At 36.6% G+C, this 288358-nt stretch overlaps 2 protein-coding genes, 1 long non-coding RNA gene and 1 pseudogene across 5 annotated transcripts; 1 reads left to right on the top strand and 3 right to left on the bottom strand.

Annotated features, from left to right (window-relative positions):
- Positions 1 to 52663: 52663 nt before the first annotated feature.
- EIF3E (eukaryotic translation initiation factor 3 subunit E) lies at positions 52664 to 88925 on the bottom strand. The gene is made up of 13 exons (XM_084864940.1): positions 88775 to 88925; positions 84410 to 84524; positions 82859 to 82976; positions 79966 to 80008; positions 78835 to 78939; positions 72845 to 72970; positions 72069 to 72193; positions 62857 to 62983; positions 61923 to 62024; positions 60477 to 60586; positions 54265 to 54367; positions 53843 to 53977; positions 52664 to 52835 (listed from the first exon to the last, which is right to left on the bottom strand). Exons 1-13 carry the CDS (start codon positions 88862 to 88864, stop codon positions 52797 to 52799), a joined length of 1338 nt encoding a protein of 445 aa, XP_084721066.1. The 5' UTR covers positions 88865 to 88925; the 3' UTR covers positions 52664 to 52796.
- A 4315-nt stretch (positions 88926 to 93240) lies between these two features.
- LOC311611922 lies at positions 93241 to 204622 on the bottom strand. Of its 2 annotated transcripts, XR_014793181.1 has the most exons (4): positions 204530 to 204622; positions 174864 to 175143; positions 119363 to 119418; positions 117601 to 118441 (listed from the first exon to the last, which is right to left on the bottom strand). It is a non-coding gene; the product is annotated as an uncharacterized lncRNA (long non-coding RNA). The 2 variants fall into 2 exon arrangements; XR_014793180.1 differs by lacking the exons at positions 117601 to 118441; positions 119363 to 119418 and adding an exon at positions 93241 to 93326.
- LOC311611829 (putative ribosome biogenesis protein RLP24) lies at positions 137621 to 138185 on the bottom strand (annotated as a pseudogene). The gene has a single exon. The product of its transcript is annotated as a putative ribosome biogenesis protein RLP24 (transcript).
- A 19526-nt stretch (positions 204623 to 224148) lies between the features above and the next one.
- On the top strand, positions 224149 to 258670 carry EMC2 (ER membrane protein complex subunit 2). Its single transcript, XM_084864468.1, has 11 exons — positions 224149 to 224243; positions 227635 to 227748; positions 228270 to 228334; positions 229793 to 229878; positions 235069 to 235126; positions 241307 to 241392; positions 241540 to 241599; positions 246901 to 246982; positions 247633 to 247743; positions 248767 to 248871; positions 258278 to 258670. The coding sequence occupies exons 1-11, from the start codon at positions 224204 to 224206 to the stop codon at positions 258362 to 258364; spliced, it is 894 nt and encodes a 297-aa protein (XP_084720594.1). The 5' UTR covers positions 224149 to 224203; the 3' UTR covers positions 258365 to 258670.
- The last annotated feature ends 29688 nt before the right edge of the window (positions 258671 to 288358 follow it).

Below are 288358 nucleotides of genomic sequence, written 5' to 3'. Positions count from 1 at the left end.
CTTAATTAATTTAGCCTAAGCACTTAAAACTTCATTTCAGATTAGTATATTTTATTTTAAAGAACTTCAAGTGCATGATCAGGCAGCTACTTAGCACTATTAAGCAAATCCTTTCTAGAATTTATGCAACTCTTTTGTCTAAGAAATTGTGTGTGTGTGTGTGTGTGTGTGTGTGTGTGTGTGTGTGTGTAAAGAGAGAGAGAAAAAAAGGATCTCAAATTCTTATATTTCTATAATCTTAAATTTTAGACAATGTCTCTTAACAACTTTCAGCTTAAAATAATAAACTTTTATTTATCAATTAATCAATTAATTTTTCAAAGTTGGCATTACAGGGTTAATTTCCCAAATTAGCTAAATTTCAAATTCTCTTCAAAAACAACAAGCTATTTATGTAATAGTATACACAGATTATTCTGCGTTTAACACAAAATTAGTTAAGCTCTGAATCTTTGTCCTCATCATTGAATAGTATAATCAATAAAATGAACTCATGTGCTGCATATCAAACTCCAGACCACCCAAGCCAAAAGTGTAGTCTTTTCCAACTGCAGGACAAAACCTGGCCACACAAAAAAAAAAATCCTTGGTAAATTCTACAAAATGAAATTAAAAAGGAGAAGTTAAATACCCAAAATATAATAAAATGAAAAATAAAGAATAAATAGAATCATTGAGTTAGAAATTTAACAAATGGGGCTTCATCAAACTAAGAAGCTTCTTCACAGTGAGGGACACCATTAACAAAACAAAAAGACAACTGAATGATCGGAGAAGATATTTTCAAAAGATATATCTGATAATGGGGTTGATATCCAAAACATATAAGAAACTTATACAACTCAGAAACAAAAAGTAAACCATCAGATAAAAAAATGCGCAGAGGACATGCCCAACTAATATTTGATGAGGCAGCTAAGAATACTCAAGGAGGAAAGAATAAGTCTATTTAATAAATGGTGTTGGAAAAACTGGATATTCACATGTACAAGAATAACATTGGACCACTATTTTACACCACTCACAAAAATTAAAATTTTAAATATTATAGAATATGTGAAAGCATAAGACTCCTAGAAAAGAAACATGGGGAAAAGCTACTATGTGTTGTCTTGTTTATAGTTTTTTTGATATGACATTAAAAGCAGAAGCAACAAAAGCAAAAAATAAAAAATAAAAAAGTGGGACTACATCAAACTAAAAAATTTTCTGCACAGCAAATGAAACAATAAACAAATTAAAAAGGCAGCCTATGGAATGAGAGAAAATATTGTAAACCATTCATCTATTCTAATGGGTTAATATCCCAAATATATTTTTTAAAATGATGCAACTCAATAGCAAATCAAATATAATAATTTGATAAAAACTTGGGCAAATGACCTGAATAGAAGATATACAAATGGCTTATAGTTACAAATGGCCTACAGTTACAAGAAAAGGTGCTCAACATCACAAATCATCAGGGAAATGCAAATCAAAACCATAATGAGATGTCACCTCACACCCATTAAAATAGCTATTATTAAAAAGACAAGAGCCCTGGCCCAGTTGATTTGAGTGTTATCCCATACACCAAAAGATTTTCCCTCAGGGGGGCATATACCTAGGTTGTGGGTTTGATCCCACCCCCCCCCCCCCCTTAGGGGATGTATGGGAGGCAACCACTTGATGTTTCTCTCTCTCCCTTTCTAAGATCAATAAAAAACATATCCTTGGCTGAAGACAAGAAAAAGGGAGGGAGGGAGGGAGGGAGGGAGGGAGGGAGGGAGGGAGGGAGGAAGGAAGGAAGGAAGGAAGGAAGGAAGGAAGGAAGGAAGGAAGGAAGAGGGGAATAAAGAAAGAAAGAAAGAAAGAAAGAAAGAAAGAAAGAAAGAAAGAAAGAAAGAAAGAAAGAAAGAAAGAAAGAAAGAAAGAAAGAAAGAAAGAAAGAAAGAAAGAAAGAGGAGAAGAAGAAAAAAGAAAAGAAAAAAAAACAAACAAGAGATAACAAGTGCTGGTGAGACTGGAAGAAAGGCAACCCTTGGGCACTATTGGTGGGAATGTAAATTGTTGCTGCCACTATGGAAAACAGTTTGGAGGTTTCTCAAACAATTAAAAAACAAAAACGGACTCAGAAAGAGAGAACAAACTGATGGTTGCTGGAGGGAAGGCTATAAGAGAATGGGTGAAAAGAGTAAAGGAAAATAAGAGGTACAAACTTCTAGTTATAAAATAAACAAGCCACAGAGATGCAATGTACCACACAGGGAATATAAGCAATAATATTGTTATGACTTGGTGACAGATAAATATTAGACTTAGTGTGGTGATCACATTGTAAAGTATAAAAATGTTGAATCACAATGTTGAAACTAATATACTATTGTATGCCAACTACACTTTAATAAAAAAAATTAAAGACAAAAAGGTTATAAAGTAAAACAAAACAGAAGAGAATTATCCACTTTTATTAACCACTGTCTATAAGAGCTATCTGCACTCCCATGTACATTGCAGCATTATTCACAAGTCAAGACATGAAAACAGCCTAGTGTTAACAGCAGACGAATGGATAAAGAAAATTAGCATACATACAATAGATATTATTACACATACACACAATAGATATTATTGTGTGTATGTGTAATAATATTATTGTGTGTATATACACACACACAATAGATATTATTCAGCCATGAGAAAGAAGGAAATTCTGTCATTTGCAGCAAGATGGATGAATGTTGAGAGCATTATGCTAAGTGAAATAAGCCCGACAAAGAAAGACAAATACTGTACGATCTCATTTATATTTGGAATCTAAAAAAGTTGAACTCATATAAAGAGAGTTGTGGATTGCTGGTTACCAGGGGTGGAAAGTTGATATACGTTTTTCATTACATTGTATACCTTAAACCTGAAAAATGTTATATGTCAATTATATCTCAATAAGGCTTGGGGTGGGGAGGAGAGATGAAAAAGTACCTTAGGAGGAAAAGATGGCTCCAGGTCAATATTGGGAAAGCAATTTTCCCAGAAATGTATTTCTCTCACTGGCCAGAATATTATCATCTCATGCTCCAAAGGATCTGGGATTCTATAAAGAAGAAAGAAAGGGAGATTGGTAGGCGACCATTTGTTTCTGAAATAATGAGAGTTGGAAGAGGGGAAAAAAAATTCTTGGAAAGGGTTTCACGGAGGAAGTGAAACAAGAGCCTGGTGGCAAAAGTTAGATATGTAAGAGAAGACAGGAAGGCTTTACTCTGGTGGCATACACAGCATCACCAGAAGTGTGGAACGCAGATTTGAGTGATTAGCCTCCCATATGCAGAGAACAGATGAAGGTGGAGACTGCCTGGGAGCAAGGGAGAAGACTAAATTGGTGGAGTGAGTTCAAGTTGTGGAGCGGTTGGTCAGGAAGGTTTTGGATTTGACATGGAGTACTTCAAGGATCTACTGGAAGTTCTGAAGTAAGAGGAAGAACGCATTTAAGTAACCGTTTAAGAGAGCTTTCTGTGGTTGCAGAATGTGGTATAGATTAGAGTGGAAAGAGATTGGATCTATTTGCTTATGAAGTCACTGAAAAACATTCAAGTGCTTTCACAGCAACAATTATGGTTGTTGCACAACCGAAGGTCTTAGAGTTACCCTAACACAAGTGTTTCCTGACTAATGGTTCACAAACTGGCAATCATCCATGACATGCTCACTAATCCCTCCCCGAAAATGTGCCAGTCGTTCCTTCAGACTTCACTAACAGTCATCGTCAGAATAACATTGTCACTATATTTTCAACATATGAGACATTCTTTACTTTGGATTGTGGCAATTGAGCTTTTGAGAAGGAAATATACATGGTGATTTCTGAAAAGCAGGCCATTTTTATTTTGGTCAATATCTTTTAAGTTAAGTGTTGATGGCATCCATGTGTGGAGAAGTGTGTGAAGACTAATTTTTATGCCAGTGTCTTTTTCAAACACTGTGCATCAAAAGCCCGGTTTAATGGCCTGCCTGACTCACGCTCCTTTCCTTCCCACCCCCCTCCCTCCTCTTCCCACCCCTGGGGCAACTCAGATTTCTGCCTCAGGCTGAAGCTTAGCCCCACCCCCCAGTTTGAGGACCAATCTTCCCCCCTCCTTGTTAGCAGGCAATTCTGGAACCTTAAGCAAGTAGCTCAGTGACTCAGCAACCCAGAATGAAGTCAGCCTTGCTTCTGGACATAGTTAACCTTTGAATCTCATTCTAATAACTAGGTTCTCATACTGTTGTTCTTTATTTAATATCCTGTTGGGACGCCTGATCCAAAGCCCATCCCTCCATACCTAACGTCCTACCTGGGTCCCATTGGTCCTCCCAATGGCCAGTGTCTGAGCCCTGAGTCCCAAGCCTTCTACCCTCTACTCTCTGCCAAGCCTTCCTGATGCTTCTTCTCTTCTTGTTGACATTTCTAGCTATTGCTAGTTGTCAGATCTCCAGCAGCTCACTTGCCAGTACTTATTTCCTCCTATTTCTTATTGCTTAGAGTTAGTTGTCTGGTCTCCTGAGTCAGGTCTGTTGAACAGTTAATTCCAACCCCGATTCAGACTTGTCCTTCATTTTTATAAATGCTTACATCTCAGGACCAATCTTTCAACCTTTTTTGTGTGAAAAGAATCCCCCCCAAAAAAACAAACAAAATATTAATACATATTTATTCTTCATGTTTTTTTTCTTTCCCCTAACATCCCAAGAAAGTAGCCAGGCCTTTGTATTTTCTTGATGCAAAGAATTTGGCTAAGAAGGCAGAAGCAGCTTAAAGGGGATTTTTTTTTTTTCATCTTTTGGAAAAACTTAAGTGTTTATTTTAAATATCCTGAGTGAGTGGAACAGAGAACCGTGTTTTCTGTGAAAAGTAAGAGGAGTAGGGACCCAGGCCCATCCGAGGGGAGTACAAGTCAACCTGGAGTTGGCAAGACCTCCGAGAGCTGGATGCAGGAGTTACCAAGAAACCTTGGCCCAGGAACGCCCCAGTGCCTATGTTTCCCACACCCTACTGTGGTACAGATGGAGCACAGCTGCAGAAAATGAAAGGGCTATTCTATTGTAGCTGGACTGAAGGTGTCTCAGTAAGCAGCAGTGTGTGGACTGGTGATAGGAGAGGAGCAACAGGAATGAAACTGGCAATCCCTCTTGCCTACTGTGACAAGGGTTCAAAGAGGAATTCAACTTTAATTTTTTAATAATCCTAGATAGCATAACTATAAATAAGACATGAACACTATCTTGAAAGAATTTCAAGATATATATATATAGAAAACAAGGCAGGGTCATTTATATTATATAAATGTAGTATCATATATATAACACAGCATAATAAAACACTATATCATCCTATCTGTGCCACTAGAGTTGCTTTAAAAAATTACCTCTGATCGGAAGATTCAGAAACATCTTTGTGGAGATCTAAAGAGATTGGTACAATTTACGTAAGCAAAAAACCCTCAAGTTGGGAAAGAATGAGAAATTAAGCAACATTCAGTGGGAAGTCCATTTTGGCTGGAACTTTTGATGCCTAATGTGTCATGGAAGCAATAAAGTTAGAGATGAAACAGGACAGGACATTCTGTTCCGCCAACAGGGAGAACAGAGTAGGCAAAGTGATCGGAATATCTGTGTTAGCAATGCGGGAGACTAATTCCAGACAGTAGAGCCATCCCGCACTGCAGTGAGGATCTGTTAGGACATATACAGTATTTTCCGGCGTATAAGACGACCCCCTAATTTTACAGTTAAAACATAGGTGTAGGCCTATATTCGCTGTATAAGACTACCCCCACTTCAAAGAAAAGACTTACTTTGCCGTCAAGATCTGCAGGTAACTTTGGTCTTTTGCCCCCGATTTTCGGTTGACTTTTTTGTTTCAAAAGTCGTCTTATACACCGGAAAATACGGTACACAAACGAGTGATCTTCTATCCCATTTACAACAAAGAGCAGAGTCAATCAACAAAAAACAAAATTGGCAACTGCTAAATTTTGAGGTTTTCAATCTGACCTGGGAAAGTTAGACTTAATAAATACAGGGACCAACAGGGGGCTTCAAAAACAACTAAAAGAAGTTGCAATTAGCATATTTTACATGGGTGGGGAAAAAACACACAACTAACAGTGAATCAAATTTCATTGTACGTTTTTCACAGGGCAAAAAAAATCTCAATAAAAATAGTAAAATAAATTAATAAAATAAGAAAAATGAAAATATTAGAAATGTTTAATTGTACTCTATAGAAAATTGATCAAGGAATTAAATCGACTTGTTACAATTCACTTCAGAAAAAAAGTTTCTCAACCAGAATACATCATGGATGGGAAAATTATGATGAAATTACTTACGCTTACGCCATGGTGTGAGAATGGAAGCACCCTGGGGCAGGGCCTTTGTTTTACACACTGCTAAGTCATCAGCACTTAGCACAGTAGAGGCCACCCAATACCTTTTACATTTTATTCCATTCAGTCTACACGAAAATTATTGATTGAATACTCACTGGGTAACCAGTCTTCATCAGGGGTCCTGGATAGAACTATGCACGTGAGACATTGCCCTGGACCTCAGGGCTCTTACAGTATCTCAGGGGCCAGGAGGAAAACTTCCGGGCATGATCTTCCACTTTATGTTCCTCTGGATCTCAACACGTTGACGCTGAAGACTCCTTTCTCGCTCATGATGAGCAATGTGGAGCAAGGCCTCATAATTTACTTGGTCTTTTCTAGATGAGAGAGAAGGAGAGAGAGAGAGAGAGAGAGAGAGAGAGAGAGAGAGAGAGGGGGGGGGAGAGAGAGAGAGAGAGAGAGAGAGAGAGAGAGAGAACTGAAATATTTTTTTAAAAAAATTGCCAGCATTTTCATCATTTGCACACCTCTCTGGAAGTATTTATTTATTTATTTGATAGATTTTTATTGATTTCAGAGAGGAAGAGAGAGAGAAAAGCATCAACGATGAGAGAGAATCATTGATCAGCTGTTTCCTCCATGCCCCACACTGGAGATCGAACCCGCAACCCAGGCATATGCCCTGACCTGGAATGGAACTGTGATCTCCTGGTTTGTATGTCGATGCTCAATCACTGAGCCACCATGGCTGGGGTCCTCTCTCGAAGTAGTTACATGCAGCTGTGTATCAAACTATTCTGATCCTCGACTCAGAAGACTGGAAAATAACGCTAACAGGTAAATTAGAGTTCAGGAGTCAAGTCCAACCTCGCTAAGAATGTACAGAATTGTCCCACCCCTTCAGAAATGATTATGCTGGCTTCTTATAATGTTGTATTTTGCCACTTAATAGCAATTGGATTATTTTCAGAATGAACATCAAGGTAATCCTTGTTTCGGCTTCCCCTATAGTTGTCAAAAATATCCTTTCCACCAAAAACGGTTTGGCTCAGTGGGTAGAGGGTCAGTCTGCGGACTGAAGGGTCCCAGGTTCGATTCCGGTGAAGGGCATGTACATTGGTTGTGGGCACATCCCCGGTGGGGGGGTGTGCAGGAGGCAGCTGGTCGATGTTTCTCTCTCATCGATGTTTCTAACTTTCTATCCCTCTCCCTTCCTTTCTATAAAAATCAATAAAAAAAAGTTAAATATATCATTAAAAAATCCTTTCCTTCGTATCTACCAAAACACAGTTTCTGGACTTGGGGAATGATAACATTTTTTCTCTTCAAACACTCAGGATGGTTACAAAAAAGAAACTACTCGTGGGCCCAGTGCTGACAAGTGCTCAACTACGTGACTGTCTCACAACAGAGAAAACACCACTGGCTTTGGGTTCATCTTGGAACACCACAGTGAAAACAGATTTTAAGTTTTACTAAAAATACTCCCCGGACATTTCAGTCCAGAGAAAGGCCCTCCTGTGTGCACACATACTGAGCATATTTGATTTCTCAAGCCAGGATTGTAAAAAAGATATTGGTCATAAAGAAAGCAAAGGAGGTCTGGACACCAGCTTTGTCTTTCCATTCTGGGCCACCATTCTCTTCCTCCCTTTGCCCTGATTTCCACATCACTCACTCTTCCCCAAGTCCCAGCTCATACACAGAGCACCGTCATCACTAAGGCTGTTTGTGATTGAAGGGAAAACACGCTTCATCCTTCTCTGTTCCCCTGGTCCAGGGCATCTTGTCATTGTGTATGAGAGGTTCAGAGACGGAGGGGTGTGTGCTCCGAGCCCAGGGCAGGCCTGAGAGACAGCCTGGGTGCCCATCAGGGTGCAGCAGGCTGGTGGTTACAGATCCACCAACAGTTACAGCAAACACAGTTTAACAAGCCATGCTTCTCTGTTCACCTTCATTAGCTGCCACGTCACAGTGCTTGGACGGGCCAGAACATGCCCCTTTATGGATCCCATTTTGAAGACTCAATCCTTTAGTGCAAGACCTAAATCCCACCCCAGGGCCTGACACAACAGAATTCTCACAAGCAGCTGAAACCGGTTTGGCTCAGTGGATAGAGTATCAGCCTGTGGACTGAAAGGTCCCAGGTTCGATTCCTGTCAAGGGCATGGACCTTGGTTGTGGGCACATCCCCAGTAGGGGGTGTGCAAGAAGCAGCTGATGGATGATTCTCTCTCATTGATGTTTCTAACTCTCTATCCCTCTCTCTTCTTCTCTGATAAAAAAATCAATTTAAAAAAAATTTTTTTTAAAAGAAGAATTCTCACAAGCATAACTTCTCAGGGAAACAGCGATAAACCTGGCTCCTCCCGGAGTCTTCTCCAGCAGATGTCCTTTCCAGGCGAACAGGAGCAAGCAGCAAGAAACAAGTGAGCTCAGGTTTCCCGGGGATGTGATTACTACCGCGGGGAAAGGAGAGGGGGGTGGATGGAGAGAAAATCTGACCCTACCTTGGATTTGGAAGAAAAAAAAAAAAAAAAGCTGGCACTTTGGCAGTCCGTCCACAAGTGCTTTCTGAATGCCAAGTGCACGGTAGAGCCCAGCCAGAAACAGAGACCTCCGGTGCTTTGTGATAAGCCACTGTTTCACTCGCTCTGCTTCTCAATAGTGTCAGGTGAACAGAGGCCTGCGCTGCAACCTTAGAACAGAGAGCAGCAGCGGCTGCGAGGCAACCGAACACCGGGCTCCTCCGCGGTGCCGCACCGCCGGGCTGGGGGAGGAGGAGGCCGGCTTTCTGCTCCCCAAAGAAAGATCTTGCTTCTTTGCCCCTTTTCTTAACCTTTCCTTTTCGGCTGTGTGCTCCAGGCAGGCTTATCAGCCAGTGGGCCAGGTCAGACCAGCTCACGGCCACGCCTTTGCCTGGGCAACTGCACCCTTGGGGGTTCCCAGGGTGAAGAGTTTGACTTCCACACCATCTGCCCTCCCTTTATATTGTGCAGCGTCAGGGCACTGGCTTGGGAGTCAGACACACTGCTCTTGGACTTGGGCTGTGTGTCTTGGGCAAGATGCTCTCCCTCTCTGAAACTCAGCTTCTTCATCTGAAAAAGGACCATTACCCCTGCCCTTCAGTGCTTTGTTAGGGATGAGACATATAATATACTTATCATAGGACCTGGCACCGGGAAAGCACTTAAACGGGAGGGATTGGTTGCAAGTAAGCACACAACAGGTACGCAAACACATGGAATTCCTGTTACCTGGAAGATGCTGTCGATGCTTCTTCCCCCCTGATCTCTGCCAGGTTCGACCCAAACCTCTCCACCTCTGGAAAAATCTTGCCCAACTTTGTGGAGTTCCGTGCATTCTGCTCTGTGTTCCTGAAGCAAGTTGTTTGAGCAAATCCACAGTGCTGAATCCTTGTGCTGCTGAGTGTGGTCATTTCTTTGTCTGTCAGTCTGACCTGCCGTCCGCGGAACACTTGGAAGGGTGAGGAGAGATTGTTCAGTCTGATGGTTACAGGCTCAGTCTCTGGGGCCAGACTGCCTGCTACCAAATCCCAGTCTCTTTTTGCCAGTTAAGTGTGCCTTGCTGGAATGGGGAGTGATTCTAGTAGTACCTCCCTCCCATGGTTAGTGTGAAAGAGTGCCCAGCATGCAGAATTGTTAGTTTTATTTGTTATTATTATTTCTCAATGTCTGGGAGATAGCCGGTGCTTGAGGCATGGGAGTTGGAGGGACTAGAGAACCTCTGAAAATAAGAAGGATTCATACATTTCATGGGAGGTTAGGAGCCCACACATCATATGCTAGCAGTGTTTTAAGAATGGCTAAATTGGTTCCAAAAGAACTAAAAACGGGATTTTGTAGAAATATTTCCTCACATGTGTTCTTGTAGCATTATCCACAAAGGCCAAAATGTTGAAGAAACGAAAATGTCCATCAACAGATTAGTGGGTAAAGACAGTGACATGCTTACCATGGAATATTATTCGGCCTTAAAAAGAAGGAAATTCTGTCAATGCTACAACGTGGATGACTCTTGAGGACATTATGCTAAGTGAAATAAGCCAGTCACAAAAGAGCAAATAATGTCTGATTACGCATTTATGCTGTCACAACAAAACCAAAAAATTTAATTTGCTTGTTGAATTTGTCAACTGAATTTATGGCAATATTTATTTTAGTGCCAGAGATTTTATCTTCCAAAATCTACTATCAAAAAATCTTTGCTCTTATTCCATGATGAAGCAAACAAACAAACAAACAAAAAATCAAGCCATTATTCTCATTTTTAACTTATTCTGATTTTCTGTTGGAAGCATCTGAAGACACTGATGCAAAACTGGCCTCATTGAACTGTTTACAAAGTTCGTTTGTGCTAACAGAGCCAACACATTAAAGGTTTCTTTTGGTTACAAAAAAAAAAAAATCTAATAAAAAAGGTATAACTAAAAGGAAAAAATGTAATCTATGATTTCGTTTATATGAGGTACTTCCTATAATCGAACTCATAGAAACAGAAGGTAGAGTGGTTGCCTTGGGCTGGCGGAGGGGGATGGGGAGTGCTCAGTGGCTATAAAATTCCAGTCACTCAGGAAGAGATAGGTCTGGAGACCTGGAATATGAACAAGGTGCATATCCAGTTGACCCTGAACAACACAGGTTTGAACTGTGCAGATGCACTTACTTGCAGATTTTTAAAAATAGATGCCTGTACAGTTCAGGATCCTCAGTTGGAAGTCTCTGGAAATGGTGGGCTGCCTGTATGCACTGATCTACACCATTTCATACAGGGGACTTGAGCATGTGTGGATTTAGGTATGGTCCTGGAAACAATCTCCCACAGCTGTGAGGAACAACGTAAGTTTTGGGGGAGTCAAAAATTATATGAAGATTTTTTACTGGATGGGGATCTGTGACCTTAACCCCTGCATTTTTTTAGCTCAACTATAGTCAACAATATTGTTTTTTAAAAATTGTTAAGAGGGTAAATTTGTGTTTTTTCACCATGATTTTTTTTAAATGTAGATTTAAAGCCAAAAGAAGAACTATATTAGATGTGTCAAGCTCAGCACTATAAGCCTGCATCTGCCTAGCTCCACCTTTGAGATAAGTGCTGGTATACATGGGGCAGTCAAAACCGACAGTGAGTTAGGATTCTTTCAGTGCATATGTCTCCATGTTTTCTGGGCACCTACTAACATCATTTGAGAGTCGTGAGGCATTTAAATGGGAAGAACTCTACCAAATAAATGATGTCTGAAATGTTCATGTTTTATTCTCATGCTTGAGAGTAGTGTGCTTCTTCTAGGAATATATCCCAAGAAACTAGAAACACCAATCAGAAAGGATATTTGCACCCCTGTGTTCATAGCAGCACAATTTACAATAGCTAAGATGTGGAAACAGCCTAAGTGCCCATCAGCAGATGAGTGGATTAAAAAACTGTGGTACATCTACACAATGGAATACTACGCTGCAGCAAAAAAGGAGGAATTCTTACCATTTGCAACAGCAGGGATGGAACCGGAGAGCATTAGGCTAAGTGAAATAAGCCAGTCAAAGAAAGATAAATACCACATGATCTCACTTATTTGTGGAATATAATGAACAGCATAAAATGGTGAATAAAAACAGATCTAGAGACAGAGAAGCACTGATCAGACTGTCAAACTTCAGAGGAAAGGTAGGAGAGGGTGAGGGTAAGAGGAGAGATCAACCAAAGGACTTGTATGCATGAATATAAGCCTAACCAATGGACATGAACACCAGGGGGGTGAGGGCATGAGTGGGGAGGGTGTTGGGGGAGTTAATGGAGGGATGAGGACACATATGTAATACCTTAATCAATAAAGAAATTTAAAAAAAAAAAAAAAGAGTAGTGTGTCTTCCAAATAAGTCTTCTGCTGGATAGCTTGCTTTACTTTTCCTCGTAAGATCTATCTCCACTGACGTTCTTATTCATTGGGTTATTGGTCTATTACCCACTAGTAGAATATAACTCCATAAGAGCACAAACTTGGTTTTGTTCACTGTTTTATTCCCAGGATCTGGAAGAGTTCCTCACACATGGTGGATGCTCAATAAACATTTGTTGAATAAATAAATAAATCCCCTACCAGGGGAAAGACAGGAAAAAAATGCATAGTTCTCAGCTTGGCCAGCACGGTTGAGGCCATAACTTTGGCCAAAGGTTAACTTGAATAGGAAATTGTCTTTGGAATGAGTAGAATCCCTTTATCTCTTTTCACTGCTCTATTCTACTCCCTCAGGTCCCAGGATGCAGACCTCAGAGCCACTCTGCAACACAGTGAATATGAATTTAGTTAGGATTCTTTACCTAGATATGATCAAGACATACCAAATTTTAGACAATTTTACTGGCCAGTAAATTCCAGGAATTGAACTTAGTGGCAAGAAGTCATTAGACACAGAGGGTAGGAGAGAGTGAATCACTCAGGTGGGGCCAAGCAATACTTATATCCTGAGTCATTTCAGTACAGTTGTAGATAATATCACTTGAAACTGTGCTCAGGAGCAAAGAGAGGTACCTGAAACACATAGACTTAGAGTATTACCCAAATATTCATTTACTCAATTAAAACTCCTCCTCTTTATTTCTTTGCAAAGCTAACCAAATTTTCTACCAAAGTTGTCTGCTGGTTTGTAAGGCTTAGGACCCTGGGATTGCAAAGTCACTCTAAGTATCCTGGTTCCGACTTTACATGCTAATTAGGGGGTTGAAACACACTTCCTGCATTTTAACCTGTGGAGTCCCTCTGTCTATGACCATCAACATGGTTCTATTCATACTGACTCTCAGTCCCCTGGAGCCAGCATTTTTATCTGCGGCATCTAATGTCATCCCTCTTTGTGGCCCAGAAAGGGTTATTTTTGCATGCTTCATTTGGGAATTTTTATGAAATGGTGGGTGAGAGCTCTTTCTAGAATGATAATTGGAGACGCTACCAAAGCTTTGGATGGAGAAGATATTAATATCATTTTTCTCTCTTTATTTTTCTGTGAGACAATCCCAGGGAAGAGGTCTGGGGAACTTGGTTGGGCTTATGATCCCCCTGCATCAACAAACAGCAACCCAAATTGTCAATAGCTGACTTTGCACAGAAGTTTCAAAACCAGAAACCAAAATAACCACCAATCAGTACCTACCAACAGCAAGATTTCACAGCATTTTCCCTGTTGGGTAACCCAGGCTCCCTTTCACCTTCCCGCCCAGGGATCATGCTATGGGGAAGGATCATTTTCCTCTTCCTGACCCAAGCCAGTGCCCTCCGAATGCATCTGCAGTTTATAAAACTCCTCGGGCAGATTGGATGTGGCAGGGAAAGACTTCGGAGGGTTCAGAGCAGGAGACGAGATTGGATCGAGGCTGTGAGCTCTCTCCCCCGGCCTCACTCTTGAGCAGGGTGGGCTGGGGCGAGCTCAGGGTCCAGGGGTTTTCACAAAGAGTGAACATGTTTATACAAGGGAAATCCAGATCTAAAGCACAATCGGTTGTGGTATTCAAAGGGGAAGTGGAGTCAAGAAAGGCCAGCGGGAAGCTTCCAGCAGAAGTGAGTGAAAAAGGAAAAAGGTTTTCTCTCAGGGTGGCAGTTAATGATAATAATGATGGAATGACAACAGCTACCATTTACTTTTTAGGCACCTGTGATGTCCCACTGTCGCAAATTCTTTCCATACATTAACTCATTTGGGCACAATGTGATGTGTGCAACCACCGTACTTCCACCTCTCAGGTGCTAGTGCCAAGGCTTCAAAAAATTAATAATGTGACCACGGTCACAGAGAAGAGCTAGGACTTCAACTCAGGTTCTTCTGACCCCCATGTAGCTGTCTTAGTCTCTGGGCAGCAGCCTGAGAGCTTTGGAATAAGCTCTGGGTGGAATATTCAAGCTCTGACTTGTTCCCTCTTTTCTCCAGCTATCAGTTTGTCAAGCATGCACAGAGGGAAGAGATGGTAAACTGAGGCGATTCCTGCTTTATTCCTCTTCTAGGGGCTGCTTTCTGCCCATTTCCTGGCCCCTGTGAGGGGATGGCAGGTAGCAATGAGATGTCCTCAGAAGGTCATTGGTCATGCCACATGATATATTGGTCATACATGATATATTCGCCCAAGACTCCTTGGGTTTGGTTGCTTCTTTATCTTTCCATCTGAAAGCTCCATTTTTCTGTTTCTAAAAACCCGGTAGCCCAGCTCAGCTTTTGCTGACTCCTCATGGACCTTCCAGTGCCCATTGCTTCCTCCAGCAGCCTACGTGGAAGCAGCCGAAGGGGAATGCTAAGGTGAAGCCAGTGAGCCCCAGGCAATGTCGCCTTGGCAGCGGCTCTCTCACTGGGCAAGGGGCAGGCCAGGGCTCCAAAGAACACAAATATCCCCATTTTTCTTTTTGGCAGAATTAATGGGTAAATGTTTTAACGAAAAACAGGAATATAATGATGAGAAGCTGGAAGAAAGAGGTAACCAGGAGAAACTTCTGACTAGACAAAACCCCACATTACAGCCCATCTTTTAGACTGCAAAGATGACTTCAATTGTGTATTTTGGAGTCACCCAGACAAGAGTCTTATCTCTTATGTTCTCAGAAGCTGGCTACCACATTTTCGGAGCACCACACATTTTGTTGTCTGTGATGGGAACAAAAACATTTTTCTTTCCCAAAGCTAACTACAATAATAATGAAATGGATGCTGGTAGCTACCATGTAATAAGACCCTGTGCTAAATACTTATGTAATGATGATGATGGTGGTGGTGGTGATACATATGAGAACTCACAATTTCATACTTTACCACGTGCCAGTCAGTGTTCTAAGTGACTTACCTGCATGAATGTTATATGTTAACTCATGCATTAATACTCATGTATTAATGCATGAGTTAACATATAAATCTTTATAGCAAAACTATGAGGTAAGTGCTATCATTAGCCCATTTTACAGATGAGGAAATGGAACTTGCTCAAGGTCATAATTCTAAAAGGTGGTTTTTTATCCTCCAGAAAACTAAGGTTCAGAAGGGTTTAGGAACCTACTCAAGGTGATACAGTGAGAAAGTGGTGAAGCTGAGTTTCAAACCAAATCTACTGGACTCCAAAGGATGTGCTGTTAGCCACTATGCCTAACTCCAGAACATTCTCTACAGCTATAGGTACAGACACACATGTATACATATGTGCCCATATATGTAAATACACACATACATCCACACAACCTAGAAAAGTAAAGGTTTGTTGGGGTCAACGTCCATCTTGTGTTTCTATACAAGAATTTGGGACTTTTAGGTTCTAAGATAGCATTTCTTTTTTTTTAAAGTATTTTTTAATTGATTTTTAGTCATAAGGGAAGGGAGAGGAATAGAGAGATAGAAACACCAAGAGAGGAACATCAGTCTGCTGCCTCCTGCACAGCTGCTACTGGGGATTGAGCCTGCAACCTGGGTATGTGCCCTGACCTGGAATCGAACCATGACCTCCTGGTTCATAGGTACATGCTCAACCACTGACCCACAATAGCTGAACTAAGATAGCATTTCTTGGTGCCTTCAAAATTACAATTGGTTATACACAGAAGAGGACTGCATTTGAAAGTGTCTTGGGCTACATGGAAAAGGCAGATTGAGGCCCCCTTTTTTTTAATTTATTTTTTTTATTAAATTATTATTGAGGCCCTTTTGATCCTGTCCTGCCACCTATAAGCTAAAAGGCTTGATATCTTATCAAAACTAAAACCCATCCTGTTTGGGAAGTTCTACCTTGGAGAAATGTTCCAGGTACATAGGCAGGAAGGTCATTGAGAACCTACCCCATCTTTTCCCCTTTTCACTTCTTCCATTTCTCTGCTCCTTCACCTGCTCTGCATTTCAATGTTCCCAAGGATAAAAAGATTGTTGCATAAAGTCAGGTTCACCACTAAAAACAAACAAATATGCCCACCACCTAAAATGCATGAGTTAACATATAAATCTTTATAAATCTTGAGAGCAAACCGCGGCTCTCAAGCCACATACGGCTCTTTGGCCCCTTGAGTGTGGCTCTTTCACAAAATACCATGGCCTGGTGAGTCTATTTTGAAGAAGTGGCATTAGAAGAAGTTTAAGTTTAAAAATAATTGGCTCTCCAAAGAAATTTCAATAGTTGTACTGTTGATATTTAGTTCTGTTGACTAATGAGTTTGCCGACCACTGACCTAAAAGATCATAGTTACAGCTTTCCTTTATCTTCCTTCTTCCTCCAGGAAAGCAGAACAATTATGATTAAAATGGAAGTAATTAGACGGTGAACACTATGCACCTGGAAGACAACCAAGCTGCAGATTCCATATTTCCCCCCAATGCACAGCAGCTACCTGCCTGCCGGGTGCGCAGCACAACCTGTGACAACTGGGTCTTCCTCTGAGCCAAAGCCCTGTGAGCTGCAGCACTTGGGGCATTCTCGCACCCCTTCCCTATCCTACCCCCAATCACTTCCCAAACCTAATGAACACTGGTGCACACATCATCGTGACAGGCATGCCCTGGTGCGAGAGAAGCACACTGTCCTCTCTGGCTTTCAGTTTTATGTTTCTAAAATTCTAACTGACTTGCAACCACAGCAGAAGGAATTCTGCTTCATTTCTGGATCCCACAAAACTGGACAGCCCTAGGGCACATGGGTTGTGGAGTTCTCTGGAGCTTGAGCATGGAGTAAGTCCATTCCCAAAGCGAACTCCATACATGAGGCAGGGAAAAAAGAGGACAGCTGCTAGGAGCCTGTACTTCCTTGCATTTCCCCCTTGAAGCTGCACAGTGATAGATGCCCGGTAGACCGCGCTGGTCCTAATGCCAGATGCACCATGCATGTGTTGTCAAACGAGGATTAGTGTGTTATTTCCCCTTTAAGTAGGTTAAGCTTTCTAAAGTAGGGGTAATTAAGATTATGATTAGACAATGAATGAAAGAAGTCACGGGGCTTAATGAGGATACCATAGCTACCCACAAATGGAAAGGATAACAAGTGTGCTTTTGTTGGTATGAAAAAAAGAAAAGGGAATGATGGCAATGAAAGATACATAGTGCACAGCTTCATCCATGCTCCTCTGATGCAGCCGGGAGCTCACCTGACCATGGAGAGAGATTAAATGGCCGCCACTTTTTGGAAATCGTTTGTAAAAAGGACTTCCTCCCTCAGCCTGTTAAATTCTCTGTGGTTACTAATCTCCAAATTCTAAAAACATAGAGCTTTACCCTCAAAGATAAAGATGGGTACGCTGACACACACTTTCTGATCACAGGATCTGGGTGTCTGCTAGAGAGAGCTTAGTGGGAAATAGATAGACACGGGGCCGGCAAGGGTTTGTAAAGGGAAGAGCCAACTCTCTCTCAGCTGGTTCCGTTCATAAACTGTTTCTCCACCTGCACATGGCCAGGGTTTCAGCAGCTCTCTCTCCCTGCCTCTCCCTGGAGAAACGCAAGAGACTCTTGACCAGTCTCCCTGTTCTAATTGCTCTGCCTCACTCCATCCTCCACACACCTGCCAGACTGGTAGCTCCATAGCTTGTCCCTGTTGTTCCCTGTCTGAATTCCTTCCTGGGGCACAGACATTCCACCCTGAGGAGTATCTCCTATCGGTCATACTTGCAGATTTTCAAAGACAAAAATTGTTCTAATCATTGTGGATTGGCTGGCAACACATTTGATGCCTCTCATCAGTGGACTGGTTAAATAAACCCTGGTTGCTCCATATAGTTAGAAACATGGAGCTGTGGAAAAGAACAAGATGGATCTAAATGTGCCAAATGTGCTGACATGGAACATCGCAAGATGCAAAGCAAGGTCTGTACATTATGCTTCTGTGTGTGCGACAAAGGACTAAAAAAGAAGACATTTACACATAGGCTACTTCCGCAAAGATACACAGAAGTTCATGGTCACAGCTGCTTCCCAGGAGAGAGGCTATGGAACCTAGGGTCTGGGGTGCCAAAGATTCCTTATATTTTTAAAATCACATATAGACATCACTTTTGGAATAAGAAACAATTTTAAAAGCAAAACAAAACCCTCCATGTAATGCAAACACTGTATCAGCATCTAATGAAAGCACTTCATCACTTGGCCCCAACCTACTGTTGACGCCTCCTACTGCTTGACCTGCTCCTGCTCTGCTCCCCAAGTGTCCACATATGCACCCTGCTGGGTCTCTGCACCTATATACTGAAGATAATCACAGCTCCCATTGCATAGAGTTTTTTGAGAATTCAATGAGATGAAACATAAGTGCTTATAATAGTGTCCAGTAAGTAATAAGTTCTCAATAAATGCTAGTTGCTATTATTTTGTCTTATCCTAAGGCAGTTCTTCTCAATAGAAAGACTTTTGCTCCCCTCTCTGTGTGCTGAAAGACTATTTATCCCTTACGGCCTGACTCAGATGTCATCCTCACTGTCTCCTTCACCACCTTCGAGCTCTGAGCACTTTGTTCAGATCCTCTGTGTGGTGCTTTCCATATTCCGTCATGATTAATAACATACAGGTCTGCTTCTAGCCATACTTCCTAGCCCAGTGGTCGGCAAACTCATTAGTCAACAGAGCCAAATATCAACAGTACAGCAATTGAAATTTCTTTTGAGAGCCACATTTTTTAAACTTAAACTTCTCCTAATGCCACTTCTTCAAAATAGACTCGCCCAGGCCATGGTATTTCGTGGAAGAGCCACATTCAAGGGGCCAAAGAGCCACATGTGGCTCGCGAGCCACAGTTTGGCGACCATGGTTCTAAGGTATAGAAGCAAGGACTGTGACATATATAATTCTTTAGAGTCTAATGTGGTGTTGCAATAATATTTAGAGAAATTGCAGGCAATGGAAGCTATACAAAACTGCCTAGAAGATACAGCAACCAAAGTCCTCCCGCAGTGTATCTGCTAACGGCTCCCCCACTGTGTGACACGAGGAGAACCTTCTGGGAAATAGGGATTAACACTTGTGCCAAGATTCCTCCAAGGGTGATCTAAGCACTTCACACCATTTTGGCTGTCAGGCTTTGCTGCTCAGTGCCCATTCTTCCTGCCAGAATGCTGGGCCAGCTTTTAGTACTTAGTAATATAGATTGTGAGCTAAAGCTTGGCCAATGTCTAATTTAAAAGATGGACTGTGCATTAAAAGCCCTAGAAGACCAAAAAAAAAAAAAAAAAAAAAAAAAAGGGCTTGAATAAATTATTATAAGAGGACTCTCTTGGCTGATCATCATTTTGGATTTGAGTTTCTAATATTAACACAATAGCATATTCAATTGTCCTCCATGTCATGTGGGAAATAATATATTATTCAAAGACATAAAACATAATTCCAGACTTAAAATATCTGAGGGGAAAGTTTTTTTTTAAAATTTTCATATCTACTTATATATCTCTATGGATAATGTGTTATCAGCATCCTCTGGAGGGACCTGCTTAAGACTTGGGTTCTCAAGCTCAATCCAAAGCCGAATAACTTAGAACAGTGTTTTTCAACCTTTTTTGGGCAAAGGCACACTTGTTTCATGAAAAAAATCACGAGGCACACCACCATTAGAAAATGTTAAAAAATTTAACTCTGTGCCTATATTGACTATATATAAAGTAATTCTCTTGAATAGGAATCAAATAAACACAAAGAAAGTATTTTATAATTACTTTATTATGAAATATTAAGTAAACAAAATAGTGAAAAATTATAAAATTCTTGTCTTGTCTGCACCTACGGCACACCAGGCAACATCTCGTGCCGCGGAACAGCGGTTGAAAAACGCTGACTTAGAACTTCTGGCAGTGAGGACCCTAAGGTCTGCTTTACCACAGAGGGTGCCTTGGTATCTTGAATATATTAAACTCAAGAGCTACTGGTTTATGATAGCATTCAGGAAATTCAGCTTGAATAAGAAAGTACAGCAAATGTAAAGATCTAATGAAACGTCAAGCTTCACCAAATCACCAAATACTCACTGTGTGCTGCTCTTTAGGCAGGGATTCCAGATCTCTGGTTTTGCTAGGCACCTTACACAACGTCATGCTTGCAAAGGTGTCAGGATAAAACAAGGTTTGGACAACTGTGGAGAGCTGAAATGTGGTTAACTAGTGACTAACTTCCTTTCCCATAGACTCCATATTGAGTTTCCCAATTTTAATTAGCCCTAGACATTCCTACACCTCAAGTTTAATTAAGAGTATTCATGGGAAGGAAAAGGGAAAGCAACATGCTTTGTCTTGGGTCTCAAGTAATGTGGAACCCAAATAATGAAAATTGGATCAAAATTGTATTTTATCCTTCACACCCATTTGTGTGGTGCACACCCATTTGTCTCCCTTCCCGATTTCAGAGAGGAAAGGAGAGGGAGAGAGAGATAGAAACATCAACAATGAGAGAGATAGAAACATCAACAATCATTGATCGGCTGCCTCCTTCACACCCCACACTGGAAATTGAGCTGCAACCCAGGCATGTGCCTTTGACTGAGAATAGAACTGTGATCTTCTGGTTCACAGGTCGATGCTCAAATTGCAGTGTTGCATTTTTAAAACCTTTTTATTGATTTTAGAGAGGAAAGGAGAGGAGTAGAGAGATAGAAACATCAATGATGACAGAGAATCACTGATCGACTGCCTCCTGCACACCCACTACTGGGGACTGAGCGCACAACCCCAGGCATGTGACCTTGGCCAGAATCGAACCTGAGACCCTTCAGTCCACAGGCCGACGCTCTATCCACTGAGCCAAACCATCTAGGGCTTCAGTTCTTCTTGACATAACTCTGTAAGCATGTGGCATAAAGGTAATAATCAAAAGTAACATACTCCCCTCAGTATATTCTTCTTTCCTTACAGTAGACAGGTCAGCTCAGCATGATTTGGGAGTCACTGTGCTTTATGAATGAATCTACATATTAACAGAGATTTACTGCAAAGCTATAGACTTTAGTGGGAAGAGCAGTTGTTTTCAACTAGAAGAAACAGTATCTATGTTTAAATATGTTTGTTGTTGTTTTAATCCTCATCCAAAGGTATTTTGCTGTTGTTGCTTTTAATTGATTTTAAAGAAAGAGAACAAAGAGGGGAGGGGTGAGAGAGAGAGAGAGAGAGAGAGAGAGAGAGAGAGAGAGAGAGAGAGAAACATCTATTGGTTGCTTTAGTATGATTCTCCAACCAACTGAGCCACTGGCCAGGGCAAGTCAGTATCTATGTGTAAGACCCACTTCATCTTTCTTAAGTGTACAACCTTAATGAAGCAAGTCACGTCTCCTTTCTGAACTACAGTTTCCTTATTTGCAAGATGAGAATAAGGATTCCCACTCTGAGTGTTGTCACGAGGATAAAAAAAAAATAATATTGAAAAGCACTTAGGATATTATCTTGTACATAGTAGGCATTTAATAATGTCATTAATTCAATCATCATCTAACAAAGCATCTTCTGCTATGTGCTATCAATGAACTGTGTTGCTATGAGAAACACTAAGAGTAGTACAGTTCATGCTTAAGCTGCTACTGTGATGCTTATCAACAAGATAAACACACAAACTACATTGTTATACAATTTGCTTAGGTAATACAAAATATATCATAAGGCAGTATATGATCAATTGCTAGATTGGGATTTTAACTAAAAAAATTCAATGAATAAGAGAGAAATAACTCAAGAGACCAGAAAAGCAATTTGCTAAGATCACCTTGATTATTCCTGAGGCATCTGTGAAAGGATGGTAGTTATTTAGAAAACGAGAATCAAAGATGTTTCATCAGAGACCTAAATGAGGTAAGAGAGTGAACAAGAAAAGATCAGAGGGAAGATGAAGGAGCAGCAAGTGCAAAAGCAGGGATGAGCCTGGAGTTCAAGGTCCTGCAAGAAAACCAGACTGACTGCAGTTTGAGCATGGGAGCAGTGGCAAGAGACATAGTGAGAGCGAAGAGTGGAGGCAGAGCACAGAGGACCTCTCATCCATCAAAAGAGAGAATTATATTCTAAATTGTGATATACACCCACCAAAGGATTTTGAACAAGAGATTAGCATGATTATTTATTTCCTTATATCATGTGTAGACAACAGGCTATGAGGGGAAAGAGAATACATATGACACCAGTTAGGACAGTGGTCGGCAAACTCATTAGTCAACAGAGCCGCAGTTTGCCGACCACTGAGTTAGGAGAGTAATGCATTGGTCTAGACTCTAGATGAAAATGGCTTTTGCTGTTGGAGATGAGAAATAAAACTAAAAATATAGTTATTAAAATAAGTAAAGAGATTATGAAAAGAAACGATGAAAAATATGACAATCCGTTGGACAATATAGTAAGAGTAAAGAGGATAAAGAAGTGAATTAGAGCAGAGGTGAGAAGTAGGGAGGTCAGAAAGAGATTATTATTTGAGTAATAGATTGCAAAAAACTGGATTCTGGAGTGCACAAACTTGAACTTGAATTCCAAGCTTATCACTTTCTACCCATGTGCTTTTAGAAATGTTACTTAACCTCTGTAAGCTAGTTTCCTCATTTAGAAAAATAGGAATAATGATATCTACATCATAGAGTTGTGAGAGCCACATTAGAAAACATATCAATTTCCTATCACATAGTAGGTCCTTCAAAAATATTTGTTCTTTCCCTAATACCTCTGATTGAACTTAAACCTTATTTATCCTCTTTTAATAACAGGAAATCCCTAAATACCCACTATTTAGAAACATGTGTAACTTGTTCATGGACACTTTATTATGGTGGATCAATAATCATAGTATCTTTTTGTTATTATAGTCTCTAATAATTCAAAGAGAGTTCTAAAAACTGGCCTAGCTTTATGGCATTTTGGAAGATTTCCAGGAAAACTGTGCGGTGTGGTCAGATCCCCTAAAAGGGAATCCCTGTGCCAAGCTCTATTTACCAGATGGCTCCGTCTTTAGTCCACTGACATTGTGAACTGATAGCAGACACATTGTGGGCGATTCTCATTGTCTGGGACACTGCATAGGGGGAGGCAGGCTTTAAGGTAATCAAGGCATAAACTCTATAGGACTTTATGGATTAAGGTCACAGCCCCTTAACGAATACATAATGACCTAAAGATGATTTCCATTTGCTCACCCAAAAGAAGAACAACAGAATGGAGGTAGCTTTCATTTCCATTGTGCTGTCCTAAGTGACTCCAGGACTCACAGCAATTTCCTATCGGGGCCTCGCTTTCAGTACAGCTTCCTGTTCACGCAGCATATAGGAAAATGGAACAGGTTTCTAAGAATTAAAATGAACTCCGTTAAGCAGTTGAAGATGAGATGGTAAGCCAGAGGAGTACCCAAGTAAAAGATAAAGCTTCAGCCTTGGTCTGTCATTGAAATTGAAATTATACCAGGCATATTCTCAGACCATGATGCCTTGAATTTAGAAATCAATTGCAAAAAGGAAGTAAAGAAATCTGTAAATATATGGAGATTAAACAACATACTACTGAAAAATAACTGGGTCAAAGATGAAATAAAAGGTGAAATCAAAAGATATAGAGAGACAAATGAGAATGACAATGCATACAACATATCAAAAACTCTGGGATGCAGCAAAAGCAAGAGTAAGAGGGAAGTTTATATCATTACAGCCCTATCTCAAAAAACAAGAGAAATACCAAGTAAACAACCTAACATCATACCTTAAAGAACTAGAAAAAGAAGAACAAAAGCAACAAAGTCAGCAGAATAAAGGAAATTAATAAAAATTAGAGCAGAATTAAATAAAATAGAGAACAAAGAGATTATATAAAAAGTCAATAAAACAAAGATCTGGTTCTTTGAAAAGATTAATAAAATTGACAAACTGCTGGCTAGACTCACTAAGGAAAACAGAGAAAAGACCCATATAAACAAAAACAGAAATGAAAGAGAAGTTACCACAGACATAACAGATATACAAAGGATCATACTAGAATATTATGAAAGACTATATACCACCAAATTCAATAACCTAGAAAGAATGGATAAGTTCCTAGAAATATATAACCTCCCTAGACTGAATTATGAAGAATTGGAAAATCTAAATAGAACAATCAGCAGTGAGGAAATTAAAACAACTATTAAAAACCTCCCAAAAAAACAAAAGTCCAGGACCAGATGGCTTCACCAGTAAATTCTATCAAATGTTCAAAGAAGATTTAAAAGCTATGCTTCTCAAACTCTTCCAAAAAATTAAAGAAGAGGCAATATTTTCTAACATATTCTATAAGGCCAATATAACCCTGATACCAAAATCTGGCAAAGATAACACAAAAAGAGAAAACTACAGACCAATATCTCTGATGAATACAGATGCAAAAATCCTAAACAAAACACTAGCAATCAAATACAACAATACATCCAAAAAATAATACATCATGATCAAGTGGGGCACATGGATGGTTCAACATACTCAGATCAATCAACAAAATGATAAAATTTATATAATCTTATCAATAGATACAAAAAACATTAGATAAGATATAACATCCATTTATGATTAAAACACTCAATAAAATAGAAATAAAATGAAAGTACCTCAACATACTAAAGGCCATATATGATAAACCCTCAGCTAACATCACACTCAACGACGTAAGAAAGTGAAAGTTTTTCCTCTAAGATCAGGAATAAGAAAAGGATGTCCACTTTACCACTCTTACTCAACATAGAGCTGGAGCAATGAGGCAAGAGAAAGAAATAAAAGCATCCAAACAGGGAAGAAGAAGTCAACCTGTCACTTTTTGCAGATGACATGAATCTATATATAGAAAACTCTAAAGACTCCACCAAAAAAACTACTAGAAACAATAAACAAATGCAGTCAAGTTGCAGGATATAAAATCAATATGAAAAAATCCATTGCCTTCCTATATGCTAACAATAAAACTTGGAAATGGAAAAAACAATTCTTTTTGCAAATGTGACCAAAAGAATAAAACACCTCGGAATAAACCTAACAAAGAAGGTGAAAGACCTATATCCTAAAAATTACAAAGCATTATTAAAAGAGGTTGAGGAAGACACAACAAAATGGAAAAACATCTCTTGTTTATGGACTGGGAGAATCAGCATAGTTAAAATAGCTGTATTACCCAAGGCAATATACAGATTTAAAGCAATCCCCCTAAAATCCCAACATCATTATTTAAAGAAATAGAATGAGAAACCTATACACCTGAAACTTATATGTTCATGTTAACCAATGTCACCTCAATAAATTTAATAAATAAAGGTGTGTTTTTTTGTTTGTTTGTTTTTTTAAAAAGTAGTGACCATTGAATTAGTTTGGACACACCAAGTAAAACTCATTATCATATCATCCCTTAATTGCTTTATATTGCTTAGTAGTTATATCTGAATGTCCCATGGATAAACAACAGGAAGAATTTTTATAACAGATGTGTTGGCCCCTAGTAGAGCTGGTGATGTCAGATCTTACCAATGATCATACTTCCTATAGTATAATGATAAATTAAATCATGGCAAGAAAAAAAATGTTCCTCTGACCCTTAGGTATTTTGATTAAAAAATAATTTCAAGCTGTATTCTTGATTTCTATGAAGATTTTAATAAAACTTCATAAAATTTGTTGACACTTTGTTCCAATAGAACTATACTTTGCTCAGCTATCTGCATATTCAGCAGATGTACTGTATAATTATGTTTTATAAAGTCCCAGTTCATAAACTTATTACCAAAGAAAATGAAAAGCTTTTACTTGCTATATATACTACACAGATTGTACACAACACTGCTGAAAAGGGGGGGAGTGTGATTTGCTTATTGAGACTTTCCAAATGAAAACATTGGTCACTTTTCAATTTCCTTAAAATGTGCAGAAGCACTTAATGAAATTATTGACTATACAGAAATGGAGGGAGATTGCCTCTTTAGACATATGCCTGTAAGATGGATGTCATTGCTCCTAGCCATAGAAAAGATCTTAAAATGTTAGCTGGCCATAAAATTATATTTTCAAAGTGGACAAGGAGACCATCTATCTCTAATTTGAAAATGCATGGGAGTGAGAATGGAAAAAAAGATTACAGTAAACCAGAAATTGATATGCTATTTCTCTGGGACTGTCTAATGATCTTTGAAGAGGCCACATGGAACCTGGAAAAGGATGAACTGGCTTCACATGAACTATGCAATGTTATGTGAAGATCACAACAAAATTCCTAGAGAAAAAAAAACAAAAAACACTTAAATAAAAATGACAGCTTCAGAACTCAGGAAATGGCAGCCAAGTTAAATAGGACTTTTTACTTTTTTTCTTTTTTTTTTTACTAACACTGTACTTTATTTGAAATCTAACTTCAATTTCACAAGTTCAAATTACCTCTTTGCTTTAAAACCATTTTTTAACTTATGATGACATCCAATATGCTTAAGAGTGTGGTGTAAAAATGATGGAGAATTTAGATATGGATAACCTAATAAGTAACTTCTACCTGCAAAGGACCTACTTGATAAGCAGCTGTTCTCCAAATCAAGTCTGCAGACACACAAATGAATGAGCACTTGGGGAGAGCTTGAAACAAATTCTTATGAGTCTGAAAACCCACTGTTTCTAAAATCCCAAGTAGTCAATGCTCAAGACATTTAGATCATACCACATTGGGCTGACATCAGGAATCGGTATAATGTGGGTTTCAGGGCAGAGCTATTTACTTTTACCACATGAAGAAAAAAGGGATGTCCTGAGGTGAAGGCTGTGGGCAGTTCAGAGAGGTATTACTGGAAAACGAAACTGAAAGAGTCAAAATATCCTATTGTATCATAAGACAAGAGAAACATCTCATGTTTTTTAAAAGAATATATTTTTCAATTCTATACAGGTAATATTTATTTATTTATTTATTATGGAACTTAAAATACATACAACTAGCCTGAAATTGTTTAACATCCAATCAAGGAATAACAGGAATTAAAATAAATCACTGCATGAGAAGAAAATAATATCAATATATTGTTAACATTAGTCATACTCTTACTTGCTACTCTCATCGTTAACCCGCTCTATTGCTTTGGTTTAAATAATAGCATTTATATAAAGAAAAGTAAACATTACAGAATTTAATATAATCTCAAGTAAACATTTATTTTTTTAATATCTTTATGTTAAAGTAATAATGTGTAAATTATTTATTATATATTTTATATAAGCTATGTCCCAGGCTAGCACTCTAAAAAGTTCCCCTAAACCTCTTCCAGGTCAGTCCTATTTCCTCACTCACCTGGTGCTCCCAGGAATACTGCGGTGAGCCTTCTCAAAGCTCCCCATCAGCAGGTCTGACTCCAGCAAACCCAATGACAACAACCAACATACGCACAAGTGGCTCCTGTCTTCATGAATTTACAATCCAGCAGGAAAACAACAACAACAACAACAAACATGCAATTCCCCAAAAAGTGTGTGGAGAGGGAGGACAGGGAAACAGAGAGAGGACTAGAGAAAGTACAGCGGGGAGAGCTAATCCGGCCTGGGAAGGCTTTCCTGAGGACAGCTAGCTAATCCGGGAGGCCAGAAGGAAGACCATCTGCAAGCCCAGGTTTCCAGCACTGAAATAAGTCCTGGGTTGCAAACCAGTTGACTACAAGGCAGATTCAGGATGAATGCATTCTTTGGCTATTATAATGTTTTATATAAAAAGTCAGGCCCAATATAGTCTTAAAAAAACCCCCAGGAGATTCTTACTTAAAAGTTGTATTTCTGGCTTTTTGAAAAATAAGAAATTTAACAGCACAGGGCTTAAATATCATATTATAACAATCAGCTGGACATGAGTAGCACTGCCCCCTTTAAATGGCATATGCCTTTCTCAGTTCACATCGTCCCCATCATTCCCAACAGCTGCCCTCCATCGAGACTGAGTGGCATGTGCCACTTATCTGCACACAAGCTGTTCCTCGTAGCAGAAGTGTATTTCTTACCCAAATGAGAAAACAAAAGGACTGAGTGTCCGTGCACACCCAGCTTACTTCACTTGAGGTCATTTTAGGCATTTGGGTGTGTGATGTGCATCATAAGCCTCTTTCAGATAAACAAAGGTCTCTTTATATTTAAAAATTTTAGAGAGCCTTTTTGCAGGAGAGCTGTAGTGCAGAGCCCGTAAAGCAGCTCCCTCTCCTCACGACACCCCCTCCTCAAAGTATTTCTAAACCAAATTCCTTTCTTGATGTATTTAACCTGGCTGACCTTTGCTGAGTTGGAGGTCTCCAGCTGGAACTGCCGTTCTCCCGGCCTCATCCTGTGCTCCATTCAGCGTATGTCCCTGGAACTAGAGCACATGTGTCAAACACAAGGCCCGCGGGCCAAATCCAGCCCGCCAGGCCTTGCAATGTGGCCCGCACCGCGCTGTCATCACTGCACTCCGCTGTCAGTTTATGACTGTTCAGTAAACCATTCGGCCCGCGATTTAGGCTGGATTTTAGATTTTGGCCCCTTCTCTGATTGAGTTCGACACCCCTAAACTAGACTTAGAATTACTCTATCTTCAGGGATGCATCTCCTGGTCAGAGGGCTCCAGGTGCCTTGAATGTGTCCCTTAGGATGCTAAGATAATCCAGTGAGGTGCAGGAAGAAAGTGGTAGTCTTACCTTAAGGAAAGAAAGGGAGATGTATGAACATTAAACCTATGGCTTGACACTAGTATCTTCACTCCTTCCACGTGCCAGGCTGTCACAGGTCTAGGTTTCCTCACAATTTTCCAACTTCAATTCATTGTGACACGCTGTCGTTTGCATTTGTCAAATTGGTGAAATGATTGCCTTAGGTTCCATGGCAATAAAAAGGCAAAAGCTGAACTGTAATTGATGACTTAGATGACGATGTTCAAATATGTTATATTGCATCTTTCCAATTTGGGGGCCCACTCTGTCTCCCAGTTTTTTTCAATGGTTCCATCTTTCTCTTTTCTTTAGGAAATTCCCTGGTATATGCTAATGAATAGCCTCACCTCCCAGGCTTTCATTAGTTTAGAAAGCCTTCCCCTAGATATACCAAACCCTCTGGAAACTATCCTGTCTCTCTGACCAGCTCTGATAAGATTCCTTTTCAAGTCCCTCCTTCTGCTTTTAAGAAGCGAGTTATCACCCAACTATCACTTTTGCTTTATGTTCAGCTAGAACTGAGTTGGCAACCTCTCTTCACTATAGGTTCTTGGTCAACATATTTAAACTCATACAACCTCAGTTTTCTTATCTAGAAAAATACCAATTTTGTAAGTTGGTAGAGGGATTATGTGAAGTGTCCACCACTTTATATACAACAATAAAATATACAACAATTATTGTTGTATATAATCGTTATTATAACAAAGAACGATTTGTCTGCTATAGTATCCTGGTCTTTCTCTTAGTTACCTTGTTCCCAGAATAATTTAAGGGGAGAGAGAGGGAGAAATATTTTGACTGAACCCAAATAACACAGAAATACTTCCAAATATCCAGCTATGCAACTCTTAGCTGGTTGCCCATTAAAAATACAGGGCTCAGAAGGAACTTTTTCCTTGCAGGGTAAATTCTAGAATATTAGAACTTAATAATAGAATATTAAACACCGACTTTAGTTTCCATCTGCTCAAGTTTCACCTTACTTCCTCGACAGCAGGATTTTTTTTGTTTTTAAGAGTAATGAGTAATGGAATGCCTGGGGCAGATTTCGGACACAGGAGATTAACTCCAAGTTTCTAAACTTGCACATATATCAGCCTATATCTCTTTCTGATCTTCCTAGTAGAAGTACATTCCTTTGGTTTATCCTCACTTGATCTCTTCTGTTTTCCCACTGAGGACTGACCAGACTCTACTTTAGCCTTACCCTCGGTAGCAGAATGAATTCTATCATCTCTTTTGGTGGGGTGTCATTTGTCAACTGGAATAAGGGCCTCGATTGTAATGAGGAAAGCCCTGAATATCGATACTGTCTATCAACACCTTATTTTTGCCTTGTGCCTGATACCCCAGCCCCACTAGCTAGGTGTCAGACGTAACATTCCTCATGTACCAGTAGGTTTCAATATCCTCCATCACAACCCCTTGACTCGGCTTGATGACTTCCATTATTTGTTTCTATATATTGAGGAGGGTGAGATTTTTAAGCTCCCAGGTGGGTGGGCTGGTGAGGGTGGGGGAAGAAACCAATAAAATGGTGTTTAGCACTAAAAAAAAAAAAAAAAAAAAAAAAAAAAAAAAGGATTTATTTAATGTCACCTTGTTTGCTTTAATTTCTGCTATTCCACAAATATTCCTCAGGTTGGGCTTGCTGGCTTCCTAGACCCCATTCACTCTTGCCTTTAAGTTGATTTACTTTTTATTGTGAAGTATGTCACTCATAAAAAAAAAAAAAGAATGTATAAAGAACACTTTCACATAAAAAACAATTTAAAAAAAACACACAATTGTAAAGCAAGCACTCACTTCTCACACACACCCATTATGAAATGATAGAACATTCAGATCCCAGGAGAGCTTCACTTCCCTCCCCAGATGTAACACTATTTTAACTTTTATGACAATCATTAGTAATAGTTTTATCATTTACATATGCTGTTACTTAACAATGTAATTTAGTTTTGCTTTCTTGGAATTTTACATTAATGGAACGATGACTTTTATTTTGTGACTTGCTTATTTCTCTCCATGTTGTCTGTGAGTCCCATCCCCATTGACATGTAGGCAGTATTAGTGGATTTTCTTGCTGTCCAATAGCCTATTGTATTACTTCACTGTCCAGATGCACTTTGTTCCACTTCTGCCTCCATATCCAGTCTCAGATACTCTCCTTTTTTCTCCTTGTGTGTGCAAATCTCTCAAAATATGAACATGGTTCTTCCTGATTTTTCCTTACCAGTTAACTGTTCCTTCTCTGAATTACTAATGCAGTCCTTCATTAATTAATCAAATACTCTATGTACTTAGTACTAGGAACTTAGACAATACTATTCAATTTAATATTCAGTATAACTCACAAGTCTTTTATTTTACCAACATGGTTGGGCCCATAACATGCTAATTCTTGGTTGAGAATAATAACAATAATGGTAATACTTCTAGCTAACATTTATTGAGTACTTACTATGTGCAAGTCAGTATTCTAAGAGCTTTATTAGTATTAAGTTAATTAATCCTCACAACAATACTATGATATAGGTACCACTATGCTTATCCTCCTGTTAGATGAGACAACTAAGACCAGAAAAGTGATGTAATGTGCCCAAAGTCATACAATAGTGATTGTTAGAACAAAAGGAATAGAAACTTTAATATATTCAATTTAGTTATTCCATGCTGATTTATAAAGATATAGTCATAGCAATAGCATTAACAGAAACAGCTATTGCCCTAGCCGGTTTGGCTCAGTGAATAGAGCATCTGCCTGCAGACTAAGGGGTGCCGGATTCAATTCCAGTCAAGGTGACATGCCCAGGTTGTGGGCTCGATCCCCAGTGGGGGGTGTTTAGGAGGCAGCCAATCAATGATTTTCTCTCATGATTGATGTTTCTATCTCTCTTTTCCTCTTCCTTCCTCTCTGAAATCAATAACATAAAAAAAAATAGTAACAGCTATTACTTGTTGAGTACCTTTAAGAGTAAATATTAAATTCAGCTACCTACATGATCTCATTCATTCTCCCAATAATTCATTATGATAGGTACTGAATTTCCAACTTAAAGCCCTCAAAAAATTTCACCTTTTGCAAGTATTACTTCATCCCATCTTTTTGATACTTTGATATCTGTAGATCTTTATATTTATCTAAACTCTTCTATCTAGATACTTAAGCCTGGGCCTTTCTTACAATCTAGCGCGCTCTCTCTCTCTCTCTCTCTCTCTCTCTCTCTCTCTCTCTCTCTCTCTCTCTCTCTCTCTTTCTCTCTCTCTCTGCATGAATGTGGATTCGACTCATCCCCCAAGCCTGCTCTGCCCCAAAGAATCCAATTTGTAGGGAACCTTCACATGAGCCTGAAGAAAACCATGCATCCTTGCTAATGACACCTGGGACACTTCACTTGAAGACTGTCTCTCCTTTTCCTTCCTCCATAGATTTGCTTAGTGAAGCCTTATTCCACCAGTCCCAGTGTAATACTACCCACTTCTGTGGCAAACAGGAGAGTGAAGAGGAAGAATTAAGTTAGTGTCAAGAAGCAGATCAGAATTGTCTTCTCACAGACGCAGCTCTGTGTACTCAGAAATTTCAGAGATAGAAATATCTCAACTTTCAGCACATGCAAGCACTTTCCAACATCCTGAACCTTAACTACAGATTAAGACCTGGTTCCAGAACCAGAAAATGAAATGTAAGAGGTGGCAGAAATACAACTGGCCAAAGAATAGCAACTTTGTGACTCAGCTGAGCTCAGCAATGACAGAGTAGCTGGGCCTCTCTTCCCGTCACCAGTCAGGCTTCTGGAAATCCTTCAAGTTGGAGCAACAAGACCTGCAGTGACCTAACTTGGGACCATTCCTGGAACAGCCAATCTTGTATCTACCATTCCTAGAGTAGTTGGGCCTTGGAACAATCAGGCCCGGAACAATCAGTTCTACAGTTATGAAGAGAAATCCTGTCAGTGACTTGGAGGCCAACTTAGCAACTGCTGGGGGAAGCTATGCTGCAGGACTTTAAACCCCTCTGAGTATGGCAGTACCCAGCAAGCCATGGATTTATTCCCAGGTTACTCCATGAACATACAGTGAGATGGTGGGTATATTATTCAATCTCAATTTTGGCAGTGGTTGCATTACCTCTTCTAGGGTTTTCTATGTATCTCTGCCTTGATATGCTGCTTCTCATGCCCATGTTCAAATTTGGAGCAGTGGGGTGGGTATGACTGGAGTCTATTCAGAGGTTTCTGTAGCCTTGCTGCTATAGACAAATGATAAAAGATGTCTCTTGTTATACTTAATTAGGTATAATACTGTTTTGGATAACTCTAGGATCTAGAATCTTAACCTCAAGAATAGAAAGTAAAAGTACAAAAATGTGTGAAAGGATTGTTAGTATTTTCTGGGATTGGGAAGCTTGTTAAAAACCGCATTCAGGTGATGATTAAGCTATAATATGCTGATCTCCTTGGCCCCTTTTGCTAATTTGTTTATTTATCAAGTATTCATAAAAGATGTTTTGTATTTTGCTGTATGTGATAATATTACCAGTTTGGCTGGTTGGTTTATAAATTTAAATACAAACAAACAAAAATAACCCATGCCTATTTTAACAAATAAATGAAATAAAATAAAAGCAAGGAACTGAGGGTTAAGTAACTTGCCTAAATAACTAGTAAGTGACAGGCTGGAATTTGAACCTAAATATATTTGACCTCAACATCTATACTCTGCCACCTCTCTGTAGATTGCACCAACCCTTTGATATTGATGCTTTTCCTTGTTAAATCATACACACACACACACACACACACACACACACACACACACATTCTGCTTCTAGTTATAGGATATTTTTCTTCAAACTAAAAAAATTCAAGTTTCCAAGTTGCAATGATATCCAGGGAAGGGTTGTCATCACTAGTTGGAGTAACAGTATTGGATGCTCCATGGACATTTTTATCCCTACTATTTTGCTCTCTATGTAGGTCACCATAAATGACTGTCTATAGAACAGGAGGCAAAAAATAGCATGACCATCACCTCTGCTCATTAAGATTCTGGTAAGTGTCAAGACGTTCTCTTCTGCCACCTGTCCCTCTGATGAGTCACTGGATCCTTGTTCCTGAGGGTGGAAGTTACCAACTGGCTCTTCTCCTTGTTGTTTATCCTACATCCACTGCTCAGATTAGTGAAAGTTAAAGACCACACAATGCTCTTAGAACCATTGGGAGAGAAAAACAATTATATTATAAACTACAAAAATAAATGTTACAGTTTAAAATATCTACATAAAACCTTAATATGCAAATCGACCGAATGGCGGAACAACCAACAGAATGACTGGCCTCTATGATGCACACTAACCACTAGGGGGCAGATGCTCAACGCAGGAGCTGCCCCTAGCCCATGGGCAGCAGTGGCAGAGGTTGTGAGAGGAGGCTGCTGGCCCTTATCGCCCCTCAGGAGCAGGAAGAAGTAGAGAAGACCTGAGGGGAATTAAGGCCAGTAGCTGCCACTCGCACCCAATGACGGTGCTCAGTGATCGGGGTCAGCGCTGGGTCCCGGCAGTGGGTGTGAACAGGGCTAGCGCCATCAGCAGGTGCAAGCACCAGGTGGGACTGTGGAGCGTAGGAACAAAGAATTTTCAGTAACTACCAGTGTCTTGCCCTGATGACAGCAACTGGTGCCCTGCCTGGAGCCCCTACTCACCTGCTCCACCATTTGACTGAGCCAGTGCTCGCCATGTTCCACTTCCTGCTGCTGACACCTGCCACATTCCACGCGTGCCCCTTGGTGGTCAGCACATGTTATAGCAACCGGTTGTTCAGTTGTTCTGCCGTTCGGTCTATTTGCATATTAGCCTTTTATTATATAGAATTATTGCATGTCCAACTGACCCTACATTCCTTGGATAAGCCCCATTTGGTCATGATGTATTATTCTTTTACATGTTGCTGCATTTGACAATTGAGGATTTTTGTTATCATGTTCATGAGAAATATTGGCCTGTTGGCTTCTTTTCTTATCTTTGTCTAGTTTTGGTTAAAAAATGTTGAGAAGTGTTTCTTCCTCTTCTTTCTTCTGAAATAATTTGTGTGGAATTCATATTACTTCTTCCTTTGTATAATTTTCCAATAGTACAAGTTTTCTTTATTGGAAAGCATTTAACCTATAAGTTCAATTTCTTTAATAGATACCGTATTTTCCGGCGTATAAGACGACCCCCTAGTTTTACAGTTAAAGCATAGGTTTAGGCCTATATTCGCTGTATAAGACTACCCCCCACTTCCGAGGCAACACCAGTTCTTTTTTTAATAGACCGCCTCTCTGACTCTGGCCAATCTGAGCAGGCTTTTTACTAGAACACATTTTTTTAATAGACCGCCTCTCTGACTCTGGCCAATCTGAGCAGGCTTTTTACTAGAACACAAGCTACACAAGCTACACTGTGTTCTAGTAAAAAGCCTGCTCAGATTGGCCAGAGTCAGAGAGGCGGTCTATTAAAAAAAGAACTGGTGTTGCCTCGGAAGTGGGGGGTAGTCTTATACAGCGAATATAGGCCTAAACCTATGCTTTAACTGTAAAACTAGGGCGTCGTCTTATACGCCGGAAAATACGATATAGGACAGTTAAGGTGATCTATTTCTGGAATGAGTTTTGGGAATTTGTGTCTTTCAAAAAATTTTCAACTTAACCTGTTGTAGAATTTGTAAGTGTAGAGATGTTCATGGTACATTTAATTCTCTTAATTTCCTTAGGGTCTGTAGAGGTATCATACTCCCATTTCATTCCTAATACTGGTAAATTGGGTTTTCTCTTTTCTTTGTTTTTGTTAGTCTTGCTAAAGATTGATCAGTTAGAATGATGTATTCCAACTGGATGCATTTTAAACAAGAATCCCCAATTCTGATATTAATAGCTGTAGATGTTTTGAAGAAATCCCAATCTATATCATAGAAGATATTCAGTAAGAGGAAGCAAATCCAAAATAGATTTATGTTTAAATAGAGCTCATGATTTGCCTCACTCTAACCCAGTAATTCTCAACCTTTCTAATGTTGCAACCCTTTAACACAGTTCCTCATGTGGTGACCCCCATAAAATTATTTTCGTTGCTACTTTATAATTGTAATTTTGCTACTGTTATGGTTGAGAACCGCTAGCAAGGTTGCCTAAGACCATCAGAAAATACAAATATTTACATATTTATATTATGATTCATAACAGTAGCAAAATTACAGTTATGAAGTAGCAATGAAAATAATTTTATGGTTGGGGGTCACCACAACATGAGAAACTGTATTAAAGGGTTGCAGCATTACAAAGGTCAAGAATCACTGCTCTAACCTGTGTCATAACCTATGGCTTCATTTTACTGTCACCTTAAAAAGTCACTTAATCATTAAACAAAATTTACCTGGAAAACACAGTAATCACTTCAAATGATTAAATGGTGGTTTTCATCTTCCCCAAACACAACTTTGTAAAGCTGTTTATATTTCAAATGGTTATTGACATTTTTAAGAGAATATATTAAATATCTTATTAATTTTCTTAGTCAAAAGAAGTTACTATGATTCATATGATTCTGAATTTAAAATAAAATTATGGGAATTTCAGATGATATTAAATGTTTTCCAGATGTCTTTAAAATATACTCATGCTGACTTGAGAAAAACAAAATAGGTCTCAAGAAATGACTCAAGACTCTAAAGCTATTAAAATTCAGATGCTTTTTTGACCCCCGTATGGTAAATGCCAAGAGAAATGAGTTGGAAAATGCCCAATGCCCATCTTCTTTTGGAGGTTCCAAAAATTTATGACTAAGTTATTTCAGTAAGTCTAGGACCAATTATTGCTGTTTCCATAATTTTTAAAGCAATTCTGCCAGAGAACTGGACTCAAAAGGATTAATCTGCGTTTTATGCTATGGCTGCAGTTGTCAAAATCTGACTTAATAAAATAAAGATGGTAAAATAAAAACGATCCTAATAAATATTTATCCAACTTTCACTTTTTACTTTAATAAAATTTTTTCTACAAGTTCAAATTTACTTAAAGTCCTCTAAAATCAGATTTATTTTTCTACTCTTATCAATATCCCCTAAGAACCTGTATGCCTCTTTGGAAAACCCTTTCTCTAAAACACTATATGAAGTTAGGGCAATCATATACTTAAATTTAGATAATACATTATAATGTCACCCACCTAAAATGAGTTTAAATCAAAGCTATCAATATGAAATCAAACATTCATAGAGCAAGTACTAACTGACCAACACTATATGCATAGCAGTTGAGAGATAAAAGCAATCAATGCCTTCTGCTTTTAAAGTAATGGCACTATCCTAAAGTGGTGTATGCAAGCACTATCAAGTAACAAGATAGAGTTTCTAGAAGTACCATTACTTATCCTATATAATGAAAGCCTAATATGCTAAGTGTCCAGTCATCCGTTCAACCAACCAAAGTGTAATATGCTAATGACATGCTAAGGCTGCTCAACCACTTGCTATGACGTGCACTGACAACCATGGGGCAGACACTCCCAACTGGTAGGTTAGCTTGCTGCTAGGGTCCGGCCTATTGGGACTGAGCAAGATAGACCAGACACACCCTGGAGCCCTCCTGCAGTCCCTTTCCAGCTGGCCAACCTCCCACGTCCCTCCCCAGCCCCTATTGTGTACTGGTGGGGTTCCCCTGCCTGGTCTGCACCGTCTTGCAATCTGGGACTCCTCAGGGGATGCCAGAGAGCTGGTTTCAGCCCGACCCCACAGGCCAGGCTGAGGGACCACACTGGTGCACAAATTCATAGCACCTCCCTTCCCCCAGCCACCTGCCACTGCTGCCACTGGCCGGGGTGGGGCCATTGGTGGTTGGCCAGCTGGTGCCACCCCCTGGTTGAACTCTCAGTCAGAGACAATTTGCATATTAGGCTTTTATTATATAGGATAAGTGAAAGAAGAACGCTGGATATAAGCTAGACTCTTAGCAGCATAAGAACCAAAAGAGGTGAATATGGGGGGTTCTAGTCAAGATCGTGGCGCAGGTAAATGCAGTGCTTGAAAACTCCCATGACTGCATCAAAATTATAGCTAAACTGCAGAACAACCATCATTCAGAACCACTTGGAAAGTAGCTGAACAGAAGTCCTACAACTAAGAACAAAAAGAAGACAAATCAAGACTGGTATGAAGGGGAAAAAAGTCTGTAGGAAAGGTGGAGATTCAGACCTAGCCGGCCCCATACCTATGTGTGGTGCTTAAAAATTGGGAGGGAGCCATAAGCCTGTTCATTGGTTAGAGCATGGACCTGCAGACTGAAGGATCCCGGGTTCAATTCCAATCAAGGGCATTGTACCTCGATTTCAGGCTCAATCCCTGGCACCTGCAGGAGGCAACTAATCAATGTGTCTCTCTCAGATTGGTGTTTCTCTCTCTGTCTCTCCCCCTCTTTTCTACTCTAAAAATCAATGGAAAAAAATATCCTCCAGTGAGAATTTTTTTAAAAAAGTAATTATTAATATTATTATATAATGGGAGGGAGCCCTAGTCGGTTTGACTTGCTGAATAGAGCATCGGCTGCAGACTGAAAGGTTGCAGGCTTGATTCTGGTCAAGGGCACCTGTCTGGGTTGCGGGTTTGATCCCTAGTGGTATGCAGGAGGCAGCCGATCAATGATTCTCTCTCATCATTGATGTTTCTATATCTCTCTCTCCCTCTCCCTTCCTCTCTGAAATCAATAAAAATGTTTTTTTAAAAATTGGGAGGGATATCTTTGCTGAAGAAGTCCCCCTTGAGGAGCGAGGGATCCCAGATCCACTCTTGTCAGCCAGGGTTCTGGTACCAGAAAGAGAAGACCCATAACTTTTGGCTGTAAAACCCAGTAAGAATTGTAGCTGAGGGAGATGAAGGGCTATTGATGTTATTAGATGTCAAATGGCATTTCATACAGATTTCTGATTTTGGAAATCAACAGACAAGCAAAAATTGAAATAGCTGTTCAAAATTAAAACTATATATGGTAAAATCAGGAAACTGAAAAGATGCCCACTCTCATCATTGTTGGTTAACAGTGCATCCATCAGGAATTCCAGAACAATGAGAGGAAGTGAAAATGGTTAGAAAGTATTAAATGCTATTGATGTGTAGATAATACAGTTACATACTTAGAAAAGTAGTGAAAATAAACTTTACAAAGTTCTAAAATTAATAGTTTTTTAGCAAAGCATCAGAATAAAAGATAAATATACTAAAACTAGAGGCCCGACGCACAAAATTCTTGCACGAGTGGGGAGTGTCCCTCAGCCTTGCCTGCACCCTCTCCAACTGGAAACCCTTGATGGATGTCCAACTGCCCGTTTAGGCCCAATCCCACTAGGTAATCAGACATCCCTCTCACAATCCAGGACTACTGGCTCCCAACTGCTCGCCTGCCTGCCTTCCTGACTGCCCCTAATAGCTTCTGCATGCCAGCCTGATCAACGCCTAACCACTCCTCTGCCAGCCTGATTGATGCCTAACTGCTCCCCTGCTAGCCTGTTTTCCCCTAACTGCCCTCCCCTTCAGGCCTGGTCACCCCTAACTGCCCTCCCCTGCAGGCCTGGTCACCCCTAACTTCCCTCCCCTACAGACCTGGTCCCCCCCAACTGCTATCACCTGCAGGTCTGGGTCCCACCCAACTGCCCTACCCTGCAGGTCCAGTCATCCCCAACTTCCCTCCTCTGCCAACCTGGTCACTCCTAACTGCCTTCCACTGCAGGCTTGATTGCCCCCATTGCCCTCCCTTGCAGGCGTGGTCACTCCCAACTACCTTCCCCTGCTTGCCTGATCGTCCACAACTGCTCTCCCTTACAGACTTGGTCCCTCCTAACTGCCCTCCCCTGCTGGCCATCTTGTGGTTACCATCTGTGTCCATATGGGGACAGAATTTTTGACCACATGGGGGCAGCTATCTTGATCTTGTGTGTTAAAGTGATAGTCAATCTGCATATTACTCTTTTATTAGATAGGATAGAGGCCTGGTGCATGGGTAGAGGCCAGCTGGTTTGCCTTGAGGGGGGTCCTGGATCAGGGTGGGGGTTACCTTGGGGTGTGGGGGTGGCCAGGGCAAGGGGGCTGTGGTGGTTTGCAGGCCAGCTATACCCCCTGGAGACCCAAGAAGAGGCCCTGATATCTGGAATTTATGTATCTTCTACAATTGAAACTTTGTAGCCTGAAGCAGAGCCAAGCCTCCTGCTTGTTCTATGGCGGTAGCCATTTTTGTTGAGATTTATCTATCTTCTATAATTGAAACTTTGTAGCCTGGAATGGAGGCCTAGGCCAGCCAGGGCTGCAGAAGCTTGGCTTCCTCCATCGCTGGGGGCAACCCTAGCCTCCTGCTCTTCCAGCTCCATGGCTGCCGCCATTTCTGTTGGAATTTATTTACCTTCTATAATTGAAACTTTGTAGCATTGAGTAGAGGTCTAGGCCAGCAAGGGCAGGGGGAAAGCTTGGCTTTCTCCATTGTTGGGAAACCCAAGCCTCCCTCCTGCTCTCTGTGGCCGCACAATCTTGGTTCGGTTTATTTGCATATTTGCTCCTGATTGGCTGGTGGGCGTGACTGGTGGGTATAGTGGAGGTATGGTCAATTTGCATATTGCTCTTTTATTAGATAGAAATTCCTGGAAGTGGGGGTGGGAAGGTGAAGTGTGGGCTGGGCAATACAGACTAGTGTTTAGAAGCAAAGGTTCTGGAATTATACCATCTGAGTTCAAATCCTTCTCTACTATTTATAACTATATAACCTTAAGCATAACTGTTTCCTTCTCTGTAAAATAGGACATATTGCATAGGTTATTGTGAATTAAATAGGATAATGTATATATAGCACTTAAATTATAGTACCTAGCACATGATAAACTCTTTTCAAGTAAAAGAGTTTATATATGTTCTCAAAGTCATTAAAAATCTTCAAAATAAGTCTAAATGAAGACAGAATATGATCAGAGAACAAAATCATAATAGTTATTAACAGTGTTTTTTTCCCATATTTTATTTCCCAATACCAAATGTATGATTGGATTTAAAAATCACACTGGCTGGTATGGCTCAGTTGGTTGGTGTTGTCCTGTGCACCAAAATGTCGCCGGTTCCTGGTCAGGGCACTGCCCAGGTTGTGAGTTCAATCCCAGGTGCCTGCGGGAGGTGGCCAATGCTCTCACATTGATGTTTCTCTCCCTTCTTCTCTCTAAAAATCAATTAAAAATAGTTTTAAAAAACTTATAAATTCAAATTGATAGGTATTTGAATTTATAACTTTTTTAAAACTATTTTTAATGTGAAGGACAGAGATAAATAATATATGGCATGCCAATTAACAAATTCAGTATTCCAGGGGGGAAATGGTGAGTGTCTGATTCCTGGAGAGAAGGAGGCAGTTTGAAAAGGACCATTTTATTGTTTACCTTGTGTCTAGCATTCACTCAAGGAGGAGGGAAAGAAAGAAAGGGCAAGAGGAGAAGAAAGAAAGAGGAAGGTGGGGAGGGGAGTCCTGGGGGAACAAGAAGGGAAGGGTGAGGAAGGGAAAAGTGGTGGCTAGTATGTATTGAGTGCAGGCCCTATGCTAACTGCTTCATGTGAACTGTTTCATTTAATCCTTCAAAACAGAAGTTAAGTAACTTGTCCAAGAGCAAAAAATTTGCAACTGGCAAAAAATTCAAGCCTAGTTCTTAACTACTAAGTTATTAATTATTAGGAGGAGATATTGATTAGATAGTGGGAGTTAAAAGGAAGAAAAAGATGGTATTAATCCTGGCTGGTTTGGCTCAGTGGATAGAGCGTCAGCTTCGGACTGAAGGGTCCCAAGTTGGATTCCGATCAGGAGTGCATGCCTAGGCTGCGGGCTCGATCCCTAGTAGAGGGTGTATAGGAGGCAACGGATCAGTGATTCTCTCTCATCATTGATGTTTCTCTCTCTATCTCTCCATTTCCCTTCCTCTCTGAAATCAATAAAACATATTTTTTTTAAAAAGAAAATAATGGTCTTGTGTCTAAAGGACAGAATCAGTAGTGATAAGAAATATGGATTTGAGTGGAGAAGTGGAATAAAATGAGGATAACCCTTTGCAGTTGTGAAAGCATTATCCAAGAAAAAAAAAAAGTCATTTAGATTACACTAAATCAATTTCACATTACAAAGTAATTGACCACTGATGGTCAATAACAACACTTAAAAGACAAGGTAACATTCTCAATCCTTTTACTTCATTGTTATTTCTGGGAAAGTAAAGTGAAACATGGGAGAAAACAAAAACACTTTCTTTTTCAAAAAATCAAGCTTTTTACTTTGGTAACTTAAGGAAGGTCCATGTTTGCCTCAGTTTGATAAGGTAAAGTTTAGTAATGGAAAATAGCTTTAACCAATCAATAATTCCTTAGATTCATACACCAAAGAAAACCTTTCAGGACCCAGCAGCATGTTTTAGTCATGCCATGTTCAATTCGCTTTCAGAGATGCAGAGTCTGGCTGGTGATATTGCCAAGTCAATGCTTTCTTCTGGATATACACCTGATTAAAGGCTGCAGGATCAAAGAGCAAGCCACTTACAGCAAAGTGCTGTGGACTCAAAGCTCATCAGTGAATGGAATTACTTAAAACTATTTTAAAGGGTCATCACAAAGAGGGTGCTTATTTTTAGAAATGAGCTTTCTTTTGATACAAGGAAAAATGTTGTCCATTTCCCTTATGTTTATAACAACATTCCAATTTAATCTTCAGTTTAAAAATTCCTTAATTATTGCACAACAGTGTTTTGTTGATTGCACAACACCCACATCTCTGTTAGATACTAAAAATTTAGACTTTTCTATGTGTGTGTGCGTGCGCACATGCCGTGATGTGTGTGCACATGTACATACATTATTTTCCTTTAGGGTAATAATATACATTAAAGCTATGGTTTACAATTTTAATTCTGCTCTCAGGGGAAAGCTATAAACATGAAACAAATATAAAAACACCGTATTTTTACTGATTTCATTTTTACTTACCCAAACTTTCTTCTAGTAACAGCAGTGGGGCTGGTACTGTGCAGGTATCTATTCCAAAACTTTATTCTTTGGAATTCCATGTCCCTTGTTGTCTATCTCGTAGTCACTGGCATGCATATGTACATTGATCTCCAAGTAAAAGTAACTAATAGGTGTTGGAATTATTCTTAGGGTGATGATTAGAATCTCCTGCAGAAAAGCCTTTCAATCTAAATTCCCTTTGTTGGTTATCATAACTATCACTGAAAAATCTGGAAGAACACATGCCAAAACACACAACCACATGTTTTTTTGTCCAGTCAGACATAAGAACCCAGCATAATTATTCTTGAATTAAAATCAAAAGCAAGTTTATAAGAAGAGTTCTATGTTCTTTTAAATATAATACTGAGCCCTCATCTAGTATTCAGTTGATAACAATCATTGTATTTACTTCATTTTTGTTTATAGTGAAATTAAATGTTGAGAGACAAAAAAGTCTTACCAATTTAAATAAATAATGTGGGGGGGGAAACACTGCATACCATTTTATATCTTTATATGCCTTCGGCATTTCTATTTTGAGGAAATACATTGTCCCAATGTAGTGTAACTTTAATTTTCCTTGTCTTATATTGTTTTATAAAATTTAAGAGTGAACTTTTAAAAATAAACAAGCAAACAAACAAAACACAAAAGAAGTTTGTCTGCTCCTAGAAGACAGAACCAGAAAAACATTGGATAAATTTAAGAAAACACACACACACATTAGTTTTGCTTCTCTACAATTTAGTCATTATAGTAGAATATAAGTTTCAAAAACACAAAACCTCGAGTCTCCTGGTGCATCTTGTGTTACCATCTCTTATTCCACTGGAATTCCTATGTTGGAGAAGAGTGTTCTTAGGATAATTTAGCTGAAAAAAAAAAGAAAAAGAAAAGAAAAAAGAAAGCTACAGTTCTTCCTTGCTGTCTATTCAAATATCCAGAGATGCCAAAGGAAAAGTTTTTTCACCATTTTTCTCAGATGCTCTAGAAGGGAGCAATCTGTTTTGGTAATTTTCTTTTAACTTAATGCTGTTTCACCTAAATGTTCATTCTGTCTTCTAAGAGAATGAAGCAGCTTCTAAAAGAAATAATTTTGTCAGTATGGGATATTATATACTTTTTTAGTCAACTGTTGTTCCTAGAATTCCTTAAGTCACATTGATGTTCAGATAAGAAAAGGTTGCTGGATGATCCAGTGGTAAACCTGAACAGTAATGTCCAACTTATAAGATTGTTCTGAGACTCACTTGAAATGATGTAAATAATTGCAGGTGAATGTTAAGGAAAAGTGGAAATGCTAAGCAAAAAAGAGGCATTATTACTGATTGTTAGTGAAACCTCATTTAACTACCACAAGTCTTCAAAGAACAAAGTCCCCAAGTTAGAGAACCAATAATGTTCTGTAATTGTGTCCTCTATGAAAACATAAATCATGCTGATTATGTAAAAGCTCTGGACCATTTCTGAATCAATTTGACTACTCACCTCCACCCAATATTTTCTAGGGCTGGTTATTCTAACATCCTAAGAATTTTTTTTTTTTTTAAGTAAAATAACAAAAGTTTCAATACTCATTTATCACAGCTTCTTAAGTTTAGTCCCTATCAGTGTAGTGTTTATAGTGACAGCAATACCTAGGGCACCACCGGCACCACCGTGCTTACCTTTGATACACAAACTTAAAGCTCCTGGCCTGCCACTATGGCATTCATGCTTTAAGCTGTTTTGTTTTGAAGAGCGGTGATGATTTTAAGCTGATCTATGTGCACTCTTTTGTTGGTCTCCCTCACATCCAAAGGCATGCACTTAGGAAACGGCTGGCAAAGGTTCAAGGTGCAAATCTGTGGCTAGGAGTGGTGAAACACTAACTGGTGTATTCACAGATGGACCAACAGCTCTGACCTGATTAGCCAACTGAACAAAGACAGCTAATCATGTGCTTCCTCTACGCAGACCATTTGTCTTTAAAACGAAGTGAGAAGCTGCAAACTCCCTAGTAGAGGAAGCCAGAGAGAATCATGGCAATGCCCTCTTTGCTAAACTGCTGCTTTTACTATTGTATTTCCCAAACATCACCTGTAGACCCGAAAGAAATGGGTAATGAGAGTGGCTATGTCTTAGTATCGACAATGCCTACTGTTTGGGGAGTACAAAGATGAACCAATCAAGGTTTCTGCTCTTAAAGGGCAATGCAGAAGGCAAGAAAAAAAAAAAAAAATGTCCACAAATAAATGCAATCCAACAGTATTTTATTCCCCTAGGAAAGCTGCCAGGTTTCAAGTCCTGAGTAAGAGTGTCTTTCTGTGATCCAGTCTTTCTTCCCCTGCCATTCTGCACATCAGCTGCTGCCTAGCACTGATCACATGGGATCTTGGATGTATACCTTTAAGCAATTGGACTTACATATACACAGCTAAGTATACTTAGCTTATTTACCTGGAATTGTGCCTAAGTGCCCAAGCTGTTTGCCAGTTCAAAATGTCAACTTCTTCTCATGGCTCAATTGTCTTCACAACACTTAAAAACAAAATTAATCAATCTGGCACTGTTCTTCCAATCGCATCAGACTAAATGGAAGTCAGAACGAGAGTCACAATTTTAGAACCAAAATAGGAAATGGCCTTAATGTTATTTCTTACAGATTCTAACAGTCAAACAGTTTACTAAATCCATGAGATGAAAAGTTAACAAAATCTAGCAGTGTTTGTGCTACCTCTCCAGGACGTTAACACTTTTCCAGGGGATTGTTTGATCTCTGAGAGAATTAAAAATGCAGCGGAGTAAATTATGCATGGAAAACACACAAAACAGTTAAACAGCAGCCTATTTTCTAATTAATGACTCATTGGAAGTTTTAAACATTTCACTCTAGCAGTTTGGCCCGGACCTTGATTACTTTCCTTACTGATGGTCTTGACTGCTAAGTATTTTACTGACATTTACAGCTGAGGTAAATCTGATTTAGGATTTCAATTGCTCCTGTGTTAACAGTAGCCCTAGAACCAAAGGGTTTGCTTCCCAACTGACCTCTGCAAGATGCTTGAGGGTATTTGACTGTACTGTGTCTATACATCCAACAGCTGGAAAACAAGAGTGGTCATATTTAATTAAAAATTAATTATGTGGGGATCCACAGTAGGCTGGCAAACAACACAAGTTCAAAATATTGTGAATTGAGTCAATAATTTTGTATACCTTCCAGCTGTTTTCCTGACCACTGGAAGTAAAAAGGAAGAAAAACATCTGAAATCATTGGTATATGTATCTGCCTCTCTCTATTTTTACTTGCATTACCAAGAAAGAGCCAAGACCAAGAGAAAGATAAGGTTTTCATAAATTGCCGTAACACATTTTTAACAAATATTCAAATGACCTAACCATTATAACAGTACTTCATACTTATAAGTCTGTTTTCACATACAATAGTACTTGTATAATGTCTGCATCTCAGACATCAACTGTGAACTCATGAAGAGAGGGACTGTGGCAGCCTTTTGCTTGTGTCTAATCTCAAGAAGCCAGGCACACAAAACAGTTAATATTGCCATTAGACAGATTTGGAATCAGAGAATAAGACACACATAATTTTGTCCAAGATCATCTGATCATAACAGGATGAAAATTAAGGTTTTTGGACAAGTACATTTACTTATCAACCTTTCCCCTTCAAGTCCATGTTTTTTCCATTATACCATTTTGAACAAGATTCATTTATTCAATGATTTAATCTAATATGATCCAGGCATTAGGAATTCAATAATAAACAAACCAGATGTCATTCATAAACAAATGAAGATGACAGTCTAGGACAGACATTAGTCAACTAATTATAAAATTAACAATGCAATTACAAGTGGGGTGAATAATACAAAAGAGACTGACACTGTAATAGAGGAATGTAGCCCAGTCTAGAGGTAAGGAAAACTTTTCCTTCAGGAAGAAAATGTCAAGATTTTTTTGGTAACTGAGTTGAGTTCTGGAGTGTAAATAACATAAACTAGAAGTGCTAGTTTAAACATGGGAAGTGGGATTAAAGGGAAAAAAAATTAATCCTCAGGTAGTGGAAACAGCATTGTAAATATCAGAGGATGGATTGTGGCTCTTTAAGGCAATTTTCAAATGTGGATTGATACCAATTAATGGTATTACAATTACATAGAATAAAAAATAGATGTCACCACATAAAGTAAGGGTGAGTATTGTTTTACAAACTTTGTAACAGTTAAATGTATTTATTTTTATAGTATTGGGTCATGATGCAGAACATTTTTCTTACTCTGTAGCAGTCAAAATAGCTTAAAGCCACTGTTTTAAAGGACTAAGAGGTCATTGGGGCCCTAGACTGGCATAAAATGAAGCTGATGCTGCAAGACGATAACAGGTAATGAGAACTATGTTGAGGATTTAGTCTTTAGTCTTTAGGCTAAGAATAATGAAAAGCCATCTAAAAATTTTAAACGAGAGAAAAAATAGTAAAATTTAAACTTGAAAAGATTAATTCTGTAATATGGAAAATAGGTGAGAATTAGGAATCAAGAATAGTTAAAATGAGAATAATTCAAAAGCTATTGTACAGTGATGGTTAATAATTTGGGCAAGAATGTTGCAGGATAGATTCAAAGCACAAAATATAAAATAAGTTTAAAGAATACAAGTGCACACTGAAACTTTTTATATATATATATATATATATATATATATATATATATATACACACACACACACACACACACACACACACACACATATATATATATATATATATTAAAAGTTTCAATGATGAATAGCAAAAACCTACAACCAAGATTACTCTAGCCAGCAAAGCTATCATTCAGAATTGAAGGTCAGATGAAGAGCTTCACAGATAAGAAAAGCTGAAGGAGTTCATAACCACCAAACCAGTATTATATAAAATCCTGAAAAGTGTTCTTTAAGAAGAGGAAGAAAAAGGTAAAGATAAAAATTATGAACAACAAATACATATCAACAAGTGAATCTAAAAATCAAGTGAATAAAAAGTCTGATGAACAGAATAAACTGGTGAATATAATAGAATCAGGGGCACAGAAAGGGAGTGCATTGATAATCCTCGGGGGGAAAGGCATGTGGGGGGTGTGGGAAGAGACTGGACAAAAATCGTACACCCATCGATGAGGACAGTGGCGGGTGGGTAAGAGCAGAGGGAGGAGTGGGAACCAGGTGGAGGGGAGTTATTGGGGGGAGGGGGGGGGGAGGAACAAGTATAATAATAATCTGAACAATAAAGGTTTATTAAAAAAACAAAATAAGAAATTCAATGGACAGTTAACAGCAAATTAAGACACAGTAGAAGAGATCTTTAATGAACTAGAAGACAGGTATCAAGGAATTACCCCAAATGAAATGCAGCACAGATGACAGAGATAACAAACATATGACAGGGAATAAGGTTTTTCTGGAATAGAAACTCAAAAATCTGAGAACCAAAAAGAAATATCCAAAGAAATAATTTTGTAGATATTTTTGGACATAGAAGGTCCAGTGACTTACAAACAGTATTCATTTTTTGAAAATTCACTTAGATATATATTGTAGTGACACTGCAGAACAACAATGAAAAGAAAATCCTAAAAGCAACCTGAGAAAAAAAGTCTAATTACAAAAGGAATAAACAAGAAAAAAATTATACAAAATGTCAAAATGTTAAGGTTGCAATATAAAGGACAGATTATGGAAAAAAATAACTGTCTAAGAAGATGATAGCAGTAACAGCCTTCCTCATATTATTGACAGAGATATTAATTTTAAGACTTTAAAATATACTTGTTGAAATTTATAGAGTGAACTCTACAAGAATAAAAATACAATGTTTAGATGCCTAACTAGTTGGAGAGAAAAATGGAACCATAAGGGGTAAAAATCCAAATTGGAAAAGTAGAAAACTCATGATGATAGAAATAACCCATATGTTAGTCATCATAATAAGAAAAAATAAATTAATCTCTCTAGTTAACAGAAACATGACCATCAGACTGGTTCCTAAAATTCCAGACAAGCAAGAAGATAAAAACACCGTATTCATAAACACTTAAATAAATTATGGTATAAGTCAGACTATGAAGAAGTGAAAAAGAATTAACTAAAGCCAAATACACCAACATGAATAAGTCAACATGGATGAATCTGTGTCTAGAAAGCAAGGAAGAATATCAAGTACAATTTCAACTAAATACAGGTAAAAAACATGCAAAACTGAACATTTTTTTTAGGAATACATATATTGGATAAAACCACAAACACGAGTGAATGAATTAACACAAAAATCATGGTAGTGGTTACTTCCAGGGGTAAAGAGGAAAATAAGATTAGTGAGAGGCCCACAAGGTCTTCTACAGCACTAGGACCATTATATTTCTTAAGCCAGTGGCAGGTAGGAGGCACTGAGTAAATAGGTATTGGTTTTATTTTTTCATTCTTTTGTATATCTCCCATTTTAAAAAACATAATCACAAATGCTTGTGAATGCATAAAATCTTTTTAAAAAGAGACAACTCTTTAATGTAATGTTCATGAACTCTTCTTGGATGTGTCCCAGACCTATAAAAACTGCTGTCACTTGGGTTCTCACTATGCAATGGGGAAAACACACAAAAGAAAATTAATTAGTACATAATCTATGCTCTCTACATTTTACTGGGACAGTATACCTGTCATCAAACTTTAAAAATGCCTATTACTGATGAATAAAATGTTGGCAACATGTAAAAATGTCTATTCTTTGTTTTTGTAATCCTCACCCAAAAATATGATCCTATTGATTTCAGAAAGGGCAAGAAACACTGATGTGAGAAATATCAATCAGTTGCCTTCCATATGAGCTGGACCGGAGATCGAACCTGCAACCCAGGTATATGCCTGATTGGGATTTGAACCAGTTACCTTTTGGTATACATGATGTAGCCCCAACAGAGACACCTGGCTAGGGCTGGCCATTAGTTTATATAGTTTTTTTTCTGATTGATACTAGTAAGTCATACTGCATTATCTTTCAAAGACCAGCAGTATGTGAAAAGCACAAAGTGGTAGAAGGAGCAAACATTAATTATGCATATAATGGAAAACCTTAAAGGAGCTGAGCATAAAAAGAAAAACAATCAGATAGTCATCAGTTTTGTTTCAATACTTTGGTGTTCTTTATTTTTGTATGTGTGTGAAGCAACTAGTATCCAATGGTAAATACTAATAGACTGAGTTTTGTGGATCAAGATGCTCATTTACAACTTAGTAAACAGATATCCCTTCTCCTATTGTAAATTTAGTGCTGAAGAATTCATAAGGCAATAATAATGTGAGGGGCAGTGTAATAAAACTGAAAAGGCATTTCCAATTCCATGCTTAAACATTAACTAGATATGACCTTAAGTAATCATCCGAGTATGCTTTCTCATTAGTATACAAATATTAGCACAAAAATTTCAGTTTTCCAGGTACTCAAATGCTTGATTCCTTAGGGTTGTTTAGATATATAGATGTGAAAATGCCTACCACAGTAAAGAATATTACCTTCCTATCATTCTTTCCTGTGGTTTTTACTAGTTCACTAAGGCATATTAAATAACCGTTGGACTTGCTTTTAACTACTATTATCATGTAGAAATCTTTGCTATTAATGTAGCTTGGTTGAGCTATATATAATCTTAAGACAAAAAGTGAGGATTAATGATGTCTTTTAGAACTTTTTGCCCTTGGGTCACTGATAGAGGAAACAGGCATTTTAACATTCATCCCATTTCTACATATCCTGAGTAATATATGCAATTTTATATAGTTTTATGTAACTATAGATCTATTTCTTATATATCTATACTTTCGATCCATGGAATTAGATCCTACACATGAAGGATTTGTTTCCAAGTAGTTACTGACCATTTTGTACTACAAATGATCCTCTACACTGGGGTTTTCACAATACTGGTTAGAGATGTATAAAAAAGTCACATTTGGCTTACCTTGACCAGTAATCCTCCCATTAGCTTTAGCTTTGGACTATAGTTGAGAACTACACTGCAAACCAGAGGTCTGAAACCACAGCACCTGGGCCAAATCAAACCTGTATTCTCTAAACTTAACTGAATGTTGAGGAATCAGATGTCAAATAAAATAATATCCATGTATCTTTTATCTCCATACCATGCCTTGAAAGCAGAAACAAATTTGTTATGGGACTGGGTTTTAATTCAACAAAGAGAAAAATCAAACCACTTATGTGTAAAGGAGACCTAACCAGGACATTATAATCACACTAGAGGCCCGATGCATAAAGATTCATGTGAGAATGGGCCTTCCTTCCCCTGGCTGCTGGCGCAGTGCCTTTACTCCAGGCCTGCATCGTCACTATGACTACCTCATGACAATGCAAGCCTTCTGTCCCACTCCCAGAGTATGCAAATTAACCCATATTTATTGGCTGGTGGGCGTCTCAAAGGTCAATTAGCATGTTATTCTTTTATCAGGTAGATGTTAAATACCTTGGGCATGCAATAAACCGAGTGCATTGTTTAAAATATTCAAGGAGGCATTTACAAAACTCAGCTTGTGTCTTGGCCAGGTGGCTATTTTGGAAGGTCATTTCATACACCAGAAGTTGCAGGTTCAATTCCTTTCCAGGGCACATGTCTAGGTTGCATGTTTGATCCCCAGTTGGAGCGCATACAGGGGGCAGCTGATTGATGCTTTTCACTCACATTGATGTCTCCCTCTCTCTCTCTCAAATAAACAGAAACAACCTCAGCGAGGATTTTAAAAAATTCAACTTTTACTATTTAGTCTTTTAAAAATATATATATATTTTATTGCTTTTTTTACAGAGAGGAAGGGAGAGGGAGAGTTAGAAACATCAATGAGAGAGAAACATCCACCAGCTGCCTCCTGCACACCCAGTATCGGGGATGTGCCAGCAACCAAGGCACATGCCCTAGACTGGAATAGAACCTGAGACCTTTTAGTCCACAGGCCGAGGCTCTATCCACTGAGCCAAACCGGTTTTGGCCTAGTTGGTCTTTGTAGCTGCTTAGTGAATGACTAAGTAGCCACTTTAAGAAACAGTAGCTTTATATGTCACAGCCCCCAAATACCCTTCAACAGACACATGGTTAAAGAATGTGGTACATCAATACCAGGGAATACCATTTAGTAATACAAAGGAACAAACTACTGATGTGTCTGACAGCTTGAATAGATTTCAAGGGCATTATGATGAGTAGAGAAAGCTAATCTCAAAGGTGACATTGTACAACTCCATTTCTGTAATATTCTTGTAATGACGAAATTATAGAGATTGAGAACAAATTAGTGGTTGCCAGGAATTAGCATGTACATGTGACTATAAAGAGGTAGCATGAAAGAGATCTTCACAATGTTTGAGCTAGGCACACACTTTGCACAAATATCAGTATCCTGGTTGATATTATGATATCCTATCCTATCCTATCCTATCCTAACCTGGTAGATATTATAACATAAATGGAAAATATTGGGGGAAACTAGGTTTAGGTTACAGGGGCTCTCTTTGTAATGGTTTTGCAACTTCCTGTGAATCTACAATTGTTTCAAAATAAAACATTAAGAAACACATATTCTTGTATACACAAGGAAGTTCACAAGATAATGAAACACAGCCAATTTTATTCAAATTCTCCAAAATGTATACTCAATATGTTGTTTCTGCAATGTATGTCACCCTTTATACAGTGGCTTTATTATCTTCACTTTATAGCTTTGTTTTTCTTTACAGTTCTTCAGTAGAAGCCAGAGTCTTGAGTTGCCCAATTAGGAGCCTAAAATATAAAAAAAGAAAGATTAAAAAAGGAAGCAATTTTTGAAAAAATTTAGAAAAAGTGATACTAGTATTTCCTTTTCGCACTATTCCTGCCAAAGCACTTCCTAAGATTTTAACAGCCTTTGCAATTGTTAAATGTCAGATGTTCCACTTAGAACAAAATATATCAAAATACCATCTGATATTTTTGACCAATTAATTATGAAGTATAACAATGACAATATCAACAATATTATACAATCAAATTGATCCCAAATCATACAAAAAATATGTTACATAAAAGATATTTTTCAGGCTCAGTTATTCTACACTTGGTTGGAATAGGCATTGACAATAATTTCCTAATTCATCCTTCTCTTTTAAGAACTTCTAAGGACACAAACCTGTTACTAAACTTCAACTAACTGAGTTCCTTGAATGCTTCCTAAAAACTTCCCACTCTCCACTGACACATAAACACAATGGCTTGAGTTAAAAGTGGTTTAGAATGCCAAAATTACAAAGCCATGCAAGTTGTTTTAATGTCTAATATGTAGGATCTCTATCAAAAAGGGGAATATATTTTTTTACAAAGTTAAATCTGATAAAATCAAATTTTAAAAGATTAACATATAATAAAATCAACATTTTACAGAAGTGTTTCTTTAGATTTAAAAAATAAATAAATTTCAAGCACTTAAAAGAGGGGTATACATATGACTTATAACCTTCTACAATTAAAATTATGTGTTGAAAACCCTGAGGAAATGAGTTAATGAAGTCACACAGGAAGAGTAAAAGGAAACTTAATTTTTTTTTAACTTTCCCTAACAAATGCATGTAATACATCTAAGAAAAATTATTTTCCACTCAGTAATTTCTTAAACAAAATGTTCATACCCGCCACAAACAGAAATGCAAAATCAGATACAACTGATATTACGATGTTCTCAAAGTAAGTCCATTTAACAATTATGTTACATTATTGCTAAGTCCCATACAAAACAAAAAATGTGTGGTTCTTACCTCTGACCTACTATTCTGATTAAGTTTCTTCTCAATATTCATGGCCAACATCTGACTTCTAAATGAAAGGCTTTTGGTCTTTTCAATCACTTGCTGATAGGGTGAGACTGCATTGTTACCCATAACCACATGACCCTAAAATAAGACAAAGGAAAATTGATCCTGTAATATTAATAACCATTTCCCAGGTATGTCACAAGCATGACATGACAACATTAAGTAACTGTTTCACATAATTTTTATGTACTAGAAAGATGACAATATTTACCCCCAAAAATGAATAGGTTGCTGTTGCATTCAAAGAACTATTATACATTAAAACAAAACAAATTCTTGATAGAATTAAGTTTCCTAATGAATATTCAGTATAAAGTAACCAGCAACTGCTATTTAGTTAAGTGGACAGTTAGCTTAATACTCACTAATTTGGAATCAATCTTGGCATCCAGTCTTGCATTTCTAATCAAATTGACAATCCACCTTTCTGCTTCTTCTGGAGTCATGTTCAGCTTATCCGCCAACATACTAATTAAAACAAAAAAGTAAAAAAAAAGACATTGAGTATAAAAACTTAAGTTTTAAGCACATAGTCTTTGACCCACACTCTGCAAACAGATTTTTAGGTGTTCATGGGTTACCTTCTCATAAATGGCTGTTTCCCTGTATTTGTTTCTATGTTAGGTAGAGCCGTCATGTCTCCTGGAATTGGTAGAATGGCCATGTATAATAACTGTTCTGTATGGCCCAGTGCCCCAGCCTCTCCAGTCACCTGAACTGGGCACTCTAGGTGTACTTTGCCCATGTGGGCTATGTGCACAGTCTTATTGTAGTTGAGCCTTGACTGGTGTCACCGGAAAGAATTGGCCTTCAGGTCAACTGCCTGTGAGGACCAGTGTTGTCTACAATGGCTATGCAGGTGACATTCCCATGGAGCAGGTCTTCCTTCAGTGGGGCTTTGATGTTCACTGAGTCTGTCCCCTGAGTGCGTTGCTTGTGGATGTATAGTTATAATCTGGTCTGGTCTGAACTGTCCACCAGGTCATTGGCTCTGGGACCTACCGGCAGGTACAAAGCCAGCCCCTGCCTGAGCCACTCAGCAGGAGGTTCAGAGAAGTCTGCAAATGGCTGATCTCTTCAGTAAAGATTTTGTATCAGTATGTATTGTGCTAGGAAGTGCCCAGGTGAGGCCCAGCTGTGAGGTAAGGCAGGTCAGTGCTAGTGCTGGGTCTTGGGTCTCTTACTTATTGATAGGAGTGAGGCATGCTGACACTGGCTGCTGCTTGTGTAAGATATTTTGGCAAAGTCTGAAGGCTGAACCAGGACAGGCCATTCATATGGAAAAGCAGCTACAAACAGCTTAGGTGGGAGTACAATTGGATGAAACAGGGTCTCAGGGAATCGCCACGGTGGGTGGTGTGAACAGTGTAGACCACACTGATGGAAACTCAAATATAGCTGCCAGTCAGCTCTGCAGTGGGGAAGGTATCAGAACAGGAAATGACCCCTGTGAGCACCCGTCTGGGAGCAAACTGCCCCCAAATTCCTTCCTTGATGCCAGACAGTCCAGTTCATCCTGTATGTCCCTGGCTTCCCCAAAAACTGTCATCTGGCACTGGAGCTCAGAGGAGTTGGGACCGTGAAAGTTTGTGTGAGGGCACTTGAAGAATACTTGGGACTCCAGCAGCTTCCATGTCACTCAGCCACAATCCCTGCTGGTTTTTATAGCCTAAATTTATGGGGACTTCTCTTCCAATCTCTGGAACCCTATGCTGAGAGTCTGGTATGGGACTGGGACCCCCTACTTCTCATGGGAGGCCTTGGAGATATTCCTCCCGATTACAGAAATGCCACACGTGCGTGTGTTGGACCAGTCTGTTCCATGCCTCCAACCCTACTAGTCTGACTGTGCTTTCATTTTTACTTCTCTAGTTGTAGACTTCCATTCAGCCAGCTTTCAGGCACTTCTGAATGATGGTTGTTCTGTAATTTTGATGTGGTTGTGGGAAGTGGTGAGTACTGGCGTTTAACTATGCCATCAACTTGGCTCTCTTCAGTAAAGATTTTGTATCAGTATTCTAACATGCACCACCAGTATGCATCCCACTGGTCCCACCCTCCATCACTTGAGATATTATCTGGTTCTTTGTCATCTCTACTCCATCTTCCTTTTTCTTTCTTTTACCTCAAATGGGCAATAATAGTGAAGATGGAGCTTTATGTCTACATTTTTCAATGCCATGTGATCTTGTTGTGGAATGTAACAATAGTAAAGATTTAAGAATAAAAATGTAATATCCTATTAAAGCTTAAAAAGCAAAAAGTTGACAAACTATTCTATGCCATACTTATCTTGTATTATTTAAAATTCTGTTTATCAATAGCTAAATGACAACACATATCAAAATGCAGAATTTCTGAGAAATATTATCTAATTCAATATGGATAGATTTTAAACAAAAATAACTTCCAAATTATTTAGATTACACTAAATATGTCAACCTTGTATATACGTAGTAGAATAGGCATTTAAATGTTATATATAAATCCCCCTTTTAAAGTATGTTTTTTATTGATTTGAGAGAGAGAGGAAGGGAGAGGAAGACAGAAACATCAATATTTCAAGAAAAAACAATTTTAATTATAATATTAGCAAAACTTTACTAATATAGTATAATGAGGAGAAAGAAATTTAAGAAATGATAACTGTTGTGTGACAACTGAAAATTTTCATTTTTCCAACATCTCATTAGTAAAAATAATTATTTTATAGTTAATGAAGAAATGCAATAATGACTTTTGAAACTATTTTATCTGCATATACAAGTGTATCTTTCAATTTCTCTCTAATATTAGGAAGTATAATTATGAATATAGCCGGGACCGATTTGGCTCAGTGGATAGAGCGTCGGCCTGCAGACTGAAAGGTCCCGGTTCGATTCTGGTCAAGGGCATGTACCTTGGTTGCGGGCACATCCCCAGTAGGGGGTGTGTAAGAGGCAGTTGATCGATGATTCTCTCTCATCGATGTTTCGAACTCTCTATCCCTCTCTCTTCCTCTCTGTGAAAAATCAATAAAATATTAAAAAAAAAATTATGAATATAAATTGCTATTTGGTAGTAACAACTTTAAAAAACATATTAAGATTAAAAAATGTTAATAAAATAAGCAAAGAAGAAATGACTTCAAGGAAATGCAAAAGCAGTTGGCAAATATTTTGTGAAAAGTCAAAACTAACCTCTATAGGGAAATTATATTAATGTATGTGCCAACATGTTTATCATACACATTCAAATTATTACTTCCATACTTTTGTTTTTATCTACAATTGAAAACGGGTCCAAGAATTATTCTAGAACAGCTTTTAAATTTCAGAGACACACCATATCTAATAAACTATTCAGCTATACTAAATTAAATCCCACCACAGTAATCTTTTTTGACATACGTTGTTGCATATTTTATGGTAAACAGATTCATAACTTAGCCAAAAATGTTTAAACAACCTAAATAAAAAGAAAATATTATCACTGAAAGAGAGAAAAGATTTCTGGACCTTAGACAAGAAAAATTATTGAATGAGAGAAGGTATATCCCAATAATACCTCCAATTAAAGGGTTAATATCCCAAATATATAAGAAACTCAAACACCAAACCCCCAAACAATTCAACTAAAAAATAGGTAGAAAACCTAAATAGCCATTTCTCCAAAGAGGACATACAAAAAGACAATCAGCACCACTAATCACCATGGAAATAAAAATTAAAACCACAATTAGATATTATATATATCACCTCATACCTGCCAGAACAGTTATCATTAATAGATCAACAAATAAATGCTGGGAAGGATGTGGAGAAAAAGAAACCCTTGTGCACTGTTGGTGGGAATGCAGATTAGTGCAGCCACTGCGGAAAACAGTATGGAGGGCCCTCAAAAATTAAATAATCATATAACCCAGTAATCTTAATTCCTGGTATTTATCCAAAGAAATCCAAAACACAAAAACATATGTGCATGCCTATATTCCTGCAGCATTATTTATCATAGCCAAGATATGGAAGCAACCAAAGATTCCAACAGATGAATGAATAGAAATGTGGTTATATACAACAGTATAGAATTCGGCCATAAAAAAATAAAATCTTACCATTTGCAACAACATGGGTGGACCTAGAGGGTCATTATGTTAAGTGAAATAATACAGAGAAAGACAAATATTGTATGATTTCACTTAGATGTGCAATCTAAGAAGAAGAAAAAGAAAAAAAAGGAACCAAAATGTAACAAACTCAGACACAAAGAAGAAATTGGTAGTTACCAGACAGGCTGGGGGTTGTGGGAACGGGTGTAAAAGGTGAAGAGGTTAAGAAGTACAATTTGACAGTTATGAAATAGTCACAGGAATGTAAAATACAGCATAGAAAAATATAGCCAGTAATATAGTAACTAGGTATGGTGCCGTGCAGGCACTAGATTTGTCAGAGTGATCACTTCATAAGGTATATACATTTCTAATCACTATGTTGTACACCTGAAACTAATATAATATTGAATGCCAACCGTAATTAAAAAATAAAATGAAAAACACAAAAAACTAGCCTGGGCAGTTTTCTCAGTAGTTAAGAGTGTGGGCCTGCCAACCAAAGGGTTTGATTCCCAATCAAGGGCACATACCTCGGTTGCAGGTTTGATCTCTGTTCCCGTCTGGGGAGAGTGCAGCAGGCAACCAGACTGTGTCTCTCTCACATGGATGCTTCTCTCTCTCTCTCCTCTCCTTCTCCCTCCCTTCCACACTCTCTGAAAATCAACAGAAAAAATATCCTCGGGTGAGGATTAAAATAAAATACATACATAAATAAAATAATAAAAAATAAACGACACCAAGTCTGGACAGCATGGCTGAGTGTCAACCTATGAACCAGGAGGTCACGATTCAATTCTCAGTCAGGGCACAGGCCCGTGTTGCAGGCTTGATCCCCAGTGTGGGGCGTGCAGGAGGCAGCCAATCAATGCTTCTCTCTCATCATTGATGTTTTTATCTCTCTCTTCCTCCTGAAATCAAGCAAAATATATTTTTTAGAAAAATTCTTAGGTAATGATAATGTCACATAAAGTTTATTGAATCAGTCCCACTATATTATTTTATTTGAGCTACATATCTCAAATGAGTTGATAGGACAAATACTGTTATCAACTTTACTGGTAAGGATAGTAAACTGAATCATAAGCAGCACAATAATGAATACAAAGCCCCAGAGTTAATAAAAAGAACTAAAACTGGGAAAAAAAGATTCTTGTTCATGGTACTCTCAAAGCATGCACCAAAGTGACAAAGTACTGTGTTATGGACAAAAATATGAACTCACTAATACTAAGGAAAGAAATGTATTCATTCAATATTTATGAGTATCTACACTGTACAAAGTTAGTATAGTGGGTGCTAAAGATATCAAAAGAAAAATCTGCTTAAAAAAACCCAAAAAACCCCAAACATCCAAGTGATCAAATTCTAATTAAATATGGGGAAATTTCAACAAGGGGAATAAAAATATTAGCATCCCTCTTTCACAAGTCTAATTATAAATCTTTTCTTAAAAAGCAGGAAGAAAAAAAAAAAGCAACGCTAGCATTCTAGGATCTATTTATTGTCCAGCAGAGTCCCACATATCACAACCACAACATATTAGAATGTACAACTATTCTTTAAGAGAATCAGACTTTTTTTTTTTTTTTAAAGTATAGATATGCTAGTTACAGTACAATACTAAAAAACCTGAAGTCAAAGCTTCACTTTCCATAGGAAAAGCCCCATGATCACACTATACTTGTAGCGGAATAACCACTTCAATGACAACCCACTAAAACTAGGCAAGCAAGTATGGATGCCTTAGCAAAAACAAAAGTCACTAAAAGAAAAACTTTGGTCTACACACAATTCCCAAGAGGCAAACATTAAAGTAGTAAGTTTTAAAATATTGTGGAGTATTTACTGTTTGACTTCATCTGTGGCCAAAGGGCACTGGTTATTTTTCAAATTCTAATACATAAAATTAGTTTCTAATAGGTTATGTAAGTTTCACATTCTCCCTCCCCAATACTTTTCTCACACAATAGAGAACATTTCAACTAAAATTCACCATAATTTTTTCCATGTTTCAACATTTTAAGATGTCATTGGAGTTTACTATATAAGAATTCAAATATATAATCAAATAAAACAAACTCAATTAACTGAAATGATTACCAAATGTAGTCTTTCAAGAATATTTCCGATTTACTAAGGGCTAAATCCTTATTTGAACTGCTGAAAACCACTCTAAAACTATATTCTTCTCTTTTCTTCCTATTATAATAGTAGTCTTTTAAAAAAGTAACTGATAAATAACATTGCCTTGAACTTATCATTTTCAAAAATCATGCTGTGCCAACGCAGAAGCTAAAGATATTTTTGAGTCTCTTAACAACCCAGAATTCAAACAAAAGTTACAATTTTTAATAAACCTCTATCAGACTGTATCCTTTTTCTTTTAAAGCAAAAGGAAATAGAATCCTATTAAGTGTACTTTACAATAAATGGAAATTTCTAGAGATTTAAAAGTATAAAATACAAATTAAATCAGGATGCTCTTACTTAATGCTGATACACTGGTGGATGCGACAAAAAGTCTCAAATATGAAGAGACGAGCATTTTCAATAAAATCCTCAAGACAAGCCACCAAGAAGAAGTCATTCACAAGCACCTGTGTATAAAATGAAAAAGAAAAAAAATTTAAAAATTAAAAAAAACAGCATTGTGTGCCTTAGTCATTGTTCCATTTCACTAGAATTCTCTCATCTATGATCACAAGTTCTACACAACACTTTCTATCACACTCTACTGAAGCTGCTAATAATATAAGTTAAACAAGTAAATGCTATGAGAAAAAGCCATAAAGAACTGCAGTTTCCTTGTTCCAGTGATGATTTGAACAATATATGACAAATTAGCTTTGTGTTGTCCATTATCCTACATAAATGCCCTACAGATAGTGTATCTTTTCCAGTTATTTCAAATCATTATGAGTGAAGCAAAGATATGCATATTTTTATGATAGTAAATAAATAGTAAATATAAAAAGGAAAAAAATTCAAGGGTCATATCATAATGAAGAGAACATTTTAATAGCAACCAAATTCTCTCAAGATAACATTTTAATAGCAACCATGTTCTCTTCTGTCTTAGCAAGCCCTAGATACTTAATATAACAGATATATACAAATATTTAATAATGCTATATGATGTTAGTAATATTGATGACTATATGAACACATATTACACTAGATTATAATTTAAATTTTGTCCTAAGTTTGAAAATCACCTCGGAAGGTATATTTACATGATAATTTTCTTTTTTTTAGAGGAAGGACTCTTAGTCCTTCAACATATTTTTGTGCTAATATTTGGGTTCAAAACTGAAATTGACATATAGTAATTTGTGGATTTGGTAAATGCATTTAATAGGTAAATTCTTAGTTTAATTTGTTAAACCTTCAAAACTAACTTAATTAAAAGAAAAAACAACATACCCATAAACCTAACTCTTTCAGTTGCTCTGAAGGTACTTTAGTTTCCAATAACCAAGAGAAGACACTGTGGTTATAAAAATCACACTTTTAGCTTGAGTGATTTATAGCAAATGTTAAATATATCAAATGTGAAAATTTCTAAAAATAGGCCCACTTACAAAACAAATTAGGAATCATAGTTGTGATATGCAATTCCAAACAACCTTGCCCACAGATATTAAATATTTCACATATTTACTTATTCAGGATAAGACATGGAATTATGGGTGTCTGTGTGAATTTATAATACACCCAATGTTTAACAAGCTGTCCTAACTAAAAGGATACACACATGGCAACAACATTAAAAATGTTTTTTTTATCCCAGCACATTTCTAAAAAAAATATGCCACTTTAAGATTAATATATATTCCTGATAGAATTACTTTAATAAAACACTATAAGGTTAATTATTATAATATATAAAAATTTAGGAATGCTATTAATTTATAAGAAAAAATTCATACTTACAGATTCACATTCTCTCAGCTTTTTCTGAGCCCCATCAAAGTCAAAGTTAACATATAAACATTCAACAAACTCTGTAATTGGGTCTTTATATGTGTAAGACTCCTGTAAAATAAAGTCAAAGGTCAAACTGGATCTAATTCAACACTGTTTGGTAGATTGCCCCTAGACTATCCCAATCTTCCTATTTTCTCCTCCGTTCCCATTAATTTCCAGCAAATTACCTAGTATTTATCTTCTCAAAGCAATTGCTTGTATCCTGATTCCAGGCCACACCTTTAGCTTTTAATGCCTTCCAGACCAAGTTCTCTAAATTCTCATCCTAGAACCATTCCAACAGCTTTCAAATTCCTCTGGAGCCAAAAGTATTCCTTAATAAACAGTGATGAACTTACCCAAGGATAACAATATTTATACCCCACTGAAGGGGAAATTGTATTTTTAAAATTTAATTTATTCTTATATCAAATAAATATTTAGATTCTTTTCTAACCCACAGTGATTGCTGAGAAGCTCACTACATGAACAAGTAGAGCCACAGCTTTTAACAACTTGGAAACTATTACTATATTCAATGTAAAGGCCATTACTCTGGAATTATGCAGACAGTGACCTCCCAACAAACAGTTCTAGGCTCCAGATCGTTCACTCTTTGCAATAAGAGAAACACTAATATACAGTGTATATTAAATATCCACCTAGCAGAGAACAGTATCATTCATACCACATCAGGCTTAAGTATATCTTGAGCTTAAAGATAGTAAATATCCACTTGGATTCCTGGGCTCTTCTCCATGTATCCTTTCCTCCTATTTTTAAAATGTCTTTACCTTAAGAAGAGTACTACTTGGGGGGGGGGGGGGGGTTGGGGGGGGGGGCTAAATCTAAAGTTCAGGCATATTAAAAAAAAAAAATCAATACAGATCTAAGTTTTTACCTGTTGAATAACTTTGACTAGATCTTTTAGCACCTGCCGGCGTTTTCGAACATCTTTGTTTGTTATGACTGCTGTAGTTAAATAGCGAAGAATATGTGGACACATGGTCTGAATTGCATTAAGATACCTAAGGTAAAAATATAAAGGCTATTTAATATTAATAACTTACCTAGTTTTTCTAGACCTATAATCATATATTAAGTGCTTAAAAGGAAACCCTCAAACCGCCCATTAGATTATATTGTTTAAGCAATCCAAGATTACAAACACTATAAGAATGAATACTATAAAAGCCATCTTCTCCAAGGAAATGCTAGCTGATATTCCCCAATTTGAAGACTCAAAAGGTAAATAATCCTATTATCACTACTGAGGAAAAGGTATTTTGGAAGACCCTATATATGCGATCAGTCTATTTCAAAAGACTAAGCAATGATTTTCAGTTATTCGCCTAGTAGAACAAATGTGTGAAAAATTTCTGCACGCAAATTACTCATCATAATCAGAAAAACAGGCATTTACACAAATTAAAATGTTCAGGTAATGAAAGACTGGAAACTAAGTATCTCTGAGTGTGCAACACTATGACAAGCTTAGAAATATTTGTCAGTAGCCCTGGCTGGTTTGGCTTGGTGGATAGAGCATGGGCCTGCAGATTGAATGGTCCCGGGATCGATTCCGGCTGGGGGCAACGTGCCTGGATTGCAGGCTCGATCCCCAGTAGGGTTCAAAAGTTAGAGACTCCTATCATGAAAATTTATGGCAACTGTTGATCTGTTAATGATGATCCGTATGACATAGTTAATACTTAAAAATGTTTTTCAAGAACATCAGTACCACCAAATATGGCTATCAATGAACAAACATGTGCTTTTAATTTAGCATATTCATAACTTGGCAAAAATTTGCACAATTCTGCTAAATTCTTCTTTTGATATTTCCTTCTAGTATATCATTATATTGCAAATGAATCACTTCGAATTCAACTGCAGTTAATTGAATTTTGAAATATGGAAATTTCCTTTTGTAATGAAAATGAGGCCTAAAACTTTCTTTAATTATATTTTGGGCTCAAAAGCCGTATCTGCTGAAATTTTGTGTGGGAATGAAGATCTTATTTCTTTTTTATTTTATTTTAAATGTATTTTTATTGATTTCATAAAGGAAGGGAGAGGGAGAAACATCAATGATGACAAAGAATCATTGATTGGCTGCCTCCTGCATGTTCCCCACTAAGGTTGAGCCCACAACCCAGGCATGTGCCCTCGACCAGAATTAAACCCGGGATCTTTCAGTCTGCAGGCCGACGCTTTATCCACTGAGCCAAGCCATTTAAGGCTCATTTTCTTTTAACTTTTGAAAGAAGAAAAACTATAAAGTGGCTAGACACGTGTTAACTGTCATAAAAACGACTATCCTATATAATAAAAGCCTAATATGCTAAGTGTCTGTTCAACCAATCAAAGCCTAATATGCTAATGATAGAGGGGCAGATGCTCTGACCAGTAATTTAGCTTGCTATGGGGTCCAGGCCAATAGGGACTGAGCGAGACAGGCCAGCTATGTCCTGAAGCCCTCCCCCGCACAGTCTCTCCCTGGCTGGCCAACCTCCCGTGTCCCGCTCTGGCCCTGACCCGATAAGAGTTTCTCAACCTAGCCTGCACCCTCTCTCAATCCTGGACTTTCTGGGGAAATGTTGGAAGCCAGTTTTGGCCCTTTCCCACAGGCCAGGCCGGTGGACCCCACTAGTGCACCGAATCTGTGCACTTAGCCTCTAGTTACTGGTACCGTATAAGTACTATTTCACTTTGCAATTTTAGGTTAAATTTAATAACATTATCTAGGCTATAACAAAAATTAATTTACAGCCGAAACCGGTTTGGCTCAATGGATAGAGTGTCGGCTTGGGGACTGAAGGGTCCCGGGTTTGATTCTGGTCAAGGGCATGTACCTTGGTTGTGGGCATATCCCCAGTAGGGGGTGTGCAAGAGGCAGCTGATCAATGACTCTCTCTCATCGATGTTTCTAACTATCTCTCTCCCTTCCTCTCTGTAAAAAATCAATAAAATATATTTTTTTAAATTAATTCACAGGGCCATTCAGGGCATGATAATAGTGATTGAGTATTTTTCTTATTTAATATCTCACCTCAAGCTCAAAAACATCACAAATTGTCATTGTGAAGCCATCCAATTGCTGTATAGTATGGAAAAATCAAGATATTCTATTTCTGACAAAAATTCATAGATTGGTAACAGTTAACTCCATGAGAGTAAATAAGCTCACTGTGGCACCAATTGGTTCAATAAAACACCAGAGATTTATCCACAAAGTACATGGTGATAAATAATGCAATCAATAATCATAAGCTCTGAATACCTTACAAATTTTATGAATTTGATCAACTAAGCCTTTTCTTCTCCATACATATTTACCAATAAAAGTTTTAGCACAACTTAGCCAATTCCATTTCAGGCTGTAGTAAATTAGTATTCTCTTAAAAACATTAAACTATGATTAAACTAAAATATCACCTATAATTGTTCCACATAAGACTATCATAGAGACATGTTCTTCAGCCACTCCACCAGATTTCTCAAATTAACAACAAAACCATATTGGTAATATCCACTGACTCATCAAGAGCCAAGGAAAACCACTAAAATCATATGCATTGTTTTTTAATTGATTGCTGATGTTGCTCCCAATATCTTCAACACTGAAACTGTTCTCAGCAAAGGCTAATAATTTTAAACTGTTTATTTTTTCTAGACATATTTCTTTAGCTGCCGTAATTGAACATGAAACAGAATCACCATTGGAAAATAGCTTTCTTTTGACTAACAAAGAGCTGCACAGAAATTTACTTTGGTTAAAGCCTCATTTTCATTAATTTTTGTGAGGAAATTCTGCTGATACTGTTTTAAATTTCCCAATTTTTCTGACAGTTGCTTTGCTGTCAGTGGGAATATTATAATGAGTGCTTACAGTCTAGTAATGTGGATGTATATACTATTCTTGTAGCATACCTACAGTGCAAATTCAATGCTTTGCTTTTTAATTTAAGACAAAATAATTCCTACCCCACTCTGCCATAAAAGCACATTTGAAGTCCACTTTTCTTGCTTTGACAGGATGAGAATGCACTAGTAATAAAACAAAACAATACACTGCTGTATGGGGATAAACAGCATTTGAAATACTGTCTAGGCATGTGACATCTCTGGGACTCACAGTGTACAGAGCAATAACTGCGAGGCAAGGAGAATGCAAGAATATATGATCTCTGTTACAACTCAGCTCTACCATACTCTTCAAAAGCTGCCAAAGACAACACCACAAGAACCCTTTTATCCATGATTTTGGTTTGCACAGTTTCAGTTTCCTGTGGTCAATTATAATCCGAAAATATTAAATGAAAAATTCTAGAAATAATACCTAAGTTTTAAATTGCAAATTGTTCTAAGTATTGTGATAAAATCTCAAGCTGCCATGGTCTATCTTGCCCATAACATGCATCATTCCTTGGTCAAACACATCTACACTGTATATAGGGTTTGGCAAAAGTAGGTTTACAGTTGTTCATATGGAAAATACAGTAATTAATAATAACAGAATCAACTGTGTTTCATGTACTCACAACTGTAAACCTACTTTTGCCCACCCATGGATATACCATACAGTACTTGCCTACCCATTAGACAATTAGTAGCCATCTCAGATCCAGTTGTGATATTGCAGTGCTTGCATTCAGGTAACCCTTATTTTACTTAACAATGGTCCTAAAGCCATTCACGTAGGTTTATTACATATAGTTATAATTTTTTCTATTTTATTATTATTGTCTTTAATCTCTTACTGTACCTAAAATTTATAAATTAAACTTAATCATAGGTATGTAATTATAGGAAACATTATAAAGGGTTCAAATATTTATGTTTTCAGGTATTCACTTGGGGGGTCTTGAAACATATTCCCCATGTATGGGGGTGGGGCAGGATTAATGTATATTGAATGAGTGTGGCTATGTTCAAATAAAAATTCATTAACACCAAACTTTAATTTCACCCAGCCAGTATGGCTCAATGGTTGAGTGTCAATCTATGAACCAGGATGTCAGGGTTCCACTACCAGGCAGGACATATGCCTAGATTTTAGGCTCAATCCCTAGCAAGGGAAGTGCAGAAGGCAGCCAATCAACGATTCTCCCTCATCATTGATGTTTTTATCTCTCTCTCTATTCCTTCCTCTTTGAAACCAATAAAAATGTTTAAAAATAATTTAATTTCATGTAATTTGCATGTCACACAACATTCCTTTTCATTTCCCCCCAACAATTTAAAATGTAAAAGCCATAAAAGGCAGTAGGCCAGATGTATTAGTCCATGGTCCATAGTTTGCAGACCCCTGGTACACACCATTAATATGGTCCTTGACTTCCAAAGATGGCAGAACTCCCTACCTTCCATGGCGCATTCACGCCTGCAAGTATGTATATAGGTCAGTACATAAAGGAGGGGAGTGGGGATTAAGGATAATATCTTAGTTCACATTCTGGTGCAATCAATAATTATATATTTAAGTTGAAATACAAGCAAAACCACAAAGGTGGTTAACAGCCAACACATGACCATTGGGCTCTTTTTTCTACTTGCTTTCTTATCATCTCCTTCCTTCACTGTCACTTGAAATTTGTTTAGCATGTACAGTTATTTGTACCTAGTTAAATGTTCTTACACTATTTCTTGTGTTATTTTTTTTGAGTCAGTAAGAACCATACTGACCCTATATTTGAAATCTAATTTTATCATTTTTTCTTTTAAATAAGAGCCTCTGCATTTATTGCGTTCTGAAGTTATATTACAATACGCCAGTAAAACTATTTTAGTTTATTTTTTCTCTAGCACAACCCTGCTCCAATTGTGCAATGTTATAGAAGTTTTTCTATAGCTTTCTAATAGCAAGCCAGAATATTTAGTAATCAAAGGATAAGACAAAACATGCCTCCAAATAAAAAAATACGTAAGTATTTATTATGTGCAGGATGTTAAAAGAAGAATAAAAATTCTGTTCTCGAATACACTTATAATCTAGTTGGGAAGATAAGGCAATTATAGGATTTTCATTTAAAGGCATTATATAATTAAATACCAAATATGTGGTAGACACAATATATCGGACTTCATGAATAAAGTAAACCAGCACTGGAGCTTAAAATACAGGCAGACTTTGGATAGGTATAAAGAAGAAAAAGGCATCTCCAGAAAGACAAGCTAAAAGAACAAAAGGGGAGAATACTTGGTGGAACTCTAGAGGATAAATTTTTAGATGAAAATCTTAGCCGTCACCCTAAGCTCGTGGTCAGCAAACTGTGGCTTGTGAGCCACATGCAGCTCTTTGGCCCGAGTGTGGCTCTTCCACAAAATACTATAGCCTGAGCGAGTCTATTTTGAAGAAGTGGCTTTAGAAGAAGTTAAATTTAAAACATTTGGCTCTCAAAAGAAATGTCAATTGTTGTGCTGTTGATATTTGGCTCTGTTGGACTAATGAGTTTGCCGAACACTGCCCTAAGCTATAGCAAGATACCGGCATCAAAAAGATCAGGAACAATTAGAAAATACAGGAGGGGGGGGGGGGGGGGGGGGGGCGCGCGCGACAGAAAGGTTAGTCAAGGATAAATTGGGGACACTATCTAATAAAACTTGAAATTTTTACTTAGAAAACAAATTAAACACTCTTGTGCTAACTGAACTTTAAATCTTTTTTTTCTTTTAAAATTGGAGAGTAACTAGGGCATTATATTACAAATGCATTCTTTTCCCGAATAACATCTACATTTTGTGGCCAAGGCTCATCTCTAATAGCCTATGAACACTGCTGTATCATACACCTGATACCTTATCTTACGTATTATGTTACATTTAAAAGTTCAACATTTTTCAAATGTGTTAATCATCTCCATTTTAGATTCAGAATAATTATGACAGAAATGGTAATATGCATGATGTAAGAGACTTTAACCTGCAGGTGCATCTAAACTTTCACTTCAAGGACACAAGTATAATTTATCTCCAAAGTATTTTTATATTTAAAAAAAAGCCTAAAATAATAATCTATATAAATCATTAATTTAACACATAATCTATGAATGACATTAAATTGTATTAATAGAAGACTATCACACTTTCCCCATTAATTTCTATTATCTATTAAAGACTATTGAAAAACACACAAAGGTCAATTACAAGCTACACAATTATTCTACTTAAAGAATACGCAATCCAGAAAAATGGATGAAACAATTATCTAGCAAGCCAACTGAGTGTATTTTCATATGAAAAAAAGTTAGAATCACACGAAATCCAAATAAGCCATGAAGACATTACTAAAGAAAAACTGACCCTATAGCAAATAGAAACAGTAAGCACAATATCTTGGGGGAAACTGAAAGTTGTAATACTACTGAGTAGTTTTTTTTTCTTCCATATTTTTCGAACCGGGTGTTATATAAAATAGGTACAAGGGGTTTTTTTGGCAGGTGAAAATGCTCAACAACCAATTTACGGTGATTGCTGCATCATTTGATAAAGTGACTAAAATCAGTGAATTATAAACAAACCAAATCTCCTGGTAACCTTAGCACAAATAAAGATAATGCCATCATACTGTACTAGTAGTCACGGTTATTTTTCACCACTACACTTTTGCAGTTTTTAAAAAAAGGATTTCACAATTATGTCCTTGATTGGACAATAAAAAATATTCATTTTTAACAACTCCAACTTTGCATGCTTATCTTTTAATGTTGTGTATGACTAAATGGGAAGTATGTATAAAGTTCTTCTGCTATGTACTTGGGTGTCACAGTTCTTAAGTTGAAAAGTACTTATAAAACTGAGTTAGCTGCAAACTGAGCTAGTTGCTTTTCTCACACAAAAAAAGGACAAACCAAAGCTACTTAGGTTTGAGCATTTGGGAGAAACTTTTTAAAAAATAAAGTGAGCCTTTTCTTCAAATAAAACAAATGATAAAAATCCAAGTTTTCAAAAAAAATAGAATTTTGGAATATTATGTCTCCAAGAGCTTAACTATTTCCAATACTTGAAGCCTTTTCTAATAGAGTTAGTACTGATATTAATGAACGTGATTTTTTGGTATTATGTAATGTAAACACGTGAGATATTTGGAATACCTATTATCTCAGTGAACCAGTATTTCCCAAACAACCAATGAAAATGTTATAAATCATGCATGGGTAAAAGACCCTTTGAAGTGCAAGGCCAATCACTATATTTTAGAATACCTACATCGTTTAGAATCCAAAAATTGAATATGGTTTTAGGTACCACATTTCAGTAACCTTTACAAAACTACTACCTGAAGAGTTTTGGAATATTGTCAGAAACAATATTCTTAAAAAGGCTTTTTAAAAACATCTCTCCTTCCCCAATACATTGAAAAAGGCTATTTAAAAACATCTCTTCCCACTCTACAGCAGTGGCTCTCAACTTGTGTGTTGCGACCCACGGGTTGAGAACCGCTAGCAGGGTCACCTAAGACCACAGAAAACACAGATATTTACATTATGATTCATAACAGAAGCAAAATTAGTTATGAAGTAGCAAAGAAAATAATTTTATGGTTGGGGGTCACCACAACATGAGGAGCTGTATTAAAGGGTCGCGACATTAAAAAGGTTGAGAACCACTGCTTTAATGTATAGATGGATGGTATACCTGGGATCTTGTTAAAATGCATTTAGTTTCTCTAGGGCAGGGGTGGGGAACCTATCTTCTGCCAAAGAGGCCATGTGGATATTTATAATATTCTCATTCCACATAAAATTATCAAGGCAAAAACTGGCCTGCTATATTTGGTCAAACATTCAAATAACTCACCATAATGCCTTGGCAGGACCACACGAACGGCCAGCATTTGGACATTCCCCAACCTTATTCTAGGGTAAGGTCCAAGATTCTGTATGACACTTATGATGTTGGCTCAGAGACCAAACTTAAATAGCACTTTAGAGTGCTTAGAGTGCACTTTTTATCAAATTATTTCCTTAAGAGTTACATAAGCTTTTTCTTTTCTTTTTACAATTTTTACAATTTTTATTTTTTTCAATTATAATTGACATTTAGTATCTCATTTAAAAATAAAAGAGAAAAATGCGAATTGACCATACCTTCGCAACGCCCACAGCCAATCAGAGCAAGTATGTGAATTAACCCTAACAAAGATGACAGCTAATTTGCATACACAGGTGCTGAGTGGCCTGGGTCCCAGGAACATCCTTTGGACCCAGGCTGCTCCTAGCCTGTAGGCCCATGCTTAGGCCTTGAGCAGGAGGGGTACCAGAACACCCCCTGACCACTCGGAAGCCTATGGGTGCAGGAACCGAGTGGCTGGGGTAGGGCGGGAACATCCCTGCCTGCAGCTGCTTGCAAATGCTCCAGCACTAAGCTGCGGTTGGGGTCCACACCCCCAGCCCGGAGCACTCAACAGGGGGCTGGCTGCTGGCCTCTGGAGTGTGTGGAATCCCCGGAGGATACCGCTGCATGCAGCCCAGGGGTCCCTGCATGCCCCCCAGCCTGGCACCCGTGGTGGGGCTGGCTGCTGGCCTTGGGGGCATTGGGAGACTGGATATTCCCAGCCTCAGCGGCTTGCAGGATTAGCCCAGTCACTTGAAATCTCTCAAGGGGTCCCAGATTGGAAAGGGTGCAGGATGAGCTGAGGGACACCACTCATCTTCCCGCCATGCACAAATTTCGTGCACCGGGCTTCAAGTCTATATATATAAAAGCCCAAGTAACCAGACGACTGTCCAACTAGTTAACCAAGCAATTGGTTGTTATGATATGCACTCACCACCGGGGGAAGATGGTCAATGCAGAAGCTTCCCCCTGGTGGTCAGTGTGCTTCCCACAGCCAATCTCCTGAGGCTGGCCAATCTCCCATGACCTTCAGCCAGGCAGAGGGATTCCAACTGTGCATGAATTGGTGCACCAGACTTCTAGTTATTTTATATTAGTCTCAGATATACAACACAGTGGTTAGATATAAGTTTTTTCAATTAACAAGTACATGTACCACATGAAGAGGGGGGAAAATGGCAACAAATTCAAATGCTATGGAGAAGTACATTTTTTTTAAAAAACTATATAATTTCATATAATTAAAACCAAAATTATATAGTGAAATCAACTTACTGTGGCTGGTAAAGGAAGAGATCAATAATATTATCGCGCCCTTTGGGGTGATTGAAGAAAACAAACAGAGACCAATGAATGAGCCATGTTCGCTGCTGAAGAGACTGGAGAGGAGAACTCACAGACTAAAGGGTTAAAAAAGTACACATAGGAAGTATTAATATATGAGAAAGAGGCAAGACAATGAACATTGCTTATCTCAGAATTTTAGTTAAAAATGAAAATTTTCTAAGGCATGTGGTAGGGTCATTATGATCAAAGTATAATCTCCTACACTACTATTCTATATGATCCTCAACATTCAAAAGTTCCTCATTTTCAGAGACAGAATCAATAATGTCCATTAAGCCATTTGTACAGAGGCTGTAAATTAGTTATTTCAGAAAATATTTTAAAAGTAAGAAATAAACTAAGCACTCCAAAAGAAGTAGTTTTATTTATTAAGCATTATAGATGAAAACTGTCATCTTCTGCATATAGGACTTTAAATAATAGGTGGCACTAACAGTATTATGTAATTTTCACTGATACAGATAAAAAAGGTACAGCTGTTAACAAAAATGAAAACTGAGTTCTTTTCTCTAAAAGCCAAAAGAAACGATAGCTACTTTCAAGGAGATTCAATGAAACTAGTCAACCCATTGTGATTTTTATGTCTGGCCAACAGAAGTTAAACTTAACATTTTAGTTTAGTTTGTCTTCTTCTTTTTAAAGTACACATAAAGTATGAAGGACACATAAAAATTCCAGAAAATAATCAAAAGTGTTGAACTCACGTTATTATCTATGGTCTCTTTTAACCGTGTAAGGTCTTCCATGGCTGCATCCCAATTCTGCATTAAGATTTCAGAGGCCAGTTTTCCCCAGAGTGAACTCAAAGCATTTCTATCCGTTGCTGGAACCTATTTGAGATATCATAATTAATTATATTCTAAACCCTAAATCTATCAAGTCTACTAAAAGATCAGTGCCGAAAAATTCCAGTCATCTAAGTCTTGACTAGATCACACTGATTCAAACCACTTTCATTTAACTTAATTATACAATACTAAAATAAAAAAAACTTCAGGTCTTTAATATTCAGCCTAGATCAGAAAATAAAGAGTAAGTTAAAACTAGAATAAAGCACCAGTGTTTTGTGTAATCTATTTCAGATAATTTACATACAACTAATCAAATTTTAGGCACTTATGACTTTGGAAACCATTAGATTCAGAGGCAATTTATTGCTAAAATCAGTGGAGTGAAGAAGATGTGGAGTCTGATTTATAATTTAGAGGAATTATTTCCAGAACAAAAAAAATTTCTAGATTATGACACAAATGGAAGGAGTTATGGAGAAAAAAAGGTCTATTGGCTAATAACAATCATAATCAAAGGAGTATGTATTGAGTAATAAAAGTTTGTTTTCTCATATAATTCTAACAAAAATCCCAAAAGGTAAATAATAATGTTTTATTCACATTTTAAAGACAGGGAACTGATGTAAGGACAGTATAATTCGTCTAAAATTTAAACTTCGATCATGGAAGCTATGAATTTTATACCCTAGTGTGAATGTACAAAGGTGGACCAAGGGACACCTTGCCACTGTTAAAGAGGGTCATAAACCCAAAACACCTATACAGACTATGCTAAATGACAAAAACTAGTGAAGGAGGACACTCAAACAGAGCAAGATAATTGGATAAAAAGACTCTGAACTGATCAGATGTGCTAAAGCAGCAGAAATGAGGGTATTGCACAAAGAATATAACCCTAAGTTAAAATTTCAAATTTAATCTTTCATTGAAGCATTTACATGGTAGTATAATTGTAACACATTAGTATATATTATAATTACATGTTACATAAAATTGCATGGAAAGGACTGGAAACCCAGCCACCAATAATTCTGGCTCTATCACTTAATATAAAGAGCTGAACCATCTTAACTTTAGCTTTCTCATTTAGAAAATGGAGATAGTAACCGAACACACCTCAGCTGCTGTACAATCTAAATGATATAATACATGTAAAGAGATTACAACATCATTTGATAAAAAAACTCAGGAAATAGTATCCAATGATGAAACTAGAAATGATACCAGAGTACTATATTTGTCTAAATTATGAGGCTCACAGTAATATCTAATCCAGACTCTGTCTATACTGAGATCCTTCCTTTGATGGCAGTAATAACTCAAATGTAATCAATAATATTTGGCAAACTCTAAGAACATGCAAATAACAGACTAACTATATATTACAGACTAACTCTGTACATTATTTTGGACATATATCTATGAAAACACTGAATATCCAGGACAACTTTATTTGTAACAGACAAAAACAAAATTATCCAAATATTCAACAGCTGAATATATACGCAAATTATAGTATATTCATAAAATGGACTTCTACTCAGCAATAAAAGAACCAAACTTCTGATATACACAAAATAATACAAGTGAATCTCAAAATCTTGCTCATCAAAGTAAGCCAGGCACAAACTTATATATTTCATCTCACTTATGTGAAATTCTAGAGCAGGCATAAGTAATCTACAGATGAAAGGCAGATCAATGGATAAACCAGGATAAGGTATGACCACAAAGAGGCACAAGGGTCTTTCTGGGGGGAAGAGAGATATTCTTTATCTTGATTTAGCAATACTTGCATGGGTATATACAGTTGTCAAAACTCATAGGAATTTAAAAATTAATTTATAAAAATCCATAAAACCACTTTTCAAGTTATAAAGGATAAAATGTTTGGTCCTTACAAAGAAATATGAGTATTAAACTATTAAATCAGCCGTGGACAGTTTGCTCCGTGGTTAGAGAGTCAGCCTGTGGATTGAAGAGTCGAGGGTTCAATTCCCAGTCAAGGACATTTATCTCGGTTGCAGTTTTGATTCCTGGTCCTGGTCAGGGTGCACAGTGGAGGCAACCAATCGATGTTTCTCTCTCTTTCTCTTCCCCTTCCCTACCTCCCACTCTCTCTAAAATCATTGGAAAAATATCCTCAGGTGAGGATTAAACAAAAACAAAATATTACATCAAATCTAAGATGCCATCATCTTTAAGGATACATTATTTTATGTTTGTTAAACCCAAACTACAACCAAATCAAGATACATTCCAATTTCAGAAGATGAATTAAACTGTGTATCTGGCTGAAACCAGTTTGGCTCAATGGACAGAGCGTCCGCCTGCAGACTGAAGGGTCCCGGGTTCGATTCCGGTCAAGGGCATGTACTTGGTTGTGGGCACATCCCCAGTAGGTGTGCAAAAGGCAGCTGATCGATGATTCTCCCTCATCGATGTTTCTAGCTCTCTATCCCTCTCTCTAAAAAATCAATAAAATATATTTAAAAAAATAAACTGTGTATCTGAAAGTCAGTATGAAATAGATATCTTTTGTACTGATACCATCAAACTGGGTAAATAAGATCCAAAATTTCGGTCAATATTCTAAAGCTTCCAAAAGCCGTCATTATCCAAGCTTCTTAAGTAAAGGAAAAGTACTTTTAAATCAAATGGCATTTAACAGTAGATAAATTCTAAATTGAGTGTGGGGGGAAAAAAACTATAAAAAGATGATCAATAACAGTCTTAGTATCTTAAAATCACATTTATTTCAAATAGCTACTAAATGAGGAGAGAGGTTATAATTTAGAACCAAAGGTCATAGGGAGGGCAGATTAAAAAAAAAAATAAAATACAGTGTTAATGACTTCTAAATTAGAAAGAAATGTTAAAAATTTTCTATCAAATATGCCTCACCGTATCATTTCAAATTAATGCATTTCTTAGCACACAAGTCAAAGAAGTTTCACCTCCAAATAGGGTTCACCTAAGCATTCCTGATGTATTCTAAAAGCCACTAAGTCTTTTTTTAAAAAAAGGTGGATTCTAGGGTCACACAGCTTTAATTTATACAACACTGACCTACAATAGGTCACTCGGAGAGTCAAATTCTAATCTCAGATCATAGTTACAATGGTTCTTTCATAGCTTATGTTTCCCTAACCATAGATTTAAAAGAATAACCAATCACCAGGAAAGAATTCAGAAATGAAAAAAGGCTATTGCCAAAAAAAAAAAAAAATTTAAATGAGCAAAACAGCATTCATCCCAAATCTGAAACATGATTTTTATCTTTGCTTGTAATAAAATCTCAAACAAATGCACAGATTTTTATAGTACCTATCTCAATCAAAAGAAAAAGAGAAAATAATTTATATTTTATTAAAACTTTGCCTTGTTAGCCAAAAGGAGATGACTAACTCCCATCTGTCTCAAATGTTTTGTGGCAAATTAAAAATTGTACATAATTTCTAAGACCTATCCAATGTTGATTGCTCTTAATGTAAAATAATAATTTTGTGTTCAGATCAAGGTATTCAGTTATTTAACCACATGTCATTTGAGTTCCAACACAAGATTTGTTAGGCAATGTAAAAGTTTAAAAGTAACCCAGAAATTTCTAAGGTTGAAAACTAACTTGGATCTTAAAAAGAGTAAACATAAAAACTCCCCAAACCTGTAAATATTTACCGATCACTTGTAGAAAATGTCAGACTTAATTATAAAACCGTACGACATAAATCAAATAATACCATTAAAACTAGAATATGCTATATATGTTAGGATAAAAGCTTTTTGTAGCAGGGCAGGGCGTTTTAATCCCCAGAAGGTTCATGCATACTACTTTGGCTCAAGTCCATGTCATTACAGTTGGCTCTTCATACTAACCTGCTTTCAAGGGTGGATATGCTAGAAGAGTTTCAATATCTGGATTTCCAGCAGTTACCTTAAGTTTCCATGTCTTAGCAAAATGGCACATTCACTCACTGACCAGCAACAATAAATTTACTGTGCTAGAACTCTAACATGATACTAAATCTTCATTCTCAAAATTCACTCCCAGCATTAACAAATGATATGAATAACCAGCTCTTTTCATGTTCCTGTAATCATATCAGCCTTCTGATTTTACAATCCTGGTTTAAGCTGTTTACATTTCCAAAGTAATCAACTTTTGCTCTCCTAAATCCTTCATAATATTCAGAGTAAAACTGATGGAATTTTCTGATAAGTCACTACAAGTTTAGCATCACTGATTACCTTTAATGCACTTGCAAGCTAACCACAGCTAACCTACAAATTAAGAATTTGCTTACAAATGGGAGCAAGAGGAAATTATTCCAAATCCATCTTGGAAATAAACTAAAAAATCTTTATTTCTTTAGAGAAAAGTATTTTAAAAAAATGAAGCCGTGAGCATGCCCATGCCTTCCCCCTTTTTTCCCCCCCTTTACCCCCACCAGGCATATTATCATGAGTTTCCTCACTGCCAACCTCTAAGGGCCCTTCCTTTATCTCCATAACTTGTTCTCTAAGCCAATTTCTTCCAGGAATTACTTCTTCTACCTCTGTGATTTACCAAATAGATGTTCTCTTACAAAAAAAAAAAAAAAAAAAAAAAAAAAAAAAGAAGAAGAAGAAGAAGAAGAAGCCATCTAAGTACGTTTTTAGGTGTAGAAATTATCTGAATTAATAACACTAATCCCAACCCTCTGACCCCTCTCCCCCAAACAGAAAATTTAATTTCCAAGAATACAACTAAAACAGCAGCCACAAGTCTTTTCTAGAGAAATCAGAGACTTAGGTATTGCTTACTAACCTGAAGTGAGTAACAAATTATAGTTTCTCAAATGAGAGGTTAAATACAGGGTATTCTGACAACTCCAGAAGGCATTTATTGATACAATTACTTAAGGCAGAGTGAGAAAAAAAATCTGTCAATTTGAAGATCTAATATTTTTTCCTTTAGCTTCACACAATTCTTCCCTAACAAAAGCACTGAATTTAGGAATTTGTCAGACAAATAAAGATAACAAGGCAAGTTATGATTAGGAATTTGCTGGAAATAGTACCATTTAAACTCCACTCCCTGCATAATGGAAAGCCATTGAGCTTTTTATATTCTAACTAGAGGCCTGGGGGATGAATTCATGCATGGGTGGGGGTCCCTTGGCCTGGCAGACAATCAGGGCCAATGGGGTGTCAGGAGGTTGGCCAGTGGGGGAAGGGGTCCACGGGAGGTTGGCTGTGGTAGTGCATAGACCACCAGGGGGCAACTCCTGTGATGAGCGCCTGCCCCCTGGTGGACAGTGCACGTCATAGTGACTGGTCGACTGATCAGTCGCTTAGTCTTTTATTTATTTATATATATATATATATATATATATATATATATATATATATATATATATATATATATTGATAGATAGATAGATAAATAGATAGCTGGTTACAAAACTAAATGGAAATAAAGTTATTATTAAGGCAGATTATCCCCACAGTTGTTTAGAACAAGTTTAAAGAAAATATATATATATATATATATATATATATATATATATCAGAATAATAGATTTATTCAATAAACATTAAGCAATGACAATGTGCCACTCACTGTACAGCAATATCACTTCATGATAGAATTCTGCTAATGCTAAAATACAATTATACATCAAATAACAAATCTGGCGTTCCCACTTTTGGGGATTCCAAGGACAAGTTCATTCTCCCTCCACATTTTAAGGCTCTGTATAGGGTTTTCTGTATCTATTTGATTTTTGTTGGAGAAAGTTATTGTTTTTTAATCCTTTTATCAACAACTGTTGAAAACACAACAGACAGACCCAAATCTATAGATATATTTTGAGTATCCAAGGGAATTCTACAAAAGAGAGGACAAACAAAAAATTACTTACCAACACTCTAAAGAAGTAAAGATATTCTGCTGCTCCAGAGTAATTCCCACATTCATATTGGAATTTTGCATATCTGTAGAGTGTATCTAAATATTCTTGCCTAAACTAAAAAAAAGAAAACAAAAAAGCTGAAGTTCTATTTTTTGAAATATTTACTCCTTTAAATGCAATTCTGTCAAAGTATTATAAAGTTGCCATAAAAAATAAATACCCTCAAAACATAAAGTTAAGAATTGGTAAATTTAAACACTCATAGTTCTGGCCTCAAAGAATTTTGAAATGTACCCACTTTGTTAACATTTGATACAAACTTGAATTGCTGCTAAAAGTTTGATGTGTGTGTCTTAGCTGATGACCAAGCTTAGAAAACTTTCAGACATATGTAAGGTTTTTGTGATTCAGTACAAATAATATGTAAAATAAACTGTTCTCTGTGAAAACTGGCCCCCCAAATTATGCCAACTTTTAGAGTTGATGCAAGAAAAAGTGAAGAAATATAAGAGAAGAGCTCCAAACTAGATCATTAATAAATCCACTAAACATTCTATATGGAAACTGGAAAAAGTATTCTGCATAATGGTCAACATGCCTCTTGTTACAATAATTGTTAAATGAGAGAGAACACTTGAATGCAAGTTAAAATGTGATAGTATGCAAAGCCTTATACTTTGAGTTAACAAGGGAAAAGAGATTGGGAGATGGCTAGAAAAGACGGTATCATTCCTTTATTTGTGAATTTGGGGATTTAGGAAGGTCTTGATAATGTTACTTCATTCCACAAGGCAGCCAAAGTATTACTTAATTTTATTACTCAAGGCATTTCTCATTCAAATTTAGTTCTGTCTTTACTTATTAGTTACTAATCCATCAGAAACATAAAACATCATTATCTGATTAGCCCAAAAAAATAAATCCAAAGTTTAGAGACTTTGTGTTACCTAAAGATAAGTATATTATTTTTCTATCATTATCAATTTTTAAAATCTAGTTTCAAAAACATACCAGATATTACACTTAATGAATGGATCTGAAAATTATATTCCTATTGAACAAGGAACCTATCTATATAGCACTATTCTTTAATTACCCTTATAACATGACAACTACAAAAATTTTAAAGGCACTACTTACACCATGCTTGTCCGCCAAGTAGTCAAACAACATACGACCATCCCTTAATAATAAGAACAAACGTTACTGTATTTCATAGTCCACAAAAAAGTAAGCACTTCTAACTTATTATCCACATAAAGCTACTTTAAATACCTTAATACCCAAACACCAGAAGTAAAATAGGACTTCCAGAATAAAATAAACAGAACAGTAAATATTCTGAATAGAAACTCAAGAATTGCAAGTTTTAAAATTCATTTCAGATTTTTTTAGTCCTAATTGAAAACCATGTGTTCTGTCATACCACATCCATGGTAATGCCCTTTTAGAAGTGTTTTTAGGTAATAAAACCAGAACATTCTATTTTTAAAGTGAGATCCAATAGTCAACTCAGGTAATAACTTACTGAAAATAATACATATGGTCCCAGATTTAAGGTGGTTAGACTTATGAATTTTTAACTTTGCAATGGTGCAAAAATAATATACTTTAAATTTTGATCTTTTAATGGGCTAGCAATATGAAGTGTGTTAACTCTCATGAAGGTGGGGAAGCAGCCTTTCGATCATGAGGATAAATAACTGACACTCTACAGTGTATTCATTGTATTAGGTAATTTTTCCCCATTGTAGGCTAATGAAAGCGTTCTGAGTTTAATCAACATATGTGTGGCTACATGCTATGTTGGAAAGGTTAAGTGTATCAAATGTATTTTTTACTTACGATATTTTCAACTTAGCATGGATTTACCAGGATACAACCTCATCAAATATAGAGTTTCTATATTTGCTATCTTGAGTGTACATTTTAAATAGAAAATATATTGTTACAGAACAAAGATTGGAATATGTGGACTGTACAAACTAATAGGAATTAACCCTATATAAAAATTTTGTCCCCCTCCCAATTTGTTAGTATTTTTCACAAGGACTGTAATTTAGCAAATTTAGAAGATTAATAAATCATGCCTAACTTATAGGACATGTATGCTACATACCCTATGTAATTATCATCTATACCAACGTGTCAAATAACTCAATTCAACTCTTTATTTTTTTAGCTTTGCATAATTTGATATGTTTTCAGGATGGTAAAATGGTGACAAAGACTCCAAAGAACAAGTGATAGATGGTTACCATTGCCTACCTGCTAGGCATTTTTAAATATAAAAATATTTTTTAATGCTCCTCCCAGGATGTATGCTGTGTCATGTCTTTCAGAAGCATACCTTTACTTGAAGAGTTATTTAATGAGGGGTTGATATGTTATCACTAAAATTATGGGTGTATTATAATGCAGAATATGAAATGTATGTGAAATTTCAACATAAAAAGATTAAATAGTTTACATGTTTAATTGGGTTACAAGTTTTTAACACACAATTCCATCCTTTCATTTATCTCCAATTTAGTGTATATTAAGCTACAAGGAGTTCTCTCTTTCTAATATTTGGTAAACAAATCCATATTCACCTTATTCTTATCCTAAATCCCATTACATCTGAGTGTTTATATGACTAAATTTACAATTTAAATCCTAAATTTTCTGTTGTACCCTAATTTCTGGGTTATTTCAGTTGTCCCTTTGTGGTTACTTACATAAGACTTGAAGGTCTACAATTACTCATAAATATTTGTAAGTAGTTCAGTATTAAATATGTATATGTACACGCATATAGATAGCTATATATAAATACATATTATATATAATAGCTTTAAAAATATAGCTATCTCTGTGTATGTGTATACAGACTGCTGTGTGTAGATATATATGTATGTAGTAAAATATGGTGTGGTATAGTAAAATACATTATAATATGGGATAGTAACAGTGTAGTATTTGCTGCTTTTCTAACAAATATCTGGTAATACTTTCTCAAATCACAAGTGAAAATTCAGAGCCAACCTCTCTAAACTTCGACTTGGTAACATGTCATAAGAACTAAAGGTACAACATGGCAAAATTTGCAATTTCTCAAGGGAATATATTGGTAGCTAAGATTTAGCAAAAGGCAATATTCAATTTAGTAGATTTTATTTTCAAACATTTGAAATAATTGAAAGGGCTTCAATTAGTGATATTAAGTCAGAGTAAGGCAAAACGTTTTCTTGGAAACCAAACAACAAGTTTTCTAGCTAAGGAAAAGTTAGGAATAAAATAACCTTATCAGCTCTACACCCTCCTTGGGCTGGGCATCAGGTTGGAAGGATATGGGAGAATGGAGCAAACTGATAAAGTGAGCTCAGGTTTTCCTTACAGCTAACAACCCACGTGCTCTATGCTCTAGGTACTGCCTAGGCACAGTGTTTCTCAACCTCAGTACTACTGACATTTCAGGTTGGGTATTTCTTTTTGGAGGGTAGGATATTGTCCAATGTATTATAGAATGTTTAGCAGCATCCTTGGCCGCTCCTTGCTAGGTGCCAATAGCACTCCCCCTATTGTGAAAACCAAAAATGTCTCCAGACATTGCCAAGGAGACAGAACTAATGCAACACAACCAGATTTAGGTACATGGTAAAGAAGTTCTAAAAAGAATATTAACAGGCCTAGGCGGTTTGGCTCAGTGGATAGAGAGTCGGTCTGTGGACTGAAAGGTCCCAGGATCGGTTCCGGTCAAGGGCATGTACATTGGTTGCGGGCACATCCCCAGTGGGGGGTGTGCAGGAGGCAGCTGGTCGATGTTTCTAACTCTTAACTCTCTCTCTTCCTCTCTGTAAAAAATCAATGAAATATATTTTAACAAAACAACAACAAAAAAAGAATACTAACATTACGACTTTCTGGTCCCTACACAATAAGGATAAATGAAAAACAAAAATAAGGATAAATGAATCTATCAAAGTTCAAGTTAGCATTTGTATTAATCTGGAAAGAGAATTTTTATAATTCTACTTAAGGAAGAAGTTACCTGGTTGACTGCATTTGCCTTGTAGTTTCTGGATCTTCAAACATCTTCACAATTGGTTCCGTTTCTGCCTGAAGCTGTTTCAGTTGTGCAACAACTGTGGTTCTTTTCTCTCTCAAAGCTAATTAAAAATGGAAAGGAGTACCATAATGTTAAACTACAACTGCTCCCCAGGAGGATGTCTCTGGAAATTTTCATTTTACTTAAGTTGTGCATATAGGTATTTACCCTAATAGATTCATTTGCCAATAACCACCAACTCAATAACTTCCCCAGATCAAATTTCTTCTTTCTAGCAATGATAAGGCACATACAGGAAGGAATCATTTTACTTAAGAGAAACTGGGGAATAGAGAGAAACAGTCTGGGACAGGGAAGGGAAGAAGGGAGGGGTGTCAAAGGAAAAAATGATCTAATTCTACATTTCAGAGACTTCATTCCCAGTGTTTTTATATTTGTTCTCATTAAATTCTCTCAGGTGAATATATTATTCGAGTTGCTGAACAGAGGTTCAGAGGAGTTTACATATTATTACTATGTTTTCAGCCAAGTTTAATGGGATTTAAATCCAATCAGTAATCTCTCTTTTTGCTATTAAATGTCTAGTTCTGTAATCTCTCAAACCCAATTCTATAGTTTCTTTTTACTATATCATGAAGAGTCAGAGAAAATTCACATATAACCTACCCTGCTAGCATGTTTTAAAATTTCAATAAGAACTTTTCATCACAAACTAAAATTTAAAGAGTGAATGTTATTGCAGGGAACTGTAATATAAGCCAAAAGATGATTGTGTTTAATGTAATAACTGCATTATATATTACAAAATACACACTAGAACAGTGTTTCTCAAAACAGAAGGGGATCTGTGATCAAATTTTGAGAAATGTCAATTTAAACAAAGTAAATTGTTCCTGTACTGAAAGAGTTTTACATTATTTTAAAATACTCTGTGCATAAAAGAAATGATACAGAATATTTCAGTATTTTCCAAACTTACAGACCACCATTTTGAAAGGAACATCTATTATCACAGAAAACAGGGATTTGAAAACACTGGGCCAGTAATTCTCCTGTGTGGACACTGGACCTCAGCCAATGGTTTCTAATTAGGCTGTAGAATTTGCATTTCTAACAAGCTCTTCCAGGAGAACTAATGATGCTGGTCCTGGGGACTATACTTTTGAAGACTACGGCTATACCCAGATGAAAAATAAATCCTTAAGCTAATTGAAAAAGTTAGTCAACCCAAAAAATTGCCAAAGTCTTAGGTAAGTCTCAGGCAACAATCTGATTGATAATCACAACTCTGATGATACTATGAACTAAATACTATAAAGGTATTTTATGATCATGTCTTAAAGCATTTTCACATCTTTTATGGTAAGAAAATAATATGCTTTAGAAAACCTATAATCTTAGTATTACCTTTCATCCAAAGGACTTTTAAATAATTATTAAGACTTTTGGCTACAGCATTTAATAAATCATAAAACTTTAATTCACACATCCTCTGTCCACAAGACAAGCTTCAGTTCTAATAACAAAACTTACCATGAGGAATATCATCAGAATAAAGGTTTTTGTATACATCCATAGCAAAGTCTACCATGTTGGTATCACTAAGGAGATCCAATTTTCCTTGTAATAATTCTTTTTCATTATAAATCTGCAAGAGACAATTACTTACTAATAAGTACACTTAAGTTCCTCCAAGTAAAATGACTAATACCAAGGTAAGTTTACCTGAAAATATACTTCCTGAAATATAATTTTTTTAAATAAAATACTACATACTATTAATTCACTCTCTTAGAAGACAACCTACAGAAATATAATAATATCCTATTTACCTAATAATTTAAAAATGAAGGCAATTGCACACTGCAAAGCCATTCCCATCTAATTCTAATTATCTTATTTTTTACGTGTCCCTATAAGCGACCTTTTATCCTTTCTAGAACAAGACTATGCCTAAATAAACAATCACACCAACTCCATAAGTAGGCACATATGGCAATTAGAACTTAACTATTAAATTGATGTAACATTTTATTATCTCAATATCCACGTTTTCCCATCTCAATTTAAAGGAGCCTCTCCTTTATCTCCACATATTTTTTCACCAGTTACAGTCCTTTATGATGCTTCCCCACCCATACCACTGAAACATAATTAGCATTCAACTAGTGACCCAGTGCATGAAATTCAAGCACATGAAGGGGATTAATTAGAGGAAATAATATTGTTATTTGCCCTTTCTCTGTAATAGAAGTATCAGATGAAAGAAAATTAGTAAAATGTATATGAAAACCTTCCTCCTATTAAGAGTCTGGGGCTCACACAGGACCCAGAATCAAGTCCCCCCCACCCACATGCACCTCCAAATTGAGTGAGACCCAGACCTGCCCCCATCCCCTCAATTGGGCTAGATCCAGACCCAGCAGTCCCACCCTGGTCAAGTCCTGCCAGGCAGGGGGCGTAGCCTCAGTTCCCCTGGCCCAGCACCAGTATGGGGGTGTGACCTGAGGTCCCCCAGCCCATACTGGGGCAGGAGGCATGCCTTGAGGTCCTCTGCAAGCCTGGCCAAATGGAACAGGGGTGGGGAATGTCTGGCCCATGGGCCATATAAGGCTTATTTTTAAGTTCATAATTTTGGATGGCCCTCAAATGATGTTATAAATATCCAAATGGGCCATGGCAGAAAAAAGGGTCCCTACCCCTGATGTAGCGTCACAAACATTTATTCTGATGTCAGGTGTACAACCACTTTGGAAAGCTATTTTTATCTCCTAAAGTTAAACATATATTTTGACCCAGCAATTCTGCTTCTAGGTTCCCAACCTGTCGCGACCCACAGGTTGAGAACCACTAGCAGGGTCGCCTAAGCCCAACGGGAAACACAGATATTTATATTACCATTCATAACAGTAGCAAAATTAGTTATGAAGTAGCAACGAAAATAATTTATGGTTGGGGGTCACCACAACATGAAGAACTGTATTAAAGGGTAGAGGCATTAGAAAGGTTGAGAACCAATGCTCTATATAAAAGTAATATGCAAAGTATCCCCTAGGGAGTTCAACTGCCCTCTATGATGTGCACTCACCAGGCAGGCCTAGGGATCCTACCCGTAATTCATGCACCAGGCCTCTAGTATACACATAAAATGACTTAACATTTAGCACTGAAAATCAACAATCCACAGCCATCTTAAAACTTGGAGGAACTTCAGAATGTTGAATGAAAAAAAGTCAGACAAAGCAGTACAAGATGGTGAATGTAGAGGGCCAAATGGGAAGACACCTGGACATTCTATAGAATGCTGCTGACTGGGTCCGGGATATTGACAGTCATGTCAGTTGCACTCCCGCCCTGGGAGTGCGGAGATGTTTAGTTCCTGGCTTGTGTTTGTTCAGGAGGAAGGAGTGGGTGGAACCTGGGCTCTCCTAGGCTCCTTGTTTTCCTGTGAAACCCCTTGTTGGATTGGAGTATAAACAGATGTGCTGCCTGGCTTAGGAGGTTGTCAGTCTGTCTCTCCAGCAGAGGTCTGCGGCCCTCCCAACTCCCAGCTTGAAATCTATTTCTATGTCTTCTCTCTTTATTTCTAATATTTCTCAATCCCTGGGCACCTCCACTTAGAACCGGTTCATTCATCTCTTTCCACGCAGGACATGGAAAAAGGAGATCCCCGCAGCTTCAGGCCCCCGCAGGTAATTCCATTTATATAACATCAAAACCTGCCCTAGCCAGTGGTTAGAGCATTGGCCTGCAGATTGAAAGGTCCTGGGTTTGATTATAGTCACGGGTAAGTAGTTCCTTTGCAGGTTTTATTGGGGCAACTGTGGGAGGCAACCAATTGGTGTGTCTTTCTCAGATGGCTATTTCTCTCTGTGCCTCTACCCCCTTGCACTCTCTCTAAAAAATAATTGGAAAAAAATATCCATGGGTGAGGATTAATAGGGGGCGGGGACACACACACAGAAGACACAAATATGTATTTACTCATTTATTAAATAATCATTCAAAGCCTTTTTGCCAGACTCTATTTTATGTGCTGAGAACAAAGAACCAAACAAAGTCCCTGCTCTTTCTCCAACATTTCAAATTATCCTCACGTATCCTGACTCTCCTAACCACCTATCCTTCAAAACTCAACTTAATGCCTCTCTTCCTCAAAGTCCTTCTGCCCAGATTAGAATCTCAATTTTGACAGCACTCTGCCAGTATTTTTCTGACATGTCACTTTTTGCCTTATACTTAAAAGACCTTCATCTCCTCTAAAAGATAGGCACAGTTTTAGCCGTGAGGTGTCTGGGTTTTACCTTGGATTTACCACATTTCCACAGGAAGAAAGTACTGAGCACAGTTACTCTGCACTGATTCTCAGCCGCCATTTAAAGTTGTTTTGCCGTAAGACATACTATTGTAATTTACACTTAGGTACATATTTGGAAAATGGAAGTATAAAGAATACATGAAAATGTGAAGTTTGGGTTAGTTTAGAAACATTTCTACAAGTAGCTGGCAAAGGATTTCAAAATACGGTTATTTTTCTATTATTTATCCAGAAAAGAAAACAGAAGGCAGACTCTAAGATATAGGTGTAAGTACACCCTATGTAAAAAAAACACCAAGGCAAAACTATATCCTTTCAAAATAAAGCTTTATAAGGAAAGACATTCTTGAACATTTAAAAAATAAACTGGGTATTTCCTAACATCAGCAACTTCAGAGTTGTCTATATGTCCTTGGGAAAGGATCACATGAATCTGAGGATTAAATGTTTAACGAACCATATACAAGAACATTTGAAAAGTTATCAGAACACACTAATGTTTATTTGTAGGGCTTCTTTTGCCTTACTTCTATTGGGAGGCCAATCTATTTTCCAAATCTGGAGTTCCCTGATATACTTCATGTTTAAACCTGCTTCTGGAAACGGAATTCATTCATCTTTCTGGCCTATGTCCTAATTCTTTCATCCCAGTAACACTACCTTATGAGTATTTAAAATGCATCATTTCCCAATAAACTCAAGGAATAACCTAAGCTCAATATTTCAAAACTCTTAGGACTGAGGCATTTTTAAAAACGAATTACCAAGGCCAAATAGTACTTATTCCGTATATCTTGAGCAGCTTAAAATGAACATCAACCACCAATTCAAATCACTCCAAGTGTGTGTGTGTGTGTGTGTGTATATATGTATATGTGTATATATATATGTGTGTGTGTATATATATATATATATATATATATATATATATATATATATAAAAATAAATAAAACTGGGAAAGAACTTTTAGATTAAAATGTGTCGGGCTTGTTTCTTTGGGTGGGAGGGAGTGGGGTCCCCACCCCCATCCGACAATCGATTGCTTCCCTTGGTAGAATGAGCTCCTTACCCAAAGACCAGGAAAAACTCCATGCAAAGAAACGCACAACTTTTATGGCACTTAAAAGTGCTGTATATTTCACTCAAATGTCAGGAAATTAATCCAAGCGACCCGGCAGGCCAGCACCACCCTCCCCGCAGTTCCCGGAAGGAAAGTGAACTCCTCTAACCCTCCCCCTGGCTCTGAGGAGTGGGTCCGAAGTAAAGATCCCCAAACCAGCGGCGCCGCGTTCACTTCCGGGGGGGGGGGGTCGGGGGGAGTCCCGGGGCCTGCGCACCCCAAGAAGGGAGGCCGACCCCGCTTTCTCCCCCGGATCTCCCGCGGTCACCTCGGCCCTCCTCGGGGCCGCGAGTCCCCGAGGACGCTCAATCCCAGGAGGGCCCGCCTGCCGGCCCGGCCGGGACGGGGCCCCGCACGTGTGTCAGGCGGACCCGGGCCGCCGCCGCCGCCGCCGCCCCGCGGGCCTGCCCCGCGCCCCCCGCGCCCCCGCCGCTTCCCCGCACCCCGGGCCCCGCTCACCTCCTTCACGGAGAGAAACTCCAGCAACGGAAAGACCAGATGCCGATCCAGAAAGTGAGCGATGCGGGTAGTCAGGTCGTACTCCGCCATCTTGCCGAGGAAAAGGAGAGGCTCGGCTCGCTACAACTTTATTGACAGCGCCGGCGGACGGACGGACAGGCCCCGCGGCGCGCGCGTGCGCAGTCGGCACACTCACCCTGGTTAGGGGGCGGGGCTTACTGCCTAGCGCTCGGAGACCGACCGCGCACGCGCGCGCGGGTGGCTCTGGCTACTTTTGGGACTACTAAGCGGGTCGGCGGGAAGTTTAGTCCGTTTGAAATGCTGTCAGCGTCCTACGATCCGTTAACTTTCTGACGTTGAAAGGATCGGCGGCAAGTTTCGTCTGTTTGAAATGCTGTCGGGGTCCTGGGATCCATTCCGTTAGTAGATACCGAAGACCCTGAAATGCTGAAGCAATGTAGGCAGAGGATGAGACACTGAGCACCCCGCTCTACAGAAAGACACATGCAGGGAGGAATAGGAGCTGTAATTTGGCAGATAGTAACGGCTTTCGTAAGCGTTCGTTAAATTGTTTGTAGACAGGAAACAAGAATTTCAGATGATAGGGAGAGCCATCACTTAGTGGGGAGGGTCGGGTTGGGCCTTCTTGATGAGGATACTTAGAGGAAACTCGGGTGGGAATGAAAGTGGTTAGAGAAAACTCAAGGTAACAGTTTACCTGAGGGTTGTGCTAAGACAAGGCAGTGACCGACATTAGAGCCTGGGTGAAAACATGCCTAATGGAAGGCACAGCAAAAACAAAGGCCAGGAGACAGGAAAGGACTTGATGTGTTTTAAAAACGAGTATCCTGTGTGAGTGAGGAGTAAGGTTAGAGATGGTGAGAAGGGCCAGGTCATGAGTAAGGTAAGGAACGTGGATTTAGTTCTAAGTGCTCTGAATTCTCCTTTGCTAGTTTCTTCTCATCTTTCAGGCCTCTTCATTTTGGAGTGCCTTAGGACCTTACCTTTTATCTATCTAGGCCCTAATATTATTCAACATCATGGCACTAAATGAAACCTACACGTTCACAACTCTCAAAGGATAGCCCCAATACAGTTAACCATGGACCCACATATAACCAACTGTTTACTTAACATCTCAACATTAACATACCCAAAACAAAACCTCCCCATTAATTCATCAAAACCTGTTCCTTCTGCACTCCTCCAGCTCAGTAAATGCCAATTCTATCTGTCCCGGTGCCCAGACCCCAAAGCCTCGAAGTCATCCTTGACTTTTTCTCTTACAGGCTACATGGAATCCAACAAATCCTTTGATTCTAACCTTTAAAGCATATCCAGATCCAATTAGCTCAAACCACCTCCAAAGTTAACCCCTAGTCTAATCCATCATCATCTCTTGCTTTGATTTTTGGAATGGCCTCTTCACTAATCACATTGCTTCCCCTTTTTTCCCTCCTATAGTTTATTCTCCATACATCAGCAAGAGTGACTTTTTAAAAATATATATTTTTTATTTATTTCAGAGAGGAAGAGGGAGAGAGATAGATAAAAACATCAATGATGAGAGAGAACCACTGATTGGCTGCCTCCTGCCTGCCTACTACTGGGGATGGAGCCCGCAACCAAGCATGTGCCCTGACAGGGAATTGAACCCTGAACTCCTAGTTCACCTGGACCGATTACCTCTGTAACTTCATCTTCTCCATCTCTTCTTCTTGCTCACTCTCCCTCAATCCTAAGAAACCACTAATCTATTTTTAGTAGATTTTTCTATTCAGGACTTTCATGTGAATGGAATCATAAAATATAGCCTTTTTTGTCTGACGTTTTAAGAAATATTTTTTGATTGACTTGAGAGAGGAAGAGAGAGAGAAAAAGAGAAAGAGAGAGAAACATCAATGGTGAGAGAAAATCATTGATCTGCTGCCTCCCACAGGTTCCCTAGTGGGGAACGAGCCAGAAACCCAGGAATGTACACTGACCAGGAATTGAATCGTGACCTCCTGGTTCATATGTTGACACTCAACCACTGAACAACACTGACCGGGCTATCTGTCTTTTTTTACTTAGCTACTGTGTTCAAGGTTCATCCAAGTTGCAGTATGTATCAGCACTTCATTCCTTTTTATGGCCAAATAATATTCCATTTTATTGTTTACCCATTCCTTCATTAATGAACACTTGGGTTGTTTCTATCTTTTGGCTACTAAGAATAATGCTGCTGCAAACATTCATGTACACATTTGTATGTGGACACATGTTTTCAATTCTCTTGGGTATATATCCAGAGGTGGAATTGCAGGGATATATAGTAAATCTATGACTAATTGCTAGAGGAACTGCCAGACCGTACTAGGTACATGCCCTTGACCAGAATTGAACCTGGGACCTTTCAGTCTGCAGGCCAAAGCTCTATCCACTGGCCAAACCAGTTAGAGCGATAATGTAATGCTTTGTAGGTCATGGAAAGGACTTTGCCTTGCATTTCGAATGAGGCGGGCAGCTATTGGAGGATTTGGGGCAGAAAAGTCACATAATCAAAGTTATATTTTTGAAAGACTGCTTTAAGGAATTGAGGGTATGGGGTTGGGGAATAAGCAATAATAGATGCCAGTTAATAGACTTTTGAAATAATTCAAGCAAGAGATGGTGGTGCTTAGTGGCAGTAATGAAAGAATTGTGGTAGTAGTGAAAGAGTTGTGGACAGTAGTGAAATTATGAATGTATTTTGAATGAAGAGCTAGCAAAATCTGCTAATGGATTAGATGACAAAAGAAGAGTCAAAGATGATTCTAAGGTATAGATGAACTGAGAGGCCATTTGCTAAGAAGAAGGGTGTGCTAGATTCATGTTTTAGAGAGGAGATAAATCAAGAGTTTAGTTCTGGACATATTATGTTATCTATTAGACATCTAAGAGGAGATATTGATTGGGCAGTGATGCGTATGAATCTGGAATTCAAGAGAAAGGTAAGAGCTGGAAATAGAAAACTAAATCTTGTCAATGTATTGATGAGATTTATACCCCTGGGACCAGATGAGATCAGAGTGTAAATGTGCTGGGAAAAGAGATGAGCAGGGCTAAATCTTAGACATTTCAGTTTGTAGAGGTTGGGACAGTTCAGAGCAAGTAAGGAAACCAGAGAAAGACTGGCCAGGAGATGGAGGAGAGAAGAGGAGCAAGAGAAATTGGGTCCTAGGCACCAAAGGAGAGTGGCCCTAGCAGCGAGAAGCAATGAACTATGCCAGGTGCTGCTGTTAGTTCAAGATGCCTATCAGCTTTGAAAATACTCAATTTATTGTTGACTTTGACAAGAACAGTTTCAGTGAGTGGTAGATGAAAATCTGCTTGAAGTGAGCTTAAAAGATGGGAGGAAAGGAAGTGAACTAATTAGTTCACTTCCTTTCCTCCCATCTTTTAAGCTCACTTCACACACACACACACACACATATATATATATATGTGTGTGTGTGTGTGTATATATATATATATATATATATATATATATATATATATAAATAGATCTTTTGAGGAATTTAAAAAAAATAGAAACAGTGAAATGTAGTGATATGGGATCTAGGGAGAGTGTCTTAAACTATGTGTGTATGATAGATAAGATACAATACATATTTAAGTAAATGTAATAAAAAGATAGAATATGAGACAGATAGGGGATATAGGAAAGAGCATGGGTTCCAATCAGACTGGCCTCAAACAGACTGATTCTCAAGAGGATAGAAAAAAATGGAGGAAGCTTGCAGATTGGATGTTTTTTGTATTGGGATTGCTGACTTTTACATCAGATATGGAAGAGCGTTGTGCAGGTGGTTCAGGAACAATCTCGACACTGTAGAGACACAAAAATCAGGAAAATATAAGGCATATTTGAGAAAGACCACTTGGAAAGTTAGCTGAAGATTGAAGGCTATCCGGGAGAATATACCAGAAAAGAAAGACCAGCACCAAATACTAAAATACCTGTGTGAGGAATGTGCAATTTATCTGAGGTCCTGAGAAAACTTAAAGTATTTTTGAGTACAAGAGTGAATAATCCAGTCTGTGTTTCTGATAGTGACATTGATAGTGGATTCTGTCAATGAAACGCAGCCAGGCTGTGGAAGACTGGAAAACTTGGATTTGATCAGATAAGCAATGGGAGCCTCTCATTAAGTTCTTAAAAAAGAAAAAGACATGAAGACAGTGGTGTGTTGTCCTTTAAAATTAAACTGGAAGTGATTTACAAGATGGTTTAAAGTGGTGACAGATTGGAAACTCTGCTGATTGGCCTGGCTTTTCGTCTGGAATTTCCCTTGCTGGTTTGTGAAAATATCTTGTTTCTTTTTATAAGAGAAATTTAGCCTCAAATGTGGAAAATCTGACTTTTTGCTTTAGTCTCTTCCTAGTGTCTTAGTTTAAGAGAGAGATTACATTGGAAAGACAGCTCACCTGGTAGTCTAGGTAGAAGCAAGGTGAAGACTTTGATTCTCCTATAATAGTATTCCTCAAGTATTATTGAATACTTTCCATTCGCTGATCACCATCTCAGGCTCTGGGAAAACAAGGAAAGGAAATGAATCTCAGCCCACGAGGAGATTACAGTTTAGTGGGGGTAGCAAGCATATAAAATGTAAACTAATTCATAGCCCAATTCGAGAGAGTCTATGCACAGAGTGCTCCTGGGGTCCAGGGAAGGAAGTGACTTCCTACCAGAGAAAGATGGAGCTGAATAGATGTCCAGTTGCCTAAGAAAAGGGCAAAGAACGTTTCAAGCGGAGAGAAGAGCAGGTACACAGGCTTAGCTCTGAGAAGAGGCACAGTCATTGGAGGCTCTGAGAAGGCCTTTGTGCCTGGAGGGTAGCGTGTGTGATGTCAAATAGCAAGACATGAGTCTGCACGTACATTCTATAGTTAAGAGTGCTGTGGACTCTGCTGAGAAGTTTGAATCCTACACTGCAGGCCAGTTTTTATGGTGATTCTCTTAACATCTCCTTTTGATCTACTGCCCTGTCTTTCCAGTTCAGGCTGATCATTTGTCACATAGACAACCGTGGTAGTCTTCCAAAGGATCTCCCTGTCCCAGGTTCTGCACCTGTCTACCTGTCCTCTACCCTGTGCATAGATTCTCTCGAATTGGGTGATCTGAATGCACATCTAATACTGTTATGAGTTGAGTTATGCCCAAACCCCTGATTTCAGATATAAGTCCCTGCCCCCCCAGAACCTTAGAATGTAACTGTATTTGGGGGTAGGGCCTTTAAAAAGGTAATTAAGTTGAAGTGAGGTCATTAAGTGGGCTTTTGTCCAATATGATTGGTGTCTTAAGAAGAAGACATTAGGACTAGACATATACAGAGGAAAGACCATGTGAAGACACAAGGAGAAGATGGTCATGTATTATACAAGTCAAGAAGAGAGACTTTAGGAGAAACAACCTGTAAACACCTTGATCTTGGACTTCTAGCCTCCAAAATTGTGAAAAAATAAAATTCTGCTGTTTAATCCACCAGATCTGCTATACTTTGTTATGGCAGCCCTAGCAAACTAATGCACTTTGCACTTCCTATTTCATATGGCATAAAGCAAAAACTTCTTAGCATACTCTATACAGTTCTTTAGGGATTTATCTATCCAGAATCCTACACTCCTTCCACACTGAGCTCTGCTTACACAGGTCACCAAGCTCATGGTTTCCAGCAGCTCCTTCAGTCTAAAATGTCCTTCTACCCCTCCTACCCTGTTGACCATCTCTTCACTTCTTAAGACCCAGACCAAGCATCATCTTACGTATTCTGTGTTTCCCATTAGCAGAGCATATCTGAAGTAATCACTCCCTCCTGCTCCACTCTGCTGGCAGCAAACTTATCTCAGGGCCTTAATGTTTGAGCCCATTTTTAAAAACATGTTTCCTCCTACTAGACTAAACATATTGAGTAGGATGACTATAAATATCTGTTATAGATCCAATTCCTATCTTAATTCCTAGCACATAAAAAGTACTCAAGAAATGCTGTAGAAATGAATAAATATGCATAGAACCTGGATGTCCAGACCTACAAATCCTTGAGAGAAATTCATCCATATTTTGCAATAGTCTATTATAGTGGATATATTCTAATTTTTAAAAAAATAATTTTAATTGATGTTTAGAAGGGAGGGGAGAGAGAATGGGAGAGGGAGAGAGAGATAGAAAAATCAATAAGATAAGAACATCATCAATAGGCTGCCTCTTACACTCCCCCTACTGGGGATCAAGCCAAAACCCAGGCATATGCCCTGACCTGGCATCAAACGGGACCTCTTGGTTCCTGGGTCAACTCTCAACTGCTGAGCCACGCTAGCCAGGCTATAGTGGATACGTTTTTAGATGCTCATGTCTGATTAGTTCTCCTAAATATTTCTAAATAACATTATTATTAATCCAGTCAGTCTGTTTATATACTGCATGAAGATGCCTATTGCATTTTAATAGGTCTGCCTTCTTTAGTTATAGTTTCAGTTGGTTTATTCAACGCACATTTATTCGATCCCTATTCTGTGCCAGACACAGTGCTAGATTCTGAGGTTAAAAAAACAACAAAAATGCTTTTCGTACATGAAAGAACTCACAGGCAAAAGGGACAGATCCATAAACCAACCTTAGCGGAGTAAGTGCCACGATACAGATGTGCAGGAGGCATTAGTGGAATGCTGTAGTTACACGGAAAGCACAGACACTTCTTACATCTAGGTGTTTGCTAACTTCCCCCCCCCCCCAAAATAATGATTGCTTCTTGGCGAGTAGGTGACTTTTTCCTGACCCTGTGGTCTTGCTCTGGAGGGACCTTATTGGAACACCACCCCGTGCCTGTGTGAGAACTTCCAGAAGCCTCAGTCGTGCTGTCATCTCATGAAAGAATCACAGAGAGAAGGCGCCTTCAGAAGACTTAAATCCCCTTCTTTCTTCACTTATCACCTCATATAAAGCTGGGATTGACAGCTGATTCTACTCTTTTCTGAGGCCTTGTAGTATGCGAAGTGAAGGGTGTTGGACAGAAGGATTCATCACTGCTCTTTCTCACCAGCCCCCAATGTCAGGACCTGGACTGTGGGAACCCCATTTTTAGGGGGAGAAAATAGCAATTCCCAGTAGTTGGGAGTATCTGAGGGGAATCTGAAAGAATTGTGACGAATCTAAGAGGTGACACACACATATAAACAATTTGCCACCCAGACATAAAATATCTCCATATCTGTTCAAATACTTCTAATTGTGTCTTTTATATAATATTCTGTGTCTCTGTTATCTGTCTCTAAAAATTCCTGCGGTCCAAGTAAACACTGCCTGATTACCAGACCAATGTGGTTAGTTAACGTACTGATAGCAATACAGTGATACTGAAATGCACTACAGACTTCTAACCATGACAGTTATCATTTGAACACAATCTCTTGTGTCATAGCAACCCGCTTCAATTATCTGGCTAAAAACTCTTATTTAGCACTTATTTGAAAATGTTGATGTAAAAAGTGTGGACTCTTTAATTAAAGGCATTTAAAGTAAAATTTCCAAAAAAATAAAAATAAATAAATAAAGTAATATTTCCACGTTACTATAAATTATGTACCTCAAGCCAATGCTAGGATCTACTGGATAAGAGGGAATGAAGCTAGTATTGTATGCAAATCAAGTTTCTTTTGATCTAGTCAACAAAGAAAAAGTAAATATTGAGATGATGTAGGGAACCAGGCAGAATTTCAGCCTGGAACCCAAATAGGCAAACAGGGTTTTCCAGGGACCCCAGAGGCCTAAGGCAGAAGTGTTAACTAGGAAAAAGAGTAAGAGTGTTCATCCTATGGCATAACCTTTGTCCTATTATATTTATTTACTTACCTGTTTACATGTCTGTGTCTCCCACTAAACTACGACTTCTACAAAGTCAGGAATGGGGTGTATTTATTTCTATACCCATGTACCTACCTTTGGAGGAAATAAGGAAAAAATTGAAAAAAGGCCTGTAGGTATTCCCCAAAGAAGAATAAGAACTGGGATTCATGGAAAGGCACATGAGAATTTTAACATTCTCACACTAACCAGATGATACAAAACTATGGGGTAAGGTTAGAGAAGTCTTCCCTGATGTTGCTATCTAGAATAGCTTCGCTCACTTCATTACCTTGTTTATTTCCCTCCCAGTGCTTATCACAATCTATAATGATCTTATTTATATGTTTACTGGTTTACAATCATCTCTCCTTAAGACAAATTCTGTGAAGGCGGGAACCTAATCTGTGGTCTTGTTCATTACTTCCCAATAACTATTTGTTGCATAATGACTCTTTGCTTTGAATGAAAGAGTATATGCGATTTAGGGGGGGGAAATATGTTTGTGTCCTGAAAATTTCTACATGGTAGAACAAAAACTCACATACCAGGAGACAGTGGACACAGGGGGAAGTAGAACTATTGAAAAAGGAAAGAACATGACTCCTGGTATTTGATCTCTGAAAAGGCGCTCTCCACTTTTTATCCTCCTAAATGGCAATGGAAAATTAACTCAATGCCAGGGGCGGAAGGGAACTGGCTTAGTGGTATTCTTATCTTTTATTGTGTGGTCTTCTTATCTTTGTAGGCTTCTCTGAGTCCTGAAGGTAGGAAATGAGGGAGCCAAACACCATTTATTTAACTAAAGCAAGCATGTCAAACTCGTGGCCCACAACGGATATTTTTGTGGCCCAGCCAATATGATGGTATGTAAGAAATGTTTAATAAAAATGTCGTAACTTAATTTTTACAATATCCTGTTATACATAATTATAAATAACATAACTACAACGTTCGCTAGTGACTGATCACTATAATCGTGTTGCATTCATTTCCCTTATGCACCTTACATGTAAGTGCAACATTTCTCTCCACTAGCAGCAAATATTTTAGCAGCTGATTGCCACTTCTTAGTCTTGGACTGACTTGTTTGGTGTGCACAGCAGGAAATGTTTCACTTTTGGAAAACAAGAAAAATAGGCTTATTTGTGTTACGCTTATTAATTTGTGCAGTTATTCAGTATCTGGTAAGTTAATGTTCAAGAAAAAATATTAATTTTTATTAAAATATTCTATAATTTTATGTTAATGATTAGTCATTTATTTCAGCCCTTTGTATTCAGCATGTCTCTATAGAAATAAACCTACGTTTCTATGAAAATTGAAGTTTGCTTTTTGCAGCCCACATAGACTTAAACCTTGTTTATTTGGCTGATGTTAGCCTTTGAGCTTGACATGCTTGAACAAAAGTATTCTGTAACTATCATGTGACAATAACTGAGTAGGACCACAAGATAAGCGATGCCTAAAAGAAAGGCTGTAAAGCAGCCACAGGTAAAAAGCGGAGGCCCTGTCTGTAGCAGCTGGCAAAGATCTGTGTACTTGCTGCTCTTTCTCATTCTTTTCTGTTTTAAGTTTAAAATAATTTCTTTTATAAATGAAAAGAAAATCATCTTTTTCCCTTTCTGTGTCTTTTAAGACCTTGTGTTTATTTGCCCTTATAATCCTTTGGTTTCGTCTTTGTTTCAGAACTGACTTTTTCCCTTTACTGTATTTCTAACTCTTTTCTGAGTTCTGTCACATCACTGCTTTTCTAGCTCTGATTTATGATGTCCTTTCATGTCTTGCTTCATTTTCTTCATGTCTTTTAGGCTTGTTTTGAAATGGTAGATTGCAGTTTGGGGCCATGTGGGCACATCTTACTGGTCTGCTTTCCTTGTCTGTAGGGATATTAGTTTGCTTCTTAAAAAAAAAAAAAAAAATATATATATATATATATATATATATATATATATATATATATATATATATATATATATATATATATAAAATTTTGTGTGGGCTTTTCCCTCGACATTCTCCTTGTGCTCATTTCTATGCAAATGAGTTTTTCTTCTGAACGTTTTACAGGGAGGTGGGTGGAGGAAGGCTTTCCTTCTGTTGTTTATGTTTAGCGGTCAAAACCTTGGTGGCTTGTGCTCTGGGGTTCCTGGTCCTGTTCCCAACCCCCTGAACCTTTCTTCACTTTGTCCCAGTTGTGCAGGTGTTGCTGAGATCTGCCCGCGCAGCTTCTCCTCCTCAGTGCGGGGTCCTATCCCAGTTCTGAGCCCCAGCAAGTCACAGCTTTGGGGTTACAGTCCCTGCAGTCACTGGGGCTGCAGCACCAGGTGAGAGCAAACAAAGTGCTCGCTCCCATGTGGGCTGAGTACTACCAATTGCTGAGCCTGGAGCACCCCCTGGGTCTTGGGGGCCAAGCACATCTGCCACACCTGAGCGGTGATCACCTGTCCTTCCCTGCCCATCCTGCACAGACCCTGGGGGTTTGGCTCCACCCACTTGAATTTTGGGGTCCCTTGGCTTGGCTGTAAATGTTGCCCAGGCGTTTTAGCTTCACCATATAGTTGCTGTGTTTTTGTAGTTGTTATTTGCTTATTTTTCTTTTTTGTTTTGTAGGAATTCAGAGATTTAAACCGGGCTTCCTCCATCTCTCCTGAATCGTTGTCAACTGCCTTTAATGCTGGGAATAGCCTTGCACTAAGAAAACGGGATCTTCCACACAGGCATTTTGAACTAATGAGTGAACCTAAATAGATATTAAATGTATTGCCCCCCCTTTTATCCCTGTCAACACTCCCTATACACATAGCAACTTATTTCTTTCCTAACCAGTTCTGCTCTGGTCAGCTTTGCCCGAGCTCTCCGCGATTGATTTAAGTCATCTCCCTAATCTGCAAATATGACCATGTCCCTCCCCTATTCCTAGGGTATAAATCCTGAACTCCTTCTGTGACAGGTCATGCAAGACCCGCTATTACTGGGGTATTTCTCTCTCTCTTCTGTCTGACCTCCTGGTGGTTAACCTTCAAACCTGTGTATTAATACTACTGGACTGCTTGTGGTCTCATATATATATATATATTTGTGATATTGTTTCAAGACTTCGTGCTTTTGTGCATCTTATTGCTTCTGCCTGAAATGCCTTTCTTCTCCTAATTCTTATTCAACTTTTCAACTTAACTGCCTTCCTCTGGCAGTGATGTACATGTAGAGATTATTAACATTTTCACTGCTTCTTGCTTCCGTGTGTGTGTGTGTGTGTGTGTGTGTGTGTGTATGTTTGAATCATTTTACCTGCTCTTGGTACCTTAGTTATGCCCTTATTTTATTTACTATCATGGTACGTTAAAAGGAAAAATATCAAATTTCTCTCTCTGACCCAGACACGCCTTACTAAAGAGGCTGAATGAGCTTCTGATCATTCAGCCTCTTTAGTAACATCTACACTTGCATGTCTCCAAGGAATCCAAAATCAAGATCCGGCTATCCTCTAGTGTTCCCTTCTTGATCAATGGCACCTTGTTGAATATGCCAGAAAGTAGAAGTCATGCCAACTCATTCCGTTTACTAAATTCCCCAAACATCAGATGGATATATATATATATTTTCTTTGCTTGTTAAACAAATTGTGCATTAAAACATTGAAAAGATAAATCAGCATAATAACAATGGTTTGGTGGTTTCATGACTCCCCATTCTTTGAAAGTTTTTTACAGAAAGGATGTGGTACTTACATAAGGAGAGAAAAGATGCTAATGTCATTTTTTGGAGCAGAAGAAAATTTTCAGTCAAATTAGAAATGCTCTAGTAGCAAAAATCCCCCCACCGTTAAGCTGTACAGACTGTAGCACTCTGCTTCACCTGGTGGCAATCAAATTCCAGGAACAGGCCTGAAGCTATATTTTAAATACTATCCTCATCGAAGACTTCTATACTTATGATTGAAGGAAACATTGTCTTTTAAGGTTCTCTGTCTTGATCTGGTTGGTGGATCATGGTTCTAAATTAAAAATTCCAGATTTTTGAAATTAGGAGAACAACAGAGACTTTCTACTGAGCTTTATCCTTCTAAATTAAAAACACCAACTATTTTTACTGTGGAGTGATTTCATAACATAAAGGGCACTTCAAAATCCTGAAAGTATCCTATATAATAAAAGTCTAGGTGGTGTGACACTCTTGTGTGATGTCATCACAAGATGGCTGGCAGAGGAGGGCAGTTGGGGGGGGGAAGCCCTGCAGGGAAGGGCAGTTGGGAGGGACCAGGCCTGCAGGGGAGGGCAGTTGGGAGGGACCAGGCCTGCAGGGAGGGCAGTTGGGAGGGACCAGGCCTGCAGGGGAGGGCAGTTTGGGGCAATCGGGCCAGCAGAGGAGGGCAGTTGGGAGCAATCAGGCCAGCAGAGGAGGGCAGTTGGGGGTGATCAGGCTGGCAGGGGAGCAGTTAGAGGGTGATCAGACTGGCAGGCAGGTGAGAGGTTAGGAGCCAGCAGTCCCAGATTGTGAGGAGGATGTCTGACTGCTCTCTAGGGGTCCCAGATTGGAGAGAGTGCAGGCCAGGCTGAGGGACCCCCCCCCCAAAGGAACGAATTTCATGCACCAGGCCTCTAGTAATCTCAATAAACAGCAATCCTTAAATACATTTAACTTCTATTAAAAACTCACTAGGCACTTAATTTTCATTTTACCATGAACTGATGGAAACTTCATTTAGGCAACTCTGGTTCAAGGACTGAGAAAATAACACTACAATTTAAAATTACTCAGGGACAGTAAATGTCATGGACATTCATCCACAGTAAGAAAACCACCTAGATTTTCCAATACAATTATCTTGAGAGTAATGGAACATCCAGAGTTATGAGTCAAGTTAGGCTCCCTTTATGGGTTGAGTTTGTCCAGATGTCAGCGCTTATTTAATACTCAGTCTCAGGGACCCATCCAGACATTTTGATATTTATTGACACTCTGGAGTGTGGCTTAGGAATGTGCATTTTAAACATCCTTATCAAGGACTTCTATACCTAAAATTGGAGGAAACATTGTTTTTTAAGGGTTCTCTATCTTGATCTGGTTGGTGGATCATGGCTATAACTTAAAAATATATCAAGATATATACTCAGGTTGTATACTTTAAGTTATACCACAATAAAAAGTAAGGAGAGAAAAAAATACTTGGAATTATACATTGCTTTAGCAAAATAAATAAATCTGTTATTTAGCAAATCTTAATTAACACATCATAATTTGTTGCTGTTTTTTTAAGCAAATTATTTTGCATTTTTAAAGCATTTTAGAACAATATTTTACATACTTTTGATTTCAAATACAATTTTTCTAGTTTATAGTCAAATTTATTTGAAGAACAAGACACACCATTTTTAAATGTATAAATAAAATTCATCATTTTACATTTTAAAAATTTTGTATTTATTTAGGAAGTTGATGTTTCAAGTAAATGGTACTTTTAAAATCTATTGTTTTTTTGAATGTAAAGAAATGAAAATTTCTGTACAAAGGAAGAAATCAAGGGAAGAAGGGAGAAAGGGAGGAAGGGAGGGATAGAATAAAGAGGGAGGGAGGGAGGGAAGAAAGACAATGGAAGAAACCAATGTTCTAAGGACAAAATATTCCTGCCTATCCCCTCAAAACAAATACCCTCAAATAGTTTAAGATATTTCACATGTTTTGATTGTCAGTTATAGCTCTACCTATTTAGTCTCTAACTCCCATGTAGAATAGCCTTCTTAATTGCATAATAGCTTATTGTAACACTTTATATTTGAAAATATTTTGTTGTTTCTACTAGTGTATATTTATAGGCTTTATTATTATTATCATAATTTAAAATATATAACTATTTCTGTGTTGGAAAGAGAGGAGGAGGGACTCACTGTGAGGGGCAGAGCACCTTTAAGAATTTGTGGCCTCTCATTTTAATGCCTAATTTATCACACACCTTCACAATTTTACTAGTGTCAGATGGAGGCCTGTTTTCTCTTGGAATGCACATTCTTTTGGGGAAGTGTTCAGTCTTTAACACTGTATTGGAGTGTCTCCCGAGTATTTAGCATCTGGATAGAGCCCGTCATCACAGTAATGAGAGATAGAGCAGGCCAGAACTGACTCTGTCCAGGGGAAAAGCAGAATCAATACCAAACCTACCATGGCTTTTCTTAGTGTTGCAAAAATAGTAGGTCAACAAGGCATCCATATGAAAAACTTCTGCAGCCTTGCATTAATTGGAGCTATTGTCACCCAGCCTACATACAATAAGAAAATTACTCTATAATTGATGAAATGACTATAAAAATTTGGAGGATTATAATCTTTAATTTTCATAACAGTTGCTATTATGTTGTAAACTATTGTTATTATAAAATATTTTCATATATATATATATATATATATATATATATATATATATATATAACCCTAATATGCAAAGAGACTAAATGGAAGAACAATCAGACAACCGAACAACCAAACAGCCAGTCACTATGACGTGCACTGACCACCAGGGGGTGTGTGAGAAACATAGCAGGTGTAGGCCACGGAGGTATGGTGAAACAGGTGAGCAGGGGCACCAGACCAAGGCAGTCGCTGGTCTGGTCGCTGTCATTGGGGTGAGCATCTGGTGGTTACTAAAAATTCTTTGCTCCTGCATGCCATGGTCCTGCCTGGTACTCGCACCTGTTGTCAGCACTGGCCCCGGTTGCACATCAGCCTGTTTAGAGGAGGTTAAAGGTAGAAATAGGAGGAAAGAAAGTACAGATTCTTTTAAGATTTTTTTTTTTTTTTTTTTTTTTTTTTTTTTTTTTTTTTTTTTTTTTTTTATAAAAGGAAAGAAGAGAAAAACAAGCTAGCTTGAGGGAAAAGGCCCAAAGAATTTTTTTAAAGGAGGCAGCCATTATATAGCACGCTAATAGAAATGACCCAACAAAGGGAATGGCTGAGAAGCCCGAACTATTCTTTTGTCACAGATGTTTAACAAAAAGTACTCAGTAAATGCTAACTGCTCTGATTATTTTATACTACTTTTGGAATCAAACTTAATGATTTTAAAATCATTTGCCAACTCTCTTGAATTTTGGAATTTTTGATTTCTAGCAAGTTTCCAGGTAATGTCAACAACATACCTAAATTTTAAAATCTATGAATGCTGCTATAAAAAAAAATAACAAAAAACTTACTGTTTCTTATAACCATGTGAAAACAAAATTACATACTTCTTTTGGAGAGAAGGATTTATGTAGGATAATTTATGCAGCTGAATATAAACCTGTTATTTCTACAAAATAATTTAGAATTATGATAAGGTTTATTATTTGAATAGGTTTTGGTCAGTAGTCAATAAAAGAGTGTCTGTGGTTGTGAAGGGCAACAAAAACAAAGAAATAAAGAAAGCAACACAGAATAAAGAATAAAGTCAATGAAACTCTTGCAAAACATTAAGCACAATTTTAGTGTTCAGATACAAACTCTTTTTTAAAAGTATCTATGCTGACTGGGTAACTAATCAGGATGTCTGGGATTAGACCTAATACTTTGGTGAATCTAGCACAGAGACAAAGAGAGGGTATGGTGTATAATTTTTGCTATTTTGAACAAAAGAGAAAAAAGTGAACCTCTTTACTTGTGAAATTGTTCATTTTGAGTGTGAGAAAAAGCCATAACTATAATCAATCAGAGCCTTTGTCCAAGTAAAATATTATAGAGAATTATTGTCAGATGCTGCATTTTTTCCTTCCAGAGAAATAACAACCCTATATACAGACCTTGAAATTTTCAAGAGCAGTCTTCTAAAACCCCTATAAAATATTAAACTAATATACTTGCAATTTTAGTACAAATCAGGAAATACAGAAATTGCAGTACTCATAGTTATATTAACTAAGGTCACAGGGCACACATGTAGGACCTTTTATTCCAAAGCAGCCCAGTGTGAGGAGTTGATATTTCTTTGGGTACTGAATATTTGTACTTTCCCTCTTCTCTGAACTAAGATTAGAAAACAAAAAATAAGGCCAGGACCAGTTTGGCTCAATGGATAGAGCGTCGGCTTGGGGACTGAAGGGTCCCAGGTTCGATTCCGGTCAAGGGCATGTACCTTGGTTGCAGGCATATCCCCCGTAGGGGGTGTGCAAGAAGCAGCTGATCGATGATTCTCTCTCATCGATGTTTCTAACTCTCTATCTCTCTCCCTTCCTCTCTGTATAAAATCAATAAAATATATATTTTTTTTTAAAATAAGAGTTTGCATACTTCATTTAAAGTATAATTTCTTAGGATTGCCAAGATGTTTGGCTGACTTCTGATGTTGTATCAATATTAAAGGGAAAGTATTAGATGGGATATCTTCTTGAGGCAAATTCAAAGACCATGTCATGTACTAGGGCTTTAAATTTTTTTAGATACTTACAATGCAGCAATTTTGTGACTAGTTTCCATAGCATGTTTCCATTAGTTAAAGAGAGAAAAATATTTAACTTCTAAGGGCAAATCTCCAGTTTTTTTAACTTTTTTTATGCTACAACATTGAACAGAAGAGAATTATGCAGACTATTTAACATTTGGTTTATTTGTTTTTCCTCATTAAAACTTTTCTCAAGCTGTTTATTTTTTTAAATTGTCCAAATATTTTCTTGGGTTTAAAAATTCTGAAAAGTATGCATATTGATTTGGGAGCTGATAAAATACTTCTGAAAGTCACGATGGCTTTCCTACTTGCCAATGTAAAAATGGGCATAATTAAAATATCCCTAAGTTCTACATTTTTCAACTAAGAAAAAAATGCGTTCCTTTAAAAAAAAAAATAGGGCAAATCAATCGATGTGAATTTATCATATGGGGACAGTCTAAGGAGTTATGAGGACCACGCTTCAGACTTTGTCTGCTCAAAGGATGAGAGAGGGGAGTATTTCTTTACTGATTCTTATCCCTTGTTATGTTAATTCCCTCATACTTACAGGTTTTTATGAGAGTCACATTTCAGTTTAATAGGTTCCCACAGGCCACACAGCAAAAATTTCCTAATGCAGGAGACAAGTAATACTTTTTTACACTTGGTTGTCACAATGACACCTGGGCTAGAAACATGTGAAGAGAGCATGAGGTAGGGAACAAGAGCTATCTAAATACTCCTTCATGAAGAATTTTGGAAAAATCACATGGCATAACCATCAATGAATGGTTAAAGTGATAGAAGAATAGCCAATATTTATCAAAGTGACTATTAGTAAGAATGCCTAAGTCTAATCAGGCATGTTGTGTTAAGTAAAGAAAAGAGTCTATAGCTAAAGAATATATTCCATGTTTTCAAGTCGGCATGAGGCCTATTTAGAGGAAGGCAAAAAGTACTATTTTTGTGTATGACTCCAATATGGAGACAAAACATTGTCTCCTATGAGCTGGTCAAATATTTAGTGTGTTTAGCAACACAGTCTTTAGTGAGGAAAGGCATCAGGCAATCATAGGGTAAAACATTAACTAAGAATATCATCTAACTAACTTTATATTCTCTGCTTCCAGGTTCACCAAGCAGCTTTCTGATTCTACTGCAGTTTCCTCATAAATTGGTCTACAGGGATAAAATGAACTCATTTTCAACCTGAGTAATTGTGTTTTCTACACATGATAGTCATATTTATCATCGTAAATTTAAAAATTGGGCCCTGGTTTAATATATGCCAGTCCTTTGCAGATGTGAGTAGTGTGAGGTGAAGAAGACTGAGCACGGTTGGGATATTGTTTTAAAATATATCAAGCATGGATGTGACAAGGAAATGCAGAGCCTATGACAAGAAGAGGGAGGGCTGCATTCAGTTGTAATAAGGAAAGCAGCTGAGCGGCAGGGGAACAATAAATGGCCTGGAAGGAGTAGAAGGTGTAGAGAGTGCTGACTCTTCTTCCTGGCTTTGTGGGCAAAGTGAAGGGGATTTAGGAGTTAATAGAGTTTTCATTTCGTGAGAGACAGAGTTTTTGAGAAAAAGGTTCAAAACTATAGCTTGGCTGTCTTGACAGTAGGAGGGGCACTACAGGACACCGTAGATCAAATGATCCTAAATTTTCAATTGTGTGTGTTGTGTAATGGTGCCTTCTACCACAGCAGAATTGCTTCTCCAAGTTGGTAGTTTGATTTAACCCATTGTCAAAAGTCTCTAGAGATGGGAAATAAATGTGACTGCAAAGCATTTGGTAAAAGAAACCCACAAAATTAATGTAAAATTTGACATCAATAATTTTCCAGCAAATACCTGTGAAATAAGTGGTATATTTTGTATAAAATTTCAGAGTGGTTTCTTGATACAGTAAAATGTTTTCCTCTTATTAGTGATGCTTTTATAGTTGGCTTGATTCACTTGATATTGATTATCTACACTATAATAAAATTTAAGCAGAGAAACTTAATACAGTCTGAATTAGAAACCACAGCTTCATTGGGACTTAATGCATCGTGTTGCAGCATAACATTCTAATACACATAATTTCCTAAACCGTGCATTGACTTCAGGGAGTACTTAAATATTCAGCTCAATTTCTCCTAAGTATCCAGAACATAGTTTACAATATAATGTCCTCTATGCAGAAGTAGAAAAGCTCCCCTCCACACCCAGACTTGCCAGCAGAGCCAGAAGATGAGGCAACAACTATCTGCAAGATAAAAGCTCCCTGGCAGGGTTATTTTCAGTGCATTTTTTATGGGATATAAGAGGAAGAAGAACCAACCAACATTTTCAGAATGCCTACTATGTGACAGCTCTTTTACTAAGTTTAACACGCTTTAATTATTAAAACAAATCTGCATGTATAGGTCATTGTTATTCTTATTTCACTTTTAAGGAGACTGAGCTCAAGATGCTGTTGAAATTAACACAGCATGGTGAACTTAGAATGGAATACAGTCTTGTCTTCATTCTGTTCATATACTTGAACCAATGTCTATGTCCAAATCTATGAATGTGAGAGAGCTCTGCATGGTGTACCTACCATCATGGGCAGAAAGGTTAAGGTCCTGAGAATGGGAGAAAATGGGAGAATGGAAGCCATTGGGGTCTGTGGCATTTTTAAGAGTGGGGAGAAGAAAGAATGGAAGGCAGAGTCAGCCTCCACTTGAACTGGCATGATAATGATTGTTTTCTACCCTAGATGATGAGTTGTCACTGGGGAGGAAATATTTATATCTATTTCAAGAATACAGTTGTAGGTCTTATGAGCATGTTTGTGGAGTCAGCAGTCAGGGTTTCCAGTTTATCTCTGTCCCAATCAAGTTGTGACTTCTCATGTATTTAACTTCTCAAAGTTAAAATTCCGGATCTGTAAAAAGGAGATAATAAATGTAAAGCCAAGCTCCGTTACAGGAATGTATGAGTGATGACATGCAGTAAGTAGGATGAAGCTTTAGTTTACCTTCCCTAAATGTGACCTCGTATGTAGGAGTGATTGTCTTCAGTGACTATGCTCTTTCACAGCACAGGACAAAGATTGAGAATTTAAACTTACTTAGTTGTCCCCAGAACAGGGGCATTTTCAAAGCACTCTCCAGAAACTGGGTAAGTAGAAAATAAGAGGAAAAAGCTTTTGACTTGACCAGATAATACTATATTCAACCACTAATGGAATTGTTAAATAAAAAAAAATGTATTTGAGATAGTTCTTGCCTGGGCCATTCTGAGGTTTGTAAAACTGAATTTTTAGACAGTTTACTTAAAACATGTCTTTCTCATTAAAATTGAACCAAAAGGTGGCAGTATTCTATACAAATGTTCACCAGTCTATTAGTAACTATTACCTGTATATTTTGTAAAATGTCTACACAGTATATCCCATAAGAATCACAGAAAACAAAGAAACCACAAACCCAAGCTTCATTAAGAAAATTTGAGATTTCTATGAAAATATCTTTAAAATACTATGCATGAGTTCCCTATAAATTTTGGAGATTAAACCTTTATCAGAAATAACATTGGGAAATATGTTCTCCCATGCAGTGGGCTTTCTTGTTCTTTTGTTGCTGGTTTCTTTTGCTTTGCAGAAGCTTTTTATTTTGATTTAGTCCCATTTGTTTAATTTTTCCTTAGTTTCCATTGCCCTAAGAGCTGTATTGGTAAAGATATTGCTACAACATATGTCTGCTACTTTGCTGCCTAGGTATTCTTCTAAGATTTTTATGGTTTCCTGTCATATGTTGAAGTCCTTTATCCATTTTGAATTTGTTTTTGTGAATGGTGTAATTTGGTGGTCTAGTTTCATATATATATACATACATATATATATATATATATATATATATATATATATATATATATATTTTTTTTTTTTTATTTTTTTTTGCATGTATCTGTCCAATTTTCTCAATACCATTTATTGAAGAGACTGTCTTGACTCCATTGTATGCTATTGCCTCCTTTGTCAAATATTAATTGAGCATAATGGCTTTGGTTGATTTCTGGGTTCTCTGTTCTGTTCCATTGGTTTATATGTCCGTTCTTGTGCCAGTATCAGGCAGTTTTGAGAACAGTGGCTTGGTAATATAGTTTGATATCTGCTATTGTGATCCCTCCAACTTTGTTCTTTTTTTCTCGATTGCTGTAGCTATTTGGAGTCTTTTTTATTTTTATTTATTTTTTATTCCAGATGAACTTTCAGAGTTTGTTCTAGGTCTTTGAAATATGCCATTGGTATTTTAATGGGATTGCATTGAATTTATAGATTGCTTTGGGTAATATGGACATTTTAATGATGTTATAACAAAAGTAAGATAAACAATCTATAAAAAAATGGGCAAAGGACTTAAATAGTCACTTATCGAAAGAGGACATACAGAAGGCCAAGAGACATGTGAAAACATGCTCAAAGTCACTAATCATCTGAGAGATGCAAATCAAAAGAACAATGAGGTATTATCTCACATCTGTCAGAATGGCTATCATCAACAAATCAACAAACAGTCAAGTACTGGCGAGGATGTGGAGAAAAAGGAACCCTCTTGCACTGCTGGTGGGAATGCAGATTAGTTCAGTCACTATGGGAAAGAGTATGGCGTTTCTTCAAAAATTTTTTAAAAAAATGGAACTTTCATTTGACCCAGTAACCCTACTCTAGGAATATATCATAAGCAAACATAAACACCAATCAGAAAGGATATATGCATCCCTATGTTCATAGCAGCACAATTTACAACAGCTAAGATTTGGAAACAGCCTAAGTGCCCATCAGCAGATGAATGGATTAGAAATCTGTGGTATATCTACACAATGGAATACTATTACACTGCTATTGAAAAGAAGGAATTCTTACCATTTGCAACAGCATGGATGGGATTGGAAACCATTATGTTAAGTGAAATAAGCCAGTCAGATAAAGATAAATATCACATGATCTCACTCATTTGTGGAATATAATGAACAACATAAATTGATGGGGGAAAAAAAAAATAGAACCAGAGACGTAGAAGCATTGAACAGACTATCCAACCTATGAGGGAAGGCGGGGAGGTGGGGGGTAAGAGATCAACCAAAGGACTATCATGCTTGAATATGAGAATAATCAATGGACACAAGCAGTAGGAGGATAAGGGTGGGAGCAGCCAAGAAGAGGTCAATGGGGGAAAAAGGAGACTTATGTAATATTTTAAGCAATAAAAAATTTAAATTAAAAAAAAAAATTAAAAGAAGAAAAATAAATAAATAAGACACAATGCAGAACATAACTAGTGTGCTAGAACACTTGTGTTTCCACAAAGATTCATATGATACATTAGACATTGAAGACACAGAAGTCTGAGGCATCATTTCTACACTTAATTCATCTAAACACTTAAACATTTATTAGTTTTTTTGTTTTGTTTTGTTTGTTTGTTTGTTTTACAATCTTTACTCTCCAACCTTCTCAGTGTGGCTTTCCAGATTACACAACAATTTATGTAGTCTATAGGAAAACAGCAATGGCCTACATTTTAAAATACCCAGGGTTTAATTCAGGCTATAAAATGAAAGAAATAAATATTAATTGAGCATCTATCATGCACTAAGCTAAGATTTAATCTTCTTTAAGTGGTAAAGGAGATCCAACAAGATAAATATCATCATTCTCACTTTATGCATAAGAAGTTTATGCTCAGAGAAGTTAAATAATCCATTCAAAGTCATTGACTAGGAAGTAAACATTTGAACTAACTTTGAAGTTCCCAGTTCTTTTTATTATATCATCTCTTATGATTATTAATATTTAGTTGGTTGTTATTTGATACTATGTAGTCATGGAAAAGCTACCACAAGTTAAGAACAATTTTTAGGATATTGGGGTATTTTTATAGAGATCATTTGAATAATTCAATAGCATGAATTTGATATGAAGTACAGAGATCTGGAAATATGTGTTCTCAGTGAGTGCATTTTAATAATGTTGGAATAAATTAATTAGCTACATTGTGACATTGTTTAATTTTATACTTAAAACTTAATGTGAGGGGGGGAAAACTGAATTACAACATAAGACCAGTATCCATACCTTATTTTTATGCATTAACCTCCATTATTTTGGGGGTGAGGAGCTAGATTTTCAAGGCTGTTGAAAGATTTTAGATTCCCTAGTATTGTGTTTTTCCAGTCCAAGTTTTTAATAGACTCAGTAAAATTCAATTGATGCCATGGGCTGACTTTTTTTCCTCTTTCTTTTTTATTGAAACAACCTATTTCTCTGGAATATTTTAAGGCTGTTCTTACCATTTCCTGCTGGGTGGGACTTTTTGGCCATGCTGTTTGCTTAAACTATGAAGCCATTTCAAGTGGATGAGTTTTATCATCCTCTTTTCCCCTTTAGAGGAGCCTCCCTCTAATTTGACATTTCTAATATTTATTTATTTATTTTTCTCATTAGAAACACAGGATGAAGGGACTGTATTTTTTCAGCACCAGTGCTAATTCCAATCTACTAAAAGAAAAACTATGAGTTGTTGATTATGTGTGTTGTAAAAGGGAGTTACTTTAGATATAAATATAAATAAAGCTAATCATTTTTAAAATACATAAAAAATGCCAATTTTAAAGCTAATAATGCCTTTAAATATAGCTCATCTATTTGGAAGATGAAATACCAAAACACAGTTTCTAAAACTGTTTTTGGAGAGGAAAAGTCATTGAAACCAAATCACTTAAATTAGTTTTTAGGCATATGTGTTATTACCTCCTTCTCATCATTATTGTCAAGACACTTCATTCATAACAAAAATGAGTACCCATTTACATTTCACCGTATAATCAAAGCCTGTGACATGCTCTTTGGGAACTTATTAATGAAACAGAACAAAATGACAGGGAATGTATTAATTCAATAAATACATTGGATTATTGAAGGTGAAGGATAAAATGAACATCCTTTCCTTTTATCAGTTGCAAACTTGAATGTGATTTTATGAAATTATTCCAATCTTTCTTGCTTCATTAGGGAGGAGTTTCTTATTTTGAAATTCCTGAGAAGGTATCCTGACTTCAGTAAGTTACCATTAGCTGCATTCCGGCATAATACTAATGAAAGCAGATGAAACCTTTTCCACCCTATCTCTTGCTCTAGCCAGATATGTGTCCTAATGTTCTAGATTTGCTGGATCAAAGAGTGTGAAAAGATCAGGCATTCTGAAGAAAAGTTCACGGTATACTATACTAATGTGAGTGAGCACTGTCTTCTCATACATTGTTACATACTCATTCCTTATTTTCAAATATTGTAGAGAAAATACTGGAATGATAGTCATTAAACTGAAGTTCTGGTTCTAACTTCGCTTCTAGCCTTGAGGCAAGCCTTGGAAGTCACTTAGCCTCTCCTGGTCTCAGTTTCCCAACCAGAAAACGAAGGACTTTTAGGTTCTAGAGTTCTCTAAGATACCTTCCAGATTTGAGATATTAACAAGGCCCACAACATCTGTGTTTGATGACAGAATAAATTGGAACAACCATAAATTTATTAAGTAAAATACTGAGCACTGGACAAGAGGGTCTGCGGTCATCTGCTAAGCGATATTTTGAAATTCTCTAAACTGCATGATCCTTTCTTAAAAATCAGAGCATCATACATTTTCCTTTATCTTATTATCCTCTATGAGTAAAATTCCTAGTTACAAAACTTATAATCCTTTGGAAATCATCTTTAGTGAGCATTCAATATACAGCTTACTTATTAGAATGGTTAAATATGTATTCTACACAAACATGCTAAGAGAGTTACTACTTTGAAAGGGGGAAAAAAATCAAAACACATTTTTCTTTTAGAGAAGCCAAAATGTTTCTGTCATCTATTCTTAAAATTAGGAATAGAGAATATTGCCTTGTGGTCAATAAATTAAGTGACACAGATATTGGAGAAGAAACAAAAAATGAAAATGAAGGAAAAGAAAAAGAAGAAAAGGAAAAAAAAAAAGCAAAATATATTCACAGAAATAGAGAAATTGGCAAGTTAAGAACAGGGAAACAAGAAAAAGATCAGAGAAACCTCTCATAGAAGTTAAACAGAAAGCCAAAAAAAAAAAAATGGGCACTCAACAAATGGAACATGACTCATATTAAGAGTGGTTTTCATAGAGAAAAAGCTTAATCAATGTCTTTTAATGAAACAGATTTCTTAAATATATTAGTGTTAAGCAATGACAGGATGATAACCCTTCAGTTCTTACCCCTGAAGTCAACTGTAGAAGAATTTAGGAAGAATGTATCAGAGATTCCCAGTGTTAGTTTAGTTAATTAAAATTAATTTTTTCAATGGGTATTCACTATTGTGAAATGATAGGAACTAGAAGTCAATGACTCCTCTAGAAAGAGGCTGAGAAAAATTTAGGACAAAAATCACACAACAAAGTAATTTTTAAAAAGTATTTGGTTCTCTGGGGGATGAGGGTGGGGGAATCAGTTATACAGTTTTATGGGAGTGATTTATTTATAAGCCTTTTAAATAATGTATAACACCTCTTAACATCAATTTCTCTTTATATTATTAATTCAAAATAGAATATTTCTGATATTAAGAAATTAATTGCTCATTTTAGGTATATATGACATAATTGTTTTATTTTTTAATAAAAAATTGTAGCATAATTGTTATTTTTTTAAATCCCTGCCAATTAGTGATATAGTAGATACATATGAGTGAAATGCCATGATTAATCTAAAAAATCTGGCCAACAATGTTTGTGTTTATATATAAAACAAGTGTCAAAATATTGATAACAACTGAATATGGAGTTCAAGGCTCATTATTTCCTATTTTTGAAAATTTCTATAATAAAAAATTAAATTCTTTGTCCTTTAACTGAGTCAACCATGTATAAAACATTCACTTGTTCAAAAGTAGTTCAAATGAATAGATGACCTCAGTTTCAGGGCATGGTAAAAGACTCTTAGGGAATTTTTTGTTACAGAAATGTCTTTGGTTCCTACTTTTTTTTTTCTTCTTCTTCTTTTTTTTACAATGATTTTCAACATCATCTAAATTTTATTTGCAGAACAGCTTTACTGTGTTTTTACAAATTTCCACTTCAGAAACACAGGAAGTCTTAAGAAATGAATGAGAACCAGGTTCTTAGGGTACAGTTTTTCCATTGTGTTTTATTTAACCCAAGTCCCTTCTAAAAGCAGAAGTGGAGGCATCTTTATGCCTTGGATAGAGATGTCTCAATCGTTCCACGAGAGGCCTGGAATAAGAGTTGTATTTGGAAGCCTGCATTGGCTATCACCTGAGACTGGTGCCCTAGAAGTGTACTGTACTTGTCTCCTGGAGGAGAACACTTGCCTCTTACTCACACGCTGCTTTATTTGCAAGTTTAAGTCTCAGAAGAGACCGCCTGTCTACCCACTGGCAGAATGTATATGTGACTACTGCATCTGTTTCCAGGACAACTGAAATATAACTGAAAATACATACCATAATCAGATTAAATTTGACTTAGAAAAACTATATAGGGTTATTATAAAATATATGCTAACATATCTTTTTACGATACCTTCCTCTATTTTAAATGATAGCTTATAAAGTAGGATTTTCATAGAAACTATTCTCCCTAATAGTTTCTGGTGTTAGAAAGATTATTGGTGAATAAATCCTTAAAATGATATAAAAGAACTACACTTGAAAGCAGATAGATGAATGGCTTAAATACATGTACACTTAAACACATGTAAGCATATATGTATAAGGTAACGATATAGTTATAAAAAACTATGAGTCCCAGAAATCTGGCCCAAATGTGCTTGAACATAATAAAAATCAATTTATTTCTGTTTTAACGTGATTTATTGTTTCAAAGATTTGTGTCTACTTTGTTGTTGTTGAACTTGCATCAAAATAAACTTAACAATAGCTACCACTTATTCAGCATTTACTCATAATAGTACAAGACATAAGTATAGAGAAGTAATAACACTCTCGCAGAGAATATTGTTTGGTTGTAATGGAGATACACTTGGATTTCTGAAATGTGACTATCATAGCTAGGAAGCTATTGGTTGTTTGGTTGAAAAATTGTGGGCCTGGCCAGTGTGGTTCAGTGGGGGAGTGTTAACCTATGAACCAGAAGGTCATGGTTTGATTCCTCCTCAGGGCACATACACATGTTGAAGGCTCATTCCCCAGTGGCGGTGGTGGGGGGAGTGCAGGAGGCAGCCGATCAGTGATTCTCTCTCATCATTGATGTTTCTATCTCTCTCTCCCTCACCCTTCCTCTCTGAAATTAATAAAAAAAAATTTTAAAAAGAAAAATTGTGGAATAATAATTCTTTAGGTAGGATACATTTAGCAAAACTTTATGTGGGGGGTCAAGGTTGAGAATTAAGGTCATTTAATAGCAACAATAATTTTTAAAAATTCCCTAGCAAAAATAATCAATAGTAATATATGCTAAGGGAAAACAGCAATCATTGAAAAAGCACTTGAACAATTTTGGATTTTCATTATGTAAAGAATTTTATTTTCATTTAGGGATTTTAAAAAACAATCTTCCAAGTTTCACAGAGCAAGAGAGCAACTTATGGAGGACATGTTCCACAGAAATTTTAAACAGTTTATTTTGCCATCTTTGAAGTCAGATGAGGACTGTAAGGTTTGTTTTCCCATTTGTTGCTCTGAAGGTTTGAAGGAAGGGGAAGGTTATTTGAGAGAAAGCTGAAACAAAGTTCCAATGTTCTAAACGCTGTCTTTGGAAATGACTCATAGCTTCTAAAGTAGCACCTGCTAATAGTCTACGTGCAGATGTATGGAATGTTCAACAACCTAGGAATGGTGATAGTCTGGTCTCTGTTCTGCCATTACCTGGCTGTGGACCGCAGACATTTCTGGCCCATGGTTTTCTCATCTGTCAGGTCTCAGTATGGGGTGCCAAATAACCTGTAATATTCCTTTCAAATCTAATTAGAATCAAACTGTGTGGTACAATGTTTCTGGCTGACTGAACCTCTATCCAGAATTTCTTTCTCCCTGATCATTTTCCAGTATTGGTCCAGGGCAACCATATGTCTCATTCTAACCAATTCTCTGTTATGGACTGAGATTCCAGGAAAGCTTTAAAATGACAGATTGGACTGAACTGTGCCTTTGGGACTTTTGAATCTATTCCATCTTGCCTGCAAAAAAAATGCAATGCCTAGAGGTGCAGCCGCCATCTTGTGACTATGAGGTAACAAGCTAAACAGTAAGAACAGCAGAAGAGAGATAGAAAGGATATATATATACCTGATAGTTTCCTTGAGAATATGTGCCAACCTTGGACTGCCTATCCCTGGGTTTTTGCTACACGAGAAAAATAAACCCATGATTTAAGCCACTGCAGTATGGCTTACTATTATCTGCAGTAGAATTTATGCCTAAACTAGAGGCCGGGTGTATGAAATTCATGCACGGGTAGGGTCCCTAAGCCTGGCCGGTGATCAGGGTGCATGGGGGCCTTTTGGCTACCGGCCAGGGCTTTCCTTCCCTGGCTGCCAGCTGCCAGCCGTGGCCTTCCTTCATTGTGCGCTGCTCTCTGGTGGACAGCATGTATCATAGTGAGCGATCAAACTCCAGGTTGCCTGGTTGAACTCCCGAGGGGACACTTTGCATATTAGCCGTATATATGTATACAGAATGTTTCTGCCTAATACAACAAATAAAACTAAAGTGTTCTAACTGAAGAAAGTTCCTTGTGAGGGATATAAAGATGAATGTCATGATTGCTTCTCCTAAAAAACTTCTACTTAAATAGAAGACAAAAACAAGCACTAAAAGGGTCACAATACCAGACAGAATGGATTAAGAAGACATACAGTACCGATGACATTTTAAGCAGAATAAAGTCTTGATTTCAGGGAACAAATGTAGGGAAATCAGGCATAATAGAGCCTAAAATAAATAAATATATGTACCATATTTTCCGGCGTATAAGACGACCCCCTAATTTTACAGTTAAAACATAGGTTTAGGCCTATATTCGCTGTATAAGACTACCCCCACTTCAAAGAAAAGACTTACTTTGCCGTCAAGATCTGCAGGTAATTTTTGTGCAATTTTGGTCTTTGCCCCCGATTTTCGGTTGACTTTTTTTTGTTTCAAAAGTCGTCTTATACGCCGGAAAATACGGGTATCTATTTTTAGAAGTTTTTGCTGCCTTCTAATAATTACATTATTAATAATTAAATTGTTGATGTAGAATTAATAAGTGGACATTAAGTTATGAACACTTGCTTAATTATGCTACTTGATCTAGAGATTATGCTCGTTATCTCACTAAGATGTTATATTGTTTTATCTTGATAATCAAACTAAAATTTTAGCAATATTACCACTTTTATGAAAAATCCTTTAAGAGAATTTCATATTTTTTTGAAATGAAAATGATTATAACACATATGATCAGCTTCTGGCTTAGGTAATTACTCCTAGTTCTCTAATAATTCTCTGTTTGAAAAAATACGTACAAAACTCAATGCTTAACTTCCCTTCTTTTTTAAAATTTAGTTTTAATTGATTTCACAGAGGAAGGGAAAAGGAGAAATAGAAACTTCAATAATGAGAGAGAATCATCAGTCGGCTGCCTGTTACCTGCCCCCTACTGTGGATTGAGCCTGCAACCCAGTTATGCCCCGACTGGGAATTGAACCATGACCTCCTGGTTCATAAATAGATGCTCAACCACTGAGTCATGACAGCCGACTCTATCCTCCCTCTTTTTATATAACTTTTTCTACTGTTCCTGCTGCTATCCTTACTCTACCCTACTGTCCAAATCTTTTCTCAGACTGTAATCTGCTAGATGATTCAATATAGATAACAAATAAAATGGCTTAACATGCTACCAGCTCTTCCTTCATGTTTGCATTTTTATAACATCCAATCCAGTGATGATAAATCCTAATCTTATTTCAGGAAAGCTTTTAAAAACACCAACAGTGGATTTCAAAATAGCTGCACAGTAGGTGGAAGCTACACTCATCTACGGTACTCCTGGTGCCAAACCAGATTTATAGCTAAATTACAATATAAAGCAATCAACCTGAATGACCAACTGAAGGCTAGCTGAACTGAAATACTTCTTCTTTTTTTTTTTAAACTAAAATATTATAACCAAAGATTAACAGAAGAAGCTAAAGAGAGACTGGTAAGAACAGAGATACAGAAAGGTCTGGCCACTGCACCCACCTTCGGTGTCTAAGAAGCCTGGAGGGTTATCGTGGCTGCAAAACTCCCTTTCCCAGGAGCATGTGGTCTCAACCCCATGCAGGAATCCCAACCCAGAGCAACATAGACTGGAATAGCATCTGGTGGTGGAAATCAGTAGGGATTCAGTCCACCTGGAAGAGAACAGATTCTATTAGAGCCCCAGATGCCACCTTTCCAGGGGGAAGTACTATTATTACAGCACCAGCCTGGGGAGTATACTTCCTAGTCCTCCAACTACTGGCAACACTGCACCCAGCAGGGACTATTGGGGTGCTATTTTTTTCTGGAGAAGTTCTTGGTGAAAACTCAAACAGTGATTAAATTGTGTAGTTTTGGAAAGGGTACCCTTCTTTCTCACTTACAGCACATAGCTGGCCTCCCTACCTCCACCTGTTAAATCACGTGGCCTCCCATTCCACTACCTGTAGCCCCACATTGCTAAGTTCATTCGCAAAGGAGGATCAGAGTGCCTCACAGAGCTGGGGATTTCATAATTCATCTCCTGGGAGGTCTGTGTCCCAGCATCGGACAGGTGGGTGCTGGGTTGTGTGGCTAAACCATGGAGATGGGTGGGTTGTTCCTATATGTCTTACGAGATCAGCCAGGTAAAGACACTACAAAGAAATAAAATTACAGGCCAATATCCCTGGTGAACATAGATCCTCAGACTCTGCAGATTTTTGGCTTATTCTTTTTCTCTCCCAGATGCTTGGTTCATTCTGCTCTTTCTGTGACCCAGCTCTCTCTACATCCCCAGCTATGGAGGAAAATGCTATGGCAATCCAAGGTCACTATATACACATACACATGCATACATATATTTGTGCACCTGAAGCTGTATCATCTAGAGGGCTGCCCTTATGTGAACAAAAAGTTCCTTCTGGTGGGACACAGCCTCACAGGCACATTGCTACTCAGAGTTCTCTAGTTCCCAGATCTTCTGTATTAAAGACAGATCCAGGCAAAGAAGTTTTTTTGTTATAAGTACATAGCTTCTGGAGAGAGAGGCTATTGGCCCAGCGTGGTCAGGAGCCCACCCGTGATCTACTCACCTATGTTCCAAAAAGCAGGCTAATACGGCACAAGCACAGTTCCAGGTGACTCACCCCTGTAAGGGAAGAAGATACTTCTTTTAAAAGGGGGTCATTCGTGAGTTGGCAAGTTAACTGGCAAGGTCACTTGATCCCTCAAAGAGCTAACATTTGAATATGAGAGATAAGTTTAACATTCAAAAGTCTCTCAGAATCCTTCTGTCAGTGGAACAAGCACGTATGAAAAAGAAGAGGTCATTTCTGACTGTTGTGCTCTAGGCCAGTGGTCGGCAAACAGCGGCTTGAGAGCCACATGTGGCTCTTTGGCCCCTTGAGTATTCTAACGCCACTTCTTCAAAATTTAGACTTGCTCAGGCTGAAAACTGACTTCTGTGCATGGGCCACGAAGTTTCAGTTGCCCGGTTCGTGCGTGCCTGCACGTGGTATATTGTGGAAGAGCCACACTCAAGGGGCCAAAGAGCCACATGTGGCTCGTGAACCGCGATTTGCTGACCTAGGCAAACATCATGGAAATAGAAGTTTTATAGTCAAGGTAGGGAAAGAGGCCAACCAGATAGGCAGAGGGATTATAGGGAACAAAGGCATGGAAGTGAGAATGGCAACTACCTATCAGGCTGATTGGACCACAGAGTTTAAAATGGAGAATGAGATAAAGTTGAAATCAGACTGTGGAGCTATTTGAAAGTCAGGCTAAAGATATTCCTTTTAGAAAATGTAAGGCTTTTGAACAAGGGAAATGTATAATTAGACCAATGTTTCAGGAAAATTGATTTCTTTCAAAGTGTCTAGTAATAATTAAAGAGGAGAAGATTTGAAAATAGATGAATAGATCAAATAAGAGGCAAGACATATCTAATCTAGGCTAATGATGTAAGAATAAAATATAAAGACAGAACACTGAAAACCTTGGGGATTCCAGGCAGCATGTCTGGAGCAAAGAGAGAGAAATTTGACTTAAGAAGCATATTCTGTGTTTTGGCCACATACGGCATGGTAAAGCCAGTCCTTTCTAACAAGCTGTTTCTTAAAGCACCCTATTATATTTATTTATTTCACTTCATTTATTCCATCGTTCACTCACTCAAGAAATGTTTATTGAGCACCTGATTTAATCAGACATAGGAGGAGGTGGTTCAGATACAATGCATAAGACTGGTTTCTTCTAATGAGGATATAGGCATGAAAACAATGAATGAGAAGACATTGTGAAAAGTGCCACATTACCTCATAGGGCTGCTGGGAAGATTAAATGAGATCACGTCTGTAAAATGCTTAGTTAGGCACAGTGCCTGGTACCTAGTAAGCGCTCAATAAATAGTAGCTATTATTCCATATAAAAATCCCGTGAGAGCTAACAGAAGAAGTGATGAACTGTTTTAGGATATTGAGGACAGCTTCGGAGGGGAAGTGAGATCATTAAATAGGCAAAGACCAAGATGGACATTATAGATGGAAGGACCCACATTAAGAAAAAGTGGTGCTTTCTGAAAAGATGGATAAGTGTGGCTGATACAGAGAGCGGGAGGTTTATTATTTAGGGGTGGCAGGTAGGTTGGGACGAGATTTGAGATGGATTTCAAGGGCCAGCACAGTTTAGAGAATCTATTAAGAAATCAGAAGCAATGATTGGATTTCAAACAGAGAAGGGATGAGCAGATTGGTTATTAAAAAAGATCACTCCTGGAATAGTTTGAAAGATGGCCTAGGGTTGGGAGGTTAGAAAGAAGTCAGAGAGAAAAAAACCATTAGTCTATTTATGTTGTTCAGGCAAGTCATGTGAGGTGAGAGCATGAATCAGATGGTTCCAGAGGGATGAAGCAGCAGAATAAATGATGATATATTGGGAAAACTCAGTTGTTTTTCATCCTATGCAGGGAAAAACCAGTTATTCTCTGTGTGTCTCTTTTACTACTCACACAGAACACTTCATATCAACACTTCTGGTCACCAAATGTATGGCGGGTTTCCCCACACCAAGCAATTCTCTATGACACCACCCTGGTGTCCTATAATTCAACTCAAGTCTAACACTATCTACCTGGAGATAGCGTCAGACCCCACAGGTTAAGGGCTCAGTCCCATAAAACTGTTCTCACCCCACTTAAAAAAAAAAAGCCTCTATTATAGAAAGCATTACATATATACCCCTTTTTGTCTTCCATTGACCCTTATAGCCTCCCCACCAGGCCTTTGCCACACTATCGCCTGTGTCCATGGGTTATGCCTATATGCATACAAGTTCTTTGGTTGATCTCTTTCCAGCTATCCACCTACCCCCACCTCACCCCGCTTCTGATGCCAATCTCAAGTAATAGATCCCTAGGTTACCCACAACTTCTGGCCATAAGTCGGAGGTTCCTATGACCCCTCCTCAAGTTCAATACATTTGCTGGTGTTGCTTACAGAACTTACATTTACAGTTTATTAAAAGATATAATAAAGGATACAGCTGAACAGCAAGGTGAAGAGATACATTGGGCGAGGTCTGGGAGGGGTCTGAGCACAGGAACTTCCTGTGGAGTTGGGGTTCATCACCCTTCCAGAGTCTATGTGCTCACCACCCTGCAAGCTCTATTGGGGTTTTACGGAGGCTTCCTAACATAGGCATGATCAATTATTAACTCCACTTCCAGTTCCTCTCTCCTCTTTGGAGGATGAGGTGTGGACTGAAAATTCTAAGCTTCCAATCATGACTTGGTCTTTTGGTGACCAGCCATCCAGGAGCCCATCCAGAGTCATTTCGATAGAACAAAGGATGCTCTTAGTGCTCTTACCACTGAGGAATTTACAAAGGTTTTTATTTGCCTTTGACCCCCTCCCTGATATAAGGGGTCAAAGGCAAATATTAGAACAAGAGATGCTCTAAATGTTATCATTTGTAAAAAGACAAGGATTTCAGGAGCCCTGTGCCAGAACCTGGGGGCAGAGACCAATACATATTTTCTATTATTGAATATTTAACAGATGATGATCATTATTTTAAAACTTTTACAAGTTATTTTTTTCACTCCTTTTATGTGAAAACTCATCTTTATAATAAAAACCAAGAACTGTAAAATGTTGTATTTCATTTAAAAATAAACCAGAGAAATTATATTTTATTTGCTGCTATTTTAGTGTCTTTTTAAGTTATGCTTTTTTTTTTTTTTTTTTTTTTAGATAATTAACTTTACACATACTAGAAATAATACAGAGGCCCAGCTGGTGTTGCTCAGTGGTTGAGCGTTGACCCATGAACCAAGACGTCACTGGTTTGATTCCATGTCAGGGCATATGCTGGAGTTGCAGGCTATCCCAGCGAGGGCATGCATGGGGCAGTCAATTAATGATATTTCTCTCTCATTGATGTTTCTATCTCTCTATTCCTCTCCCTTCTAAAAATCAATAATAATAGTAATATAGAAACAATACAGATAAATCCCTTGTATTCTTTTTCAGTTCCTCCCAGTGGTAACATCTTACAAAACCATAGTGTAATATAACACCCAGGATGCTGATAGGGTATAAGTTCTATTTCTGGGTTCTCTATTCTTTTCCATTGTCCTATCCATCTTTTTTTCTATTAATACTGCACTGTTTTTATTACCATCGCTATATAATGGGCCCTAACTTTGAGAAATGGATTCCTCATACTTTATTCCTTTTTAAAGATTGTTTTAGGTATTTTAGGGCCTCATTTTAGTGTCTTTTGTAATACTTTATTTTTTTGAAAAATTAGAAATCCAGGTATACTATATATGGTAAAACTTAATAACTCGAGTATCATGTTAACTATTAATATCTCATTCATCAAGATTCTGAATAAGAATTTATTCTACTTTTAGTCCTTACTTTAAGCTAAAGTTACCATATAATAAATTACAAAAGCAAGTTATGGAAACTTCTCTGTGACATCTAAAAACCATCTATTTCTATCTGGCTCTGCCATGAATATTTCATTTCAAACAATTCTAAGATATTAATTCTTTAAAATAATTTTAAATGCTAGAAGTTTTACTGTGTTAAATCAATAAGGTAGTCTGAAAATGTTCTATTTTATCAACCTTTAGCCATATTTACCTATCTATAACCTTTATAAAGCAATAAATAACTGCAAGCACAGAACATGAACAAATCCCCAAACCAGCCTGTTGAAATGCAATTTCGTCTTTAAAGAATCTGCTGTGCCATTTACCTTTGGAGGAAAAAGGAGAAAAAGACAAACAAAAGCTTCAGCAAATTGATGCTCCAGATATTAAATGTTCTTATAGGGGGAGGATATTTTTAATCATGAGAATGTATATTCTCACCAGTGGTGCTCTCCCATAATTGCCTGTTTTAATTAATTGGTCAGGATACACAAGATAAATCTGCAAACTGTTGAATACATTTGCCAATTATTGAATTTCAAAACTATCAACAATGTAACATTTTATGCAACTTTCTCTAATCCATGATACTCCTAATTTCTTTTTGAGATAAAAAGGAGTTTTCATTTTCCCCCAGACAACAATATTTGTGTTGTCTTTAAGCAATAAAACAGGTTCTTAACAAGGTCATCTTTTATTTATTTATTTATTTATTTATTTATTTATTTATTTATTTACTGGAAAATGGAAAGACAAACCCTTTCAGAAATCACTGCAGCATATAATCAAAAGAAACAAATATAAAATAAAAACATCACCAGCATATGCAATGCTTTTCTATTTAGCTAGTGAAGACTACAAACAAGAAAAAGTTAAACATTTTTTTTCAACAGCTATATTGAGTTATAATTGATATGAAACAAACTGAACATATTTGAAGTATATTAAAAATATATGTTTTCCACTGGCCAGTGTGGCTCAGCTGGTTGGGTGTCGTTCAATGCACCAAAAAGTTGTCAGTTCAATTCCCAGTCAGGGCACATGACCAGGTTGTGGACTCTATCCCTGGTAGGGGGCGTGCAGTAGGCAGGCGATTGATGTCTCCCTCCCACATTGATATTTCTCTCTCTCTCTCTCTCTCTCTCTCTCTCTCTCTCTCTCTCTCTTCACTTTCTCGCTCCCTTCCTCTCTCTCTAAAAATCAATAAAAGATCATATATATATATATATATATATATATATATATATATATATATATATTTATATTTATTTATATTGATATATGCTTTGACACATGCATACTCATGTGAAACAATCACCACACCAAGATAATAAATGTAACTATTACCTTCAAAAGTTTTCTTGTGCCTTTTGCATAATCCTTGCTACCTCACCAAACTCAGCCCTGACAACCACTCATCTGATTTCTGTAACTACATATTTGTTTGCATTTTCTAGAATTTTATATAAATATAAATTAAATAATATAGCACATTTTCTTTTTTGTTGGCTTATTTTACTGAACATAATTATTTTGAGATTTATCATGTTGCTGTATGTGTTATAATAATAACTCAATATATTCTTACAGTAGGGAAATACCACAAGTTATTTATCCATTTCCCTGTTGAAGGGAATTGGGGTTGTTTCTAGCTTGGGGTTATTATAAACAAAAATGCTATGAATATTTTTAAATATTCTAAAAATCAATAAAAACATATATTAAAAAGGGAAAAGGGAATAGTTAGCAAGTAACTTAAAAAATGTGTAGGCCCATTTCTTAGCTCTCTATTCTCTATTTAATTGATCTATTTGACTGTATGCCAATCTTAATTACCATAGTTTTATAATAAGTTTTGAAATCAGATAGTATTGTTTTCTAACTTTGTTCCTCTTCTTTAATTGTTAACCTAGGAGTTATGGCAGAAAATAGCTATTTTTAAATAATGTCTTTTAGTTATTCTGGTCTGTCCTGAGAAAATGGAATTTAAAAAAATCCAGTTCAAAAGATGCTTTAAGGGATATGATCACAGTTAAATATGGTGATGCTTTATCACTACATTTGAATCTTGGACTTTGTTGAACATAGAACATGTTTCAATTATTATGGCTCAAATCCACATTAGTCCAGTTCTTGACAAATACTGTTGTAGTTTAGATAAGTGGAAAGTAAGTGCTGAGTGTAACTTCAGAAGACTTCTTTATCTTTTGAATCCTTGTTACATTTGGAAAGGAGCTGGAATGCGTTTTCATGCAAATTTCTATTAAAAACTCAGCAGGACTAAGAACTATTGCCAAAAATGGCATAATATATTTATTGATAAGAAATATATCTAATCTTACTTAATTTCTTGCAAAATCCTCAGGAGTCTTTACCAGCTTTTCAGTCTGACTTGCTTCAGACAATTTCGAGATATGGTAAGTTGTTTCTATGATTACTGAGTATTTACTATCACAACTCTGGAGGTTTATTTGTTGTTGTTTTTTTTTGTTGTTTTTTCTTTTTTCCAAAACTAATATTGTTGATATACTATACCTCAATTGGGTTGGGAAATTTATGGATGGAAAACTTGCTTGAGAATAGATGGCATAATAACTGCAGGCTTGGGCTTTGGATTCAGGGAAACTGGTTTTAAATTCTGCTTTGTACCAGTTATCTGGCCTTGATTACCTTATTAAATATCTCTAAGTCCCAGTTTAACATCTGAAATTGGGGATAATATGGTGTCTGCTTCTTAGGATTATTACAAATATTATTGGATTATTACAAATATCCAATCTAATAAAGAGGGAATATGCTGATTGATTGTCACACCCTCACAAAGATGGTGGTCCCACAGCCAAAAAGGAGGATTATACTGATTGACTGCCACATCCTCAAATATGGTGACGCCCACAGCCATGAGATGGTAGCTCCCAGTCCCCTCAACCCTTCTGGGGCAGCAGGCATGCGGCATGCATGCGGCATGGCTGGGCCCACCCTCAGGTGGGCCTGGCTGCTCCGTGTGCGCCTGCCTCCTGAGTCCCCTAGTCTCCTCAGTCCCCAGCCTCCCAGGGCTGGCCTGAGGTGCAGGCAAGCCTCAGATGTCAGCTGCTCAGCCACCCAGGGCCGCCTGAGGCTCAGGTAACCAGGGCAGGCCAAGGCTTGCGCTGCCAGCAGTGGCAGCAGCGGAGGTGTGATGGGGGCATTGTCTTCCCCTGGTTGCCGGTTCACTTCCTACCCTTGAGGGCTCCTGTATTGTGAGAGGGGGCAGGTCGGGCTGAGGGACCCCCTCCCTCCAGTGCATGAGTTTTCATGCACTGAGCCTCTAGTTGTTAGATAATGTTTACAAAACATTATCTCTCAGTCAGTGGTTCTCTTAACTTGTCTGCATGTTAGCATCACCAAAATTTAAACATTAAATTAAAAAATCTCAAATGTCAGGCCACATACCATACCAATTAAATCACAATGTCTTGGGATGGGACATAAGATCCAATAGGTCTTTTTGAAGCTCCCATGTGAATCCAATGTGCAAACAACTTGGTGACCACTGTCCTAAGTGATTTATACAAATTATCACATTTAATTTTACAACAACTCTTTGAGTTGTGTTTTTATTCCTTATAAAAAGGAGAAAACTAAGGTTTGCATTGAGTTAATGAGCTTCATCCAGCAATTTCCATGCAAATGATTAAAGCCCAGGTGGTTCTGACTTCAAAATCCCTGCTTTTAACTATTTTGCTTTATTATTGAGGCAAAGTTATTAGAGAATCCTAAATTTAATTAAAAATTATACACATACATCAGAAGTTGTATTGCAAATATCTGAGACAAAGTTATAAATAAAGAAATAGGAAAAATGGGAATATTTGTTGCCATTTGTGAGGGAGTCTACCATACCCTATTAATACAATCTTGTAAAATCAATAAAATTATTGATCAAAGTTTCACCACCATATATCATGGAATTAACTTTAGTAGATTACACATTGGAGCCAAATATGTGCTTTATTTCCTTTCCTTCCCCACCCCCCAGTCTTGGCAATAGTCAAAGTCCAAACCATTAGTAAGAGGTTCTACCTCATGTTTTCCTGAGAATAATTCCCAGATGTGTTGTATGTACAATGGCCAGAATAATCTGATGACTACTTGGAGGAACAATACTCTGTTATAAAATGCATTCCTATGGGCATGTGATTTTTTCTCTGCTTCAATTTAGTACATAGATGGACCAACATCACAGCTCTAGTGGAAACACTACAACAGGTTTTGGTATCTGAGGCAGATGGCTCTGGACAACATTAGCCATTGCTCTTCCACTCTTGCAAACAAGTTAAAAGAACCAAGCAAAAATGACACTTCTGCATACATGATGACATAATTATGGGTGTAGACTTAATCTTAGAGAAGAATCCCAAAAGAGTTTATGTCAGTACAAATTGTAAAGACATTGCCATAAGGGTATTTTTAGGATTTCTTTACTCCCATAGTAATTACAGACAACTGAATGTCATTTAACAATAATTCTATTTGTGAGAACTTTCTGCTTGACTAGTAGGCAACTTGGTTCTTCAGTCCTAACTGGCACTTTGAGGCTAAGGACTCTCCAGATTTCATCAACTGAAACAAAAGTGGTCTGTATTCAGTGTAATATAGGGACATAAACCAAGAAATGAATAATACTTTGACATTCTGAAAAGTGTTTTCTCACCAGATAGCTCCAATACTACTACAAGTTATTTTCCAGTAGGCAATAAAGTACTGCAACAAAGCTGATTATTTTAATTTGAGATTTTTATGTCTTTCAAAATGAAGAGTTTTATTTTTCCTTTTATAGTTAAAAATATTAAAAAATATTAAAAAAAATACAGGCTAGTGTAATGAAGAAGAAATCATCTAAAACCTCACTAGGCAGTCAAACCTCTAGGTATGTAGGTTTCCCAACATCCCTTCTTTCCTGTATCTATTTATCTCTCTTTTTATCTATAAACAACACAATAATACACATGGGTGGAAAAATAAAATATAGAATCATTGTAAAATGTAAAGCAAAATTCCCTCCTCCATTCTTTTCCATTCCTACATCAGTTTTTTTGAGGTTAGTTGTTTATGCTTTTCTGTTATTTTTAAAATTTATTTATCAACTTTGGATATTATCTGTTGATTCCTAGCTACAGTAACTTGTGTTCCTTTCTACTTGTTTTTCCTTCTTACCAATTTTAATAATAATCATATTGTTACTTTGATTTCTATTGGTTACTGACTTTAAATATTATACTGAAATTGCTATTCCCTGTTCCATCAACTGTCAAGTCTATCTCTTCCCTTTTCATACTAGAATGATGATAGTAACATCACTATTAAAACCACCTCTCCTGCCCATTTTTATTATTTATTATTTTAAAAATCTTTATTGTTGAAAATATTACATATAACCCATTGACCCCATATAGCTCTCCCCTGCCACCCTTCCTAAGCTTCCACCACCCTATTGTCTGTGTCTATGGGTTATGCATATACGCATTCAAATTATTTGGTTGATCACTTCCCACCTACCCCCACCTTTCCTCTGAGATTCAACAGTCTGTTCTATGCTTCTATGTCTCTGGATCTATTTTGTTCAAAAGTTTATTTTGTTCATTAGGTTCCACAGATGAGTGAGATCATGTGACACTTGTCTTTCTCTGTCTGGCTTATTCACTTAATCTAATACTCTCCAGGTCCCTCTATACTGTCTCAAAGCTAAGAGATCCTTCTTTTTTATTGCTGTATAAGTATTCCAAGGTGTAAATGTACCACAGCTTTTCTATCCATTCATCTACTGATGGACACTTTGTCTTGCCCATTTTTAAAGTTTCAACTTCTGTACTTTTGAAGTGCCAAAATTTATAATATATATATTTTGTTGTTTAAGGGTTCAAAATCAAAAGATCTGGGTCAAAATCATATTTTGCTTACATAAAAGCTATGTATTGCAATTCCAGTAGGTTTCTAGAGAGTATGTGACTTGCCTTTCTCATTTTTTTTTAAAGGGCCTTTTAATGAACAAGAATTTCTAATTCTGAACAAGTCCATTATATCATTTTTTTCTTTTATGATTATTGTTTTTTATGTATCAAGAACTCTTTGCCTACATCATAATAGCAAAGATATTCTTCATGTTTTCTTCTAAGGATTTTATAGTTTCAGCTTTTATTTTTAGGTTTTCACTTTACCTTAGGTTAAAGTTTTTATATGTTATGATGTAGAGGTCAGAATACAGAGATATCCAGTTCCGGCATCATTTGTTGAAAATATTTTCTTTTCCTCATTGAATTTCTGGCATCTCAGCTAATTGGCTGAATATATAGCGGGGTATATTTCTAAATTCTCTATTCTGTTCAATCCACCTATTTGCCTTTTCCTATGCCAACACACTGTCTTAATAACTGTGGTTTTATAATAAGTCTTTGTAATAAGTGTTAAAACTAGGTAGTCTAACTTGTTTTCTTTTTTTAAGATTATTTTGGCTATTTTAGATGCTTTATGTATTTTCATATAACATTTCATGTTAGACCATCAATTTCCACCAAAGAGTAAAAGCATTCTGAGTTAGAAGTATATTGTGTCTTCTTTAAAAAAAAAATAAATTCTATATTGTTTAAAGTATTACATATGTCTCCCTTTTCTCCCATTGATCTCTCCCTGGCCATTCCCACCCTCCAGTACATGAGTACTAGTATATGATTCTATAGGTCACTTTCAGGTGGAATGACATTTTTACAATATTGTCTTGCAACAATGTGCATGGTGCATCTCTCTGTTTATGTCTTTCTTTCTGCAGGTTTGTGAGTTTTCAAAGTAGAGATCTTTAATATCTTTTCTTAAATTTATTTTTAGGTAATTAATATTTTTTACACTATTCTAAAGGGTATTTATTTTTAAATGTATTTTTCAAATTATTTGTTGAGACAATATAAAAATACTGATTTCCTATCCTATAACCTGACTAAATTCACTTATTGGAGCTAACAGATTTTTGGAAAATCAGATAGATTCATGTTGTTTGTGAATAAAGGCAGTTTTATTTCTGCTTTTCCAATCTTTATTCTCCATTACCCAAGTCTTTATATGTTAAATCCATCTTTTCTTGAAGACTTTTAAACATATTTATCAGTTATTTTAAAATCTTTCTATGCCAACTCTAACACCTAGTTCCTTTGTTAGTCTCTTTCTATCGACTATAAGTCACATTTTCCCATTTCTAGTAATTTTTTTATTGTTATGCTGTTGGTAATTCATTGCAGAGCCTCTGGATCTTCCTCTGAAACTGTTGAGTTTTGTTTTAGCAGACAAATTACAGACATTACTTTCAATCTGGGGAAGCCTGGTTTTCCCTTTGTTAGGGTAGGTTCATGCTTTAGTTTTGGTGAAGTAGTCTTTGTTCCTAACTTCATGGAAAGCCTAAGGTGTTTACCAAGCTCTTCTACCTTAGTTGGATTTTAACTCCAAAGTGTGTGTTACCCGTGGTGGGCAGCAGCTAACCTGTCTGTTTAGCTCTTGAAGCTTGTTTTCTGCGAGGCTCCTTAGATTCTCAAGGGCATAGTCGCCAATCAAGGCAGTCAACCAACATTTTGAGGGGAGTTTATGTGCAGATTTGGGGACTTCTTACTCAGTAGCCCCTTCCTTTTTGGGATTTTCTCCTAGGTTTTTAGCTGTTCAGGCAGTCCTAAACTCAGCTATCTAAATTCTTAGGCCAATAATACTGTGGCTTTCTTCTGCCACCCCATGTTATACAGGCTGAAGTGTGGGGAGGGCAATTTATGGGGTTAAATAGATGTATAAGAAATTTGATAGGGATATATTCCCAATCTTCCAAAACTTTTTCCATTTTTCTCAACAAATTTCTTCCCTCCCAACTCTGACTGAATAATTTGCAAGTCTCCTTTCTGTTATTGTCATAATTATACCATGCTTTAAATTTTTTCATTTATATTCATAATTAGCAAAAATTGGATTTCTTTTACAACTGGTGTCATGAAAATAGAATGGGATTGAGGATCAGGAGATATATGTTTTAACACTGCTTTCCCACCAATCAGCTGTGTCATAGGAGGCTTAGGGAATCACTAAACCATATGATCTTCTATTTTCTGTTTGAACAAAAGCTAAGAATGACTAAATAGTGTCCAAAGACAATTCTAACTACATCTTACATGCACACATACATACATACATACATTATTTAAGGTTCTGAGTTTTAAAAAAATCTACTACTCTAAAACGTTTATTTATAAAGATTTTTATATCTTATTAATCAATATATCATGTCACCAAATATAAGCAACAACTCTGACAAGAAAATTGCTAGAATATAAAAACATTAATTGTATTTTACCACTGGATTTTTTTAGACTAGAGAAGGCAAAATTATCATCCTTTGTAAATTATAAAGGTGAACAATGTTTGATAACTTCTTAAACTAATTATATATTTGGTAACCATAATTCACAATTTAAAGCAGGAAATGTTTTATTTTAATGAGAACAGTTTAATCATTAAGGTTTTGAAAGGTATGCCATAAAAGCCAAGTACTGTCCTTAGTCAGAAGCTCTATTATAAACATCTATAAACCTATTTTTACAAATTGCTTGACTTTAAAGGAAAATCCTAAGAACCTCACAAAATGTGGAACCCTGAAGAGTTTGCTTCTAAATACTGTCTTTTCTATGTATGACCGAACAAAATAACAGGACTCAGATGTTTTGTTTGACATCTCACTGAATTCAATTCAATTCAACCTAATTGCCAAAAAATTATGAGGGCATGAAAACTTAAAAATTAATACTGAACAATGATTCTAGGAACTCTGCAGTTGATTAAATATTACCTCACTTTGTGCCTATCTCTTCAATCTACTTCATTAGAAACTGTAGATAGTAACAATACACTTTTAGCTAGACAGTCCATGTGTCTGGGGCTATTGCCCTCCCTCTCTACACACAGATGTAGACAATTTCAGAGTCTATATTTTCATTCTTTAAGCACCACTTACATCATTGTTTGAAAGCCAACTGCCTTTCTCTTATTCTTTATCAGAGAAGAGAATAATGTCAAAGTTATTACTATGAAGAGTTTTAAGCTAGCTGCCCTGCCATTTCTTTTTCCAATCTTTAATTTCTTTTTATTTAAAAACTAGAGGCCCAATGCACAAAAATCATGCGAGAGTAGGCCTTCCTTCCCCCGGCTGCCAGCACAAGTTTCCCTCTTGCACCTGGGACCTAGGCTTCCCTCAGATCACCGGCAGGCACCTGGGACCCAGGCTTCATCTGGAAGGTTGTCTGAAAGGATGTCTAGAAGGATGTCCAGTCTAATTAGCATATTATGCTTTTATTATTATAGGTTTTTATCCAAAATACGCATGCGCAGACTTAAAGAGGTAAATACGGTAATTCTATAAAGCAACACCTGCCCTCTCCTTTATACATTCTCTAGTACCTAATTCCCAGAAGCAATCATTATGTTTTTTTCCTATATAAAATTTACCTGAAAATTCTGGATTATATGGCTTTATTGCTACATCTTGATTTTTAAATTTTAGATATCATCTCATGTCAACTCTCTCCAAATGAGGATTTAGCATTTGTTATTGTCTCCAACTCTGATCTCTATCTCTTACCTATTACTCTGAATTTTCTCTTTATTTCCAGTGTTCAGAAAATGCATGATAATAGGCATTGGTATGATATATCGATATATTTTTCCAGTTTTCCAAAATGTATACGACAGTAGGCCCTCTCCATCTACAAACTCATAACTTTCAGACTGGGAATTTTTTTTAGATTACTCTCTGTTGATTTCCTCTACTTGTAGTTTCCATTGCTCTCTCTGGCCGTCCTTTTATTGGGTATTGGACCTCTTAGATTGGTTCTTTATTTGCTCATCGTTCCTCTTCTGTTTTCTATTTGTCTTTTCACTCTACTCTCTGAAAGGTTTCTGCAATTGATTTTCCATCAGATTCTCTATGAGTATTTAATCCTTGCTACCATGTTTTTATATTCCAAGAGCTCTTCAAGAAAAATGATGATCCTTATTGTATAGAATTGAATAATTTATGTAGAGTCAGAAACGAGTCAATGGCTTTTGGATTCAAAACCAAGACTGGATCAATGAGCCTAAGTTGATGCTTTTTTCCCCTCATGATTCCCTTTGTTAGTCTAAGGAATCAGCCTCTTAACTCAGAAACACTAAGACCTACTGCCACAAATGAAATGAGCTACCAAATGCCTCAGTTCTCTTCCTCCTCTCATATTCATAAGATGTTTGAAAATGTATAATTCCCAAATTGGCCTGGTACGTTAGAGTAGGCATTGGAGTAGCCATTGGAAGTGGAAACTGAGAGATAAGTACCATTGTAATGATTACTTGAAAAGATTGATGATGTACCAACTAATAGGAAATGGAAATGACCTGTGGGATCGGGGGGGAGGAGATTGCAATAATATTTATATTCTCCATGTTTGGTAATGGTAAAAACCAAAATGAAAAAATAAAATATAGTCTTTCTTTGGTATTATTCATCTTTTTTGGGGGGGATGGTGGTGGGGGAGGGGGAGAGGGATGAGTTTGTTTCTTAAGGCTAGACAATTAAATGAACATTTCCTGAAAACAGGAATCAAGGTAATGTCCAACTTTACAACCCAAGAATGTTTATTAACTTGTCCAGTTTTCCCGCTCCCAAACCTAGACTTCCCCTTCTGCTATAATCAAGTATTTACTGCTATCATTTGTGTCTCACACTTCTATTCTGTCTCCTAGACCAACACACGCCTTATAAATTCTGAAATAAGCCCTAACCGGTTTGGCTCAGTGGATACAGCGTCAGCCTGTGGACTGAAGGGTCCCAAGATCAATTCCAGTCAAGGGTATGTACCTTGGTTGCGGGCAGCTGATTAATGTTTCTCTCTCACTGATGTTTCTAACTTTCTATCCCTCTCCCTTCCTCTCTGTAAAATAAATAAATAAATAAATAAATAAATAAATAAATAAATAAATAAAAAAAATATATATAAAAAAATTCTGAACTAATATTTACAATTACCTAATATATGCCAGACACTGTTAGACATCTGTGATCTGTGGCATAAAAAATGAGCAAGATAGGCTGCTGGCCCATCTAAGGACATGATAGTGGCCTCTGGTGGTAGTGGAGCCTGTGCTGTGTGTATAGAGGTGGGGAGGGGCGGTGGGCAGCACAGGTGACTACAATGGTATAAAAGATGCTAGCTCCTCCTTTCACAGTTGGCCTCTCTCCCCAGCCTGAAAATGGATAGGGAGACTCAATATTGGAGTGTCAGTATTCTCCTGAAAAACAGAAACTGTAGGATGCGTATTTTAGAGAGAGGTTGTGGAGAGTGGAAAGTCTGAAATCCACAGGGAAGGTGGGCAAACTAGAAATTCCAGCAAGGTCCATGTTTGTTGCCTTTGCAGTCAGAAGGCAATCTGAGAGAATTCCTTCCTCCTCATAGATTTTTCTTCTTCGTTTCCTTTATCGGTTCAGCTTTCTCTCAATTATTCATTAGATTGTTTCTCGAATGTGTATGTACTGTCATCTCCCTAGTGCAAGTTCTCATAACCTCATATCTGGAAATCATCCCAACTGGCCTTGCTGTGTCAAGTTTTTCCAATACCAATCCATTCTAAAACAGCGACTTTTGTTAGAACACTGATGTAATCATGTCACTGCCCTGCTCAGAATCTTCAGCCAACTTTCTGTTGCCTCCTGAATAAAGTCTGAGCTATTAACTGAGACATTAAGGTTAATGCCTTTATTTTACTATTTATCTTGCTGGATAAACCTCACTGTTAAAAAAAAAAAAAAAAAAAAAAAAAAGTAGAGGTTATTTCCAACTCTAGACTGCTTTTTTAAAAAAAATATTTTTTAATTGACTTCAAAGAGGAAGGGAGAGGGAGAAATAGAAACATCAATGATGAGGGAGAATCATTGGCCAGCGGCCTCCTCCACGTTCTCCACTGGGGATCCAGCCCGAAACCTGAGCATGTACCCTGACCAGAATTGAACTATGACCTCCTGACTCAACCACTTAGCCATGCCAGCTGTGCTAGACCACTTATTGGCCACCTATCTGTCTTGCATTACTTCAGGAAGTATTTGATTTTTAATTTCATGGGTCATGAAATCAATTTTTTGGTGTAAAAATGAAATTCTTCTTTATTTTTATGTATTTGCTTAAAGATTACTAGTACATCTATAATATTAGTTCTTTATTTTCCTCTCCTAAGGAAGTATTGCTATTTGCAAGATAGTTTTATACTTTTAAATCAGCTAGTCACTGCTATGTAACACACTATCTCAAACCTAATTTCTCAAAACAAGTTTTAATTATTCATGATTCTGTGGGTCAGAAATGTAGGCAGGGAATGGCTAGATAGATTTTTATCTTTGACAAGAGTCACGGTGTCATTAGGGGTGCTGGAAAGACTAGGGGTCTAAAATGGTCTTACTCAAGCCAAAACTGGTTTGGCTCAGTGGATAGAGCATCAACCTATGGACTGGAAGGTCCCAGGTTCAATTCAGGTCAAGGGCATGTATCTTGGTTGCAAACACATCCTCAGTGGGGGCTGTGCAGGAAGCAGCTGGTCGATGTTTCTCTCTCATCGATGTTTCTAGCTCTCTATCCCTCTCCCTTCTTCTTCATAAAAAATCAATAAAATATATTTTAAAAAATAAAAAAATAAAATGGTCTTATTCACATGGCTGGCAGTTACTTGTCAGGAGATGTTCTTTACTTCTCCTAGAAAGTATATAATGTTTGTTTGTCTCACTTTCAGTGATGTTAGCAGTTATTAATGATGATTGCATATATACATTAAATATTAGGGATTGTAAACTAGTGATATTATAATTCCATCATTTGTTTATTGTTTATTAGCTGGAAGTAAATCTTCTCAACACTATTTGCTTTCCCTAATGTATATATAGTTCATTTTCAAAAAAATGATGATCAATGAAGTTTTTTTAAAGAATTATTCTGAATTTATAAATTTAAATACATTGGATTTGTATCAATCCATTGCAGTTAGTATCCTCCTTGATATTTGAAGGCCAAAGTCAATAAGCCAAGTTTTCCTCTGAGCCTTTTAGATATGACCTTAATAATCTTTGATAGTTTCCTTGCTTTCTGGTTTATATGATGTTCAAGGCTCATCAGTACATGTAGTGTTTCAGAGTTCCTTTTAGTGAGAAATGGCATTTAGAGATCACAATTTGTGTTTTAAGGATGCTCACTGATACTGGGTTCATTGTTTCTAGAATTTTTTGGTAGACACAAAGTGTATGTTTTCCAAAAGGTAATATGAATTTATTCTGATACTTCCACTTTAAATTTTGAATTAGATAAATTTCCCTTAACCTCATATAATTTTTATTTGTGTCTTCTATGCCAAAAATCTCAGTTCTCAATGAATTCAATGTAATTACTCATTTGCTTTATCATATTACTAGAGGCCCAGTGCATGAAAATCATGTACTCAGGGGTGGATTGGAGGGAGTGGGGAGTTCCTCTGCCCAGCCTGCACCCTCTCACAGTCCAGGAGCTCTTGGGGGATGTTCAACTGACAGCTTAGGCCCATTCTCCATCAGTTGGACATCCTTTGTGCTGCTGCAGCGGTTTTGAAAGGCTCTTGCCACCACCACTGGACTCATCAGTTGTGAGCCTGGCTTCTGGGTGAGCGGCACTCCTCCTGTGAGAGTGCACTGACCACCAGGGGGCAGTTCATGCATTGAGGTCTGCCCCCTGGTGGTCAGTGTGCGTCATAGTGACTGGTCATTTGGCAGTTCAGTCAATTTATATATTAGCCTTTTATTATATAGGATTACATACTAGAGGTCTGGTAAATGGCATTCGTGCATTGGGGAGGGGGTGGGTGCCTCAGCCCGTCCTTCCTCTCTTACAGTCTGGGAGCTCCTGGGGGATGTCCGACTGATGGCTTAGGCCCATTCCCCACCTAAGTCTCAGTTGGACAATCTTATTGCTCCTGCCGCTGCCGTTTCACTCGCCAGCCATCAACCCAGCTTATGGCTGAAATCAAAATAAAAGATATGAGTACTTGAGGCTAATTATCATATAGATTGTTAGTTCCTTGTCATATCCCTCCTTCTATAAAGTTAATAAAGGGAAGATTTTTACTGCAAAGAACATTTTATTTTCTATCTCACTAGCCATGAATGCTTGTCATCAGTTACTACATAAACGCTGCCTGGTGCCATTATCCAAGTGGCACCACCATTTTATGTCCACAATTCACTCTGTATTTATAAAATTTTCATAATTTACATAAGTACATCTATCACTGAAGATTTAATATTGAGATGCAATGTAGCATTCATATTATCTGATGTTTTGCATTTTTAATCACCTTTTCATCTTACGTAAAGAAGAAATTAATAAACCAGAGCACCCAAGTCTCAAAAGGAAATTTTCAATGTGCTCATAGAAATAGTTAAACAGGATTGTCAGAAACAACTTCCATGTCCACATCCTCTTGTAGTTTCTGTACCATTTTGTCTTCCAACTGCTTCCCTTTGCATGCAAAAGGTGCCTGGATGAGATGGATGTTTTGCTTGACTTCTTTGATGTCCTAGCTTTCTGTAGTTCTTTATTTTTCTTCAACCAGTTCATTGTAAATTTAGCTTGACATTTCTGTTTGATCTCTTCAAGTCTCTTCATTGCATCAATCATTTTATTCCACAGCTCTCGCTAGTATTTGACAGGTTCATTTCTGTGTTTTTCAAATTCAAATGAGTTATCCACTGTGAGCTCTTTACCAGCTGCTCTACGGAAAGCTTTAGTCCACCTGACCTTGTGAGGATTGCACTTCTTTTTAAGTTTTTATGACACCTGGATTTACAAAACCTGAACACCTTGCAGTCTTTGCAGACAAACATCCAGGTATATGGGCCCGGAACAGAAGTAACACTTCTCTATATGCATGTTGAACGCAAGTGGGGACCACCTCCCCCCCCCGCCCCGCAAGTTGGTCATTTTTAAAGCAGTTTTATTATTACATTTCTAATTCTATCTAATCAAATTGGCTACATTTATTGCTTCCCCGCTTTTAGGTTATAGAATAATTCAATGGTATTCCTTTCTTATACTTGTATAACCATAGAGTAACCCAGTTTAGTGGGTTGTGACTAGCAATTTTTAAATGAGATAAAATTAAATATACTAGAAAATATAGTGTTCATTGCACCTAATAAAGTACTGAAAGAGCTTGGAAGTTGTCACTCCCACCCTCATAAGAAAAAAATCTAAACAAACAGAAATTCATTAACTCTTAAGATTCATCAGAGAACTAGATCAAAGGACAAATGGTTTTCTACAAAACTAGTTCTTCTCTCAGGGATGTATGGGTACCATTCAAAATATATATTTAAAGCCAGGCCTGTGTGGCTCAGTGATTGAGCATTGACCTATGAACTGGACAGGGCACAAGCCCTGCTTGTGGTTCGATCCCCAGTGTGGGGCATGCAGGAGGCAGCCAGTAAATGATTCTTTCTCAACATTGATGTTTCTTTCTCTCTCTTCCTCTCCCCTCCTCTCTGAAATCAGTAAAAATATATATTTAAAAAACATCAAAAAAACATATTTCTAAGTAAAACCTCTTTGTCTTTCCCCCCCCTCTAAAAACATAATTTTAACTATAGAATGAGGAAAATTCAAGAATAAAAATATATAATGGAGTTACATTCCAGGTACAAATTCTGATTACTCAAGTTGCCATGTATTTACATGATTAAACAACCAATGTCCCAAGCATTTAACGTTGGCATTCCCTTTTTAAAGTCTGCCCGTCTCTTTTTTTAAATACCAACATCCTTAGACACATGGGCTTATCTTCTAATATTTATTGGAATTTCTTTTAGATTTTTGGATCTATAGATACTTCTTGAATAATTTTCCTTTTAAAAGAAAGTAAGATGTCTGAACAGTCCATCAAAACTACAAATAACTCTCAGTAAAGTTCATTTACTTTTGTGTATTCAAAACCTCCCATGGTGTTCCTACGTAAACTAAGCATATTTATAAACAATATGATTCTTCCTTCAACAATTTTTCAACGACAAATTTATTCAAAATTTGTGTTAGCCAGCTTTTGTTGTAGTAATAACGAACTCCAATATCTCTGTTGGTTACTTGCTCAACTTCATGAGGGTCGTGGTTCTGCTGGGTTTAGCTGAGTTTGGTTGACTTTGGCTCCACAAATAATTTTTTATTCCATAGTTTAGGCTGAGGGAGTAAGCTAGCATCTTGGACATACTGTTCTTATTACAGAGGAAAAATTAAAGAGAGTGGGTGCCAAAACATGCAAAATATGCAAGCACATTTAAAACTTGTACTAAGATATTATATTAGCCAAAGAAAGTAATGTATAGGTCAAAATCAGGTGACAGGAAAGTAGACTGTGCTCAAAGAGAACCATGGCAAAACATATGGGCGGAAGTGATATTTGTGAAATAATGCAATTTACCACTCTCTTGTTCACAAATGTTCATTTCCCCTCAGTTTCTTAAAGATACTCCAATGTCTCAATATCCTTGAAATTTAGGAACTTTTTAAAGGTATTTTTATTTTTATTTTTAAAAATATTTTTTTATTGATTTCAGAGTGAGAGGGAGAGCGAGATAGAAACATCAATGATGAAAATCATTTATCGGCTGCCCCCTACACACCCCACACTGGGGATCGAACCCACAATCCAGTTATATGCCCTGACTATGAATCGAATCAAACCACAACCTCCTAGTTTATAGGTTGATGATCAACCACTGAGCCACTCCAGCCAGGTGAAATTTAAGATCTCGAGTATACATCAATTCCAAATGTAGCTCATCTTAAGCCAAAGTTCTATGAACTAAAAGACTAGTGATTTGCACCCACATGCTCATTTAAATGAGCATTTAAAATCATGGAACTCACAATAAACACTCATTTAGAAACTGGATAAAGGGAAGAATTCACTCGTCACTGGTTTCCAGCAATTCTGAAATCCCACTAAGCAATAGTTGTAAGGTCTACTCAATGGAGTTTAGGGAACGTGGCTTAATCAATCTTCAGTTTTATTTTCTGGAGGTGACTTCATAGTCTATTGTTTTTCGTGACTCTTGACTTTACCTTCCTCTTCCAAAATCATCTTTGGGAGAAATTGCCCTGTGGCTGCTGAGCAGCTTCCTCAGCCTGCCTATAGAAAGTTGAGGGCTTGAGGGTAGTTTTATTGTTCAAACAATCATTGCCTCTTTTAAATTCAGGCTGGTGGCAATTTTGGTGTGACAACTCTCAAAAACATTGTTGGGTTTTTTTGCTATCCTTGTTTTCTGTTAATTCCCCCTTTATTAATCAAATTTCATTGTCATGACAAGCAATCTTCAAATCTCCACAACTTACAACAATGAACAGTCATCTGTCACTCATATTATGGGGCTCTGTTGAGGTCTTTTGGGCACAGCTTCATTATGTGTTTTCTCTCTTTGAACCAGGACTGAGGAGTGGCCACTATTTGAAACATACTTTTCTGACTATGGAAGGCAGGAAGAAGAGGAGTATCAAACCATGCAAGTGCATTTAAAACTTCTGCCCAGATGTGCTATATGGCATATCTGCTCACACCCTAATGGTGAAAGCAAACCACATGGTCATGACAGTTAACCAAAGTTAATGGGTGAGAGGAGCAAATGTCAAGCATAGGACAGTAAGGAAAAGAACAACTATGAAAACATAAAACAGATAACACAACAAATAATTATTGAAAACTATGTTCCCTCCAGCTGCTAACGATTCTATAAAGAAAACAGTTTCTCTGAACTCAGAAATCTCAGTCCCGTCTCCACTCAGCTAAGTAAAGAGGCCACTGAAATTAGCAAAGCCTGAGGGCAAGAGAGAGCTTGAGAAACCAAAATATTTCAGTATGGTTGCAGTGCAGAGGCTAACCTGATCAAATGCACAAAACAAAGTTTGAAAATTTTATATGCAGAAGATAAATATTGGCTTTAGAGTTATGAGTCCCATCAACAATCTCCTGATAGGAATATGGCTGCCCACTGAAAACTGAAAAAGAAGAGGAGGAAAACAAACAAAGCCTGTGCCTTTCAGAGCTGGAATACTCCAGAGAGCGTGGGCATTTACACTTGACACAGTCAGGGTGAAAGGCAGAATCGTTTTATTAAACTGCATTGTGGTTTGGCACTTATATCCTTCCAGCATGCTTTGTGGGAGGAATCCTCAGGGTTGGAAATTGAGTTGAATGCTGTTAATGTGGCAATTATTCTACAATTGAGGCAACCACTGGCAAGAGAAACATGCCTTGAGGTTTATGGTTTATATATCTGATCAGAAAATACAGTTGCTTTTGTCAATTAACTAGATTAGCCAGATTTTTCTAAAAAAAAAAAAAAAGAGATTGAATACAATTTTACTCTATCACTTTTCAAGGGTGTGGCTTTGAGTTTGGTCTGGCAGGTGTGCATAAGTCTGAAGAACATGCCAATTTTGTCTCTTAGCCCAGTGTACTGCCCTGTGGAAGAGCCTAGCACATTTGCATCATGGGTAGGCCCCACTGTCCTTTTGAAATGGACGGCTGGGAATTGTTAACATGCTGATGACAAGCATAAAAAAAAAATAATAACACTTCTGGCTCAGTTTGTATTCAATGCCTGTGTATTCTAACAGGAGGAATCTTTTAAGTGTCAGCCATAAACTGCTTTCAAAACAGAACTTGATAAAAATGCATTTTCAGAGTTAAGTGGGGATACAGAATTTTTAAATATTCACCTGTGATTAAGACATTATTCTCACTTCCCTTAACCACCTCTTGAGGTGCTTATCTCTATAAGGATCAGCCATAAAAAGTTATAGTCAGGCAGAAGCAAAAATCTAGAAAGAATTATCAGGAGCGATCAAATGTTGATATAATATTAATGCACTACATATGATCTTTTTATCATCAAAATCAATGGACACATGATGATGCATTTGCACCTCAACCCCGTCACTGATTGTCACATTGTTACTGTGACTCTGCATCTCTGAACTTGTCATAGGCAAAAGTACTGAAAAGGCAAAGTATGCCTTTGGTGTCTTTCATTCACCCAGGATTTCACTGCTTTTGCTACAAGTCCCTCTAATTCTCCACCCTAGTATCAATAGTTATCATTTATTGGTTGTTTATTCAGCCTCTGGACCTGTGCTAGTCAATGTGTGTGCATTACATAACAATAGAAGGTAACTCAGCCAGTGTGGTGTGTAGGAGGCAGCGAATCAATGATTTTCATCACTGATGTTTCTATTTCTCTCTCCCTTCCTCTCTGAAATCAATAAAAATGTATTTTTTAAAAAGAAAAAAAGAGAAAGTTACATTCTTTGTCTGTATTTCTCTCCCTTAAAAAAAAAGTAGGTAAACATGTTTCTCTCATCTTACAGATGAGAATGCTGAGACACCTCAAACATTAAATAATTTTCTCAAACTCATAATGCTAGTAAAATGGTAGGAAGCAAAACTCAAACCAGATCTTTTAGACTGTAAGAAAATTAATAGTTCTGACCACTCCACAAAACTGTTTTTGGATTTGTTTCTCACACATTGCAAGGTATGGTTAAGAGGGAAGTAGACTATTTAATGCTAAGGTGTGAATGACTATAACCCATACCCCTTTAATCCCTCCCCACCACACACATACCTTTTATCTTCTTTTTCACTTTGCAAAATGAATTGCTCATTCAAATGAACCTCTAATTGAACTGATTTTGTACAAGTTGACAAAAGGAAATAAAACACTTCAGACAAACTGTTAGAAGTATCTGGAAATAGCAAAGAGGAATGGGAGTCATTCAGTTGGCAGAGTCATTCCATAGAGTTAGTAATAGAATCTCTTGGCTGATGTTTTCTTTTAGAGCAGGTGTACTATCACTGACCCTTACATCAAGTCAGCTTTGCTCATAGTCTCCCTCAAAAAAGTTCAGTGTAATTTGAAGCTTTAAATAAAAAGAAAAGACTAAAGAAAACCAGTAAGGTATAGTAATAATTTGATATTTGAATGCAGATTTTTACTTCCCTGTTTAAGCACACAGAATGTTGGTTAATAGAGGCTAGTAAATTTTTTCCTTCCCTGAAAGAATAGAAGATATTCCAAATTCGAAGCATTATTCCAGTACTAGTGAAAAAACAACAACAACCCCACACACAATAAAAAGTTGGTGATAATAGTGGGGGAAGAGTTATCCAGATTTTTTTTTTGATTGATACATGTTAAATAATATAGGAAGTCTGAAAAAAAAATCCAATACATTTGAAATATCTAATGCATAAGTACTTAAGGATGGTTAAGAAACAATCTTAACAATGCTGAAGATAAGATTATTACTTCCTGGTCATTCCTATAGAGGGTCTTAGACTCAATGTTCATTCAATGGACTGTTATAATTTATCAACAAAGAATTTCTATGTAGAATTCATTGTTCTTACAAAGCTCCTACATCAGCCTTTAATATATTCACTAACATTTGTACACACACACACACACACACACACACACACACACACACACACACATTTGCAACGTGGTTTTGACTGCTCGAAAGATTTAGGTTATTCATAACTCTACTTGAAGCCATTCCTCTGAGGATGGCTCACAATTGTCTGCTTGCTTATATTCTAGAGATAATGAAATAATATATGAGATATCGAAATAGTCTTGGTTACATGGAAAGTGCGCAATGAGCTGCAGGACTAGTTATTTTTCTTATCGCTGCTATCATTCTGCCCCATATCATTACAATCATTTTTCTATAAGAGCAAATTCTACATGCAAGTTTCTGCTCTCAGGATTTGGTGGCAGGAAAGTTCACCAACACCCTTCTCTGACCTCAGAGGATGAAGGAAGCAGCTGGCTTCTAATATCTTTGCTGCGACAGCCCCTCAGAGCCACCAGAGGCTCACATCCAGTTGGGGCTGTTGGTAGCTTCTGGAGAAAGAACACTTGAACATCTTCAGTGTGCCAACTTTTTTTCAGGGAATAGTATCCATGTGTCTCAAAGTGAAAATTAAATCCAAACTTCCTGCATCATCAAACACTTGCTACTCCTCTTTGAAAACTTGGTAAATCTGGTGCTCATGAAAACATAGGTTAGTGAGGATCAGTGTGAAAGGCCGAGTGACACATGTCTCCTTTCGCTTTGGTTACTCATTTTTATGGTCCCAATAACTCCCCAACAGAAGAAAACGAAATATAGAAATGACATAGGAAAAAAGATATAGAAAACCAAAAAAGATATAGAAATGATGCTAAGAAAGGACAAAGGCATCCCACAGTTAGAAATGCTAGTTTAATGCACTGTACTGATGATTAAATTCTGGCCATTAAGTAATTTAGAGGTTTGCAATTACTACATTTTTTACACTAGAATTTGAATCAAAGTTTTGTCACACGTTCTAATTGTATAACTTATGAAGAGCAGAGGCGATGTCACAAAATATTTAGTTTTATTTTGATTAAAAATTTTTTAAAATATAGAAAAATTTTTGAAGATTATGTTCAAACTATAGAGTAAAAAAAGTAGTAATGGATATTTTGAAACTTATTTATAGGAATGCAAATCAAAGTGAGATTTTTAAAAAGTGTTTCATATTAAGCCAAGTGGAATAGGAGAGGATATGGACATAAAGAGTCAAATATTTTTAAGGGAGAGCCATTAGGATTTGTAGATGAATTGCATGTGGCATTTGAAAGAATAAAGAGGAGTCAAGGATAACTGATGTTTTTAGTTTGGACAGCCTGGAAGATGAATTTACTATGAACTGAAATGGGGAAAACCATGAACAGAGCAGGTATGAGGTAGGAGTGTAGAGAAGTTTTCCTGGGGGCAAGATAAGTTTGAAGTTTGATTCTATTCTCTTAAGTAATTTAATTATTTTCCTACAAATGTATTTGATTACCTCTTGGTTTCCAGGATATAGTATTCCTCAACTCAATCTAGCCCAAGAAAGAGATTTTGCTCTTAGCTAATAATTTTCACAATTTTCAATAATACAACAATTTTTTGAGATTACTTTGAAAAATAAAAATGTAAATATCAATATAATGTGCAACAACTAACCAATTATTAGTATCTTGTATTGAGTGCTATGCTAAGTGCTTTGAAAATGTTATCTAATCCCCACAATACTAGAGATGGTACTGTTATTTCCTTTTCTTTTCTGGGTGTGAAACATTGAGGATTTAAAAGGGCCTGGCAACACACTACTATACTTAGCACAGCTAGTGAGGTCAGTTTAATTCTTTTCCCCCCTCCCTCTTCACTATGGGCTTTATTTGATTGGATGCCAGCCTTCCGCATAAATCCAGAGGGGCAGGTCAGGGGCACCAGCAATGGAGACCCTGGAGGCAGAGACTGTGGCCACCTAAATACATCACCCCATAGACACATTAAATCATCATACAAAAGTGTATGTTTTCTTTGGTGTTGGGGGAAATAACAGTAATAAAATTAATAAAATAATAACTTAAAGAAAAAGCAGTGGAAAATATTTCTTAAAACAAACTGGGTACCAGTGACAATACAGCCCGGGAGGCTGGCGTCCTCTCCACGCAGACAGCCACCCTCCAGGCTGCACAGTGCCCCAGAGGAGCCCTGGCACATCCCTCTCCACTCACACTAAAGGGAAAGGCAGCTGCTGAGTGGGAAGACAGATGGGTAGAGCCCCAGGGAGTTTCTCCAGCATGGACTTTAGAGGGAGAAGCTAGCCTTTCCCACCCTCAGTCTAAAGGCGTGCCCAGCGAGGAGATAGTTCTCTGGCTTCAGCTGCTCGCAGCCTTCAGTGTAGCTGGGTCTGCTCAATGTTCTGGAAGCTTCTGGAGCTCTTCCCCAGAGCGCTTCCCCATCTCCCTGGACAGGTCATCCCGGCACCCGCAGCCTGTGGTGAAGGCCTCCGCCGTGGTCATGTACTTGATGGTGTTGTCGCCCACATGATGGGTTTGTCTGTCACCCACAGGCCATTTCTCTGGTCCAGACCCCGAGTTTTGCAGCTCCTCTGGGATCTTTGTGCCTGAAGCCTGTTCTTGTGGGCATTTCTGTAATCGAAAGTGTCCCCCACTCTCTGGAGCAGGAACGAAGCCTGAAATGTCTCCATGGCAGAGGCGGCTCAGCGCTGAGCACGCTCAGCCCTCAGGCCTCCCTGCTGACCTTCTGGTCATTGTGTCTCTGTCTAGAGATTCCTCCAAAGGCCAGAACCAGTTTAATTCTAAAGGCCATGCTTAGAGGCATAAAGGTATATTTTATGTATATTTCCTTTTGATTTTCATGCATATATTCACTAACACTTGTCATTTTCATCTTTTATGATCATATTTTTATTCAATTTTATACTATATAGAAGCAAATAGTCCAATTAATCAATCATAACCAATATTTAACTTGATTTATTATGGCTGGTTCTAATTTAAGAATTGACATGGCACCAAAGGCAACTATATTGAATGAATTGTTACCAGAATAAATAGTCATAAAAACAAATGCTTAAAATATTGCTGAGTAAGCTGGAAACATGTCAACAAAATATATCAGATAACTTAATTTTTGAAAATCAGGTAAATCAGTAAAATTTTTAAAAAATCTGAGTGTGTGCACCATTCCAAAAAAAAGGGGGGGGGGGGTTTTAATTGATTGCATACTTTCTGTCAGTTTTGCTTGGATTATATTATAAAATACAATTATCATAATGGGAAACCTAGTGAACAGGTACTGGGCTAAATATTAAAATAGTAATGTGGGCACATTAATTCAGCAGGATACTTTTTAGTGATGAAGAACAACTGCCTGAGTGAAAGAAAGAAAGATTAATCCATTGCCAATCAGGCTTGAAGAAAACGCCACCAGTGGATTTTCCAGAGAAAAGGTCAGGCTCTTCTGGGCTGTCCTACACACAAGACCAGAGAGGAATCTTGTAGTGCCAAGAGAAAAATCTGGATTAATCATCAGGGGCTGGTCCTTGGACAAGTGTGGTTTCCTGCTTGGGATGTGGTGCTCCTGTGTTAAATTCTGACTTCTAAGAGCAGGGCCAGAGCCCATCAACCCTATACCATCAGGTCCAATGGGAGATCCCAGGTCCTACTTCTCTAGCATCTTCTCCAGAGAAAAGCTTGTTAAAAGGAGTGGTGCTGGAGGTGAAACGAAGTACTAACAAAAGGGCCCATGGGTCCTTAACGGGGAAGTAAAATCTCAGTGCTTTGCCCTGGTGATATGGGGGTTATAAACAGATTCTTTAAACAGAATCTTACTTTAGGAAGTTTTCATCCTATATAACAAGAGAGAGGAATATGCTAATTGTCCTTTATGCCCTGAGGCATAATAACTGCTGGCGACATGAATCAGCAGGAGGGTGGGGCAGTGAGCGACCAGCAGGGGGCCCAGAGCCATAGGAGGGGGCAGGGCAGCAAGCAAGTTGGAGGCAGAGAGCTACAGGAGGGGTTAAGGCAGCAAGCTATGGGGAGGGCAGGGGCGAGGGGGGAGCTACAGGAGGACTTGGCCAGCGAGCTACGAGCTACCAGCGGCAGTGGGCGGGTGGCCAGCTAAGGCAAGTGGCAGCAAGCTACTCTCCTAGTATATATGTAAAATATATGTATTTTAGTGAGAGAAAGAGAGATACCAATGTGAGGGAGAAACATCAGTTTTTGCCTCCATCACACGCTCCCAATGGGGATCAAACCTGAAACCTGGATAATCAAACCCACCACCTCTTGGTGTATAGGACGATGCTCCAACCAATTGAGCCACACCGGCCAGGGCAAAAGTTGTCATATGTTTAAAATGCAAGTTACAGGAATTGCTTTTTTCCCCCTATTTCCCCAGAGTGTCTTTGATAAGCAGTATCCAATTAACAGAAATAGGGAAAGCTACCCCAAAGAGAAATACAAGGGAGCGAGGATAGTCACCAATAGTCAAGGTGGCTAGGCAAATGAATGGAGGCTGACAGGCTTGACTTGCGTTTTCATCTTTGACTCAATAGCTGTCTCTGTGACTATAGGGCAGAATTGGTCATGACCAGGCAGGCATCTCAGCTCTTGGGAGCATTTCCATTGTTGTTATCTCTTTCGTGAATAAAACCTTTCACCAAAATTGACTATTGCATTCTGCCCTTGGTAGCTTGTGGCCTGCTGTTCCCATTCTGACTGGATAAGCCCAGCCAGAGAACCTCCAGGGCAAGCCAAGAAAGGATACCTCTCCCTCTCATACTCCCAACTTGTCAGTGTGTGGTGACATTATCTTGATGTACATTTTGAAAGATTATTTGTTGAAAGTGAAAAAAAAATGGTATTTTCACTCATTCTTATATATTATATATCCGTAATCAGAGAATTAGCAATATCACTCTAAATTAGACCATTCATTCTCTGGCTCCATTTAGCATTAATCAGAAAATCTCGTTTACCTCTTAGGTCCGTGTGCCTGACTCACACAAGACCTGATATAATTATGCACACGTCATGACTTATTTTCAGATGCGCTGATTCAATCCAGCAAGCAGACTGTCCCCTTTTCCTCAATTTAGTAACAGTTGAAGTCAACCCTACACTTTCTTTTCTATCATCAACAAACAGCTTCCTTCCTTCATTTCTTATTGATATTTGCTGCTCTTCTAGTCAGCTCTTACTTGGTATTCTGACACCTTTCTTTGCTACCAGCTGTTTTCACACTTTACTTTTTATTTTTTTGAAAGTTGAATGCCTTTGCAGAAGCCATCTTTCCTTAATGGTGAATTTTTTAGTTCTGAAACTTAACATATAATGAATTCTGGAAGTAGTGTGCTTCTTAAAATAATAGCAGGCCTATTTTTAAAACCAGGTTTAAGGTGAAATTCTTAACAATAACCAAAATTAGTGCTAACTAGCAGGTCAGTAAAGTCCTCTTTGGAAGTTAATATTCTTTTCTTTTATTGTCTCGTAGAATGTTAATTTGGAATACCTTCACTTTATTGATTTAAAAAATAAAAGCCTATTAATTTAAGACATCGAATGCTGATTTCCTCCTCGATGTAGTAGGCCCTGGTTTATTTCCTCATTTCTAGTCTTTATAATTTTCTGCATAGATGAATGTCCATAATTTTTTATTCTTTGTTTAAAAGCAGGTCATGCAAGAAAAGTTGTGCCAATGCAACTATTCTTTAGATAGCTGGTGCCAGGAAAGCAACATTCGTAATATTGTCCTCACTGGCTTTCTTTTGGGAACTGTGGTGCCAGGGAAAATGATTTACTTCCAGCCTGGACTGGGACTTGAGCTTTGTAGAAAAGATTTATTGGGATCGACTTTGCATAAAGCCATAATCATTCCTGAAAAGACATTTGTCACTATAAAACCTTATTTTCAGGTGCCTGACACTTTCCATAAAACTATGCTTCAAGTGGAAAAGTCATTTGGGTTTTCAGATCCTTTATTCTATTATTTGGTGATCATTTAACGTCTATTATTTTTTCAACTTTCTGGAAACAGTAGGGTGGTTTTTCTGGGACCTATCCCTAGGTTTCCAAGAGGCAGGGAATGCATGCATTTTAAACAAGTGCCTGAGAAGATTCTGCTAAGTAGGTGACTTTGAGAAACACTCTTTGAAAAGGGGTATGAAGTCCTGAGTATACATTTTGCTTCACCTTTTCATAAGTGTAACCTTAAATAATTATGTGGCCTCTCTGTCCTATTTGTTTCATATGTATATTCCTTATATATACTTAAATTAGGTAAGTATATGTTTGTTCATAAATTGTGACATTTAAAGAAAGTATTTTACAGGAAGTACACATAGAAGCAAGTTATGCATCTTATCTCTAGTTTTTTCTCTTCTATTCATGACAACAATAACAAACAAAATTACATGTGTATGTGTACACATACACACTCAGCAGTCAATCTGGGTTGCAGTAGCCCTAGGAAAAGCGAATTGATCTACTGATCAGAACAGGAAACTTATAATCCACTTGGAGGAAGCAGTAATCAAGATCAGGCCACCGCCCTGAAAATAGCCAAGGTCAGGGGACATAAACAAAAGCCAAGATTTATAGCAAGATGGGCAATCAAAGAGGCCCTGACTTGGGACACCAGTCTCTAAGAAGACTAAGAAGCTGAAGACATTCCTCAAGTACCAATGACAGGCCCTCAGATTGGAACAAAGAGTTTAAAGTGCTTAATGCACTTAAGGTTGCCTGAAATAGCCAACTATTTACTTTACCATATTCGTTAACTTGCCAAGAAAGTGTGCACAAATTAATTAGTCCATCATTTATTCTTATCTTTGCCACAAATCAGAGGAGTTCAAAAGTCAACCTAAAAGCACTTTTGCATTTCAATTGATTCCAAATGGAGGGTCATTATAAGCAAATGCTATAATAATTTATAGCAAGCATCTTCTATAATGTGGATTTGTGAGCTCTAACTGAGGTCACTTATTTAAAATGTTTTCTGAATTTTATGTGATCATTGCATTCTGCTTCCTCTTTAAAACTCTGAGAGAAACCTCCTTTTGGTCAGTTTTGGAGAAAATATTCTGTATCATGAAATCAGCCAAAAGAAAGAAACTACCAAGCAATAGTACCTTTTATAATGTAGCTGTTATTTCCAGAATTATACATTTTGGTGTTAGCACAAGACACACTGGTTGAATTGTTTATTAAATATATATATATATTTTTGAAAGAGGTTTTGCCTCAGTCACTGTTTTATAAATACCCAAAGAATATTTTGTGTGGTGCTATGAGTAAAAATAAAAATCTGGTAAAGTTGTGCTTCTAATATCCAAATCTTATTTAACCCAATGGATTTATTATTGAGATACATACAAGTACATTTATCAATTAATAATAGAAATTTTACATAGATTTGAGTATCTAGGTCCTCAACAAATAGATTTGTTTAAATGTTTTAATACTGGGCTAACATTTTTTCTAATTATTTAAAATAGATTATTAATTTTTAGAAAAAAATATTCTAATACTAGAGATGAAAAGCTCATGGAAAAATTTAAATGTTTGTTGACCATAGAAACATAAAATATGAGCTTGTCTCTTTGAACAATCAATAACCAATGAAACAACCAATATTTATTGATTGACTACCTTGGATTTAATAGTTATCTATGAACAAAGATAGCTATTACAAAAACCTCTTACAAAGGAGCCCGGGGCTGCCACATTGCTCAGCACAGGGGCCCAGTCACACTGTGCACTGTGAGGATGGTGCCCACTGGAACTAAGGAGGGCACATCCAGCCAGCGGATATAGCAGCCCTTCAATGGCCCCTATTCTCAACTACCTTATAATCCATCCAAGTAAGGGGAGGAAGCAAGCAGGGCTGGAACAGATTGAGATGCATGAAACAATAGTAGCAAGAAAAAGATGAGAGGGAAAAAAAATTAAGGTTGGCATATGCCAAAGATATGGAAATGTAGTATGTTTCTTTTCCCTCATTAGGTGATAATGAGCAGATTCTAAAATAACTTGGGTAGTTGAGCATATAGTGGATGACACACTATATAACAGAATTGTCTGTGGGCACTGGGAAGCGTGGAGATTAACAACTATAGCTGAGGCTCTGATAAAAATAGAATGATCCTAGAAGAGACTGTGACCATTAGTCATTGATGAGACTGGGTTTTAGCCATCACAGAAATTTCAGTTTCAATGTAAAATTAATGACTTGACAGGTTACATTTTATTTCTGTATTTTAATCACATTGTGAATTTATAATTCAGTAGTAAAAGTACCTCTCTTATATTTATATTTTCCAAGAGTGCTGAACGTGTGTGTGTGGGAGGGGTGGAGGGAAGGTTGCTTGGGGAAGAAAGTGCGTGTGCAGTTCTATGGATAAGGAATGGGTTCGCAAAGTCCAATTCCATGAAAAACATTCCTTGGAAACTTATGAAAGAATGTGGCTACATGTAAAGTTGGTCTTGCAATGGAAGAGGTTTACAGAGAGTTGAGTACTGTAGTTGTTTCACTCATCCTTTAGTCCTAGGAATCACTTGCTCCAGGAAACCTGTCCTGATCTCTAAGGTTAGGTTAGGTGAGTATCCTGTACTCAGCCTTATCAGCGCCCCCATTGCTCTTCATTACAATTCCCTCTTTACTGTTCTGTTTCATATAACAAAATGACAACAACAATAAGTACTCATTAAACATTTTGTTGAATAAAGCACTGCCCTGAAAACTTAATTCTCTCTACCTAGTGAGGTAGTTGTTTTTATTACCACATTTAAAAAATGAGAAAATAGAAGAATGAGGAAGCTAAGAAATTGTCCAATGCTAAAGAGCTGGTGCATCACACAGTAAAAATTCAAATCCAGACAGTCTGACTACCAAGTGTCTTTTCTACCAAATGCTGACATAATGCTGAGCACTTAGCATCAAATATTCATTGAATGAATAATTGAATGATTTCAGGTAACACACACATCATATATTTTTCAAACATTCTCCCTGCCCCCTGCTTAGAAAGTATCATAATTAGAAACAAAAGAGCCAAACTGATTTCTCAGCTTTTTAAAATATCAAATTCATCACTTTTATTGGTCAAGCACATATCTGTCACATTGGTGGTGCTGCCTTACGGAGACCAAAGAACTTCATGAGCTCAATGCTGTGTACTACTATCAGATTCCTTCTGAAAATGATTCCATGAACTCTGGTAGAACAGCCTTATCCAACAACAAAATCTTCTAACAAGACACAAATTCACTAGCATCACATGCAATCTTCCATTCAATACTTTTCAGGCCTACATATTATCCCTCTTTCTCCATGCAAACCTAAGAAAAATAAGAGAGAAAGAACTATTGAGAAAAAAAGAGAGAGAGAGAAAGAGCCACTGAGTTTTATTTTTAAAAAAATTATCCGTTACCAAAGAAAATATTTTGTTTTCAATCCACATTTGATGTTTACTTCCTGGAGGTTCTTAAATTATCAGCCCCAATTTTTCTCCTAAGTTATCACATGATTGCTAGGCCCAATTTTAGTTCCAATTTTCTAGAAGAGTCCTGGGAAAATATTGTTAATTTTATCAGAAACAAATTATCTCAGCTCTCTTTGCCACATCTACTGCGAGGAGGAAGACCATTCTCAGCAATCAGACTGTTGACATTCCAGAAAATGTGGACATCACTCTGAAGGGATGCACAGTTACTGTGAAGGGCCCAGAGGCATCCTGCAGAGGGACTTCAACCACATCAGTATAGAACTCAGTCTCCTTGGAAAGAAAAGAAGAGGCTCCGGGTTGACAAATGGTGTCAAAATGGAAAGGCACTGGCTACCGTTTGCATCTTGGGCGAAAAATACATCCACAGGGTTCGGATAAGATCGGTTATTACTTGCTCAGTATCTCAAGACCAGAAAGGTGAGTTAATTCTTAAAGGAAACTACATTGAACTGTATGAACATCAGCTGTTTTGATCCAGCAAGTCACAATAGTTAAATACAAGGTTATCAGGAATTTTGGAAGTGGTATCTGTGTTTCTGAAAAAGAACAGTTCAGCGGTACAGCCACAAACAGCAAGGTGCTGATGACTCCTCAGAGTTACTCATGATGTTTAAAAGATGTCATAAAAGCCATGTATTGCTTTGGGGAAAAGAACAACAAATTAGCTTAAAAACTAGTGTGCAAACTTTCTAATATTAAACAAGCACAAACACATGCATATACAACCACTCACAAAGTTATAGAGGTTTTTTTGTGTTTTTTTTTTTTTTGTGGGGTCTTTTTCTGATTCTCTAGGATTTAATAAAACTCACATGCACAAATGCTGCTAATTCAACAAGATACATATTGTGAAACTAAATACATATAAAAAAACATAAAAATGACTAAATTTAACCATCCTTTCATTCCTTAATTTACCTTTTTATCCGTCTAACACATGTTTATTTTAGTACGATGGAGAATTTAAAAGCCCAAGGTCTAGAACCAGACTCCCTGGGTGTGAGTTCTGGGTATTCCAATTATAGATTGTGGGATCTTGGGCATGTCATAGTTTCCTCATTGCTACACTGGGGACAGTAATGGTACCTTTCCTACAGGATGGTTGTAAGGAATTAACTAAGTAACATATGTAAAATGCTGAGAGTAGCACCTGACACGTGTAAATATCACATTTGTGTCTTTGTTATTAGTATTATTGTTTAATCAATTTAAGTCTTCTTCTAGAGGCAAACACTAATTCTTTTTGGTAAGTATATTCACCCTTCAAGTTCTGTTAAAATTAGTTTTAGCTCTCACATTAAGGAGAGTACACCTTACTGTAGGCAATTCCTTATTTCAAAGAAAAATCTTGGTGAAATGGAAGGTGAATGTTATTAAAATACTGCTTCATTGAGACAATTCTGCAGTCTAGTGAATTAACACAGATTTATCTTTCTGAGCAAAATTAAAAAAAAAAAATAAAAAATTAAAGGAAAAAGACTGGTGTTCTTACACTATTTAATTCTGCTGATCTTGATAGCTTTGCCCTTGATAGGGTGGGAAAGGCAGGTGTGCGGTGACAAGGGACATAGATGAAGGTGCTTCCCACCTCTGACAGATCTGCTTGTGGACTCTAAAAGAAGATAAGGAATGCAATTATTGTACTCTCTTTGGGCTTTTGTTCTCTCTTGTTCCTTTTTCTAGTCTATATTTTTCTTTGTTATTCTATCTGCCTTTCCCCCATTTTCAATACTCATTTCATTAAGATGACCAGGGTGACAATCTGCTCTTTCATTTGTTCTTTTTCTGAGGCTCTTCATTCTTCTGTGGTCCTTATCTCACCTCTATAACGCTTTCACATAAAATTAATCTGATAGGCACCATTAATCAACGTCATACTGTTCTAAGTGCTGAGGAGACATTAGTGAACAAAGTTGCCTGCCTTGATGATGTGAGTGAGGGGAAAGCAGTTGTACGTGAGCTTAGAAAGGCAATGAGGGAACAGATAGTGTAGAACCTTGTAGGAGAGAGGAGGGACTTTTACTCTGAGAAAGATTGTTGGCTGTTGGGAGGCTTTGAGCAGAGTGACATAATCTTGTTTAAAGTGAATCAATCTAGGACAAGGACAGAAACTAGGAGACCAGTTCAGTGAAATCGTCCAACCAGATTAAAAATCAGAAAGAATAATTCCCAGTCTCTTTCTCCTAGATCACTACTTCATACTTTATCCTCTATGCTGAAAGTTCTAGCACCACTCCTTCTTTCACACTTCCTACTGCATTGAGAAACCATCAATTCTACACCCTTTTACCACCACTTCCATTTCTCCACCTGCATCCCTGCCCATTTATTCTGCCCTCCCTTTGACCACAATTGATGAACTGTTCACACCCCTTTGCTTACTCACTAGTCCCATCCCTTCTCAACTACTCAAGGGCATCACTCCAGAATTTATATCTGCTCTCTACTGCAGCATCATTTTTATTTATTTTTGAATTATTACCATAAGTACATAAATATGCTAATACTTTTCCAATATTAAAAAAAAATTCTTTTGCCGAAACCGGTTTGGCTCAGTGGTAGAGCGTCGGTCTGCGGACTGAAAGGTCCCAGGTTCGATTCCGGTCATGGGCATGTACATTCGTTGCGGGCACATCGCCGGTAGGGGGTGTGCAAGAGGCAGTTGGTCGATGTTTCTCTCTCATCGACGTTTCTAGCTCTCTATCTCTCTCCTTTCCTCTCTATAAAAAATTTTTAAAAAGTTTTTAAAAAATTCTTTTGACCCCAGTTACCATCCAGCATCAGCACTATTTCCTTATACTCCGTTACATTAAAAAAAAATCATACAAAAAAATAAATTTCTGTTCTCTGTCCTCTTTTAAAATGTTCTAGTTGAATTTTTACCCATACCATTACACCAACACTAACATTGAGAAATCAGCAATTACTTTCAAGTTGCTAAATTTAATGATCAATGCCAGCAGCAGGGGACACGTTTTATTTGACTTCTGGCACAGTCACTATCTTGGTCTTCCTCCTCTGTTTCTATTTCTTTTGCTACTTACTCCACAGACCTTTTTTTCTTCTCTACTATTCTTTTAGTGACCTCCTCTAGTCTCTGGGTTTTTAATACTATCTATATTATCAACACTTTAAAGTGTATATTCTGGTTCTGAACTATCATATTAATTTTTGACTTAGCTATCTTAAATTGGGTATCTAAAAGTGTTCACCAGGCCTAGCCAGTTTGGCTCAGTGGATAGAGCATTGGCCCAAGGATTGAAGGGTCTCAGGTTTGATTCTAGTCAAGGGTACATGTCTGGGTTGCAGGCTCGGGCCCTGGCCCTAGTTGGGGTTCATATGGGAGACAACCAATTGATGTATTTCTCTCACATAGATGTTTCTCTCTCTCTATATATATATATCTCCCCCTGCCTTCCATTCTCTCTTAAAAAAAAAAAAAAAAAAAGTCTTCTCCAACATGCCAAGCCCAAAGCTGACTCCTGGTATTTCCTCCAAACTTCCTGCCCTGAACTCCTTCTAATCTTATAATCTTAGTACTAAATGGCAACTGACTTCTTTTCAGCTACTCATGCTAAGACTTTGGAGTCTCACACACCTTGCCTGCAATCCAACTGCAAACCTGTTGTCTTTACTTTCAAAATGTCACCACTTTCTAAACATATCCAGAGGGTGGATATATTTTCAGTTCTCCCTCCTCCTCCACCGCTACCACTCTGACTTAATCTTCCATCATATTTTAAATAGGTTATTGAAATAACCACTTAACTGGCCTAGCGGGTTCTATTCATTTATAGTCTGTTCTCAACTCAGAGCCCAAATGTTCCTGCTTAGTCAGATCATTTCATCCTTCTACTTAAAAAATCCTCCAGTGGCTTTCCTTCTCTCTTAGAGAAAAAGCCAAAGGGCCCTTAATGGCTTAAAAAGCTTTACACAATCTGGCAACAATTTAAAAGTCTGACAATATTGAGTATTCGTGAAGTTTTAGAACACCAAGAGTTTTTATTTTATTTCTCTTTTAATTTAATTTAATTTAGTAATTTGCTTGTAAGAGTATAATGGGTATAATCACTTTGGAGAACAGTGTGTCAATATTTAATGAAGCTGAAACTGCACACTGACAGGAATTCTGTTCATACATAAACTCACACATGTAAAGAAAGTGGCATGTGCAATAATTTTTATAGCAGCATTGCTTATAACAGCAAAAAAAAAAAATGGAAACAATCTAAAAGTCTATTAATGAGAGATGGATAAATAAATCTTGGCATGTTTAAACAATAGAACACTATTAAGCAATTAAAATCAAAGAATGCAATCTTCATGTTTTAAAATGGAGAGCCACAAAGAAGCCTTCATCAGTTTTATTTCCTAAACAGAATAGTGGGTTCAGATGTGTTTATTACACTAGTCCTTATACTCTCCATATACCTAAAATATACCCTATTTTTTTAAGGCAGTAAGTGGGAAATTTGTAGAATGTGGAACAGTTTGGAAGGAGAGACTACTGGAAAGGGGTGTGGATGGACATAGGGGTGAACATGCACAGTTGTGTCTTGGAGCTGAGAAACTTAATTTCTATCCCCTTCCCCTTCCTCCTCATGGCAGTTTTCTTGGTTCAGGTTTTTCATCTTTTCAGTTGCCTCCTGTTTAGTCTTTCTCACTAGAGTCTTGTTCCCCAGAATTCATTTTTCTTTGTAGTTCTGATCATGTCAGCCCTCTATCTGTAAACTTTAAAAGACACTTCATTGCCTATAGTGAATATAAATAAACTTCCTAATACAATACAGAAGACGCTCTGTAATGTGGACCCAAGCATCCTTAACAATATCTCTTCCCAAATACCCCTGTTCACAGTTCTGCATACCTGCTCAAACCACTCACGATGATTATCCTTGCCTCACACCTAGAAAATACCACATGAAACATAGTTTATGTGACTTTTAGTTTCTCTAGAGGTTAGCAATTTCTTTCTCCGTATTTCTATAGAATTTTGAGCATACCTCTATTATAGCAGTTACATTGTGTAGGATTTTAATTAGATAGCTATATTTCTGTTTTTCACAATATGAGCTACTAAAAGTTAGGGATGGTGTTTTTGTTGTTGTTGTTGTTGTTTCATTTTATTTGTTTGTGTTTAAATCTTTACACACCTACCTCCTAATGAGATGCTTAACATATAGAGGGTAGTAATTATTTGTGGAATCAGCAAAAGAATTATTGGAGGTTTTATTTACAATGTTGTAGGTGAGAACAGATCATGTGAGATGTAAATACAGTTTTTAAGTTCTTAGTTATTTAATTGCCTCTTCTCATTAATTAAAATGCTATAGAGCTTACATATTATCTTCAATGGTTCTTCACTAGTTTCAAGAAAGATTAAAAAAAATACAAGCATTATTTTGTTCATGTTGGCTAAGAGTAGCCAGGAGTTGAACTGGTCCCATTGCTAGGGTAATTCGAAACTACTATACTGATGGGAAACCAGTATATTTTAATTTATTTTTGAAAGTCTGGATTAATGTAACATTAGCTTTTGTTATGAAAATATATACAAGATGATGTGGCTACCTCCCACATTCTCAAGATTTGAACTTGACATGCAGGTTTATGGTATCTTTGCAAAGCCATACTACAGTGAATGGGTACTATATCCAGAAACAATATTCAAATAGGAATATCCGAGTTTTTAATTTTCTAATATAATATTATTTTATAATTTGAAAGAAAAAAAAAACACAACTGCTTCTACATTGGCTCCCAAGACAATGGAATGGGGGTAATTTACATTTTTGAAAACGTATCAGTTTGGGTACTTACTCAAAATTGGACAAATTCCACATGTTAGAAATGACTAGCTATTATTCAAGCTCCAACTTCCAAGTAGCTTGAATATTAAGAACTGGGTTTATACACCAAACCCACAAAGTACTCCAGGAATTGTAAATCATTCTTCAATTGTCAACCACCAAGGCACTTCAATTTAGAAAAGAATCAAGAGACTTTCCAGTTATTCAAGTCTAAATGTCTTAACCCAGTTTCCGACTGACGATAAAACATTCTTAAAGACACAAAAAGGGCAACAGCGCTCTTTTTCTTTTTTCTTTTTCTGAGGGAGCTCTCTTATACATTCTCAGGTATAAAACTGAGTGACTAGTCATTACTGATAGAAGTGTGAGGGAAGCTGATGATGTGAACAGAGCTGAAGGAAAGTTGTCCAGGTAATCAAAATACCAGACTTCCATTTAGACCCCTGAATAGTTTCCCAAAATTTTTTTGAGGTGGTTAAGTTCATCTTCTGCATTATTTCTCAAACACATTAGGATATTGTTACCATGTGTGTTTTCAGTGTTGTTACTGTTTTTATAATTTACCCTAATTGAATGAAAAATGAGGGCATGAAGCAAAGTATGGGGGTTCTCGATTCTTTTTCTTCTTTAACCCCACTCATTAGGCAAAGACTTGTTCCGTGCTGATTCCTATAACATGGAGTAGGAGGTCCTGATCTAGCAATCATTCCTTGTGACTTCCAGACAACTGCCAGGAATAAATGCAGGGGTTTTGGAAATTGCAAATCAAGGGTTTTGAGTGTGTAATTTTTCAGTTCTGCCTATCAAAGTCCCAGTCAAAGCAGAAACTCACCAAACCAATTATCATCAGGTCTACAATATTATTCTCATTATTTAAAAAAAATTTTCCCCTTTATTCTTTCAAAATTTCCTCACTATATCACTTGAGTAAGGTGGGATTTACTAGTATATGACCTTTCTATAATTACCAGCTTTACAAGTGACAATTACTTCACTGTGAATAGCACAGGTTACTAAATGCAATTTGTGGTAAATTTCAATATTCCTGTTTTAAAGATTGGCTTATAATATTAGGACCTTCATTTAATAATTACATACTAAATAATAATTACTTCTACATAAGTGACATTGAGCATTTGACAAGGGTAAAAAGAAAACAAATTCTTCATTATAAAAATATTTGATCTGTGAATCCCTTGCCATATAGATGCAATTCTTGTTAAGTTGCTTTGTTTTATTTTTAAAAAAAATTCAATAAATGATGGAATAATCTATACATATAAAGAGATAATATGCTAATTGTCCCTTACAATGTCCCAGTAATGACCAATTTGCATGTGGACAGACACGTTCCCAGGGTTCTGAGGACAGTGCCTGACAGGAGCCCGGACTGCAAAGAAGAAAGAGGAAGCAGCCATGGGGAGCTCTTCCAACCCCCCTGCATGGACACCCTAACCTCGCCCCCGAACCCCTGGGGGACGGGAGACCTCCGACTCCCAGTCATCGCTTCCCCGCCATCCCCGCCAGGGGCACCTACAAAAATAGCACGCCAGCGAGCTCCTGTCAGTGCTCCCAAGGCACCTGGGGCCTGCGGCCCACCACTGCTGGGCCCCCTCTCCTCCCAGCTGGAGGCAGGCCTGAGTGGCCCCCCAGGGTCAGACGCTTCCTCCTGTCCCCTTCTACCCCCCCTCCCCCGACCCCCCAGCAGCAGCACTGTCTCCGCAGCAGAAGTGCCTAGAGAACCTTGCTGGGTGTGCGGCTAAACCTGCCCCCCTAGCCCACCTGGCTCTGCCCAGGCCCGGCCCCCACCCTGCTCCAGGAGATTGGAGCCCCGCCCTGATCAGGTACAGCTGTGAAACAAACAGCCAGGTACAATTTAAAGAATGGCGCCAAGCTGGAAGGTTTGACAATTACCCTTTGGCCTCCCTGCCTCCCTAGCGCCCCCCCTCTAATGCCCTGTTCCTCCCCCCCACCAATGCTGACCACTGCTATAGGGCTGCCGGTCAGAGCCCGCCCCTCCAAGGCCTGCAGAACCCTCAGCAAAGCTTCCATGGCTACAGTCCCAGGGAACAATCATTCCCTCCTCCTCTAATCAGCACTTGCTACCTTCGAGGGTACCCATGCGCTTAAAAGTAACAATCCCTTCCCGTTTAGACATCACTTACTTGATGAAACATTTCTAGGTTTATTAGCTCAGAACCTCCTTATGACAACCCAGTGAGGTAGGCAGAGGAGAGATTACAATTCCCATGGTATATGCTTATGTATTCAGAGAGGAAAAGTGTCAAGCCCAGTGGTTATCAAGGTGCAGCACATGCCCCATGGGGTAGGGGGGCAATTTGAGAATGAGTTAACAATTAATTTTTTTGCATTTTTTATGGTTCTAGGGGGCCTCATCTACAGTGTAATAAAAGGTTAATATGCAAATGACCAAATGGTGGAATGACCGGTCACTATGATGCACACTGACCACCAGGGGGCAGACACTCAATGCAGGAGCTGCCCCCTATGCTCGCAAAGGGAAGTGCCACTCAGCCAGAAGCCTGGCTCATGGCAGGTGAACATAGTGGCAGGGATAGTAGTCTTTCCTGCCTCTGTGGCAATGTCCAACTGATGGCTTAGGCCCACTAAGCCATCAGTCAGACATCCCCCCCAGGGCTCCTGGACTGCAAGAGGATGCAGGCCAGGCTGAGGGACACTCCCCCCTCCAAGTGCACGAATTTCGTGCACCAGGCCTCTAGTATAAAATAAAATAAAGAAAAAAATATTTTCAAATTATATTACAAACACAAATTGTAGAACATTTGCTTTCTTAATGAAGATAGAAATATTTAAAAGGCTTATCTGAAAGTTCTAGAGATGTCAGAGCTAGAAAGAGAATATTCCAATATTCCCTATCCATTTGCTTTGCTTAAACACATTTAGAATTGGTTACAAGTAAATTTGTAATTCCAATATCCATCTCAGGGCTTGCTTTTTAGTTTTATTCCCAGATAACTACCCAATACTTATTTTACTTGATGCATATTTTAATTGCTCTTGTTAATGTGTCTTTCTAAAAATGGTTTTCCATAGTGACAACTGAAACTCAAAGTGATGATTACAACAAAAGAGATTGTAAGAGTTTTTCCAGAAACAAGGTCATTAGTGACATTTCCATATATCACACGTAATCTCAACACAGACCATCTTACAGAGAAGCCTCACTCTAATAAGTTTAACATACAGAGGTTAAAATAGCTGGTTGTATTTATCTTTCACTATGCAGCTTACCAAAACCAAATTTCTGTCATCAACAATTATTAATCACCCATATGACCTGCAGAGCATTTTAATAAAGCATATTATGAACTTGGGGTTGGGGGGTATGTGAAGGAGGGACACAAATGTGATCCAAATTTATAAAAGGAGATGAGGGTCCCTATTGCCCCACCACATCTGTTTGCCACATGTTCATAAATCACATCAATGTTTTGAACATTTCTCCTAGCACCTTCCTGTCACTCTGGTTTTATAGTTTATATTTTTACCCCTTCCCCCTTCTCAAATCTCATGATTATATTTCAACTTTGAGAGTGACATTTGACCAAGTATTAAGTCATGCAACTGCAGCTAATGGCTGTGCCTAGTGCCCAAGGACCCTCCGGTTTTTGAAGATTTGGTCACAGCAAGTAAAAGTGGGAGTGAAACTTCTAGTTTATTCTAAAGAAGCCGAGAAATAATATAAAGGCACCAATGATCACTGCCAAATAAACAAACAAACAAACAAACAAAAAAGTGCTACTCTTTGAGTCTGAATCTATGAAATAGAGTTGCTAAAAAGATAGCTGCTGACTTAAAAAAAAAAAAAAAGATGGTTTTCCTCGCAAAGAGGATCGTCTGTAATACCATGTGCACTACTCTTAAGTTTGTTTTCATCTTCCAGTGATGCTAATGCATGTCTGCATGCAGTGCAGTGCTTGTCCCCTGGGAGTTGTCATCTCTGACAACTATGACCTGTAAACACAGAGCAACAGTATTCTAGGCTGCATTTCAGACAGCCTATGTGACCTATTGGCTTATTTAATGTGAAAAGAGGCATGCAAACCTAAGATACAGAGGAAGGTAAATTAACTAGGTGGTACCATATAGATGAAGATGAAGTCTTGGCATTATGTCTGATTAGTCCCCTCCCCCCTTGCTCTAAATGTATATATTGTTGAATGGAATATAAAAACTAAAAAACTAAAAACAAACAAACACATGCATATCTATGTCTAAGATGGAAAAACCACATGGTGCCAGAAATGAACAGAGTCAATCTGAAGCCAGAGCAATGAATGGGAGCTAAAGCCAAATGAGTCATGAGGCTACTGCTCTTGTATATTCTACATGATTGAGGTTTTAACCTGAGAGTAGAGAGCTGGGGAAGAAAAGTTTGCAGGCCTGGTAGCATGGGAAGCTATAGGTGCATTCTGTGTACTAGTAAAACTGAGAACTCAGAAGGAACTAGAAAAGTTCTTTCTACTGGACTGGGAATTTGGTCAGAAAAATGGGCTGCCCATCCTAGGACATGGTTGAAAAATCATCTTGGAGAAATCTAAACTTATACTTTGTGGGGATAGGGAGTTGAGTTCATATGTTAAGCTTGATAAAAGAACCTTAAATCAAGAAATTATTGTAAAAACTGATTTAGAGACCCATGGAACTGGTAGAGGTAGATAGAAAACAGCCCACACTAAAGAATTAACCTGAATCATGACACATCCCTCAAAAACAATTCAACCTGAAGATAGAGTCAAAGTCTAACATTTGAAGCACCCAAGGAAACACTTCTATGAGAGTCAGGAATTTCAACAACCAGGAGAATTCACATTTGAAAACCAATAGAAAAATAGAACAATGTGAAAACAATTTTACTTTAAATTTTCAAAGACATAATTAAGGAAGAATATCATCACATAAAAAAGAAGAGGCAGTTTTTAAAATGAACAAAATGGAAGTTCTAGAAATGAAAACCATAACAATTAAATTGGAAACTTCAATATGTGACCTATATAGTATATTAAACATAAAGAAGAAATTAGTAAATTTGAAAACAGATCTGAAAAGTTCACCTAAAATAAAATATATTCAGTAAAGTAGCATGGTACCTAACATATTGTTATTCCTCAATTAATTATTAATTCATTGGTAAATAAATTTTATTACCAATAAAAAAGGCACATGGAGGATGGAATGAGACTCTGACATACGTCTAATAAATTTAATAAATATTCTCTCTAGAATGAGAGATTAGAAGAAAGGCAACACTCTGAAAATGAAAGAAACCATGAGTCTTCAGACTCAAGGAGAACTGTAGGGTAACTTTAAAAAATCCACTTAGAACCATATAATTTCACTGATATTTGGAATTTAATGAACAAACTGAACTACCAAGCAAAATAGAGACAGACTCAGAGAGAGCAAGCAGGCAGCTCTGGTGTGTGTGTGTGTGTGTGTGTGTGTGTGTGTGTGTATGTGTGTACCGAGGTTGTTGGAGGATGAGAGAGAGAGAGAGAGAGAGAGAGAGAGAGAGAGAATGAGAGAAAGAGAGAGAGGGAGAGAGAACTCATAGACATGGACATGGACACCAAAGTGGGAATGGTTGGGGAGGTGGGTTGTGAATGGAAGTGGAAGAGGGCATAGAGGGGATAAATAGTGATGGGGAGAACCCACATATACACACCCTTGTGAAACATTAGAACATCAAGGATAAATTTTAAAATTAAAAAACCATAAGATGTATAAAGACAGGTTATATTTATAGATTCTTCTTGAAATATAACCAAAATTATACTACAGCAAAAAGGAAATTGAATATAGAAAGAAAGTGGTCAAAGAACTAATGATGAACAAATGAACAAAAAAATCGAAAGCATATTGGTAAAACTGTCTCTGTGTGTGTACACTAAAATAAGCTAGCAAAGAAACATAGATAATAGATGGAACAAACATTTTAAAGTCCTTGTCCTATTTCAAGAAAAGGACAGAATTATAGATTCACCTCAAAACTTACTAAGTTAAGTGTATATTACTTTTAAGAGTAACCACTAGAAGAATTTATAATAATCTGGTTTGGCTCAATGGATAGAGCATTGGCCTGCAGAATGAAGGTCCCAGGTTCAATTCTGGTCAAGGGCATGGACCTTGGTTGCGGGCACATCCGCAGTAGAGGGTGTGTAGGAGGCAGCTGATTGATGTTTCTCTCTCATCGATGTTTCTAACTCTTTACCCTCTCCCTTCCTCTCTGTAAAAAAATCAATAAAGTATATATTAAAAAATAATAAAATTGTAATATGCTAATTAAACCAGACGTCCTTCCAGGTGAAGGCATGGCAGCGGGGGCTGAGGCAGAGGCAGCTGCTGCAGCAGGTGGAGGCCAACGCAGCCACCGCAGCAGTGGGGGCTAAGCTCCTGGTACAGATTTTGTGCATCGAATCTCCAGTAGAGATATAATTCACAAACTTGTGAAGAGATATCTTTAAAAGAGTGAGGTGCCAAAACCAGCTCAGTTACTACGGCTTTTTAAATGGTGGGGAAAAGATCGTGCTGGAAAAAAAACATTAAACATATTCCATATTCCATATTCTGTTCACTATTTGAAATCTTACACGACTACATATCATTTTCTTGGAATTTTTCACATTCTACATGGTTTAATAATTTTTTTTAGGACTTGTACTTTTTTCTTCTGGATTATAAGGTTTTGAAAGTTTTAATAATGTTATTCATCATTGGCTTTCCTCACACACCTACCATGCACTATGTACCTAGTCGAAATTCATTAAAATGAATTTGCAGATGAAAATAATTCTTCTGAAAATAACTGATCTTTGTAAAAAGAGGTGGTTAAATTCAGTAGCACTTTTCCATCTTGTAATAAAGACACCCAATCTCTTTATCCCAATTCTTACCCTATCACATAGAGACCAGACAGGAACCAATAGTAAGATTTATCAAGAAATGTGTACTTCCAATTTTTCAAGTTAAACATTTTCAAGGGTAGATTCTGTGACAGGAACATCAACTATCCCTAGTTTTGAAGATATCAGGCACATAAAGTAACACCACCCCATTATTCAGCCTTGAAACGAAATCCTTTGTTCTTCATTCAGGAAGTATATTACTTTATAATAGATATCAGAATCAAGAATTGTAATGGTTTCTCTCCAATCACCTATAATATATGTAGAATATTCAGTGATGTATATCCTTATGGAGGCCTTCAATGTTTACTTTCATTATCTCTTCCTCTCTAATTCCCAGACAAGTGGGCATTTCTCATTACCATGCAGAAGAGGAGCGCATTATTACCAATTAAGCCAAAGACAGTTTTATTTTGAAGAGTGGCTTAAAATCTGCATCTTATTATAGATGTAGATCTCCTTAAGGGCCAGATGGTTTCATTTCAACATCAAGTTGCTGATCTTCCCAGGACTCTGCCAGAGGAAAGTTTGGGACACCTCTTTACATGTTACTTGAAGTAGCCTCCTGATACTAAGGAAGTCTCTCCAGATGTAACCCAGTAAAGATAATACCTTGCAAGCCATAAATAAAATGGCCTCAACCAGTTCACATCAGGAGGCCATCAGTCTGTAGAAAGGGTTTTTATTCATTTTTTCCCCTCTAGAAAAACTCAACAAGTAAGATAACAGGGAATTGAAGGAATGGGGTGTACGGTAGTTTTTACTTTGCTTGCACATTAGAACCATCCCGGATCAACTGATTAAGAATTTCTAAGAAGAGGGGCTAAAACATTGGTGTATGTTTTAAAATATTCTTTGATGATTCTAATGTGCATGTAGGCTGAGAATGAGCATTATGGGCCTACTGGAAGGAAGATCATACTTTCTCTTTAAAATGAAAAAAGTACACATGCTTATTATTTTTAAAAGGATGGTGCTTGTTAAAAAGAAGTTTGATATCACAAATCTCAATATCACTAGAGGTATTGAGGGCAATGAAACTAGTATGTATAATTGTTACAAAGCCAAGGAAAGAGGAATTTGAGTGAAATCTGTGTCACTAAGCAATGCTGTCAACATCTACATAATATCATATAATACATTTCTCAGGACTAGTATTCTTGGAACTAGTACCCAATTAGCTAAGTTTCTGGTTTGTTCCCATTTACTATCTGCTGAAAACACACACCTTAAAATAATCCATGTTATTCTGTACAAAGTTTTCTTTGAAAAATTTCATTTTTTATTATTTATCCTCCTGAAAAATACAGATACATCATAATTTAGATTGGAAATGAGTTGAGAGATGCAAAAGAGGAAGTTGGGCTGCTAAGAGTGTTAGGGGAAGTTATGAAATTGAGTAGCATTTTATATTGATAAGGAGCAACATAATAGCAGATGCCTACCTCCTGCCTGACTAGAATGCTGTGGTTAACTTGATTAAAGACAGTCTTTGAGTCAGCTTGAGCAACAGGGTAGGACGAAGCTGGTCAAACTCAATTGTTATTTGAAATTGCACTTGGACACTTGGAAATAGAAATTTGGGTACTTTTGGGGATTTTCTCCTCCCCTTTTGCTTTCAAGTGGTGCAAAATAATGTGAAATTTTCTGGCCAATCATAGACTAATTGAGTATGTATAGTAAAAAGTCAACCACCAGCTAATCTCCCAGGGCAGACATCCCAGAATTGGTGGGTACATTCCCTTAGAATTAGAGTACCAGTCAAAAGCCTTATAAAGGGGGGTAAGGGGTGCATTAATCTTACCAAAACCCTAAAAGCACTTCCCATCATTTTAAGATTTGAAATGATTTAAAGGAAACAGAGATGAAAAGATAATTTAACAAAATTTGTATAGTATGTAATAAAAGAGTGGTCCATATCAAAATTGGATTCATGGTCCACTCAAGAAGGGTCTTTTGTATAGAAAGTAAAAAGTATAGAAAATAAACAGTATACTATACTACGAAAATACTGTGACATAAGTTATTGTTATCTCTCACAAATGTTATTACCCTTACCTCAGGTTGTGTCACCCCCCTCCTTCTTTTTTTCTTTTTCTTTCTTTTTTAACAAAGGGTTCAGGAATACTGGTCCTTGCCAAAATGTAATCCTAAAAGTTAGTGATCCTCAAACTAATTTATTTTACGTTTTAGAGCAGTTTTTGATTTACAGAAAACTGAAACAGAAAGTAGAGTTCCCATATACCTTCTTGCTCTTGCTCCAACTCTGTAGACAGTTTCTCCTACTATTAACATCTTGTGAAACAGTGGTGGATTTGCTAAAATTGATGAACCAGTATTGACATGTTGTTATTAATTAAAGTCTATAATTTACATTAGGGTTCGTTCTTTGTGTTGTACAGTTCCATGGGTTTTTAAAAATACGTAATGTCCACCATTGCAGTATTAATACATAATAGTTTCATTGATGGCGCAGCCATCTTTGAAAGCATGGTAGTCAATTAGCATATTCCTTCCTTATTGGCTGTGGGGGCCTCCATCTTTATGAGGGCATAACGGTCAATTAGCATATTTCCTGTTTATTAGATAGGATACTATAGGAAGGGGCAGAAGTGGGTTTACCATTTTTGGTATGGAAAATAACACAATAATTAAGAAATAATAATAATACAAGAATTAACTGTTTTGCAAACTCACAACTGTAAACCTACTTTTGCTCTGCCCTACATACTTGTTTCACATTTTACAGTGAATCTAATCTCATCATTAGAAATTATATTTACTTTACACACAAATGATGACTGTTGATAGTATTATTATCTTCTTAGCTTTCACACATATGCTTTCCCAGCTGTTAAGACTTTTCTTTTTCTGAGTAAAAGTTATTTTTAGTCAAGAATTCTATAACTGACCAATGTCTCAATCCAGTGTGAGTGTATACTAAAGACACTTTCAAATATGCAATATAAGAAAGTTCTAATGGACCTTTTCCAAGAAATTACTCTAGGATAATTTCCAGAAAATAAGATTACATCAAGAAGGAAAGATTTTGCTCAGCAAGTTTCCTGTTAACTAGGCTCATAAGAAAATGATCTACAACCCACAAGTCCATTTCACTAATTTTCAATAAATATAATGGTCAAATGCTCTGGAATACTGTTTGTCATCTGGCCATTGTATTTTTCCCTAATGGAAAATCTACATAAGAGACATGATCATAATCAGAAGATTTCTTTTTTTTGTAAATATAAATCAAAGTGAAAGGAAATACTCTTTGATGGCCAATATTCTAGTACCCATGACTACTGCTGTGATGGGGGCATCACCTTCCCCTGATCGCTAGATCGCCTCCCACCCAGGAGGGCTCCTGAATAAAAAAGCCTTTTGGGGCACTTTCATACCACTCAGGATAGTGGGAAAGACTTACCAGAATTCTTACTCAAAGTATTATTTTGCACTTATCACTTTCTCTGTGAAACCATTCTTTCCATTAATTGGAATTATATCTATAGATTAACCTTTACTGGAGGGGCTACAAAATGCCCTCAGTCACATATTTATAATTTTCTTTTTAGAGTGGATCACTTCTATCTATATATATATATATATAAAAGCCTAAGTAACCGAATGACCGACTGGTCAACTGGTTGCTATGATGCACACTGACCACCAGGAGCCAACCTCCTGTGGCCGGCAGGCCAACCTCCAGCAGTCCCTCCCCACAGCCAGTTGGCCCCCCTGATCAGCCCTGATCACCAGCCAGGCTGAGGGATCCCACCTGTGCATAAATTTGTGCATCGGGCCTGTAGTATTTTAATGATTATGTAAGATTCTGACTTTTTTCACTCAAAAAAAGATAATTTTATTTCCAACACATGGGAACATCTCACCATACAGCCCTTATGCACTGACTACATATGTGCCCCAATAAACTGAACAAATTAAATAAGAATACTCAAATGTAATCATCACAAAACAAATTTGTAGTTAGTAATTTTCTCAAACACCTTACTTAGAATATATTTAATTATAAGTAGCAGAAGTTAGCTCAAGTAAAGAGTGGTAAATTATAATAATAGGTTTTATAATATACAAGAAGCTACACAACCAAGTCTCTGAAAGGATGAGATCATTGGAAACCTTATCAGCCAGAGATTTTAGATCATTACTAAGAGCTTCACTATCTTTGGAACCCAGCTACACTACGTTCTAGTATTTAACTATTAATATGACAGCTACACTACCTACAACTATTTCCTGTTTCCCAATCTTTACTTTAAAACATGTATTTTCTGAAATCAAAATATATCTATATATCCTCTACTTTGATCAGTCATAGCTGCTTTGTTATAATATTACACTCATGCATACATATATTCACAAACACACATATACACACTCATGAACACAAACTAACCATTCAAACTTTCTGAAACTTGCAAAGAAAAATAGAACTAATAAAATTTGGTATAATTTTAGAAAATAGTAATTTTTGACATCAATATTTTTTAAAGTCTTAGATTAGAAAGCATTATGTCAACCTTGGTTTGAGCCAAGAATCCTTAAATTTGATCTATTCTATAACCATTGATGCTATAGCCACTAATTCCAAGTCACCTTGACCCTTTGTATCATTAGTCACAGTGTGGACCCTGTTGTAGTGTGAATGGATCAATGTAAAACCACTCTATTACTGAAATTCTACCTCAAATTGCAGGCCCTATAGTAGATAAGGGTGATCATCTTGATTTATAAGGAGTTAATTATAACCACCATTCAAACCAAGATCAAGAGCTGGAGTTAGAACAAGCTAAAAGACAATCTAAAAATGTGAAAAAGACTAGAAGCAGATCAGCTAAATGGAAAATGCTAGCATGAAGGCTTAGCATTTCTTAGCCTTTCTGGAATGAAAAGCCTGTGTCCAGATAGAAGATAAATCGGAAAGTAGAGAGATAAAAAAAGAAAATATATTGTAAATGCACTTGTAAAAGTTGAGCTAGCTTCATATACATTATTACATTAAAGCCCTGTTTAAAAAGACTGTAATCTGGAAATCCTCTATCCTCTTTGTAAGTGTATTTGGCCGTCTCTAAACAACGGGACCTTATAGCTACACTGAATGAGAAGAAACTTGCTTCAAATAAGGGAGTAATATTTTTAAACAAATACAATAGGCAGAATTTCTGGAAATCCATCTTCTCTCAAATGGTCCATGGCTAGAATTCAGAAGGTCTGTACACTTGGATAGGAAAGATTATATCTTTACTTTTATTAACAGTCAATTAAAATTTAGCATTTCCTCCAATTATGAATATAAATGACAAACCATAGGAGTGTTAGTAGTATCTGGAGCTGTGTCATGAGTGAAAATAACATATATGTATACATATACTAGAGGCCAGGTGCACGAATTCATGCATAGGTGTGGTCCCTCGGGGATCTGGCCCCAGTTCACAGCCCGCAACCTTGCAGCCCCACAGCCCTGCCTGGCACCCCGCTGTGGCCTGACACTGCCCCCTCATCTGCTCTACCATCCCACTTGCAGGACTACTGATTGGGGCCAGGCCCTCTGCCCAGCTCCTTCAGTGCCTGGGAGTCAGGTAGCAGCCCTGCCCCTCACCCCCATCGCCACCACTGGTTGCTGTCTGTGGGGCTATCGGCAGGGCAATGGGGCCCCTCACACTTGCATTGGCCTGGCGTTGCCTGCTCACTTGCTCCACCATCCTGCTGTGGTCCCACTCTCATTGGGACCCATTGGAGCTGGCAGCATCTCCATTGCCACCCACTGCCAGGACTTTGTTGCCAATGCCCACCATGTTCTGCGCCACCCCCTGGTGGTCAGTGTATGTCATAGTGAACAGTTGAACTCCTGGTCAAACAATTTGCATATTAGGCTTTTATTATATAGGATTTTGAAATAATATATATTTTCATAGCACATAATTGTTACATAAATCTTAAACTATATGTATGCTTATTGTTTCCTTGAAATTACATTTAGTTATTAGACCTGCTCCAGGATACTGTTATTCAGTGTGTCAATAAACAAAACACTTCTATTACCCTACCCCAAATTTGCTTTCTTTTTCATATTTTGGTAACTATATTTGACGGACTCCCACTATCTAGTTCACTCTTTGGTGTGTGTCCTTCGTGACATTTTATATGTATATTACAACTATTTCTTATTATAAAACCTTTTAAAATGTAAAAACAGAATAAATATAATGTTCTACAACATGGCTTTTAAATTGAACAATATATTGTGGATATTTCTCCACATCATTACATATAAGTTTATCTCGTTATTATTTAAATTGTGTCATAATACTTCATGATATTGTCATACTGCAAATCACATAAGTGGTCTTCTGTTAATGGGTATTTAGATTTTTTTAAATTGCAGTGAACATTCTATTCACAGAGGTAATGTTGAGAATATTTAATAATCCCTATATCATGGGCACTGATTAAAAAAAAGATCCCAATTTTAGTTCTGGAGGGAGATTCTGGAGGGAGATTCAGGCATTAATCTTTTGTTGCAGGGTCACAGAGAGGCCCCCTGCAGCGGGTAAGGTAGCTGAGGTTTGGATGAGGAATTCAGGGAGCTCAGTGCAGCAACCATTTCCAAAGGGCTTTCTGTGTTTTAACAGCCACAAAGCTTTAACTGGCCTATTGGTTGAATATAAACCCAGCTTGTATATATAATTTTGAGCATTTATGTGTGTATCTGTTACTTAAATGGCTAGACTGCAATTGCTAGATCAATGGTAATTTGTATTTAGATTTAGATCAACAATGCTAAATTGCCTTTCAAAAAAGTTTATTAATTTATTCTTCTTTTAACAAACCATCATTAATAATATTACTTTTTCATCTTTGCCCATATGCACTTAGAAATTTTAATATTTAATTTGATCAAGTTTTAATCTTTGCTTATTATATGTTTATAGAAATTTGTATTGTTCTATTTTATTTTGCATTTTAAAAAATTTATGAATGAGGTTGAGTGTCTTCTTATAGGTTTATATGATTAGCATTTTTTTCCCCCTGAGGCCAGCTACTTTGAGCCATTTATCCATTCTGCTATTGGGTCTTCATGTCTTTTATGGATATTCAAATTAAAAATTTTTTAAAATATGTATTAATAAAATTAGCCCTTTAACTACCATATTTGTCATGTTCACTTTTTGCAGTATTTTTGTATCTTTTAGTTTACTCAAATATAGAGAAAACTTTCATTTCTATGTAGCAAAAATTTTCAGTCTTTTCCTTTTGAATTCTGGGTCTTGTGTCACTTTTAAAAAGCCTTTCATATTCCAATGTTATTAAAAACAGTTATCTGAGTTTCTTTTAAACAATTTTTATGGATTTTGTTTAAATTGTTTTGATACATCTGGAATTTATTTTAGTATAACGAGTAAGGTAGGAATCGAGCTTAATTATTTTCCAAATGGCTAGACAGTTGTCTCAACACTATTTATTGGCTAATGAGGGCTTTCCTCCATAGATGATACTGAATTCTCAAATGTGCTTGTCTTCATTTTTAGATTTTCTGATCCGTTCCATTGATTATTTTTTCCTGTTCCAGTATCATAGTCTGTTTTTTTAATCCTCATCTGAGGGTATGATTTTATTGATTTTTATTTATTTATTTTTTTAGAGAGAGAGGAAGGGGTAGGGAGAAAAAGAAAGAGAGAGGAGTAGCACAGAGAGAAACATCAATGTGAGAAAAATCGTTGGTTGTCTCCTGCATGCCTCCCTGGCCAGAAATAAAACTTGAAACATTTTGGTGAACAGGATGACACTCCAACCAACTGAGCCACTTGGTGAGGAGTATCATAGCATTTTAATTAGTTTAACTTTATTAAAAATGTTTCTTTATTATTCTTTTATTTCAGATTTTTTTCTCTCTCAATAATTTGATGTATCCAATCATCTGCCACACAAAAAATTTTAATTATTTTTTCACATTTCATAAAATCAGTTTTCCAATTGGGATCAGAGTAAATTAATAAATTACATCAAAATAATTGATACTATTACAATAAGTCTTTCTATAAAAGAAATGTTAAGAAAAATAGAATGTTATATTTTCCTACATATTGACATCTCAGTACAATTTTAATTTTTCTTTGTTTTTTAATGAGCTTATTCCTGGATTTTTGATTGTTGATATCTATTGTAAATTTGATTTTTTCTTTTTGTATAATTTCCACCCAACTATTTGGTTTGTATAGGAAAGTTCATTGTATATTTTTTAAGTAGAATGCTTAAGAAATTCTAATTGTTTCCCATTATTTTAATGTTGCTTTTATTGGACCTTTTAGATAAACAACCACACTTTTTAGAAATACTGTCTTCTCTCTTACAACAGTTGTATTTTCTATTTCATTTTGTCTAATTTCATTTTTAAAAATAAGAAAATCATCAAAGCAATAGGAAAGAGAGAGTTGGGGAGTTTCAACAGGGGCAAAACTTTATCAATATCCTTGGATAAAATAAAATACTAAGAATAACTCTTTTCGTTCAGGGAAGCTACTTTTGTATATAGCCTTTACCATATGAATCATTCTGGGTCACATTTTCAAGCTCAGCACACATCTCCTGCCCTATAATTGCTCTTATAATTTTTAAATAAAAACACTGATAGCTGTGGACAGCTATAAATAACCAAAATGGAAGGCATTCGCACCATGCTTTCAAAATGCACTTGTTTAGTTTTACTTTACCAATAACTTAAACCATATGGAAAGAGCAAATTCTCCTGCACAAACACATTCTACAAGTGGCATGCACAATAAAAGATAGCATTTGACAAGTCTTTACCAGTTTTTTTTTTTTTTCCTTTTCAGAGCCAGAAAAGCCAGTTGTTACAATCAGTGTAAAGTGAAAAAACATGTACCTTAACAATCCAAGGATTTCTTTCTTTTCGGGGCCTGTGTTAAATCACGTTTATACAGCAGCAGCTTTGCTGGACAGGTTGCCGTATATCCACTCCTATTCCTTTTGCTCCTGTTCCAGAAGCTGTAGGGTCAGTGACATAGTGGTGCCTATTCAATGCTATTTGGTGATGAGGTTGATAACTCTTAGGAGTTTGAAGTTGAGAAACACCGATGGACTTCCAGATATTCTGGCTTCTTTGAAGATCAACTTGAGAAACTGAAGGCCAAGCTTCGCTGCACCTGAAAAATACCAACCCAAGCTTCTTAGCTGAGATGATATTGGAACGATAGCTATAGAAATAAGGCATGAATAGGAATAATATTGCTTACATCATTAACCATTGCCGTGAAAAAATACCTAAGGACATCCAGATGTAAACTGTGGACATTTTTTTTTGGGGGGGGGTGTAGGGGGAAAACAGGATAAAAAGTAATCCATTTGATGTGCTTATGTATATCATGGCCCTTTTCCTGTGTATTAAACACTTGGGCCTGGAGTAAAAGCAGAGAGAGATGAGAAGGTGAAAGTAAAGCATGTTAGAGGCTAAAGTCAAGGTTATGATTGCTTGAAGGACAGGGAGTTCGCCAGCTAGTTAACTCCACTATGTTTCCAGGTGAACACAAGCAGCTCTTACTTACACTCATTGCGAAAGTGTATTTCCTCACTTTTAGGAAAGAATTAAGTTGATGATTTTGTTTATATTTTATTTCATTATCTAGAGAAGATTTAGTCCTTCTCCTTGAGGTTGCTATTCTGAATAACATATTCAATAGGAACATTCTTAGGTGACTAAATTTGGTAAAACTATATATGATCAAATCCAGGTTTAGGGATTTTGTAACCAATAATAAACAGAATGCTTTCATAACAACCAGGAGTAGAAGAAAAGTGACAGAGGTGAGAAAGGACAAAGTTACATTCTGTATTATGAGTGTTGAAAAGGTGAAGATAAGACAAGCAATGATGTTGTCTGAGATGGTGCTGCACAAGCAGTTATGTGTGCTGTGGCTATTAGGTTACAGCTGAGTGCCAAGTTCTCATGAATTAAAAACAGACAGATCCTTCAAGAAAGTGATTTTCAATTTGTTCAGTTAACTAAGCAGCCATAATCCTTGATACTCTATTCTTCTATCCCCAAATAGTTACACATTTATGCCATTATATGACTAGGAACAATTTTATTATCAGAAACTAGAACTGTGTGGTAGCAATGAGTTTCTGAATCTCAAAAAATAATAGAGGATAACATTTATAACAACAGCATATATTTAGGAGGATAAATATTATCTACTATAGTTATTCAATTTATTTATTTATTTATTTATTTATTTATTAATGTTTGTGAAATTTTTAAAATATATTTTATTGATTTTTTACAGAGAGGAAGATAGAGGGATAGATCGATGAGAGAGAATCATCGATCAGCTGCCTCTTGCACACCCTCTACTGGGGATGTGCCCACAACCAAGGTACATGCCCTTGACTGGAATCGAACCTGGGACCTTTCAGTTCTCAGGCCAACTCTATCCACTGAGCCAAACCGGTTTCAGCTAGTTACTCAATTTAATATGAAGGATGAGCCTTACCTGGCCAGTAATAATTTTGAATTTAATAATTTCATGTCATTTTGACATCTATAAGAATATAAGAAAAAGCAGGCATCAAAATTTTATGAAAGAATTCTAGAAAAATTTAACTTGAGAAATCCATTTGCTAAATTAAATTCACTGGGATTTGAATAAGGGCAAAAAAGTTGCCATGGAAAGGGTCTCTCTTCATGTGTATTTTTTTAGATATGCCCAGTAACTATTCTTTGTTTTTAGAGTTTTTTTTTTTTTCTAGGAGTAAAATATTGAAGGAGAAATAAAATGTCTCTAGAATTTCTTAGTAGTGAAAAACTGTTGATTCTTTAGTGAAGACACGGGGAGCTCATCAACACAATATTTTAGCCAAGTTATCCTACTGTGAAGCCCATATTGGATAATTATCCCTCATGCTCAGATCTTCCAATCAGTGTTTTAGTCCTCTGTCCTTAAATATGGGCAGACAATCAAGATTACTGGACATTTGAAGAAAGTTATTAGCACAGAACATAAAAAAGGAAAAAACAAAAACAAAAACCCACAACACTTTGTAGGAAACAGAAGCTATGCAACAAGAAGAAAACTTGACAATCACTAATATCCCCAGGGGGTGAGAATTAGTGCAAACGTAAGACAGGCAAGAGTTCTTGGGAATCTATAGTAATAAAAGGGTAATATGCTAATTAGACCAGACATCTTCCAGATGTCATTCCTGATGTTCTTCCTGATGAAGGTGGGCGAGGGTGGGGGTGCGGGGGCGGGGAGCCAGCCTGGGTCCTGGCTGCCTGCTAGTGGGTGGAGGTGGGAAGCCCAGTCCTGGGTGCCAGAGGGAAGCTGGTGCCAGCAGCCAAGGGAAGGAAGGCCTACTCTTGCACGAATTTTCGTGCATTTAACCTCTAGTTAAAAATATAAAAGTAGTTTTAAGCAATAGATAGAAGCTACATTTGAGAAAAATCTCTGAGTGTAGCAAAAAAGACAAAGAATTGGCAGGTAAAGGAGAAAAATCTCTCAGAGAGTGTAGCAAAAAGACAAAGAATTGCCAGGTAAAGGAGAAAATAATAAACTCTTATGTGGAGATTCAGACAACTGGCACAAAGTTCAAGATTTGAATTAATAAATATATTAAAAATTAAAATTAAGATGAATGAGGCAATTATTAATTCCAGGGAAAATGTAAAGACATGGAAATCATGGTCTTTTCAATGGCATTTATAAAGTTATATAACTGTGAACACTAAGCAATGATCTAACTAAAATGGTGCTTTAACTATAGTGGAAGGCTAAGGAATAGGAAACAAGTACCTATATGATGGGATGCAAAGAGGAAAGAGAACCATATCCTCAGCCCCAGTAAGATATCAGTAGATGATGCTTAATATTGAAAAAAACAAAAGTAGCCAATATTGGAAAATTTAAAAACCATATATTTTTAGAAAAATGAATATAAACAACATACACTGAGTGGCCAGATTATTATGATCTCTGAACACATAACAATCTGGCCACTCAGTGTATATCTTATATAATCCAATATAATAAAAGGCTAATATGCCAATTGTCCCCTCGACCAGGGGTTCAACAAGCAGGCAGGCCAGCCAACTGCCCATGTCCCTTCCCCCTGGCAAGGCTGGCTGGACCTGACCCATGCATGAATTCATGCACCGGGCCTCTAACATATATAGTGAGTGGCCAGATTACTATGTGTTCAGAGATCATCAGATCTTCCAATATACTCAGTGTATAGTCTTTAAAGTACTGTTTTTCATAATAAGGTTTCTATAATCTTATAGAACAATTTAGCTTTTTAAATTATGTGTATGAATAACTGATAAAAAGAAAAATTCCTTCATTTTATTTTAGGATTTCCCTTTCACACTGTGTTTAATTAAGAGCCCTTACGTGCTTTAAATTCATAAGTAGAACACATACTATATTATTACATATAAAATGTATTTTAATTTTGTGTGTTGTAAAATTCCATTAAATAAGCTATAAATTATTTTAAATAATCTATAAGTTATTTTAAAGCTGTCTATCTTCCCCCTCTTCCCTCTGCAGGCCTGATCACCACTCACTGCCTTTGTATGCTGGCCCAATTGCCCCCAACTGCCCCCCCCCCATGGTCTGGTCGCCTCCAACTGCCCCCCTGCTGGCTTGGTCACCCCATTTCTTATTTAATGTATTCTATAACTTTATGGGGCAAGGCATTTCCCTTTTGAAATAAAGATTCAGAAAATGAGAGAAATTTTTAAAATTGCCTAAGATCTCTCAGGAATTTGGGGAGAATAACAAGATCAGAATATAACATTCCCAGTTCTCTGTAATCATGCCACAGAATCATGTTGAATTTTCACAAATACTTTAAAAATAATAAACAAACAAACCAAATAATTTGTAAATGCTGAAAAAGAAAAAAAGAAGCTATAATGTTGGCACTATTACAAACCAATTGTGCATATTTGACAAGGACTCATGAATTCCTTTTAGAGATAAAAGTAGAGAAGTCACTTTTCTCCAAAGCTGTGGCAATCCACAACTCAATAAAGATTATCATGAATAACTGTAAACAGCAGGATGAGTGATAAGATCAAGTATGTAATCAGTGAATAATTATGGTTCAAAGCTAATTACATATATCTATGAAATCAAGAAAGAGTAGAGAAAACTAAACACACACACACACACACACACACACACACACAAAACTTTATTCCAATTATTTTCCATCAGTGGGAATGATGAGTGACTATTTCTGTTTTTTATTGAAAAGGATCAATCCAAACCAGCTCAACCTTTTAGATCAGAATATTATTTAAATATAGTTTAAATGAAAAACATTTTCTTTAACAAAATTATTGAAAGAACATCAACAGCCCGACCAGTGTGGCTCAGTGATTGAACATTAACCTATGAACCAGGAGGTCACGTTTGATTCCCAGTCACATGACCTGGATGAAGTTTCAATACCCAGTAGGGGGTGTGCAGGAGGTCACTGATAAATGATTCCCTGTCATCATTGTTGTTTCTATCTTTCTCTCCCTCTTCCTTCCTCTCTGAAATCAATAAAAATATATTTTTTAAAAAGAACAGAAACAAGTGAGTAGATACAAATTTGGTATCAGGTTCATCATCTGTAAAATTAGGATAACTAGAGGTTCAGTGCATAAAATTCGTGCATGGTGGGGAGGTCCCTCAGTCCAGTTTGCACCCTCTCCAATTCTGGACCACTAGCTCCTAATCACTCACCTGCCTACCTACTTGGTCACCCCTAGCTGTCTTAAATCTCTCCCCTCCCCCCACCTCGCAGGCCTGATCACCACTCACTGCCTTTGTATGCTGGCCTGATTGTCCCCAACTGCCCCATAACCTGATGGCCTGGTCGCCTCCAACTGCCCCCCTGCTGGCTTGGTCACCCCATGCAGCCTGCTGTTCAGTCATTTGTTCATCCCTCACTAACCCCCCTGCCTACTTGGTCTTAGACAGGCATCTTGTGAGGGCATGATGGTCAATTTGTATATTACCTACCGTATTTATTATATAGGATAGTACACATCCCATAAAGCTGTTATGAAGGTTAAATGAATTGACGACACTTGGAAGCAATCAGCATAATGTTTCAAGCCATTTTAAAGGTAAATTCTAATTTTACTGCTTATCTTAGCTTCCTATACTGTTATTCTATTTAGAAAAATTCTTTAATAAACATATAAATATTTTTAATGTTAGGATAGTCTAAGAGAAAAAAACTGAAGGGGAAAAAAGAAAAAAATTAATTCTATAATAATTATGTTAATAACATATTAACATAATATACTGACAGGAACTTTTAATTTGTTGTGTGTGGGGATAGAGACTGGAGGTTTGGGAGTCTTGAACAAGGAGGAGAGAGTGTATTAAAAAAACAAAAGACAGAAATATCCTAAGATGGGGAGAGAGCACAGTTTAAAACAATCTTCTAATGATTACTGTCCCTTTTTCCTTTTCTCTGTTGGGCATATCCTCCCTCCCCAAACTTTTTTTTTTTTTTTTTAATAAAAAGTTGGCTACTCACCCAACAGTCTTTTGTTAGTGCAGCTTTGGGAAATAAACAGGGGGTTAAGGATACAGACAAAGAAAGGTCACAGAAGCAAGGCAGTGAATGGAGATTGGGACTGGCAGTGAGAGGTGTCTGGATCCTGCAAGCCTCTCCCATGCCCCCAACACCCCAAAAACACCTGGGAAATTGTGGAGGGTCCTGACTTTCCCAGTGTCTACAGAATAGGGAGCTGAGCACAATTGCTTGATTACCCTAGATAGAAGGCTGGCAAATTTGGGCTTCTCATTATTAACATCACCAACTCTTTTTTCCTTCAGCTAAAATAACTAGAAACTTGAATAACTATGACAGATTATAGCTATCAACAGCCGTTCCATAACAAGAACACATAATAAGTAAATTTTGATGATGTAGGGAGAAGAGATAAAAAAAAAAGTTTGAAATGTTTAATGTTTTATAAAATTGCTTCACAAGCATCAGCTCAGGCAATTATAAAAATCCTGAAGCTGTAGAATCTGTTTTTTTGTTCTTAATGAGAAAAGTAGACTCAGATACCTTAGGAACCTGCCCAAAACACTACAGTGAGTACAGGTATTCCACTACAGTTCAAAAACCCCCAAGCCTCAGAGGGGAGGAGAGAAGACAAATTTGACCTACCTCAAATTTTGCCTGTACATCTCATGAACAGATAAATTAACATAAAACTTGATTATATATTTAGTATTATTGCAGCTGCTATTTAAATATATTAATGAGTATAATTCAGTAATGCATAGATTTTTTGAAATTCTGCCCCAAACTAATGTACATTATAAAAGAGGTTACCATTCACCATGATTATTTTATCAATATTTTACAATGAGACACATTCCCTTCCATATTGGTTCTGTCTGTTTCTGTGACATTTTAATGAACCTAGTTCTATAAAAGGCAGTCTTTAAGCCAAAATGAAATAAAAGCTAGGCTGTAAAAATATCATCATATTATTAAAGTACTGATGGAAGTATGGGGTTTAAACACAAATGAGGCAAGAATTTAATGTAATTTAAAAGCAAATATTCTGGGGAAAGTCAAAAGAAATGAAACTTAGGAAATGAACCATTAAGGAGAAGAGACAACTACAGTTTATAAGTTATATGTTTATGATAGAAATATATGGGCTAATGCATTCAAAAGTCTATGCATGAATGAGTGCCCACTATGTGTCTCTGTATCATGTCTTTAAATTTTGGTTTCCTTATAATCACCTATTAGAAGCACAATTTTGGTACCAAATTTCTATTTCCCAAGTATGCAATTTTCCCCTGTTGGTGGCGGTTGCTATTTATATGCCTGGTGTTAAAAAAGCTAACTTTTCATTGCTTCCTGATTTTTAGTCATAAATAATGAAAACCCATTGATTGAACACTGATGGTGGTAATCTTACTGTTTTGCCTGTTTTGTCAGCCTTCCCATTAAATTTTATTTGAGATAATCTGATATTTTATATTGAATTAACAGCTTCTTTTTCCTTATATGTTGGAATTGTGAAAAGTTTTCCTGTACCTGTGAATACAAGGTACTGTTCTGAAAAAAAAACATGTCCAAGGTATAGTGATTAAACCATTTATTCTACCACTTACCACTCATATTGCTAAGCTATCTGTAGCTTACCATCCTTATAAATAAAGATAATGAGAATATACTATATACCTCATAGGTTTATTTGAGGCATAAATGAGCATCTGAATGGTGAAAATAGAACTTGGCAAATAGCAACTCAATCAAGATTTGTTATTTATTATTTCTGGTTTTCAATTTAGTATAATTTTTTTATGTTGAATGTATTAGTCAAAATATTTTAACTGTAAGTTTTGGGCCAAGTTCTAAACACATAGAAGTTTGTTTTCTCACTTAAGAAGTCTGGAAATAGGCAGTTTCCTCAAAGCCTCAGCAATGTCAGGGTATTAGTCAATGTTTCTGGAAATTATTTTGGTTTCTGTGCCCCCAATTCCTATTCATGATCACAAGATGCTACAGCATTATCTGAGAGTATTCATAGCAAGGAAGAAGGGGACAGGCAGAAAAGAAAAAATAAAAAAGACTTCTTTTTCAAAGAATATTCTCTTTATGTCTTATTTTTCCAAACTAGATTGCATGCTTAACTGTAGGCTAATAAAGAATGAGATTCCTATGATTGATAGAGGCTAATAGGAATTTATTCTCTAGGCTTGGTGCTGGGGGATTGCTATCCAAATAAAATCGTGGTTTTGTTTACAAGGCAGAAGAGTGGAAACACATTGACAAGACAAATGATAGGGCCACTTGAGTGTTTTGTTCCAAAGCTCCCCTGTGATAAAGCTTGACTAACCACGTAGAGTTGAATTATTACTGGTCTGTTAGTTCCTTGTTATTTCAATAAACAACAAAAGGAGACCAGGACTTATTATTTGTTTTTTTTTTGCTCCTGAACAAGAAAATAAAGAACAGGTCTACACAATTGTGTAGGGAAATTTAGTGTATGTTGATAATCCGTTTTTCCTCACTGGTAGTTTATTTTCCCTGAACAATTCAGATTAATGCTTTCATTCCTAACTATATTCTATCTATCTGTTTATAGATACTCACCCAACATAAGTACAAATAGATTTTTTGCCTGTTTTGTTTTTAAAATAAACTGGACAGTAAATAATCCCCATCTATTATAAATTACATTTATAGGGTGTCCCAAAAAATTATACACATACTTTGAGTAATTATAAAAGCAGTGTTTATTAAAATACATTTCATTTTAAAATTTGAGCTATTGGCTGTTAAAGTGTATATACATTTTTTGGGATACCCTATAAAACTGAAAGGAAAAAGTTTTTTTCCTGATTATATAAGATATCTTATAACACTCTCATTTTCAAAGTTTTGCATACAGTTGATTTCCTTTTCATTGAAAATATAGTCAAATATGAAAATGTCTATTCACAAAATAAAAGTAATTTGCTAGGCTTGCCCTTAGGTTTTGTATTTAGTTTCTTTTTAGTCTGTTTTCCACTACGCAGGAGTTCTACCTTAGCATTCTTCTTTTACCCGCTGCTGCCTTTGGTATAATACACACCAGAAATCTCCTAATTTTTTGTGAGTGTTCTTTTACACCAATGATTCCTAAGGTATCATAGCAACTGGCAGAGATACAAATATTTATGAGAACATCATGTGATCATTAATTCATTTTATCCCCATTTGGCTGTTTCAGCCCCATGTCGCTAATATTATATAATATAATTATGTTACTATATGAAACTGGCCCAAGAACACAAGAATACTGTGGTAAAGAATTAAAAGATATTTGAAATGTGTTAGTACTGAAACAGAATTAAGTTCCTTTATGAGGGACTGATTTTCTGGTCTGAAAGCTTATAAATTAAAATGCATGATTTATTCTCACAAAAAGTTTTGCAAATGATTTTTATATAACATATGGATTTTCAGCACTTTTGAGAAAACAGTAACTGTAGTTTCTGTCCAAATAATATACTGACCAAACTCTTCTATGGACTAGGTAACCTATAAAAAGCTACGCAATTCACACATGAGAACATGTTGATAAAGAAAATGTACAGAGTAGACATTAGGCAATGGCTTCTTTTTAGGAGATATTTAGTTCAAAACACTCTGCTAAAAATTAAACCAAAACCCATGGATAAATACCTTTCAATCTAAGGCTTCATTTCTGATGAGAGAATAGAAAAAAAAAATATTATGGCCATTAGCCTTGAGAGGTGTGGTGACTATATTCAGAGGCTGTGATCTGTGGTCTCCAAGCTTTAATTGGCCTCCTGGGGTATATAGAATGCTGTGAGTTTGTCACACTTGTAGAGATCTTGGCACAAACTATTTACAGCTGTTTGGAGCCTTAACATACAATAGAAAGAGCCTGCTGGGCCTGGCATTTGCTGACACAGCCTTGGACTCAATGGAAAAGTCTGGCTTCTCTTTTGAGGTCCTCATAGTGAAGGACTTGCAAACTGTAAAGTATACAAAAACCTAAGAATCGACCTCAGCACAGCCAAAGCTCTTCTCTGCAGGGCTCCAGGGAGTCTAGTGCACTTTTTCTGCAAAGCCCTGGAACATTTTCACCTCCTCCACTTGAATAAGGTCCTCCACAACAAAAGACTTTAGAATATTTTTCCTATATTTACCTCGCAAAGCAATTATGATAGAAGACCCTTTAGACATCTAGTGGTTTGAATCCAGTGCACAGGCATGTTTATTTGTTGCTTGTATCCTCATAGTGTTTCATTTTGCTTTGTTTAGTTAATCTGAATCAGTTGTCAGCTTTTAAAAATGAAGACATTTCACATTTAAAAAAAAAAATCCAATTCATTTGGTTCTCTGGAAAAATCAGATCTGGCAACATGAAGTCTGAACCCCTCTTGGCACCGATGACTAGGGCCAGGAAGCTGTTGCCCTCTTTGGAAAGGACATGGGTCCCCTCTGGAAGGCCTCCTGCATTTACATTCCCTGCCTGAAACTAGTAGGCACTTGACTTAGCAATCACTATAAATAAAATATGTCTTTAAAATTTAGGTTTCAAAAATAAAGAACAATACGGAATATTATTCTAAACACTATATCCACCTCTTAATTTCCTTATATAACTTTCCTACTTTGCTTAAGAAGTTTTAAAGAAGTTAAATAATAGCTTGGCTGGTGTAGCTCAGTGGTTGAGCATCGACCTATGAATTGGGAAGTCACAGTTCTATTCTAGTCAGGGCATGTGCCAGGGTTGTGGGATGGATCCCCAGGAGGGGGCACGAAGGAGGCAGCCTATAAGAGATTCTCTCTCATCATTGATGTATCTATCTCTCTCTCCCTTTCCCCTTTTCTCTAAAATCAATAAAAATATATTTAGAAAAATTAAAAATAAAGAAGTAAAACATTATAAATTTAAGCTCCCTGTTGATCCGACCCAAGTCTTAATTATTTTTCCAACTACATAGATGAGCTACTGACTTTAGTCTTCATAATTTTCATGCATCCTCTTTTTACCTCTATTATGTAGCTACTTATGCATTTTTAAAAATTATACCCTTTGCAAAGTATCAAGTTTTATGTAAGTATCCTTCTGCACCTTGCCTCATCCACTTAAATTTATATTTTAAGATTTATCCAAGCTGAAATATGTAACTCAAGTTAATTAATTTAAACAGAGCTATAATCTGTTGAAATTTATTTTGTGATCTATTTTGTGACTATACCTCAGTTTACTTATCCATTTTTCTATTGCTGAAAATGTGTCATTTGCAATTTTTAACTATTCCAGACAATGTTGCTTTGAAAATTCCTGGGCACTCGTGTGCATGTGTACAAGAGTTTCTTTTATGATATACCTATCAAGGAGTTGCTGGGCCTTGAGATGTACTTAGTCTCAGTTTTTCAGATATTGCCAAATTTCTCTCCAACATTATTTTATTTAATTTACCCTCCTATCAACAGCATGTGAGAGTTCCTGATACTCATTTTCCATACTATTACTTGTTACTTTTTCTTTTCTTTTCTTTATTTCTTTCTTTTTCTTTTTCTTTTTTTGTAATTTACTGGAAGTAAATTATGTTTCGTTATTGTTTTAATAGCATTTTCTTGATTACTAGTGCAATTGAACCCCTTTTTGTAAATTTATTAGCCTTTCAAGTTATTGAGGTTTACTTGTGGTTGTTTTTTTAAATCTTGGTTACAACACATTTCTTCTTGCACTTATGGCCACTATTTGCAAGACTTAATATTTAAGCCATATTCATCTCACAGATTATTCTGTCTGACCACTGATACAGCCCCACCCATTCTCCCACTCACATCACTCCTGTTTACTATATTCAATCATGGTTGACTGGATATCAGTATGAGAAGCCTCACCAGGACAGCTGTTAATACATTGATACTAATCCAGTGATGTCAGTGGTTATGTCGGCGTTGTTCTACCTTCACACTGGCCTGAAATTCTCATTTTTCCTCTTTTTGTAAAAATTTGCCTAAAATTCCAAGTTTCCTATTTTTGCCCTTTTAACTGTCATTTTAAATTAAGAATTGACATCTATTTTATTAACAACAATAACTATTTTTTTCTGTTTATTATTTCTCATAGGATTTGAATTTTTGAAGATATGTTTTTATTGGTTCAGAGAAGAAGGGAGAGGGAGAGAGATAAACATCAATGATGAGAGAGACTCACTGACCAGCTGCCTTCTGCATGCTGCCCCACTGGGGATGGAGCCCACAACCCAGGCATATGCCCTGATCAGGAATTGAATTGTGACCTCTTGGCTCCTAGGTTGGTCGATGCTCAACCATTGAGCCATGGGTAGGCAGGATTTGAATTTTTAAAGAGGAAGGATAAGATAAATACAATACATAGCAGCCACAACACTGTCTATGTGACTTTTCTTTTCCAGCTACTTTATTTCAATACTTGAAGGCAATTTCAGTTTCTTTGTTTAATAAAGTTAAAGAAAAAAAGCGAATATACTAAATATGTCACTAAGAATTAGAGCTTCTCAAATAAAGTTTTGTTGCTGCATCAAAAGGGCAGCTCTCTGCCCTGCTGACCATATGTTAGGCCAGGGAATTATAGACTTTTATAGTAAACCAGTGTTCAGTGGGTCTGGACACGATCTGCCAGCTATGAGGCAATGTTTAGGTTAAAAAATCTGTCTCAGAGACCGGGAATGCTGAAACATGGGTAAAGAAAATAAATGTCGTGAGGGACATTCACTTACAGAGAGCATATTTGTCCCATATGAATACCTTGCTAGCCTAGAACAATCCAGAGATTTAACCTCTGAGGCAGCAGCTAAAGCAGAGAGTAATAGAAGTGATGACAATAAAAGGGAAAAGGAAGGGGATGACTGGGGTGCTCATGAGATTGTGATATTTTGTTTTCTGAGAGAAGTCCCCAGGTAAGAAATGACACAGTGGGCTGTTAATATATTCAACATTTAGTCAATAGCTACTATAGGTCAGATACAGTGCTATACAATAGGAATATAGTAACAACTACAACAGGAACACACAGTATGATAGGAAAGAAACATGCTTAAAACAAAATGTGCTATATTAGTGGCTTATATCATACTAGAGGCCTTGTGCATGAATTTGTGTACCAGTGGAGCCCTCGGCCTGGCCTGTGGGGATCAGGCTGAAACCGGCTCTCTGACATCCCCTGAAGGGTCCCAGATTGTGAAAAGGTGGTTCTCAAGTGATATACCCCAGAATCGGACTCCCTTCTTTCTGGTTCCTGGTGCATCACCTGAGAACCACAACTGCCAAGTCACTGCACCTCAGCGGCTCCTATGTTTAGCATCTGCCCCCTGGTGGTCAGTGCATATCATAGGTACCAATCGGATCATCTGCTCACTGGTGGTCATTGCACGTCATAGCTACTGGTTGAATGATCAGATTCTCACTTAGGCTTTTATATAGATAGTGGTCACACAAAGGAATAAGTAACTTTTTATTGAGTATCAAGGAAGACATCACAGATGAGAAGTGCCTGAACTATAAGTGGCAGATACTGTTGACTGCTGCTGACTTAGTTGAGTTCTCCAAAAAGCAGACCTCAAGACAATGATTTGGTGAGATCCCAAAAAGTACTGAAGAAGTTAGATGCTAAAGGAGGAAAAGTTATTGACATGCATGACTACCACTGTGAGCAACTAGGGCTCCATCCTACTGGTGACCTTCTGGAAGATAGTATAGAAGAAATTATATAAGAGTATGAATTAGATAAGGGTTTCTTGTGTAAGACTCAAAAAGTACAAATCTGGTGAATGTACTGATAATTTTTACATTAAAATGGAAACTCTTTATAAAAGATACCAGAAGTGAGAAATGAGTCAAAGCCATTTGTCAACCAAAGATTTAGTATCTAAAATATATGAAGAATCCTTCCAAATCAACAAGAAAATAAAAAGCAGCAAATTGCATTAGCTTCAAGCTCTAAAACTGCTAGACCTTCCCTTTCCAGTTATATTTAATTTTTAAAAAATATATATATATTTTATTGATTTAGAGAGAGAAGAAGGGAGAGGGAGAGAGAGATAGAACATTGATGAGAGAGAGAGAGAGAGAGAGAGAGAGAGAGAGAGAGAGAGAACAGTCTGCTACCTCCTGCACACCCCCTACTGAACATCATCGAGCCTACAATCTAGGCAAGTGCCTTGACTGGGATTCAAACCAGTGACCTCTTAGTGCATGGGTCAATGCTCAGCCACTGAGCCATGCCATCTGGGTTATATTTAATTTTTAAGGGGCTCCCCAAAATATCAACCAACATTGTAATAAAATACTTTTTTGAAAAAAATACTAAGAACTATAATTCTGACAAACAAATAAATAAAGCATATCATTTAACAAGTATTTGTAACCCTTGATCAAGAGGTTCAAGATTCTCGCCAAAACCGGTTTGGCTCAGTGGTAGAGCATCGGTCTGAAAACTGAAAGGTCCCGGGTTCGATTCCGGTCAAGGGCATGTACATTGGTTGCGGGCACATCCCCGGTAGGGGGTGTGCAAGAGGCAGCTGGTCAATGTTTCTCTCTCATCGACGTTTCTAGCTCTCTATCCCTCTCTCCTCCTCTCTGTAAAAAATCAATAAAATAAAATATTTAAAAAAAAAAAAGAGGTTCAAGATTCTGTCTTCTTAAAGATATTGCAGTGTAATTGAGGAATCAAGGCATAGGCACATTAAAAATAACTACTGCAATTAGAGAAGTAATCACTTAACAAATATTTATTTAGAAGCCCAGTGCACAAATTCATGCATCAGTGGGGTCCCTTGGCCTGGCCTGCAGGATTGGGCCAAAATTGGCTCTCTGACATCCCCTGAGAGGTCCCAGATTGTGAGAGGGTACAGGCCTGCCTGAGGGATTCAACCAGTGCATGATTGGAGCAGGAGAGGGATGCAGAAGGTTGGCCAGCTGGGGCGGTACTATGGGAGGGCTCCAGGGCATGTCTGACCCATCAGTTCTGATCACCTGGATCCCAGCAGCAAGCTAACCTATTAGTTGGAGTGTCTTCCCCCTGGTAGTCAGTGCACATCATAGCAACTGGTCGACCGGTCAACTATCTCCCCCCTGGTGGTCAGTGAACATCATAATGAGCGGTTGAACAGCCTTAGCATAGCACTAGCATATTATGCTTTGATTGGTTGAATGAACCACCGGACAACTGAACACTTAGCATATTAGGCTTTTATTATATAGGATTGTGAACTCTTTTCCAGGTATTGCATAGGCACTCAGTATCCAATAACTAATAAAGCAGTTATGATCAGCCTTTATGGAACCTATACTCCAAAATTTAAAGAAAAGTAAATAAGTGATTAAGTGGAATCCTTAAAAGTTCTGTAAGAACAACTGTCAGGCTGCTAAAACAGAAATTAAAGAGGAAATCTCTTTTAGATTGGGCCGTCAGCACAGGTTTGTTTGAGAACGTGTGTCTCCTAAAAGGAGAGGAGAAATCAGTCAGGACAAAGGTGAAAGAAAACATGTTCTGGGAAGAGTAAGTGCAAAGTAAGCTTGTTTCCCGAACTGAGGTGGGAAACAGAATGGCCCTCTTGAGTAATAGAAAGGAAGCCAGGGTGGGTAAATACAGTCAACAGCCAGAGGCTGAGATAAGGCAAAAGAACCTTGGTATAGTCTGCTGGCAGATGGAGGTTTGGAATATGCTATATTACATCTCTTAACTATTGAAGTGACAGAATTAGAAAACTGACCTTGTGTACTGTGTGAGTAAAGTTTCGTTATTACTTAATATTAACTTGGATAAAAATAATAAAGGAAATTTTGGTGAAAACCTTTTGGCTGACTTCTTTCTTTTGGAGTTTGAATCCCAATGTCAGTTCTTAATGAAAGAACCAATCAATTAGGACTTGACAAAGAAGAGGTGGACAGGGGCCTGATTATGCCTGCCCTTGAAACCAATGGCATAGAGATTGGATTTTTATCTAAATGCAATTGAAAGCCACTGAAAAGTCTTAGCTTAGAAAATAATTTGGTTGTTTTAAGAAGTAACACAGACAATAAATTCGAAATGGTGAGATTAGTATGTGTGATGATAGAGGGGGGTATTTCTCAATGGTTTTAAAACTGGGACTTTAAAAAACTGGGAGAAATTAGATAAGCATGAGAGAGAAAAAGCAAGAGTAAATGCAAAAAAATGAGAAAAGGTTCTGAAGTGGGCTGGGGTGGGAGAAAATAGGGCATATACCCATCTCACTCAGGTTACCAAGTTCTGATCAAATTATAATGGACTTTGCGCGTCAAAACTTAGTAATATTTAGGTAATAGGAAACTCCGGAAATGTCATATGCATGATGTAATGGAACTAAAGTTTCAGAAACATGAATTTGGTGGAAATGTGATGGGAGGATCCATTTGAAAGTGGACAAGAAAGTAAAAAACCAAATAAGAAAAATCTGGCCCTAGCTGGTTTGGCTCAGTGGATAGAGCGTTGCCAAGGGCACATGATTGGGTTGCTGGCTCGATCCCCAGTAGGGGGCGTGCAGGAGGCAGCAGATGGGTGATTCTCTCTAATCATTGATGTTTCTAGCTCTTTCTCCCTCTCCCTTCCTTTCTAAAATCAGTAAAAATATATTTTAAAAAATTATAATCTTTAAAAAAAATCTGAGCAACAAAACAAAGTCTGAAGTAAGATATACATTTTCTTTTTAAAATTTTTCATAAGCTTGGCAATGGCAGTTTTATTCTTTAATTAGCAGGCCAGGAAGAAACAGAGCAAGAACCAGATAAATGCAGCTGAAGCTAGGACAAGCTGTAGGACAGGTCCCAAGGGAAGGTCACAAGAATAAAAAATCACAGTGAACATTCAACTTGGGTGTAGGTATGACTGAGTTGTATTCTACGAATCTAATATGTAAGGTGGGGTACAGTGTCTGGTATCATGTATGTATGTTGATATAACCATTAGTCAGAGTTGTTAGAGTCAGGTAAGTGGTAGAAAGGCTGTGGGAATGAAGGGGAGGCACCCAGAAGAAGGGAACTGGCAGGCTAGGTTGTTCATTAAAATACATGATGGAAGTTAAGGAGTAACTTAGCCATAATAAACATATCCAAGGTTGCATTTTGAGTATTTTAACTTCAAGTAAGTAAAATACTAATTAAATAACCCAACCTTTGAGAGAAAGTGGTACCTAACACATTGCAAGCTTTGATTTTGGTGGTCTCAGGGCCTGGACTGACCTGAGACTGCTCACTAGAGGGAAGGAGTGTGGTATAACGCGAAAGAGCCCAGGCCGGCATAGCTCAATGGTTGAGCATAGACCTATAAGCCAGGAGGTCACAGTTCAATTCCGGTCAGGGCACATGTCTGGATTGCTGGCTTGATTCCCAGTGTGAGGCATGTAGGAGGAAGCCAATCAATGATTCTCTCTCATCATTGATGTTTCTATCACTCTCTCTCCTCTCTTCCTCTCTGAAATCAATAAAAATATATTTTAAAACAAACAAAAGAGCCTGGGACCTGGACTCATAATCTGGGTTCTCTCTGACACCTTATTGGCTGGGCAACAACTTATAAATCTTTCTGAACCTCACTTTCTTTTTCTAAAATATACGGATACTAACACCTGAATGGCATAGTGGATATGATAATGTTTGTAAAAGTACCTGATACAGAAAATAATTTGTTAAATGGAAGGGGTTTTTTTTTGTTTATTTGTTTTTTATCATTAGCGAAAATAGCCTGGAACCTATATCAGTTGTTACCTTGAAGGACTATTATAAAAGCTGGAATACCTGTTCATTTCCTTAGTGCTCTAAGATAAAGAAGTCATAAGAATAAATGAGTATATATTATGTATATACTTGGCCACAGACGGACATATATAGATGGTAAAGAACAAGGAACATCAGACACAAGGGTTCAGAACGTGGAGTGAGTCTTTGGTAAGCCTGATCTTTATGTTCACTTCTGAAATGTTAGTGATTCATGGCATTTTAGAAAAGCCTCTCAGAGTCCAGGCAGAAACTATTATATAAGCATCAGCCCCTTATAAAGACATTTGAAGAATAACAGAGTATCAATTCACTCACTTGGCAGTTGGTGCAAAAAAAAAAAAAAGAAAAAAAAAAGGTGATCTACATTAATGAATATGAACTCAGAAAAGCCAAGTATGCTTATAGGAGCAGGAACTTTAAAAGACTGATATGCTACTTTGGGGTATAATGAAAGTAAAATTATGCATAAAAGAAAAGTTATTATAGAAGAGAAATGGTAGGTACTTAGTAAGTTTTGTAGTAGAGCTACTGAGATACGGAGAAGAAGGGATGTTTAAGGGAGAAGTCCCTTCAGATATTCACCTAGAATCTATACCTCCGCCAATTGGATTACTTAACATCCTAGAATGTAATTAACTATCTGGTTGTAACTAGAACCTGTACCTCCGCCATGGGATTACTTAACATTCTAGAATGTAATTAACAAGCTCCAAAACAAGAGGAAGAAGGTCTAACTTGTCTAAAATTCTTGTTACTATCCCCAGAGTCTGGCAGTGGTTGGCACATAGAGGATCAATGTATACCTGATATTAAATGAATAATGAAGCTAGCATAATAGAAAATACTGTAGCAACTCTTGTGGGAAATAAGGTAAATATAAGAAATTTCATAGGGAGAAGAAAAAGGAATAGAGGCAGTGCAACAAATAGGCAAACATGTTTTTTGTTGTTGTTGTTGTTTTTTCACTCCCTAATGCTTCATATCTAAAATAACGGAGACCAACTTTTTCATTTGTGACACTGATGAAAAAGAGAAGAGATAAAAGAACGATTAATCCTAAGTTGTAGGTGAGTATATGTTAAACTTTAAATTGTGGCCACAGTATATAGCAATCAGATTCAAGGTCAATTTAAGGTGAAAAGAGTTGTAATTGTACTTAATTTATGATTTAAAAAGATAAACACCATTGGTTGTTTTACGTATATGATATAGTCTTGGAAAACTTTACATGTAAAGGAAAAAGAATCTTCCAGCATAAAATTAAAGTGTAATCAGGAACAGTAAAAACAATATTGCTGTTAATGCAGCACTGAAGAAGACAAGACTCTGGGTCCAAAAGCTTCACAAGCTAAGTTTAAGTTTGACAAATGTGGCCCGTGGGAATTGTAGGATGACCTGGAGGTGTTGGAATTGGATGTACACATCCATTGCTCTATGTTACAGCTGGATGATTTAAGAGACCCCCAAAGCTAATGAATATCACAAGGAACCAGAAACTCCCTTGATAGCCATGTATACATGTGTAAAATAACAAAGAATCTAAATGCGAGTGTTTGTACTTCATCACTCAGTCTGAAATTCTATCCAGTCCATTCAAGCCCAGAGAAATGTGCAGCTTTAGCAAAAATCAGTCCCTTTTCTTGAAACAAAATATTAATGTTACCACTGATGCACCCACTTTTCTAGGCATTCTTTATTTCAGATGTTCTTAATAGAACTCTGACACTGCATCTAATCAATCCATATTAAAGGGCGAGCAATAGGACTTGACATTTCTTCTGGAAAATTACATGTGTTAATATAAAATCTGGGCATTTGCCACAGAGTTATTTTGAATTAAGTGAAAACTGCTGGTTAAGGAAACAAAAAATTTTGCCTGAAGAAAACTTGGAACATATTTATCCAACGTAATTTGGTACTGAAATTCAAAAATCGAGACAGGATAAATACATTGCTTTTTCTATGCTGATATTTATGTGTCAGATGAAACTGCTTTTGCTGTTTGTGTCCTTGTGTTTTCTATGATACAGTTTATCCCACATTAAGTCTAACTTTAAAACAATAAACTTTTTAAAAGTAATAAAATTTAGCTTGAGGGGAAAATTGTCATTAAAGTTTGGGTGAACTGGAATAATAGGGCAACCAGACACAGTACGCAGTATCTTTCTAGAAAGGCTATGGTTATGTTGTGGATAGAGTACATATGCTCCTAAAATATAAAATATTAGAATAGTTGCTACTATTATTAACTTCAGCCTGAGAAAAGATGTCATTAATGTCAGATTCATCCGTTTCAAAATTTGGACATTTAAAAGGCATTGCACATATATACTGCACCTCCAACTCTTTAATAATTATATTCCCTAATGCATACTAATTTGCACTGGCCAAAAATTGATTGCTAATACCATTAATTCAATCTAATCCATATTTGACCAGTAGTTTTACAAGACAAAAACATGAGGTCAGAATAAAAATCTCATATTGGCAAAGTCACATTTAATAATAGATTAGATGAGCATACAGCTCAAAAATTATATGCATCAACACTCCATGCTTCATGACAACTATGTGTTGGCTGGCCTGAGAGAGTCAAAGTTTTGCCTGGACCTCACTAGTCTTTCCTGCTCTCCACAAGCTCCTCAGTTTGGATAGCATCAGGAATTAGCCCTGGATCTTCTCCAAATCCATGGTAATCTTACCTCCTTACAGGGCTCTCTATGCCTTCTTCAATACTGACAACGCACCCAAACGTCACTTTTACATTTCTACTTGGATGTCACATGTCCACTTTAGAATATATTCTCCAGGGCCTGCTTTCACTTCCCTGGAGGAACTAAAGTCCTTGGCATTTCCAGGTCTTTACACTTGCTCCTGGACTGCTCTGCTTTTCCTGCTCCTGTTGCCCTATGCTTGGTTATCCTAACCAGGGGTCAAGAAACAAATGCTATGCTTTCCCTGACCACCTTCCTGAAATCTCTTTTCCCATTTGCTGTCCTCCATACTGAGATTTTTTTTTTTTTTAATATTTTGAATTCTATAAACACACACTACAACCTTTTGTAGTTGTGCCCTGCTCTCTCTTCAGCTGGAAGTCTCCATTGTCTGAGGGAGGATTAGGGTTGCTATAGCATGAATATGAGGAAAAGACGGAATTAGAAGTCTATTTCAGCAACAGCAGTTATGAAACACAAAGCCTTTTGATTTAGAAAAGCTTTTAGGGGGGAAGGGGGTTTTGAGGGAAATGTGTTTTCCTAAAGTTCTGAAGGAGTTTCAGTTTATGCATATATGACAGTTTTAATAAAAATAAATAAATAGAAAAATAAAGAATTGTGGAAAAGTGTAAATGAGAGGGTGAAGCAAGGTAGAGGTAAGGAATTTTAATTAATTTGACCTTCTCTTGCAGGGTGGATTTAAGGGTGGGAGAGACTGAAGATCATTTCTCCTGACTCTGATAGAGCCTCAGAGTCATACTCTCTGGGATTGACTTCTAGACTCTATGTCTACTAACAGAAAGTCTGAGATAGATGGTCTAGTTGTCTTATCTGTAAAATAAAGGTAATATTACCTACCTCGGAGAATCTTAAGGATTAAAGTAATTAATACATATACACCACTTAGAATATATAATAAGAGCTCAGTATTTACTAGTTCTTATTACTATCCATCTAACCACCTCTCATTTGTTGTTTAAAAATTGTTGTTAGGCCTTATCTCCTCTCTGAAGATTTTAAGTCTATCTGTTTTCTGATTTTCCTCCCCAAACATAGACACACATAAAGTATTTGACTTCCATTCTTTGTATCTACTTGAATTACTCAGTGGCATAAAGAAATTTACTTCAATCCAAAATTAAAGTAAACTACATAAGGGCAAGTTAAATTTTGCTCAATTACTGGCAATTCCTTTTAAAGGAAAACATTTTTCTATAATGATAGTTTCTTAGAAGTATATTTAAATAAAATTGTGAATTTTAGGATTTTAAGTTACAGGTAAAGTTTATTTTCAGAAAGGAATTTTATCAGGCACACTGTTAACTTGATCTTTTTTTAAAAGAGCCCACGAAGAGAATTTATATGCCATTCTCAAATGTTAAACTTCTATAAAAACTAAAAATTTCTCAAAGAGATTTATCAGTGGGATGGGCATTATACCCTTCATACATTCTGAATCTAATGTTAATGTTTTCATCTTATACTTATGGCACCATTATGGTAAGAACACAAAATCATATTCCAATTTTCTCAATTGCATGTTGCCATGACTTTTCCTACTGAGAGATTGCTTTACTTCAAAGTATATCATAATGATTTATGCGAAATTCTAGAAATCATACTAATTATATGCACATGGAATAATTACTTAGTATTCCAGAGTTGCTTTATAGGTAATACTTTATAGATAATAGATTAGTACACGTTGAGCAAAATAATAAAATAAAACTAAGTCAAAGGAATAATAAATTCTAAACCCATGCCTTAAAAGTTATTTTATATCTTTTACCTTATAAGATTGTTACTAATCATTTATTATGAAGAGGTTTTTAAAAAAAATACATGTTGAATCAATAACTACAGTTTCTGGAATCCTCTATAATTTGTCTAGCAAATTGGTATTGATATATATACAATGGGACAAAAGTAGATTTACACTTGTGAGTACATGAAACATTGTGGTCTTGTATTAGTTTTTATTAATTATTTTATTATATTTTATATGAACAACTGTAAACCTACTTTTGCCCCACCCTGTATATCAGATGACTTTGGAATTTCTAATAATCAATAAAAGTGATTTAGATCTGAAATTTAAATCTTTAAACAACTCTGTGTTGGTAGTGCTGAATTTCATCTTTGGTCCTAGCAATTAAAATATCAGTGATCTAAAATATTTCATTAATATAACTATGATATTTTGCCTTTCTTTATGAAAAACTTCTATCACTCATCCACCTTCACGATATAGTTGGAAACATACATGGTTTATATAAATACTAAAGGCCTGGTGCACAAAATATGTGCACAGGTAGGGTCCCTAGGCCCAGCCAGTGATCAGGGCCGATTGGGTCCTTCCAGCTGTCAGTGGGGCCTTCCTTCCCTGGCTGCTGGCTGGTGGCAGGAGCTTTCCTTTATTCCATGCCACCTCCTGGTGGCCAGCAGACTTCATACTGAGCAATCGAATTCCCAGTATCCTGGTTGAACTCCTAAGGGGACACTTTGCATATTAGCCTTTTATATATATAAATTCATTTCTTTCAAAGTGTCTTTGTTGCAAGAGCAAATATATTCTACTCTTGGAATTTCCTCCCTCTTCATATCTTATTTTCTACCAGATTTACTTTTCTTTTTGCATCAAAGCTCCTCCAATTTTCACCTTCTTTCCCAAACTTCCCAGAGTAAATATCAAAAAAATATAATGATTTTCAACCTACATATCACAAAGTGATTCAGTTTAATGTAAATATATTATCTATTTTTTTTGTCCAACACAATAATCCCACTCCTATTATAGAGCTCTGACCTTGAATGGCCCTCAGCCTCTATTTTCTCATCAACCTCTACCTGTCTTGCATTCCATTCCCTCAGGGCTTTCACATGATGATTAGATCATCTGAGAAGCTAATTTAAGCTAATGTAATGTATTGAGGTAATACTGCCTATGGTCATGTGATAGGATGAGTAGAAAACAGAATCTGAGAATGTATGAGCTCAGAGGGGAGAGATCATCAGTCACTCCACAGGGGAACTGGATCTAGCTACTCAGATTCTACCACAATTAGGAAAAAACTTTGTTTCTGGTTTGTTTTATAGCATATGATATATTTTTTAAGTTTTGGTACTTCAAGACAAACAAATTTAATGACTAATAAAAATCTTCATTTAGAGGACACAGCATTTAGAATATTCCATGGAATAAATAGGTGTTATTAGAACTAAATTTAATGAAATTATACTTAAGTAGTGATTGCAATACATGACTTTTGATTAGATATTACTTTCCTTGAGCATATTCTGATGTGCCAACCTAAAGGCCAAGTGACTTCATACTTCCCAGAATGGCAATTTCCCAGCGTAACACACTCTGGAATGTATTATTGTGGTTTCAAAATGGTCTGTGTAGTGGCAAATTTGTCATAATTATAATGTTTTGCAGAAAATAATAATGTGCCTATTAAAGTATTAAGTGAAAATTAGTCCTAAGTATAAATGTTGACATGTGTGGAGATTTATACCTATATCAATATAATATACTTTTACATTCATATTTTATATAATTACATTTAAGTTTACATAGATATATATGATTTATATATTATTACATATGCATATATAATTTTAAACTCACTTTAACGTTTTCCAGATTTATTTCATACTCTTTTCTCCATGTAATTTATTTAGCTGGTATTCAATTTCTTTTTTTATTGTTTGAAGGATTACAAATAGTAGTATATATGTCTCCCTTTTTTCCCCCCTTGATGTCCCCCCAGCCTCCCCTACACCCCTGCCTATGCCTTCACCTCCCCCCCGCCATGTCTTGTATCCATTGGTTATGTTTATATGCATGAATACTAGTCCTTTGGTTGATCTCTTATAGCCCCCCGCCCCCAACCTCCCTTGCCTTCCTGCGATAGTTTGACAGTCTGTTCAATGGTTCTTTATAACTATTTGATTTCTGAAATATAAAACTTCTGAGGTTACTGATGGACCAAGAATAAAGTGAGGTACTCATAAATTTAAAAAGCAAACAAACAAAAACTTATGTTAGTAAGGATAAGGAACAACAGGTGAGTTCTCTCACTACTAGTGAAGATATATATTGATACACTTTTCTCTGGAAGCCAATTTGGTCTTTATAGGAAATATGTTAAAATTATGCATACTTTTTCACTTAAAAATACCCCTTTCTGGATATTCATCCTAAGGAAATCCTATCTAATAAATAGGGAATATGCAAATTAACCATCATGCCCTCACAAAGATGGTGGCAACCACAGCCAAAAAGGAGGGAATATGCTAATTGACTGTCATGCCCTCAAAGATGGCAGTGCCCACAGCCATAAAATGATGGTGCCCAGTCCCCTTAGCCTTGCTCCCAGGTAGGTCCGGCTGTGCCCCACATCCATCTCCAGAGTCCCCCAGTCCCTCAGCCCCCCAGCCACCCAAGGCCAGCCTGAGGCAAGGCAAGCCTCAGATGTCAGCTGCCCAGACATCCAGAGCTGGCCCAAAGCTCAGATAACCAGGGCCATCTGAGGCTTGCTCTGCCTGCAGTGGCAACAGCAGAGGTGTTATAGGGGCATCACCTTCCCCTGATCGCCAGGTCGCCTCCCATCCCTGAGGGCTCCCGGACTCTGAGGGGAGCAGGCCTGGCTGAGAGACGGCCCCATCCAGTGCATTAATTTTCATTCATTGGACTTCTACTAATTAGATAGAAATATAAAGTTGCATACACAGGAATGTTCATTGGAGCACTGAAAAATATCACATTAAAGTAATGGTAATCATCTAAAAGTACAAAAAAAAAGAGCACTGACTGGTGGCTCAGTTGGCTGAGTGTGGTCCTATGCACTGCAAGGGTTCCAGTTCAATTCCTGGCCAGGGTACATGTGGAAGGTACAATGATTTTCTCTCACATCGATGTTTTTCTCTCTTTCTTTCCCTTCCTCTCTCTCTCTTAAATCAATAAAAAAATATATTTTAAAAAAGTAAAACTACAAAAAGAAGAGTTTGATTAAATACATTATGGCATATAGCTACAATGAATAATTCATGCATTAAAATGATTATGCAGATTATATATATTAACATTGGGAATGTTTTTATATGTTTAATGAAAAGTGATAGTAAAAAATATTATATATATAATAGTATGACCCCATTTTATTTTTAAAATATAAATTTATACAACTCTCTCTCTGGGTATGCCCTTCTTCATGCATGAAAAATACATACATTTAGAGCACTAGTGAATTTTCCATGATGAAGAAAATATCCTGTATCTGTGGTGTCCAATATAGTAGCCACTTGTGGCTGTTGAGCACTTGAAGTTTGGCTGGTGTAACTGAGGAACTACATTTTAAATTTAATTTAATTTTAATACCACATGTAGCCAGTGGTTATCATATTGGGCAGCGCGAATCAAGATAAATATATACCATGATGTTTTAATTTACCGTTTTTTATTTTCTTCTTTTTGCCTTTATAATTTTTAAGGTTTATAAATAAACAGGTATCACATATGTAATTAGAGAAGGATTCCTTTTTGAGGGATCAAAAAGGGAAGAAATTCAAGAATAGGTCTAGAAGTCTGAAGACCTGGATTTGAGTACTGATTCTGCAATTTATTGGCTACATTGATTTTTACTTAAAATTTCTAAGCTTAGGCAATACCTGCAACATTTCTTATGTTATCATTTCATGATATTCGGATTAAATTATTCAATATTTATGCCAATGTCTTCATTAAGAGAAAGTTAAAAGTTTAGAATACTTTATATTAAAATTTCTATGTGGAAAATGAAAGAATGGAAAAAAATTGTAAGAATACAGAAATCAATAATGATTGTGATGTTTATAAAGTAATAAATAAAAATTAAAAGCTTGCATACAGTGAAATAAAAGTCTCCACTTTTAGTAAAAGTAAATGAAATTACTTATGACAGAGTTATTAATGTTAATAAAATCTTTGGCATACATCTTATTGTTAACCATTAACCATTTTAATAAGGCATAATCCAAAAAAAAACATTTGCCTAAGAATATCTCACTGATTAGATGAGTTATCCAAAACGTTAATAGAAGCCAGGCACTCTCATTTTATTCAATTTCACTAATTAAATTTTAAATTCTGCATGGCTATACAATAAAAATATAGCATTTTGTATGCCCCGTATATAATAACATACTTAAAAAGCAGTGTTTTAAGAGATTGGTAAAGGATCTTCTTAAGATAATATTTTGTAAATTTATAAGAATCCTACTCAAAGAGTTCTTAATTCAATGAAAAGGGTCATTGCTTCATGAGGTCAGCAGAAATGCTCTGATAGCAGTACTTTGAAAAACATAGCAACACTTTAAAAACATTTACTTAGAAGTCAGATGAACACAAAATTATAAATTTTCTATTTATAAATGAAATCAAGCATAGAGTATAAAGGCACTTGGAAGCTAACACTTAAAGGAACTCAAAAAGCTCTTTCTCTAAAATATCCATGGGAAATAATGTATTTAACACTACTGAATGTATCTTAGGATATTCTTGCAGAGTTCGAATAAGAAGCCAAAAGAAATAAGGTATAATTATGCGGGAGAATAAAAGAAATGGAAAGATGTTTATGAGAAATAAAATAAAAAGAATATCTCAACTGTCCTAATGATTAGATTGAAGTGTTATTTATTTTTAATCTCTGTCTTAGAAAAACTCATTTGTTATATGATTTGTGTAGGGGCTACAAATGGATGAAAGAATGCTCTAAAATAGATGAGAACATAGATACTTTTCTGAACTGAGAAGTTCTCAATTTGCAAATTTCAGCTCTTTCCTCTTAGGTTTCTTAAGGAATTAGCTGAAGTCATCACAAGCCACTAACAATTATTTTCAAGACATTTGGAGAATGGCCATGTGCCAATAGTCTAGGTTATATGTGCTTATTAGGCGGGGGAAATAACAATGTTAGAAGCTATAGATTCACAAAATCAACTACATAACTCAGAAAACACTAATACATATTTCAAGATATGGATTTATAGTCATTTAGACCATGACAAAAACAAAACAAAACAAAACAAAAGCCAATTTGGCACTTTTATTTTCCTTGAATGTTATGAAAAACTACCATAATGATAATTTCTAAGTTTTTGCATTTGAGTAAAATAAAGCATTATTAAAGTGATTTGTAGTTTATAAAGTATTTTGCATGTCATTTTTTATAGTTTTATCATAAAACTATGAGTTAAGATTAAGATGAGATGAGAATTTTACAGGTGAAAAAACATCAGAAAATTAATATATTCATTTAAGGTAAGTGGTATTGGTGGAACTTAAACCTAGCTTTCTTGATTTTTAAAGCTAGTCTCCTGGCCTTCATGACTCCTTTGAGGCAGAATTATACCAAGAACATAGCACGTGAATTGGTCCAGATACCATTTCTTTATGCATTCCCAGAACTAGCAAATGAGGGCCTAATGAATCTTTTCTGCCCCCTATTCTATATCCCACCCCTCAAATAACATAGACAATATGGGTACTTCCTACTACCCAATTATTCTTGCTTTGAGGTAGCACACACACCCTTCCGTTTGGAATATTGCAGATCATTCCCATACACTTAAAAAATAAACTCCAGTCTAGGCCTGCTGAATCTTTTAACAACATGTAATATCAAACCCATATGTAAGTGTTATTATAAACTGCTGTTAAGAATTGTCAGAGAACTATTGTCCCGAGTACCACAAATCATCAGAACCGTATAATTACTTGGTTTTAAAGCAAAACTTGTAACAGTAAAGAGATATTTGGTGTGTCACTGGAAATTATCTGGTTCTTCTCCTTTCCTGAGAATTCGTAATGAAAACTCAGCCTGTGATTGATCAGTAAAGTATCTGTGATTGTATAACACTAGCACAGACAGTAAATTTGTGACTCTCCAAATAAAAAGCTATGATAATACAAGGGTAATATGCTAAGTAGTCTGGATATCTTCTGGACATCCAGGGAAGCCAGCCCAGGTCCCTTCCTACAGGAGGCCCAGGGAAAGTCAGCCCAGGTCGAGTGCCTGCTGGTGGCCAAAGGAGGGAAGACTGGGTCCCAGGTATGGGAAGGAAGCTGGTGCTGGCAGAAGGGGAAAGAAGGCCTACTCTTGCACACATTTTCCTGCATCAGGCCTCTAGCATAAAAGAAAATAAAAGTAAAACTGCATTTATGTGTGTGTGTGTGTGTGTGTGGTGTATGTGTGTATATGTTCAACAATTATATTCTTGCTTTCTAGGGCTGCCTAGATGTGTATTCATTTCCTCTGGTACAAAGTGATGTTGAAAGCTCATATAATGATGTCCAAGATTTCCCACATAGTTGAAGCCTTCCTACATGTGTGAGGGGTCATGTGAGAACAAGAAAAGATCAACTGTCTCTTTATTCCTCAGGAACAAGCTAGCTGGTAAAGCAGGCATGCTTTCCTCTTATCTATGTGGAAGGAATTTCTCAAAAGTTATTTCCAACCTGTGAAAAAGTTAAAATAATAAGCATGTTGGTGTTGAGGAACCTTTTAGCCAGGCCTCTCTCTGAAGAGTAATTTTAGAGTAATTTTGAAATCTGGTAAATCTGAGCTGTGAAAACAACTGTTCTTTATAATTCTGACAGAATATATGCCCATTTCCTTCATAGGGTTAAAAATAAAAACACCCAAAAGTAACTTAGTCACATATTAAATAATTATTTTTTAATTTTCATGTTAATAATATACTAACAATGATATTGAAAGAGTAAGCAAAATTTATGTTCAAATTAATATATGAATTAGCTTTTAATATTTGAATATCTCTTGAATATTTATTATGTGCTAAGTATTAAGCTAAGTGCTTTATCTACATTATCTTGGTTACTCACATTAGTAATCCTGAGTTTAAAAAGGGATTATGTCCAATTTACACATTTATTCTCCATATTAGCATTTCCCATATGTTTTATAGATCATCAGTTCTCAAAAATGCCCAGATGGTGTGGCTCAGTGGTTGAGCATTGACCTATGAACAGGAGATCAAGGTTCAATTCCCAGTCAAGGCGCATGCCCTGGTTGCGGTTCAATCCACAATAGGGAGCAGGCATGAGGCAGGTGATGAATGATTCTCTCTCATCATTAATGTTTCTATCTCATTCTCTCCCTTCCTCTCTCTTAAATAAATTAAAAATATATTTAAAAGATAAATAAATAAAAATAAAATATCTTAAAAAACAGTCCAATGAAAAAGATACCCCTTTGGTCAAAATCTGTATCATTGTTCCTCTCGAAGATTTAAAATATATTCTATAAGGAATATGAGAATTTAACAATATAACAGGCTGAGAAAACACACAAATGTAGTATTTTGAATAACTACAGAAAAATAATTTGACAAAATTCCACATTCATTCTTGATGAAACCTCTCCGCAAACAGAATAGAAGGGGACTCCTTTAACCTAATAAAAGGAATAAAAACAAAAAAACAAAAACAAAAGCAAAAACACAACAAAGATCCAAAGTTACTTACATTTTGGCTGGTGAAAGACTAAATGTCCAAGATCAGTAACAAGGCAAAGATGTCCCGCTCACCGCTTCTGTCCAACATTGTTCTGGAGATTCTATTTAGTGAAATAAAGCAAGAAAAACAAATATAATTAATTAAGATAATAAAATGGAGAAATAAAACTTTCTCCATTTTCAATATAAATATAGAAAATATTACAGAGGCTACCAAAAAAAGCCACTACTAATAAGTGAATGTAGTAAACTTGTAGAATAGAATATTAATTATGTAAAAATCAATTATATTTCTAAATACTAGCAAACAACTGCAATTTGAAATTTAAAAAATTTTATAACAGCATAAGAAACATAAAATACTTAGGGATATATCTTTTTGGAATTTATAACATTTATATGCTGAAAATTATTAAAAAAATTAATTAAAGAAAATGAAGAATGCCTAAATAAATGGAGGTATATCAAATTCATGGATTGGAAGCTTAATATTTTTAAATTGTCAATTCTTACCAAGTTTTTCTCTAGATTCAATAAAATCCCAATCAAATCCAAGCAAAATTTTCTGTAGAAATTAACAAGATGATTAAAAAAATATATTTTATGGAAACACAAAGAATCCAGAATAGCCAAAATCATTTTGAAAAATAATAAAATTGGAGGGCTCACACTACTGATTTCAAGGTAATAAAGCTATAAAGCTATAGTAATCAATGTGTCATTGGACTAAGTATAAACACATTAATGAATGGAATAAAATAGAGTATAAATATTTGATTTTTGACCTAAGTGCCAAGGAAATGCAACGGTAAAATGAAGTTTTGATTGTTTCCAACAAATTGAAAAAACTACAGTCTTTTCAAACAATTACCATAAAGAGCTTTATCCAGAATGCCATAAACTGTAAGTAAACTCTCAATGGCTATAAAGATAAACAAGTTGTGGTACAAACTTGTAATCATTTAATACCATTCAGCAATAAAATTAATTACTAATACATGAAACGTCGAGGTAAATCTCAAAAACATTATACTAAGTGAGAGAAATCAGATACAAAAATCCACAAACTGTATAATTATATGACAGAAAGAGTATGCAACATGTAGAAAAGAGAAACAGCACATGGAAATGCATGTGCATGAAAATTTGGAAGACTAAAAAAGTCAGCATAAGTTGTAAGGATGTTTCTAGAAGAATGATTTAAGCCTAAGGCTACAATTGCACAATGTTTTTTAAAGGACTTAGTTAAAAAAATAAATTAAATAAAGGACTGTAAAAATGGCTGCCTGCATCTATCATATAGTGGCAAGAGCCGGGTGAAATGAAGAACAAAGGGGCAGGCTTATTTGGTAAACTGGACTAAGCTATTTTCCTAACGTGAAAATTTATATTAGCCTATAGTCTACAACTAGACTTTCCTCAGACTTTGATAAAATAATTTAAAAGACTTAGCCATTATGTAAAAGTTCAGATGATTCCCAGTGGTGAAAAGTGAATATGGTAAATTAAATTTCTATACTGTGTTTTTTAGGGCAGCAGTAGGAAGAGCAGAGCTACATTTCATAGGGCCAGTGGCAAACACATGACATTCTCCACCTCTAGTGATGTCCCTAGAGTTCCATCACTCAGCTTGATCAAATTAACTGAATCATTGTTCCACTCATTGAGCCAGTGTGTTCATTGCCTAAAAATTCACAACTCTGCCAACTGTGGCTACCACTATTATGGTGTGCTTTTTCTTGTTGGCTAATACCATGCTTTTTGGTAAGGAAAACTACATGACATTATAATTGAAGTTTCTCTATGTAAATTCAGGAAAATTCTTGATGGTAATTTTTTTTCATGTTGAAATCCCTCAAGTATTATACCCTGGGGATAAACTCAGGATTTGGCAAGAGCAATGAGCAGAAGCATCTTTCAGAAGGGAATCTGAATTCACACTAAATGAAGTGAGGAAAAACCTTCTGGTTGAACATGCCTCTATTTCCTCATTCGCCTGAAGCTCCAATAAAGTAAGTAAAGAAATGAAAAAGAACAAAACTATGATGAAAAAAAAATGATGATGAAATATTTCAACAGAATTTTTTGTGGAGATGGAAAGCAGATGGAGAATAGTGTTCAGTAAAGAAAGCTATAACTGGGTGACTACATAGGCTCTCCATGAGAAACATGCTTTTTGCGTCTTTCTTCTTCTCTCTCTTTTTAGTTTTAGTCTAATTTGCCCTACAGAAACCTGGGAAGGTTTAAGACATGGAGGTACAAGGTACCAGGGAAGCTGGTGGTGAAGCTCAGTGCTGACAACAAGGAGAGTAATTGAAAGTGGAGAGAATATCAGATTTTTGTCTACTTTCCATATTCCTAAGAAAAGTAATTCCTATCCTAGAAGCTGAAACCTTGGTATTCTTGCAGGCTGGAAGGTGGTGATGGAAAAAATAAAATAAATTAAACAAGAAAAAATAGAGGAAATTTACGCAAATAGGAAAACTAATAAAAACTATCAAACGAACACTTTAGGTATTTTTTTTTTTCTGGGGGTGGGGGAGAAAGAAGGAGTAGTTTTAGTATTCCATGTGTGCAAACTATCCTATTTGTCTTAAATGACTTACATTGACAAAATGTATTTGGGTGCTATTGAGACAGGCTAGTAAGCCAGTAAGTGGAATAGGAAAACCGGGACAGATAGTAGAACAAGCAGTTTGAAGTCATCTAAAAAATCCTATCTTGCCTTAACCAAGGATACTTAAGAGTAAATGGTTTGCATATCTCCTCAATCAGAGGGTAAACAACTTAAATCGCTCTATTCAGAGAACTAGCAGAAAGCCAACTAGTGCCATTTGCCAACCACTCCCAAGGGCAGATGAAGTTAAGAGAATAAATCTCATTTTGGCACATCAGCATAACACTGATGAATATTCTATCCTTCCCTAAGCTCCTCCCAGCCTTTAAAACCCCTCAAAGCCAAGGTCCCAGCATGTCTCCATCCTGGGAGCATGCCTGCACCTCCCCCCACCCCCTTTCCTTCCGACAGTTATGCATTTCCTAAACTCTAAGAGACTCCATGAGGCTTGCAAACAAGGTAGCAATGGGCAATGGCAGTTCATCTAACTGGACCTGTATCTGTACCCAAGGCCCTTTTCCTCTGACTTCTTAGTGAGCCAAAGCAGTTCAGAGTAGGCTCATTTCTCCACCTAGCCCTTCTCCTGTTATCCCATCTAAGGCTTTCCTTGTTTCACTGTCCCCAGCTTTAATAAATGTCCTCTAAAAATCACCTGGACTTGTGTTGTGAAATTTTTCCTGCATGAAATCGAGAACCCACACTCGGCCAGGTCTCCTTTCTAGTAATAGTAGAATAAAGTAGACCTTATATGGAAAGGATGGAAAAGGGGAAAGGAAGCAGTGGGAGAGATAACAATGTTATACTGAGACAGAAGCAAAGTATATTATTTAGAAATATGAGGAGAAGCATATTTAGAAGAATTCAGTATTTGGTTTGGGAGAGGAAGAATCTCACTTTTATAACTCTTTGACTAAAATTAGCCTTAATTAAAACCATGTACATACATTTGATAAAAATAAAAACCTAATTAAAATTAATTAAAAAGGGAAAACCGTATTTTATGCCCTGACCGGTGTGGTTCAGTGGAGAGAGCATCGGTCTGCAGACTGAAGAGTCCCAGGTTCGATTCCAGTCAAGGGCATATACCTTGGTTGTAGGCACATCCCCAGTAAGGGGTGTGCAAGAGGCAGCTGATTTATGTTTCTCTCTTATTCATATCTTTATCTCTCTCCCTTACTTTCTGTAAAAACTCAATAAAATATATACATAAAAAACAAAAAACAAATGATATTTCTTTTATTTTCACATTATATTAATGCCCATATTTACTAAATGTATGCTTTTTTTTGGCATCTTTACATTTACATAAAATATATACTGTATTTTAAAAAACACAAACAAAAATCCAAATTGTCATACAAAGATTTTACTAGGTTAGTCTATAATAATAAAAGCGTAATATGTAATTAGACCCGTTCCTCCAAGTGGATAATTAGTTAAAATGTAGTGATTGACAGGTATCCCAAATGAAATGGTGAAAAGTGTAAAGAAGAATATATGTCCCTATTTTCATTCTAGAATAATTTTTTTCTTCACATGTATGCAGTAGAATCTCAAGGATTAAGATTAAGGGGAAATTCCAAAGAGAAGTGAGATGGGAAAAATCGTGTTAGCAGGGTTTATCAGCAGTGTTTCTATGGGTTAAAGATGTTCAGTCTTAGGTTATGTGTGGGAAGAGATGTGAGACAGGTGTCATTATAATCTCATTGTATTCAACTTCTTCAAGACAAGTTAGTTTAGAATAGGTAGCTGTTTACTCAATAAACTTAAGAAACCATTTGAGCTTCCTGGATATCTGGCTGGAAATTCAAGACAACTGCTTGCAGATTTTACAGATTTAAGGTTAGATGTATTAGAATAGAGTGTATAAAAATGTAACAAGTAGAAATTATTTTTGCTTCTTTCAAAAATATTTTTTGTTAGATCTATATCAGGCTTCTGTTTAACTATCACCAAAGAGATAGTACATAGTTTGCTAGATCATCCTGTACTAACGCTGAATGATGAATGGGAAATAAAACAGAAATGATGATTACATTACAGTAATTTTTAACCACTTAAAATTTATTTTATTCATGTGTCAGGTACTGTGCTATGCTTTGACAGCCATTTTCAAATTTAGTCTTCTTAATAACTATCTAAGATAGGTAATATTATCTTCTATCAAATGATACAGTCAAGAACTTATACAAGGTCATATAATTAGTAACTGGTAAATCCAGAAATCAAGGCAAAGTTTTAGGATTCCAAGGAATATCAATGCTTCAGAATATTAACTGCAATTGAAAAAAATCAACTAATTCAATAAAAAAAATTTTTTTTGGCAGTAACTGTGAGAAATAGCATATCCTTATATTTGTCATATATTTACTCAGATTATTATTTGGGTGCTTATAATTTCATTGGGTGTCTATTCCTGAGTGGCTTCCCGCCCCCCCCTCCAAAAAAAAAAAAAATAAAACAACAACAACAACAACTGTATCTTCCTAGATTGGTCTGCTGGTAATTCAAAGATATATTTCAGAAGCTCAGTAACCCGAGTCTTGACAAAAAAGTTTTAATTAAATTTTATTGAGTAATACTTTTTCTTTCTCAAATTAAAAAATTCTTTACCTTTTCTAATTAAAAAAAGCTGCCTATTTAAGTTAGCTTCATGTAAACACTCTTATGTGACTGTGATCTGAAACTTTAGAGAACTTTAAAAATGAGACCAGTGTACTCTGGTTGAACTTTTGTTTTTCAGTTAATTGTGCTTAGCATGCAGCTCAGGTTGATAATGCTGTCTGTGTTGACACTAAAGTATCTGTGCATTGATATCAGGCTGCCAGTTATAACTATTTTCATAAATGATAAACTAAATTTAGCCCCTGATAGTTCAAAAATATTTAGCTGTTATCACTAACACTTCTCAAAAAATGATATCAAAATAATTTTATTTTGTTTTTCATTTCTCAGCATATTTAGATCAGGAAACTTTTGTTTAAAATTAATGGTTAAAGCCGAAACTGGTTTGGCTCAGTGGTAGAGCGTCGATCTGCGGACTGAAAAGTCCCAGGTTCGATTCCGGTCAAGGGCATGAACATTGGTTTCGGGCACATCCCTGGTAGGGGGTGTGCAAGAGGCAGCTGGTCGATGTTTCTCTCTCATCGACATTTCTAGCTGTCTATCTCTCTCCCTTCCTCTCTGTAAAATATCAATAAAATATATTTAAAAAATAAAATTAAATTAATGGTTAAAGATGTTATTAGATATTTATGAACTACATGAAAATCTTCTAGTTTACATTAAAAATACATATAGTGCAAATCTAACCTCTTATGCCATATACTCAAATTGAATCAGATGAGATTAATGATAATAATCATAAATACTATTCTGGCTATTAAAATAATTATTCCTTACATTAATATAGTAGGTAGTATTATAATTGGGGCAACTGATGCATTAAAATATATTACTTTTCACAAAATTGATTATGCCTGTTCTATATCTCAAACCAGAGTTAAATGTACTAGATTCTTATAATTCATGAGATTTCTAATTTTTCTCCCTGCATGTGGATATTGTTTGATTTACAATCTTTTTTAATCCTCACTTGAGGATATTTTTCCATTGATTTTTAGAGAGAGTGGAAGAGAAAGGGACAGAGAGAAATATCGATGTTAGAGAAACACATTAATTGGTTACCTCCTGCATGCGCCTGGACCAGGGCCCAGAACAGGGAAGAGCCTGCATCTGAGGTACTTGCCCTTGACCAGAATCAAATCGGGGACCTTTCAGTCCACAGGTCAACACTATATTCACTGAGCAAAACGACTAAGGCTCATCCACAATTTTCTTGATAGGCTGGACTTTAGCTGTAAAATTTACCTGTAAAATGTTTTATAACAGAAAACAATATGCTTTTGCATTCAGTATTAGTATTGTAAGAAAAAAATAAATGAAACTAGAATATTAAAACCTCTGTTTTTTTCTCTAAGGGTAGCAAGGAAGTTACAATACAAAGTAAAATAAAAATAAGGAGGAAGCATAGATATGTGAAGGGACAAGTCAGATTCAGAAATTTCCCTTAGCCTGAAGCATTACAACAGACACAGCATGCAGGCAGGATCTTAAAGGGAGTCTCCTGTGTCATCAAGGGAAAGATTACATCATCATTTATTTCATTTTTCCATCTTCTAATTTTAATGGCTCTGCTTTCCCAAAGGCTGCTGTAATCATTTACTCTCAAAATAAGTAAAGTTTAAAACAGAAACACCGCTTCTGTGCTTTCTTTATTGTATTTGCCATTTGTTGACACCATACCTATCTGCAGAGATAGGTACTGTATCAACTCCCATTCCACTGTACTTTACAGTTCCACTATTTTGTCAGTGAGATCAAGAACTTTTGTGATTTGTGAAATGATACATGAATGGTACATTTACCCTGCATTAGTGTAAACTTTAACCAAAGTGAATTTTGCTGAATTTATGAGATGAGTTATAACCAAAGCGAATTTGCCAGAAATGTTTGGCGTCATGAGATATTTCAACTATAATTTTATTTTTCTTCTGAGATCATACAGGAGCAACCCCGCCCCAAACATGTTCTTTTTAAAAAACTAAATAAAATTACAGTAGTTCTTACTTTCTAGTATATTCACTCCAGAAGTTTGGGAGGAAGTAAAAACTGTTGAAGAGGATAATGGATGCCAGCTGAGAATCATGTGCCAAGATACTCAATGAGTTTTCTCTCTCTAAAGACATAGATATACAGATAGAAAATAAGTTTTAACTATTTGAGAGTGTGTCTTTAAAAAAAAAAAATCTACACGTTGCCACCTTGAAAATAGATGAATTGTTATTTTCAATTGCCTGGACTTGAGAGTCGGAAGGGATTTAAGAAGTAACAGCAGTTCTCAAATGTGTCTGCCATGTGGTACCAATTCAGGTAGAGGCTGCCACTGTTCTCTGGTAAAGAGTTAAATTTAAACGGCTTCCAGGGACTATTCCTGTAAATCCTTTAACTCCTTTGGTGTTGAAGTAGTGGTTTTAAGATGAAATGATGTGAAGTTAAATTGTAGTTTTAACTCCCCCCTCCACCCTCCCCTGCTCCTCCCTAAACTACCTAGAAGACTTGGAATGAAATACCTAGCTCATAAGAGATTATCAGAGATAACTTCTTTTGACCTATCTTTGGAGCTGGGCAAACCTCTATTTAGTAAACATCTGCTCTTCCTATTGTTACCAGAAGGGAAACCTGGCTTTTAGTGGGTCTGACTAGGGTCAGCTTCTATTGTACTATGAGGGTTCTTGACTTCGAGAAGGAAAAATTTCACAATGGTGAATTTTAGAGCACATTTATTAAAGTTGGGGACAGTAAAACAAGGAAGGGATTAGAATAGACAGAGAAATAAGTGAGAGTCAGAGAAGAGGGGGCCTTGGGGACAGGTTCAGGGGGTTTGCCTATGATGCACTGCTACTGCCCATTGCTGCCCTGGTTGCAAGTCTAGGGTCCCTTAGAATTTAGGTGATGTATGCCTGTGGGGGAAGAAGTAGGGGAGGAGAAAGGCTTGGGAGTGCTCCTGTAGGGAGATTGTGCTGTAGTTGTTATTTTAAAATGTATTTTTATTGATTTCAGAGCGGAAGGGAGAAGGGGAGAGATATAGAAGTATTAATAATGAGAGAGAATAATTGATTGGTTGCCTCTTGCACCCCCCTATTGGGGATTGAGCCTGAAACACAGGCATGTGCCCTGACTAGGAATAGAATCATGATCTCCTAGTTCATAGTTCAACACCCATTCACTGAGCCATACCAGCTGGGCTGTAGTTGTTACTTTTAATGTTCTCACTTAGCAAGATAAAACAGTTGGCAACCTTATATTGATCCCTCCACCTTGTCCCCTGAAATTTTACTGGATCATAAAGGCCCAAATTGGTGAGCAGTAACCTGATAGAACTTCTGACATTCCAGATATTTATTGAGTCTCTGGATATAGATCATGAATAAGTGTTGAATAGACTTTAGAATCTAGTGATAGACACAAATAAGTAGATAATAATGCAGTGGGATAAACGCTTTTAGGGTTAGGAAAGTCAGGGAATACTGGAGTATATGAGAAGTGAACCTAACCCCTAACTAGGGGAAGTCAGGCAAGAATTTCTCTAGGAAAGCAATAAAAAATATGAGTAGGGTATATTAGCCTTGAGAGCAAAGTATCTCTTTCAAGGTATTTAGGTACTAGGAAAAGCAAAACAAAGAGCTTCTTTATTACCATGGAATTGAAGCTAATGACTATAATTAGAGCCTGCTGAACTTTGATAAAATAATCATGTCCAGCCAATACAACAGTTCTTTAGAGAGCAGATATTTTCTCTAGAGATAGAATAGTGGGATGGCATTTTTGAGGTAAGAAGTGATTCACTCTCTCTCTCTCTCTCTCTCTCTCTCTCTCTCTCTCTCTCTCTCTCTCTCTCTCTCTCTCTCTCTCTCTCTCTCTCTCATATCTGCCTCTCTTTCAGACCAAATCATTGTCTAAGAGGGAGAAAACTCACAATTTAGAAGCCTTTCTCTCTGGTTTCAGTTTTCAAAAACCCTTCAAATAGGATATATGTAGGTGTTTCTAGGTAAATCACAAGTCAGACAATGCCTAGGGAATAAAGCACTGAGGATATGAGGGAATATCCCCTGGGTCTGAAATACTGCTCTTGATAGGCTGGGGAATGCAGGCAAGGGAGAGGGAAGAGCGGGGTTAGAGTGCAAGAGAGTCAAGGGCAGCTAATAAAAGTAGAGTTTGGTGGCTCCCAGGGAGAGATGCCCTATGTCCAGTCATAGTCTCAAGGATGTTAGAGCACTCAGGAAGATAAAAGGCAGGAAGATATGTCTACAGAGGGAACCTCAAATTGCAATGAGAAAAGTAGGAGAGATAAGAAGGTGCTTGCGGAGAGAAACAAGGGCTATACTGCCAAGCTATAAGACCAACCAGGTGGGCTTCCCAATGTCTTGATGGCATAAGCATGACTGATATGTAACTGGTATAGCACTATTGGTTGTTAAATTATCATAGGGCTTTGTAATTGTTGATAAATAACCATTTACACAGAATCACCCATTCTCCCCAAACTAAAGGAATAAATGCCTGGGGTAGCAGAGGAGCCTCCGGGATGCTGCATAACTACAAAAGCCAGTTTCTGCACCTTTTCTGATTTGCTGGTTTAGCAGTTATCTATTGCTGTATTACACTTTACTAAAAAAAGTGGCAGCTTAAAGCAATAACAAACATTTGTTATCTCACTCAGTTCCTGTGTGTCAGGGATTTGGGAGCAGCTGAGCCGGGCAGTTTCTGGCTCAAAGGTTTATCATGAGATTGCAATCAAGGTAGCTGAGTCTGCAGTCTTGATTGGGGCTGAGGAGACCAGTTCCCAAATGTCTCATTCATATGGATGGCAAGCTCATTACCATACATATGGACCTCATTACCATACATACGGAGCTACTTTTTAAAAAAGAAATATTTCAATTGATTTCAGAGAGGAAGGGAGAGGGAGAGAGAAACATCAATAATGAGAATCATTGATTAGTTGCCTCCTGCATTCTCCCAACAGGGAATTGAGCCCTCAGCTGTGCATGTGCCCTGGCCAGGAATTGAACCCACGACCTCTTGGTTCATAGGTTGATGCTCAAACACTGAGCCATGCTGGCTGGGCTCTGTGAAGCTGCTTGAGTGTCTTCATCATATGGCAGTTACCTTTCCTCAGAATGAGTGATTTAAGAGAGAGCAAGGTAGAAGCTACAATATTTTTATGACTTAGAATTAGAAGTCAGATTCCATCATTTCTGAAAAGTCCTATTGACAATAAAGGTGATCCTATTCAATGTGGGAGGTGCTGCACAGGGTGTATTAACCAGGAAGGTGAAAATCACTGGGGACCATCTTCACTGCCCCTACCACAATCGGTCACCTTGCCCTATGTGTTGTTAAATATTTTGAACATTATTTTCATGCATGAGTCAGAGTAGCCTTGAAAAATGAGGAGGCAGCAGTGTGGAGCAAATTCCAACCTAACTGAGATTAAATTTCTATCCTTCCCCAAGAATGGTTCCTCAATTAGAAATTGAGTTTTATATAAATTCAAATTTAGTTCTTGCAGTTGCATACCTGAATTTATGTACTGAGATTTACAGCTACCACGTCTCATGTAAATGTTCCCTGAAATTAACTACCAAAGTTTTATTTGTTCACCATTTCTCTTCTGTTGCTCTCTTTTTAAAAAATGTGTAATTCTTCAATAACCTTGCTATTCAGGTGAGACTCAGATGTACTCTGCCTCCTCCTATTAGGTACCGATTTCACGATATTATTGCTTCTGGAAGCCCAGAGTATGGACCATTTGCAAATGCTAACTAGAGCTGCCTTGGCATTTAAAAAGTGAAGAACAGATTGATAATGAGGGTCTTCTTTGGGGGGAATGGGGACAGTATTGATAAAATTTGGCCTTGCTTAAGTTTATTAATAAGCAATCATCAATGATATTATGGCAGTTAGCCAATGAATTATCTAGAGGCATTCTGAGTGGTATTTTTTTTTTTTTAATTTTTAGTACTTTATGGAGATCTTTAAAATTTTAGAAATGCTGCCATTATTCAAAGTTAAACTGTTATTCTTGGAAAGACGTTTGAAAATTTTAAATTACTTGGATATATTTGGAATCCGAGTGAAAAGGAAAGAAATATGAAGTTCTAGGTAATTTATCTATGGTAGTAGCATTAATTCTCAATCCAAGAAAAGAATGAATAATTACTGACTTGTGTCTCATAAAAAACAAGCAAATTGTCGAGCCTCTGTGGGCTATATATATATCCTACCACGTCTTTTCTTCAACAGAAGGCAACCATTGCTGAGCTATTAATCATACACCAGAAAAAGACATTCTGTGGAGTTGAAATATAATTTCCATATGTCAAATAGCTTCTGAATCTAGCAAGCACTTCAGGAGAACACACACCTCTACCCTCATCAAAAATGAAAGATTACAGTCAGAATGAGAGAATAATAATGGCTACTGTGGCAGCTATGGAGATGCACTGTTAGAATCTCCTTTTAAGAAAGAATTTACTATTCTGCTGCCTTCAGGATTCTCTCTGCTTCTAAACTGAGGCTGTGCCCTTCTGGGAAGCCCCCAGCCAATGACTGAATGTGTGGGGGTCCTGGTGCCTGGCCATTTCTGCCCAATGTAGACCTCCTCTGATGGGTTATCTTTCCTCTGGAGCTCTCCTCATTGAATTGGCTGATATTTCATCAGGTCTAAATTATGGTGTGAAGCAATTTCTGCCCAATTCTGCTTCCTACTGTCTTTTCTTTCATTACAGATATCAAATGTCAATCGTGGTCTGAAAGCTTTTCCAACCCTATTCTGCTTCCAACCCCCCTTTTATCTTTTACACAGCGTGACTGATAACAAATCTCTTGCATTCTTAACTCCATCAACATCTGCTTCCCAGAGGACCAAAATGGCAAAGCCACTAATTACTAAGAACCTATTATGTGATGAAGTATACCATAGTGTTTTGGGGAAGTCATTTAACTACTCCAAACTGTTCCCACATCTGTAAAGTGAGGTTATTGTAAGAATTAAGTGAAATAATCTACAAAGAGCAATTTGTACAGTGCCTGATATGCAGTAGGTACTCAATAACTAGTATTTTAACACTAAGAGTGCTATTGTGCCATATGCCAGATTCTGTTGAGGAATTTCTGTTATCTAGAATATAAAGGAGCTCCATATCCTCTATGATGTGGCATATATCAATACAATTTGTAATTTTTAAAATATTCATTAAATTGATTGGGGTTACAATTTATAATTAATACAAACTACTTTGAGGATTCTTTCATAACTGCAAGCTGACGCTCTTAATTTCATCACATACATGACATTAGAATCTGTTAATGGGCCAGAAGACTAAGCATTTGTCTAACAGCTTAGAAGAGCAATATATAATGCCATGACCACTCCCTGGTGAGTACTGGTCAGTTATTTTTGCTCTTAATTTGGGTTTGTATGATGTTTTCCCATGACTAGATTGAGGTTATACTTAATATTCCATAATCTTGCTATTGCTAGAAAAATTACATCAACTTAAATTATTCCCTCTCTGCCTGTCTCTGTTCACCCCACCCACAGGACAAATGTTCAAATCCATTATTAAAAGATTCAAAAAATATATAATAAAAACACAATGATCTAAAGGAAGTTATTAAAATGTTGAAAGAATTTCTAGTGAGGTGATAGCAATTTAAATGGAGCGGAATCTTTCGGAGCACACCTATATTTTCCTCACTTCACAGTTTTAAGGTAAAGAATTTTAAGTAAATTAAAAATACTATGTTACATAAAGTTAAAGAAACATACTTGAAATTGTGCTGTGTCCTTAGAAGTGAGGTGGTGATGGATGGGTTGGTGGAATGGATTTAGAGGCTGGGTAGCTTTTTTAGATATTCTGCCAGGAAATCACTCTTTTTGCCAAATAAATCCATAGAGTTGAATAATTAAGTCCTCCTATGTTCAAAAAAGCACAGTTTTTATGAAAGATGAGATGGCTACTTAATGCCCAATGTGTCTATATGTGTTTAAGCTAATTTGGTCAGGAGTGGTCAGTATAACCATGGAAAGAATAAGATGATCAGTGAAGTGAATTACCTATGGTCTGATGGCAAGGAAAGATACCTCAGAACTACAGGTCTGAGTAAATAACTTACTCACTTGTGGTTAGAGTGATGCTACCAAACCACCAAAGACAAGGACTGCTGAAAAATGGAAATTACATCCATAATATAATAACTTGTAATTATAAAAAATGTATATTTTGCATGAGCTTACCCATAACGCAATTTACTTTTGTATGAATAAATACTTTTTTGAACATTTTTCTAGCATGAGTTCAATTATAGTTCCACTAGGGGCCCAGCAAATGGATTGATGCACCTTGAAAGAACTTTGTGCTGAGAGGCTGTGGTGGGCACAGGGGTGGGTCTCGGTCTATACTCTGTGCCTCTCCCACTGTGGTCCCCAGTGGTCCCTTCTCTGCTGGCAGCCATGTTCTCACTGCTGCTGCTCCCATGTGTTGAAGGCACAGGCCCTGCTTGCACCCACTGAGGATGAGGAAGAACTGGGGCCAGTGCCAGCAGCAGGTGCAAGTACTGGCAGGCTCGCCTCAATGACAGGGACCTGTGCCCTCTCACCTGCTCCATTATCCTGCTAAGGCCAATGCCTGCCATGTTCCAGCTCGCCCCCTGGTGGTCAGTGCACATCATAGCAATGGGTTGTTAGGTTGCTCTGCTGTTCCGTTTATTTGCATATTAGGGTTTTACATAGATAGGTTGTAGAAAACAGTCTAGGTGGGCTTCATAGACCATCAGGTAACAGTTATAGTACATAGAGATCCCTGGATGTTTACAAAAATACATTTCTGCACAAGGATTGTTACATATGCACAAATGTATGTGCATACCAGAACAGAATATGCACTTTGGGGACATTAAATAAATACTTCTTGAAAAAGTGGACTCAAGTATGGTTATAAATCTCAAAAAGAAACAGTCCTAATTTATTGCTCATGTGGGAGAAATTCTGGGTGTACTCTTTCTGGATGTACTTTCCTCTTCACTGTTACAACTATTGCACAGAGGGGCAATTATCAGTTTGTGAATTCTACTGTGAAAGAACCAAAGTGACCTCACTGGAAATGTTTCCTAGAGGCTTTCCTTTACTTTATAAAATAATATAATTGGATATGAAATAAATGGCTGACACATTTAAAAACATATATATTGCAAATGACGGCAAACTTGGAAAAACTAGAAGTGCTTAAATGCTATGGTTGTGTCAGCAAAGAGGGCATAGGTTCTTATGTTTTGGTTACATAATAAGTTACATAATGTTTTAAAAATGTAATAAAAAACAATGTTCAAAAGCTTCCTAAAACAATTCCATGTTAATCTGGCTTTTGGTAAAGCAAACACTAAGGAAAACTTCCTAGCAAATATAAATGGAATGAAGATAAGTTAATATTTTCCCTTACATACAAAGGGATATGGTTATGCTTCATTAATTAGAAACATTAACATGATTTAAAAGCTATGGTAAATTTCATGAGTGGTACTGGGACCAATTTACTTGGATGGGTGATTGTCAAAGTAAAAAGAGGTTATAAACTATGCTACATAATGTGGGATACTTTAATTCACTATGACTAAGACAGAACAAATCAGTAGGTTCTAAATAAATGATTTGATAAAGATGCTGACTACTGCAAAATCAACTCTGATGGCCAATTAAATACAATATCCACTTTTATTTATTATTTTTGATAATCCTCACTATTTTTTCCCATTGCTTTTCAGAGAGAGTAGAAGGGAAGGACGGAGGAGGAGAAAGAGGGAGATGGGGGGAGAGGGAGAGAGGGGAAAAAAAGAGAGAAACATTGATGTGAGAGAGACACATCAACTGGATGCCTCCTGCAGGTGCCCCAACTAGGGGTTGGGGAGCAAAAACTTGTGCCCTTGACTGGGAATCGATCCCAGGAGCCCTCAGTGCGTGGGCTGACACTCCAATCCCTGAGAGTCCCTGGCAAGGACCAATGTCCATTTTATAAATGTCACAGGTTTATTAAATTAAATAAGTCTTTTAGTCTTTCATAATGTCTGAAAATATAAACTTAATTTTGTAAACCCTGGCCATAAAAGAGAAGCACTCTAGAGTGTTTCGTGAGTCAGTCTGGTTTGATAATCAAAGCTTATCCCATCTCAAAGAAAAAGTGGGCTTATTCCTTTCTGACCTTAGTTTATTCTAATGTACTATCATTCTAACTATTCAAACACGATCAGGTAGGGGGGAAAAAGCTTCACCTTAAAAATAAAAAGCATATCATAGTCATGTGCCTTTTTCATGGTGCTTTTAAGACCATTAAATGAGATAATATTTCCAATGGTGTCTGAAACTGCAATTTAATAGTTAGCTGCTTTGATATTTCCTTGATATTTGTCACCATTTTGGGCAGTGTTCAATCAGAGAAACTATATTACTTATTTTTAACATACATGAATGAAAACTCTTTTTCAAAGGAGTAAGACAGTAAAGGCAAAACTTTTTGAGAACATCTTGTAAAGGTAGATTTATAGAAAACATAATGTTTACATTTTCAGGGTTATGGTTTTATCTGTAAGAACTATTTCTTTTTTTATTTACAGTTATAATTACATCACAAAAATTTAAAGAAGAATATAAAAAAGAATACTGTCATTAAATACCAGTTTTTTCCTGAGTGTGCCTGAGGAAGGCAGGTTTTATTAGATATTTGAAATGTTTCTTAGGAATGTCCACAGGTTTTATTAGATATTTGAAATGTTACATGGAAACAATCACTTTTCCCCACTTCCAAGAGTACTATTGGTGACAAATGTTCCCTTAAAAACATTTTCCCTATAAAACATTTTTCATCTATGATCTAAATAACTCATCTCCTCCATATGAATTTCCCATTCTTGAGAAAAATCATTTCACTTTAGGGTCTCTGTGTCCATTAGTGCTTTTTAAAAATATGAGTCATTACCCCATTAGTGGGGCACAACTAGTGTTACCTAATAAAAGAGAAACATGCAAATTAACCATCACTGTGCTACGCCCACAGCCAATCAGAGTGAGTATGCAAATTAACCCAACAAAGATGAAGGTTACTTTGCGTATCCAGACACAGAGCATTGTGAAGCCTGCTTTAAGGGAAGGGTGGTGGAAGGGAGCTACTGGAGTGCTGGCTCCCAGGTGGCTGAGGAGCAGGAATGTGCCAGCTGGGAGTTAATCCAGGGGCCGATTCTTGCACTAATATTGTGCAACAGACCTCTAGTATTTTTATAAAATAACATGGAATTGACTCAATTTGAGTAGAAAAATATAGAGGAGAAGACATATTGTAAGGCTAGTTTTTACATTTTCAGCTTTAAGTATATGTTTACATATTGTTTGATGATGTAAAATGTATTCATTAGTATGGCTGCAAGCAGAAAACTTTAAAAAATATTGTTCTAAAGAATCATTAGTACCTTCTAAACCAGTGGTTCCCAACCATTTTTTTGGCCATGCCCCACCCAACTAAGCATCTCTAAAATCCTGATGCCCCTCTCCACGTGACATATTACTCTTATTATTCAACAAGTGAACTCCTATTCACATGGAGGAAGCCTAAAAGGCCATTACTTGGTCTAAACAAGCTTTCAAAGAACATGGCATCTATGAAAGAGGAAAATAAAATAACAAAAGGATAGTTGAAGTGCTAAGGAAGAAATCACTAAGAAATTGTTAAAAAAGGAAAGTAAAGTTTCATAGCATGTAATAGAGAACTGAAATGCATAAATGTCACAAGATCCCTAGAACCATAAGAAATGCAAAAAATTCATTGTTAATAACTCATTCTTGAATTGCCCCTCTTAAAAATCAAACTGCCTCCCTGTGGGATATGCCTCACAGTTGGAAACTACTGTTCTAAGCCTACAATGAGATTACACTATATTTCAGCTCAAAAATTCTGAAAATGAGCTTTTTCAACCTAGATTCAAATATGACTTATTGCCTAATAGACAATAAGTAGCTAGCTAAAAGGGCATTTAAATGACTATAAAATATTTACACCCTCAATTAGTTGTAACCATTAATTGATATCCATTGTACATTTTAAAAAGAAATCCTCTTGGCCTTTTACCACCTCAAAAAGTCCAACAAAATGTTGGGCATCAACAATTGAGTACAAATATTAATTTGCATGTGTGTGCCATAAGATGGGAGAGGTAAAACTAATTGGCTGCTTTTTCTTTTTTTTTAACTCTACTTTCTTGGCTTGTGGGATAGGACTCTTTTTTTTCTTTCTCAATGTGGATTGCCTCTTTTCATGAACTCTTAATTATGTCTGTTATGCAGGACTTTTTAGCCTTCTTTCCTCACTTTACATATCTCCCCCAACCCCTTTATAATTTCCTGTTCTCATTGCTTCAAATTCTAAATATATGCTTATGACTTTCCCATTTTTGGCTTCTACTCCTGACATATTTCCCTGGCTAAATCCAAAGGTTCCTGATAGCAATTTGCCAGGTGGGAAAGGTAGGGAAGGAGGTTCCCTTGTGAGGTTAAGAAGAGCGAAGTGTAGGGTTTGCGATGGTTTCATTTATTCATAAGCATTTATATATTGGCTGCTCTCATGTAGTTTCAAATCTAGAGTGACAGGCAGACGGATCCTAGGATATGGGGTGCCACAAAGACATTTAATGGGACATAAAGAAGCCCTAGGCCACAGGTATTGTCAATTTAAGAAACATTCAAACCCGTGAAGAATTTTAATGAACTTATTTGAGCTAAACTGTGGACAACTGCTGGGAAGCAAAATCTCAGCAGATTGAGATAATGCTCTGAGAATGGCTGTTTTGCACCTTATTTTGTACATTACAATCAATATGGGGGTTTCATGAAATCCACTGGTGATAGATTAGGAAGGTGGGAGAAAGCAAAGTGGAGAAACCTTTGCTTTCTCCCACCTGGGAACTGGATGAAAAGTAAAATGATAGACCAGCGGTGGGCAAAGTCATTAGTCTACAGAGCCAAGTATCAACAATACAGCGAATGAAATTAATTTTGAGAGCCAAATTTTTTAAACTTAAACTTCTTCTAACGTCACTTCTTCAAAATAGACTCTCCCAGGCCGTGGTATTTTGTGGAAGAGCCACACTCAAGGGGCCAAAGAGCTGCAGTTTGCCTTTCCATGGTGATAGACACATGCTTCTTTGACACAGGTGGGTATGCATAGGATCATTAGCAGTCAATAATTAATAAGTGAGAGGATCTGTGGTCTCCCCAGAGCGGTGCCTATGCTTTGAGCGGTCCAGGGAAAAGGAAAATGACTTTTGGCATTGCAACGATATGTTATTGCAGATGCAAAAAGACAACAGACAGCCTCAGTGAAGGTCAAGGCTGACCTTTGTCACGGAAGCTACCCACCTAGGACAGGACTACCCACCATACACTGCTTAGTTAGAACAGTTTTCATTCTAGGCCATCTTTTGAGGCTCCCTGAGGTCTCTGAGTTTGCAGGGCCCCACGCAGGCCTTGGCTGAGGTGGTCAAGTTAGCATGCGGCCCCTTTTGGTCCACAGTAGGTAATAGGCAAAGGCCGAATCCCACCTGGTCCCTTAAAGAGACTTAAGGAAAAACTTAGAGCGTATCAGTTTATAGGCAAACATTAAAAAAAAAATAAGTGGAGCCGAAACCGGTTTGGCTCAGTGGATAGAGCTCAGCCGGCAGACTTAAGGGTCCTGGGTTCCATTCTGTCAAGGGCACATGCCTTGATTGCAGGCACATCCCCATTAAGGGGTGTGCAGGAGGCAGCTGATTGATGTTTCTCTATCATCGATGTTTCTAGTATATTTGCTGCCGAAGCGAGCACTCATCGATGTTTCTAACTCGCTCTCCCTCTCCCTCCTTCTCTGTAAGAAATCAATAAAAAATATATTAAATAAATAAATGGAGAGAGATGCCGCTGAGGAAGAAGCAAAGTTGGGGACCAATAAAGGATTCGGGCACAGAACCTGGCGCTGCAGCAAGGCCCTGGGAACGAGGAACTGACGAGGGGGAAGGAACTGACGAGGAAGAAAAGCGAACCACCGGAAGTGCACACGTTTAAAAAAAAAAACCCGCATCCGTGAAAACTCCATAGTAAAACACACACCTGGCGCCCATCCAGCTCAGCCACCTGGAGTCCTCCTCCTCCTCCCAGCGCCGCGGGCCCCGCCCAGCTCGCCCCGCCCCGCCCCCTCACCGTCCCGGCACCGCCCGCGCACCGCCCAGCTCGCCCCGCCCCCTGGCCCGACAACTCCTCCCCTCCGCAAAGCCGCGTGCACGTGCGCGGCGAATCCCGCCCCTTGCGCCTTCCCAGCCAATGGGAAGTGGTGTCGTAATTCGTCGCTGCCGCCGCCGCCCGGCCCCGGGTCACGTGACCGCATGTCCCCGCCCCCTCCCCGCAGCTAACCTCCAGGTTCTGAGAAGATGGCGAAGGTGTCAGAGCTTTACGATGTCACTTGGGAAGGTAACAGCAGGCGGAGCGGGCGCGGGGGAGACCCAAAGCTCCGGGGACGGGTGCGGGGCACCTGATGCCCTTGCAGAGCCGAGTTCTCTGCTCCGTCTTCCCGTGAGGCAGGTCTCTGAATGGACTGAGTTGAGGTGGTGGCCCAGGAGGAGGAGGAGGAGGAGGTGGAGGCTGACCTGTGTCTTGCGTGGCCCGGCCACCCGCCGGTGTCAGCGCTTGTGTTCATCGATAGACCAGTTCAGGGGTCCAGGGAAGCTTCTCTTTGGAGGCGGGAGAGACCTGGGGCTGCTGGGCGGCGCGGAGAGGGCGGGATGGGTTCCTGCAGCCGAGAAAGACAGGACTTGGGAGGCCCTTGTATGGATTGAGTGCTGGGTATAGTCAGGCTTGCAACTTTGTGCAGAAAGGGTGTGTGGGAGACCTATGAACAGATCTCCTTCTACTGCAGGCGACTTGACGTCTCGTTTCCTCTTCAAAGCTGAATTTCTGATATCTTCCCTTTTCTTAAAATATTTTATTGATTTATTTATTACAGAGAGGAAGGGAGAGGGATAGAGAGTTAGGAACATCGATGAGAGAGTAACATCGATCAGCTGCCTCCTGCATATTCCCCACTAGGGATGTGCATGCAGCCAAGGTACATGCCCTTGACCGGAATCGAACCCAGGACTCTTCAGTCCGCAGGCCAGTGGCGCTCTATCCACTGAGCCAAACCGGTTAAGGCTCTTCCCATTTAATTTAATTTAATTTAATTAACTTATTTATTTAAAATATATTTTATTGATTTTTTTTACAGAGAGGGAGAGAGAAGGATAGAGAGTTAGAAACATCAATGAGAGAGAATCATCCATCAGCTGCCTCTTGCACATCGCCTGCTACTGGGGATGTGCCTGCAACAAAGGTACATGCCCTTGACCGGAATCAAACCTGGGACCTTTCAGTCTGCAGTCCGATGCTCTATCCGCTGAGCCAAACCGGTTTCAGCCTCTTCCCTTTTTAATTACTCCTTGCTCCACTCCTCCTCCTCGGGACACATGTACATCCACAGCAGAACCTACTTCTTACTGCCACAGGAATGTCTTTTCTAAAGGGAAGAAGGACTGGTATCCTCCTGGGCATGCTCTCAAGCGCGATGGACTTCTTCCCCATCCCCGTTTAATGTAAGGTGGTGAAGTGTGCTCTGTAAGACTGGAAGCAAACTTTAGACCCGTTTTGTAACAGAGATTTTTTTTCCCCTCCTGAAAAACTAGGGCGGGAAACATGCTTGAGAGAAGAGCCTTAAGTTTCTCTTAACGCATGAAAAATAGGTGTATTTGAAATTCATATTCCCAGCGTCTAACAGGAGACGTAAGCAGCTTATGTGTACAAGGAATGCCTTGTTCCAGGGCTTAAACAAAGGCCTGATAGCATGTGTACAGAAAGTTATATTCACCCAGGGTGAATAAACATCTCCAGGATTACAGAGTTGCAGACTTGTATGGGAAAAAAGGCGAAATTCCGTTATACTTGAACCGAATTCAGTGATGATTGGTTTTGTGGCCTCTTGCCCACTGTGAATCTCCGTGTTTCTACGCGTATCAGGGAATTCCATGATATTAAACAAGAAAAGTGCTTAGTGCTGTATCTTGAATAGATGAAATTAAGCAGCAGGCAGATCCTACCTTCATGGAGTTCACAATCTAATGAGGACAAACATGTCCATATGTAGTTTTAAGAGGCTTCTCAGGACATATTTCTTAAGTTGGATGGTAGATAGGTGGCTTTATTTTTAATGTTTTGTTTTTTTTAAATGTTTCAAATATGTCATGCTTTTTATTTTTAGAAAGTGCTGTTTGGAAACTATGTTCAATATAAGTTTCTTAGATGATAGTATCATGTATATAATCTTAAGGAATGAGTAGGTGTGTACCATCAGACACGGTGATTTAACTAAGTCACTTGGACTACCCTGTGGGCAGTCTAGAATAATAACTACTTCATAAGTTTGTTGAGGAACAAGAGAGAAAACACGTGAAAGTGCTTTTAAACTAAGTACTATATAGTTAAGATGATTTAGTTCCCACCTATGTCTCTAGCTTTGTCTTGAACCCGTGGCCAGCAAACTGCGGCTCGCGAGCCACATGCGGCTCTTTGGCTCCTTGAATGTGGCTCTTCCACAAAATACCCCGGTCTGGGTAAGTCTATTTTGAAGAAGTGGCATTAGAAGAAGTTTAAGTTTAAAAAATTGGCTCTCAAAAGAAAATTTCAATCTTTGTACTGTTGATATTTGGCTCTGTTGACTAATGAGTTTGCTGACCACTGCCTTAAGCTATTCTCTTTCAGAGCTGACAGTGCTGCCTTTTGTTGAATTCCCTAAATGTGCCCTGCTCCTCTTGTATTAGGGTTGGGCAGGAGCTGTTCCTTCCACCAGGAGTGTTCTTTCCTCATTGTCCCACTCTTGTTCCCATTATACTTTATCATTTCTCCCAATTTCCCCTCAACAGTCATATTTTAGAGAGTTTTCCTTGACCATCCTACACCCCTTCCCCATCCCTCCACCAAATTTTAAAAAGAGAAAAAGAACAAAAACAAAAACTAAAAAGCCACGAAATCTACCCCTCATCCTTTAAACTGTGTGTTTTTATACTCTTGAAGTGCTTACCCAATTGTGTTAAGTTGTAAAATTTTCTCTCTCCTAGAATGAAGGGAGGGGCCAGGCCTCTTGTTCTAGTGCCTGATTTATGAGGGGAACTCTATTTGCTGACTAAATGAATTGCTAATTAGATTAATAATAAACATTAATAAATTGTTACCAAAAAAACTAAATAATTTTTCTAGTGTTGGAATAATTTCTTTATATAGTCCTATGACCTAGGTCAGTTGGACCTAGGTCCTCAAGAATTCCTTTGAATCATATAATGAACTAAAGTTGTGGAAATGGTTAGTTCCAAGAGTACTGTTGATCTCGTTATAGGAAAAGTGATCACATGTTTATAAAAGACCCATATAGTATATCTAACATTCTCCTAGTTTCTATTAGGTCCTATAGAAAAAGTAGAATATATGGTTTATTTATTCAGCCAGTTGAAAATTATTAAAATTCATTAGAGGAGTTATTATTTAGTGATTTGGAGGTGGGACAGTTATAAGGAGGGTTCATTGAGGCTAGGGTATTTGGGCAGGTTATGGGTAGGATACCTAGCACATTGCCATTCATTACTTTTTAAGATGGTTGTATTATTTATAATATATTTGTAGTCTAACAAAGGATCTGTCTTTCTTATTGGCCTTTTATATTAGTGTTAGTTTATTTTATCAAAAAAGTTGACTTCATTTTAGTAATTTTGACATTGATCAAATATATACATATATATATATATACACACACACATCATAACAAGTTTTGTGTTTTCAGAAATGCGAGATAAAATGAGAAAATGGAGAGAAGAAAACTCAAGAAATAGTGAGCAAATTGTGGAAGTTGGAGAGGAATTAATTAATGAATATGCTTCTAAGCTTGGAGATGATAGTAAGTTGTTTTCAATTTATTATCTTTATGTTTGGCACTCTATATCTATTACCATTCCTGGTGGTTGTTGTTTTTTTAAAAATCTTATTTTTTTTTAGTGTTTATAGCAATTTATCTCTGATTGTCACTTTTTAAAAACTTCTCAGGAAGACTAATGATTCTTTATTTTGAGAAGGCTTTCTAATTTCTGTTAGTAGTAAAGCTATCAAATAGGTGTTTTTATTTCAAAGCTCATAAGGCTGCAGTCCAGGTCTGGTCAAAATGTATTTCATAAAGAATCCTTTAGAACAGTAAATGTATTAGATAATTGGAACTTTTTTTTTTTACTTGATAAGATACTGAAATATTTTACATTGCTGAAGCATATAAGAATACCTTCTTTTCTTAATTGCTGATAAAATACAGTAAATCAATTTTCAGTTATAAGTACTTTTCTCTAAAATACCAAACAGGAAGAATTCATTATCTAGTTTTTGTTGAGAGATTTTATAGTAAATTTAGTTTTTTTTCTATTTATCTAGTTTGGATCATATATGAACAGGTGATGATTGCAGCTCTAGACTATGGTCGGGATGACTTGGCATTGGTAGGTATTTAAACTAATTTTATTTTATATTTAATATGCTTTGTGGATTATATGTTTAAGACTTAGTATATGGCTTGTATAGAATGCTTTCTATAGCTGGTTTTCAATGCTATTCTTTTTTTAAAAAAATATATTTTATTGATTTTATACAGAGAGGAAGGGAGAGAGATAGAGTTAGAAACATCGATGAGAGAGAGTCGATCAGCCGCCTCTTGCACACCCCCTACTGGGGATATGCCCGCAACCAAGGTACATGCCCTTGACCGGAATCGAACCTGGGACCCTTCAGTCCCCAAGCCGATGCTCTATCCATTGAGCCAAACTGGTCCCGGCTCAATGCTATTAAGGATAGGTAGGCCTAACTAGGTACTTTGAACACAGTATGTTCTTTTTAACAATCATGAGAAGTAGATATTTAGTATTCCAGTTTTACTGAAGAGGATAAATTAGTTGAAGGTTATCTGCTTACTGGGTGAATTATGCTGTATTATAGAGTATGTAATGAGAAGTAGCTTATCTTTTGGGTTATTGAATATCTTTCAATAGTATATGTTGTTAAATAATGTTTTGTAATATTGTAAATGTATACCTTAAACTATTAGAAAGTCCTAATATTTGCACAGTATGACTTAAATTACTAATGCTGCTTTTATAATAGAGAATGATAATAGCGATATTGTGATCCCCTATCTGCTAGGTACTATGCTAAATGTTTTACATCATGCTTTCTTTAATTTTCACAATTGTTTGTTTGTTTTTTGTTTTTCCTTACCTGAGGACATTTTTCCATTGGTTTTTAGAGAGAGTGGGAGGGACGGGAAAAGAGACAGAGAGAGAAACATTGATGTGAGAGAGACATCTGTTGGTTGCCTCCCACACACACCCTAGCCAGTTTGGCTCAGTAGATAGAGCATCAGCCTGTGGACTGTAGGATCCCGGGTTCAATTCCGGTCAAAGGCACTTACCTACGTTGCAGCCTCCTCCCAGCCCCAAATCAGGATATATGTACTGACAAGAAGATTAATATAAAATTTCAACAGAGAAATATTAAGTATTAGTAGTAGTTGCCAGGGACTTGAAAGTACTACCAAAGAACTTATTTTTTATATAAAGAATCTTTATGCATAGTTAGGAAGAAAATGCCAGGAAATTGTTGCAGATATTTAAATGGTGTTTGACACATTATGTAAGCAATTTTTGAGAAGTAATATAGTGGTAGTATTTGAAGTTATTAGTGGACACATGATCTGGTTATATTCCTACTTATTAGTATGATTAGTGCCTGAGCACTGATGATTTCTCTCACTGTAATTTCATAGTTTTCCTTTTACCCCATTATTCATTAGATTAATATCATTTCTACATTAAAGACTTAATGTAGGTCATTATTTGTAGCCCATTTAGTAAATATAATATAATTACTACTTTTCAAGTCTTGTTTACCAATTATTTTTTTAGTTTTGTCTTCAGGAGTTGAGAAGACAGTTTCCTGGCAGTCACAGAGTCAAGCGACTAACTGGCATGAGATTTGAAGCCATGGAAAGGTAACTGAGTCTTGCAAACAGTGTGGTCCCATTTGAAAACAGCAGATATGAGGCCTATCTTTATGTTCGATGCTATGGCAGCATCATTGAGAGTACAAGATGTCTTGCTCCTGAGATTCAGAGTAATGTCAGAGTGCTTCTCAGTATAAATCCTGGCCTTTACTCCTAGAAAATAGGATTTGACATAAAAGTGTAATCCACTTACCATCTCTGGGCTAGTGAAATCCTACCTAATAAAAGAGTAATATGCAAATTAACCATCACTCCACTACACCCGCAAGCCATGCCCCACCAGCCAATCAGAGCGAGTATGCAAATAAACCCAACCAAGATGGCTACAGCCACAGAGAGCAGGCTTGGGTTTCTCAGGCAACGGAGGAAGCCAAGCTTTTCGCCTGCCCTTGCCAGCCTAAGCCGGCCCAGGTGTGAGCAGGAGGCTTGGCTCTGACCAGGCTACTAAGTTTCAATTATAGAAAGTAAATAAATTTCAGGGCCTCCACTTGGGTTGCCAGGGGGCATGGCCGGCCTACAAACCACAACAGGCCCCTTGCTCAGGCTGTCCCATGCCCCAAGGGAACCCCCACCCTGATCCAGCACACCCTTAGGGCAAACCAGCTGGCCTCCAACCATGTACCAGGCCTGTATCCTATATAATAAAAGAGTAATATGCAGATTGACCATCACTCCAATATACAATATGGCTGCCCGAATGTGGTCAAAGATCCTGCCCCTATGTGGACACAAGATAGCTGCCACAAGATGGCCAGCAGGGAGGGCAGTTGGGAGACACCAGGCCGGCAAGGGAGGGCAGTTGAGAGGGACTAGGCCTACAAGGGAGGGCTGTTGGAAGCAATTAACCCTGCAGAGGAGGGAAGCTGGGGGCAAACAGGCTGGCAGGGGAGCAGTTAGACATCAATCAGGCTGGCATGGGAGTGGTTAGGGGGTGATCAGGCTGGTAAGCAGAAGCAGTTAGGGGCAATCAGGAAGGCAGGTGAGCAGTTGGGAGCCAGCAGTCCTGGATTGTGAGGGGGATGTATGACTGCCATTCAGACCCAATCCTGGTGGGTCTGAATGGGCAGTTGTACATCCCTCAATGGGTCCCAGATTGGAGAGGGTGCAAGCTGGGTTGAGGGACACATACACACACACACACACACACACACACACACACACACCCGCCCCAGTGTATGAATTTCATGCACTGGGCCTCTAGTATAGGGGTGTCGAACTCAATCAGAGAAGGGGCCAAAATCTAAAATCCAGCCTAAATCGCGGGCCGAATGGTTTACTGAACAGTCATAAACTGACAATGTCATAAACTGACAGCGGAGTGCAGTGATGACAGCGCGGTGCGGGCCACATTGGAAGGCCTGGCGGGCTGGATTTGGCCCGCGGGCCGTGTGTTTGACACATGTGCTCTAGTAGATTATATTAAGAATTGGCTTCAAATAATCCTGGTTTTAGGATTTAATAGCTGGTTACCTAGCAAATTATTTAACTTTAAGGTTTTTTGGCCTCACTCCTCTGTAAAGCAAGAATATTACCAACTTGTTATAATTTTGGGGGAACTTATAAATATATGTGTAGGACCCTCATAGGCACTCAAGGTATAGAAACTATTCATTTTTTTTATTGATATATGATTGACATTTTATTAGTTTCAGGTATACAACATAATGTTTAATGAAACGATTATAGTAAGTTTAGTTATCCATCACCACCCATAGTCATGAGATCTAAAAGTTCTGTTCTCTTAGTAACTTTCAATTATAACAAAGTCTTGTTAACTATAGTAAACATGCTGTTAATTATTTATAAATGGAAGTTTGATCCTCTTCACTCATTTCACACACTCCCACTTCCAGCCCCACCCCTATCTCTGGCAGCCACTAATCCGCTTTCTTGATCTGTAAGTTCAGGTTCTTTTTGACTCCACATGTAAGATCATACAGTACTTGTCTTTTTGTCTGACTTATTACATTTAGCATAATGTCCTCAAGGTCCATCCAGGTTGTCATAAGTGTCAGAATTTCCTTCATTTTTATGAATAAATAATAATACATTGCATACATGTCACAATCTCATTCATCTGTTAATGAACATTTAGGTTGATCCATGTCTTGGCTCTTGTAAATAATGCTTTCATGAACATGGGGAAGCATGCATCTTTCAATATAGTGCTTTTGTTTCCTTCACATAAATACTCAGAAGTGGAACTATTGGGTTAAATGGTAATTTTATTTTTAATTTTTTAAGGAATTTCCATATTGTTTTACATAGCTCCAATTTACTTTCCCCACAAACAGTGCACAAGAGTTCTCTTTTCTCCATGTTCTTGTCAACACTTATGTCCTGTCTTCTTGCTACAGTAAGCTATGATTATCTGTGTTTACATGTCTTCTAATTTTGCGGGAAGTGGTTTGACCTGTGACTTTAATTCTGATGAATCTAGAATTAGTTTGTCCAGTTTGTTTAGCTTTTTTCTTGTGTGGATGGGAGTGATAACTTCCAAGATCTTTTTACTTGCTGTTCCAGGAACCAGAAATGTGGAACATCTTTTCATAAAATTATTGACCATTTCTATATCTTCTATGTTTTTAAATTGAGTTGTCTTTTTTTATTTAGTTGTAAAAGTTCTTTATAAATAATCTAGATAATCTAGATACAAGGTCCTTGTCAGACATATTAGAGGCCCAGTGCAGGAAATTCGTGCACGGGGATGTGGGAGGGTTGAGCAGCATTCCCCCTGTGGGAGTGCACTGACCACCAGGGGGCAGCCCCTGCATTGAGCGTCTGCCCCCTGGTGGTCAGTGCTCATCATAGTGACTGGTCGTTCTGCTGTAATGGTGCTTAGGCTTCTGTTATATAGAAGATTATATCTTTATTTTTATTGGAACTCGTAGAACCATTTTACTTAGCAACGTGTTAATGTTTTTCTTTGGAAGAGTGGCTGTTAGATGTACCTTTGTTAAATAGGATCATTAATCATTGATTCTCATGCATGATTGTGTAAATTAGAATATGAGGAATATAAAAGAATAAGTAGTTGCCTTGCTCCCACTGAAATCAGTTTGTGGGGGTATAACCGAGATTTTTCTTTAAAAAACCCTGCAGGTAAAAAGACAGGTATCAGAACATTGTTGACTACATGTAAATTTTTGTTGACCTTCAGTGTATTAGGATCCTCTAGTGAACCCCCCATGTCACCCCCCAAACACAGACATTTACATACATACACAGAGAACCATGTATGTAAATGGAGATTTATTATGAGGAATTGGCTCATACGATTGTGGAGGCTTTGAAGTTCCAGAATCTGCCATCTGCAAGCTGCTGATCCAGCCAAACTGGTGCTATAATTCAGTCTGAGTCCAAGTCCGGAGGCTGAGAAGGAAGGGAGCCGATGGTATAAATCTCATTCTGAGGATAGGGGGAGGTAAGATGAGATGTCCCAGCTCAGAAGTGAGGCTGTAAAATAGGTTAAATTCCTCCTTTCTCCACTTTAGTTCTAGTCAGACCTCAAGGAATTGGATGATGCCCACCCACATTGGGTAGGCAGTCTGCTTTGCTGAGTCTACGGATTCAAAGCTAACCTCATCCTGAGACACCGTCAGACATACCTAGAAATAATGTTTGATCTGGGCCAGTCGGGTTGACACGTAATATTAACCATCACCCTCAGTTTTTACATTGTTTTTTAAATTACAGTATAACTTAAATATGTTTAAATATAAAACTAGATAATTAGTGCCTCATATATATAGGTTTTATACAACTGTAAAAACAATGAATAGCTTCATATCTTTCTCTGTCACTTCTGATATCTTTTTCAGAGTTATTTTAGTTGGAAAGATTCCCAGGTGATTCTCATGTACTGTCTTGGGACAATTTCTACTCTATAGCATTAATTTTGCCCTTGTTTTGCATACTTGACTGTTTTGTTTCGTTATTATTTAATGATTTTATTTTATTCCCTCATTTAGTTGTACAATAGATTCTTACGAGGCTAGCAGACCTATTATAGTACCATGTATTCGATGTCCAAACTAATTTTCTTCATTTGAATTACTGCTGTGTCTAATTATGTGCAGAGATGTGGACATATGGAGTGAACACATTTACAAATTCAGTCTGCTTTTATTTTTTTTTCAATAGTCTGCTACAGATAACAAGAATAGGTAAAGTATTCTTACCTATTGGCATGACCCTAATCACCAACATTGACTTGGTACTAAAATTTTGGGGTCAGTGTATAGTTGAAAGATGAGTCACATGATATACAGTATTCATATCTATCATTAAAAGATATCTTCCAGAAAATGTCATTAAGAGAAAAATATAAAATTAAAAATATCCTATAGGGAACTTATGAAGAGGTCCCAAGACAATGTATCTATTTCTGGTTTTAGAAATACTGCTGTAAAAGTTTTTAAACATTGTTGTTTGCTTTCTTAAAGATCTTTATTCAGAAGTGGAGAAATTGATAGGAAGGGATTTAGGGGTTATGAACATTGTTAGGAATTTCAGAATCACTCAGCTATTTCTTTGCATCCCAATCAAGGTTATCATATGTAAGAGTATATAGTTAAGGAAAGTTTTTATTTGATTTCTAATGTATCTCTACTTAGATTCTCTCTCTCATAATGTTAATTTTGGCTTCTTAGTTACTTACTGTCATATGTGAGTATTTTTTCATTTGATAAATTTGTTTTCCAGCAAAGAGTAAGTATTACGTATGGATAATTAGTAGGTGCTTAATGAACTGAACCAGTTCAACTAATAAAAGCTATTATAAATATTCATTAAAGGAAAATTAATATATAGATCATTCCTTGCTAATGGATTTATTAAAATTAAACTTTTCCTTATGTTTTATTGGTTGTAATTCTAGGTATAACTAGGATCATAAAGGTATCTCTTTGTGCTGCTAGATTTTACGTTTGTTTTTAGGCCCAATTAGATAAGTATGTTTTGAAGTAACTTTTTCTAGAAATAATTTTTGTGATACATTTTTCCATTTAAAGAAACCACACCATAGCAAACCTTACTATTATAGGAATATAAAAAGTGACTTGGATAACAATTACAAATGCATGTAAAGCCCTGCCAGTTGAATCTTTTCCAGTATTTACTATTTGTCACTAAATTTTAAGTTCTTGATTCTTGATGTTTCTTTTTCTTTTTAAATAGATATGATGATGCAATACAGCTATATGATCGAATTCTACATGAAGATCCAACTAACACTGTAAGTTAACTAATAGTTCTGAAGATGATATAGTTTATTTCAAAAGGCAAAATTAATTATTTTGGAAGTAGTGGAAAAATACATATGGAACTATGTTTTATTATCTTATTTTAAATATTTCAAGATGGATTGTTTTTAAAAATAGGTTTAAAACTCTCCAGTTAAATTTGACTTATGAGATATCTTACTAAAAAAAAAATTAATTGAAATTTGGGAAGAAAGAATTTTATGTGCTTGCATAAAAGCCCAGCAAATCTGTGTGTTTTTTGTGTGTAATATTTTGTTAAAGTTTATGAAATAGTAACTTGTCTTACCGTATTTGTGTAGTTTAATTTTAGTTGTCTTAATGAGAAATGAAAGAAGTCGTTTCAATAATTAGTATATGGAGTTAATGAAGCTGTTTTGTTTCCAATTTACTTTTTTCTACCTGAATAAGAATTACTATATCATATTTAAAGGAAAAATATGTAAATATCATTAATTCTGATTTTGAACAAATTTTATATCAGTTTATTGGACAAAATATTTGTTCTAAATATACTTATATAGTATAATATGTTTTAAAAATACCCTGGTGAAAAATTTCTTATTGTTGAGAACATTTTAGTTTAGTATTGGTATAATGGCTTCCCTCAGATTTCCCTTGTATTAAATGAAAAGTTAAAGAGAGACTTTAAATAACTTCAGGCATTTTTAATGTTTTATGTTATGTCCTTGCGTACATATCACTGCTAAATAAAAATATTTTTAGAAATTTTAAACAAAAAACAGTTTGAGTTTGTAATGTCTTTTTATAAAGGGAGAAATTCTTACATTAACACATAATACAAAAACCTGGTGTTCTCTTATTTGGCAGTATTTCATTAAAAATGCACATTTAAAATAAGCTAACAAAATATATGATTGTGGATTATAAGATGCGGAAATGTTTAATAATGAACATGAGTAACAATTAATTTAAAAATAAATTATGCTAAGTTGGGAAATTATTTTATATTGAAGTGTGCAATTTCTAGATAGCATTAAAGCAAGCATTCATTGGTCATAAATCTCTGTTCTCTGCTTGTCCCTTTTGATATATTAGTTAGTAATTCTTCTGTATATTGCTTAAAAGATGTAGTTCTTTTTTCCAGTTTTTTGAGATGTAATATTATATAAGTTTAAGTTACACAGCATGGTGATTTGCTATCTATGTATATAAAACCCTAATATGCAGATAGACTGAATGGGAGAAACTGGTCACTATGACGTGTGCTGACCACCAAGGGGCACACTCAGAACATGGCTGGCGTAAGCAGCAGTTAGCAGAGCACAGAACATAGCGGGCATCAGCCGGGCGGGATGGTGGAGTAGGTGAGCAGGGGTGCCAGACCAGGGCAGGGCCCCTGACATTGTCATTGGGGCGATCTTCTGGTGGTTACTGAAAATCTTTTGTTCGAGCGAGCCGTGGTCCCGCCTGGTGCTTGCATCTGCTGTGGGTGCTCAGCGCCTGTCCCAACCGCTTGGTGCCATCAGCAGGTGTGAGTGGTGGCTGCTGGCTCCGATCACCTCTGAGGGCTTCTCTGCCTCCCCTTGCTCCTGAGGGGTGATTGGGGTAGCAGCCGCCGCTTGTACCCGCTCCTAAAGTCAGCCCCAATTGCTTCCGTGCCATGGGGTCAGCACTGTCAGCGCATGGGAGCAGCTGCTGTGGGAGCGGGACTGCCGGCAGACAGGACTGGTGCGGGGGAAGAGGCGGGGGCGGGGGGGGGGGGGGGGGGGGTCTTCGCAGGGAGAGGCCAGGTGGGGGTGCAGAGGATGGGCAGAGACCTGCCCCTGTGCCCACCACATCTTCATGGCCCACACTTCCTTTCAAGGTGCACAAATTCATGCTCTGGGCCCCTAGTGGGTATATAATTTGAAATGTTTTTGTGTTTTTAATATCCCACCCTTGGGAAACTCCCTAGGTTTTTTTTTGGTGTTTGTTTTGTTTGTTTGTTTTTTTGGCACATATTTAAATGATAAGGATTCATTATTTTGTGGAGATTCTAAGAATATAGAAAATTCAGGGAAAAGTTTAGGCAGAACTACAAATCTACCTATTATTAAAAAAAACAAAACAAAACAAAAAAACAAAGAAAGAAACAGCTTCCTGCCCCTCCCCCAGCTGCTGGGAGGCAGTGTATGCAAATTAACCACCATCTTTGTTGGGTTAATTTGCATACTCCTGATTGTGGCATCGTGAATTAGCACAGTCAGTTAGCATGTTTGTCTATTATTAGGTAAGATATATTGTTCTGTCTTTATAGTACTTTCTACATTTTATAGCTTTAAGACTGGCCAAAAGAAATTCAAATGGTTCCCCTCATTGACTATATATAAAGTGTAGTAACTAAGTGTCTTCGTTGTTAGGTGGATATTTTAGAACAAAGTGACTGAAATCAACTGTTAAATGTATGATTCTTTTATAAGAGAATATTTACCTAATCTCTACTCAGTTCCTTTTGTCCTGCTGTAAATGATGATTCTGTTTCATGAGCCACCACAGTGTTGATGCTACTAAGAATTAAAGACACTGTTTCTGTTACTGTATCTGTAGAAAATACTGAGGTAGACATTGAAGGAAATAACAAAGCCATATAAGACCTAGAACTGAAAAAGTGTATTAGGGAAAGACTTTACTTATATTAAGTAGTCAAATTATTATTTAGAAGACATCACAGTTTCTTTTTCCAAAGCACCTTCATTATCACAAAGGTGAGAAAGCCCAGTTCTGCTTTCATCTGTAGTTTTAATTCAAGCTTGTAACTAATTCTTTGCATTGTCTAAAAGTGGTTATGTGATTCTTTTACTGGTCTTGTGAATCTGTGCTCCTTGATAACCACTATAGAAATGAGGTTGTTATTCAAGCTTTAAAGAGCTCTCTTTATGCATTCATTTTTTCAAAAAACATTTGTTGAGTGCTTGCAGAGTGTTTGGTGTTGGGAATAAAAGGATGAATTATACACTATCCTTGACTTTGCTTTTAGGGTGGCAGGATGATATAATGAATGGATTTTGGACTTTGAGATAGACTTATTAAGTCCTGGTTCTTTGATGATTTGCTGTGTGATTTTTGAGCCTTGTAGGCTTTGAAAGGTGAGTGTGGCTTGAGACAAAGCCATCTTATTTCATGAATGGCACGAGTAAGTTTTAATATTAAGGCACAAGGCCTATCTAGGGCAAAAAGAATAAAGTAATTTTAATAGAAGTTTTTAAATTTTTCTTTTGGGACGTTACTGAAATGGGACACCTTCTCCTCATCTGTTTAAATTTTTTTGAAATACTCTTTTGAAAAAGTAATTTTAATACCCAGGTTAAAAATTACAAATAAAACAGAACAATGTGTAGTGGAAAAATAAGTCTTTCCTTCCATTCCTGATTTCAAGTCCTCCTTCACTTAGTCATACATTGTTAGTAATTTCTTATGTATTTTTCTAGATAATTTTTTTCCTATACACTTATGATATGTGTGCACGTTTGAGTATCTCTTTTGGCAGGGAGAATTGCTAAAAATGCAAATGGTGGCGTACTTTACCTAGCAGTGTATTTTAAAGGTGATGTCATGTCAGCATAAGCTTTACATCATCCTCTGAGAAGCTGCATAACATTGCATTGCATGTATAGTCTCTGTCTTCATAAAAAAACAGCTTTACTTAAGACCCTTTTGGTGAACTCTTATGTTGATTTTGATGTCTTCCTCCCAGAAAGTGTTGCAGTGGATGTAGTTTGTATTATAGGATAGATTCCTGGAGTAAAATATCTGTCAGGAAGTTACATGCATTTTTTTTTTTTAAATATATTTTATTGATTTTGTACAGAGAGGAAGGGAGAGAGATAGAGAGTTAGAAACATTGATGAGAGAGAGTCATCAATCAGCTGCCTCCTGCACACCCCCCACTGGGGATATGCCCGCAACCAAGGTACATGCCCTTGACCGGAATCGAACCCGGGGACCCTTCAGTCCCCAAGCCGACGCTCTATCCATTGAGCCAAGCCGGTCCCGGCGGAAGTTACATGCATTTTAAGTTTTGATAGGGATTGCCAAATTTCCCTGCACAAAGGTGCTTTTTGTTTTGTTTTGTTTTTTAGCTGTCTACAATCATTTCTATGGTAGAAGAGATGCTTCTCTCTCTGTATGGCATATTTAACTTTTGTTAGTATGATTGATTAAAATGTTACCTTGTTATTTACATTACCAGTAATGTGGAATATCTTTTTTAAAAAATATGTTTTTAATGATTTTAGAGAGGGAAGGAGAAAGAGAGAAAGAGAGAGAGAGAGAGAGAGAGAAAGAGAGAGAGAGAGGGAGGGAGGATCTGAGAGGATCTGAGAAATATTGAATGGTTGCCTCCAGCCGCACCCCAACCAGAGACAAAACCTGTAACCCAGGCATCAAACACTCGACATTTTGGTACATCATCCCAACTAACTGAGTTACACCAGCCAGGGCTCCCAAAACCTTAAAAAATATATATATATTTATATATATATATGTGTGTGTGTTATTGATATCAGAGAGGAAGGGAGAGGGAGAGATAGAAAGGAACATCAGTGAGAGAGAATCATTGATTGCCTATCTCCTGCACACTCCACATTGAGGATCAAGCTCACAACCTGGGCATGTTCCCTGACCCAAATTGAACCGTAATCTCCTGGTTCATAGGTCAATATTCAACCACTGAGCCACACCGGCTGGGCTTCCAAAACCTTTTTGCTGATTTTTTTCCTTGACCGTAGGTAGTTTCTTCACTCACATGCACTGATCAATACCAAGCCGAGTACTCCTCAAGGGGAACCTCCAGAGTCCTTATTCTGTTTTGTTTTTTCCCCCCTCCAGTACTCTGGCCTATTAATGCCAACCTCTTTGATCTTCGAGTCTCTCAGCTCCTTCTTCTGATCTCAGTCTGATGGACTAAATCTGGTTTTCTTCCTCTCTGCACAGCACCCTTGAAACTCTCTTAAGGCAGCAAGCCAGGGCAATAAAAATAGGGCTCACCTCATTTGTTTCCTGCCTCTCAGGAATTACTGTCTTTTGCTGCCTGTTGTCCTGTGGTTTAAAATGGCTGTTTCATGGCCCTGGCCTGTGTTTTTCTTAGTGGTTAGAGTGTCGGCCTGCAGACCATAAGGTCTTGGGTTTGAATCCAGGTCAAGGGCACATACTTTGGTTGCAGGTTCCCCAGCCCTGGTAGGCATGCTTGTGGGAGGCAAACAATCAATGTCTCTCTCTCTCTTTCTCTCCTTCTTCCTCCCCTTCCTACTCCTCTTCTCCCTCCCTCTTCCTCTCCTTCTCTCTCAATACAAGGTTGTTTCATGTATTTAGTCCAGGTCTTTGGTTGTTTCAGACAAAAGGGTAAATCTGGTCCCTGTTACATCATCTCAGCTAGAAATGAAATCCCTGCTTAATGTTCTTTTAAATGATCAAGATAAATAAAGATTGGTTCTTATGTCAGAACATGGTGTTATTTTTTCTCAAAACCTGGGAAGGGCTGTATATTATGTGACTTAGTAAAGAATTATTATTTTAACTTCGTTGAAAATATTACAGATGTCCCCATTTTTCCTGTTTACCCCTCTCCACCCACCTTTCTCCCCTGATTTTGATATTTATCAATTAAAAAACTTTAAAATGCAAGTTTAAATATTTTGTCTATTTTAAAATATGTCCTTCGGGACCTATATTATTCATTTGAAAGACTCATAAGCAGATTGTTCTCTTAAAATTTCGAAAAAGTTATCAGAAGCCATAATTGTATAATGGCATTCAAGTGGCCATGGTGATATTTTTTTTTTTTCTTAATCTCTACTATTCCTCTGTCTCTTAAGATACAGATCTTATGAATGAGACAGAGTAAAGGATTTTAGGGTGGATAAAGATTAAGATTCCCTGCTGACCTGTAATTATCAGAATCTGGATGCTTATTTATTTGAATGAAATGATGCATATATGTGTACATCAAAAGTAAAGCATATGTGATTGTTAGAGGAATGTTTGAATTCCCCGGTGGGATGTCATGGGGTATGTTTATAAATCTCCACTAAGCAGTAGTTCTACAATAGAGTTTCACTGGCATTGAGATAATAATTTGCACAGTCAAATTACCTTCTTTACAAAAAACCCAGGGAATCATGAGTGCCTAATCCTTTATTAATGTCAACCCATAGGCTGCAAGAAAGCGTAAGATTGCCATTCGGAAAGCCCAGGGAAAAAATGTGGAGGCCATTCGGGAACTGAATGAATATCTGGAACAGTGAGTGTTTTAGAAGAGGAATGTGTTTCGTTATTCTGATAAATCTTTTTTAATTAAAATGGAATTTGCATTGATTTTCCTTTTTGCCCACATGCTGTTTATTTACCAAATATCTACACACTTTTTTTTTTCCTTTTCCCTCACCAGATTTGTTGGAGACCAAGAAGCCTGGCATGAACTTGCAGAACTTTATATCAATGAACATGAGTAAGTTGTTAAGTACACATACAATTTTTTTAGGAGCACAGTTTTCATCGCTAAATTCATAAGGTCTAATGGTTTCCAAAGGATTGGTGGGAAGGTATGAATCATGCCATTTTAAATGAACAAAATAAATAAATGAAAAAATAACATCCATGATTTGTTGGATATAATATGTGAATTGCTTTAACTTGGTCAATTTGTTTTTTACTAAATTATTTTTGTTGGGGAAGTTTTTCTTTAAAATGCATAAAGCATTCTTTGGAATTAGGAAGGCCTGCATTTGCTGAGCTATGGTTATTTTAGTGAATCAAAATTGTGAATTTTTAGAGTTCAAATTGTTCTTATAATACAAAGAGTATTATACTCCCTGCTGTTTAAAAATTCTGTCAATTGTATGCATTTATTAGCCTTAGTACTAAGAGAATCAAGTCTTCCAAAGTAGAGAAGCATCCTGTTGCCTGGGTAAAAAACCAAGAGTAATCAAGAATGTTGAATGCTGTAGGAACTGGCTTATTGGATATTTAATGTTTTTGTTAGCTTTTTTTATTGCTGCAGTGATAGGAGGAAATCCCAGTGTGAGAGGATTAGCCCAGTCTTAGTGCAAGTTTTCTAATAACACAGCATTAACGCTAACCTCCATCCAGAGGCAGGACCCCTGCCCCCCTTAGTTCTGAATCTGAAGTATATCACATTGCTTCTTTCTTTCTTCTAGAGAGAATAGAATCAGATTCTCATGCACATCTTACTATGCATGAATAGTTAATCTCATTCTCATACTACAAATAGCTGACACAGGAAATAAAATAGAATGAAGACACTTGTCTGTTGCCTTTGCTCAGGGCTGCATATGTAATGTGAAATGGAGAATAAAGGTAGTTAATTGCATAATTCTGAGATTAGTGGGGGCTAAAATTAAAATTATAGCATCATTTAATGGATGTATGCTATATTCTAGGAAGCAGTCTCCACTTTTCTACCATATTTTGACTCAGATTCTTTTTTATTTTCCCTTAGGAAATTATTTTCCAAATAATGTTCAGTATAGATGAGTGTATACTTGTATATTCACTTATGTGAACATATTTAGGATTCTCTTTATGCATGTGAAATTGGTAATTAAACCAAATTACCATTTTGTAATTATTACCATTTGATTTAAATGGTAATAATTTTATTTCCTTATTTTTTAAGTCCATATTTATGAAGTATAATAGTATATATCTTAAATAATATGTATTGAATTTTCAGAATGCAATAAAAAAACAAGCTTTATTTTGTTCATAAGACAGATGATAGTTATCTAAAATATTTTTATGCTACTTGAGTATCTGTGATTAAGAGCATTCAAACACATTTCAAATCATCAAGAAAATTATTTTGTTAATTAAAGGAATACCTAATGCCGAAAATTTTGAAAACTAAATAAAGAGTAAAGATGAAGAAAAAAATCATGTAATTGTATCATTTAAAGTTAACTATAGTTTATTTTTTTATTTTTTAATATCTCTTATAACAAACAGAAACCTAAAATAGAATTATCATTTGTGGCCTAATGCTTTTCACTTAAGTTATATTGTCAAAACTTTTTTTATTACAGTAAATATTCCACAATGTGATTTCAGTGTCTTTATATTATTCCATTTTATTTAATGTAACCTAGTTTTCTTAACTAATTTTCTTAGTGAATAAAAAGTTGTTTTTAATTTTCACTGTAATACTATACTGATTTATTTTAATTGTTTCTTTGGGATAAATTCTTAGAAGTAGAATTACTTGATTAAATGATATGCACATTTTCAGGGATTTTGATAACTTGTTCCTACTTCACTCTCAAACCAGCTATTATTAGTGTCCCTTTAACAACATTGGGTGCTGTCATTCTTTTTACTCTTTGCAATTTTGTTAGGTGAAAATTAGTTACCCCTTAAAAAAATTTATTTTAGAGCTCTTTATATAAACGATTGGAACATATGTTTTTCTAGAAATATATGCTTGGTAGTTGAGTTTTTTTTATATTGATTTTTTAAAAAACAGGTTTTATTTTTAGATGGTCATATGTATCCATTTTCATTGCTTGTATGTTTTCTGTCCTCTAGGGACTATATAAATATACCACCTCTGTTTTGCATGTTTCTAATATTTCTCGATTTAATTTCAAATAGATTACACTTTATTTTTAACCTATCATTAAATTTAATATTTGCTTCATCTTGTAATGCCTACATTTAGTTTTGCTTTGTTTTGAATCTCTGAAGAATTTATTGAGATAGAGTTGGATGTACACTTAAGAGAAATTAAAAAAAATCCCAAGAAATTGAAAACTACAAAGACAGAAAAGCACCTGAAAAATTTCTTTTCAGAGGAAATGATAATTGTGTTCAGCTTTCCCTTTTATTCTGTGTCACAAAACTCTTTTTGGTCTTAAAGGTATTCATTCACAAAATAACCATTTATTTATTTATTTTTTTTAATTGAGCACTTAGAAGAAATATTCAGATGTAGAGAACTTGGAAATAAACACCTTCAGATTTTTTTGAGGTGAAAATCAGAATCTGTTCACTTAATTCATTTTGTTAGGACAAGTCATTATAATAGGTAGGATTTGTGTGTGTGTGTGTGTGTGTGTGTGTAAGTGGTAAATTATTGTGGGATGTCAGCTTAGCAAAGTTTTATGGACACAGTAGCAAAAATGTAGCAATTTAGGTATTCCTAGATATATTTAACATTTTGGCATTTTCTGCATATGAATAGTTCATAAGCTATTTTAAATATAATAGATAACAGGCAGCATTGTTAGTCTAAATCTAGAAGTTTTACTCTAAATTTTCACAGTAGAATGTTCATATAAGCCTATTCAGTGTTTTTAGAGAGAGAAAAGGGGAAATAGAATTCTGGCATGAATTCTTTTATATCTTTTACATTACCTTTATTTGTTTGCTTCTGATTTATAAATTCTAGTGTGTATTTAGTTATTCAAGTGGTATATGTTATACCAATTGACCATGTTGAGATACTTTACTTGTTTTAAATATAAAACAATATATCTAAAATATATATTTTGTTTATATGTATTGTTAGCATTACCAATACATATTATAAAACAAAAATACATATTTTAAACAGACAAGTTTTTTACTTGATTTGTAGTTAAAACTAGTTGTTATATCGTAAAAATCAGCTAGTATTATAAATTAATTATTATAGTGATTACGGTTCCTTTTTGTAGGCCCAGCCTTATTGTAAAATTTTATAACAAATAGAATTATTAAAATGTTATAAGGAAAAATAATGTTGATAAAGCAATCTAGGGACAAATATATATAACCTATACATATGCTTTTGTGAGGATCAGAAGAACTTTAAAAACTTAATTTAATAAAAGAAACATTTAAAGGGAACTGTCTTTCTAATGAAGTTAGGTGTTTAGAAACTACTTTCCACTTGTGTTATAGAATAATAAACATCAGATAAATACATATCAATACTTCATTGTTCTAGACATTAATTCAGTTATTTGTTCACTCATTTAGCCAGTCACCCATTATATACCTATCATATGTCAAGAACATGATTTTGGATATAAAAATGAAAGGGCTAAACAGCTGCATGATCTTTGATGAGAATCCCATATAATAAAATGCTAATATTGCAAATCCGGAGTTTGACTAACCAGGAATTCTACCAGTTGCTATGATGTGCGCGACCACCAGGGAGCACTGCAGAATGAAGGAAGGTCCCAGCTGGCAGTTGGGGGAAAGAAGCCCCCAGCTGGCAGCTGGAAGCCAGGGGAAGGAAGGCCCCGATGGGCTCAGATCGCTGGCCAAACCTAAGGACCCTAACAGTGCATGAATTTCATGCACCAGGTATCTAGTCTATAATAATCTTCATAAATCTAAAGTACTGTGATTTGGGTGTAATCTGCAGGCTGTTTTGGTTCCTCAGACTTTGTGGATTTGATTGTTGTTCCTGTCTTTATGTTACCATTCACATCTTCATCACTACAATCACCACAATTTTCTATTGTGATATGTAGTGCTTAGAGGCAGTATGCATAGTGATTAAGAGTGTAGACTATCTGGAGTGGCACAGCCTGGTTTCAGCTTAATCTTTGTGCCTCAGAGTCCTTAACTATAGAATGGTGATATTAATTTCCTATTTCCTAGGGTTTTGGAAGGATTATATGAGTTAATACTTCTAATACCTAGAAAATAATACATAGTGAGGATGTGATAAAAGTTAGATTTTCCCCTTGCTGGTATGAATCAGTTGGGACATTGTCCTGTGTACTGAAAGGTTGTGGATTTGATCAGGGGGTGTATGGGAGGCAGTTGACATTTTTCTTTCACATCCATATTTCTCTTCTCTAAAATCATAAAACGTATTTTTAAAGTTCTTATTAATTATATATATGAAACTGCAGCATGTATTTTGAAAAGTAAGTATTGTATATCAGACATTAGTGTAAAGATAGGATATCAGTAACAAATGCAAAAAAAAAAACTTTAGTTAGCCTTTTTCTAATGGGTACTCTCAACACCACCTCACTGCGAATAAATATTAGAACACCTGTGTCCTTTAGGATTTCTTATAAATAGTAAGTATAGTCACATGCCTTTACACATAAAATATGTTGAGGGGAATTGTAATTACCTGGTGTAACACCATTTTTCCAGAACCCTTTGCAGCAGTTCTCTCAGGTTTTCAGCAAGATTTTTGTTTATCTACCACGTGATTAAATAATAGCAGAGTATATATCAAATACACTAACTGTGTTTTATGGGTTTAGAAATTTATAACTTTATTATGATTTTATATTTTACAGTACAATTAACTAATGAAAAGTTTTGTAATAGAATATGTTGATAAATTTATGTCTACAAAGGGTTTTTAGTGAATAGAGAGTATTTAATAAAATGTTTGTTTCCTCCTTACACTGTAGCTATTTGATTATTTTATTAAATGATTTGTGGAATTCTAGAAGTTATTTTATATGTAATTTGATCCAAGGTCTTGAAGCCTTTGTTGTTAATAATGTTTGAATGTCATAGTAGTGACCTAGTTTTTAAAAATATGTATTGATTGTTCATGGGCTGCTTTAGGATTTAAGCTTTTGTTTATTAATTTCATTAAAAACCTAAATATTTGTATTTATGAATTTACGATAAGTCCTTTATTAGTAATAAAGCTATTTTAGTTATTTAGGGAACAAAATGTGTCTAACATCACTAAACTTGTTTAAAAGTTATTTTAAGACATAACTAAGATAAAATTTGTTACTTTTAATTTCTCCTTGATATTTTTCAGCTATGCCAGAGCAGCCTTTTGTTTAGAGGAGCTTATGATGACTAATCCACACAACCACTTATACTGCCAGCAATATGCTGAAGTAAGTTTCAAAACCAGCAATTGTATATGATTTTATTTTTGTTGGTTTGGGTATTATAATGGAACTAAGATTATGTCCTTAATGTTAGGCAAGTATATAAATATTTAAAGCATTTGATGAAAATTGACTTGGAGTAAAAGTTTTAAATTTTTAATACTGTAATGGAAATAGTGACTTCTCAGTTAAAAACACTGCTTAAAACAGTGAAATCCTTTGTATTTTTTAATTTGAATGCTATTTTCTTTTTGAATTATGAATTCTGCCACAATTGTCACCATTTAATAACTTCTAAAACATTGATAGTGATTATGATTTTTAAAATTTATATTCTAGAAATTTCATATTTATATCAGTATTTTGTGAAATAGCAAGTATTTGTCATTAAATATTAAGGATAGCAATATAATTCAATGCTGTAAGGTTAGAAGGACTTCGTTATTAAGGACTGTTATTAGAATAGTTTTTTGGGGGAAGGTTATGCTTTAAATTTTAGATAAGCTTTAACAACTTTAAGATGAAAAATTTTAAACATCTTGTATTTGTTTACAGAATATCTGTTTCAGTTACTAATGCCTTTGGTATGATGAAACATGTTATATTTCAAAGTAGTAAAATAAACAAGTTTCAGCACTCTGTGAAATTTTTAACAGGTTAAATATACCCATGGTGGACTTGAAAACCTTGAACTTTCAAGAAAGTATTTTGCACAGGCATTGAAACTGAACAACAGAAATATGAGAGCTTTGTTTGGACTTTACATGGTGAGTTAAGGTGCATGTTTAATGTTATTTCACCAAATCTGTCATTTAAACTCCATTAACTATCCTATTGAATCACTTCTTTCTTTCTTTCTTTTTTTTTTTTTTTTTTGATTTGCATTTTTTCTTCTAGTTAATTATGAGTAATAGGTTACAAAATAATTTTATTTCTGAATTTTACTATATCACATATATTTGACATTTCATTATAAAATATATTGTATCAGAAGTGATATATTCCCTTATAAAATTAAATAGTAACTGACAAAAATTCATACTATTTCTTAATTGTTTTGACATTCTTGGATTTATTCTCAACATTGTTGTTTCTTACCTTAAAATTGTATGAGATATTTATAAACTATGGCAATAAAAGACATATCAGAAATAAAATCTCTAATGTAAAATTAAAACATTTTTTTATGGTATAGAAAACCAATTTGGAAGTTGTGGGAAGTATGTAATTAAATATTCCCATTATTTATGTATGCCAAGTGACAAGCTTAGAAAAGTAAATTAACAAGAGCTTTGGGGTAGGAAGAATTTGCTGAGCTTTAAAATATATATAAAATGAGCCCCTCTCTACAATCAAAATGCCTGGAAAGCAAACTTTCCTTTAATAAGCCAGTTCTTTGAATTTTAATTTATCCTAGTCTTTTTATGGACTTTTGGATGAATGAAAAGAATTGATTGCTGAGATGGAGGCAGAAAGAAACAAATGAAATACTTTTCAGTAAAGAAATGGAATTTTACCCTTAAGAGCTGTAGTAGACAACTAATAAAATAATTTTAGATATTTTTAAAGATATTCTTTCTCTTTTCCATTTGGATTTTTCATTATTTTAAAACATGTCATTTTTAAACACTGCTCTTTTATTTAACTTCATATTTATTTTAAAAGCAAATAGTTTTGGTACAATTTTTAAAACTCTGTTATCATCCCATTGCAACTGCAACCTTACATGTTTTTTATTATCTTGCTAGGAAAATGGCATTTTGTTTTTGATGTTTACTTTTTGTTTTTAGTCAGCAAGTCATATTGCTTCTAATCCAAAAGCAAGTGCAAAAACAAAAAAGGACAACATGAAATATGCTAGTTGGGCAGCTAGTCAAATAAACAGAGCTTATCAGGTTAGTATTAATAGTTTTATATTATCATATTGGTCATTTAATGTATTGTATAACTTAGTTCTTTTTGTTTCTACAAAGTACAAACCCAAATGTCTGTCATTGGACTTTTATGCCTTTGGGCCTTTATCAAATGTGTTTTAACTACAGAATGAATTTGTAGTTGTAGGATCACACACACACCCCTTCCCCCCAGAGGAGCCTGTTATCATTATGATCCCATGATTAGCCTCACCATCTAGAAATCTCAGTAGTTCTGCATTTGGCAAGTAAAAAGTAATTGTGAAAAATCCAGAAAGGATAAACAAATTGCAGGATGCATTTCAGAAGCAAAAGCAAATTGGGTATGTGCGTGTGTTATTAATTAGAGGTATCTCAAATAATGAGAAAGTGAAGAAAAGCCTAAAAGTAAACTAACCAGACTATATAACAGTTTATGTACTCGCCTCACATGTCATATATTACTGATTTCTGAAGCTCATACTTAGGAGATTCTTCAAAAAGGTCTCTTGGAAAAATATACTATCTTCTTACATCTTGCATGTTTTAACTTATATGTCTATAGTCTTTATATTTGAAGGATGATTTGGCTTTTTATGAAACCTTTATGAAGTTTACATAACTAAGTCTTTTAAATCTATTGTTCCATTGTTTTTTAGGATAAAATATTTTAACACCTGATTTTCCTGATTTTCTTTCTATAATAACTAACTTAGACTTTTTGTTTGGTTTTCCTAAGGAATGTTTTATTTATTTTTAAAATACTGCAGTATGTTTCGTTCATTATTCTCAGGTTAATTTTTCAAATACACAATAGACCCTTTAATATGTGGATTTTGTTCCTTTTTTAATTTCAGAAAATTGCTATTAAAATTACAATTTTAAATACTTTTTTGTTTGCTTAAATTTTCTTTAAAAAAAAAATATTTTTTATTGATTTCAGAGAGGGGGAGATAGAAACAACAACAACGAGAGAGAATCATTGATTGGCTGCCTCCTGCATGCTTTACAACTGGGGATCCAGCCCTCAACCCGGGCATGTGGCTTTGACTGGAATTGAACCCGAGACCCTTCAGTCCTCAGGCTGACACTCTATCCATTGAGGCTTAAGTTTTCTTATTCAGGTCTCCAATTATATGTCAATTGGCTCTCTTTTCTCATATCCTATATTATTCATTTTTTCCCCTATACTTTTTCTGTCATTTTCTTAAATATTTTTATGGAGTTACTTTATATTCTATTTCTTATTCTCCATGATTCAGGGAGACAATTTTCCTAGGATATTAGGAGAAATTTTATAGGGAATCAGAGATAAAATAGGATAATTTTTCCATCTTGACTTCTCTGTAGCTTCCTCTTTGTTAAGGAGAATTCAAATATGACCTCTTTGTATATTCAGCTTATATCAGAACTAGGTCTAATTCAGAAATATATTTTGGTTCCAGCCCTCTCTTCCACCCCTAGATCTCTATATATCTTAAAGTTTGAGGTGTTGCTTTCATTTTTCAATGTTGGGTTTTATTGTTAGTGTTTTTGTTTTGTTTTCTTCTTCTGGGATTTGTTGTCTTGAGGCATGACCACCTTTTTTAAGCCATCTTTCCTCTTCTTACCCCAGGGTTTCCGTCTTGGTCAGTTTGGTTTCAGATTCACAGTAGTTTTTGTTCTGTGTGAGGTGGGTTTTATTTTGTTTTTGCTTTTTGTTTGTTTGTTTAATTTTCCTTTCCCTTTTGGAAGAGGATATATATTAGATATTTCAGAGATTTTTAGGTCTGACTATTAGACTTGTTTAATGTTACACTTACATATCTTTGATCTGTAGCCTTTGAGACTGTCCTGGTTTTGCAAGCCATTTTAAGATTCATCAGTTTACACTTTTTTTTTTTCTTTCTGTGGTTTGTAGAGTAGTAGATTGTCCTCTTTTACTTCCTGTTGCTCCTACCACACAGCTGTTGGTCTTTTTTAGGTTCTTCTGTTGTGGATACCAACTATATTCTAGGATTTGGAAAATTACCTGCTGTGTAGTTTTTTGAAGTTGTCTTCTTTGGCCTTGTTTTCTGTTATTTTAGTCTTGGTGCTATTTCCTTGTTAAGTGGAGGCCTGGGCTGGCCAGGGTGTGCAGAAAGCTTGGTTTCTTCCATCGCCGGGAAACCCAAGCCTCCCTCCTGCTCTCTCCGTGACCGTAGCCATCTTGGTTGGGTCAATTTTCATACTCGCTCCTTATTGGTTGGTGGGCGTGGCTAGTGGGTGTAGCAAAGTGATGGTTAATTTGCATATTACTCTTTTATCAGATAGGATCCCTTATTCCATTGAACTGCTGGTTCCCTGGGGAGTGTATGAAACTGTAACTTCCTTGTGAAGCAAGCAGGCATATCTTCCTAGTTGATTATGCTTAATAATGTGTGATATCCTTTGTTCCCTTTCTTTATCAATAACTAGCTAACTACCTGCACCAACAAATGTATCCAGGTCAGTAAGTAAAAATATTACAGCACTCCAGAGCTCTCCTGGTACCTCTTCTTAATTTGTAATCCTTCTGTCCTTCCCAAGAGTGTGGATTTTTAATCTCATAGTTTTTGGCCCTTTTTGAACTTTGTGGAATTATACAGTATGTATTTATTTTTGCCTAGCCAATATCCCTGTTATATGTATTTATGAGACTTAAACTTTTTGTCTGTAATTCATTTTCATTGTACTATAGTCTATATGAACATATATTTATTTAGTCATCAGTTGTTAGGCATTTGGATTATTTTGTGTTTTAGGCAATTATGATAGTACTATACTGAATATTGCTGTACAAGTCTTTTGTTGTACATATACATATGTTTGTGATGATATATAAATATGTTCAAACTAATCTTTCATTTCCTTTATGGTTTGTGCTTTTTGATTTCTGTTTAAGAAATTGTTTACTTCTCATGGTTATAAAGATAATCTTGAGTGTCTTTAGATCTTTTTTTTTCTTCTGCTTTTCACATGTAGATCCCAAGTCCATTTGGAACTGATTTTTTATGTACGATGTGAAATAGGAGTCAGTTTTCCTCCTTTTAACTATCCAGAGTGCTTTTGTCCATCTCTGTATTGTGTCATGAGTCCTATTCCATGGAAGCCAGTACCATATGGTACTTAAAGAGAAGAACACAGAATAGATCCATGTTGTCTGACTTCAAAGTTTGGCTCGGACAATTATTAGCTCTCTATATATTGCTTTTTGTTTGTTTGAGCTACCTTGGATATATTATATACTATTCTGGGCCTTACTGTTCATCTGCAAGGTGGGCATAATAAAACTTTTCTGAGGATTAAAGGAGCTAATACATAATTTTTACAAATCTGACTCCAGAGTTGGCAGGTCTCACTTCAGAGTTGGTGCTCTTAATGGCCATAATATTCTATCTCTATAAGGAGTTGTCAGGTATAAATGTGTCTGACATTGTAATTATAGTTTCTAACTCCCTTTTCAATCCTTTTTTCATGTGAACAATTGATATTCTACCTTCACTTTACTTTCTTCAGTTCAGACCTAAAGCTTTTAATAATTACTAAATTCTGGGTTTGGTTTTGTTTTTTTTCTTTTTCTTCCTTCCTATCCTTCAATAACACAAAAACAGATAAACATGCCCTTCCCTGCTTATGAGATGCACTATCAATAGCCATGACTCCCATTATTTCAGTAATTTAAGCCATCATTAAAAGATTCAAGCCCTATTCTCTAGTTATATTTACCCTCCTTGCCATTCTTATTTAAAAACTTTTTCTTATTGTATTTTATTAGATCCATATTCTTTTTATAGGCTTATTTATAAGGTCTCAGTGTTCTTTGGAAAGAGCTCTGAAAGCATCACTAATGCTCTTCAGTCTATTAGTTTTATAATGTAAGCTCTATATTTCTCAGATGTTTTGCACAACTTTACTGAAGGTATGATTTGCCTTTTCTTGACTCCATAGGACAGAATAGTACAAGGAATTTTTGCCAGTTCCTGTAATCTTGGAAGGTATTGCATCTTAATTTAGTTAGTTATGTCAGATTTCTGTATAGCAACTTCCATTTCTCTTCAGCTAGGACTCATTGTGCAAAATTATTTCTTCCTCCTGACACCAGTAACGGATTTTAAATAAAATCTCTTGTTGCTTTTGAGGCTTACATATTCTGTGCTTTTTCTACAGAGGCTCAGGGTTCACTTTCTGTCAATCTGATTCAGTAAATATTTATATCTTTTATTCTTTGCTAACTTGGTGATTTAAAATAATGACTTATTTGCTTATGATTCTATAGGTAAGCTGTTCGCCTTGGGCTCAAGTAATACTGCACTAGTCTGGACTGGGCTTAATTATTTATTTTAAATCTTTTTTATTTTCATTTACAGTTGACATACAATATTATAATAGTTTCAGGTGTACAGTGTACACCCAGTGATTATACATTATAAAACTTATTAAGTGATCATCCCCAAAAAATCTCATACCAACCTGACATCATACATAATTATTAGAATACTAGAGGCCCGATGCATGAAATTCATGCAAGAGTAGTCCTTCCTTCCCCCAGCTTCCCTCTGGAACCCAGTACCTAGGCTTCCCTCGTAACCCCAGATTCATCTGAAAGGTCATCCAGAAGGATGTCCAGTCTAATGAGCATATTACGCTTTTATTATTAAAGATTATTGACTGTATTCCTTATGCTGTTCTTGACAACTCTGTGACTACACTATAACAACTAATTTATACTTCTAAATTCCTTCACCTTTTTCTCCCATTTCTCCAACACCCTCCCATCTGGCAAACCATCAAAATGGCCTCTATGTCTGTCCATCTGTTTCTGCTCTGCTTATTCATTTATTTTGATTTTTAGATTCAATTGTTGACAGATATATATTTATTGCCATTTTATTGTTTATATTTTTTATCGTCGTTTTCCTTCTTAAAGAAGATCCTTAAATATTTCAGGTAAATGCTGGTTGGGTGGTGACAAACTCTAGCTTTTTCTTGTCTGGGAAACTCTTTATCTGACCTTCAATCCTAAATGATAGTTTTGCTAGCAAGAGTAATCTTGGTTGTAGGTCCTTGCTTTCATCACTTTGAATATTTCTTACCAATCCTTTCTGTCCTGCAAAATTTTTGTTGTGAAATCAGCTGACAGTCTTATGGGTGCTCCCTTGTAGGTAATTAACTGCGTTTCTCTTGCTGCTTGTAAGATTCTCTCTTTGTCTTTAACCTTTGGCATTTTAATTATGATGTATGTTGGTGTGGGCCTCTTTGGATTCCTCTTGTTTGGGACTCTCTGCACTTCCTAGATTTTATATCTATTTCTTTCACCAGGTAAGGGAAATTTTCTGTCATTATTTTTTCAAATAGGTTTTCAGTTTCTCTCTCTCTCTCTCTCTCTCTCTCTCTCTCTCTCTCTCTCTCTCTGTCTCTCTCTCTCTCTGTCTCTCTCTCTCTCTCTGTCTCTCTCTCTCTGTCTCTCTCTCTCTCCTCCTTCCAGCATCCCCAAGATGTGAATGTTGATACACTTGAAGTTGTCCCAGAACCTCCTTACATTAATTTCATATATTTGGATTCTTTGTCCTTTTGCTGTTCTGATTCGGTGTTGTTCTTTTTTTTTTGTTTGTTTGTTTGTTTTTTTTACTTCTTCATATTCCAAATCACTGATTTTGATGTGGTTGTGGTAAGAGGCAAGTAATACATTCTCCTATGCTGCCATCTTATAGGAGTTTATTTGAATAAAACTGAGGACATAAGCCAGGGAGCAAGATCTGAAATACTTCCTTGACTGGACTTATTTATATTTATGTCCTATGCTAGTGGTTGATACCCTCACTTAAATAATTGAAAGACTATCTGCTGTCTGGGAGTGCTGGGTATCTCTCATTTGGCAGGCTATCCTGGACCTACTCGCGTAGGGGTCTCAGGGTTCTAAGAACAACAAACAGGCAAACTTGGATGTGCAAGGGCTTTTCAAGCTTCCGGGGTTGTCACATGTTCCTAATATTTCATTGGGCAAAGAAAATCACATGGTCAGCATAGATCAGGGATGCAGTACTTATCTCTCAATAGGAAGAGAAATATGATCTCATTTGGCAGTTTATTACACTACTAGAGGCCCGGTGCACAAAATTTGTGCACAGGTGGGGTTCCTAGGTCTGGCTGGAGATCAGGGCTCCTTAGATTCCCCAACTCCTCATCGCATCCTTCCCTTGCCACCCGCATCCGCTGCCACCCACCCCCCAGTTCCCCGTCCCAGCCTGGGGCCTGGTCCTGATCAGGACCTGTTGGCTGGGAGTAGGAGCCAACTGCAAACCATGACAGCTGATCGGGGCCTTCTGGCTGGGGGGAGGTATCAGGGAGGTTTGCCATAGGCCCCGAGGAGGGAGCTGGCCCTTGGTCCCCCTGGGAAAGGGGCCAAATCTGCTGCCACCCACCCTCATTTCCCTGTCCCAGCCCAGGGGCCTGGCCCCAATTGGGCTATTGGAGCTTGCCAGCCAGGGGCAGGAAGCAGGAGGTTGGCCAATAGGCCTTATCAGCTATCGGGGCCTACAGGCTGGGGGCAGCTCCCAAGATGAGCATCTGCTCCCTGGTGGTCAGTGTGCATCATAGCCACTGATCATTCTGATCGTAATGGTCACTTAGGCTTTTCTACAGATAGATAGATTGCATAACTCCATAGTCCCTTCCTTCTGCTTTGCCTTCCTTTTTATCCACTTTATTGAAGTAAAATATGCCAAAAAACATGCACACATTTTAGGTCTACAGCTGAGATTTGACAAGTTTAAATTCCCCTCTCACCACCACTGCAATTAAGATACACAACATCTTCATACAGAAAGTTCCCTTTTGCCACTTTGCAGTGAACTCACTCCATACTACGGACAAACACTGATTTGATTTTTACCACTATAAATTAATTTTGTCTGTACTAGAACTTTATATTCATGAGATCATAGGTTATGTACTCTTTTGTGTCTGACTCTTTTCTCTCAGTATAATGTTTCTGAGATTCATCCAACCAGTGTCCCATTTTATTTATCCTATTACTTTGTACGCCCATGTTGTTTTCAAAATTGTATAAAGGTAAATTTTAGCTCAACTTATCCCAGTAATTGCAATGGATGAATCACTGACTATTTATTATTATTATTATTATTATTGTGATTTTTTGGGTGAATTATTTTTAAGACCCAGTGGAATTATGAAAAAAGAGTTTACTTAAGTAAAATCTTAACTGTATAAAAACAAAAATGCAGAATTTATGATTAATTTGGCAAATTATAACTAGAGATTGACATTTTAGTAAGCAAATCTGTGGGATCTAATTGAGAACTTCATGACTCATGTCTAGGCATATAAACAAGTATAAAGAAAAATATTCCTTATTGTAATGTTTTTCTAGGCATTTGTAAATTAGAGAAAAAGAGGTTTTAGGAACTGCTTTTCTTTCTACTTAATAATGAAACAGAATATGTCTACTACTGACTTTTCAATGAGGTAATTGGTTTAGCATGTTCAGTAGAGGCAGGCAAGTTTGATTAATGCTCATGAAAAACTTTAATGTGAACCTACACACAATTTTCCAGATAAATGCTTCTTTGGTACACTGCTAAATTCATCTGTGCTCGTGATCCATATGTTATTTATGATTGTGGAGGTGATTCTGTTACTATCCTTTCGGGAAATAGAAAATTAAATCATGATTTGAGGAAAAATAGGATTCCTGCTTAATCAGTTAAATTGCCATATAATTCTGGAATAGACAAAATAATTGCATGTCAGGCAAAATTTGAAGTGATTGATTTATATTTTCAACTTTATCTTTATTTGTTCTGACATAAATAAGTTTGCTTTGTTTATTCTAAATAGTACTCACTGGTTAGTAATCTTGATACACAAACTTAGGTGATTTTTTTATTAGCTAATTTTAAAAATCACAAATTCATATTTATTATTGTTATTATGTTTAAGTACAAACTAAGAAAAATGTTGTATTTTAAAATACTTTTTATGACTTCAGTTCTAGGAATTTATTTTTATTTTGCTGTCTAAGTTTTATTATGTGGTATCCTATTTGTACCCCCTTCCCCAACCCATCAAAGCTTTTACTTAGAATTAGACCTTTAAATATCTGATTAGGACCATTCCTATTTTTGGATAGGCAGTGGTAAAAGAAAAGGCTTTCTGTTCTTGGTAAGTCCTTGTAAAAGGGAATTTGTCAACTGGATAATAGGAGTAATAAGCACACCCCACATCCTTTACTCACCAAATGCAATTATGTAAAGGCAGAGTTTTAACTGTGATGTTACTGTTACGACATTTTGTAATTCTGAATATTTAACATTTGAACTCCTTTAATTAGTAATGTCTATCAAAGGTAAAAGGGATCTTGATTCTTATGATTTCTTCTCTTTTCCTGGCATTTCCTTTGGAAATCCTCTTTATTTACTCTGTCAAATCAAGATTCAACCACAGAAGCTAATGGTTTAGGAAGTAGGGGAATCATAATGTTAAGCTGCAGAGAGGTCAAAGGCAGGTTAACAATTCCTGAAACCTCTTGCTGCTATGATGTTACCTGTGCTTGATCACTTAATCTTTCTCAACAGGTCATAAGAAGTTTGCCAAATTAAGTTAATTACAAAAGAGAAGGAACACATCATAAATCAAGTGCTAAGTACCTAAGACAGCATTGGTATTTGAAGGGAAGATCAGTCACATGAAAATGCATTGAGTGCTTAGATGTTAATTGAAAGTACTTTATGTTTTAATAGTAAATGTTTGTACTTTAACCGTGGGGAAAATAGGTAATATAGTTATAATAAACCTATCCTCATAAGAAACACTTACTTATCTAGTAAAGATTTACTTATCTATTATAGTAACCTACCCCCATAAGAAACACTTCTCTAGTAGTGTTAAATCAAACTGATAAATGATGGGAATTGTCAGTCTGGTTAGAAGTCATTTTGAAATTAGCATGGGGTAGTCAACAGTGGTTCCCCCGACTGATTATGTGTACTATATTGAATTTAATACACTATGAATTTGACTTAAATACACAAAGATAGTATTTAATGTATTATATTTTGTTTTCACTGTAAAATCCAATTTAAACTAGAAATGCATATTTTAAAACATGTTTACATCATTGTGATATGTAACAAAGTTTTTTTTGATAGCTCTTTGCTGCAGAAGCATATTGCCTATTCAACTAATAAATCTGGAAAAATTTAAAGGATTATGACAACTTTAAATGTTTAATAGAAAATACTTTACATTTTTATTTTACCTTTGTTTGAAAATATTTGATTTTATGCTAGTGATAAAATAGATGTTAAGTCTCGTTAGCAATGAGAATGTAAGGTTGTGATTTTTGAACCCCCATTGAAATTGACCCTAATTGCATTTTTTTAAAAATTAGTTTGCAGGTCGAAGTAAGAAGGAAACCAAATACTCTCTTAAGGCAGTCGAAGACATGTTGGAAACACTGCAGATTACCCAGTCTTAACGATTCAAAAACTCTTTCACGTTACATTTCACAACTGCACAATTGAACCTATTGGCTTGTGACTTATTTACTAAAGGCCCAGTGCTATTTATATGCTAATTTTCTGTTGAGGCAGTTGTAAAGAATATGTTTATATAAACCTAAAAATGCCTTTCATTGCTAAGCAGAAAGATCAGGAAGGTCCATAGAAGAAGGATTTTAGAGTTATTGATTGTACATCATTCTCTTAATATCACACTGCTTTTAAACCATAATCTGATGTAGAAATGAACTCATTAAATAAACCATGATGATTTATTAAACATGCATATGATGATTATAGTCTTTTTATTATACTTAAATAGTGAAGATATCATTTTAGAACTCAATTCCTAGTTAGCTCTTTTTTATCTATGATAAGAAATACATAGCATATATAACTGAGCAAAATATTGGCAAATTATTTCAACTCCTTTAGTGTCAGGTTGAATTTTGCTCTGTTTCAGTAGGCTATTGTTTTATATACTATAATATTATTCTGCTAAATCATGCTAAAATATGTAATTTTCCAAAATTTAGCAATCTGTCTTAAAATGTTTGTTTTTGCCATAAAACATAATTAGATTTTTAACCTATAAAATGCTTTAAGGTTCATATATGCTATGATATTCAAATTTAACCTTTAGGACAGTTATATTTATTGAACTTTTAACTGTAAATTACATAAAAGAATATTCAGAGATCTAGAGAATAGGAATGAAAGGGGTTTCAGTAACTGTTATTATTTTTTACTTTATGGCAAAATAAAAAACACTTTTTAAAAGAAAAATGTTTACAATCTTTTCTCATTATCTCCTTAGTGATAATTGAAATTTCTTTTTTTCATACTAATTAACCAACAGTATTTTGCATGTTTTAATAGAATACAAAGAACTTTGAGAGTTAAACTCTTCGTTCAGACATAATTTTTAGAATAGTCAATTATTCATTTTAGACAAATATTTACTGTTAGTATTAGTTTGTAATTCATATATATGTTACATATATATGAATTACCAAGTAATACAGTAAATATTTGTCTAATATATATGTACGTTAGTCATAATCCTATTTATACCAACATTATACAGAAACTCTTGCTCACTTGTCATTGCTGGATTTGGGCAAATGGGGATCGTGGAGGAATTGACAACCTGAAAGTTTTTAGGAAGAAAACTTGCCAAAACCAGCATTTTAACCTTTCGAATAATTCTGTTACTCTTCCTATCTAAGTCTAATTCTTTCATGTTACAGTCCTTTTCATTTTATTCTGTCAGGAGTAATGAGCAGCTGTGTAAAATCTCTTCTCATATGAAAATAATTCTGAACTAATCTTTGTTATAACAAGATGTACTCCTTTTATACATAAATTTAGTAACTGCATTTTCAACATAATCAGCCACTTAAAATTTATTTGTTACAAAGAAAATAATGCCACATACTATTCCCACTACCTTTCTTCTCTCTAACCTTCTCCCATCAGTCACTAGAATAGTGTTTTCTTTAGCAATTACATTTGTGTAATAAGAAATTTAGTGCCTCATAACTCTCAGCCTTAGTTTCACTTTGTTTTTTTTAATTTTAATACCTTCTTGCCAAGAATTTTTTCTTCAGTATATTGCTAATATGTAATAAATTTATAGACCTCTATTTTAATGTACTGATAATCCCATCATGGCAGACAGTTGCCTGTGCAACTATTACCTCAACTTCCCAGTAAATTGTATCCTATATTGTTGAGATAGGAGCAGAAATCCCTGTTCCTCAAGAGGATTAGGGTCTTACCTCAACTCTAAAAGATGCATCAAATTGATTTAATATAGAAAAGGCTTCATTCTTTATGGTCTGTGACATGCCAGGCCTGTATTTGTGCTGTCTATTATGATAGCCATTAACTCCATGTGGCTGTTGTGCTCTTGAAATAGGGCCAGTGCAATTGCAAAATTGAATTTTTAATTTAATTTCATTTAAGTTTAAATAGCTGAATGTGACTCATGGCCACCATTTTGGATAGCCCTAGATATCAAATGTGTGGGCATATGATCTAGTTGATGTTAATGAAATGAAAGACTTAGCAAGGGCCTTCCTTTCAAATTAAAAAGGCAAAGTTATGTGAGATGAGGCTTTTTGCCTCTTTCTCCTCCTTCTCGCCAACAATGTGCTTAGAGGTACAATAGCCATATTTTAGTAATATATGTTTCTGATTAATTGTATCTACCATTTAACTTTAAAGAAAAAATTGATCTGAGAGAGAGGAAAAGAGAGAAACATCGATTTGTTGTTCCACATATTTATACATTCGTTGACTTGGTTTTTGTATGTGCCCTGACCAGGGGTTGAACTTGCAACCTTGGTGTATCAGGACAAAGCTCTAGCCCACAGAGCTGCCAGGCCAGGACATTTTTTTTAAAAACATGAAAAACTTTATTTCAGACATTCTAGGAATGCTATTTAAGAATATAATCACTTAAAGTCAAGTAGATAATTAGATATAACGTAAGTAATATTTTGTTGCAATTTAGCACCCAGTTTTTAAGCCAACAGAAGTGAGAAAAAGGCATATTAAAACAGCTTTAACCATAAGGATAATATTGACTTGGGAGCAGAGAGGGACGTAGAAAAAATAAATGGAAGACCAATGTATACTGGAAGCATACAATTTTTATTGGCAAATATTCTAAAGAATGATTTTCTTCTAATGCCATCATCCATTTATTCTCAAGGTAACATCATTTTACTTCGTTTCATAGAACTATAGGTTTTAGAAGGGAAAAAACGAAAAAGATGACTTAGTTGTACTCCATTTTAAAATGAGGAATGAAGTTTCTGAGCAATTAAGCTCACAGTGACAGAGCAAGGAATAGGATCAGGATGTCGGGCTCCCGAGTTTAGTTCTAATGTACTGTGAGTCATATACTTGTTCTTTGATATATTGTCCCCATTTTAGAGTAACAAAAGTAGAGCCAGATATATTCAAGGGACATTGTTAGAGCAGGGAAGCAAATTCCAATTTTATAATTTGTTTTTAAACAATTTTTTAGTGGAATAATAAAGTCCAATTTTATTTTGAACTAAATAAGTTATTTATTTAAACTGTTACTTCATTTATAGTCAGTGTGAGAACTATTTTAGACCAGAACTATTTTAAACTTCTTTCACTTTGAACCGCTGATGTATGCTATCTCTCTTTTTTACTCTTGGTTAGTAATCTCTTGTTATAGGCTGAATTGTGTCTCCTGCAAATTCATGTTGAAATCCTAACCCTCAGAAAGTGAATATTTTTGTAGATACAGTCTTTAAAGAGACAGTTCATATAAAATTAAGTCATATGGTTTAACCCTAATCCAATTGATTGACCTTTATAAGAAGAGATTAGGATCCAGACACGCAGAGGGAAGATCAAGCAAAGACAAAGAGAAGATATCCATCTATAAGTCAAGGAGCAATTCTCAGAAGAAACCAACCCTGCTGACACCTTGCTCTTGGACTTCTGGCCTCTAGAACTGTGGTGAAATAAATGTCTGATATTTAAGACACCCAGGTCTCTGTGTACTTTGTTAAGGCAGACCTAATAACAGCTTTCTTACTATTTTTCAAAGAAAGGGAATCAGATGAAAACCCACCCAGGATCACATATTCTTGTACCTAGTTTTACCTCTTTTCCTCTTATAATCAAGTAGCCATACCCTTTTCTGAGCCAATTCCCACCACTGTCCCTTCATTTTTATACTTAGGCTGTACTTCACTTTCATGCATTTGCCATACTTTCTCCTACCACAAAGCATCCTGCCTTCCCTCAGACCTCCCATCATCTCATTTCTTTACACTTAAACTATTTTCTTCATTATGCTCTCTTATTTTAACTAGATTCTTCCCGACACCCTTCCCATTATTCCTTCGAAATAGTTTAATTTCATGTCACCAATCTAATGGACCTTTTTTGTCCTCTAAACAATTCTATGCTCTTATTCATTGCAAATCTGTCTTTTTCTTTATTTCCATGGCCCCCACCCTCTGAACCCAAGAACCATTCCCTGACTTCTGGACAGTAGCCAGATGGCTGGATTTCCTGTACTTTTACTTCCTCCCAGTCCATTCTCCATAGCAGCTAGAATGTTACTAATATCACTAAAGAGGCCAGTTTATCCTTTTCCTCATTAAAATTCAGTTGTTTTTCATTTGTTGATCTTTGGCCTTTGAGGTTCTATATAGTATCAGAATCAGGAAGAAGGATTCAGATTTTTAATTAAGTACTAGAGGCCTGGTGCGTGAATGTGTGCATGGGTGAGGTCCCTTGGCCTGGCCAGTGTTAGGGGATGATCGGGACTGTCTCACCAGTCCTGATAGGGGCTGGCCAGGTGGGAGGGACACGAGAGGTTGGCTTTGGCAGTACACTGACCACAAGGGAGCACAGCTGCTCCTGCATTCAGCGTCTTCCCCCTGGTGATCAGTGCATCATCATAGCGACCTATTGTAACTGTCACTTAGTCTTTTATATATATAGATAAACTATCTCCCTGTCCCCTCTATTTCTAAATTTATCCATACTTAAGTTTCATGGAGTTGTCGTGCTTTTTTTTTTTCAATATACTTGGTCCTTCTGTATAGACCAGCAACCTCCTGAATTTTTAAAACATGCAATACTTGACTAGCCAGAAGCACTGACCTTTTTTCCCCTTAGATTATTAAAAAAAAAAAAAAATCTCCAAGAACATTTTGTAACTCTAACAAGTGAGTTTAGCAAGATCACAAGATACAAGGCCAACAAAGACCAATTGTATTCCTATATACTAGCAATAAATAATATTTATATAAAAATATTAAGTATAAAATTTTAAAGCCATGTATAGGATATGTTTGCTGAAAACTACAAATGCTAATAAAAGAAAAAAAAGACCTAAAAAATGGAGAAACATACCATATTCATGGATTGGAGGACAAAATAATAAAGATGTCAGTTCTCCCCCAAATGATTTATATAAATTTAATATAATTTCTATTGAAATCTCAGATCCTTTGTAGGTAAACTTTCTAAGATTTATGTGAAAGATGAAGTAGAATACTTTCAGCAACCTTGAAAATAAATTTGGAATCAGACTACCAGATATTAAAAATTATGTAGCTACAGTAATCATGACAATGTGGTATTGCTACTTATGGTGTGGTTTTGTCAGAGTAACATACAAAGCAGTGGAACAGGTCCAGAATAGACCCACACAGTATGAAAAACTAAATTCTGAAAGAGTTGCATAAGCAATTCAATAGAATTGTGTGAGACAGTTGAATATTTAAAAAATGGTATTGGAACAATTGGATATTTCATAGCAAAGAAAAAAAAAAACCCTCAACTTAGACCTTCCACCATATTAAAAACAAACACACCTTAAAATGAATCATGGCCTTAGCTGGTTTGGCTCAGTGGATAGAACATTGGACTGCAGACTGAAGGGTGCCAGGTTCAATTCCAGTCAAGGGCATGCACCTTGGTTGCAGGCACATTCCCAGTAGGGCATGTGCAGGAGGCAGCTGATCAATGTTTCTCATCAATGTTTCTAACTATCCTCCCTTTTGGGGGGAGGGGGGGAATATATATATATATAAAAACACACTCATTTTTGTGTTTTTTTTTACATATATATATATGTAAAAAAAAACACAAAAATGAGTCATGGATCTAAATGTAACATGTAAGACTGTAAAATTTTTAGGAAAAAAAAAAGGAAGAAATATCTGACCAATGACATAGGGTTGGTCAAAATTCTTCAAGTGACAGCAAGGTGCAATTTAAAAAATATAAATAAATTTGATCTTGTCACAAATAAAATCTTATTCTGAGAAAGACCCTGTTAAAGAAGATGAAAAGAAGACCCTGTTAAAGAGGACAAGCCACAGACAAATAGTTGCTAACAATAGTGTGCCCAGGATATAAGAAGAACTTTCAAAATTCAATAGTAAGAAAACACTAATCAGGAAATGGGCAAAAGGCAGACACTTCACAAAGAGGCTATCAGGTTGGCAAATATGTGCATGAAAAAACGTTCAAAATCATTGGCAATTAATAGGGAAATGCAAATTAAAGCTTTAATGACATGCCATTGAACACTTATTAGAATGGCTAAAATAAAACATTGATAATCCTGTGTGTCAATGATTATGTGAAACAGATTGGAAGTGTCAATATTTAGCTCCTCTGGAGAACAGTTGTATTCTTTTATATTATCACATATCTTTCATTTGGACCATTTGCCACTATATTTTCAGGTGATTGTCCTCCCCAATAGGTTCTTTCAATAAAGTCAGAGACTATATCCAGCTTTGTCCATTATTGTCATTACAGCTTCTAACAGATGCTTACACACAGTACATATTTGAATGAATTAAAATATTCTGCACATTATGCTATCCTCTATTTAACAACTCTTCCAGATGTACTTTAGCTTCATTTAGTTCCCTGGTAAATTGAATTTAATCAGTAAGTCATTTCAAAAATCTAATATCCATATCAGAAACAACATTATGCTTAAGGATACCAAGGAGATCATATATATTAATAAAGGGAAGAAAAAATAATACCTCACAGTTTGACTACTCTGAGATACATAAATCTGGATCATTTTCAAAAGCTACAAAATTTTCTCCAATTCTAAGAATATTGTGAATGGTCAAGTTTCATTAATGGTCTGTTTAGAGAGTTCTAGTGAATGTTCTCAAAGCATGTTCATTTTTTAATTTGCTGGAAATGCAAATTATGGAGCCTCACTCCAGTCTGTTGTGTGAGAGACTCCAGCAAGTTGTTTTTAACCCATCAGGTGTTCCTGAGGCCCACTAACATCTGACTAAACTGTTATTTGAAGACTGATTGGAAGAAGCAGATGATTCTGTGGATTTCTGTTATTCTCTTTGTTCTATTATTATGTTTGCATATGACATTCTTTGTGTTATCCCCTTTTATTCTGCTTTATTTTCCCCATTTTTCCCCTCAACCCTATTTTCTCTAGATGTCATAATAAAGAACCGAGATATACATGTTTCTTTTGTTTATTGAGTGGAATACTTTTCTCTTTGTAATTTAAAAAATGCGTATATACAGGGTGTCCCAAATATGTATATACACTTTGAGTTATTAATTTCAATAGGTAAAATCTGAAAAGAAAGAAATGTTAATTGAGCTATATTTTGGGGGGAGACCCTGTATGTAGAATTGTTGCTATTATTTTTCTCAGAAGTCCAGCTGAATTTATTATTTATCTTAGTTGCCTTCAATAGTTTTATAAACTTTATTTTTTAAAGAAGGAAGATGGAGGTAGTTCAGTAGTCCTTTAAAAAGAGAAAATCTGTCTGCACACATATAAAAAAGTGTGTGTGAATTTGTATTTTTGCACCAATTATAATCATTATGATATAGAAGGTATGAGTTTTGTATTATAATGGGCATAGTAGAAAGCAAGATTAATATCAAGTTCTATATTCTGTCCTCATTGTTTCTTAATATAAAAGTCTGATTAATAATTAGAAAGATTTTAGTGTTCCCAGAGTTAAATTAGAAGCATATTGTAACAAACCATTTCAGCCACAGATAAGTGAATTCCAATAGGGTCAATTGTTTCTCTACTATTTAATGTAAGAAAATATCACATTATAAGAAAGTATAACTTATTTTCAATTCTTTAGGTCCTGGAAAAATTCTCTGTGCAACTGCTGCTACCAAAATAAACTTGGAGATAGTAATTTGGCAAATAAGTCACTAATATGAAAACATCTGTTTGTAGACGTCCAAGTAATAATGAACCTTTGTAAATAGAGAATGGACAGTAACTTTAAAGATATCTGAGCTTATGCTAAGTAACTTGAGAGATATACTAATAAGTCCCTTTAATTGTGAATTCAGTTCCTTTTTAGGTAACTTAAATATTGCATGAAAACATGGGTAACAATTTTGTGAATATGTGATTGTAACAGAGGAATCACCAAAAAAATTGAGGTTTATCGAAGAGCATGTTCTTTAAAAACTAGGTAACAATGCATGCCATAATATCACATCAATTTAAAATAAATTTGAAGGTCTCCAGATTGGTAACTATAACCAGGGGTTTCAAGGGTTGGACTCGAATGACAGCTGATTTTAGATCCAATTTCACTCTACTCGTATACATGTCACATTCCGTATGACAGAGAGAACCAGAGACAACACAGCCCCATTGGTTGATAATTCCCCCATTTCCCTACTAGTCTGACTAAATATATACACATGGCTGGAGTTCTTTGAGGTTGATCAGAGTGGGGTGAAGAAAAACTATAAAAGTTGTCTTGCTAAAAAGAAGTGCAAATAGCATAATATGTCACTGATTTAAGAAAACTAATAGCAGTCAGGAAATAGAAATGGTACCAAACAAATGGTGGCACAAACAGTGGCACCCTTGATTCAGAATTTTAGAATGAGGGGGACTTTAAAAAATAAGTTAAAGATGTAAAAGTTGAATACAATATTTTTTTTCTTTTATTTTTGGAGGTAACTACTAAGTATTTCATTTTTCTGTATAAGATTTCTCTATGGTTTTTCTCACAAGGAAATATTTACTCCTCTAAAGAAAGTCATTATGGAGTATTTTGTTATTAATTATATCTTAATTTAGCTTAATAACTAAGTTTGAACTTAATTTTCTACTAACAAATCTCAAATATTGGTGGATTTTTGAATTCATAAGTTTAATAATCATTGATTAGAAATAACACAAAAGCTTGATATTCCATTGTATTTTTTCTTCCATAAGCTTATAGAAGTACGCCACCTAGAGTAAGTTTTGTGATTTTTAAAGTATAAAAACTAGTGGGCTAGTTTAATGTTATTTTAAATTATAAAAAGTCATATTTTAATAAAAATCAATCTAATATAATTGTGAAGTTTTTTGCATATACTTTATTTTATATGCCACTTTCCTAATATTGCTGTATATGTGATATCATTTTTTGTTTATAGTTCCAGAATTAACAATTTACAAGTCAAGTTCAAAAATTAAGATTTTTAAAACCTGATTTCAGTGACACTAGAACTGATTTTAATATGTTATTACCAACTAAAATAATTACATTCAATAGAAATATTTGAGAGGTATAAATAATGAGCTTTGTATGCATACATAAACAATGCATGCAGCAAACATTAATCTTAGAATGTTCAACAAATTTTAAAAATATAATTGTAAAAGACATAGCCACTGAGTATGGACTTTTAAAAAATCTTTACCCAAGGACATACTTTTATATATTTTTAGAAGGAAAGAGAGAGAAACATCAATGTGAGAATGAAACATCAATCTGTTGCCACCTACACAATCTAACCTGCCATCTAGGTATGTTGCCCTGACCAGGAATAAAGCCCACAACCTTTTGGTGTAAGGTTTGAAGCTCTAACCAACTGAGGCACGCTGGCCAGCGCTGAGTAAGCTTTGACACTAGAGATCTGAACATGCAGAAAGTTAAAGGTTTCCAAATGCTAATGAAATGTGAATGAAATGAACCTTTTGTTTGGCATCTTACAGTTTTTCAGTTGTACCTGAAATAAGGGGCGGGAAATAAAAAAGAACAGGTTTTAAAATTTATCCATAGACCTATCTATCTTTACTGAGAAAATGCTATGTAAGAATTACAGGCTTCCTTAACTAGGTGACGTTAAAAAGCATTGACATGTTCGGTTTCTTTTTCTGCTTTATTGCAATGTAATTGACATATAATATTGTGTAAGTCAAGTAAGGTTTACAAGATAGTGTTTTGATACACATATATTGCAAAATGTTTACCATGGTAGGGTTAATTGACTCATCATTTACCTCATATAATTACCATTTTGTTGTTATGAGAAAGAACATTTAATATTTACTCTCAGAGCAGCTTTAAAGTACACAATACAGTAGTGTTAACTATAGTTTCCATACTGTACTTTTAGGACCTTGGAGTTTATTCAACTTATGGTTAAAAATGTGTGCCCTTTGATCAACTTCTTTCGATTTCCTCCAACCAAGAGCCCCTGGTAACCATCAATCTAGCCTCTATTTCTCTGATTTTGACATTTTTTGATTCTATATATAAGTGAGAGTATAGAGTATTTTTCTGTGTCTGATTTATTTCAATAACTTAATGCCCTCAAGATTCATCCAGGTTATCATAAAAGGTAGGGTTTCCTTTATTGTCGTGGCTGATTTATGTTTTATATGTAGACACAACACTTTCTTTATCCAATCAGCTGTCGATGGGCGCTTAGGTTGTTTCCATGTCTTGTCTATTATGAATAATGCCACAATGCACATGGGAGTGCAGTAATTTCATTTCCTTTAAATATACACCCAGAAGAAGTGAGATCGCTGGATCACGTGGTAGTTCTATTTTTTTATGTTAAGCAATCTCTGTACTGTTTCCCATAGTAGTCCTACCAGAAGTGTACCAGGGTTCCTCTTTCACCACATCCTCTCTAGCAATTGTTATCTCTGGTCTTTTTGTGGTAGTCATTCTGATACATATAAGATTGTATCTCATTGTGATTTTGATGGACATTTTCCTGATGATAAGTTATGTGAAGCACCTTTTTATGTACTTGGTGATCCATGTGTATGTCTTCTTTGTAAAAATATCTGTTCAAGTACTTTTCCCATATTTAAGATAGCTCTGATGTTGGGTACCTATGTAGTTAATTGTTATAGCCTATTGATGAATGGACCCCTTTATCATTATGTAATGACCTTCATGATCTTTTGTTAAATTCTATTTTGTCTGATATATAAGTATAGCTACCCCTGCTCTCTTGGTTTCCATTTGTATGACATTATCTTTTTCTATCCCTTCACTGTAAACCTGTGTATGTCCTTGAAGTTGATGTATAATACGTCTCTGGGGCATCATATAATTAGGTCTTGTTGTTGTTTTTTCTTGTGTGTGTGTGTGTGTGTGTGTGTGTGTGTGTGTCTCCCCCGCCCCCCCACTCATTCAGCCACTCTATGCCATTTGATTGGATAATCTAATTCATTTATATTGAAATAAGTTATGGATAGGTAAGGACTATTGCCATCCTTTACATTGTTTTCTGGCTCTTTTGTACTTTGTTCCTTTCTTCCTTTCTCATTGTCGTCCTTTGTGAGTTGATGATTTTCCATAGTAACATACTTAGATTCCCTTCTTTTTATCTTGTCTGTATCTAGCACAGATTTCTGTTTTGTGTTTATTTTAAGGCTGATGTATTAAAACATCTTATAAATGTAACAGTCAATTTTAAGCCAATAGCTAAACTTTGTTTATGTATGAAAACTACCCTTTTACTCCTCCATGCTACATTTTAGGTTTTTTTATATCACAATTTATATCTTCTTATATTATGTATCCATTAATAAGTTTTTATAACTATAATTCTATTTAATATTTTTTCTCCTGTAGCCTGGAGTTAAATGGGAAACAAATCATCATATTATACTATTAGAGTTTGCTGAATCTGACTGTATACTTAACCTTTAGCTGTATATTATACATTCTTATACTTTTTCAGACTAAGCTTTTTATTTTATTATTTTAAAAAATTCTTTATTGTTTAAAGTATTACATATAGTATTACATATGTCTCTTTTCCCCCCATTGATCTCTCACCTGCCACCTCCAACCCACCCCCTACATTCTTATATGTTTTAAATTTATGTTACTAATTAGTGTGCTTTTGTTACAGCCTGAAGACCTCCTTCCAGCATATCTAATAAGGCAAGACTAGTGGTGATGAACTCCCTCGGAGTTTGTTTGTTGGGAAAGTGTTTATCTCACCTTCACTTCTGAAGGACAACTTTGCCAGGTAAAATATTTTTGTTGGCAGTTTTTTTCTTTTAGCTTTTTGAATATATCACCCCATTCTCTCTTGGTCTGTGGATAAATCCACTCATAGCCTTATGGGGATTCTCTTATATGAGAAAATTTTTTCTTCTCGTTGTTATTAAAATTCTCTCTTCATCTTTGGTTTGAGACAGTTTTATAATAAGGTATGCTGTAGAACATTGTTTTGGATATTTTACATTGTTTTGGATAGAAATTGTGGAGTGACCTATTAGCTTCCTGATTTTGGATCTCTAAATCTGTCTCCAGGTTTGTAAAGTTCTCAGACATTATTTCTTTTTGAAGTTTTCTATTCCTTTTTTCTCTCTCCTCCTGTAACTTCAGTGATGCAGTTTTTTTTTTTTTCTCTTAACAATGTCTACTTTTTCCTCATTTCTATTTCTTTTTTTTTTCTTTTTGTTTCTCTCACTTGGTAGTTTCAGTGATATATTTTTGAGCTCACTGTTTCTTTCTTCTACTTGGTTGGCGCTGTCTGCTGTTGAAGCTCTTATTGACTTCGTCAGTGCATTCATTGTATTCTTCAGTTCCAAAATTTCCTTTTGGTTCTTCTTCTATGTATTCTTTCTCTTTGATGAACTTCTCATTTGCTCTTGTATTGTTTTTCTGTATTGTCATTAATTGTTTATCTGTTCTCTTGTAGCTCTCTGACTATCTTTAGAACAATTATTTTCAATTCTTTATTGGGCAATTTCTGGATTTTCATTGTTTGGCATCAGAAACTGGAATTTTACTGAGTTCCTTTGTTAATGTCATGTTTTCAGGATTCTTTATGATTCTCAGTACCTTTGCATAGGTGTCTATACATTTGAAGAAGCACAGTCACCTCTTCCAAAATTTATGGACTGGCTTTAATAAGGAAAGACCTTAAACTGTGTGGGGGTACACAGACTAGTATGTTGTAAGCTCGGGTCTAGTGGTTCTGAGTACCAGTGTGGGTGTGTATGGCAGTTCTGGGTGCTGGTGGTGGGGCATGGTGTCTGTGACTCAGGCTGTTGGAATCTATAACATTGACAGCCATTAGTCCTTGATGAGCACTGTGGGGGCTTTTCAGTGGACACAAAAGTTGTTGATTCTTCAATGTGAGAATTTTTTTACATAGCAAAACTTCTATATATTGTACTTGAATTGAGCTTCTTTATTTTCTCTAGTTAATAGGAAATTCTATTTATTAAACTTTGGGAGATATAAATGAGGTGCAATGGCTAGGGACTGGACTAGAGAAGGCAGTGTAGGTGACTGAAGCCGCTGGTGTGTACACCTGGGCTGTGGGAGCCAGTGCTGGTGCCTATGTTGTGACAAGTGGCGATTTCAGAAACACACATTGTGGTGGGGACAGGGCAGGCATCAAGGGTTGGTGCCAAGTGTGGGTGCACTGGCAACTGTAGCATCTCTGGCTCTCAGTGTGCAGTCCTGTGGCTGCAGAGTCTTGCCATGGGTGTGTACAGGGCAGGGAGTTTGGTGACAGGTGTGGGGCTGGAGGTGTGCAAGTACACAGCTGGAGGAGGTACCTGGATTGTGGGCATAGTGGTGGGTCAGCCATGGAAATCTAGGCTGGCACCTTACACTCCTGCGGCTGCAGAAGCCAGGGCAGGATGTTGGTGCACATCTGGAATCTGGAGTTGGAGTAATTAAACACACACACACACACACACACACACACACACACACACACACACACACCTGTAGGGTGAAAACCAGTGACATCTGCAGGGGTTCTGTTGCAGCTGTACTAGTTTCCTCAGTGACTAAAACCGCTAGGATCCTCTGCAGAGGGACCACTCTGGGAACCGTCATCATTTCTGCTGTGCAGTTGATACTGCTAGCCCCTTCCCTTCTTCTCTGTCCCTACCCTACTCTGTATGTCTCAGCTTTGCTGGTCTCTGGGTAGGATGAAGCTGCTGTGGATTCTCTGTACAGTGTCCTGAAAGGCTGGGGAAGCTGATCACTCACCCTGCTTTCCCTTTCCCGGCAAGGGAACCTCTCTCACGCTGGGGAGTTCCTTCTTGGCACCGAGCAGGGTCGTCCTGGGGGATGGGATGATGCCCTCAAAATGAAGCTGCTCTTCCTTTCCTTTTTGTGCAGTTATTCTCAGGAGTTTTGTTTTTGTTCATTTATTTTTTGTCTGTTCCACAGTATTGCTAAAGTTTCTTACGTGAACTCCCGATTTCCCCGGAGCTGTTTTTGTTGATGGATAACTGTCTAATTGTTGATCTATGTGGGGGCATAGAGGTTGGGGTTTCCTACTCCACCATCTTGGTGATATCACTTCTCAGCATTGATATTTCATAGTGATTGTGATGGAGAAAGAGTTCATAAATTCATTGCGACACCTTTTGGACTTAAAACCAAAGCTGAAGAGGTCTTGAGCCTCTATCACATCTTTGCCCTAAAAGATCCTTTTCTAGTTTTTGCATCTGGTAATATGTCACGTTTGGAATTTTTGCTTTGGGGAGGTCAGAACTGAGAGCAATTGTGGGCAAATGATGTTTCTTGTAACATCCCACAAGAATCAGTTTGTTTGTTTTTTTTAAACGAAATACTGCTTTGATTTATTAGTGTCCTTTATAAATGATTCCTACAAACTAGAGGAAAAGTTCCTGCAGAGTAGAGGTCTTGTCTTCAATGTCATCCCACTGGAGCATCTAACATATTTTGTTTCCACAGAGGATGCTTATAAATATTTGTTGTTTTCATATTTTGTACTCAGGCCAACTGATGCTGGGGAGGAGGGTCACCCAGTTGGTAAATCTTAAACACCTAAGTTAGCTTATCAGACTATGAATTTCATTGGCAAAGTTTGAAAACGGTTTGTGGTTTTTGTCATTTTATTGAGTCTGGCAAACTTTGTTTAAGGCATAGCAAGGCCTCCTTGATTACAGTTATGTATTGCAGAAGTTCAGAATGAAAGATTTATAAATTTCTCAGTCTACTAAGACTATGAACTAAACAGAAAAATTAGCTGTTGAGTAATAGTAAATGTCAGGGTTTTTTTTAATTAACTTATTTTTTAGTTATAGGAATGCATGCATTTTATTTATAATATAGCTTCAAGATTTAAGTATGCTGCTCAGACTATCTTCCTGTTGCTATGGAGAGTTCTGTTATTCATCAATGTAAGGTTTCCTACTTGGCAGCATTATGTATTTATGATGGCATCTGTGTTTGCTGGTTGTTGCATTTGCAGTGGAACTTGTATTTCAGCCAGTTGAAGAGGGAGGGGAAAAGAAAGCAAATTAAACTTGACTTCTTGGCAGGAAAGCAGTAGCTTCTTGTTTCTTGGACCCATATATTCCAAGAACACCAAATACAACTGCAGTTGTGTGCCATAGTTACTCTACCTGTGACCATTTTTGCATTATAATAACTTTGCATCATAATATAAAAATCCCTAAGTTGAAAACAAAATAGAATGTCTTGTCGATTGACATTAGCCTCTGTAGAATGAAGCTTTATATATTGATTGCTTTTAGTCAAAGGAAAATCATCATTATCATTAATATCATTGTATAAATTTTTGTTTACTGAAAACAAGTGAGAATATAAATGAACTTTTATACAGCAAATAATGGAATAGAAAATAAAAGTAAATTTGATACCTAGGTGTTTTTTTTTTTTTTAAAGAATAAAACAACTTTCAGTATATGTTTTAGAGTCAGTGCACATTAAGCTGAAGCCAATATTCTAAACTCATCTATACTTACCACATAAACTTGGGATATTTTATGTTCTTGGAGGTTATCTGCAAATATACAAAGAAGTACCTTATTTACATTAAGAACACAGAAGCATCTTTTTAATAGGGATTCTAAATATAAAGAACCAACAATTAACTCCTTAATGTGAACATATGAAGTTATATTTATTTTAATTTATAAATTTGTAGATTAGACTTATCATAATTTATGTATTTTATTTTATTTTTTGAACACCGGCTGTCTGTGAGGCAAAGTTGAATTAAATATCTGCACAAAGTTAACTTAGAACTTTGTGTATAACCCAGCTATGTTACACAATTATGTTTTTGGGTTTTGGAATCTTATTATAAGTGAATACTCTGGTTGTGTCAGTATGTATAAGACAGAAGGCAGTATGGACACAAAAATCTAATTATTATTATTATTTTTAATTTGCTTGTGAGTTTACTAATTAATTAATTAATTTTTGAATATATTGGTTAATAAAATCATACCGATTTCAAATGTACAACTCAATAAAACATCATCTGCCTATGGCATGTGTGCTCACCACCCAAAGTCAAGTCTCTTTTTGTCCCCATTTATTCCTCTTTTCCCACTTCCACCGCCCCTACTCCCCTTTCCCTCTGGCCATCACCATGTTTTCATGTCTGTGTGTCAAAAATGCATATTTAATTTTTTTCTTAATCCCTTCTCCTTTTTTTAGGCTCCCAACCATCCTCTCCTCTGACAGCTGTCAGTCTTTTCTCTCTACCTATGCTTCTGTTTCTATGTTGTTTGCAAACTTATTTTGATTAGATTCCATGTAAGTGCGATCATATGGTGTTTGTCTTTTTCTGACTGTCTTATTTCACTTAGCATAGTAATTTCTAGATCCATCCATGTTGTTATAAAAGTAAAATTTTCTTCTTCTTTTTTATGGCTGCGTAGTATTCCACTGAGTAAATGTACCATAGCATTTTTATCCACTCATCTATTGATGGGTATTTAGGCTGTTTTCAGATCTTGGCTATTGTAAATAACTCTGCAATGAACATAGGGGTGCATAAACTCTTTCAAATTAGTGTTTCAGGTTTCTTCACATATATCCTCAGAAGTGGGATTGCTGGCTCAAAAGGTAATTTGACTTAATTTTTTGAGAAGACTCCATATTGCTTTCCACAGGCTGCACCAGTCTGTATTTCCACCAACAGTGTGTGAGGGTTACCTTTTCTCTATATCCTTGCCAGCACTTGTTTGTTGATTTATTGATGATATCCATTCTGAAAGTGTGACATTAAAATAAAGCCAAATTGGATATAATCACCTCTATAGTTTATTTTGTTAGTATTATCTATTGAGACACATACACAAAAAAGGATGTCTTTTTAATGAATTTTCATCAGACAAATTGAACTAATGCAGTAGTTGGCAAACCGCAGCTCACGAGCCATGTGCGGTTCTTTGTATATAGGCTATGCACTGAGTGGCCAGATTATTATGCGTTCAGATATCATAATAATCTGGCCACTCAGTATATATTGACAAATTGTTATCATCCGAAGTCCATAGTTTACCTTAGGGTTCACTCTTTGTTTTGCATTGCAGTTTTTTGGACAAAATATAATGACATATACCCATTGTTATAATGTTATATAGATATTTCCTTTGTCATAAGCATCCTCTGTGCTTTCCTTGTTTATCACACCTCCCCAACCACTGATCTTTTGTCTCCATAGTTTTTCTTTTCTAGAATGTATTTACTTTTAAATTGTAGCTACATGGAGTTATGAGGTTTTGTATTACTCACATATGTAATTCCATCAAACAGGAATCATAACTAAAACTATGATAAAATTTTATAAATTGCTTATAAGAATAAATGTTTGTTAACATAATCACATAAACATACACATGGAAAAATAATTCTCTCATTTTGTGATTGAAAATACAGTTGTTAAAGAAACAAACAAATGAAAACCAGAAACAAAAACAAAAAAAGAAAATATAGTTGTTAAGATTCTGGCCATTAGATTCTGTTCTAGCTGATGATTAAAATAAAAAATACTTTTGTTAATTTTACTTATAGAACTTAGAAAGGGTATAGGTATTATTTAACATTTACCTTTTGTAACAGATAACACAATTTTTTATTTAAAGATTCTTTATCATAACATAATAACATCTTCTTTGTATAGAATTTCCTATTAACTAGAGAAAATAAAGAAGCTCAGTTCAGGTATATAGAAGTTTTGCTAAGTAAAAAATTCTCACATTTAGTTTTTTATGACATATGGAAATGCTCTTTCAGAAAAGTTAAAACATTTTGAAAAACTAATTTAGTATCGTGAATATATACAGTATACTTAAAAGCGATCAGTGTTTTCTACTTTGGTATTGCCACTTAGCCAGATTTGATAGAAAGGTAACTCATAGAAATTTTGTTTGTGCACATTAAAATTTAACTTGATTTGGAATATTGTCAAATTGAAGAGTCTAGAAATCTGAATAAAGAAAAGAAAAAAAAAACAAAGAATACCAGTTTGAGGCATAAATGTAAATGATGACCTGTTACAAGATTAATAAACAGTTTCATTTAATTTTAGGTTTTGATGCAACACTGAAAACATTGCTGTGGCTCCACTAAGTTTTTCAATCGGGTAACAAGGAAATGAATAAGATCATGAGCCCTGTAACAAAGCCCTGAAATGAAATATTGCTTGGAAAATAGCGAGCTGGTTATGTGCCAGGGGAGGGGAAAATATTAGAAGCGCAAATGTTCCATCAGAGCCTAGTTTTGAAAATGAATAAAAGGAGTAAAAATATTACCATTTAAATGTTATTTTGTACTTATTAAACCTTCACTTCTAACAAATGACAGAAGAGGATCAGGATTTTTATAGAGTGTGAGTAGGAGCTATTGATCCCTTTCATTTTAAGTATGTCTTCTCTTGATTCTTAATCTTGGACTGTTTCTTTCTGCAATAAAAGATCAGGTAAAGAGCTTAAGTAAAACAAACAAATTAAAAAAACAACAACACACACATAAAAACCCCCAGCAAACTCATAGACACAGACAACAGTATGGTGATCACCAGAGACAAAAGTGGGGCGGAGGGAGGTAGAAGGGAGCAAAGAGGTGATAAATGGCAATGGAAGGAGACTTGACTTGGAGTGCTGAACACACAATGCAACATATAGATTATGTATTATAGAAATGCACTCCTGAAACCTATATAACTTTATTAACCAATGTCATGCCAATTAATTCAATTAAAATGAAAAGGTCAGGTAGACAAATCTAAAACAATGAATTACATCAAAGGCGATCTGGGACAGAAAAGTGTCTTTTAAAACCTGAATTATATGTTTAAAAATACAATCTTCTGCTTTCACATAGACCAAAAAGCTTCATATTTTCCTTTCAAAAGTCGGACAGAAAGCTTTTATAGATTAGGACTGCAGACTAAACAGTAAAAACCTCAAATCATGGTCAGCCTTACTTCCCAATATGGCTAAAATATGTTGCTCTATTACAGAAGTTATATTGCCTATAGAAAACATTCTATGTCACAAAGCACTACTTTTAAAATAATTTAAATTCCAAATGAACAAACTCATTAGTATTAAAAGAATTCAACGTTACTAAAATTCTTTGAACCTGAGGCAAGCGGTAGAATCTGACTTATTTGTACCTATTGGGAAAGATGACTTTCTTAGCTTACCATGTGTTTGATTAGCCCCTTCTTCCTAAAACTCTGAACCCATCTGATTTGCTATGGTATTTGCTGAATTTTTAGGACTATTCTGTTTCCCTTTAATTAATTGAAGATCTATTACAAATCCAGTTTCTTCTTTGACTTGAGGCAGTAACTAGCTCCTGCATCTTTAAGCCTGAGCCCCATTCTCCTGCCATTTGCTTGGTTGGCAGTTTTGCAGCTCAGTATGATTTAGTTAGAAGGATATTTAACATTGTGGCTGATTTGGACTGCTTGAAATAAGATAGTCATCTGGTGGTAGCCAATTCAAGACACACATATTTAAGACTTAAATGCTGAATCTGTATGGGGCATGTAACTGTTCTGGAAATTGCCAAACAGGAGTCACACAACCTAAGTGTGGCAGACTGGGTGTGGTCTAAAAGGCCGAGCTTTCCAAATTTCCTGGCTTTCCCCCTCTGTCTGGATTATACCAAATCAATTTCCCTCAGTGTTGAAGCATCTGGCTAGCTCTTTTGGTTTATTTTTTTTCCTAATCAACTAAGAGAAAAAATTATTTTTGGGGAAAAAGCTATGGCTCAACCCTAAGTTTGTGTTAAGGATAAAGCTCAGTAGCAATAAAATACCTAAGTCTGCGTTTGTGTGGATCTAAGGTGAGCAAAACAACAGGATCTAATTATGTTGGGAAAGTAGAAAAATTGGAATATGCTAAATCTATCCATCTTTCTAATCTTTGAGCTGGATTCTTTCTCCAGTTGTGTTATTCTTCCACTTCTTTAACACTCATGAGTTTAAAAGCTTGTGTAATTCTTATTTCTGAAGTTGTAAGAATTAATCATATAATAATTATAAATAATACTGGATACATATGAAGTACTGAATGGATGGTAGGTACTGATTTAAAGTAACGGTTATATACTACCTACCAGTACTACTAGTAATGCTACAACCACTTGGGTCGTTATCATGAGTTTTCTTAGGGATTTCCAGTGACTTCTCATCCAAAAAAAGTGCTGGAGAAAGATTTTCACTGCCTTTTTCAAAATCTTTCATGAGAATTTCCTTGATTCTTCTTCTAGGCCTACTATTGGAAGGGTTTGGAATGCCTTTCCTTTTCTTCTCTATTCTGCCTGAGGGAAAAGTTAAGTCCTCTCTCATTAGTTTTGATAATATTCTGTATTAAAGCATTTAACTTTAGGACTTAATACTTTATTATATTATTGACTTTAACAACTTAAAATTTATTCTCATCTCTCCAATGAGTTCATAGGCTTTTAAAATGCCATCTGAAATCATTGCTTCACATATTTTATCTTTTCCTCTGAATAATTTTCATAACCTTCAACATCATGGTATAATTCAGCCTCAGGAATTATAGACGCTTAAATTATGTTACTATATTAATTGGTCTACATTTCAGGTGAATAAATAAAGGAAGGAAGCAACTTAATCTTCCAATGTAGAATTTTCATCTGACATATTGGGTAACAGAAGAAAGTATAATTCTGCCCATGGGCTGTGGGTCTAACTGCCTAATAAAATGCCACAGGGATGTACTATTGAAACCTTAAATTCAATTTGCCTCAGTTAAAAAAATGTTTTTCTTATAGTTGTGTTCTTTTTCTTGGTTAATTTATTTACTATTGTTTTTAGTCACCAAAGTGTAAACCTTGAACATTTTTTTTCTTCCCTTCATGGTCTTTAAGGCTCTCCCTCTGAAATACCCCTGGAATCTGAACGTCTTTTTCATTTTTTATTTTCTTTATTCAGAGCTTTATTAAGTGATTGCTTTATGTTCCTAATTGGTCTTCCAATCTCTCTAGCTACTCTAGGTACCTTAGGAAGCTTTGACTCTTTTGAATTTCTTATGGAATTAAGTCTGACTTACTTGATAAGACCACTAAGGTCCTTTCTTGACTCGGTATTGTAATTATTGGTGGGTAAAGGTAGGACTTTAGGGTCACACACAGACCTGGATGCAAATGTCATCTTTACCACTTTCTGTGTGATTGCTCAGGCAGGTTTCCCAAATTAACTAAGAATAGTTTCCATGTCAATTAATTGGTAATGATAAGAGCAATAACTGTACTCAGCTCCTAGAAATTTGGTGAAGATTAAATTAGCTATAGTCTATTTATAGTGCTCAAAATGTAAGTGCTCCATATGGTAGTTTCCATTTTTATTTCCCATCATTTCAGCCACTATGTCTATGGCTACTATGCTATGAATTTTCAGATTTTGTCTATCTGCTTATGTTTCCTCTTTTCTACCTGATGAACTCCTACTTGTTCTTCAAAGCCCTATTTATTTTTTATTTAAAAAAATATTTTTAATGATTTAAAAGAGGAAGGGAGAAGAAGAGAGAGATCGAAACCTCAATGATGAGACAGAATCATTGATTGGCTGCCTCCAGCATGCCCACTTCTGGGAATCGAGCTTGCAACCCAGGCAGGAATTGAACTTTGACCTCCTGGTTCATAGGATGACGATCAACCACTGAGCCACACAGGCTGGGCATTCAAAGCCCTATTTAAATGCCTCCTCCTCAGTGAAGATTTCCTTGGCTGAACTGATTTAATCACTCTCTTTTCTAAATGTCACATTACATATTCATACTAATAATTGGGTTCATAACACTGTCATAGTTATATATTTGAAAGACTTTTTCCCTGATACATTTGAAAAATTTCAAAGGTAAAGACTATATCTAATTCATCTTTATATCCACAGTGGCTAGCATAGTGGTGAATGCAAATATTTCAACTTGTATTTCATCTTGGTTCTAAGCTCTTTTCCTCTTGAACTAGTTACCTCGAAAGATGGACGGCTAAAAGTCTTTCTTAAAAGTAATTAAAAAATAGTAAATTAAAAACACTTATTACTAATTTAGCAGTGCTACAGAAAGTTTGGAAGATAAAGTAAAAAGCCACCCACAATCATACCATTGTCACATAATTTCTATTATTCTTTTGGCATTTTTTCTTCTAATTGTTTTTCCATAACCACACATTTGCATAGTTGTAATTCTAATGAACATTCAATTTTTGTTCTTTTTGTTTTTCCAAAGTATTATGTTTATATATTTCATATGTTATTACAGAGTATTTATAACCATTATTTTAAAAAACTACTTAATTATTCAAGCGAGTAATTATTATTTTTTTCCCCTTCCCTGAGTATTTATTTATTGTTATATATTTCTCTCAACTCTTCTTCTCCCTCCTTGTTATTCTATATATTAAAAGGGTAATATGCAAATTGGCCCTAATAAGGAACAACCAGTCGCTATGACACGCACTGACCACCAGGGGGCAGACACTCAATGCAGGGGCGTTGGTGGTCAGTGCGCTTCCACTGTGGGAGCACCGCTCAGCCAGAAGCCAGCTTATGGCTGGCTAGCACAGTGGTGGTGGCAGGAGCCCTTCCCACCTTCATAATAGACATCCTTAGGTGTCTGATTAATGGCTTTTGTCAGACATTAGCTGTTAATCAGATATTCCCCTGAGGGTTCCTAGGCTGCCAAAAGGATGTCTGACTAATGGCTTAGGCCTGATCTTCCAGGGATCAGGGCTTAAGCCATCAGTCAGACATCCCCCAAGGGGTCCTGGACTGCAAGAGGGCACAGGCCAAGCTGAGGGGCAACCTTCCCCAGTGCACGAAAACTCTAGTTATAAATAATGCTGTTTCGAGTTTTCGTGCACTGGGCCTCTAGTTATAAATAATGCTGCAGCAGACAATTTCATGAAAGTAGCCTTTTTTTTTTTTTATCTATTGGATTAATTCCTTTATATACATTCATAAAATGAGTAGGTGAGTTCAGGTTAAGTACAAGAATTTTGATATGGCTAATCTGCAGGGTATCAGAGAGAAATTGGTAAGAGCTGAGGTTGGAAAAATAGACAGTCACCAAATCATGATGAGCCTTCATATCATGATACCAAATTTAGATTAACCTATAAGCCATTGGGAACCATTGGAAGTTGTTGAGTAGGGGGCAGGCTTTAAAATAATACCGCACTATGGTTGTCACATGATGCTGTGCACTTGGCAAAACTCATACAACTGCAGACACAAACGAATAGATTTTACTAGATTTCAGTTTCAGAATAAGGAAAATAAATAAAGATCACTTTGGCAATAGGATGAAGGATGAGTGACCTTTTGCCTGTCATAGTTTTGGGTTATCTTTTGTCCTTAATCCTCTTCTCTAAATTGGATAATTATGAGTAATGTGATCTGGGTTCTCTTCATTTTAGCCAAATGCATTTAAAATCTCTAGACTCCAGGACTCAGTACAAAATCAAAGGAGCAGCAACAGCTTTTCCAGAATCATCTTCCTCAACCTGAGCTATTACGAGTGGGTAGGAAGGCTGGCACTGCCAGTGGAGCTACATGCCTTTCCTATGATGCCAGCATTCAGAAAATTCTAGGCAACTTCTCTTTTCAGATCCAAGCTAAATTCACATGGAAGCCAAGCCTTTTTTTAGAGAATTACTTTTCCAGTTGCACTGCTGACAAATCCTTCCTTCCTCTGTAGTCATTTCCTCACGTTGCACTGCTTTTTCGTCATTTGCTTGCTGAACCACAGCAGCATTTAGTCCCACCACCTGCAGGATTGAGTCTTGTGTGTGTACTTCAAGAATCATCCTAAGGGTCCCTGGTTTTGTTACCTGTTGTTCTTTCCACATGTTCTATAAGGGATGTTAACAACAAAGTGCCCGGTTGTTTGTGATCTTCCTATAGGAGCTACAGTGAGGGTTTTAATCTTCATTAGCCAACAAAGTGATATTATTCATTCACACAAGCAGAAAACACTTTTCCAGCTTGTCAATTTTTTCCTTATATCTCACTGTTAACATTTATGAGTGAGTTTTCACTAAACTTTCTTACTATTTGCTTTTGTCTTATTACTCTCAAAAGAGAAACTTTTTATAGAGAATTACCTCCAGGGCAGTATTCTGTATTATACCAGAAGGAAGAACAGCTAAAATGAATGATATTTGGCCTACCCTAATTATGTTCATTTGGTGATATCTACAATCCTACTGCTCACCCCTCTTTTGAATGGAGTATCAAAAGCCTGAGGTATCTGAACTCTTGCCTACCTACTACATACAGCTTCTTTCTGCATACCCTCTTTGCCTCTTATGAATTTTCAGCAAACATATTCAATTCATAAAATGAACATATAATAAATTCTATTCTATTTGTAATAGAAACAATCAACAAAGCTCAAGTAAATCTCTCTTTGTCCCTTCTCTTTTATTTGAGAGAGGCAGAGACAAAGTAAGTATAATTGTTAAGAGAGATTATTAAAAAATCATCATCTCATGCAAGGTCTTACATTGAGTCACCTGACTTTCCTATCTTTAGGTCTAAAATGCTAGAATTTTTAAAATATAATTATGAGGCTGAAATACTTTAAAATCTTTCTAAATTATTAAGGAAACATTGATTCAAGTATTTCTGATTATCTACTGGGTCCTCAAAACCAAGTAAGCTTAGTATTGTTAGCTCTGTTTTAGAAATGAGGGAACTCTGGCACAGTTAATTTTAATACCTGCTCAGGGCCAGACAGTTAGATGTGGTGAATGAAAGAATAACACCAAAGGTAAGAGTAGTTGAATTATCCTCCCATCTAGCTAGTCAAGGAGTTGACAGTCTCGATGCGAAGATAAGACTAACACATGAAAAAAAATAGAGAATACTTAAACCCAGAATCATATGGTTGAGACTTTGGGTATAATATTCAGAGGACATAGTATTTAATGGAGGTTATAGCAATTAGGATTTAGGCAGAATGTTAGACTTAAACTAGGTTTGAGGATGATGTAGAAATTATATGGGCAGAGTCTGTACAACTCAGAGCAAACCAATGCAGTGGGTCAAAAGGAGAATGTAAGTTTCAGAGTGTTTTCAATGTTGCATACATTTAACTTTCTTCTTCAAGTCACCCGTCAACATACCCCATTTCTGTAGACAAATAGACTCTCTTCACAAAAATCTATTGTTAGGCTTTTAGAGCTGAAAGAAAAATTTTAAAAATCTGTCCTGTACTTTGGGTACCATGAAGGTTTGTAATTCACAGAAGGTTATCGAATCACCCTATTGCTTATTTGAAATTCCATGTGCTTTCTTTCACCACCCCAATGCTCGGGCAGGTAGGGGTATGAGTTAGGAGGGGGCAGGAGGAGAGAAAGCCTACAGTACTAGGCATTCCCAAACTGTCTCCTTTCCAAGTACTAAGCAGACCCATTTCTGTTTAGCTTCCAGATTGCAGGGCTGTCAGATGGGAAGGGAAAACAAAGTGCATGAAGTTTCTTTTAAGGTGCACATGTGGACTGGTGTTTCCTTTCTTGGCTGTTAGAAGGCGCCTTCATCACGAAACAAAGGAATTTTCTCGATACAGTGGGGATTTATTGGCCCAAGTTATAATGTGCCACAGGGGCACTTTTTCTCTCTGCAGAGTTATGTCTGATGGGTGACAAAGCAAATACACAATAGGCTTCTGAGATACGATGTGCAGAACCAGAAAAGAAAGGAGTTGGAAGATTGAAAAGGATGGAGAAAAAAGGAATAGGGAATAGGTTTGCTATTTCACCCCAATTTTGCTCTTATGGAAGTCATGCTGTTAAAAAACAAAACAAAACAAAAATCAGCCAGTCCATAGTTCACAAACATTAGCCTTTGGCTAGGAAACAAGAGCTGGTCTGGAAATAGGTAGGCCAGAAGGTATAGAAGGAAAATGAGGTTTAAAGAAATGCTTTAATCTAAGAGGATTCTGGGACAGTCATTCAATGGATGCTCTTCAAATCTTCGTGGGAGGTCTTTAAAAAATAGGAGTGATACTTTTTCACAAGGTTTTACCTTCAAGTGGATGCAGAAAGCTGGACTAGATGACTTCTACTCTAGTCTTGCAAATCTGTGATTATATTCGGTCATTTAATTAAAGGAAATGGCTTCTGGATATTTAGAAGTATTTAACAGGGACATATTAGAAAGTCTATCTTGTCAAAATGAAATATTTATTAATAAAGTTAAAAAGCTGGAGGACTAGGGCAAAAATTTCAGAAAGAATTCCTGAAGCCATAGTTAATTGAGAAAGTCATATCTAAATAAATCTTGTTTCCTTACAGTGCCTGGAGATATACTCTACTTATAATATAAAGAAATAAGTCTGGCCAAAACCAGTTTGGCTCAGTGATAGAGCGTCTGTCTGCAGACTGAGGGGTCCCGGGTTCAATTCTGGTTAAGGGCATGTACCTTGGTTGCGGGCACATCCCCGGTAGGGGTTGTGCAAAAGGCAGCTGGTCGATGTTTCTCTCTCATTGACGTTTCTAGCTCTCTCTCTCTCTCTCTCTCTCTCTCTCTCTCTCTCTCTCTCTCTCTCCATTCCTCTCTGTAAAAAATCAATAAAATATATTAAAAAAGAAAAAAGAAAAAAAAAAAGAAATAAGTCTGTCAAGGAGGGCTGTGTCTTTGTCTTGCTTGTGTGATTTGGGACATGCTTTCCCTAAATAAATGAGCAATGTGTGTTCAGGATATTGGAATCTCCTGCCAGCGAGGCATTGCATGCTATTGCATTGTTTATGGAGAGTTTACATTCTTGGATTATCTTTTATAAATGCCGTGATTAAAGGGCAGAAATTTAAAGCAAATAGGAAGTTGTTATTCAAAGACTTGCTAATTTTCCTATAGAGGTCTCTTAGGCACCATTCAGTAAGTAGACACCTATGTGCCAGGCATAATTCAAAGCATTGGAAAGAAAATGGAAATAGATTGACATGGTTCTTGTCATTAATATTTATTGTCTGGACTCTCAGAAAATATAATGCCTAGTAATAATTTAATATAATTAGAAAAAAGTTTCCTTTATATAAAGCTAGATTATTGCGGGATTATTCTAATACTTATAACAGAACTTTGAAATTCTTAAAGGACTTGTAAAATGTTTCATTTTGAGTCAAGGATCCATTTTGAAAATTACTGGTAGTTCTAGATAAATCAGATTTTCCAATTTATTCATAATGTGGTAGGAGAAAGTATATTTTCATAGATCTGAAACAGCAGCATTCGTAAGGGAGACTTGCAACAAGAAACCAATCTCAAATTTTGTTTCTTATTTATGAAATGGTTTTCTGTCATAACTCTGGAAAACAAGCACCACGAATTTTTCAAATTATCATTAGGCAGCTCTGGCATAATTTATGTTAAGAGGTTTTGGCCTGTTTATGTACCCTGGAATTTGCCAGAATTAGTAATGTGATATTCCATATTTAGCAAACCTATAGAGCAATAAATAAGGACATCTGACTATTGGGGAGTGCTGTTTTAAATTCTTTTTTTTGTGGCATTCATGAAATGCAGGGGTCTTCCAACTCAAATTCTGCAATATTAGGCAGCAAGTTGTACTCTGAACCAAACCAGATGGTGATCAGCTCTATTCCTATTATCAACTCAATACGGCGATGGTTACCAGACCTTACTTGCAACTTTAACATTTGGAACAGATTAACAGCAGTTAGGCTGAAATGAGAAACCTCCATTTTACTAAAAGGTTCAGAACATATCATGCTGTAAAATCAGAAAGACTAGTAAGAAAAATTATGAGGGAAAGAGTTCACTGTCTACCTAGGTTTCTCCCTGCAGGACATGTTATTTCCCTTTTAGGAGTGCCTTTTTCAAAGGAATTTTAATGTGGAGCATTGTGAGGATTAGGGTCTATTAGCCTATCAGCCTCCAGAAGTGCCCCATTCCACAACCTGTTGTCCAATTTATCCCAGGGTAGCCCTGAACAATCTAGGCCTCGGGCACACAAGGGAGATTGTTTGCACTTTTCGGGGAAGGGTGGGGGAAGTGGTGCGGGGAGGTGGCTTCCTTTGCAAGAAGGTCACACACATACACACACCATACAAATTCAGAGAGTCACTCAGCCACTGAAATTCATGAAACATTTGGGCTCCCCAGGTTTGGCCTATGGATTTAAATGTATTTGGCTAAATGATTTGCATTATCTGCTGATGCCATGCACTGTCTATTTCTCATAGCAATCTTTTCTTTATAGCATCTATTGGTCACATCCACTTCTAGGGCTTTATAAGACCAGGGCAAATCAATGTGTGCCCTTGAAGTCCAATTTTGTATGCAGGTAAAACCAAGGTAAGGTGAACATGGATGCCAGCAAGTCTTAGAGTTACAGCAACCAGAACAAAATGTAGAAATGGATATATGACTGAGTTCAATTCCCATTACACTGCATCAAAAAAAAAACAAAAAAAAAAACACGAGGTATTGAGAGGTTAAATGAATTTTCTAAAAAACACATAGTTGGTGTGTGCAGTAGATGTGATGATGATGGATGTGAGTGTTGCTAATAAATCAACATTCTTCTATGATCACAATTCAGAGACAGAGGCAAGAAGGTAGGTTCTCCACTTTCTATACCCAAATGGTGGCAGCCCTGGACTTGTTCTTCTGCTAAGCTCAACAGCTTGCCAAAAAAACCCTTCAGAGAGAGGCCAACTGCCTTTGTGCATTTTTGTTTATTCTCTAGCCAAGATCTTACTTCAGGGCTGATTGAAAACCCTCTTGCCTGTTTCTTGGTGTGATAGGAAATATAAATTCCTCTTTAGGAATGGGCTTTTGAGGCCTCTTACACTGTAGAGATCAGGGAGGATGAAAACAATGCTTAGTTCCAGAAGGATGAGAATGGTGTCTGCTTGAACTGGGTTGTGGGGTGTGCAGTTGTTAGAAGAGCAGATGGTATCATTCAGAGAGACCTAGAGGAGAGTGGAGAGAGGTGATAGAGAGAAAACCACTTTTATATCCTAAAAGTGAAAGGAACATTTGAAACTGGAAATGGCATGATAGGATTTGCATTTGAAACGCTATTGATGCAGTCTAGAAGAAGTAGGATTATTAGAAGCCAAGAGTAGATAAAAACCAGTTAGCAGTAGACCAGGTTACAACTCTGACTAGTATGGTCCTTCAGGTCTTTGATAATATAATTATTATAGCTTCATATATTTTTAGAATATCAATTATAGATACTTTGATTTTTTTAGCTTCACAATTTATTGTGAACTTTTTTTTTTACTGTTTACTATTCTTATATATTATACATTAATTTTATTTTATTTTTTTATGTATTTTACTTATTTTTCACAGAGAGGAAGGGAGAGGGATAGAGAGTAAGAAACATTGATGAGAGAGAAACATCAATCAGCTGCCTCCTGCACACCCCCCACTGGGGATGTGCCCGTAACCAAGGTACATGCCCTTGACTGGAATCAAACCTGGGACCCTTAAGTCTGCAGGTCGACGCTCTATCCACTGAGCCAAACCAGTTTCGGCTATACATTAATTTTAATGGCCATATAATATTAGCTCATGGGGCAATAGTATAGCAATTTATTGAATAATTCCCTATTGATTGATATTTGAGTTTTTAATTTTGCAATGGACATTATTATGTCTGTATTTATAAAACATCTTTGCTCAAGTCTGTAATTTTTTTTTCTTCAGGATAACTTCTTAGAAATATAATTTCTGGGACAAAGAGAACTTAGAAGCCTTAAATTTTGTAGGGTATTGCCAAACTCTATGTGGCTGTAACTCAAGATCCTCTTGTGGTAGGAGCTGATACCCCAGGAACTGCCTATGAGTTGTATGCAAGGACTCCACACTTGTGTACTTCTCTCCCCACCCTTGTTAGATGTGAT

This window comes from Pipistrellus hanaki (assembly GCF_964339955.1).
Source record: "Pipistrellus hanaki genome assembly, chromosome: 17".
Classification (NCBI taxonomy): Eukaryota; Metazoa; Chordata; class Mammalia; order Chiroptera; family Vespertilionidae; genus Pipistrellus; species Pipistrellus hanaki.
The sequence above is the reverse complement of the archived record's forward strand: the minus strand, read 5'-3'. Positions and strand labels throughout refer to the sequence as shown.

Excerpts from the sequence above, each read along its gene's own strand:
- EIF3E (XM_084864940.1), bottom strand. The coding sequence starts at position 88,864 with ATGGCGGAGTACGACCTGACTACCCGCATCGCTCACTTTCTGGATCGG. Across the intron at positions 54,368-60,476 it reads CACCAGTGTATCAGCATTAA|TATGTTGGCGGATAAGCTGA; the intron begins GTAAGAGCATCC and ends TGTTTTAATTAG. Across the intron at positions 53,978-54,264 it reads CCAAGATTGATTCCAAATTA|GGTCATGTGGTTATGGGTAA; the intron begins GTGAGTATTAAG and ends GTCTTATTTTAG.
- EMC2 (XM_084864468.1), top strand. The coding sequence starts at position 224,204 with ATGGCGAAGGTGTCAGAGCTTTACGATGTCACTTGGGAAG. Across the intron at positions 228,335-229,792 it reads GTCGGGATGACTTGGCATTG|TTTTGTCTTCAGGAGTTGAG; the intron begins GTAGGTATTTAA and ends TTATTTTTTTAG. Across the intron at positions 229,879-235,068 it reads AGATTTGAAGCCATGGAAAG|ATATGATGATGCAATACAGC; the intron begins GTAACTGAGTCT and ends CTTTTTAAATAG.